Source organism: Trichosurus vulpecula, chromosome 5 (assembly GCF_011100635.1).
Source record: "Trichosurus vulpecula isolate mTriVul1 chromosome 5, mTriVul1.pri, whole genome shotgun sequence".
In the NCBI taxonomy this organism is placed as follows: Eukaryota; Metazoa; Chordata; class Mammalia; order Diprotodontia; family Phalangeridae; genus Trichosurus; species Trichosurus vulpecula.
The window spans coordinates 2144885-2429947 of NC_050577.1; the positions used below are offsets into that span (position 1 = coordinate 2144885).

Genomic DNA, 285063 nt, shown 5'->3' on the forward strand with positions numbered 1-285063 from the left:
ATACAAAATGCAACAAATACCTATATGCCAAACACACATGCACATCATACACATATCATGTGCCCACACAACACACATGTATATATACAGATGCACACTGTCCCCCACATACACCAACACAATAATACAACAAAACATACATGCACACACGTGCGTACATATATTAACATGTGTGTACACATGTGCATGCACACAAGCACGTACATGTGCATGCACATACACACATAGGACTATGCTCCTGACTTTAATTTGGTCTCTTCTTTAAGCTTCACTAAGGCCACGCTCATTCATTTCAACGCAGCAGCAGAGATTTAGCCACAAGCACGTACTTTGTACGCTGCACAAGGTTCTGGGGACACAGAGACAAAGGCTCCTGCCCTCCAAGAGCTTCCCTTCTACCATCTGATATTCAGCACAAGATGGTTGAAGGAGGGAGCGGGATCAGAGTGAGCCTGATGGACAGAAATGAGCCCCAAGGGAAGCTGGCTCTCCAAGAGGCAGGGGGGCAGAGGGATGACCCTCCAGGCTCAGAGAAGCCAGGGCAGGATGCTTTCAGTCAGTTTGGTTAGAATGCTGAGCAGACCTCCTGGAAGGTTAGGTCAAATCACCCTGTGTGTCAGGAGCGTGTATTTTATCCTGGGGTAATGGGCAGCCACTGAAGGGTTAGGATCATGAAAACAATGTTATCACCATAACTGGCATGTATATAATGCCTCTGATTTTGCAGGGCACTTACACACACAATCTGTTTGAGTTTCACATAAACCCTGTGAGACAAGGGCTTTGATTAACCCCATTTTACAGACGAACAAACAGAAAAGGGGTCCAGATGTTTATACAAACAAATTCTATCAAACCTTTACAGAATGATTGATTCTGGCACTATCCAAACCACTTGCCAAGGCAGGAAAGGAAAGAATACTACTAAATTCCATATGAATGTCTAAAGTAGAAGAATCAAAACAGAATGAAAACTATAGATTAATATCCCTAATGAACATTGATGCAAAATTTGTAAATAAAGCATTAGCAAAGAATCAAAGGGATTGTGTCAAAAAGATGATAGACTCTGACCAGGTTGGATTTATACAGAATTGCAGGGATGTTCAAAATTTGGAAAACTTTAAACATAATAGATTATGTTATAGCAAGAAGGGCAAAAATCATGTGATGATATCAACGGCTGCAGAAACAAGCTTTTGACAAAATACGGCACCCATTTCTGTTTTATATTAAAAACACACACTAGAGAACACAAGAATAGATAGGCCTTTCCTCAGTGCGGTAGGTGACATTTGTCTAAACCATGAGCAAATATTATGTGAAATGGGGATAAAGTAGAGGCCTTTCCAGTAAGACCAGGGGCAAGGATGCGATCACCGTTACTGTTTGACAGTGTTAGAAATGCTAGATATGGTGAGAAGAAAAAAGAAATTGAGGAGATAAGTATAGGCAAAGAAGAAGAAGGTTTGTTTTAGATTATATCATGATTTACTGAGAGAACCATAGAGAGTCAACTAAAAAAACAAATAAAAATAGGGTTGATAATAGCACCCGCGGGGGCAGATGGCAGAAACTCACCTGAGCTCTCCCAAATTCCTCTCCAAGTAACTTTAAAAATAATGCCTCAAAACAAATTCTGGAGTGGCAGAACCCACAAAAGAATGGGATGAAACAGTTTTCCAGCCCTAGATAATTTAGAAGGTTGGTGGGGAAGGTCTGTTACATCGGGGTCAGAGTAGAGTGCCATCCAGGCAGGTAATGCCCAGGCAAGACAGCAGCAGTTTTTGGGGGCCACTGAATCACCTGCAACCCACAGACAGTAAAAGGGTCAGACAACTGGTCAGAAGGAAATTACAAAAATCCTTTTTCTAGCACTGAGTGCGAGACTCTGTTGCATTGCTCATATGTGGATCTGGGTCACAGTCCTGGGTCACAGTCCCAGGGTGAGTAGGAGCACTAGCACACCAGAGCTTGTGACCACAGAGGAGCAGGGATCATGGTCACAGTTCCAGGGTGGAAAAGATTGCTTGTGGTCACTCACAGAGGTCAGGGAAAATGAGTAAACAACAACAAAAAAGAATCTGACAATGGACAGTTACTATGGTGACAGGGAAGCTCAAAACACAAACTCAAAAGAAGTCAGCGAAGTCAAAACTGCTACATTCGAAGGCTCAAAGAAAAATGTGAATTGGTCTTAGGTCCTAAAATAATTCCTGGAAGCACTCAAAAAGGATTTTAAAAATCAGATAGAAGTGGAGGAAAAATTGGTAAAGAAATGAGAGTGATGCAAGAAAATAATGACAAAAGAATCAACAGCTTGGTAAAAAGAAGCACCCAAAATACTGAAGAAAATAACGCCTTAAAAAACAGGATAGGCCAAATGGTAAAAGAAGCCAAAAATCTGCTGAAGAGAAGAACTCCTTAAAAAGTACAATTGGCCAAATGGAAAAGGTGGTACAAAAGCCTCATGGAGAAATTTAATTTTTTAAAAACTAGAATTGCTCAAGTGGAAGGTAATGACTCCATGAGGCATCAAGAAACAATAAAACAAAATCAAAAGAAGAAAATGTGAAATATCTCATTAGAAAAACAACTGACCTGGAAAATAGATCCAGAAGAGATAATTTAAGAATTACTGGGCTACCTGAAAGCTGCAATCAAAAAAAGAGCCCAGACATCATCTTTCTTTTTTTTGCAATAATAATCAGCAAACATTTATTGATGCTTATTACATGCAAGGCAATGTACTATTATCTGTTTTTCTATGAATTATGTCATCCCCTCAGCTACCTCCTTACTGAGCTCATGAAGGTTCCTTCTCTCATTGGTGAGATCTTTGAACCTCTATTTTAGGGAAGGGCCCAGAACAGGCATCCTTCATTGTCCACACTTAGCCACCATGGCCCCATGCGGTGACCTGGCATCATAGAAATATATGCAATTCACCGGGCAATGGTAGTCTGATTGTTTAAAACAAGTCCAAGAAATATTTGTTTTTGTTTTTTATATAGCCTTTAACAGTTCTTGAAAATAAAGTTTTTACCTTTAGAATGAAACATCAGACATCATCTTTCAAGAAATTATCTAGGAAAACTGCCCTGATATTTTAGAAACAGAGGGTAATATAGAAATGCAAAGAATCCACTGATCACCTCCTGAAAGAAATCTCAAAATGCAAACTCCCAGGAATACTATAGCTAAATTCTAGAGCTCCTAGGTCAAGAAGAAAACATTGCAAACAGCCAGAAAGAAACAATTCACATATCATGGGGCCACAGTCAGGATTGCACAATGTTTAGCAGCTTCTATCTTAAAGGATTGTAGGGCTTGGAACATGATATACCAGAGGGCAAAGGAGAGAGTATTGCAACCAAAAATCACCTACCCAGCAAAAATGAGTATAATCCTCCAGGGGGGAAAATGGATATTTAATGAAATTGAGGACTTTCAAGCATTCCTACTGAAAAGACCAGAAATGAACAGAAAATTTGACATTCAAAAGCAAGACTCAAAAGAAACATAAAAGGTAAACAGGAAAGAGAAATCATAAGGGATTTGAAAAGATTTAACTGTTTTAATTTCTTCATGAGAAGATGATAATTGTAACTCCTAAGAACTTTATTATTATTATTATTAGGGCAGTTAGAAGGAGTATACATAGACAGAAGGAGTGGGTGTGAGTTGAATATGATGAGATGATATCTATAAAAGTAAAATGAAGGGATGAGAAAGAGGAATGCATGGAGAGAAGGGGAAAGGGAAAGATAGAATGGGGCAAATTATTTCACATAAAAGAGTTATAAAAGAACTTTTATAATGAAGAGGAAGATGGGGAAGGTGGGGGTCAATGCTTGAACCTTATTCTCACTGGAATTGATTCAAAGAGGGAATAACGTACACTCAGTTGGGTATAGAAAGCTATTTTACCCTATAAGGAAGCAGGAGGGGAAAGGGACAAAAGAAAGGGGCAGGACTGATAGAAGGGAGGGAGGATTGGGGGAGTCAATAGTCAGAAACAAAATGCTTTTGAGGATGGACAGGGTGAAAGGAGAGAGAATAAGATAAAAGGGGAAAGTAGGATGGAGGGAAATATACAGTAATGATAACTGTGAAAAAAATTATAGCAAGTTTCTCTGATAAAGGCCTCATTTCTCAAATATATAAAAAGCTGAGTCAAACTTATAAGAATACAAGTCATTCACCAGATGATAAATTGTCAAAGAATATAGAACAGAGAGTTTTCAGATGAAGAAATCAAAGCTATGCGATAAATGCTCAAAATCACTAATGATTAGAGAAATGCAAATTAAAACAACTCAGTGGTACCACCCCACACCTATCAGATTGGCTAATATGACAGAAAGGAAAAATGGCAAATGTTGAAAGGAATGTGGAAAAATTAGGACCCTGGTACATTGTTGGTGGAGTTGTGAACTGATTCAACCATTCTGGAGAGCAATTTGGAACCATGGCCAAAGGGCAATAAAACTGTGCATATCATTTGACCCAGGAATGCCAGTACTAGATCTATACCCGAAAGAGAAAAAAAAGGAAAAGGACCTATATGTACAAAAATATTTATAGCAGCTTTTTTGTGGTGGCAGAGAATTGGAAACTGAGGGGATGTCCATCAATTGGGGAATGGCTGAACAAGTTGTGGTATATGATTGTGATGGAATATTATTGTGCTGTAAAAAATGATGAGCAGGATGCTTTCAGAAAAACCTGGGGAGATCTACAAGAACTGATGCAAAGTGAAATGAGAGGAACCAGGAGAACATTTTACACGGTAACAGCAACATTATATGGAGATCAACTGTGAATGACTTAGCTCTCCTCAGCAATACCATGATCCGAGACAATTCCAAAGGACTTCGGATGAAAAGTGTTATCTTCCCCTCCCCACCCAGGAAAGGATTGTTGGAGTCTTGATGCAGATTGAAGCATATTTTTTAAAACTTTATTTTTCTTGTTTGTTTGGGTTTTTTTGGTCTGTGTTTTCTTTCACAACATGACTAGTATTGAAATATGTTTCACACGACTGCATATATATAACCTATATGAACTTGTTTGCCTTCCCAATAAGGGGGCAGGGGAAGAAGGGAGAGAGAGAATGTGGAACTCAATTTTTAAAAAAAAAAAAGTTAAAATTTGCTTTTGCACGTAATTGGGAAAAATAAAATATTAATTAAATAAACAAATGGAAAGAAAAAAAAAAACCAAACCATAGCACCTGCCTCTCAGGGTTACTGTGCAGCTCAAATCAGATAATGTTTAAGTGCTTTGTGAAACATTCTTTATGGTAATCAAGGCAGAACTAAATAGTTAGAGAAATATTAACTGCTCCTGGATAGGCCAAGCCAATGCAATATAAATGACAATACTACTTAAGTTAATTTACTTATTCAGTGCCATGCCAATCAATCTACCAAAGGACGGCCTTGTAAAGTCAGAAAAAAAATCGTATTCATTTGGAGGAACAAAAGGTCAAGAATTTCAAGGGAAATTATGAAAAAATGGGAAGGAAGGAGCTTAGCAGGATCAGATCTCAATCTATGCTCCAAAACAATAATCATCTAAATGATTTAGTACTAATTAAGACATAAGGAGAAAGATCAGTAGAATAGATTAGGTCGGCATCGTGTAGAAGCCAACAAACCCAAAGCCCAGTGCTTGATAAATCCAAAGACCCTGGCAACTGAGGTAAGGACCCACCACTGAACCAAAAACTTAAGGAAAAATGGAGAGGAATTTGGCAGAAATACGTTAGTAACACCTCGTATCATGTTCCAAGATTAGCTCTGAATGGACACATGACTTAGATATAAAAGGTCACACCATAAAAAAGATAGAGGAACAAGGAAGAAATTACTTTTCTCATCTATGGATAGAGGAAGAATTCATGACCAAAGAACGGAGAAAATAAAAGGGGCTGCTGAGATTATATAAAACTTAAAGGGCTTTACACAAATAAAAACAATGCAGCTAAGATTAGAAAGGACATATATCCAAAATATATAAGGAACTGATTCAATCAAGTTCATAAAAGCCATTCCCCAAATAGAAAATTGCAAAGGGTATAAGCAGGCATTTTGCAGGGAGAGAAATCCAAGCTATCAATAGCCATGTGAAAAATATCTCAAATGAATAACCCCATACCTATCAGAGTAGGAAAGGTCAGAAAAGTGAAAAATGACAAATAATAGACAGGCTTTGGGCAAACAGGTATGTTAATGCGCTTAGTGGAATTATGATTTGGTCCGGCAATTCTGGACTATGCCTCTAAAGTTACTAAACAAACCCAGCAACACCATTACTAGGTCTATACCCCTACAAGATCAAAGAAAGAGAAAAAGGTCCATTACACACAAACATATTTATGGCAGCTCTTTTTGTAGTAGCAAAAGTGGAAACAAAGTGGGTGCCCATCAATTGAGGAACAGCAAAACAAATTATGGTATAAGGGTATAATAGATAGCATTGTGCCATAAGAAATGATGGAAGGGATGGTTTCAAAGAAACTTGGAAAGATTTGGATGAACTAATGCAGTGAGAAGTGAGAACCAGGGGAACAATTTATACAAAACAACATTATAAAGAGCAACAATTTTGAGAGACTTAAGAACTCTATCAATGCAATGACCAACAATGATTCCGGAAGACCCGTGGTGAAAAAAATCACCTCACCTCCTGAAGGCAAGGAGATGAACTCAAGGTGCAGAATGAGACCTATGTTTGTGGATATGACCAACGTGGGAATGCTTTTCTTGATCATGCATATTTGTTATAAGAGTTTTGCTTTTCTTTTCTTTTTCAATGTTAGCAGGGTAATGATAGAGTTGGGAAAGAAAAAAATAAATGCTTCTTAATCGAAAAAAGTTTTTTAAAAAGAGAGAAGGGGATGGATGAATGAAGTGTTCATGTGGAGATAAAATCATCAAGACACTGTGAGTGACGTGGATACGGTGGCCTGGGGTGGGCCTGCAAGCATCAAGGGTGACGCTCAGATTACAAATGTAGGTGTGACTAGTACAAGAATGAACTCCTTCACATAAATAGGGAAGTTTAGGGGAAAGATAATGGGCTCTGTGTTAGACATGTTGAATTTGAGACTAGACATCTAACATGTCCAGCAGGTGGCCAGTGATTCCAGACAGACATTCAGAAGAGAGACCAGGGATGGAGGTACTGACCTAGGAGGGGTCAGCATACAGACAACAAACCCCTGGGAGCTGGTGAGATTACTAGGAGAGAGACCGTAAAGGAGGAAGGGAAGGGCAGAGGAAGAGGGGAGGGGAGGGGGCCAGGGCAAAGTCTTAAGAGACAGATGATGGTGGGCTGGGATGCACCCAGCAGGAGAATCCAGGAAAGGAGACTGAGAAAGAACAGTTACACAGCATTGGTGCTCCAACAGCCCAGGATCCTATGATGAAGGAATTACGAGCTGAGAGGGGTAAAGGACAGCACGTCGGCCTGCAGGGTATTTGCTCTACAAAGTGGCGGTCCTAGAGATGAGGGTGGCTGGGAGTCTGGGTCTCTATGGTTCACTCTGATCCAGGCTGGCCAACTCTCCACCTTCAGGAGTACTGGGGGGAAGGGAGGAGTAGAAGATTGGGCAGCTGCGGAGTGTCCACACAGGCTTTTTCACTCTGCTGTGGCCCTCATCTTCTTTCCTCTGGATCAGCTCTGTCTTCCCTAGCTTCCACAGCCAGACCTGCTGCTGTCCAGCTGGTGTTCTCACAAGGAGCAGAGAGGAAGGGCTGGCAGGATGGAGGTGGGGGTGGGGGAGGCTGTTAGGAAGAGAGCTGGTGGGACTGAAAGGAGGGAGGCTGTGGGGGAGGTTGGTAGAAGGGAGGCTGGTAGGAAAGAGGTTGTGGAGGAAGCTGGCAGGAGGAGGCTGGTATGGGAGAGGCTGTGGGGGAGGTTGGTAGGAAAGAGGCTGTGAGGGAGGCTGGCAGGGGGGAAGTTGAGGGGCACGTGCCTTATAGTGGCACTAAGACACTATTTCAGAAGTTTCCTTTCCTGGAGCCCTGACAGGAAGGAACAAGTCTTTAAGGCACAGCCTTGCTTGCCATGTGTTGGGTATTGAGAACAAAGATAAAACCCAACAGAGACTGGCCTCTGGGAGCTTCCCTCTCTCCCAGTCTTAAAGGGACCTCTCTTCCTCTTCTGCACTATGACCTACCCTTGAAAGTTAGCTCCAATGTCCCCTCCCTCCTCAGACTTCATATAACACACACATTCACTCACTCACTCACTCACTCACTCATATAGTCGGCAAACACTTCTCACGCTTTGGTCCAGAGCATTGGAGAGATCTGAAGATGAGTCACAACAGGGTCCTTTCTCTCAAAGGGCTCACACTCTAGGGGGATGGGAAGAGGCTTCTGCAGGTGAGTCACCAGCCTGGTACCCTGAGGTCACAAGAGATCTCACAAGGGGATCATCTGCCAAATCTGCCTCCTGATAGCATATCTGGGCCCACCCCATCCCCTCCAAGCCAGACAATGGCATAACTGCCTCTTCTCTTTTCCATTCTCTCTGGCTCTTTGGAAACAGAGGCTGGAGGTCAGAAAAGTGGCCAGGAGCTGGAAGGTGAGGCTTCCTTCCTTTAAGCTGTTCTGATGTAAGGAAGGGTCCAAGCAGAAGGAGAGGGTCCTGGCACCTAGGGAATCCTGAGCCCACCCCCTCTGCTCCTGGCAGGGGTCTGATTGGGCAGTTTTGGGGGCAGGACCCCACATCTTTCTTGGTGTGTAAACCAGAGAGCCCACGGAGAGCTCCTGCTAAGACAAAATTCACTAGTTTATTATAGTCTATTCAGGAATATTTATCATACTGCCCAGTGTCATCTCTAATATTTGCAGCTGGGACGACTTTGATAGTTTAGCTGTCTGGTAGTCCCAAGCAGCTCAGTCTGAGTAGGGGTGGGATGAAGAGAGCAGTGGACAGGGAGTCTGAAGCCTGGGTTGGAAGACCAGCTCTGCCTCCTGGGGAAGCCCCTGTATGACCTCCTGTGTACTGTGTTACCATCCCCCCACCCAGTGTAACCCACTGTGTAGCCTTAGGAAAGGTTCTTCGCTTCTCTGCTTTAGCATCCACAGGTGAAACGCATGCTGGCTGGGTGCTGCTCAGGTCTCTTCCAGCCTTGGATCTTTCAGATATGACCCTCCCATCACCCTTGCTGTCTACACTCTAAAGTCTTCCTGCCATTGGCTGAGCCACAGAAACTCAGATGGGCCACAAATCTCCCTCCATCTCCCTCTGAGCAAGTCTGACCAGGTGCCCTCAGGAAGCTTCTATCTCAAGTCCATCCTTTGGCTTCTGGAGGATGCCATCACCTGCACAGCCAGACCCTCAACCTTCAGAGGAGCTGCCCTGAGGAGTCCACTTGGATGCCTGGTCCTTGGGCAGGGCTCAGCCAGGCTCTGATCCTCAGCAGGAGGCTACAGCCTTCCCCTGCTCCTGAGCTCGCCCACTGCTCTGGGAGGAAACAGCTACCAAAGGCAAGCCCCTTTCCTTCTGGAGGTGTTGGGATGGGTGTGGGATCCATGCACTAACAGTGTAAACCCCACAGTCAGGCAGTTGTAAAACAACGGACCCAGAGTAGCCCTCCTCAACTGCCTCAGTCCACATCCAGGTAATGAGCTTGGGGGAGGGGATGGTAAAGGAGGGAGTACCCTTAGAGACTCAAGGGGGGAGCACCCCTAGGACTGGAGAAGGGAAGCACCCCTAGATACTCAAAGGGGAGCACCCAGGGACTTGAGGGAGGGAGCACCCCTGGGGCTGGAGAGAGGAGTACCCCTAGATACTCAAGGGGAAGCACCCCAAGGGCTCAAGGGAGGGAGCACCTCCAGAGACTTGAGGGGAAGCACCCCGGAGACTTAAGCGAGGGAGCACCCCTGGGGCTGGAGAGAGGGAGCACCCCTAGATATTCAAGGGGGAGCACCCCTGGGGCTCAAGGGAGGGCACACCCCTGGACACTCTCTCTTGATGTTAAGCCACTCAGCTGTCCAGGTCACACAGGTCCTAGGCAGGGCTTACCTAGCTTCAGCAGTCCTGTCTTATGTGGTGCTGACGTCCAAGCAGATAGCAGCAGCCAAGAGGGCAGGAGGGGCATGCATGAAGAGATAGCCAGGCACAGTCTGGTCTGCTGGAAATGAGTATGAGCTTGGATTCTAGAGCCTTGGTGAGCCTGGATCAGGCTCGAAAGCTGAGTGGTCAGGCAGGGTGCCAAGGTGGAGATCTGGGTGGGAGTACGAGGCCACTTAAAGGCACAGGGCCCTCTAGGAACCAGGCTGGACTCCCAGGCTATTCTTCAGATTGACCAGAGGGCTTTGACAGGCCATCTCTATGTGGGCATTCGGCGGTGATGGGCCAGCTTTTCTTGTCTCCACATGCCTGTGGCTGAAATCTATTTTGTGGGGCTACTGCTCAGATCATAATTAATAATAACAACAACATGAACTTTCTTAGCACCTTAGAGTTGAAAACTGCTATTCCATATGTTCTCATTAGGTCCTGGCAGCCGCCCTGGGCATTAGGTGCTCTTTTATCCCTGTTTTACGGATGAAACAACTGAAGAAGGTGGAGATTAAGGGATCTGGCCAGGGTCACATAGCCAGTAAGTTTGCAAGGGAGCATTTGAACTTATGTCTTCCCCTTCCAGTCCAGTGCTTTGTCAGCTGCACCACCTCACTGTCTGGTTGGCAGCTAATACTCTCCTAGGGAGTGTCAGAGTTTTTCTTCTGCCATGGACAAACTGAGTGCCAATTTGTGGGGATTCTTATTCTTTAGCAATAGGTATCAAACATGCTGCTGAAATGTAGCCCACAACACTCTTGAGTGTGCCCCAAAACAGATTAAAATGTAGTTCCTTTCTGGTTTTAATGTGGTGATGTGTTGATTTTTTAAAAAAGAAATCCATAAACATGTGGTTTTCTAAGTCAATATCCAGCTCTCAGGGACTCATGTGCAGCTTGATGGCCCCCAATTCTATTTGAGCTTGACACAGATGCTCTAGCTTCTTGTTCCCACTCACGGCTCCTAAAAATTATTTGTCTGACACCAGCTGGTATGTGGCCACCAAGTCCCCTTACAAGCATCCAGCTCACAAAGCTCAAAAAAGAAACCCATGAACTGACAAGTCAAAGAACTTGCCCGTGAGATTCACGTCAGAGCCTATAGCAATGCTGACCAACAAGCAAAGCCTCCCCCAGAGGCTGGCAAACCGATGGCTTCCGTGTCCCACATGCCCTCTCTCGGGGTGGGGGGGTCTCTTCCCCCTTTCCCACCTCCTCCTTGCATTTCTCCCTATTGCCCAGGAGAAGTACAGGACTCAGCCTGGGGCGCAAATCCATCTAAGTTATCTCCCCTAGAAGTCCTTTTGTACTCTCCTGCACTCCCGACTTCCCAGTGCCCAGAGCAGGCAGTCACCTCCCAGTGAGCTCTCCCTCAAAGGAAGGGAAAGGGCTTCTAGAGCCCCTTGGTCCCAGCCAGGGACTGCCCCACCCCCCGCATCCATCTCTCTTGCTCTGGGTAGTGCCTCTGGGCTTCTTTTCTTGGGTTCCACTTCTGCCATCTTTTTACCTCATCAGGATCAGGGCAGCAAGTCCGACCTTCAGGAGAATTCACCCTCCCCACAGCCTCTTACAACCTTGCCTCTAGAATGTGGAGCCCCCTGGAAGAAATCGCACCAGAATCCCATTTCATTTTCTGTGATCCCACCCGGCTTCCCGTGCTCCTGCCGCATCTGGAATGGGAGAGACCAGGGGGAAGGCTGCCCGCAGCATCCCAGGCAGGACAATTGGGGTTTTGTGATCCCTACCTTCCCCCACATGTTTGTTTTAGGATAAAGGACGATGACAACAATCGCATTTTCTCAACTTTGTGATGGAGTTCAGCTGAAAATCACCTGGGGACGAGTCACTAGACTTAGTGTTTGGAATCCTGTGGTGGAGCTGGATAGGACGGCCGCTACTTTGTGATTACAGCAAACCGCAGGGCTCTGAGCTCAGCGTTTGGGGCTCCTGACAGCTCCTTCTGCTCTCTGCCCATGGCAGGCAGGATGGTGTGCTCCTCATCCTGCTCCCAGGGCTTTCTACGTCATCTGCTAAGTCTCTGGGCTTCCTAGCTCTCATCCCATGTAGTTTAGAAATTAGGAGTGTTCAGTACGGCCACACAGCACAGCTGATAGAGCACTGGACTTGGAGTCAAGAAGAGCTGAGTTCAAATCCATCCTCAGACTTTACTAGGCGGCAAGGCCCTGGGGAGGTCACTTTAACTCCCAGTCTGAGTTTCCTCGTCTGCAAAATGGGGCTATAATAAGAGCTCCTACTTCCCATAGTTATAGACAGTATTTGTAAAGTGCTTTGCCAAACCTTAAAGCGCCATATACATGCTGGCTATCATTACGGCAGGCAACGTCTCTTTAGAATGTTGGTTCAAGTGTTGTATCCAGGGGATGTTTGGCAACAATTTAGTTGGTGATAATTGTTTTAAACATATAGGGAATTGAGCCAAATTTGTAAAAATAACAGAATTGAGAATTGCCCAAAAGAGATGAAGTTTTCAGTAGAAGAAATCAAAGCTATCAATAGTCACATGAAAATCTCTAAATCACTAATGACCACAGAAGTGTAATTTAAAATAGCTCTGAGGTATCCCTCACCCCCATCAGATTGGCTAATGAGACAGAAAGGAGAAGTGACCCACGCTAGAGGGGACGAGGGAAAATAGGTATACTGATGCACTTTTGGGGGAGTTGCGCACGGATCCAAGCATTCTGGAGAGTAATTTAGAACTGTGTCCAAAGGGCTACAAAATGTGCACACCCTTTGATCCAGCAATGCCCCTGCTAAATGCTAGGTCTGTTCCCCAAGGAGATCATCAAAAAGGGAGAAGAGCCTGTCTGTACAAAATATTTATAGCAGTTCTTTGTGTGGTGGCTCAGAACTGCAAATTAAGGGGATGTTCACCAACTGGAAGAGGCTGAACACGTTGTGATCAATGATTGTGATGGAATCCTATTGTGCTGTGAGAAATGATGAGCAGAAAGGTTTCAGAAAAACGGGAAAACTTACGTGAACTGATGCAAAGTGAAGTGAGCAGAACCAAGGGAACAATTTAGACAACAATGTTATAAAGACAAAAGGTCTAAAAACACCTTAGGAATTCTAATCAATTGACAACAATTCCAGAGGATTTAAAGATGAAATACGCTGCCCACCTCCATCTAGAGACCTGAGAGACCCAGAGCGCAGGCTGAACTGCACACACACTCACCCTCACATATACCACATACACATCACAGACATATACACCCACGTATGCCACACACATGCACACCTCACGCATACATGCACAAAACACACACATACGCCACACATGTGTACACACAACATACATACATACCACACACATACATATGTACATACCACCCATATACGCACAGGCACACAATACATACATAGACATATACATGCGCGCACACATACAACCACATACGCATGCACACACAAACACACCCAGAGTTGGATGTGGCCAATGTGGTGATTTGTTTTGCTTGGCTATAAATATTTGTAACAGGTTTTGTTTTTCTTGCTTTCTCAATGGGGGGGGGGGGCGGCGGTTAGGGGTGGGAGGGAGAGAATTCAGAACTGGAAAAAAAATAAAATTGAATTAAAAAGAACAAAGAAGACCTCTGAGCTACAATCAAGGTGAGCCTTGGAAAAATGAACTATTTCACAAACTGTTTATGATGTCTAATAGAATACAAATGTGACCCTTGCGATGAAGAATTTAGGAATTCCTCCAATTCTAGCGGGATCAGTTCCAAATTGTGTAAATAAAGTTACAGCAAAACGAGGTTATATCACATCTTAGATGTTTTTAAAGATATGTCAATAAATTGAATTATTTTAAAATTTTAATATAAATAAATATTTAATAAATTTACAAATAAACCTATTTATCAGCTGTGCAGATGACTTGACTGGGGAGAGACACCAACTCAGGACTCCGGGGTATCCACCATCTAAAGCCAGGGGTGGGATCTAAGGAGATGCAGTCGCAGCCCCCCTGAGGCTCTCCAGTTCCTCAGGAGGTACCCTTGCTTTGGTGACCTCTGGTGGCAGAAGCGCCCCTCCCCCTCCCCTTGGCTCCCATCCTTCTCCATTTACACTCCATAGGGCTTCTGTGGATGAAGTTCTCTCAGTGCTGTCTCCCCCACTAGACCAGACTGTGAGGTTCTGAGCAGGCACTTGGTACAATGCTTGGCACGTAGTGCTCACTTAACACTCACTGAGGTGAGCCCACTGCCAGGAGGTGAGGGAGAGGAAAGCCCCAGGACGGGCAGCCACGGTGGGAGTAGGCTGAGGATGCTGCACTCATTTTGGGGTACTTAGCCGAGAGAAGGGGAAGAAGAAGGGGGAAGGAGGGGAGAACAATGGGACCGTTGTCCTCACATATTTGAAGACTAGAATAAGCATCATAAGCATTTATGCAGAACTTTAAGATGGAGCAGAAAACCCTTTACAAACTGTCCATTTGAGCCTCACAAAAGGATCGTGGGTGCTATTGTCAAAGCCATTTCACAGATGAGGACATTAAGGCAGAAGGTGGGTCACCCAGCTGGTAAGTGAATCCTGAGACCAGATTCACACTCAGATCTCCCTGACCCACCTGAGCCATCTTCCTGAGGGAGGGAGTTCCCACGGGCAGAGACTGGGCTACCAGCTTGTGGGGAGGTCACACATACTATCTCTGAGGTCTTTTCCAGCTCTGTGGTGACTCTCAGAAAGAGGCCGCCATCACTGGGAGCCAAGGGAGGCTTCGTGGAGGGGGCTGGACCTCTGGGGCCATCCTCCTGCAGCAGCCCTGGGAGGTACAGAGGGCAAGGATAGTTATCCCCATCCTATAGACGAGGGACTGAGCCGCACACACACTTCACAGCTACACCTTGGGACCTTTTCCTCCTCTTGCATCCTTAGCGTCTAGCACCTAGAAGGTGATTAAGAAGTACTTATTGAACTGAACTAAGTCACCCCTTGGCAGAGTCCAGATTTGAGCCCAGGTCTCCCAACACCAAGTCCCACATTCTGGGTGTTCAGTCTCAGCCTGTCAGGATTACAGGGCGGGGCAGTGGCTGTTTGGGGGAGACAAGGTCCACATAAGGGATTTGGCGTACACAGGACAGGAGACGGCAGGAGAACTGGGAATCATCTGATCTGGCTGAAACATAGAGTACATGGGGGGAAATTATAGGTTGGAGCTAGATTTTGGGGAGCCTTGAATGCCAAACCAAGGAGCTCCTATTTTGATAAGCGATAGGGAGCCAGGAAGGTTTCTGACCAAAAGAATAACAACCTCAGTTACTTAAGAAGTACTCATTAAAACCCCCTCTGCTAAGTACGGAAGACACAGCCCCCTTCCTGCAGGAATGCTGGTATTATGGGGGAGTCATAAATGGAGGTGAATAGATCCACAGACATGGACATCCGGCAAGAAGGCAGTCTCAGGGGGAAGGCACCTCCTGCAGCCAGGGTGTGATTTGAGTTGGGTCTTGGAGGGAAACAGAGGCAAAGGTGAAGAGGGAGAGCACCGATCACCAGGCCAGCTGGGCAACTAACAAGATAACCTTGGTATGTGAGCACCGGGTGGGCTGGAGGAGGGAGTGGAGAGACCCGGGCAAGGAGATCCAGTGAAAAGCTGCTCCAGTCCTGGAGCAAAGAGGTAGTGAGGATTAGGGGGGCCCTCAGTGAGACTAGAAGAAGGAAAGCCTCTTGGCAAAGTACCGAGTACCCCGCCAGTGGAAGTTCCTCTTCCTTCCATCCTCAAGGCCCCTCAGAGCCCAGGCTGGAAAGTTTTGTGGATAGGCAGCGCCCCAGGGATCTGGCCAGCCCCGGTGGGGCCGAAGACTGGCCACAGCACCTGCCGACATGACCTGTCCACATGTAGGTGAGGAGGCGGGACTAGCTTCCTTGAACACCTGGGAGGCCGGGCTGGCTTCCTCTCACACCTAGGAGGAGGGGCTGGCTTCCTCGCACACCTGGGAGGCGGGCCTGGCTTCCTCCTACACCTGGTGGGGAGGAAGGAGCGGGGGCTAGCTTCTTCTGGGAGGTTGGGCTGGCTTCCGCACACATCTGTCTTACGGAAGAGTCCGCCCAGTCAAAGCCCGGGAGCCTTGACCCAGCCACCTGCGCTGGGTCCAACTCCCTTTGTTTGGCAGATGCCCATCCTAGTCTTGACACCCCCGCACCCCACCCGGGCCTCTCCCTTCTCTGACCTGGTTCAAGAGCTCAGGCTGGCGGGCCTGGGCGCACCGCGAAGGGCCAAGAGCCTTCCTGACCCTTCCCACCGACTGCCCCTTGGCAAGGCTTGGCTGGACCACCTTGGGAATGGATTGGGCACCATCTAGTGGGCACTGGCTGAAGGGCCCCAAGCCTGAGTATGATGGGGGAGGGGTCTCCCCAGCCTCCTCCGCCCCCCAACCCCAGGGCTGGGAGGAATGGGCTCAAGAACAGGCGGCAAAAGGAGGCTGGACGTGAAGGACCCTCCCCCGAATTAGAGCTTCGGGGCTGCGCTCGCGACGCCCCCTTCCATTCAGTCGGCTCCTACGAACATTGATGGAGCACCTGCTGTGTCCCTTGCGTTGGGCTAGGCTCCGGGGTGGCTAACTGAAGCAGCAGCCCCAGCCCAGCGGAGGGGCTGTGTGTGTGTGTGTGTGTGATATGGGGGGAGATCACACTGTGGCTGGAGTCAGGGGAAGCGGGGTGGGGGGCGGGCGGAACGGGGTTTCTGGGACACCGGGTCCAACACATTTACAGGGGGGGAAACTCAGGCCGCGGTCAGCTCGATCCTGACCACGTGGCCCGGGGCAGACCCCCCTCGGGCTTCTCATCCCCTCCAGCCCCGACCTTCCTTGGACAGGAGGTCATGCCACCCTCCAGCCTCCAGCCTCCACACCAGTAACAAGAGCGCGGGGCAGGGTAGGGGCGTCTGGGGAAGGTCTGGGGACGGTCTGGGGGCGGGGCCCAAAGCGAGGGGCGGGACCATAGGCAGGGCCTGGAGCCAAGGGGAATGCGCTAAGTTGGTAGGGGGCGGGGTCTGGAATGAGGGCGGGACAAAGGCGGGGCCTGGAATGACGTGGAGCTAGGGGATGGTCATGGGGAGGGACCTGGAGCGAGGGGCGGGACCCGGTGGGGCGGGCACAAGTCCGGCCTCTGCCCCAACTCACGAGAACGAGGCAGGGAAGTGGGAAGTGGGCATGCACCGAGGGGCGGGGCGGGGCGAGCGCGCAGGTGCCGTGACCTTCTCTAGGCCACTCGCCTTCCGTACTGGGCTGTGCGCATGCGCAGAGGCCCCGCCTGAGGCGGCCGGGGCCATAGGGGAGTCTGGGGTGTGGAGCTCTGTCGGCTCAAGCCCCGCGGGATCCCGGAGCTCCTGCGTCAGGTGAGTCCGGGAGGACCGCGGGGGCGCCCGAGGCCTGGGCCCAGGGCCACGGGGCTCCGGGCTCAGGTCCGCGGCTCCAGTGGGGCCCCGGAGAGCCTTCTGGAGCCAGGGCACCCCTCCCGGCGCTGGGTGGGGGAGGGGGCCCGGGGAGAGGGGAGCGTGGGGACCGTCCCAGCCCAGGCTCCCCCCTCCGTACCTCTCCTCTGCCTCCGCCAGACGCTTGGTTTTCTAGGGCCTTATGCCGTCTGTCCCCCGTGGCTTTGAACTTGAGTAAAGGTTACACTGGGGAGGGGGATGGGACTGGAGCCAGCACTTAGTAAGCGCCTGCTGTGTGCCAGGCACCCGGTGAGGAGCCGGGGCCCCAACACTGGGCTCGTCCCGGCCCTTCAGGTGACCCTCGGGTTCTGGGGCCTGGGGCGGGGGGAGGGGGTCATTGAGCCCAGAAGTGCCCTTTGAACAGTGGTCCGGGTCACTGGGAAGTGGCAGGTGGTGTGGGATGGAAGCACTTGTGCGCGGGGGCCACTCTGATCGCCGTCTCCTTTTCTGCCCAGGATTTCCCGCAGGACCCCACCCGGAGGCCAGCCACCATGAGCGGCTCCAAGCCGGACATCCTGTGGGCACCGCACCAGGTGGACAGATTCGTGGTGTGTGACTCAGAGCTGAGCTTGTACCAGGTGGAGCCGGCGGGCAGTTCCGAGCTCAAAGCGGGCTCCTTGAGGTTGTCGGAGGACACGGCGGCCACCTTACTGTCCATCAACTCGGACACCCCCTACATGAAGTGCGTGGCCTGGTACCTCAGTTACGACCCCGAGTGTCTGCTGGCTGTGGGCCAGGCCAACGGCCGGGTGGTTCTCACCAGTCTTGGCCAGGATCACAACTCCAAGTTCAAGGATTTGATAGGAAAAGAATTTGTCCCCAAACACGCCCGCCAGTGCAACACCCTGGCCTGGAACCCGCTGGACAGCAACTGGCTCGCTGCCGGCCTGGATAAACATCGGGCTGACTTCTCCGTGCTCATTTGGGATATCTGTAGCAAGTACAGTCCAGAAGCCACGGTTCCTTTGGAGAAAGTAAGGCTTTCAGCAGGCGACGCCGAGGCTGGGCTGGTGGTCACGAAGCCCCTCTATGAACTGGGGCAGAACGATGCTTGTCTGTCTCTCTGCTGGCTGCCCCGAGACCAGAAGCTGCTCCTTGCCGGCATGCATAGGAACCTGGCCATCTTTGACCTCCGGAACACGAGCCAGAAGATGTTTGTGAACACCAAAGCTGTCCAGGGAGTGATGGTGGACCCCCATTTCCATGACCGCGTGGCTTCTTTCTACGAAGGTCAGGTGGCCATCTGGGACCTTAGGAAATTTGAGAAGCCCGTCCTGACCCTGACGGAGCAGCCCAAGCCTCTCACCAAGGTCGCCTGGTGCCCCACCAGGACGGGGCTGCTGGCCACCCTCACGAGAGACAGCGACATCATCAGGCTGTATGACATGCAGCACACGCCCACGCCCATCGGAGATGAGACCGAGCCGACCATCATCGAGCGCAGCGTGCAGCCCTGTGACAATTACATCGCATCCTTCGCCTGGCACCCCACCAGCCAGAATCGAATGATCGTGGTGACTCCCAACCGAATCATGTCTGACTTCACCGTGTTCGAACGGATCTCACTCGCCTGGAGTCCGGTCACCTCCTTGATGTGGGCCTGTGGCCGGCATCTCTACGAGTGCACCGAAGAGGGGAGCGATCCTTCTCTAGAAAAGGACATTGCCACCAAGATGCGCCTCCGGGCTTTGTCCCGCTATGGCCTCGATACCGAACAGGTCTGGAGAAACCACGTGTTAGCTGGAAATGAGGACCCTCAGCTGAAATCCCTCTGGTATACGCTGTATTATATCCTTTGTGAGTGCCGGCGGACACTGGCCGCTTGGCGTCTGGAGGAGTGCCCCATCTCTGGCGGGCAGCGGCCTCGCCAGCTGCCTTCTAGGAGGCTGGGACGCGCCGTGCTGCTGTTAGTGTGCGGGAGGGAGAGCGGGGTCCTGGCAGGGCCTTAGAGCGGCCTTAGCCCTGACACCACTTCTGTCTCGATTGGCCCTCGTTCAAAAGGAAACTTCTTCCGAGTCAGCCTTAGTATTTCCTATGCATTTCAATACTTATGAAGCAGTACACGGAAGATTTGGACCCGAAGTCTCCAGGCCACAAAGGGCCGCTGGTTTACGCAGGCATTAAAACCATCGTCAAGTCATCTTTGGGTAAGGACGGTCCTTTCTCTTGTCGAATCACTTGACGGATAACTTTGGGGATTTTGATTTAGCTCTTGTAGTAAATGCTGCTAAGTTAACAATTTGGGCAGGATTTCTTTCCAAACAGCTTTTTTTGGGGGGGCAGTGTGAGGTGGCTGGCTGGCAGCTGGCAGGTCACTCCACCTTGATAGGCATCTTCTGGGAAGCGCTGAAGTGGCTCCGTCTTTGGGGGGCCCCAATCCAGGTTTCCTCATCCTGGGCTGGATGAGCTCCTTTGTGACTAGAGACCCCCCAGGGCAGGCATTTTCCTAAGCTCTCTGCCCTTTCACCCTGTTAGCTCTCCTGGTCCAGCTGAGCCTAAAACACAAGAGTCACTTTCCATGTGAGAATTTTAAAATCCTTTTCCTTTTGTATTAAAAAAAGAATGAGACTTTTCATTCAGTCTTAATTGAGGATTTAGCCCTTATGAAGAGAAGCAGTGTGTCAGTGCACAGAGAAGCAGGAAGTCCTGGGTTCAAGCCCTGATCCTGATGCCTGCTGACCCTGTTACCCTGAGCAAGCATCCTCGCTTCTTGGTGCCCCCAGCAGTGGGGACAGCGGCCCAGCTGCCTTATTATTTACTTTTTTATATCAGTGAAATAATGTTTGTTGTGGAAAAGTGTTTTGTTTTCAGACAGCAGTCCCATCCCCCCATGCTCCTGTGACTTCACCCCAGAAGGGACTGATGGCTCACGCAGGCAGACCCCTGAACCCCTGCACTCCCTTGCCCTCAGGGAGCAGGTGGGGGTGACTGTCATCAAAGGTCCGGGCGGCCTCATTACAGGACCATTCCCCACCCACTAATGACAGGGCTCCAAACCTCTGCCCTTCAGAGTGAGGCTGGCATGTTCAAGTTGTATAAAAGTGTTCATTACGCATCTTGGAGAGGCCCGGTGTCTTCTGTGGGTGGCTTCTGGTCTCACCTGGCTCGTGGGAGCGGATCTGCGAGAACTTCCCTGTTCTGGCCTAGCTGCTCAGACACACGTCAGCACATGAATGTTCACAGCGGAGGACGCCCCCCCCCCCCCCGCCCCCATCAGCTGTCCACAGGCGCACCCTGACGGCAGTGCCCATCCTCTCCTAGGCATGGCAGAAGGTGGCAGCAGACACAGCTGGAGTGGGGTGTCCGAGAAGCCAAACGAGGGCCAGAGTCTGAGCGAAGAGAGAATCTTGGCCTTACAGCTCTGTGGCTGGATCAGCAAGGGAACAGATGTGGACGTGGGGCCCTTCCTCAGCTCCCTCGTGCAAGAGCAAGAGTGGGAGCGAGCCGCCGCCGTGGCCTTGTTCAACCTGGACATCCGGCGCGCTATCCAGATCCTGAACGAGGGGGCGTCCTCAGAGAAAGGTACCAGGGTCACATGGGGGGCCCAGGGGAAGCAGAACAGCTTCTGTCAGAGCGGCCTTAGACTGTTGGGAGGGAGGGAGGCAGGAGAACGGGCCTGTGGGGGTCTGAGAGCGAGAAGGGGCAGAAAGGAGTCTGGGGGCATAGGGCCACAGGGAGATGGGAGGATGGACTAATTGTTCCGCGGCAGAGAGAGTGATTGGGAGCCAGAGAGGATCCAGACTGCCCCCCACCTTCTGAGGCTGCCCCCCACTCCCCACCCAGACCACCCAGGGAAGGATGCAGCTGGAGGGGAGAGTAACAACCAAGCCGGTGACTGCCAGCTTAATTTTAGAAAGGCCTGCTGGCTAACACACATCCCTCATGCTGATGGCTTCTGATGAGCCAAAGACAGGTGGACCTGGGGCCCCCAGAGGCTCACTGAGGATGCCCAGAAGGTGCTTCTGCGTTTGGCCTCAGCTGTGTCCTCTCTCTGCGATACTATTGTGGTGGTAAGCCTCCCCTGAGGGCATCATCTGCCTTACAGCCCAGTGGGCTGAGGGGGCTGGCCTGGGCCCCCTAGCTCTGACTGGGGCTGTTTCTGATATGTAGGCGACCTGAACCTCAATGTGGTAGCCATGGCGCTGTCAGGGTACACGGACGAGAAGAACTCCCTGTGGAGGGAGATGTGCAGCACTCTACGTTTACAACTCAGTGACCCTTACCTGTGTGTCATGTTTGCCTTCCTGACCAGTGAGCCTGGCTGCTACGATGGCGTCTTGGTAAGCTCCTTGCGGCTCCGCCAGAGCTTCTTTTCCCTGCTAGAGCTTCCAGGGCCTTGTGCTGTTCCCTTCGGGGGTCGCCCATTCGCTTGGTCACTCTTTTCTGGTGTGATAGATGTCCAGCCTGGAGCTAGCTTTCTGCAGCCCCAAAAGACTTAAAAAATGATGCAGATAGTATGGCGGTGGGTCTCAAGTGCCCAGATGGACTGGTCTCATGCTAATGATGCAGTTCCTGCACCTTGAGAAACTCAAGACCGGCTCTCGTAGCCCAGAGACTCTGCGGGGGGAGGTGGGGGGCACCGGCCTGATAAAGGCAGCACACCCCCAGCACCTTGTAGAACTGCTTGGGTCCATGCCAGGGCTGGCAGGCCTCTGCTTGAGCCCACCACACACCCCCACCTCCTGCATCAGCCCACCATCCATGAGCACCCAAGAAACCTCCTGCCGCTCTCCTAGACTCAGTGCCCCCCCCCCAGGAGGGGCAACCAGGCCTTTATTAAGCACTTACAGCATGGGAAGTCCTGGGCTCTGTGTAGCCCAGCAGCTATGGGGCCTCGGGCCTCTCGTTTTACAGAAGAGCAGAGTCTGAACCTTCCTCTTCCAATCCCTGGCCTCTTTGGACACGTCGTGGAGGGGTTGCCACTCTCGGCCAGTCTGTCTGCTCTCATTTGTGCGGTGGTCTTCTCAGAAGGTGGCCCTTGCATGTCTCTGCCTCAGCCTGATGACTCCTGACCTCCTACAGGGGCCTTTTGACCCTGGGCACGTGCTCCCTCTGAGCCTCAGTGTCCACACCTGCAAACTGGGCATGAACCTTGTCTCCAGGGTGACTGTAGGGCTCCTCAGAGGTCACATCTTTAAAAGGCTCTTGAAACTGAAGCTCTTAATCACTCACTGCTCCAAATAGAGAATGAGGAAGGTGCCTTGATTTCTTGCAGCATTAGAAATGTGGGAATGGAAGAATTCAGTCCAGTCATAGGGAGGAGAAATGATCCCTCATCCGAAGGAAAACATAAAACCTTCCCATAGCATCACGTGAAGAAATCAGGCACCTCAGGATCTAAAAAGTGCTTCCCCAAATGGTGACTTAGGTGGGAAATTCTGCCCTTTTCTGATTGGCTCCCACTCTGCCCTGTCGTGTTAAACCCAAAATGCTCCAGAGCGTTTGTACCAGTTTAAGCGTACAGCCTGCTGTCATTCAAGAGAACAGAGTCACCATTTGGAACCCTCCAAAACACCATTGTGTAGGAACCACAAATATACCTTGTGTTTGGAACCAAAATATTTCAGTTTTATGCACCCAACCTTGCCCCTCACTTTGAGTAATGTTTAAAGCATGTTGGATAAGCCCCCTGGGCAGGTGGGGGTGGAGGGTGGACACAGAGGATTATCCAGGACAGACCAGCAGGGATGGGCCGCCATCTCTACAGGGGGGAGAATGCCCATGTTGAAATCTGCGGTCTTTGGAGTGCCTTAGCCCTCTGAGACACTGATCCAACATTTCTCCTCAGGATGCTGGTGTTTAAAGGAGGCGCCTGGTGTTTCCAATGGATGTTTAGCCCCAGATCTCCCAAGCTAACGTTGAAATAGAGATGCTCGTATATCATCTAAAAGTAGTATTTCTCCTGGGCACACGATTATCACATTGTGTCTCAACCATTGTGTGTGGCCAGGATTCAGTGTCTATTGTTGGGCTGCAGGACACTGGCCACTGGCACCACTAGAAGGCATGGGAGGAGAAGGTTTGTCCTCTCGACTTAATAAATGGTGCATGGGAAGTCAAAGTGTGACTTTGCAGAGGTCAGACTCACCTGTAAGTAATGACCTACTTTGGTTTTTTTTCTTCTCAGTATGAGAATAAAGTGGCGGTACGAGACAGGGTGGCATTCGCCTGCAAGTTCCTCAGTGATGTTCAGGTGAGTCCTTGTTACGGACGTGGCCTGTCTGTGTTGGCGAATCACTTTGGCACAGGGGCCCTATTACAGGGCACTTTGTAAGGAATCCTCCCCAAACGCAAAGTGGTCTTCCCTAGAGTGAAACATCCTTAATGGGCTGTGCTGCCAAATACATTTGATTGCAGTAGACCTTCTCAGTGTTTTAGGCCATGCCTAGTTGGCCTTCATTCTGTGCCTAATCATGACCTGTGGGATGGAAGCACAGAACTCCTGGGCTGGGGTTCTGAGGACCTGGGCCCTGCTTTGCTCTCCTTTGCTCCTAACGAGCACTGGAAACTTCTTAAAGTCATTCACTTTTGGTGATCCTCGGTTTGTCCTTCTGGAAAATGGAGGCGTTGGAATGGATGGCGTGGCTTTGTCCAGCTCCGTGGTTATGTTCTCTAGACGCTTGTTTTTAGACCCGTTTTCCTTTTTTTCAGCTAGTTTCATACTTTTCTTTCCCTTGAATTAGTAGGCTGCCCCACCTTATTGCCCGAATTGTGTGTCCTGGGTGGCCCTCATGCCTGGTGGGGAGCTTGGTCTGGCTGACTGCCTCTGTTGGTACTCTGAGTGCGGGAACTAGGTTGGCTGCTGAACCAAGTAAAGTTCAAACCTCGTCCGCTAGTTTCCAGTGGTCTTCCAAGCACCCTCTCCATGGATGTGAGGCCATGGGCTTAGGTGTAGCTTATATAGCAGGAGGCCAGGCTAGACTTCAATCTCCTCTCCAGGTCATTTGTCCAGAACAGATTGAGGTTTGAAGAGGAAACTCCAGTGGGACTGCCGTTGTTAGAACAAAATTAACGAAAAATAACTTTTGAACTCTCTAGTTAAATAGATACATCGAAAAGCTGACCAATGAAATGAAAGAGGCTGGAAATCTAGAAGGAATCTTGCTGACGGGTCTAACAAAGGATGGAGTTGATTTAATGGAAAGTTACGTTGACAGAACTGGAGACGTCCAGACTGCAAGTTACTGTATGCTACAGGTTAGTGCAGTGACCCAGGCGCAGCAAGCTTTTGTTCCTGCTGCCTTGGACCTTGGGGCTTTTCCTCCAACATTGGGAGGAGTAGGGCGGATCCTCATTAGACCTTCCTTGTGTTCACTTCCACTTGTTTCTTCATCAGATCATCAAAGCTGAAGCCAAGAAATGCCTCAGTATGTTTTAAAGAAACTCAAATACTGATGTTTGTTTTTCCTTTGTTAGGGCTCTCCATTAGATGTACTTAAAGACGAGAGGGTCCAGTATTGGATTGAAAACTATAGGAATTTGCTAGATGCGTGGCGCTTCTGGCACAAGCGAGCAGAATTTGACATTCACAGGAGTAAGCTGGATCCCAGTTCCAAGCCCTTAGCACAGGTGGGTGACAAGCAGTTTTGACACAATGTCATTTGAAAGTGTATCTCATAGTGCAACCAAAGAAACATTGGCTCATAGTAGAAGGAAAAGGAGAAGGTTCGAGTTACACCAGCAACACCAGCATTTTTACTAACAACTGCTTCACCCTGTAATGCTTGTCGTGAGTCCTGCTGACTTAGTCTAGATTGCTTATCTGCATGGCACTGTTTTCTGGTCTGGTTACTTGGCTAGCAATAATCTTATCAACGGGGACCCTCATCTAACAAAATGGAATATCTTAAAGTAAATGGCTTTGAATCCTGTTGCCTGCTTCATTCACACTTGTTAGCTCGCCCATCCTTGGCCCACCCGGAGGCTTCGGGCCCAGAATTTGGGGGTTTCTGTGGCCCAGAACCACTTGGGAAGGTACAGCTAGGCCCTAGGGTTTGGGTCTGGAAGTCCTTAAGGAGATGAGGTCAGTGTCCACTTTCTGGACATGTTCTGAGCCTTCTTGTGATTATCCCAGGGGAAGATTTTGTCCAGGATATTGAAATCCTCAGGATGGAAAGACTCATGAAACAAGGTCACGTTTGAAGCAGACCGTCGTCTGTGGGTGCACGTGTGTGTGTGTAACTATGTTTGTCTACCTTCTTGAGATGCCACGAGGCACCACCTGGTAGAGTAGAGGGAGAGGGGCAGCCTCAGTCAGAAGACCCGAGTTCAGATCCTGCCTCTGACGCGTACTGGCCGAGCGACTGAGGTATCGCTCTAGGATGAGAAGGGGCAGACCTTCGTTGGTAGAGGGAGTTTCCTCACTGGGAGTTCCTTCTATCAACAGAATCATGTTTGGTCTCGACCCCTATTTTTCCTTTTTTCTTCTTTCTTTAATTTTTTAAAATAAGTTGTTGATGTGTTCTGGTTCTTACGGCACCATAGTTATTCCCAGCATCACTCCCGCTCGCCCTCCCAGAGAGCCATCCCACGTAATGGATTGTATCTTTCAGAGAAGAAATAAAAATTGGCACAACCACGCAAAGCGTTGAAAACCTGCGTGCGGTGTGATCGCACCTGGACCTTCCCCCCTTCTCATTTCTAGATGTCGTTCCACTCGCCTTTGATCTGAGGGCAGTGGTTCTTTCCATTGCCACGGTTGTAGTTAACCTGTATGTGGTGTGATCGCACCTGGACCTTCCCCTCTTCTCATTTCTAGATGTCGTTCCGCTCGCCTTTGCTCTGAGGGCAGTGGTTCTTTCCACTTCCGTGGTGGTAGTTAACCTGTGTTTGGTTTGTCTCGGCCTTGCTGACTTCCCTCTGCATCCTGTCTTCTCTCTATTCATCACCAGCATCCTTTCTTACAGCACAGTAGTCTTGATTAGGTTCACGTAGGACCGTGTGTTTAGCTATTCCTTGGAACCAGGGATACCTTTCCAGTTCCTTGCTATCACAAGTGCTGCTATAAATATTTTGGGGCATATGGGGATGTTCCTTGGGGTCTAAGCCCAACCTCTGGTTCGGGGCGTATGAACATCTTAGTCACTCTTGATGTGATTCCCAATGGTTCTGTTATTTCACAGCTCCACCAATAATGTATCAGTATGCTGTTATTGACTTGCTCCTTTGTGTCATTTTTTCCAGTTTGCAGGGTGGGAGAGGAAGCCCCAGGGCTGTTTTGATTTGCATTTCTGCAGTCATTCATATGAGAAGATCCTCTCATGCTTTAATGCACCGGGTTTAAGCCATTGCTTACATTTGAGTCAGAGCGCTGGCTGTTGAGACTCAGCAGATCACAACTCTGTCTCTCCTCCCATCCCGCGTCTCCTATCTGGAAGGCTCCTTCCTCCTCAGCCCTGCTGGCGTTTTCTGCTGGTTTCTCAGGCCAGGGGCTAAATCAGGGGCATTTCTTCCCCCTCCGTCTCCGGCCAGCCACTCTGGCTGGCGATGTTCTCACACGTCTGCCGGGATTCACTGGGTGTGGGGCTGCCCAGGCTGAGCCGAGTCCTGCTGAGAGGCAGACCTTTTCTCGCTCAATCCGCAGTCCCTTGCTTTGAGGAAAGTCTCGTGTTCTCTTTATCAGGCATTTTGGCGTCACCAGCAGGTGACAGTGCTGGGTACACACCCCCCGGTTGCGCCGGTGGGCGCAGAGGAGAGCTGCCAGCCCTGCCCCACCGGCTCTGCCGCTTTGTGTTTCACAGGTGTTTGTGAGCTGCAATTTCTGCGGAAAGTCCATCTCCTACAGCTGCTCAGCCGTGCCCCACCAGGGCCGGGGCTTCAGCCAGTACGGCGTGAGTGGCTCCCCGACCAAGTCCAAGGTCACGAGCTGTCCGGGCTGCCGGAAACCCCTCCCGCGATGCGCGCTCTGCCTCATCAACATGGGGACGCCCGTTTCTAGCTGCCCAGGTAGGTCTGGATGCTGGGAAGTATTTGGCAGTTACAGCGATTCTTTTTCTTTTTTCATTTGTTATTTATTTTAAACATTTTTATTTAAAATTTTGAGTTCCAGATTCTCTCTCTCCTTCCCCCCTCCCCTGAGATGGTAAGCAATGAGATACAGTTTCTACATGTGCGATTATGGGAAACATTTCCACATTCGTCATTTTGTACAAGAAGATTCGAATTAAAGGAAAAAATGAAAGGAAGTGAAACATAACCTGCGTTAGTGTGTGTTCAAGCGATGTCGGTGTTTTCTCTGGGGCTGGATGGTGCGCTTCATCGTGCGTCCCTTGGGTTGTCTTGGATCACCACATCGCTGAGAAGAGCCAAGTCATTCACGGTTCTTCATCAAAGAATGTTGTTACTGGCTTACGGCAGTTTTCAGGTGCTTCATTTGCCAATAACTCAGCCACGTGAATATTCAGTGAGAATAATGTCCACACGAATGAACGAATCATTTATTAAGTGCCTGCTGTGTGCAAAGCGCTGGGGGCACACACACAATGGTCAGACTGTGGCTGGTGTCCAGGAGGGAGCTCCTCTACACCATGGGAAGGTTTCAGCTGCCAGTCAGAGGGAGGTGCCCCAGAGGCCTTTGGGGCAGCGGCAGAGCAGATGGCCAGTGTCCGGACAGCTGTGATAAGGCCCTCGGCGGCCAGCACCTTCTGTGCAGGGTTTTGGGCGGCTGTGACTGCTGCCCCGGCAGGAGCAGTTGGGCCCAGGCTGCATCTCCACAGGATGCTGCCAAGGGCGGCCTCAAGGCTTCCTCTATTAGTCTGTCACCTGCATCTCTTGTTAGAGCTGCCCTCTGCTCACAGGAATTGGGAAATGGGAGGTGAGGAGGCAGTTATTTGTGGTATGACATGTCTTAGATTGCGAGCTCCTTGAGGGGGGACTTGCCTTACCTCTTGTGTCCTCAGCGTTTAGCACAGCACTTGGCACATAGTAGGTGCTTAAAAAAGGCTTGTTGACTGACTGACTGTCTCAGAAACTGGTGAATAGTGTGGCAGCGCTTCCCCACAGCATTCGGCATCCAGCCCTGTCAGTGATAAGTTCACAAGCGTCATGTACAGTGTCAGATTTTCTGTCTATAACATGTTTAGGAATCATTTTTTAAAGGCCTCGGAATGAAGCATCCTGATAAGATAACGGAAGGGCCTTCCTTTTCCTAGGAGGATCCAAGTCGGACGAGAAAGTGGACCTCAGCAAGGACAAAAAGCTCGCTCAGTTCAATAACTGGTTCACGTGGTGTCACAACTGCCGGCACGGCGGCCACGCCGGCCACATGCTCAGCTGGTTCAGGTAACTGCATCCGGGGGCAGGCCCTGGGCTCCTGTTCTCCCAGCAGCTTGGCCAGATTCGAATGTTTTTGGGAATACAAATGGTAATGAAAATACAGGAAGACTCAGAAACACTACGTTTTAGACCAAGTCACTGTGCAGCCACAGGGATCCTCCGGTGCCTATCGGTGGCCTTGGTTTCTACTTGACATTGACACCACTGGGCTAGATAATCCAGAACCCAGTCAGTTCTAAAAGAGATGGCTGAATTTCTGAAGGATTTAATCAAATTAATTAATTGGAGGGGGGGTCCCTTGTAATCAGTCACAGTATTAAGATAAGGGTCATATTGATGACTGGCCTCCAGGGAAATCTGTAAAGAACCATTCGGCCTGTGCCATAGCCTGTAGTAACACCTGAAAATTGCTGAGCAGTGTTTTGGCTCGGCCCATCACCTGCTGCTCTTCATCCCTTCACTGGCATCTCACATTGGTGCATATTGTTTAGATCTTCCCAATTTCCTGGCTTTTATTTGAACTGAACACTTGAAGGCATTTTTTCTACTCTGGGTGAAGTCTAATAGCCAAAGACCTTTCAAGGAGAAGCTAGTTTTAGTTACTTGGAAAGAAAAGCAACCTCCTTGCCTTCTCTTAGTGATTTCCCCCATTCAGTTTGCAAGTCATTGAGGTTTTGAGGCTTCTTGCTTTGGCTTCTATTTTCTCACTTATTCCAAAGACTTTTAATAGAGTTGGGGAGACAGAGCGAAGTGAGGGGGGCCGCCCATATTTCATGAAGCTGGTTTTCTAACTGCCCCTTTCCCTCTGTTTAGGGACCATGCTGAGTGTCCTGTGTCTGCATGTTCCTGTAAGTGTATGCAGTTGGATACAACAGGGAATCTTGTCCCTGCAGAGACTGTGCAGCCCTAGCCTGTAAACCTTCAAGGAGGGCTTTCTGGCAGGGCTCCCCCACCATGAACTTTGCCTCCCAGAAGTTGGATGTCGCCATGAGGTTGGGCTGCTTCACAAACCCTCCTGCAGGGAGTGACCAGCCTCTGTCCTCAGGCAACCCATTGACTGTCTGAGGCAGTTCATTTCAGAAATCCTTGTAGAAATCCAGAATGGCTCCCGATCACATGACATAGGTAGGACCTTGACCTTGTCATGGGGAGGTAGGAAATACTTCATTAAGGTATGTAGAGTTTCCAAATGTGTGACTCATCCTATAGGTCTAAATCCTTCATCAGAAGTGGCTTGTAAGTTTCTGGGGGAGTCTGGTTCCTTCCTCTTCCGTGTCATTAACTACCCCCCCCACCCCCCCATACACACACACACACACACACACACACACACACACACGCACAGCTGCAAACAAGGACTGAATGTGCCAGTGGATGATGGGCATCTACTCACAAGGGCCCCCCTCCACCAGCCACAGTCACCATTCAGTTACATGTTTTCATCTCAAGGTGATGAAAGTCACCCAGTTTGTACTATCAGTTTACCAGAGGGGGATAGAGAGCCCCACATTTAGCATACTGCCCCAAACTTAACTTCTCCATGTGATCTGCCGGTTGTCACATGGGAACGTTGCCTTCGCAGTGTGACTGACTCCAACTCCACAGTTCCCCTCTATCCGTGGTTACGACTGAATGCCCAGGGCGGCCCTCTTGCCTCCTGTGTGCAGCCAGCTCCTGACCTTTGCTCTGGCAGGGCCCCAGGTGGGTCTTCTCCAGGTCGACCCACCACTTCAGAGGCAGCATCTCATGCCATAGAGAAGCCTGGAGAGACCCAAGAGAAGGAAGAGGCCTGGCTCTCCAGGGGCTGATTCCTGCAAATGTGCTTCCTGTTTAGGCCATGCCAAGGCCTAGGACTCCATCCAGCTGGGTGCAGTGGTTTGGTTTCTTCTGTATTTGTGTGTGTGGAGGGGGAGTGGGTGGAGAATCGGCTGAATGAGCCTTTGCTGAGCCAAAGCCGAGGCCCAGCCCATCACCGCTGGCACGGAGAATGATGGAGCACGAGTCTCAGACTGACTGTTAGAGTCGCCATTGCAGGTCCAGTGGCTTTAGAAACCCGGCAGTGAGCTGAAGGTGTTTGGCGAGGCAGGGGTGGTGAGGGTCTGGGCTTCGGGCTGGGACAGCTGGTGCAGAGGAGCTGACCGTGTGCTAATGCCTCTGCTCACTGAGGCGACATTAGGATTTTAGGTGGTGGATATTTATAATTTTTGTACAAAAGTGGTTTTGTTAATAAAGACGATTTGTTTTATCGAGTCTTCACATCAGAGGAAGTCGGCCTGATTTCATGTCAGGAGGGAAGCCCTTTCCCTCATTGCTTCAGGGCATATTGAGTGTAGTGCTCAGGGGAGCACTGGCAGAAAGCTGGCCACAGAAGGAGTTGCCACTGATGCCCCAGTGTTTATTGTAGTGGAAGAAGAGGCTGAGGAATTGTAGAGAGGCCCCAGTAAGATGCTCTGGGGGACTAAAGGACTAGGCTTCTGAATGCTTGTGGGAAGAGAAGAGTGGACACAGTGCTAGGGAGCCTCAGAAAAGGAGAAATTGGTTCTGTTTTAACAAAGGTAGAAAATGGCTCGTTACTGAGGAAGGCATTCCCGAATCAGCTGGGTGCCCTCATGCCACCCACTCCTGGGGTAAGAGTAGAAGTGAAGACGGCTAGAAGAGGGTGTGCAGCTACCACCACTCGAGCCTGACCTCGAGACAAAGCATCCCAGGAATCCAGGAGGAAAAGGATACCTACAATCTTAACAGGTGCCAGTAGAGTTTAACTGATCTGAATTGGCTGTGTCACTCAGGAGACCCAAAGAGCCTAAAACCCCTTAGGAACAAATGAACTTGCTGAAAGGGCAGAGAAGGTAAACTGGCTGGAGAACTGGAGGTGAAGACCACCCAAGAAACACCAGAGAAGTGTGTGGTAGGCAGGGGTCGAGGCAAGGGTGGCCGAGATGGCCAGGTCGGGTACTGAGGTCCAAAGTAGCAACCCCTGGGTGGATTTTGTGGGAGGGCCCAGCCATCAAGACCACATTGGAAAGGTCCTTAGCAGTTGTCCAGGGACATCTTGGACCTGACACCTCTGCTGCTTGAGTTTCCTGAACCTCATTTGGGTGGGGAGGGATTCTGTAATAAGAGACATGAGGTAAATCTTTTTGGTTCATAGTTACTGTTTTCAGTTGTGTCTCACTTTCCGTGACCCCGTTTAGGGTTTTCTTGGCAAAGACACTGGAATAGTTTGCCATTTCCTCCTCCAGCGAATTTTACTGATGAGGAAATTAAGGCAAACAGGGTTAAGTGACTTGCCCAGGGTCACCCAGCTAGGAAGTGTCTGAAGGCAGGTTTGAGCTCAAGCAGATGAGTCTCCCTGACTCCAGGCCCAGAGCTCTGGCGCCACCCAGCTAGTGTAAACCGTGTGCTGCTTGTCATTGAGGATTAAATACTTAGTTGTATTACCAAGGGGGTGGCAATCCATTTTTGCCTTGAGGCTAAAACATCAGGTTTGAGATAGTTGAGTTGATCCTTGGCTCCTTTCACTTCCTGGTCCAGCTGCAGGTGGGCGGGAGAGGAGGCAGGGTGAGTCCGGTTTGGGAGCTGAGAATGCCTGTGCCAAGGGCCAGTGTCTGAGCCAGGTGTCGTCTGTGCCCCCCTGCAAGTCCCTGTGTGTTTGCAGTGCTAACCTTGAGACAGAGAGGGCGAGCATAGGGTCCACTCATGCCCAAACTTGCCAAGGGGAGTGAGGATGGGGTGTGGAGGGAGCAGAAACCAGACCTTTTTCCCTCAAACAGTTCCGTCCTGTGATTCTCCACTTTAAATCGAGGATCAGTGTTGGAAACATCGGTTATCACTAAGATTTTTGTTGTGAGCCCGGCACATCCGGGAGTGGCAGGAAAGGAAACACAGCCCTTGTATCTAATGGGCGGCTCCGACCCTGAACCACAAAACAGGGAATGGAGTCATTTCTGCATGAAATCCCTGTTTCAAAACCACAAAACCGAAATGTGGCCACGATACTGGGCACGGGCTCTGAGAGCGCACCATCGCTTCGGTTCGCACCTTCATGTAAAGCATATCAGCCGAATGTGGGCAGTTACTACCTAATGATAATTCAGGTGGCACGGTGGATACAGCACCCAGGGCCGGAGGACCTGAGTTCAAGTACAGCCTCAGACACTTGACACTGACTGGCTGTGTGACCCCGGGCATGTGACATACAACCCCCAAACTCCAGAGGCCTTTTACGAGCTGGCCCAGGACTCACTCACCTGCCCGTGGATGGGTTTCCACAACTACTTGGCCTCAAGCCGATTCTCTCTCGGGAGGTTGGATCACCTTCTCTGAGTGGGCACAGGATTCTTGCTGTGTCCTGGGATTCTGTGAGCAGTACAAGTGCTTTGAGGCCCAGGGCCTCCCCCGGGGAAGAGACCTTGTGTTTGACTGTGCCACGGATGACAAGAAAGAAAAGTCTTGGTGCCCTCACCAGCCTGGCCGGGAGCTGCCTCCTGGGCCAAGGTTGGCTCTGCATCTGCCTCCGGGGTGCTGCTCTTGCCCCTTGGTGTCATGGTGTGAGTGTGCTTGGCTCTGTCTCCACTCAGCCTATTGCTTGGTAGAGTGAGAGTGTGAGGCCTTGGCAGCCTGTGAGCTTCTGTTAGAGCATGGAGCCACACTACAAGCACACACCCAGAGTAAGCTCATGGGCTTTCATCCCCCAGCACAGGGCTAGGCACACCGGGACCTCAGTGTCCATTGGGACAAGAAGCAGTAATGAAATGGTGCCCAAGGCTCGGGGTATCTTGGGATTTGAGAGCAGGGAGAATTCATCTCCCCCTTCCACCTCTCTGGCCCAAGGGGCATGGAGCACCCAGTGTCTGAGCAGAGTGGGGCTGGGCTGCTCCTCCTGGACCCGTGCAGTCACTAGGGCTGTGACGTAGAGCCGCCCAGACCTCAGACCTCCCTGAGAGGCCCGCGTGTGGGTGGAAGCGAGAAGGCACTGCTAGGAACGGGTATGAGTTCTTACAAAAAGGCTGTGGTGCGCTCTGGCAGCCTGCTGAGTGCACGAGTTGGTTTTCTAGGACCAGGCATTTGGCATTTCTAATGGGTGAAATCACATTTCTTTGGGATGTTGAGTGGATTTTGTCCTTGTACAATCGCCACCAGTCATGGGACCTCCAAGTGAAAACCCACCTTCACCCAGAGCTGGGAGGAGAATCTAGCTTGCAATCGGTTCCTGCTTTTGGTGGCCATGTAGGGCAGGCGGGCCAGGTGCGCTCCCCTGCGTGTAGGCTCTGAGGAGGGCCCAGGTGGTGCCATTCACATCTTTAAATGGTACCACAGCTTGGGGAGCACGTCTGGCACCATTGTCTTTCCTGATCTGCCCTGTAGGTGCTTTTGAATGTCTGCTGCTTATTAACTAGCTCCAGCCCTCCCTTCCTCCCTCCTTCCTGGACCGGCTGGGCCAGGCTGGGGCTTCAGCCACCATAAACACCATTTCAGCTGGAAAGTGGCGCTGCTCTCCCATCTGCAGATGATGCAGTTTGGGGACAAGGTTTCCTAGGGCAGTATTTTAGAATTTCAACCCAGGAGCTGGCTGCTGAAGAAAAAGGGGAGCCCATGGGACCATCATCGTGCTAATGGCAATGATTCCATTCCTGATGGGGGGTAGGGGCGTGCCGATTCAGTCAAACCAACCCATCAGCATGCACTCAGGAAGCACCTACTGTGTGCCCAGCACTGTCGGGGGATAGGACAGAGAATGAAATAACTCCTACGTACAAGGGAAGGCCAACGAGGCCCTATCTGAATGTATCCGGGCAGCGCAGTGGCCAGAGTGCAGGACACACATTCAGGAAGACCCAAGTTCCAGTCCTGCTGCAGATGCCTGCTAGCTGGGTGACTGGGCAAGTCATGAACCACCTCCATCCCAGGGTGTTGTGAGGACCAAATGGGATAGTGCCTGTAAAGCACTTAGGACAGTGGCTGGCACACAGTAGGTGCTGTATAGAGGTGAGGGGGGCACCTGGGAATCAAGATCGAGAGGCTGCCTTAGAGGATGACAGGGAGGGGCCCGGAGAGGCGGAGGTGGTTGGACGTCTGGTGAGTGTACCCAGCACCCAGCTCAGGGCCTGGCACAGACCATTAACATCCAGCAGCCACCAAGTAATCAGCCCGCAGCCATGGTCTCGATATCAGCAGCAAAGAAGGCCATTCTGGGAGGCCCAGGTCAGGGTGAAAGGCAGGCCTTGCAGCTGACTGGCTGGGCACAGACGGATGGCTAGAGGCTGCCCGAGCCCCGATCTGCTGGCCTTACTCTTTATGGGTCTGGGACTGACATCACATTTGTCAACTCTGACTCCTGACTTATACCCTCCCATCAAATTCAGGAAGCCAATTCCCTCCCCACACCCAGTGTGTTTTAGAGCAATACACTTAACATTATCGTGGCCTTCTTAATTTTCCAAACTCCAGCACTTACGTCTGTGGTTCTGAAGGGTGGGGGCCTTAGAAGTCCTCGAGATACAAACCCAACATTTTACAGATGAGGCAGCAGACCCAGAGAGGAAGCCCCACGGGTAGTCCTTAGAGCAGAGCTGGAATCTGAATTCAGGTCCTTCAATAGGGATGGCCCCTGCTTGCTGGGGAGGCTAGGCTGGAGAACAGCTCGAGCCTGGAGATTCTGCCCCGAGCGAGTAGGGTCCACCAGGCTGAACTGGACTGGGTCAAAGGTTCTGTGATAACCCACAATGGAATGGGGCCCACGAGCAGCTGCAGCATTTCCAGCATGGGCAAAGGGGGCACCCAGTTTCCGCCCTCCCCCCAAAATGTATTAATGATATACCTAGGATTATAAAGGAAACAAAATCTACTGAAGTACAGTTATCAAAATGTTAAAAAGAAATTCATGGCCCCCAAGTGGGGAGCCCCTGGGGGCTCTAAAGCCTCTTCTCCCCTGGTTGGGAAGGGGACCCTCACCCACATTCCATGAAAGCTGCTGGGCTCTTCAGAGCCCAGGGCCACAATCACAAGCAGCTGTCACCAAAGGCTGGCCATCGGAGTCTCAGGCATCGCCACCCCTCTGTTTCCCTCTGAGGGGTAATAACCTTCACTTTATGAGCATAATATGCTTTATTAATTTGTGTCTGTTGGATAATTTGCAGAGCACTTAAGAAAAAAAATTTAAACGTTTAAAGACGGCTTCCTTTATGATCTTTGGATCTGTGGCCGTCCCCCTTGTGACTCAGCCTCCCAAACAGGACTCTCTAGGTGGGACGGATTGTGGCATTCAGCATGAATATGACAGCTCACGATAAGACCATCCCCGGACTCCTTGTGAAGTCTCATTGCTGGTTTTTTGGGAAACTAGAGGCAAGGACGGGGAACGTTGCTGATCTTGTCAACGTCTGGTGATCCAAGGGGATCTGGACTCCAAAGACAGAGATCAAGTCTGGCCACCAGCTGCTTGGCCCCGGCCTGGCCCCTTCCTGGCATGAACCTAATGCGGTTGATGAAGAGCACCAAGTGGCTCGGGAGAAACACGGCTGGCCTTTTAAATCTGCTCTTAGCAACTGAGGCTTTGTGCCCTCTGGGCCAGAACCAGCCAAGACTGGGCCGAGGGAGCGATTCTACAAAGTATCTCTATTCATCTTTCCAGAGCACATAATTCTTTTTTATTAACCAAACAGAATTGTTTGCCCAGGCCAAAGAACCCAAAGCTAACCTCATTAGACAGACAGACAGTCATTCAAGGCTGCCGCTGGAAGGCCGCCAAGTGCAGTCTGCACCAGGGCCTTGGTGCTTTGGGAGCTGTAGGCCAGGAGAAGTGCCATCGGTCAGACGGGGCAGTCGGAAGGCCCCTGCTGGAGAGGGCCGCCATCATGAGATGTCAGTCCTGCTGCGTGGCCCCAAACGGGTAATACTGTGGGAACTCGTGAATGATTTTGACAGCGTCACTGTAGAGCCGTAGATCTGAGAGAGAGGAAGGCTGTTGGTCCACTGTGGCATTACAGTCACATTTGGTGAGGTCATTTGTCATTTCTACCCAGACTCTTTGGGGCTAAGTCATTTAGTCTCCCCAGGATTTTCAGATTCAGGTCTGCCCACCTCCCTCCCTGTGCCATCATCACCTGGCACCTTCTACCAAGATCAGCTCCAAATGAATACGTGACTTACACCTACAAGGTCACACCATAAACATGGCAGAAAAGTGTGGGAAAAGTGACCTATCAGATCAACAGATGAGAGAAAAGTTCAAGACCAATCAAGGGATGAAATTGGGCCACAGAAGACAAAATGGATACTTAATAAAGATAAGTTTTTGCACAAATACAACAAAGCTAAGATTAAAGGGAACTCATTAACTGGAGAACAAAACCTTTGTATTCACTCTAAGAAAGATCTTGATTCCGAGATACATCAGGTCTTGGTTATACTTCATCAGAACAAAAGCCATTCCCTTGTGTTTAACTGGTTTACTGATAAGAACAGCCAGTCTCAAGAGAAGAAACCCAGGCCATCTACAGCCATAAGAAAAAACGCTCCAGATCAGCCCTAATTAGACAAATGCCAATTAAAGCCACTGCTCATCGGGCATCAGACTGGCCAAGACGGCCCAAATGACAAGTGGGTGGGGCACTTGATGGAGGTGGAGAGAAGTGTGAACTCAAGAGCAGGTGCCCATGGAGCCCTGTGGGCCGCTGCCAGGCGAGGCCCCTTCTGTACAGATACACAGAGCCCTTCTGGCGGCCTCATCAGGGTATTGTGGGCAGATCCCACGGCACTGCTTGAAACAGGAAACAGACCCTCCTGAGGGTGTGGCCCTGGGTGCCCTAACAGCACTAAAGACAAGCTATTCTGAAAGCCACAAGGCTGAGGGCAGGACTCCAGCCACACTCCCTGCTGCAGCTGGGCAAGGAGATGCTGTTCCCATAGACAGCCTGGGAGGAAAGGACCGACTGGCTATGACAGGGTGGGGAGCAGGAAGGAGAGGGAAAAGAGACAATGGACAGTGGGGGAGGCCACAGGTGTGCAATGCTGTCTGCACCTTCAGATGAGGTCGCCAAGGTCACTGTATCGTTAATTTTGCTAAACTGATTTACTTTGTTAAAAGCAAATTCAAGCTAGTTAAAGTAAGTTAAAGCTCTCCCAGAGGGAGGATAATCTGGAAATGTCTATAAGGTAAAAACTCTTTAAAAAGGAACTTGCCAGTTGGGCTGGAATGCAGAATGCGAAGAGGGAGTCATGCATCCAGTATGATAAACATTTTACTATCAAGGTATTAGGGAGCCATGGAGGTTTGCTGAGGGGGTGCATGTGTGCAAGCATGTGTGAGACAAGGCTGCCTTGGCAGCTGAGTGTAGGTGGGTAGCGTGGAGAGTGCAGGGAGACCACTGGGGGGGTGGGGTGGGATGCTACAGCAGGCCAAGCGCCCCCACCCCAGCAGAACAGGGGCTCACCAAAGCTGTTGTTGTGGTCTCTGAACAGCATGTATGACGCACACAAGATGGTGGCCTTGGCCGTCACTCTGCCAACTACTTCCAGGATCCCAGAAATCTCCTCTTCGAGCTGACGAAGCAAATGAGGCTCTGCTCGACCCTGAGGCCCCACCCCCATGCCGGGTTCCCTAGAGATGGCTGCTCTCTGCGCACAGCACAGGGCGACCACTGACTGAACCAGGCAGCTGTCGGTGACCTTCGGCATCTGTGCCAACGGCTGCGAGCCCAAGGTGAGTGGGCTGGCAGACACCGGCCTTGGTGCCCGGGCACCAGTGCAGCCTGATACCCTCACCCAGAACCTCAGAAGCCGCCAAGCCTTCCTCGTAAGCAGCCCTGGGTGTGTTTGCTAACAATCATGGGGGGAGGGGGCAGGGGATGGAAAAAGTGATTAAGTGCCTACTATGTGCCAGGCCCTGAGCCAAGTGCTCTTGGAAGAGTGTGCTACCACAATGCCCATTTTACAACTGAGGAAACTGAGGCAGCTGTGACAGAAGGATGGGGCTGACTCTGACCATCTGCTGCTCCACCTACTGCCCACGCTCCAAAGGGCCTCACCCGCTAGCGGTGCGACCCCGTGTTTCAGTTTTCCCATCTGCAAAATGGGCATCACACCAGCAGCTCCCTGCCAGGGTTGCTGTAATTCACCTCCTGCCAGTATGGCCCCGCCCCTTGTCCTGACCCCGCCCACTGCGCTCTCCGGCTCCGCCCCTATCCCGCCCCTCGTCCCGGCCCCGCCCCCTGCGCTCACCGGCTCCGCCCCTCGTCCCGGCCCCACATCCTGACCCCGCCCCCTGCACTCCCGGCCCCGCCCCCTGCGCTCACCGGCTCCGCCAGCTCCACCGTGACCTGCTTGCCTTCCCCATCAGACAGGATGAAAGACTTCCCGCTGGGGTGGATCTGTAAGAGAGCAGGGGCCCCTCGTGGGATGACCAGGGAGAGGCCCCGGCCTGGGCCGGACCCTGGACACAGGCCAGCTTTCCCCCACCTCTCCGATACCCTGGGTCAGCCCCGACCATCGGGAGACCGGATGTCCACTTCCTGGGTGCTCCCGGTCTGGACGCTGGGGTCCACTCTGACCGTCTAGGCTGACTTGGGGCGTGGTGCTCACCCTCAAATCAGAGATGACCTTATCCAGGGCGCCCTAGGAATGGGTTGCCTGTACCCCAAGCCCCCTCCCCACCACCTACAAACTCCAAGGCTCTCTTTCCCTTCCTGGGGGGTAGTTGATCCACACCCCCCCCCCATGCTCTCCCGGCCCCGCCCGCCTCTGACAGTGACATCTCTGTAGGCGCGCCCTTCCCTCTCCCCCTCCCCCGCCCCGCAGGCAGGGTCCGCCGCGCTTCTCCTTCGTTCCCTCCTTCACCCGTGAGGGCCTACTGTGTGCCGGATAGGGAGAGGGTGGGGGAGGGGACCCGGAACAAGGCTCCCCCGCGTCGGGGCGGGGAGCGCGGGACCCGGGGTCCGCTCCGAGTGGAGGGCGGGGGATCCCAGCCTGGGGTGCAGGGGCCTCGGGGGTGGCGGGCCCCTGACCCCCTTCCCCTCCCCCTCCGGTCCCCCGCACCTTCTCCAGCCGCCCCACGAAGCACACGGGCCGGTCGATGAAGTGCGCCACATGCGCCGCGCCGATCCGCGTCCGCGGCAGCTCCAGCACCTCCGCCATGGCGCGAAAGGGGCCCGGGGGCCCACCCAGAGGGCGGGACTTCCGGCCGCCGCGCGCCAACCCGGCCCGCCCCTGCCCGGAAGTTGGCGCCGCTTCCCGCGCAGCCCACCGGAAGTCGACGTTGGTTTCCTGGTGACGACTGGCGTCCCGGAAGCGCCTCGAAGAACAGGGCCGGGGAGGAGGGGGCGGGACAGAGTCGCGCCCCGGAAGTAGCCCTGAGGGGAAGGAGGCAGGATCGCGACTGGGCCAGGTACCGAGGTGCGGGGGCGGGCGGGGCATGAGTGCGCGAGAGAGTGACGCTACGTGGGCCACCGGGAGTGTTGGGCCCACGCGCCTGCCTCAGTTTCCCCATCAGTAAAGAGGGACAGAGGCCACGGGAGCGTTCGCCGGCGTCCCCTGTGGCGGGGCCCACGCAGGGCCCTTCTCGTAAGAGTGGGGGTCCCTGGGACCACCGACCGTGGCGTGCTACACAGAGTTCCTGGATGGGGCGGGCCACCTCTGCGTGGGGGGTGGGGAGGCGTTAGAACACAGACCCCTGGAGGGCAGCGCAGTTCCAGGACGGGACAGTCGACCCTTTTCCCCCTCCCTGCACGAAAACAGGAAGTCCTTGCGAGTCCTATGCTTAGGCACAGACCGAAGTGGGGCTGGGCGATTCCAGGGAAGGCCGACTCGAAGTGCGGATCATTGATTGGGGGTCCGGGCCGGGGTCCAGGGGCTCCTCGTGTCCGCCCCGAGCCCGCCTCGCCCTGGGATTCCTGCCCCGAAGTCCGCGGTCCCCATTATCTGTCCGCCTGCTGCGGGGGTAGGCGAGAGCCGGGGTCCTCTCTCCACAAGCTCTTCTTCGGTGCCTGCCCTCAGGCAGCTTCCCTTCCAGCTTCCAGGGCGCTGCCCATTGCCCACCCGGCCTGCTCCTTTGAGGGGGGGGCGGCTGAGGGGAGGGCACTAAGGGGAGGGTCTGACATGGGCCCGCTCATGGAGGGGGGGAGCTGTCCAACGTAGCCCCAGGACCTCTGCTGTCATCCTCGGTTACTGATGGGTAAACTGAGGCCGAGGCTAGGCCGGAGACCTGCCCGGGATTCCCTCGGCTAAGCCAGCCACTTTACAGATGGGGAAGCTGAGGCAGGCGAAGGGACTTCCCTCGGGGTCCCAGGGGCTGCGGGACACAGAGTCTCCAGAGGGAAGGGCAGTGGGCGGCTTTGGTCGCTGACCACCATCTTGTTTTGTGTTGGGCCTGGACTTTGACCTCTGCCCTCATGGGTAGATGACCTCAGAGAGGGTCTGGGGACAGAGTCGGCTTCCTCCTGGGCACATGTGTGTGAAGCTGCCGCAGGCCAGCCCTGTAACCACCTCCTGTGTGCAGGCCAGCCCCGTAACCGCCTACTGTGTGCAGGCAGAGGACCAGCAGACATTCTGTCCTGCTTGTAACCGCCTACTGTGTGCAGGTCAGCCCCATAACCACCTACTGTGTGCAGGCCAGCCCCGTAACCGCCTACTGTGTGCAGGCCAGCCCCGTAACCACCTACCGTGTGCAGGCAGAGGACCAGCAGACATTCTGTCCTGCTTGTAACCGCCTACTGTGTGCAGGCAGAGGACCAGCAGACATTCTGTCCTGCTTGTAACCGCCTACTGTGTGCAGGCCAGCCCCGTAACCGCCTACTGTGTGCAGGCCAGCCCCGTAACCGCCTACTGTGTGCAGGCCAGCCCCGTAACCGCCTACTGTGTGCAGGCAGAGGACCAGCAGACATTCTGTCCTGCTTGTAACCACCTACTGTGTGCAGGCCAGCCCTGGAACCACCTACTGTGTGCAGGCCAGCCCCGTAACTGCCTACTGTGTGCAGGCAGAGGACCAGCCGACATTCTGTCCTGCTCTGACTCTCCCCAGTGGGAAGAGGGCTGGGCAAAAGAGGAGCAATGTGGGCACGGTGGACCTTGCACCTAGAGCCGAGGAGGGAGGACAGTCTGTTCCCGGCCTGGTCCAGGCGCTCTGCGCTGGCCGCCCGGGGAGGGAGGTGCTGTGATCACCACCATTCGACAGATGAGGGGACCGAGGCTCAGTGACTTGGCCAGGGTCACCCAGCTCGGAAGCACCTGAGGCTGGATTTGAACCCGGGCATTCCTGCCGCTGAGTCCGGCGCTCCACACGCTGCGCTGCCCAGCAGCCGGCTTACCCATGATGCCCTGATCGCACGTGGTTTCAGTGTGGTTTTGTGGGACAGTTAAGGTCAGCACGCATTTATTAAGCACTTCTTGGGTGCTAGGCACTGAGCTGAGCTGGGGAACACAAACACAGTCCCTACCCTCTGGGAGCTTCCTTTTTAATGGGGAAAGACTATACCTGGAAGGGGCTGAGGAGTCCAGGGGAAGGGACCAGGTGGGGGTGGGGGGGTGTCCATTGTCAGGAGTGTAGCTGAGCCCGAGTGCACCAAGGCATAATGGCCGCCCCAGGAGGACGGGGTGCCCCAGAGGCAGAGGCTGGGGGCGAGAAGCAGCTATTAGGAGTGCCCGATGAGTGCCAGGCTTCCTAACACATATAAAGGAAAGGGGGCCCTGCCCTCGGCGAGCTTATATTCTAATGCAGGGGGACTGGAAAGGGCCTGCCTGGGAGCAGGGCTGGCTGCTGAATGACCAGTGGCAGAGCCAGGAGGCCAAGGCCTGGGCCTGGGGGAGGAATCAGGCCCTGGCTCTGGTTCTTGTCCAGTCTCCCTTTGCTTCTTCCTCTCCCTCAAACCAAAGTTTATTTGGCTGGCCTCTGTTCCCTCCCTGACTGTCCTCTGGGCCTCAGGCCCCCACTCTCCTTCCCCTCTTGTCCCCATGTCAGCCTTTGGTTTATGTGTTTCTCCACCAGATTGTGTGTGTGGGTGATTGTGTATGTGAGCCTGTGTTTGGGGAGGGGGATGTGTGTGTACATGTGCGTGAGCATCTTAGTGTATCATATGAACATGTGAGAGCACACGTGTTTGAGAGAGCGTGTGTACGCGTATGTTTATAATGGCTAGTGTGCGTGCATGTGTGTGAGCCCCTCCTCTCTCCCACGCAGCCTCCCCTGTCCCTTACCCATCTCCGGGGGCCTGGGCACCCTGTGATCTGGAAAATCCCTTTGTACCAGACAAGGCTGAGTTTTTTCTTTATGATGTCCCCCCCCCCCCATTCCCACTTGGTCCCTCGTGCTGCCCTGAGATAGATGGAGGGAAAGGGGCGCAGTGCAGGGGTGGCGGGCCACTTCCCTCACAGTGAGATCTCACGCCAAGCTGCCACCTGTTATGCTTTTCAGTTTCTCGGGGCACGAGCTGTGGCGAATGTCCTTAAGCCCACGCCTGAGCCTGGAACAAGCCGCTGCTCACCATGTTCCACTTCTTCCGAAAGCCCTCTGAGCCCAAGAAGGTGCCCGTGCCGGAGAGGGAAGCTGACGGATTCGTCCTTTTGGGTGAGGCCGGGCTCGGGCCCTCCTGTCCCTCTGTCCTTCCATGAATCACGTTAAAGAGCTCTCTGGGAAGCCAAGAGCAGGGCAGGGATTCAGTTGGAGAACACCAAGAAAAGCTGTTTGAAGTCCTGAATGAAACAGTGTCATGTTCTCTAAAAATCCAGCAGATTAATGCCCAGGAGGTCAGAGTGCCCGCAGTGAACCAGGGGCCTTGAGGACAGCAGCTTCCTCTGGCTTGGTTGTGCCGGCTGGTCACAGTTAATTATGGCTAAGGGCCTACTATGTGCTGGGCATTGTGCTGTGCGCTGGGGACGCAGGGCCAAAGAACAGAACGATCCCTGTGGGGAGAGATCAGATTCATCCAAAAATATAACAGTGAGAGTGACCAAAACGAATGCTCACATTTATAAAGCCCCTACTGTGTGCCAGGCACTGTTCTGAGCACCGCACCTGCTGTGCTCCAGGCACAGTGCTGAGCATTTTAAAAAGGGAATTTCTTTTGGTCCTCAGCACCCCAGGGAGGGAGGGGCCGTGATGAGGACACTGAGGTGCACAGGTATTGGCCACTGGTTGGCGTCTGAGGCTGGACTGGACTCAGTCTTCCTTCCGCTGGTGGCAGCAGAGGGAAGGCGTCCATATAAATACAGACGTTTACAAATACAAGGGAGTTGGGAATGAGAGCCTCAGAGTCGGGGCCTGGATCAGGAGAGGCTCCAGGTGGACCATGGCGACTGAGGGCCTGATGGACAGAGGTCTGGAGGGGAGGCCTTCCGGGCACGGGGGATGGGCAGCGCAGCAGCGTCCAGACAGGAGAAAGGACTATGGGCACTTGCAGGGGTGAGGCCACAGTGTCCGGAGGGGCTGGAGAGCTGGGTGAGGGCCAGCTTGTGAGGGGCTTGTACGGCACTGGGGCAGCAGCCTGAGCTATGACCGGTCCTACCAGTCACGTGGGTGCAGAAGGAATCCCTGCAAGGTCCCCATGAGCCCCCACACGTGCTGCCCGTGTTGGGAACAATGAAGGGGGTCGCTGAGAAGCTGTCAGTCCATGGAGAAATCCTTTTCCTTAAAAAGAGCAACAAGCCAGGCACCCCTCTCTCCCAGCGGGGCATGCCCGTGAAAGCCACCCACAGTTGTCATCCCCTGTGCCTTGAGGTCCGGTCTTGGGAGAGTCTGTGACTCCTTCAGTCTTGCCTGCCTCCATCTGGCCTGAGAGGCTCTGCACACATGGAGGAGGGAGGAGATGCACTGAGTAGGCGCCTGCTCTGTGCCAGGCATCTCGCTTGGAGCTCATGGCAGCCCTGGCAGGTAGGCTCTGTGATGCCACCACTGACCTTAGACAGCGGGGCACCCGTGGGTGGGCGGGCAGAAGGGATGTGCTTTGCCCAGCGTCCCCCATTCCTTTAGGGGTGCTGTCGGGCAGTCTGTTGGTCAGCGGCCAGTGAGATGGCATTTTGTGTGTGCCTACTATGTGCTCTGAGCTCAGTTCTAGAGATACGCGGAAAGGCAAAAGTAGAATTAGTGAGCTGATGCAGTGGATGCAGGGCTAGACTTTGTGTCAGGAAGACCCGAGTTCAAATCCAGCCTCAGAGACCTCCTAGCTGTGTGACCCTGGGCAAGGCACCGAACCATCTCAGCCTCAGTTTCCTCATGTATAAGACAGGCGTGATAATAGAAATCCTTAAGCTTTGCCTCACAGGAGGGGCGCGAGGAGCAAGTAAGCTAACTACTTTAGAGCGCCATAACAATCCGAAAGTGCCGTGTGAATGGCCTTCCTTGGGATGCACAGGCCTCCACTCCCTCCAGCTGACCCTTCCGGCCCCAGTGTCCCAGCCCTCACATGGGCAGCCCCGCCCTTCTTCATCCTCTCTTTCCCCACCTGCTACTTCCTGCCTTTGTGATCTTTGACACAAAGGTCCCTTCTCTGAGCCTCAGTTTTGCTCTTTGTAGAATGGGAGAATATGGTCTCATGGATAGAGAGCTGGCCTCAGAAGCAAGAAGACCTGGGTTCAAGTCTTGCCTCACATACTGGCTGTGATCATGAGCGAGTCACTTAACTTCTTGCTGCCCCACCTGACTCTCTAGGATTGTACTTTATGGTCAGCAAGCATTTATTAAGCACTTGCTGTGTGCTCAGCACTGTACTAAGTGTTGTGGGCCCTCGGAGCTCGCAGGCTGGTGGGAGAGGCCTCGTGTAAACAAGAGGAGACCGAGGAGATGAGGGGGACCTGAAAAGCCCTGCGGCAGAATGTCCGATTTGAGCCGGCTTGGAGGGAGCCAGAGAACTCAGCATTGCAAGTCTGGGGAGATGCAATCTGCCTTAGTGGAGGGACTTTCCATACCAGGTGTTCCCCACATGGTGGTTCTGGTGGATCAGATGCTGAGTCTCTACCCTCCCCCCACAAAAACCCCAAGAGGGTGTAGACCCGATCCCTGCTTCTTCCTGAGTCTAAACGCCCTGTCCTCTTACTCCATCTTAAACATATTTTTGAGAAGGACCAAGGTGGTCTGAGCCTGGGAAGAACGGTGAGAATCACAAGAGACGGATGGCAGTGAGACTGCACCAAGATGTCGGCACTGCGTGAAAGCCCGTCGGGCATCGGGCCCAGCGGTCCCGCCAGGTTTTCTACCAATGCTTTCCCTTGTGCCGCTTTCCACTTTTAATGAAGCGACCTCACTTACAGCCTTCCCTCCCTGCCCCTGCCACTTGTGCCCACGAGGTGTTCGATTCAGCTAAGTTAGGTTCGGATTGGGGTTCGCGCTGGCAGAGTAAGGTTTTTATTGAAAGACAGGGGCAGTGCTCTGACACACACAGTTAACACAACAGAGTCACAGACACAGACTATGCAGATGCGTCACCTCCTGGAGGAACTCCAGCCCTCGACCCTCTCAAAGCTGAGGGGGTCCCGGCTTACACAGCCCAGCTCCATCAAGGCCCTGGAAAGGAATGTAGTCCCAGGCGCAGTGTCCTCCCCGTGGGTGAGATCCCCATGTAACTGCCCCATGTGGTGACCTTTATGGGGTCCAGAGAGGGGAGCCACCCTCCCCCGTCCTCATTCCTAAGCACTGGCTAGGCAATCTCAGGAGTATTTCTCCAAGCGGGAGAGGAGTTATTTCCTGTCCTTTGTCTTCAGAGCTCCCTGTTCTTTGTTCAGTCCTATCAGCCAGAGAGGAACGTCTGAGAGCTGCATCCTCAGAGAGGGGCTTCTCAGTCTCCTAGCCGGAAGGGAATGTCTGATTCTTTATTCCAAGCCAGGGAGTTTAGAGATCTCACAGGAGCTGGGGGGTGGGGAGGGGGGGAAGGAAGAGGATCTTCTAGAATGATTTATCATTCACGAGGTCCTACCCTACACCAGTTAGCTCGGTGAGCAGGCTCGTCGGTCAGCAGGCACTTATTAGGCGCTCCCTGTGTGCCGGGCACCTGCTCGCTGCTGAGAGAAAGAAAGATGGCACCTGTCCTCCAGGGGCTTCCATTCTAATGGGAGAAGACAACAGAAAAGGGAGCTGGAGGGTGGTGTGTGGCTAGGGAGACACAAGCACTGGGATCTGGTGCAGGACCAGCGGAGCATCAGACATGGAGGCCTGGGCCCTCCTCCAGTGGAGGTTCTGGTGGGAGCCCTATAGGGAGGGGGTTTTTGGCATTAACAATTGTTCAGGTAGTTAGGTTGGAGTTTCTTTAGTCTCCCTTTACGTCTTCTTGTTTTTATCCCCAATATGCTTCATGAAAAAGCAGACGTGACACTGAAGAACAAAACAAGAGGATCTTCTGGCCTTGACCAAACATCCCGAGGAAGCCTGTGCTGGAGATCACACAATATGGTGGCTGAGGGATTGTTTCTTAACCTTGTTCTTACCCTGTGAGGAGGCTCAGAGAATGTCAGCGGTGACTAGCCTTCCACCCAGCTTCCTGTCTGTACAGAAAGATTGAGCACAAAGTACCTTTAGAGATTGGGCTTCCCCAGCTGCCAGAGCATTGTTACTATCTTACACCACTGTTCATGACCAGTAGCTGTGGTGGAGAAGTACATCCCCTTGTTTGTGTGCATGTGTGTTTACATGTGTGTTTACATGTGGATATGCTCTCTACCTGTACAGCAGTGATGATCTTGTCCTGGGGTAGAACCTGTCTGCAGACTTTGTAAGAAGTCCCAGTTTTCCTCAGTGCTGTGAAACATAAAACTGGCAACCAGCTGATTTCCAAGAAGTCAGTAATTTCAGCTGAGACCAACCACACACTAGTGAAGAACTTTATTCCTCTTGCTTTGAAGGTGACACAACAAGTGAGCAGAGAGCATCACCTCGAAGTAGCCTCTCAGAAGATGCAAAGCAGCCTTCCGAGGTAAGAGGCAGCGCCTCCTTTGATGCGTCTTTGAGGACGGATCTTTTCAGGATGGCCAGGGACAAGCTGGTGGAACCAGGCTTTCCACCAAGCCCGCCATGGGGATACAGGAGAATGTCTTCTCCCTCTGTGTAAATGGGGGCCTTGCTGAGCACAAAAGGTAAGGGATGTTGGTCTTAGCCCATCTTAATGTTGGAGGGAGGGTTATCTGCCCCGGGGGATACAGGAACAGCTGAAGGGAAAGCATTTGCTGCTTTTTCCTCTCTCATTTTCATAGTTGTCCTTTCATCCATTATTTCTGGGGAGCCCCTAAAGCATGGAGTCTTGTTTCTTTTTCATTGGGGTGCTTTGGTTCCTTTTCTGTTCCCTGATGACCTTTCTTCATTGGGCTGTGCCCTCACCTGCCATCTCTGGCCATTTCCCTTGGGTTTTCTGAGAATTTGTTGGGGGTTTTTTGCTTAGAAGCTTGACTCATTTCTGAGCTTACTCTCTTTGCCTCCTCACCTTCTGCTCTCTTGTCTTTTGAGAAGGAAGCATGAGTAGGCCTGCACCATTGGCTCCTTCTCCACCCACAGCCTCCCTCTTTTCTCCCCTCCACACCATCAGCCCCGGACAGTTTTGCTTGGGGGATTGGAGGTACGCTCTGGCTGCTGCGTGTAAATTCTACGAATGTCAGAAGTCAGACTTCATGTGGGGCTGGATTTGAAGCCCCCACTATCCCATCTGTTCTGCATTAACAGACCTCCTCTCTCCATCAAAGTGAAGCCATTTTGCTGATCTCCCCTCTTCCCTGTTAGAGGGTAGAACCAAGTGGTCAGAAATACCATGTTCTCTCCTAATATCCCAAAAGAAAGATGGGTGAAGTCCAGGCCTAGTGGGGTAGAGGCAGGCATGTTGGGGTGGATTCCCAATTCAGCAGTATGTTTTCCTTCAATTTTTACCATCCAACCCTCTGACTGTCAAGTAAGACCTCCTGCAAGGTGGTAACTTAGGGGAGTGCCATTTATATCATCATGAAATCTCTTCTTTCCAGAGTTAAGCCAGTCTTCCTTATCTTCTTTTAAATAAACAGACTAGTGACTGGAACTGGGTCCTTATACCTCCCTAGTGTCCACAGTTTGGAGTACCACAAAATCAGTACTTTGCAGTGAACTCTCCTCGTGGTGGCTGCTCAGCCAGAGTCAGATCTAGAACTTGAGTGAACAGGGAAGAGGAACAGTGGCTTCCTTGGCTTCCCGATTTCTCTCCTCATCCTGGCAGCCTGATGATTTGTGAGGAGGCTGGAGATGGTGTGCATTGGGTGGTGATGGACATCCCTGGATTGTGGGCTGAGTGCTGAGGCTCTCGGAGATACAGCAAAAGCAGATCACCCCTCCTCCTGTTGTGTGGCTGTGAGCCCTGCAGTGAGCAGCATGGAGAGACAGCCGTGTCCACACACATGCACATCCTCTGATCGAAGGGCCTTGTTTTGGGTCATATCCCAACCTACTGCAAATGGCAGTTGGAAGCAAAGTTCCTATTTTTCCAATGTGCTTAAACATGTCTCCTAATTGAAACCAAAGTGATTGTCCCAGATCACCATTTGTATGGAGACACCCAAGCTTGTGAAATATCGACATCTAATTTCATTTAGCCAATCAAGTCATTGTGCAGAACAAACAGACAAAGGTGAGGAACATGGGAAAGAACAAGAACCCCCTAGACCCCCTTTGTTCCAGATGAGTGTCCTACATGACAACGTGTGCCATAATTAGGACCAGGTGGGTGATTGGAAATGGCAGGATGGGCAGGGGCGCTGATGAGCCTGAGGTCCTCAGGAGGCCCCCACCCTCCACCTGCCCCATGGCACTGACAGAGACATGCCCGAATGGAGTGCAGGGCTCCCTCTCTGCTGCCTTTGGGATTACCCCCTCATGATGGCTGACGTGTTCTTCGGGGCCACTGTAGAGCAGCAGTTTTATCAGGTAGCAGTTGCAGCTATAACGATGATACTGAAAATACGGATGAGCTTTGTTCCCTGCCAGATAGAATAGAACCTCCCCAGGTGTCCCCAAAGACCCAGTGTCCTGGCCATGAGGAAGGAGGAAGGCAACACCCTTTGCTTATTCTTATTTTAAGCGTTTCTCAAAAGATGAAACACTGCCCTGGCATTTGTCTGTCTGGGCCTCCCTTTGGGCTGTGTACGCATGTTTGGTCTCAGATGTTGGCAACGTTGGGATGTAAAGCAGACCTGGCCTCAGTGCAGTGCTAGGAAATATGTGGCAGAAAGGAGATGTGCCAGGAGACAAGCCCCAATCCCTACCCTACTCATCTGCTGGATTTTGTGGGGAGAAAAGAACTGTGCACCTCTAGAAATGTTAGCACTTGTGAAGGGTATTAGCAGTACCAGTCGCAGCAGCAGCACTTTGGGAGACTTTTAGTTACCCACAGCTTATTGAATCATTTCCATCTTCCCAGTTCCAGAAGTTGCTTTTTCATGCAATACAGAATTCACCTTCATAGTTTCTCTGATTATAACGTGTTCTTCATGGCTCTAGTTTCATATTTCCTTGATATAAAATCAGAGGCTTGGCAGGTGAGACTCTGTCCATGTGGGATGTCAGAAAGGCTGATGAAGGCCTTCATTTTCAAAGAGGCCCAGCATGGCTGTCTGTGGCCGACCAGTCCAGCTGAGCTCACGTGGCCCACAGGCAGAGCTCAGTGGTCTGTCAGAACTTTGGAGATGGTGGTGAAATGATAGGATTCCAGCTCCTGGTTTGGCAGATACAGGGCCCAGGAGAGGAATGGGTTTGCCAGAGTAGCAGGCCTGTACCTTGCAGATGGAGATTTTCTTTATTATCTGTCATATAATGAAAGGTCTGTGCATCAGTGCCCCCAATCCAGAGTAGGCAAAGCCCCCAGGGTTGACGGGGTGATTGTGGAGGCCACAGATCCATAAGGGGAAGGACCTTGGGACATCCCATCGCCTACACCTTTCAGCCTGTTGTGTAACTCATTTCTTCATCAGGAATTCACTAGGTCCCTAGGCAGGGGTGGGGAACCTTTGTTCCACATGTAGGCAACATGTAGCCTTCTAGGTCCTTGGGTGTGGCCTTTTGGCTGAGTCCAAGTTTTACAGAACAAATCCTTTTATAAAGGGGATTAGTTCTTTGAAGTTTTGGATTCAGTCAAAGGGCCACACTTGAGGACCTAGAGGGCCACATGGCCTCAGGTTCCCCACCCCTGCCCTAGAGTGTGTCCCAGGCCCGGGGCTAGACCCTGGGATGTAGAAAAAAACAATGGTTTGTTGAGAGGAAATGACACAAAGACAAGGAGATACAAAAACAGGCCAAGTCAGTGCAGTGGGGTGTGACTCCTGTCCCCGGGCCCATCTTCTCCCAGATCTCAGTGTCAGAAGTAGCTAAAGTGCCCCTTCTCTGGGCTGCTGTCTTCCTTCGAACTTCTCCTTCTCTTTCCCCCTGAAAACAGAAAAACTCAGAAAAATCTCAGAAATCAGCCATCCAGGAGCTATGAAGTCAGTGGGAGGCACTGGCCAGCTGGGAAGGGCCAGACCCAAATGGAGGCAGAGGTGAGGGGGAGAGCGATCCCTAGGCACATTCCTCTGTCTTTTGTCTTCCCCATTAGAACATGTACTCCTTGAGGGTACAGAGCTGGTTTCTGCCCTTTTTCATAGCCCCAGGGCCTGGGGTGTGGTAGGTGCTTAATGGAGTGTTAAACCTGAAAATTTGGTTGAAGGAAACAACGGAGCTAGGTGATAGAAAAATCCATGTTGTTTATTATTTTCCCTTAAAGCATAGCGGAGCTAGCTTACTTGTACGTACAAGGAGTCAGAGTATAAACTCTGGCCGCCTGAACAAAGCAATGAGAAAACTTATATACGTTATTTTAGCAGAGCTAGCAAGCCTGTATGACCCCATTTTTTATAACCCCCAAGTATGTTTAACCATGATACAAGAAGAGGATTTTCCTTAATGGAATAGAGTTGTAAAGGATGTTGACAAAAGTCAGTTGAGACTACAGCCCAGCGTCTCTGTGTCTCATTACATTCCATAACATAGTACATACCTGTAGAATATTAAGCAAGGTAATCTCTCTTGGGGTTAGGGTAATGTCCTTAGGTCAGTCTAATCTGGTCTTGTTGACAGAGGTAAGGGTATTTATTACCTGAGCAAACTTTTAGAGAAAACAAAGAAGCCCAGGTCCTGGATCTTCATCCAGTTACTCATTAAATCAGGCTCTGGGTCTACTTGAAATTAAAAATGATATAAAATAGTATAATATTTTTCACAGGAGTTTGTGTCTGCCTGTCTTGGCACAGTCTTGGAGACTGAGAGAGTTCTAGAGGCCTCCTGGCTGGGGAACGGGCTGCTCCACCAGGTTCTGACCAGCCTGGCTTCTCCGTTATGCAGAGAGTTCACAGAGCAAGTCTGGGAATAGCAAGGTGGCCTCCAGGCAGGCCCCAGACGGGAAAACACGTGGGCACCCATCTGCAGAGTTAGGCACCCACTGACACACAGACACAAGATGAAATCCCAGAAGCATTTTATACAATTGAATGATGTTCAGCCTTGGTAACTCTCCCTAAACCTGTCCTACATGAAGAAAACAAGACTCTGATAGATGGGACCGTGGAGATAATTTGACTCAGTGATAAATGAGCCCCTCACGGTGAAGGCCTCCTGTGGTCCTTGCTCCTGGGAAGGGGGCCGGGACCAAGGTCTGTGGCAGGGAGCAGGTAAGGGATGAGCCTCTCTTGACCCTTCCACCCCACCATGTCCTTCTCATCCTGGACTCAGCTCTTTCCTCTCCTCTGCTGGCTCTTCCCAGAACCTCCATCTTCAGGAACGAGCCTGAGCCCGAGCCAGCTCTCTGGGCTCCCCAAGCAGATCCCTTCTCCCCACCCCCTCTTTTCAGCCTCTTTTTATTCGTTGTCTTCCTCCATTAGAATGTAAGCCCTGGAGGGCAGGGACTGTCTTTGTTCTTGTTTTGGTCCAGTACTTAGTAGAGGGCCCAGCACATATTAAATATTGGGAAAGGATGGGCGGTGTCCTTGGCAGAAGCTGAGGGGTCAGCAGGGTCAGGTACATTTTACTTTGGACATGTCAGTTGTGACTCGACACATCTGGGAAGAGATTTGGGCCTTTGGGGTCCAATTGCACCCTTGTGAAGTGGGGCCTGAGGGCATGGATGGCTTCATAGTGAGATTCCAGTGTTCGTTTTCCCCATTGGCCTTTGCCCACACTGTCCCCTACTGGGGATGCAGCCTTACGGTGGCTGAATTGAGCCTCATGGGAATTGGGGTTCAGGGATTCTGCTTTCTCAGTGTTTTCTGTGATCTCTGCCTCCCCACTTACTCTTAAGATACTCTGTATTGCCCTAGCCAATGAATATTTGATGGTCTTGTTTGAAAATCTGGCAGTGAAATAATCTCAGATTTCTCAGACTCTGAGGAAAGAACTTTGGTCCTGCTGCGTTCACAGGCCTTCAAAGTCCTTCCTAACCTGCCTTCTCACCCCTCCCTCCCCAGCTTGTCCTCTCTGATCCAGTGCCCCTGGCTGCCAGGCTGCTCCACCAAGACCTTCCTCGGGTACTGTCTTTTGCCTCTTTGTGCATCCTCAGCACTTATCCCAGTGCCTGGCACACAGTAGGCACTTAATTAATGTTTATTGCCGGTGCTGCCGCTGTTTGCCTCTCAGACAGGCACCAACATGAGTCTCCCCTCATATCTCTGCCTACTCTGGTGTGACATTCCGCCTTTTTTCTGCTTTTTTATTTTTTCTTCCTTTTCTCTTTTCACCACTTCTGCTTTTTAATCTCCTGCAGTTCTGCCTGTAATCATCCTCCACTTCCTGAAACCCAGACCCCCTCCTCCTTCCGGAGCCCTTCGGATTCCCCCTTCCCACAGACTCCCTTCCATTTCTTTTTGGGGGACGGGGTTTGCATTTACTTCTCTGTGGATTTTTGTCCCTCTCATACACTGTGAGCTCCAGGAGGACAAGGACTGCCTCCTTATCACATTGCCTTTTGACCTCCAGCACCTAGCACTGTGCCAAACACAGAGTAGGTGCTTAATAAGTGTTTGTTTAAATGAGTTTTATGTGATAAATACACATAGTCTAGGGCATTATTGTGGTTACTTCTCAAGAGTGATCTCATTTTTGCTAATGCCTGGCACCTTTTCAATCACAGAACCACCTGACAATAACCAACTATTGTATTATTTCCAAAACCCTGAGGACCATTGAAAACTCAAATCCAAATCTATACTGTTTCTCCTATTCTTGTCCTTAGGAACTTCAAAATTAATTCTGACTAGCTCTCCCAACAACCTGCTTTCTCAGTTGTTTTTAAAAGATTGAAAAAATAGGTAAGATTGTTAAGAATCCCATGGGGCTTCCAAAGGTCATGGTGGAGTAGTGAGTTGCCATGGGCCTCATTAGGAGTGAGGCTAATTCAACTCCTGCTGAGAGTGCAGGAGGTAGGATGGAGGGGACACATCTCATGAGGCAGTGAGAATGTATGGCCATGGTGGGGTGGTCAGAATTGGGGGACGGGGTGCTCTGTCAGCACAGTTTAAACAGTAGAAGATGAGTTTAATTTGGCCTTTTTTGGGTGATGGGGCCAAGGGTGCTGGGCAGCCAGTGGATGCTTGACTCTTAGCTCTCCAGGGCTTCTGGCATTGGTTTGGGGCCTAAAAGAAATCCTGTGGATGTTGCTGACTGGAATTCTAGCAAAGCTCTTGATAAAGTGTCTCTTGCTGCTGCTGCAGAGAAGATGGAGAGAGGGACTAGACGGGCACATCGTCATATAGGTTCCAAAGTAACTGGATGACTGGACTCGGAGAAGATGTTCAGAATTCCGTGCCAAGATGGCAGGAGGTCTCCAGTGGAGTGCCCCAGGGACCTGCACTTGGCCCTGTGCTTTTTAACATTTTGATCAGTGACTTGGATGGCCTAGGAGGGAAAGCTGATACAGTGTGGATGACAGGCAGGCGCCCAATGGGGCTGGGCAGGCCCGAGCATTGGGATGAATTTATTAATGGCAAATTCAGTAGAGAGCAATGTAAAATCTTGCATTTGGAGACCAAAAACTCAACTTACAAGTTTAATGAGGGGAGGCAGGGATCAATAGCATTTGTTCTGAAGAAGATCTGGAGGCTTAATTGGGCTTGTGTTTATCCTAGTCAGTGGGAGGATGTGGCAGCCAGTGCCATGTTGGGCATCACGCCCAAGAACTGGGGGCCATACTATCATTGTTCTCTACCCTGGTCAGACCTCATTCATCTCTAGTGTTGGGTCAGATCTGGGGCCTGTGACATAAGAAGGCAGAGGATCAGCCAGAGGGTGTCAGGAAGGGCAGCCAGATGGGGAAGGGCCTTGAGAATCATTTGAAGGAAATGGGCACATTGGAGAAGACTGAGGAGGAGCACGAGGGCTGACTTTGCTGTGCAGAGGAGGGATTGGGTTGGTTCTGTCTGGTCCTAGAACCAGGGCAGAACCAGGAACGGCCAGGGGCAGGGGGCTTCAAATAGATAGACAGACTTGCTGTCGGGGATGCGCTGCCTGCCCAGGAGGTCTTCTAGCACTTTGTGTCAGGGCTTCCTTTGTGTGTGGCTTGGACAAGGCCCCTTCCATTCTCTGAGAAACTAGAAAGGTAAAGTGAACAGAGTGCCAAAGACTCCAGGTTCAAATGTACCAACTTGTAGCTTTGAGACATTGGGTAAATTACTTCACACTCGAGGGCTTAGGTCTCCTCATCTCTAAAGGGGGTGGTCATATCGGGTGTGTCACAAAGTTGCTATGAGCCTCTAGAGTGCTTTATAAACATGAAAGCCCACCAAAAATGGGAGCAGTTACCTCCTCCCCTTCTATCTCTGCCTGTCCAGTCTGGGGTGGGTGGGAGCTGGTGAGATCACCAAGAGAGAACCGAGAAGGAAGGGAAGAAAGCCCAGGACAGAGCTCTTGGACCTCCGTGAGTGGACATGCCTGGGAGAGAGTGTATGTGTGTGTGCGTGGATGGGCTGGGTGTGAGTGTATGTGTGTGTGTGTGGGGGTGATATGTGTGCGTATGTGTGTGCAGTGTGTAGATGTGTGTGTAAGAATGCATTGTGAGTATGTGTGAGTGCATTGTGTGTGGTATGTGGGAGTATGTGTGCGGTGTGTGGATGTGTGAGTGAGAGTACATTGTGAGTGTGAATGTGTGTCTCTGTGCCTGCAGCCGGTGTGATTCATCTGTGAGGAGGGGGAGAAGCTGAGACAGCCAAAGAGGAAAGGGGGGAGGGAGGCCGCCCCAGCTAAGGCACAAAGATGGGCTCCCCAAGGCAGCTCTGGAAGCCGGCGAGCCCAGTGGAAGGAGAGGCCACAGCCCTGGGATTAGCAGCCTCCAGAACTAAGCCCTTTTCTTGCCCCAGAAGCCGCTTGTGCTGGCTTGTGTGTGGCTGCTTCAGTTGGCTGCTCCTGTCCCCTTAGTTATCATATTGTCACCCACCCCACCCAGGCTGCTGCGGGTCTCCCCGAGAGAGCTCACAACCCTGGTTACTAGGTCCCCTGTGATTTTTGCTCCCTTTAGGCAGACGTGGGAGAGCAGCCCAGTGGCAGTGCGTCGGGCCCTCCGAAGGATGCTGAAGGCCAGACCGTGGAGAGCAGCGCCCTCGTGGTAGAGCTGCTCAGGGATGTGCCCTTCACCCTGGCGCCCCATGTGTTGGCGGTGCAGGGCACCATCAGCGACCTCCCTAGCCACTTACTGACCTCTGACGTCAACGACAACTTGTCACGATTTTTGTACGATTTTACCCTGGAAAATTCTGTGCTGTGTAACCCCTAATGGGTCGGTAGGGCAGGTGCGGGCGGGCATCTTAATCGTCAAATGTTCTTGTCTAAAACCTTGTCTCGCTTAGTGTTTTCATGTGATTATTCATGTTGGAGGAGCCTCAGGAAAGGTAGGATCAGGAATCACAGATTCGCATACATATTAATTCTGTCACCTTATTTTGCAAACACCGCGTTTACATCCAGAAACACCAGGCTTGACTTTGCAAGACGAGGCTGTGAATTCACTCTTCAACGTTTGGAAAAGCTCAGCGGGGAAATGCTTCAGCCCAGCAGAGCCGCTGAGGCTCGGGCATCTGTGGCCTTGCGCGTTGCCCTCACACACTATGAGTTTGACAGAGTGGTCTGGGGAGCTCCGTGTGAACGGTCCGTCCAGAGGGAGCAGGGGCTTGTCTTCTCCCCCTTCCTCCCCCAATGCTGGCTCCCCCCGGGGCAGGCTGGGGGCTGAGGGTCTGGGAGAGGTTGGCCCATTGAGCCCATCTGCCGGGCTCTGGAATCAGCCCCTGCCTTTTCCCTTTCTCTCCCTAGCATTTTTTTTCGAGGACTTTTCTCTGATAACTTCCTCATGTGAGAGAAGTCAGGAAAAGCCGAGTTTGAATCTGGCCTCGACACTTGCTTAGCTGTGTGACCCTGGGCAGGTAGTGACATCTCTGCCGGCCTCCGTTTTCTCATCGTTAAGATGGGGATGGTAATAGCACCTTCTTCCTAGGGTTCTCATGAGAACGAAACAATATATGCAGAGTGCTTTGCAAACAAAGTGCTGTATAAACGCTGGCAATCATTGTCGGCATCCCCTCCTACGTCCCCACAAGGCAGACGGAAACCCCCAAACGCTGGTTTTCAGCCTCAGAGCAGAGGGTTTAAAGGGTCGGTCTGTCCAAGCCTTGACTGGACATGTTTCCCTCGGCCTCTGCTACAGCCTGACCGGCGGTGATTAACCTGGCCAGGGCCAAGGAAGATGCCTAAGGGTCCGCAGCACTGAGAATGTGTCACTGACGGCGCAAAGTAAGAAAGGAATCAGAGAACTCTTGCTCCTGGTCCCCGCCCGAGGTTGGACTGTCCAAAGGTGGGGATTCTCCACTTGCCTGCTGCTGCTGTGATCAGTGTTCACCAGACAGCGCTATTCAGCAGCGGAGGGAGCGGGGGTGTCTACACTTGGTAGGAAAGGGTGGCAGGCTGGATGTCTGTGTGTGCACAAGGGAGCGGCATTATTTTATGAATATCTCACCCAGAAGATGTGACTGTAAAGACCTGCTTGCTACTTATATCACCAGCAGAAATGAGCATTATTTTTATAACATGTTCTTGTGTGATCACCTTTTTTCACATGCCCCCAATAGATACATTTTTACACTTTAACCACTTTCCCTGAATGTTTCCTCAGATTTTGTCTAAAACACTTATGCATTTCATTCGTCTCTGTTATGTTGTAAATTTGCTATTATTTGCCGAAAACTTAATTCTGTTAAAGTAAATAAGAATAAAAATATGGAACATCAAGAGAATGGTTTCCTTTGTATTATTCAGTGTCTATATATAGTGTACGAGTTCATCAGGGACTGAGAAACTGAATAACTATGGTGTATGATGCAGAGAAATATAAAACACGGTCCTCAACAAAAGCAGCTTTTAAAAGAAACCCCCCCCCCCCCAATGAGTAGTAGGACTGGGAGGGAGCCTGAGGAAGACTGCCTCCTGGATGGGCAAAGGTCACCAGCTGGGACTTGGGGGGGGGGGGAACCTTTAAACAGGCTCTAATTGAAAATACTTTCACCTGTCCTCACATCGCTTGCATGCGTGCGTGCATGTGTGTGTGAAGCCTGGATCAGCCGGGGCCTTTGGAAAGGGGAGTTCTAGGTGAACTAATCTGAATGCCAGGTTCGGTCCTTTGACTGTCCCAAGTCATAGCATTTTGGGAACCTAGGCCTCTCACTTTGAGGTTAATGAAAGACTCTGAGAGGTTGGGGGATGTGCCCCAGACTCCACTTCTCTGGTTTGGGTTTTTTCAGCGCAGTGTAAGCATATCAAAAACTCACCTGCCACTGGCAACTCCAGTCCTTGATTGTCTTGGCCAATTCGAAGTGGCTTACATGCTCTTCCCTCTTAAAATAAATGGACTAAGCTTTATGGTTCCCTTTTGATTCTGCATCTCGATTGTTTCCAGGTCGCTCTTCCCTCAAGAATGGGAGCAAAGTAATACTTTGTGTCCTTTGGGCCAGTCCCTCAACTCTGTGCACCTAGGTTTCCTCCTTTGCAACATGAGGGGCTGTATTTGATGCCCCTCCCTCCCCCAAGGCCCTTTCTGGTTGACCTTGCATGGTTCTATGTGCCTTTCTGTTCTTCCCAGCCAGGGTTCCATCTCCCACCTGGGCACCAATGCCCTGGCTGGTCCCCATGCCTGATGTGCTTCCCCTCTGCCTCCTGGCGCCTGTCACCTCCCAGCTCAGGCACCACCTCCTACAGAAAGGGGGCCTTTCCTAGTCCCCCCTCACTCCCTCTCTAGTGTGTCTCCACATGTCCCACCCGGCCCCAGGCTGATCTAGGTTCTCTCCCCAAAGATGAAGGCTCTTGGCATCTTGGTGTGTCAGAGAGAGCTCTGTGCTTGTGACACCTACAGCGTTAGACCTTGGCCATCTGGGAACTCAGAGTCTGTGACGTGAAGTGCTCTGTGCCCAGAGGAGACGAATGTTTTTAACCTGCAGCAAGAAAGCTGTGTTTACTCATGTTCCGAGAGGAAGAAGTGTCTGTTCTTAATAAAGAAGGCGTTTCAGCTTTAAGTGGTGGCCTCCCAAATGCTTAAAGACCAAGTCACTCATTTTTGTCCAGAAAGCCTTTTAATATTTTGCCTAGTTAGCAGTGACCCAGGGTGTGCTCTGGAACAAGGTTGATCTCATCAAATTACATCAAACAAAGCAAAATAATTTTTTGTTTCGCCCTTGAGAGAAACCTCAATCTAGTTCTTTGTCGAGACTCTGCCCAGATCCAATTTCCAACCCACAAAAAGGAAACAAATTTCTCCAATCCAAGGTAAGTCCAAGGATAATTGCCTCCAGATCAGCCCTTCAGAACAGCTCTCACTGAGCCAACCCCCACAGACCTCTTCTTAGCTAAAAGAGCCCACCCAGAAGTGGAGCTCACCAATGGGCTTTTGCTGGGGTCAGCGCACAAGACAGCATCAGAGCCATGGCTGCTGCCATGGCTAGACAACCCAGGGGTTTAAACTGTCCAGTTTATCCCTCACATGGCCATAGGTTCTTCAGTGGTCATGGTAAAAGGGATGTGACAGCATTGCTTGGTGATTTTGTGTTCACTTTGGTTTTCAAAAATACATAAGGGCTCACCAGGAGGCCAGTCTAGCAGAGTAGCATCACCAGATCCCCAGAGAGGGCAGTCCCCAGGAGGATGGGCAGCTGCAGGCTTCCTTAGCCTTCTACCCATCAGCCACAGACTGGCTGCAGGCCCCCAGGGCACCCAGCCTGAGGCCCAGGTCAGTTCATGAAGGGGAGTACTGGGAGGGTCTGAACCCAAAGGTAAAAGCCACAGTGGGTAGAAGTGATGATGGTCGTAGAGGGACAGCTACCTGGCTTTTATGTTTACAAAACAGAAATGATGAAAGAAAAGCAGCTCAGCTTTCTGTCCCCTCTGACCCAGCAGTCCCTGGCCTGGCAATCCAAAACAAAAACAAGGAGTCCTAAGCGCCCAGGTGGGGCCTGGCATTGGCACATGAAGGTGAGGAAATGATTTTGTGCAGTAAGAGGGGATGATGTGAAGAGGAGAGATTCTGAGAAGCACAGAAGCACCAAGATTCTGAAGTCAGCAGAAACTAAAGAGCGAGATACACCCTGACTACAGCCATGGGAAGGCAGAGGTCCTGCAGAGGAAGCCAGGCACTCAGTAGCTGAAGGTCCTCCCTTAGTTCTTCCCTAGGCCATCACCTGCACCCCCTTCTCTCTTGCTGATCGCAACCTCCTTTGCCTCTGATTCTCTTGTTCCCTTGTCCTATTGCCAGTCACGCCTCGCTAAGTCCCAACCCTCATTGCTCTGACCGTTGGCCACTTTCACTCCTACGCTGATGAGCAGAGCTGGAGAAAATCACGAATCTCTATTAACTGAACCCGCTACAATTTTATGTTGCTTAATCTCAGCATGGCCCTCTAGTCTGCAAGACAAGACATCCTCTTCTTTTTTTTTAATTTATTTAATATATTTAGTTTTCAGCACTGATTTTCACAAGAGTTTGAATTACAAATTTTCTCCCCATTTCTACCCTCCCCCCAACTCCAAGATGGCATATATTCTGGTTGCACTGTTCCCCAGTCAGCCCTCCCTTCTCTCACCCCACTCCCCTCCCATCCCCTTTTCCCTTCCTTTCTTGTAGGCAAATTTCTACGCCCCATTGCCTGTGTATCTTATTTTCTAGTTGCATGCAAAAACTTTTTTTTTGTTGTTTTTGAACATCTGTTTTTAAAACTTTGAATTCCAAATTCTCTCCCCTCTTCCCTTCCCACCCACGCTCCCTAAGAAGTCAAGCAATTCAACATAGGCCACATGTGTACCATTATGTATAACCCTTCCACAATACTCATGTTGTAAAAGACTAACAGTATTTTGCTCCTTCCCAACCCATTCCCCTTTATTGAATTTTCCCCCTTGACTCCTGTCCCCTTTCCAAAGTGGTTGTTTTTGATTACCTCCACCCCCATCTGCCCTCCCCTACATCATCCCCCCCCCTTTTTTACCTTCTTCCCTCTTCATTCCTGTGGGGTAAGATACCCAATTGGGTATGTATGGTATTCCCTCCTTAGGCCAAATCTGATGAGAGCAAGATTCACTCATTCCCCCCTCACCTGCCCTCTCTTCTCTTCCTACAGAACTGCTTTTTCTTGCCACTTTTATGCGAGATAATTTACCCCATTCTATCTCTCCCTATCTCCCTCTCTTAATATATTTCTCTCTCATCCCTTAATTTGATTTTATTTCTTTTAGATATCTTCCCTTCATCTTCAACTCACCCTGTGCCCGCTCTCTCTCTCTATATATACACATACATATATACATACACACTCAGATATTCATATATATACATAAACATATATATATATATATATACATATATGCATATTCCCTTCAGCTACCCTACCACTGAGGTCTCATGAATCATACATGTCATCTTTCCATGTAGGAATGTAAACAAAACAGTTCAACTTTAGTAAGTCCCTTGCAATTTCTGTTTCTTGATTACCTTTTCATGCTTCTCTTGATTCTTGTGTTTGAAAGTCAAATTTTCTATTCAGTTCTGGTCTTTTCACTGAGAAAGCTTGAAAGTCCTCTATTTTATCGAAAATCCATATTTTGCCTTGGAACATGATACTCAGTTTTGCTGGGTAGGTGATTCTAGGTTTTAATCCTAGCTCCATTGACCTCCGGAATATCGCATTCCAAGCCCTTCGATCTCTTAATGTAGGAGCTGCCAGATCTTGGGTTATTCTGATTGGGTTTCCACAATACTCAAATTGTTTCTTTCTGGCTGCTTGCAGTATTTTCTCCTTGATCTGGGAGCTCTGGAATTTGGTGACAATATTCCTAGGAGATTTCTTTTTGGGATCTATTTGAGGAGGCGATCGATGGATTCTTTCAATTTCTATTTTGCTCTGTGGCTCTAGAATATCAGGGCAGTTCTCCTTGATAATTTCTTGAAAGATGGTATCTAGGCTCTTTTTTTCATCATGGCTTTCAGGTAGTCCAATAATTTTTAAATTATCTCTCCTGGATCTATCTCCAGGTCAGTGGTTTTCCCAAGGAGATATTTCACATTGTCTTCCATTTTTTTCATTCCTTTGGTTCTGTTTATAATATCCTGATTTCTCATAAAGTCACTAGCTTCCACTTGCTCCAATCTAATTTTTAAGGTAGTATTTTCTTCAGTGGTCTTTTGGACCTCCTTTTCCATTTGGCTAATTCAGCCTTTCAAGGCATTCTTCTCCTCATTGGCTTTTTGGAGCTCTTTTGCCATTTGAGTTAGTCTATTTTTAAGGGGTTGTTTTCTTCAGTATATTTTTCAGTATTTTTGGGGGGGTCTCCTTTAGCAAGTCATTGACTGGTTTTTCATGGTTTTCTCGCATCCTTCTCATTTCTCTTCCCAGTTTTTCCTCTACTTCTCTAACTTGCTTTTCCAAATCCTTTTTGAGCTCGTCCATGGCCTGGGACCAGTTCATGTTTTTCTTGGAGGCCTTTGATGTAGGCTCTTTGACTTTGTTGACTTCTTCTGTCTGTATGTTTTGGTCTTCTTTGTCACCAAAGAAAGAATCCAAAATCTGAGACTGAATCTGGGTGCGTTTTCACTGCCTGGCCATATTCCCAGCCAACTCTCTTGACCCTTGAGTTTTTCAGTGGGGTATGACTGCTTGTAGAGTTAAGAGAACTATGTTCCAAGCTTGGGGGGATGCGCCAGCTCTGCCACACCCACACTCCTCCTTCCCCAAGAACCCCCAACCCGGACTGGACTTAGATCTTCGGCAGGCTCTTCACTCCTGCTCTGATCCGCCACTTAATTCCTCCCACGAGGTGGGCCTGGGGCCAGAAGCAACTGTAGCTGTAGTTCTGTAGCTGCCCCACCTCTGCTGCCCTCGGGGCAGTAGCCGAACGACGAACTCCTTCCACTCTCGCAGCTTTTCCCACTAACCTTCTCTGTTGTCTTTGGTGTTTGTGGGTTGAGAAGTCTGGCAACTGCTGCAGCTCGCTGATTCAGGGTGCTAGGGTCCACTCCGCCCGGCTCCTGGTCTGGTTGGTCCGCGCCACTCACGCTGGGCTCCGCTCTGCTCCCAGCTCCGTGCGGGACAGACCTCACCCAGAGACCATCCAGGCTGTCCTAGGCTGGAGCCCTGCTTCCCTCTGCTGTTTTGTGGGTTCTACCATTCTAGAATTGGTTCAGAGCCATTTTGTATAGTTTTGGAGGGACTCGGCGGGTAGCTCATGCTAGTCCCTGCTTTCCAGCTGCCATCTTGGCTCCACCCCCTAAACATGTCTTTCTGATCTTCAGTCAAGATATCCTCTTCTTAATCCTTCACCCACTCTCCACAGTGGCTGTTCCACAAAGTCTCATCTCTGCTTGAGCCTTCCACCCATCCCATCGGCTGAAGATCTTGTCTTGTTCAGCTGGAGCTTTCTCTGCTGTCTCCTCCTTCACTCTCATCTCAATTGAACCCTTCTATGTACCCCTTCTGGCATCTCCAACAATGGCCACTACTATAAAATATCCATTCTTACATACAGTCTCTCCCTATCTACTGAGTCCTTCCCTGCTGCTCACAAACATGCCCAAATCTTCTCCATCCTTAAAAAAAAAACCCTTCATTTGAACTGTCCATCACCACCAGCTATGACCTTCTATCCTTCCTCCCCTTCATGGATAAACTCTGTGAGAAAGCCATCGACACTTCCTTCTCCAAATAGTCTACTAAATAATTTGTTCAGTCCAGTTGCCTTTTCTCAGTCCTGATCCTTCTTGACCTTTCTATGCTAACCACCTCTTTCTGGACACCCTCCTCCCCCTTTTGGGGACCCTGTCCTCTGGGGCTTCTCGTATGTCCAACTTCTTCCTCTCAGTCTCCTTGCTTCATTGTCCATGATAGAGAATTGGGTGCCCCCCAGGGCTCTTTCCAGAGGCCCTGGACCATCTCCCTCGAAGCTCTTATCAGCTCCCATGGGCTCAATTACCATCCTTATGCAGACGATTCCCAGAGCTCTAATCCCAGCCGTGTCTCTCTTCTACAGTCATGCAAAGGCATCGCATCCAGAATATCCCAGCCAAAATTCATCGTCTTTCCACTTGAGCCTTTCTGCTTCCAAACTTTGTTATTGTTCAGGACACCGGGACCATCCTCTTAGTGACTTTGGCTCACACCCTCAGCATTGTCCTTTACTGCTCACTCTTACTGCTCTCCCATGACCCATCCAAGACCAAATCTGGTCATTTTCACCTCCACGTCTAATATATCTCCTCTTCACCCCCATGGCTGCCACCCTGGTGTGGTCCCTCATCACCTCTCTGACCCTCACCTGAACCCTACAAGAGCCCGCTAATTGGTCTCCCTGACCCTAGTTTTTCCCCATCTGACAATCAACGGAGCCCTTTGCCTGTTTCCCCCTAGAAATCTGTGTATGAGAACACTTCTCTCAATGCCTCTTGACTGGAAAAATTCCTGTTACAGGCCGAGTTAGAACCGAGCCCTGCCCTCCTCGGACCTCCATGCCCAGGGGCCTGCTGAGATAAACTCAGGCCTCTGAGATATGGGTGGAGCCAGGAGGAGGGGTCTTGCCTTTGTTGCCTCCCTAGCAATTCCAGGTCTTTGCCCGGACCTGCTTGAGCACATGGAACTCCCGGCTCTCTGGGCTTGCCAGAGCACATGGAACTTCCGGTTCTTTGCCTGGACTGCCTGCCCGCAGGGAGCTTCGGGTTAGCTCGGGAAGAGAAGGGGAGGAGAGTAGGCGGAGTCAGGGCGGTCCTAGTACCCAGGTGTCTTGATTTTTACCTGTCTTTCACCCACGTAACCAAAGAATGTACCTACGTCACTAAAAATATAAAAATGCTGCTTCCTGAAATAAAATTCGGAGTCATTCACTGTAATACAAGGAAAATTAGGAACCCCTGAGTAACCCCTAGCTACTGACAAGCACCCCCAGAAAGAATGGACTCAGATATCTTTGGCATTTAGCAAACCCCCTGGGACTCCGTGACTTCACCAAGGAATGTAAATGAGATTATCCCACTAGTACGATAACCTGACTGAATCTTTTGATCAGCCAGGACCTTTGTTCCTGTCCCCCCCATTGTGTACCCCACACATATCCTATATAAGCCAAGCTATCACCCCAACACATTTGCCATTGATTTGTGGTGCCGTACCCCGATGGCCGCTGGCTAATAAATTCTCCACTTAAAACTTATACTCTGTGGTGTGTCTCGCTCGCTTCTGGTACAACATCACCACCTTTCGGCTCCCGCCCCATACATTGTCTTCGAGATCAGGCCCTTTGCTAGGCAAAGGCCTGGGGCTTGGGGGGAACCCCGAGTTGGTTGCGAGGCCGGGGACTCGCAACAAATTCCAAATCAGTTCCCCACACGCCATGCCAGGGGTGTGTGTGTGTGTGCGCGCGTGTGTGTGTGGTTTCTGAGGCCGGCTTTATAGCAGTAGAATCCATCTCTGATGCCAATGGTCCTCTGAAGTTCCAGCGTAAGGACATATATTTTTATTTTCCCTGCAAGCTTTTGTAGCCTGCTGTTGAAGCTTTCAAAGGGCATTTTCTGTGTGAAAGGCGCTAGATTCTATTGTAATTTTGATTTTGCTTTTGTTTCCTTAATGTCCGTGAAGAATAAGCTTTCTTCTGCCTTCCATTAAATCAGCATTGGCTAAGGCTGATTAAACGACACAACATTCTTTGAAATTGGAGAATGCCTGGTGTCTTAATGGACTGTGGCATTTTGTGTTGGGGTCTTATCACCTTACTGAAGGGCTGGGAGAATCTTAACCCTTTGAGTGGTGGTCCAGATTCATTCAAGATCTTCTCTTTTTACTTGGATGGAAAGCTAGAAATGAGATGGCTTTGGTTTCCGGGATCCAAAAACAGAACCCCACCCATTGAGGAAAGCATTCTCTAGCTGTATGTACTTAAGGCATGCCTACCCCAGGGTGTCAGTAAGGGCCCTTGAATCCCCTCATTCAGCATTTCTGAAATGTCTGTGGTGGTCTCTGTAGAACTCTTGGAAAGATCAGATAAGTCATGGTCCCAGTTTTTGCGGAGTTATGGCCTAATAGAGGTCAGATACATTCACAGATGACTAAAATTCATTCTAGAACACGATAAATACATAAAGGAGGTGTGAACAGAAGGTTGCCTGAAGCACCCAACCCCGCAAGATGCTTTGCGGTATTGGGCTAGACTGTCTTCAAGAAAATTAGTAAATCTCTTTGTTTTGTGTAGACCCAGACTTCTTCCTTACTGCCTATTGGGACTCTGCATGTTATTGGTTTTGTGAACAAGGTCAATCATACTGGAATTTGGAAGAGAATTCAACAACAATTCAGGAATCATTTATCATATCCCCTTTATGTACTAGGTCCCGTGCTGAGCATCCCAAGAGTCCCTGTTCTCAAGGAGCTTACATTTCACTAGAAGAAATAACTGGAAAGACAGTCATTGCTCACAGTGGCTGGTGTTCAGCTGTTTCGGTCACGTCCGACTCTTGGTGACTCCATCTGAGGTTTTCTTGTCAACCATACTGGAGTGGTTTTCCATTTCCTTCTCCAGCTCATTTTACAGATGAGGAACTGAGGCAAGCAGGGTGAGGTGATTTATCCAGGGTCGATAGTATTCCAGCACATTTATCTACCATAACTTATTTGGCTATTCCATCAATAATGGGCATTCCCAGAGATTCCCATTCTTTGCTGCCTCAAAAAGAGCTCTTCAATATTTTTCTCCATCCTTAGAGTTTGTTTTACATAGGACTATGCACTCAATCCCTGTTCCCTTCTAATTCCTTCTTCCTTTTCTTCTTTCCCTCCTATTTCCCTGTTATACTTCTGTACCTAATTGTATATATGCATGTACATTCTTCCCTCCTTTGACTAGTTCAGATGGAAGTTAGTTCATGCATCAGCTTCCCCTTCCCCATCTCCTCTGCTTTGTTTGCGTTGATGCTACTTGGATGCTCTGATTACGTGAGATGATTTCCCCTGACCTTCCTTTCCCTGCCACCTCCCCTCAGTGTATTCCTCCTTTCACTCTTTCCATTCTTCTCATGGGGGCACATAGATCACCTCCCCATGTCATACTGTAAGCATCCTTGTTTGGACCTCTATCACCATTCATTCCTGTTTACTGTTTTATGATTCTCCTCATTCCTTTGTCTGCACTTCAGTGTTTCAATGAAATTCTGGTCTTTTCTTCCATAATGTTTGGAAGTACTTTTTGTTAAAGACCTCTCTTTTTTGGAGGGTTAGGCAAGGCAATAGGGGTTAAGTGACTTGCCCAAGGTCACACAGCTAGTGTGTCAAGTGTCTGAGCCGGGATTTGAACGCAGGTCCTCCTGACTCCAGCACTGGTGCTCTACTCACTGCACCACCTAGCTGCCTCGACCTGTTGTTTTTTTTTTTTTAACTCCTGTAGGATTCTGCCAAGTTTTGCTGGGTAAGTTATTCTTGCTTATAAGCCTAGACTCTTTGATTTCTGGTATGTCACATTCCAAGCTCTCTGCTCCTTTATAATGGTGCCTGCTAAATCATGGGTGATTTTGACAGTGGCTTCTTGTTACTTGAGTTCTTTTCTGTCTCCTTTCAGTATTTTTTTTCTTTGACCAGGAATCTCTGGACTTTAGCTATAATGTTCCTAGGAATTTTCACTTTGGTAATTTCTTTCTGGAAGCAGCCAGTGTATTCCTTCTGTTCTACTTTGACCTCTGGTTCTAAGAGATCTGGGCAGTTTTCTTATTAAAGATTTCTCAAACCATGCCATCTAGACCTTTTTTTTTTTTGTCATGGCTTTCACACACCAGTGATTCTTAAATTTTCTCTCTTTGATCTGTTTTCTAGGTCACTTGTTTTTGCTGTGAGATACCTTAGATTTTCTACTATTTTTTTCAGTCTTTTGAATTTGTCTTAATATTTCTTGGTATCTCATGGAATTGTTAACTTTTATTTAGTCCATTCTTATTTTCAGGGAGTTTGTTTGTGTCAAGTTTCATTGCTCTTATTCCAAATCTTTCTTCCATAACTCTCATTTCTTTTCCAGTTTTTCCCTCCAGCACTCATTTCATTGATTAAAGATTTTTTAAGTCTTTTTTAAACTCTTGTTTCACTCTTTCAGGAATTCTAGCTGAATTTGTACCTAAGCTTTTTTTTTTCTTTGCAGTTTTGCTGGTAGATGTTTTGGAGTCATTCTCTTCTTTGTGTCTTGGGAATCTGTCATAATAGCTCATTATTATGGAGTTCTTTTTTATTGGACTTGATCTTAAGGCTGGGCTTCAGGAACTTCTGAAAGGAAGTTCTGGGTTTGTCCTATGATTTCTTTCTTGTTATATTTATTGAGTGTTGAATTGTTCCAGGATTGTAGGGATATCTCAAAGATGGCTCAGTCTGGGGACCTGCAAGCTTTCAATGCTCCCAAAGTCATCCGATTCCAGGCAAGGTCTAATTACTGTCCCCCTACTCCGAACTCTGCAAGTTGTCAACCAGGGTTTGGGTCTGAGCAACAGCAGATTGCTGCTGGACTCAGTTCCTCTTGGTCAGCTGATTGAGCACCACAGATCATAGGCTCCCCTTTGCTCTGGGATTCCTGTCCTTATTATTCCTCTGCAGTCTGCAGATGGAGCTAGAAACTAGAACTGAGACCCTGCCCTACTAAATCATGGGTGATTTTGACTGTGCCTTCTTGTTACTTGAATTCTTTTACAATCTGTGGCACTTACTCCTGAACCTGTTCCTCATTTAGTGCACTTGCTAGAGCCTGAGACCACTCCTGACTTCAGGCTAAGGTACCTTAGGCACAGGGAACTACCTCAACCTACCCTGGATCTGTGCCCCAGAGCCATAGAATGGGTGACAAAGCTGCCAGTTGGCCCCCTTTCCTGTGGCAGTACCCTGGTATGGGTCTGGCACCACCTCTTGCCCTGGGGCATAGCCACTCTCTGGCACTAGTGTTCTGCCCAACTACCCCTGGCCAGACCTTGTTCCCACTGTCTGCAGACCAGTCTGTCTCCTTCAGCCAACCTTGGCTAGGAAAAGGACTCACTGTTACTTTTTCTTGGATTTCGCAATCAGAATTCGATCTTGTACATTTTCTAGATCTGCTTAGAGAAGTGTTGGGGAGGAATTTGTTACATTTCTTCTTGCTTCTCCCCACGGAATCCTTTATTGAACTATGCAAAATCATAACAAAATTGATTTGGAGGAACAAAAGGTCTAAGCACCTCAAGAGAAAGTGAAAATGCAGGAATAAAGCAACATCAGATCTCAAGCTGTACTTTAAAGCAATGATCATCAAAATCATCAATGAAATTTGGTATGTTTAAAAAAATAGAAAAGTATCAGTAGGATAGACCAGATAAGCAACTGAAAATAATGAAATAATAATAGAATAATAGAAAGAAAGAAACAAGCTGTATGTAATAGATTCAAAATTTTGGATATCATTCTTTGGGTATAAAAATGTTCATGTCGACTTTTTTCAATGTCATAATGAACAGCAAAATAATAGAAAGCATATGGACACATGTCTCAAAACTTTCTAATCTCCTTTGGAAAAAAAAGAAAGCAAAATAATAAAAGAAAGTATCCCCTGGATAGAGCTCAGAAAACAAAAGCGTAGAAAACCTGAAGCTTGAAGTATTATCCCCCACACCTCAGGAACGGAGCCCAACTTTAGCACAAAGTTAACAGACAAGAAAGAAGCCACTGAAAAAAAAAGAGTAATCAAAAGAGAAAGAACCTGACCATGCATAGCTACTATTGTGATAGAGAAGGTCTGGGTTCAAACTCAGAATAAGATAGTAAAGTTGAAACAGCTACTTCTATCTCAAAGAAACAAAAAAGGAAAATGGTCACAAGCCCAAAAAGTTTTTGGAAAAGGTTAAAAAAGGACTTTAAAAATCAAATGACAGGTTGAGGAAAAACTGGAGAGGAGGGAGAAAAAAGAGTAGTGCAAGAGAATCAAGAATATTCTGAAGAGAAAGTCAACCAATTAGGAGGAAATGAGCATAGTATAATCTTACATATATACATATGAGTGTATATGTGTATATATGTGTGTGTTTATAGATATCTGTGTATGTGTATGTATGTATTTGTATATATACATATGTATGTATGTATGTGTACATACATATGTGTATATATGTATGTATATATACAAACATAGATATATCCATGTTTAATTGTAGCCCTCTTGAGTAGGAGGGGAAGGGAGGAGAAAAAAATGATGTAAAAAGTGCATGGCAGAGAACAAAAGAAAACCAACAAGGAAGCAAAGAAAAGCTGAGCAGCTTTGAAGAAAATACTTAGTATTTATTATACAGGTTTTCTTGAAATGGAAATTTATTGTTTTGTATTGAATCCTCTCTTATGGTCTGCCGTGTATGTGGCAATTTTTTTTCTTTTCTCATTCTGTATCTAACTTTAACATAAAAAAAATTACCAAAAAAAGTCAACCAATTGGAAAAAGAGATCCAAAAACTTATGGAAGAAAATAACTTCTTAAAAAATTAGAATTGGGCAGGGGGAAGCTAATGACTTCATAAGACACCAAGAAATAAAACAAAATCAAAAGAATGAACAAAATAGAAGTGGATGTGAGACATCTCGTAGAAAAACAACTGACCTGGAGAACAGATCAAGGAGACAATATAAGAATTGTTAGGCTACCTGAAAGTTATGATCAAAAAAAGAGTCTAGACACAGTACTTCAAGCAAGTATTAAGGAAAATTGCCTAGAAGCTTTAGAATAAGGGAGTAAAATAGAAATAGAAAAAAAATCTACCAGTCACCACTTGAAAGAGATCCCAAGATGAAAACTCACAGGAGCACCATTGCTAAGTTTTGAAGCTCCCAGGTCAAGGAGAAAATATTACAAGTCACTAAAACAAAACATTTCAAATACAGTTGAATACCAGTTAAGCTACAAATTGATAACTTAGCTATATAATAAGAAAAATATAAATGTTTACAAACAGCTCAGAGGTTTGCGTTTATAACAAACCTCTAATTGCAAAGAACCCATGCCAGCTCAAAGTTTAGGGGTATACACTTACCCAGTTGAGCATTTTTAGAATTACTACTGCACAAATTGACAATAGGTCATTTTTCCTTTCTCTCTCTCTCTCTCTCTCTCTCTCTCTCTCTCTCTCTCTCTCTCTAAAGACAGATCCAAATTAATTGGAAACTAAATAATCTAACACTAAAGAACAAGTGGGTCAAAGAACAAATCACAAAAACAATCAATAATTTCACTAAAGAGAATGACAACAATGAGAAAACATACCAAAATTTATGGGATGCAACCAAAGGACTACTTAAGGGAAAATTTGTTTCTCTAAATTTTTAGATCAATAAAATAGAGAAAGAGGAGATCAATGGATTGGGAATGCAACTAAAAAAAGTGAGAAAAAGAACAATTTTAAAATCTTTAATTAAACACCAAATTGTCAATCCTGAAAACCAAAGGTGAAATTAATAAAATTAAAGTAAGAAAACTATTGAGCTGGTAAATAAAACTAGGAAATGATTTTATGAAAAAATCCCAATAAGTTAGATGAACCATTAATTAATTTGATTTTTAAAAAGAAAGAAGAAAACCAAATTACCAGTATCAAAAATGAAAAGGGTGAATTCACCGCTAAATGAAGAGAAAATTAAAGCACTCATAAGGAAATATTTTTGCTCAGTTATATGCCAATAAATCTGACAATCCAAGTGAAATTGACAAATACTTATGAAAATATAAATTGCCCAGTTTAACAGAAGAGGAACTAGAATACCTAAATAACCTCATCTTAGAAAAAGAAATTGAGCAAGCTATCAATGAACTCCCCAAGAAAAAATCCCCAGGATCAGATGGGTTCATAAGTGAATTCTACCAAACATTTAAAGAACAATTACTTCCAATACTATATAAGCTATTTGGAAAAATAGGTGAGGAGTCCTACCAAATTTCTTCTATGACACAACTATGGTGCTGATACCTAAACCAGGAAGAGCAAAAAGAAAGAAAACTATAGATCAATTTCCCTAATGAATGTTTATGCAAAAAATTTAAAATAAAATACTAGCAAAGATATTACAACAATCTAGCACAAGGATCATACACTATGACCAGGTGGGATTTATACCAGGAATGTAGGGCTGTTTCTTTTATTATTATTATTATTTTTATTTTTTTCTTTAACATATTTAGTTTTCATCACTGATTTTCACAAGAGTTTGAATTACAAATTTTCTTGCCATTTCTACCCCCCCGCCACTCCAAGATGGCATATATTCTGGTTGGCCTGTTCCCCAGTCAGCCCTCCCTTCTCTCACCCCACTCCCCTCCCATCCCCTTTTCCCTTCGTTTCTTGTAGGGCAAGATAAATTTCTGCGCCCCATTGCCTGTGTATCTTATTTTCCTAGTTGTGTGCAAAAACTTTTTATTTTTGTTTTTGAACATCTGGTTTTAAACTTTGAGTTCCAAATTCTCTCCCCTCTTCCCTTCCCACCCACCCTCCCTAAGAAGTCAAGCAATTCAACATAGGCCACATGCGTATCATTATGTATAACTCTTTCACAATACTCATGTTGTGAAAGACTAACTATATTTTGCTCCTTCCTAACCTATCCCCCTTTGATGAATTTTTTCCCTTGACCCCGTCCCCTTTCAAAAGTGTTTGTTTTTGATTACCTCCACCCCCATCTGCCCCCCTTCTGCCATCCCCCCCTTTTTCTTTATCTTCTTCCTCCTTTCTTCCTGTGGGGTAAGATACCCAATTGAGTATGTATGGTATTCCCTCCTCAGGTCAAATCTAATGACAGCAAGATTCACTCATTCCCCCTCACCTGACTTCTCTTCCTATAGAACTGCTTTTTCTTGCCACTTTTATGAGAGATAATTTACCCCATTCTATCTCTCCCTATCTCCCTCTCTAACTATATTCCTCTCTCATCCCTTAATTTGATTTTATTTCTTTTAGATATCTTCCCTTCATCTTCAACTCACCCTGTGCCCTCTCTCTCTCTCTCTCTCTCTCACTCTCTCGCTCTCTCTCTCTCTCCCCCCCCTCTCCCCGCATACATATATACATACATACACACTCACATATACATATATATACATAAATATATATATATATATACACATATATATACATATATATATGCATATTCCCTTCAGCTACCCTAATACTGAGGTCTCATGAATCATACCCATCATCTTTCCATGTAGGAATGTAAACGAAACAGTTCAACTTTAGTAAGTCCCTTGCAATTTCTTTTTCTTGTTCTTTTTCTTGATTACCTTTTCATGCTTCTCTTGATTCTTGTGTTTGAAAGTCTAATTTTCTATTCAGCTCTGGTCTTTTCACTGAGAAAGCTTGAAAGTACTCTATTTTATTGAAAATCCATATTTTGCCTTGGAGCATGATACTCAGTTTTGCTGGGTAGGTGATTCTTGGTTTTAATCCTAGCTCCATTGACCTCCGGAATATCGTATTCCAAGCCCTTCGATCTCTTAATGTAGAAGCTGCTAGATCTGGTGTTATTCTGATTGGGTTTCCACAATACTCAAATTGTTTCTTTCTGGCTGCTTACAGTATTTTCTCCATGATCTGGGAGCTCTGGCATTTGGCAACAATATTCCTAGGAGATTTCTTTTTGGGATCTATTTGAGGAGGCAATCGGTGGATTCTTTCAATTTCTATTTTGCCCTGTGGCTCTAGAATATCAGGGCAGTTCTCCTTGATAGGCTCTTTTTTTCATCATGGCTTTCAGGTAGTCCAATAATTTTTAAATTATCTCTCCTGGATCTATTCTCCAGGTCAGTGGTTTTTCCAATGAGATATTTCACATTGTCTTCCACCTTTTCATTCCTTTGGTTCTGTTTTATAATATCTTGATTTCTCATCAAGTCACTAGCTTCCACTTGCTCCAATCTAATTTTTAAGGTAGTATTTTCTTCAGTGGTCTTTTGGACCTCCTTTTCCATTTGGTTAATTCTGCCTTTCAAGGCAGTTTTCTCCTCATTGGCTTTTTGCAGCTCTTTTGCCATTTGAGTTAGTCTATTTTTAAGGGGTTGTTTTCTTCAATATATTTTTCAGTATTTTTGGGGGTTCTCCTTTAGCAAGTCATTGACTTGTTTGTCATGGTTTTCTCGCATCCTTCTCATTTCTCTTCCCAGTTTTTCCTCTACTTCTCTAACTTGCTTTTCCAAATCCTTTTTGAGCTCTTCCATGGCCTGAGACCAGTTCATGTTTTTCTTGGAGGCTTTTGTTGTAGGCTCTTTGACTTTGTTGACTTCTTCTGTCTGTATGTTTTGGTCTTCTTTGTCACCAAAGAAAGATTCCAAAGTCTGAGACTGAATCTGGGTGCGTTTTCGCTGCCTGGCCATATTCCCAGCCAACTAACTTGACCCTTGAGTTTTTCAGCGGGGTATGACTGCTTGTAGAGTTAAGAGAACTATGTTCCAAGCTTGGGGGGATGCGCCAGCTCTGCCATACCAGCATTCTTCCTTCCCCAAGAACCCCCAACCTGGACTGGACTTAGATCTTCAGCAGGCTCTTCACTCCTGCTCTGATCCGCCACTTAATTCCTCCCACGAGGTGGGCCTGGGGCCAGAAGCAACTGTAGCTGTAGTTCTGTAGCTGCCCCACCTCAGCTGCCCCCAGGCAGTGGCTGAACCATGAACTCCTTTTTTCACTCTGTCCCCAGCAGCTTTTCCCACTAATCTTCTCTGTTGTCTTTGGTGTTTGTGGGTTGAGAAGTGTGGTAACTGCTGCAGCTCACTGATTCAGGGTGCTAGGGCACGTTCCGCCTGGCTCCTGGTCTGGTTGGTCCGTGCTGCCCACCCTGGGCTCTGCTCCGCTCCGCTCCCAGCTCTGTGCGGAATAGACCTCACCCAGAGACCATCCAGGCTGTCCTGGGCTGGAGCCCTGCTTCCCTCTGCTCTTTTGTGGGTTCTGCAGTTCTAGAATTGGTTCAGAGCCATTTTTAATAGGTTTTTGGAGGGACTTGGCGGGGAGCTCACACTAGTCCCTGCTTTCCAGCCACCATCTTGGCTCCACCCCCAGGGCTGTTTCAATATTCATAAATCTATCAGCCTAATTGACCATATCAATAAGAAAACTAACAGAAATCATATCTCAACAGATGCAGAAAAAGCCTTTGACAAAATACAACAGCCTTTCCTATGAAAAACACTAGGGAGCATAGGAATAAATGGAACTTACCTCAAAATGACAGATAATATTTATCTAAAACCATCAGCAAGCATTAACTAATGGGGATGAGCTAGAAACCTTCCCAGTAAAATCAGAGGTGAAGCAAAGATGCTCATTATCACCACTGTTATTCAATATTGTACTCGAAATGTTAGCTATAGCAATAAGAGAAGAAAAATAAATTGATGGAATTAGAATAGGCAATGAGGAAACAAAACTTTCACTTTGTAGATATTATGATGGTAGTATAATTAGAGAATCAATTAAAAAACTACTTGAAATAATTAATAACTTCAGCAAAGTTGCAGGATATAAAATAAACCTATATATAAGTCATCAGCATTTCTATATGTTACCAACAAAGCCCAGCAACAAGAGATAGAGAAATTCCATTTAAAATAACTGTAGACAATATAAAATACTTGGGAGTCTACCTGCCAAGACAAACTCGGCAACTATATGAACACAATTACAAAACACTTTTCACACAAATAAAGTTAGATATCAACAGTTGGGAAAATATCAATTTTTCATGGGTAGGCCAAGCCGATATAACAAAAAGGACAATTCTGCCTAAATTAATTTACTTATTTAGTTCCATACCAATCAAACTACCAAAAATTATTTTATACAGATAGAAGAACACACACAACAAAATTCACCTGGAAGAATAAAAGGTCAAGAATATCAAGGGAATTAATGAAAAAAAATGCAAAGGAAGGTGGACTGGAAGTGTTATAAAGCAATAACTATCAAAACTCTCTGGTACTGGCTAAGCAATATAGTGGTGGGTCAGTGGAACATATAGGTCCAGCAGATACAGTAGGAAATGACCATTAGTAACATAGGATTTAAGAAACCCAAAGATTTCAGCCTCTGAGATAAGAACTCACCATTTGACAAAAACTATTGGGAAAACTGGAAAACAGTATGGCAGAAACTAGGTATAGGCAAACATCTTATACTGCATACCAAGATAAGGTCAAAGGCACATGATTTATATATAAAGGGTATAATACCATAAACAAATTAGGAGAACAAGGAATAGTTTACCTGTCAGATCTATGGAGAAGGGAAGAGTTTATAACCAAACAAGACATAGAGAGCATTGCCAAATGGAAAATGGGTCATTTTGATTACATTAAATTTTTTTTTCAGAAACAAAACCAATGCAACAGACATTAGAATGAAAGCAGGAAGTTTGGAAACAATTTTACAGCAAGTATCTTTGATAAAGGCCTCGTCTCAAGTATACAGAGAATTTAGTCAAATTTATAAGAATACAAATCATTCCCCAGTAGATAAATGGTCAAAGGATATGAGCAGGCAGTTTTCAGATGAAGAAATCAAAGTTATCTATAGTCATATGAAAAAATGTTCTAAATCACTACTGATTAGAAAAATGCAAATTAAATCCACTCTGAGGTACTGCCTCTACACCTATCAGATTAGCTATATGACAGGTTGTAAAAAAAAAAAAAAACAACAAAAAAAAACCAAAAACCAGCAGATAACTGGAGCAGCAGCCAAAATCCACTTTCATTTAGCAGGCTAATGGTAGTTGTACATGAAGGGAGTCCAGTGCTCCATGCATGCAGCCGGGGATGGCCAGAATCTGTCAGGAATTTGCATGGTGGGATTTTAGGACTCCTGACCAAGGCTAGGGGCAATAAGTGGTAGGAAAGTCAACATCTCAGGGTAGGGGGGTCTCAGCTCCAGCAGGGAGCTTGAGTTGGAGGCTTACACCCATCCTAAGATCTGGTCCATGGGCAGGAGAGAGCTTCGTCTCTCCAGATGCCGGACATCTCTAGGAAGTGTCCTAGACATTGTCCTGCAGAGCCTCGAGCCCTCCACAGTTTCTGTCTTCATGGGTGAGAAGAGCCTCTCATTCTTTGAGTGGACAGGCATGTGCACTGGGATCCATATTGTTGAAGAAAACTTCTTGGTCCATGGATAAGGGGCTGGGTGGGACAGTGGGCAGGGCACACACTGGCTCTGGAGTCAATGTCACTTGCTGCTTAGATGACCCGGGGCAGGTACCTTCTCTCTGGCCTCAGTTTCCTCATCTATAACGTGAGGAGTTGGCCTTGATGGTCTCCAGTGGCCCTTCCAACAACCCTGGTCCCAGCGCCATCTTGATACTGATGATTGTTCTCCCCGCCTTACTTCTTCTTCAGGGAAGAAGAGGGTTTCCTTTTCCTTCAAATGAGGCCTGGACACACTTTTATCATTATCAGATGTCGTGTGCACGTTCCTTGGTTGTTCTTCAGAAGCGCATAGTGAGTAGACCAAACCAAGGCACCATGGCCCCATCTGGGGTCAGCTTTGCCTCCCAAGTTGTGACTCAGGCCTAGGGCTTGGTTTTCCTCCCCCACCCAGCATAGTTCAATGACAATAAATGTGAGAAACAATCCCGATAAAGAGCACTTGTATGTGGCACCTGCTGCGTGCCAGGCCCTGTGCTAACAGTTTCCCATGTCCTCTGGCTTGATCCTCCCAACCTCCCCCAGCCATCCAGGAGAGGCCAGCGCTGACTCGGCTTTCATCTCTGTTACAACTAGTCACTATTCCCTTCCCCCCCCCAGCTTCTCGGGCATCTTCATGTCCAGCTCCCCACCTTTTCCATGAAGCCTTCCCTGACCCCCTTCATTCCAGTACTCTCCGTCTATTCATTACTGCAGATGTATCCTGCCTAGAGCTTGTTTGTAGGCAATTGTTTGCATGTTGTCTGCCCCATTAGGTGAGGCAGGTACCTTGAGGGCAGGTACTTTGTTAGACCCCTTTTTGTATCCCTAGCACTTAGCATGGTGTCTGGCATGTAGCAGGCTCTTAATAAATGTTAACTGGCAAATTTATAAGGATTCAAGTCATTCCCTAGTTATAAATAGTCAAAGGATATGAACAGGCAGTTTTCAGAGGAAGAAATTAAAGCTATCTATAGGCATATGAAAAAATGCTCTGGATCACTACTGATTAGAGAAATGCAAATCAAAACAACTCTGAGGTACCACACTTCACCTATCAGATCGGCTAACCTGACGAAACAGGAAAATGATAAATGTTGGAGAAGATGTAGGAAAATTGGAACACTGATGCATTGTTGGTAGAGTTGTGAACTGATCTGACCATTCTGGAGAGCAATTTGGAACTATGCCCAAAGGGCTATAAAAATGTGCATACCCTTTGACCCGGTTATACCACTTCTAGGGCTGTATCCCAGGGAGATCATGGGAAAAGGACCCACATGTACAAAAATATTTTTAGCAGCTCTTTTTGTGGTAGCCAAGAATTGGAAATCGAGGGGATGCCTAGCCATTGGGGAATGGCTGAACAAGTTGAGGTATATGAATGTAATGGAATAGTATCGTGCTATAAGAAATGATGAGCAGGCAGACTTCAGAAAAACCTGAAAAGACTTACCTGAACTGATGCTGAGCGAAGTGAGCAGAATCAGGAGAGTCACAGCCGCAGTGTACGTTGACTCACTTTGATAGACTTAGCTCTTCTCAGCAATGCAAGGATCTAAGACAACTCCAAAAGACTCATGAAGGAAAATGCTGTCTGTTTCCAGAAAAAGAACTATGGATTCTGAATGGAGATTGAAGCAGACTACTTCCTCTCTCTTTTTGTTTTTTTTTTTTCTTTCTCGTGGTTTCTCCCATTCATTCTAATTCTTCTTTACAACACGACTGATGTGAAAATGGGTTTACTATGAATGTGTATGTCGAGCCCATGTCAGACTGCAGGCCATCTTGGGGTGGGGAGAAGGGAGAGAGGGAAAGAAAATTTGGAACTCAAAATCTTATGGAAGTGAATGTTGAAAACTAAAAATAAATAAAATTTACAAATTTTACAAATAAATAGACTGACAATTGCAGTTGTCTGAGGGAAGCTTCTGGCTGCGCTCATAGGATGGTCCGAAGAAGGCCCACAACAGATGTTTTCCAATAAAGCAGAGTTGAGGTAAGATGTCTTGCCACGATGTGTCTTGTTTTTGCGGAGCAGAGATTGTTGGCACGAAGACTTGGGTCCCTCGTCTGGAGAGAATGAGCTTTCGTTGTTGATGAAGTTCTCCTCTGGACGGCCGAGCTGGGGAGGGGGGGATGGGGAGGGGTCGGGGTCGGACCCCCATTAAGAAAGATGCGAGCGCAGCTCCGACGTTCTAGAGAGGCAGGAAGCGAGGCTTGGCTCGGGCAGCGCCTCCTGACAAGCTCCGGCGGAGAAGCCTGCTCCTCGAGGAATAGAACCATCACTGTGTTCTCCACAGTGCCTTCTAACATCACCATAACAACTCCCTTCTTCGCTGGAAAAACACATATTTTCCTTGGAATTTTGGCCCTGCAGCCAGTCTAGGGAGCAGCTGTTAATACCGAGTCGCAAACAAGCCGAGCTTGAATTTGGCCCGTTTGTATAAAGTCTAGTCCTACCCTGGGGCCTCGAAGGACAGCTGATTCCTTGGAGAATGTCCTTCTGCCTGGGGGTGACTACAGCGGTTCTCAGGAGCTGCCCTGAAACTGTACCTCCCCAATTCACCGCCATCATCTCAGAGATTCCCCGAGTAGCGGCCATGGTCTTTTCTACAATGCACCTCTTCTCAAAATCATCTGCATTTTCTGCCTCAAAAATCCTAGTTTTCTTATGTGTCCATAGGGATAGGAACTGATAGGAACAGGAGCTCCTAGAGAAGGAAACTCCATCTCAGGTCAGCGCCTTCTCTGCAAGGGAAAGACTGAGGAGCCGCCGAGACCACCCAGGCTCACAAGAGCGTAGGCGTCAGACCACAACAGCAAGCCAGTGTTGGGGAAAGTCGAGACTTCTGTGAATCTCCAAGCCTGGTGAACTTCCTGTTAGTCCGACTCCTCAAAGACAAACTGTAACTAACGCAGGGTGGTCGGTGCTTTTCCCAGGATGCCGACAGCTGTGCACTAGATCTCGAAGGGGTTTGCTTGCTGCCGACAGTCCGCAAAGACGACGACTCCTAAACCTTCTGCCACTCCGTCTTTTGCCAGCGTGAATCCTGTGACACCCCCAAGTCACCTTGCCCGGCTCCAGGCCACTCATCACAGCTTTGCCTCTGGACTCTTGTAGGCATACAGACCAGATTCAATGAGGATTGGACCCCTCATGGTGTGCCTACACCAACTGTCAGACTGTCTTTTGCACCCCTGCCACTGTCTCCCCATTTGTACTGTCCACTAATGCTGCCACTGCTACTCTCTTCCAGTTGGTTCTAGCCCAATGAAAGAATCTCTAACCACTGTGTTCGAGACAGTAACACACTGACTCTCTCCAGAAGAGGCTGGGGGTTGGGTAAAGAATACCCTGCCCCCTCCCTCTAGCATGTCTGGTTTGGGATTCCCTGTGTAAACAGGGGGAGCTGTCTTCAGACCCACTTGAATAGTGTCCTTGAATCTGCACCCTTAGCTCTTTAGAGACTTGGTTTATTAGGGTCAGGTGGGGTCCTTTCAGCTCAGCTCTCTCATCAAACAGTGCTGCTTTCTTAAAGGCTTTCATCAGGTTCTTCTCTCTCAGGAGCTCCCTGAGGGCTTTAGTCTCACACTCCAGAATGAAGGTACCTAGAGAGAAATAGGTTTTAATTCAAGGAAAAATATTGGTGTATTTTTACATGATTTTGGAAGAACCACATTATTTTTCCTCTGGCAGTCTTGGGACCAAAAATGACATACACAGTTGTAGTCTTAGAAAACAAAACTAAACGAGAAAGCCTTCTGAGCAACCCCCCAAAGGACATGAATTGATTCACTACCAGAAGTATGGAGGGCCCACCTTTCCTGACAAATTGCTGAGGCCTTCTTGGGCTTCCCTTTGTGCTCCCTCCCACGCTTCTGCCTTGGTGCCAGGAGACTTTAATTAGGATGTCTTGAACAGAGTCCTTGAATATCAACTTTTCCAGTTGTTAAATGATTTCAAGCTGACAGGCTTCCAACATAAGGGAACCATAAACTGTTGTCAAGATGAGAACAGTCCAAGCCACCCGGATGTATGGGTGTGTCTCATTCAGTAGCCCAGGATTTCCTCTCCCCCTCATCCTGTTTGCTGAAACCTGGTCCAATGCCCCCTGAAGGCACGCATTGGGGTTGTTCGGACTCATAAAGTAAGGGATTGTTAGGGAGTAGCCAGGGATTGAGAACAAGCAGAGGGGGCCCCATTTCCTCCTGTTTGTAACAGTCATCACTGACAATGTAAAAATGAAACACACGATTGATTAATATATGAACAAGCTGCTCTCGAGAAGAAATCTAAGCTATCAGCAACCACATGAAAAAATTCTCCAAATTTCCACTATTTAGAGAACCGCAATTTAAAGTAACTCTGATGTTCTACTTCATACCTATCAAATTGGCAAAGCTGCCCCAAAACAGAAGTGACAAATGCTGGAGGAGTTTGGGAAAATATGGGGACATTAATGCATTGTCGGAGAGCTGAGGATGGGTACAGATATTCTGGAAAGCAGTTTGGAGCCATACCCAGAACCTTTGGCCCAGCAGTGCTACCGCTAGGCCTATATCCCAACAAGATCTAAGAGAGAGGAGAAGCACCCATGTACATGGCAATATGTAGAGCAGATTCTTCTGTGGTGGGAAAGACCTGGAAACTAAGGGATGCCCACTGATTAGCAATTGTCTGAACAACATCATCTATGAATGTCATGGAACAGAGATAGTCCAGGGAAGCCTGGGAAAACACGCATGCACTGATGCAGAGTGACGAGCAGAACCAGGAGAACAATTTATACAACTTTAATATCGTAAAGACAAATAACTTTGAAAGGCTGGAGAGCTCTGATTGAAACATGACCCTCTGTGACTCCAGAGGCCCAATGAGCACATGTGTTGCCCACCTCCAGACATGTACAATGAGGCCGACATTTCTAGACCCAACCCACAGAGCAGTGTGTTTTGCTTGACTGTGCACCTATATTAGGAGGGTTTCCTTTTTCTTTTTGGGGGGGGCGGGGTGGGAGGGGAGAAGAGATATAGGAGAGAGAAAAAGGAAATGCTTGATAAAAATGAAATTTAAAATGAAGTACACATGTGATGTCCCACGTATTATCCAGGTTCAGTCTCTTTTGAGTGGGTCTGCTAGCAAATTAACTAGTTGTCCAGGCTTTTACAAGTGAAATGTTCGGGAGAACGGAAGGCAAACAAAAACAGGGGGCAGCAGCTGCCTTCTGAGCTGGAGTTGGCTTGTTCAAACCACATCCCTTTGCTGCTGCAGGTCTAAGCCTCAGCTCTTCAGAAAGGCTCTGAAAGACCTTCCCGGGCTGGCTTTGAGCTACCGCCTCCAGTCACCTTCTCTCCTTATTGTTTGCTGGATGTGCTGTCCATGGTACACCTGTGCGCTGCCTTTGCACACACCAGCCTTCATGCTTCTGCTTCCTGGCAGAACTCAGATCTGGCGCCTCTCCTTCCAGCTTTTTCCTGGGCAGCCCTCCTTCTCCACCCCCACCCTGCCCCCAGTTATTAGCACTTTCTCCCTGTCTAGAGATTTCTTTGTATGTGCTTGGTTTGCCAGTGTGACTGTCTGTCTATTCCTCCAGTCAAATGTTAGCTCCAGAGGCCATTTCCTTTTTGTCTTCTTGTCCCAGTGCCCAGCACAGGGCCTGGCACACAGTAGGTCCTTAAGAAATGTTTGTGGAATTGAATCTAATCAACTCATGTCTGTGAGTCATAGAATGCCAGTTTGTCTCCAAAGGGTAGTGGAGAGACACACGGAAGGACACATGGGCTGTTTCATACACAAAGAGAAGGGAGGAAAGGATGCCATCGGTGACATGGAAGAATGACAAAAAAGGTGGGCTGGCCCCATGACCAGTGAGAGATGCCCAGTGGACAATCTGCATGGCTGCTGAGAGGCCCCTGGATGTGGGATGAGAGGGCAAGGAAGGAGAGGTTGTAACTTGCATCTCTGGAGGGAATGCCCACACTCAGAGAGAGCCAGCAGGAAAAATAGCAGGGAGATAAGACCCAGATGACACATCAGCAGGGAGTACAGAGGCAGAAAGCTTGGAATGGCCTATGTTAGGTGCCCCCCGCCCCCGTCCTCCCCCTCCAGCTCTGTGTAGAGCAAAGGTCTGCCTGTGCCAGATGGGCCCAGAGGGATACATTGTACTTATCGAAGCCAACGACCATGAGAAACACCTCCAAACGTAGCATCGTGGGTCAGTTGAAAGGGGGTGCTAGATCTGGAGTCAGGGGCTAGCTTTGAAACTCCCCCAGGAGCCCAGCAGAAAGTCTCCCCACACCCAAGGGGAACTTTGTGAGGTTTCTACAAAGGGGAAAAGGACTTCCTGAGTTGCCAAGGGCTGGAGAATCCAGAAGAAGCCTTTGCCAGCCCCTCTTAATTCTCTCCAGCTTGTCCTGTAGACAGTTTATCTGTTCAGATTTTGGCCAATTGTCTCCCCACCTAGGCTGGGGGCTCCTTGAGGGTCAGGACTGTTTGCCTTTGTTGACATTACACCCCCGACCCTGCCCAGTTAGCATAGTCCTGGACATAGGTGCTTAATAATGTTTATTGACTGGGAGACAATGTACAAGCAGTAAATATTTTATTCTAATGGGGCAATGGAAAAACATAATATGGCCACCCCTATGCTTACACTAGTCTGGTTTCACATAGGGACTTGATGAAATGAAAAGATATTCACCACATTAGTTTTATTCCTCCATAACGTTCTCTGCTCCACAGCTAATTCTTGTCCTGCGAGGAAGGTCATTTGTTACTCTGTCCTTTCATTATCATACCTGGCTTTCCACAAGCACTGGAGTCCTAGCTCTTCCCCTGACTCTGTGTGACCTTGAGTCAAAGGTCTAAGGTTATCAGACTGGAAAGTGAGGGGTGTGGAGCAGGTCAGTGGTCAAGGCTTTTCCCTAAACCTCTGAGCAGGCTCCAGAGCGTCCTGGTGAGGTAGGAAGCAGGGCTGCTCTGGTCAGGCAACAAGTACACTGAGGAAGCCGCTGCTCATGGGCCCAGCAGCTGAGGGCTGACCTTCATGATGAAGCGCCAAGGTCAAAGCCAAAGTCACTGACTTACCCCTGGGTGTACAGAGCAAGGTTTGATGGGGCCTCATGACATTTCCTTCTCACAGAGTAACAAAAAAGCAAAAACAGTGACCCTAAATACCTATAACATCTTGGCCTGGGCCCAGAAGGCTAGGACCAGGACTGGGAGGTCATTTTTCCTGCCCCAAGTCTTTTCCTTGTCCATCGTGTTGGCTCTCTGTCCCCCTTCCTTCCCTGCCTCTTTCATTCCAGTGTCTACTCAGTTCCTCCAACTTCAGTGGAGCCAGGCTTCCAGGAGTGTCTGCTGTTTGGAAAAGGTACTGCCCTGTGGCTACGTGGGACATCTGGGGCCCAAAAACCAATCTCTGACCATGGCTGTCTGAAGGGGAAAGTGGAGAGCAGGCAGGTGGGGGTTGTCCTGCCTAGGAGGGGACTGATGCTTCTCATTTTTTTTAAGAGAAGGAAACTGACTTTAAGAATGTGAACCTAGGGGACAGAGCCAAGATGGTGGCTAGAAAGCAGGGACTAGCATGAGCTCCCCGCCGAGTCCCTCCAAAAACCTATAAAAAATGGCTCTGAATCAATTCTAGAACTGCAGAACCCACGAAAGAGCAGAAGGAAGCAGGGCTCCAGCACAGGACAGCCTGGATGGTCTCTGGGTGAGGTCTATTCTGCACAGAGCTGGGAGCGGAGGGGAGTGGAGCGGAGCAGAGCCCAGCATGGGCAGTGCAGACCAACCAGACCAGGAGCTGGGCAGAGCAAGCCCTAGTGCCCTGAATCAGTGAGCTGCAGCAGTTACCACACTTCTCAACCCACAAACACCAAAGACAACAGAGAAGGTTAGTGGGAAAAGTGGAAGGAGTTCGCAATTCGGCCACCGCCCCAGGAGTAATGGAGGTGGGGCAGCTACAGAACTACAGCTACAGTTGCTTCTGGCCCCAGGCCCACCTCGTGGGAGGAATTAAGTGGTGGATCAGAGCAAGAGTGAAGAGTCTGCTGAAGATCTAAGTCCAGTCCAGGTTGGGGGTTCTTGGGGAAGGAAGAATGCTGGTGTGGCAGAGCTGGCGCATCCCCCCCAAGCTTGGAACATAGTTCTCTTAACTCTACAAGCAGTCATACCCCACTGAAAAACTCAAGGGTCAAGTTAGTTGGCTGGGAACATGGCCAGGCAGCGAAAACGCACCCAGATTTAGTCTCAGACTTTGGAATCTTTCTTTGGTGACAAAGAAGACCAAAACATACAGACAGAAGAAGTCAACAAAGTCAAAGAGCCTACAATAAAAGCCTCCAAAAAAATATGAACTGGTCTCAGGCCATGGAAGAGCTCAAAAAGGATTTGGAAAAGCAAGTTAGAGAAATAGAGGAAAAATTGGGAAGAGAAATGAGAAGGATTCGAGAAAACCATGACAAACAAGTCAATGACTTGCTAAAGGAGACCCCCCCCAAAATACTGAAAAATATACTGAAGAAAACAACCCCTTAAAAATAGACTAACTCAAATGGCAAAAGAGCTCCAAAAAGCCAATGAGGAGAAGACTGCCTTGAAAGGCAGAATTAACCAAATGGAAAAGGAGGTCCAAAAGACCACTGAAGAAAATACTACCTTAAAAATTAGATTGGAGCAAGTGGAAGCTAGTGACTTGATGAGAAATCAAGATATTATAAAACAGAACCAAAGGAATAAAAAAGTAGAAGACAATGTGAAATATCTCATTGGAAAAACCACTGACCTGGAGAATAGATCCAGGAGAGATAATTTAAAAATTATTGGACTACCTGAAAGCCATGATGAAAAAAAGAGCCTAGATATCATCTTTCAAGAAATTATCAAGGAGAACTGCCCTGATATTCTAGAGCCACAGGGCAAAATAGAAATTGAAAGAATCCACCGATCACCTCCTCAAATAGATCCCAAAAAGAAATCTCCTAGGAATATTGTTGCCAAATTCCAGAGCTCCCGGATCAAGGAGAAAATACTGCAAGCAGCCGGAAAGAAACAATTTGAGTATTGTGAAAAGACAATCAGAATAACCCCAGATCTAGCAACTTCTATATTAAGAGATCGAAGGGCTTGGAATATGATATTCCGGAGGTCAATGGAGCTAGGATTAAAACCAAGAATCACCTACCCAGCAAAACTGAGTATCATGGCAAAATATGAACTTTCAATAAAATAGAGTACTTTCAAGCTTTCTCAGTGAAAAGACCAGAGCTGAATAGAAAATTAGACTTTCAAACACAAGAATCAAGAGAAGCATGAAAAGGTAATCAAGAAAAAGAACAAGAAAAAGAAATTACAAGGGACTTACTAAAGTTGAACTGTTTGTTTACATTCCTCTGTGGAAAGATGACATATATGATTCATGAGACCTCAGTATTAGGGTAGCTGAAGGGAATATGCATATATATATGTTTACGTATACACGTATATGTGAGTGTGTATGTATGTATATATGTATGCAGAGAGAGAGAGAGAGAGAGAGAGAGAGAGAGAGAGGACACAGGGTGAGTTGAAGATGAAGGGAAGATATCTAAAGGAAATAAAATCAAATTAAGGGATGAGAGAGGAATATATTGAGAGAGGGAGATAGGGAGAGATAGAATGGGGTAAATTATCTCTCATAAAAGTGGCAAGAAAAAGCAGTTCTGTAGGAAGAGAAGAGAGGGCAGGTGAGGGGGAATGAGTGAATCTTGCTGTCATCAGATTTGACCTGAGGAGGGAATATCATACATACTCAATTGGGTATCTTACCCCACAGGAAGAAAGGAGGAAGAAGATAAAAAAGCGGGGATGATAGAAGGGAGGGGAGATGGGGGTGGAGGTAATCAAAAACAAACACTTTTGAAAGGGGACAGGGTCAAGGGAGAAAATTCAATAAAGGGGGATAAGTTAGGAAGGAGCAAAATACAGTCTTTCACAACATGAGTATTGTGGAAGGGTTATACATAATGATACACATGTGGCCTATGTTGAATTGCTTGACTTCTTAGGGAGGGTGGGTGGGAAGGCAAGAGGGGAGAGAATTTGGAACTCAAAGTTTTAAAAACAGATGTTCAAAAACAAAAAAAAAAGTTTTTGCATGCAACTAGAAAATAAGATACACAGGCAATGGGGCGTAGAAATTTGTCTTGCCCTACAAGAAAGGAAGGGAAAAGGGGATGGGAGGGGAGTGGGGTGAGAGAAGGGAGGGCTGACTGGGTAACAGGGCAACCAGAATATACGCCATCTTGGAGTCGGAGGGGAGGGTAGAAATGGGGAGAAAATTTGTAATTCAAACTCTCGTGAAAATCAATGCTGAAAACTAAATATATTAAACAGAAAAAAAAGAGGAAAAAAAAAAAAGAATGTGGACCTAAGGCTTTGATGCCACATGTCTGTTGCTATCATCCAGATGTGCTCAGTCAGTGTTTATTTGTGTCCTGCTCTGCATGGGTGTGGGAATGGGAGTGTGAGGGGTGCTGGGGGGAGGGGGAAATCTCAGCCACAGGAAAAGGGGTGGACCCTTTTCTGGTGAGACCTTTGACCCTTTTGCTGCAGGTGCTTTTGGATCCTCAGGACAGCCTAATCACTTTCTAATTTTCCCAGCAGTCCGGGTCAGAGGAAGTCCTTCCTCCCAAAATTTGTTCTCAAACTATGGACTGCTGTGGGCAATTGTTACTGGGTCTTATCTAGCAGCTTGAGATAGCAAGTAGAATGCTTTATGTGGCGTCGGGAAGACTTGGGTTCAAGTCTGGCCTCAGACACCTAGGAGCTTGTGACCCTGGGCAGGTCACTTGACATCTCTCAGCCTCAGTTTCCTCATCTGTAAAATGGTCATACAAATAGCACCATGAGGATCACATGAGTGAAGTGCTCTAAAGGCCCAGAGTGGGGCCGTCCAACCTCCTGGATTCAGTCTCAAGTCCTCTTTGTGTTGCACTCCATTGCCCCCTTTCTTCTTCATTGGCCCCCTTGAGATTCCAGACCCTTGGTCCTTACTTTGTCTATTCCTGTAAAGTAATTCCTTGACAGTTTGGTTGGCATAGCAGTAAACTTATACATTAATTTGGTGGCCTGGTATGGCCTAGCCAGCAGCAATGAATAGCTCTCCAATTATTGACTTCTTTTAGGTCTATAGAGAGTGTCTTATTGTATTTATATAAGTATTGAAGGTGTCCTGGAGGCTGAAACAAAGGTATGATTTTTGTTGTTGTTATGAGTAGAATTTCTCTTTCTGTTGGGGCTTGTTAGCTTACTGCAGAAAGGCTGATGACTTTTATGGGTTTATTTTGTTCTGGCCCCTTTACTGAAGTTACTTTTGCCATTAACTATCCTGATTCATTCCATTATATATTTGGAAGGATTTGTAAGTAAATTCCTGTGCTTTCAGCAAAAGGATGAATTCTGTTGCCTCTTTGCTGATGTTATGTGATGTTAACTCTTCTTTCTTTTCATAGGACTATCAATAGCATTTCTAGATCTTTATCCAGAAATTGTACCGAGGGGAATCCTTTGACCATTTGCCAATTGAAGGATGGCTGTTATTTTTATCAATTCGTCTCAGTTACCTATGTATTTGAGAAATGAGACCTTTATCAGAGAAACTTGCTGTAAATTTTTTCCTCCAGTTTCCTGCTTTCCTTCTAATTTGGCTACGTTGGTTTTGTTAGTGCCAAAGTCTTTTAATTCCATTTAATCAAAAAGACCCATTTTACTTCCTGTGATCCTCTCTACCTCTTGTTTCATCACAAACTCTTCCCTGTTCCGTAGATCTGACAGGTAATTTTTCCCATGCTCCCCTAATTTGCTCATGACATCATGCTTTACGCCTAAATCATGTCTCCATTTTGACCTTATCTTGGTATACAGTGGGAGGTGTTGATCTATTCTTAATTTATAAGTTCTCATTTTAAATACATATTCTTGATCATATTAATAACTCCTTGGTTCCTATTCTTTTGAGAATTTTTTCACACACGAGTGTTTTAGAATTTGTGGAAGGTTTTTCCCCCTGTGCCAGTACCTGCAGCAAAGCAGCTCTCAGCTTCCCGATGTGTTTTAGGCTTCTGGGCCACAGTGGAAGCTTCACACTCCTCAGCCACACTGGCTTCTTCTGTGTGTCAGTCCTATAACAGGTCAGAATCCCTGCAATGCTCATTAGGAGACTAGTGCTTTCTCCACAATGACAAGATAAGTTGGGAGCCCCCTGCTTGGAACCTGAGGCTTATCTTATAAATACCATTTAAAAATGAAGGGTAGTTGTTTGAAAATTATTGTTCCACGTATATTTATTTGAATGAGTCACTGCACATTTGTCATCTTTAAAGAGCCAGAGAAGCAGCTTTGACTGAAAACCCTTAGATGAAATATCTGGAAAATATTCTCCATGTGCTGATTTGGCCCTCACTTGGGGAGGTTTCTTGTGAGATGTAGTTAGAACTTCTGGTCCATAGAGAAGAGATTTAGCCTGACTAGACACAACTTTAGAATCTTTGAGCTAGGTTCTGGATAGATTTTAGGTGGTCTGTGAACATAGATGGGAAAACACAACTTTATTTTCACTAATCTCTAATTGAAATGGAGCATTTCCTTCCATTGTGAATAAAGAAAACAAACCACAATAGAATTAATAAATAGTACCTGTGACTTTGTCACCAGTGGAAATCCCAGATAGTCCCATAGCACATTACCAATGTTGCAGATATCAAGAAATATTATTTACATGCGTCACAAATGTGCAATGACTGTAGTTGCTAGGGTTATTGTAAGTCATGCTAGGCATGGTCACAATCTTCCTATCTAGAGGCTGATTTCAATATAATTGGTTTCCTCCATAATACCATACATTTTGTTTGAGGTATTGAAGAATATTACTCATTACAAAGTCACCAAGGCCTGAGAAGAGTCTGTTGACTTCACCAGTTGGCTACCAAAAGGGTCTAGGACACAAAATGTTCATAAGCTGTGTTATAGAGGGAGAAAAGAAGGAAATGAAAAGCAGACTGGTGGGGAACCCCCATGGTTAGTGGGTGTGACCTGGAGGAAGACCTAGCAGAGGAATCTTAGAAGGAGCAGTCAGAGCCTGCTTTAAGGAATGAAGCCAATCTTAAGTCATCATCTAAGACATCAGTAAGTTCACGGGCTTTGTTTCATCTCTTTGTTCTCTTGAACTCAGGTGGAAACTTTGCTTTCAAGACCAGAGGCTCATGGCTGTGAACTTCCCCTTCAAATCATATTAAAGGCACCCAATTGAAACCCTCCGGTTCCTTGGCACCATTGGGCTTGTTCAGAACCAAAGTGGCACAGACCCTGAAAAGAACCATAGCTGTGGTGGTGGTGGATATTGGCCAAGAGCTTTGAGTTTGTAAAGTGCTTCCAAGATGGATCTTGTTGGAGCCTTACATGGGGGTGGGAGGAGATCGAGGAGAGAGTCAATATTAATACTTATAACACCCCAGCTATTATTTACTGTCCACACTTTACAGGCTCAGAGAACTTAGGGGGTTTCCTCAGGGTCACAAAGTGAGTGTCTGAGATGACCTTTGAAACTGCCCTCCAGGCTGCTGGTCGGTACCTCAGGTACATTCCCGGCACCTTCCAGACATCAGATACTGCCCAGGTCACCTGCCTGGGTGACCTGGGTAAAGTGTCTTGTTCTCTCATCCGAGTCTCTCTTCATTTATCTGAAGAGGGTGGACTCAGCAGCCTCCGTTTGTCCATGATCTTGGGCAGAGAAAAGCCTGGCTCATTTCTTTATTCTCTGGTTTATAATGATAGCTAATAATAGTAACAGCTAATAGCTATATAGCAAATGCCATGTGCCAGGTGCTGTGCACTTTACAAATGTGATCTTACCCAATCTTCACACTAACCCTGGGAGGGAGGTGCGATTATCACCCCCATTTTACTGATAAGAAACTGAGACAAAGAGGTTAGTGGCATGCCCAGGGTCACTTAAAGGCAAAACCCTCTTTGCTCCTGTTGAGAAGCTGATTGTGGTTGACCATGAGTCTTCTTCTAGGCCTCCCCTTCAAGGGCACAGCTCAGGCAGCCACCTTGCCTGAGGTCTCTTCTCTCGGTATATAGAGAATTTCTCTTCTCTGTGGAGGGCTTCACTCCACCAAAGCTAGGCACAGGCCTTCTCAAGGGCCACTGTGGCATGGAAATTCATCTTCTGTAGCCATCCGGGTGAGGAACTTTCCTGAGATGAAGTTGGCTGATCCCCGGACAGCAGGTATCTAGTCCATCACTAAGGGGTAGGCCCTGCAGAGCCTGTGCTCAGAGGAGAGTTTGGGGTCACCTCTGTGCACATTCTTGACAGGGTGATATTAGGAGACAATTCTCTTTACCCATGATCTGTTTTCTAGACTCCAAGCTTTTCTAGCTTAGCAGGACTGGCCAAAATTGCACTCAGCTGTCATTGGCTTTAAGAATCTGTAGTGGTAAAAAATAATGAACAGGATGATCTCAGAAAAACCTGGAAAGATTTAGAGGAACTGATGCAGAGGGAAGTGAGCAGAACAAGGAGAACATTGTATACAGTAACAGCCATATTGGATATTGACCAACTGGGAATGACTTAGCTATTCTCAGTAATACAGTGATCCAAGACAATTTGGAAGTACTTATGATAAAAAAAAATGCTATCCACCCTCAGAGAAAGAACTGATGGAATCCAAACGCAGATCAAAGCATAGTTTTTACTTTCTTTTTGTTATTTTTTTTGTTTTGCTTTGTGTTTCACATGACTAACATGGAAATTTTTACATGACTGCACACATATTACCTATATCGAATTGTTTGCCTTCTCAATGAGGGGGTAGGATAGGCAGGAAAGGAGAGAATTTGGAACTCAAAAATTAAAAAAAAACATTTCAAAAGTGTTTTTACATATAATTGGGGAAAACAAAATATTAATTAAAAAGAATTCATAGTAGTTTCACTATGACCAAAGGGCTATAAAGTTGTGCATATCCTTTGATCCAGCAATACCACCACTAGGTCTGCATCTCAAAGGGATTTTTTAAAAGGGCAAGGATTTATCTGTACAAAAATATTTATAGCAGCTCTTTTTGTGGTGGCAGAGAATTGGAAACTGAGGGGATGCCCATCAACTGGGGAGTGGCTGAACATGTAGTATATGATTGTTATGGAATGCTATTGTTCTGTAAGAATGATGAGCAGGTAGGTTTCAGAAAAACCTGGAAAGACTTCCATGAATTGATGCTGAGTGAAGTAAGCAGAACCAGGAGAACACTGTGCGCAGTAACAGCCACATTGCACAATGATCAACTGAGAATGACTTTGCTCTTCTCAGCAATGACCAAGACAACTACAAAGGACTCATGATGAAAAATTCTATCCATATCCAGAGAAAGAGCTGATGGAGTCCAAAGGCAGATTGAAACATACTCTTTTTCACTCCTTTTCTTTTTTAAGTGTTTTTTTTTGTTTGTATCTTTTACACTATGACTAATATGGAAATGTTTTGCATGACTGCACATGTATAACCTATATACCAAGTTGCTTACTACTTCAGGGAGGGGGGAAGGAGAGAATTTGGACAAAATATTTTTTAAATGAATTAAAATTGTCTCTATACAAAATTTTGAAAAAAATAAACTATTACTAAAAAAAGAATCTAGAGTAGCTTCAGTTGCTTGTTGAGAAGTATGAGAAGGATGTGGGTAGGGGCTGTGTCTATGTTGTCAGTGAAAACGTAGACTTAAAACCAGCCGATTTTCCTGTTCCTCATACCCAGTGCTCCATCTCCCATCTCAGTGCTTCTGTGGTGGCAGGCCCCCATGCCTGGGATGCCCTCCTTCTTTGCCTTTGCCTCTCACGATTCCAGGCTTCCTTCAAAACTCAATTCCAGCAGCACTTTCTGCAGGAGGTCTTTGTGGGGGCACCCTCCCGCACCCCAGCTCCTAGTGGCTACTCCTCTCCAATTATTTACTTATTTTGTAATATTCATACAGTGCTCACTTTGTGCTAGGTGCTCATGCTACTTCCACTCACTCTGTGTATCACATATGGGCCTCCCTGTTAGAATGTCATCTCCTTTGTCGTTAGCACATCTTAAACACCTGGCACCAAGCTCAGAATGTCCTCACCTACCTGGGAGAAGGCCATTGCTGTCCTCCTGCCACCTGGGCTTGCTCCCCTCCTATCTTGTCTTTGCCAATTTTGTAGCTTCTCCTTCCACCTGTCCCCACCCCTTGGCACCTGTACAACCTCAGCTGCTTCTGGTTTCCTCTATTGACCTTTACAGGGATGGCCATGTTATTCTTCCTCACCCACTTTACATTGGAGTATGAGTGTCAACTGGCTAAGCCTCATTGACTCTCAGACAAGACTTCATTCTCACCTCCATGCCTGCAATGCCTTCCCTCTTCACTTCTACCTTGGAGCATCCCCATTTCTCCTTCCACTTCCTACTCCTGTAGGCCTTCCTGAATTCCCCCTACTGTTTGTGCCTCCCCCCAAACTTGCGTCCTTATCATGACCTGCCTTGGAGACAGGAGCAATGCCCCCCTTGTTTCTGTGTGCCCAGCATCTAGCCCAGGTTGCCAGTGAGGAATGACCTTATAAGAAGTTTGGTTGGAAGGTATGAAATGGATTGTATGAGCTGCCAGCAAGGTTTAGACAGAAGCCATACAGGCTTTCTTCTCCTTCCACCCCTCCCCCAGAGAGCCCCTAGCCCAGGCAGGCCTTCCACCTAGTCCTTTCACGTTGTTGCCTGATTCTCCCTGGCTCTTTATCTGACCCTGCCATCCCTTCAAGCTGGCATCCTATACCTCTCCTTCCTTTCATTGCCATGCTCCTGGAAAAAAAAAGACTGTCTAAATGTACTGTCTTCCTTTCCCCACACTCACTTCTTGATCTCTTGCAATCTGGTTTCTGACCTCACCTCTTAACCTTTGCCTGCTCTCTCCAGGACTACCAATGGAGTCTTAACAGCTAAATCCAATGGCCTTTTCTCAGCTCTGTTGGCAGCTTTGGGCACCTCTAGCCACTCTCCCTTGTGGATTTTCCTCTCCGGGTTCACCTTTTGTCTGTCTGACCATTTCTTTTCATTCCCATCATCATCCGCACCCTAGCCACATGTGGGTGTGCCCCAATCTTCTTCTCTCTATACCCTCTCGTGGATTCCATTATCATCTCTACAGAATGAGTCCCTGATCCCTACATCGGGGCCTCCTTTGTCCTCTATGTACACACAGATGATCCATAGTCACCTCACCCTCAGCAGGTCCCAAACTGAACTCATCCGCTGGCCCATGTTCTCTGTCGGGAAGACGCATAGACAGGAATGCAATGATTACTCATTTTCATCCTTCGAAGTTTTCATTCTAATGACGCCTCCCAAGCACCCTGCCTCTGCCATCACAGACCTCCTGCTGTGCTGTGGGGCTGAAAGTAGTTCAGGAGCCTGCCCCAGGGGAAACTGTGACTTGTGGTAGGCCAGTGGCTACGAGCAGGCACTGTAGCAACAGCCGGGGACACAAAGGAAGGCCCATGACCCCTCCCTGTTCTCATGGAGCTCACACCAGTATGTTGTGTTTGTCCTTCGTTTTCCAAGAGGACCATAACATCAGGGAAATGACGTGACTTAAAGTTGACTTTGATTTGAGTGAGGGAGGGCTGTACAAGGGCGCCAGCCTCACTTTTCTCCAGAGCCATCTGGGTCCAGTGGCCTGACACTCATCTGGACGACTGGAGATGATCCAGGATGCAGTGAGAGACCCTGGCCCTTCTAGGCTCAGGCTTTTTCATGTACTCACCTAGAGTGAGGTAACTCCCATTCAGTGAATGGGGGTGAGTCAAGAGATGCCCCCTTTAATTAGAAAAAAAGAAAATATCCAGCTGAGAGGGGAAGACCCTCAGGGTCGCTGTTCCAAAGAGAAACAGTTACCATTGACATTCACTCTAAGCCAGGAAAGCCCAGAATACAGCCTGTAAGTGGAGCTTGGGCAGGGACCTATTGTGGTTCAGCCTATGAGCTTCAGAGTGAACTGGGTTTAAGGTTGGAAGGAAGGAAGGAACAGACAAGTTACGTACAGTATGTACAGACAGGACAGAAGACCCGTTGGCGATCAAGGACAGCAGAGGGAAGGCACTGCCCTGGGCTCTCCTGCCCAGCACCCCAGCAGATAATTTGCCATTCCTCTGCACCTCAAGAGCTTAGCCTGGGACGGCTGTGATCCTAAAGGGCCGGTCTTGCCTCGATCTTCCTTGTAGGGCCACTGTCCCAAGCTGCGGAGGATGGGGATGCTGCTGCAGGAACCTGGAACGCTCCTTGGCGATCCCTCCCCCCTCTGAATGGAGATGCGGTCTGGCCTGGACCACGATGTTCTTTTATTCGGCCGACACCTGGACGTGCCCAGCCACAGGAGATGCTCCGCCGGACTTCTCCTCTGGGCCCCTGCTCTTCCGCGGGTTTCTTTTAGAACCACCCCCCGCCCCGCCCCCGCCAGTAATCCCTGGGCACGGACACACGGGAGGAGACCCGAGGATTCTTCCTTCTCCAGGCTCGCCCCCCTCATGTTCCCCCGAAGGGCTCTCTGGCCTTGGGAAGCCCATGGCATGGGCCGTCGTTCGGCAGTCCCACTCCCTGCGTGCGGGGTCCTGGGCCAGCCTCTGAGCTCCGACTCTCCCTCGGTGGCCTCGTCATCTCTGCAGAAGAGCCCCGGGCTCCCCACGTGCCACCCCCCTCCACGAGGCACTCCTGGTCCCGACCCCTCCCCCAACCCCCAGGGCCAAGAACACAGTTGGCGCTTCGTAAGTGCTGGTCGGATAGATGGCTCGGCAAGGCCCCTCAGTGGGTCAAGGGCTAACCAGGGGAGTCTCGGGAGGGGGTGATGGTGACCAGCTGGAAGAACCCTGCCCCTGCCCCTCCCCCTCCCAACTCCCCACTGGGCTCCTCCAGCTGCACTTCGGGGATCCCTCGTCCCTTCTTTCTTTCCCTCGCTGCTGGGCGCCTGCTCCCAGCCGAGGACCCTCGGTGACTTGGGGGTGGGGGAGGCTGGTCTCTGGCCTCAGTCTCTTCCGTGAGATGGGGCGCCTTCCCTAACGTCTCCCGCTTAAGCCACGCGCCGCTGAGGGCTCCAGGGCAGGTGCGACCCGGCGCGAGGCGAGGCCGGGGGAGGAGCGCGCACGCGCAGACCCCGCCTTCCCTCCAAGGCTGTCAGTCGGACGCCCCGCCCCTCCGCTTGCCCCGCACGCCCCGCCCCCGCGGCGCCACCTGCGCCCTCCATTGGTGGATACGCCGGTCGCTCCGAGCCGGGGCCAATCGGGGCGCGGCAAGGGGAGAGGCCTGTCCGGGTCGCCGGGGGGCGGTGTCAGGCGGCGGCGGCGGCGGCGGCGGCGGCTGCTCCGGGGAGCTGCGGGAGCGGAGGCGGAGGCGGATGATGTGAGCGGGCGCCCTAGCTGGTCCTGTCGGTGGCGCCATGGGGGCGCCGGGCCCCGGCCCCGGTCCCGGCCCCGGCTCCGGCTCCGGTCGGCAGCGGGGGCTGAGGCGGCCCTAAGCCCAAGGAGCCGAACCCGCCCCGGGGGCGCGCCCCGCCCACGCCCGCGCCCGCCGGGCACGCGCCCTGCTCCCTCGGCTCCCTCGGCTCCCTCCTCCTCCCCCTCCCGGGCCATGTCGGCGGCGGCGGCGGGGGGCGCTGCGGGATCGGCGGGCGGCCCCGGCCCCGCTCATCCCCCGCCACCGCCGCCCCCCACAGGCCCCCGGATGCGGCGCAGCGCCGCCAGCTCCCCCACGGCCCCGGGCGCCGGCCGCCTGCTGCAGCCCATCCGCGCCACGGTGCCCTTCCAGCTGCTGCGCGGGGGGCCCAGTCCCCCGGCCCCCGACCCCCCGCGGCCCCAGGGCCGGCCCCGGCGCAGGAGCGGCTCCCCGGAGCCCCGAGGTAAGGGCGCCGGGGAGACCGAGGCGCGGAGGGAAACTGAGGCACGGGGGGAGGGGAGGGGCTGGTGGAATCACGCAAGTCACCCCCGTGGTGAAAGACCCCGGCCGTCTCCCAGGGATCCCCCTCCTTGGTGCCGGATCGGAGGAGACGTGGGAAGGGGCACGCGTGGGTTCGGAGCCCCCCCCCCCCGCGGGGGTGGGGTGCGTGTGTAAGTGTGTGTATACGCTCGCGCGTGCGTGTTGTGTGTGCGCGCGCGTTCCTGTGCGTGCCTTTCTCCCCACCCCCAGCCTGCACCCCGGGGCTGGGGGGGCAGTGGGCGTCCGGAGGCAGCCCCTGCACCCTTTGGCCTCTGGAAGGGCCGGGGGATCGGGGCGCGGGGACGGCCGCGGGTGTGTGTTGCTGCTCCTTCTCGCATTGGTGCTTAGCCGGGAGTTGTTTCCAGACCCCCGGGCGGCGGGCAGGCTCAGGGGGGTCCCGTAATCCGCAGGCCCTGCCTGTCCCGTCCCCCCCCCCCCCCCCGCGGTCCGGCCAGCTGCTGCAGAAACTGACCCGCTCCCGCAAAGCCCCGAATGAATGAAGGAAACGGATGGGACGGCCCTGAGGATGCCCGCGGGCGCCCTTGGGGGCCGGGTGATGCCCGGCCCGAGGGGGCTTGGTGGGCAGGGCCCTGCTCTAGTGCACCCCTTGTTTGGGGGCCCGCTCCGCACCTGCCCCTGCCCCCGCACCCCGTGGGGCTCTCCGGTCCCCAAGGCATGATCACCACGTAGGGCTCTGGGTGCCAGGGCGCTGTGGTCAGCTCCCTTTCCGCCGCCCCCCTCCTCTTTGCCCCCCAGCCTTCTCCCAGACCCATCTGGTCCGTCCTTTGGGTCAAGTGCATGAACGGCGCGTTTTCATTTTCCCTGTGACCTCAGACCTAGTTTCCGCTAAATTTTGCGGGGTCCCAGCCTCTCCATGGCAAGGGCTGCTGTGACGTCACTCGGGTCCCTGGATGAGTGAGAACCGGCCGGGCCCCCCATCGTCTCTGCCTGCCCCGCCCCCGGCCTCCTCTGGCACATACGAGGAACTGGCCGGGCTTTGCCTAATGACTCGGAGGGCTGGAGCCCTAAAGGGGAAGGGACAGTGTCCAGCGTCCTGGACGTTGGAGGGTCGTGGTTGGCTTGAAAGCAGCGGGCCTGGCTGGCTGCCCCGCAGTCCGATGGACCCTCTCTCCCTCCCTTCCCGCACATCCCAACACTGGGGTTTCTGGGGATAAAAGCTCAGGATGGTGAGGCGATGGTACCGACCCGACCCTACGGTGTTTGAGGGCTCTGACCAAACTTAATGTTTAACCTCACACTGGGGAATTTTTCTTTAGTTAGGAGACTGCCCACAACCCCTCCATGAGGTGGTTTTATGGCATTGGGATGGAAAATGCCCGTCCTGCCCCAGAGCCAGAGCTTAGACTTTATTTTTATTGAGGATGTTTTTCTGCTCATCGGTCTCTATCCTGTGTCACGGTGCTCCTTGGGAACTTTGTAGTGCCTCGAGGACCAGAGGGATTTCCCACAGTCAGAAGGAAAGAGGAGGGAAGTTTATTTTTTGTGAAACTTCTTCCCAGGTGGCTTTTACCAAAGGCATCTAAAGTTACTTCCTGTCCGGATCATTGCTAGCAAAGATGCTCATTGCTTTTCAGAGTTGTTCCAATTTTAAAAAGCCAGAAATTCTGAAAGATGCTCATTACAGTTATGTCCAGTGACTGTGAATAAGGGATCCCCTGGAGGAATAACCTTCTTTGATTTTGAGTATTCGCATTGACCATATTTTACATAATTATCCCTTTAAATAGTGTGAATTTGAACTGGAGTGACCACTTCTGGGCTTCTTTTTGCATCAAGTGGGACTTAGCTGTACCCTATTTCAAGTACCCTATGGAAAGGGCCAATTTTTATTGATTGAAGATCGATCGATTTCATACAGGTGGAGTCAAGGAAAAAGAAGCCAACCCAACGGCTCTTAAGTTGGGGAAAAGGCCCCACCAGAGGCCTTGCTGGCTTGTGCTCTGAGCCTCAGTTGAGTTTTGTGGCTCCAGTAAGAGTTTAATTTCTTTGGAAGCTTTCTTTAGGCTTAAGCATATCCACATATTATGTTTCTCTTTCTAAAGTCTTTAGGAAATCGGCCTCAACTCAGTCAGTGACCTTGAAGGAAAGGTGTCTTCTTCCCCTCCAAGATGGCTTTCCATTCACTCTGTACTTGGGTGTCCTGTTTATGTCCACATGGTCTCCCCATTAAAGCGGGAGCTCCTCACCTTTCTGCACTTTCTCAGTCTCCTCCAGCCCAGATCCTTCCCCTGCCTGCCCTCCGAGATTACCCCCAATTTTCCTGGCTCGTGAAGAGAGCTGTTTGCACGTTATCTCCTCAGTGTAGGCGCTCCTTGAGGGCAGGGACTTTGGCTTGACTGGTTTTAATTAATTTTAAATTAACTCATATGTATAATTAGAACTTGTTCATTTTTTTCTCTGTGCTTTTTAATAATGCCAACACATTAACAGGTTATTACTCAAAAAATGGATGTTTAGGTCATTTGAGTGATCTTGATAATTTAGAGTCTCTAAGTTCTTTGGGATCTGGAACAAACGTAGTATCATTTTGGATCAGAGGTTCTGATTGTGGCATTTATGCCAAGAAAACCTGCTGACTTTACCGAGTTGCCAAAGGACTGCACACTGTGCATGCGTGCGTGCTTACTTGTGCGCGTGGTTCTATTTCCCACCAGTTTTCGTTTTCCTGTGTTGACAAACATATGCAGTTCTTTTGAGGACCTTGTTCCTTATTCATGATGAAAACTGCATAGGGTGTTCTTGGTAGATGCCTCAGTAGGAGTATCTGAAATCAGTTTTATAAGTGGTGACTGGCTTTTTGGCAGTGCTTAAAATTTCATCCCCTCAGTCATCACCTATTTCTTCAGAAAGATAGAATACCAAACGTGTAACCAGACCTCTGAGAAACTACAGAAAACCAAGAAATACTGTTTGAGAATGTATACAACATTCCACCCCACTGCTCCCCACCCCCTCCAGTGAAAGAACCCAAGGTGGATTTCCTCATCTAGTCTCCAGGGCTAAAACTTATCCCCTCTGTGCTGATTCTCACCTCGCAGCCCCATGTTGTCCTTCCTCTCTGGCCTCTTCTCTCCTCTTGACTCTCCTGACCTTCTCCACTGTGTCACTAAGCGGGTGCCTTCCCCCTCCTCTCTTTTCTCCCAGAGACTGTAAGCTCTTTGAGGGCAGGGACTTTCTCCTTGTGTTTGTATTCCTTGCCCTTAGTGTGGTGTCAGGAAAGCCTGTGGTAGGTGTTCAGTAAAGGCTTGTGGTTTGACTCGTGGTGATATATGTTATTTTCAAATGTGGGTGGCAGGAGTGCCCACACAGAAGAAAGGGGTGGACTGACCCAAACTGGGTTAATGGAGATTGAAGATGTGACTCAGACAAGGAGGCGTAGTAGGTACAGCATGCCAGTGATATAGACCAGGGGACCTCATGGCACGGGACCGTAATAAAAAGGGTCAGCCTAGACCACCATGTCGCAGGGGTGGAGGAATGCTGAGATCTGTCTGTGGCCGTTGTTACGCTGAGTTCTCAGTAAACCCTAATTCCTCCCTCACTGGAGGGGAGCGTCCTAGGACTTGTCACACCATCTGCCCATAATCTGGCCCTGCTACCATTGTTCTTTTGACGCCAAGACAGGATTTTGTTCTCTTCTTTCTTCAAGAAGGGACTGGAGCTCCTTGGGTGCAGACACAGAGAACAAGAGCCTTCCAGGTCCCTCATCATGGGACAAAGGGGAGAAGATGGAGCTTGAAGCCTTTCTGCTTCTCCAGCAGTCCCTGAGTCAGGTTGAGCAGTGGGGCTTGGTGCTGGTGGCCAGGATCTGCCTCTGGGAGTGTCCAGTGCCCTTAGGCTGACCCCAGCAGGGACCACGTCCTTATGTTCCATCTACTGTATTTCACCAGCCCAGACTCTTGGTGAATCCCTAGCACAAGACAGATTACACTCTACAGAGGAGCGCCGAAGACCTAAGAATTTTACTGCCCTCAGATTGATGAAACACTTAGGACAAGTTGCCACATGGAGAAATGGAACAGAGTCCATGTCCGGGACCTGGGAGTGGGCAGGGGTCCCAGAGCCCCTGAAAGCCCTTGAGGACATTAGCCAGTACAAGGTGAGCAAGGTGCTCGTGTTCTCCAGGAAGCACGTCCTGTTCACTGGATGCTGCTAAGTCCATGCTGAGAAGAAGTGGTGGCTTTGAGGGAGATCAGAGATGTTGGAATGGATGCTCCATTATCCAGCCTGACCCCTCACTGGACAGATGGGGATATGAGACTGGAGTAAGGTCATATGGGCAGGAGCGGCACATCTGGGACCCTGCCTAGGTCAGGTCTGACTCCATGCCCTTGTTGGAGGCACACAGGCTGCTGGATTGGTCTGTACTTCTGGCAAAGGCAGGTTCAGCCAGGAAATTGGTGACGTCAGCAGTGCTCTGAGTGCCTTATTCACAATAATGGGGGAGCACCGACATGTGAAAGTCACTAAGGGACTAAAGGGGGTCCAGCCCCCTCCCCTGCCTGAGTTTGCCTTTGGTCCATGGCTCGTGGCTGTTGGTGCCCCTTTCTTAGGGCTTCAGCTGGGCTGTTTTCCCTGTGAAAAAATGTGCTAGGTACTTGTAAAGTATGTAGAGCCTCCTCTGGAATCCCCCCTTGTCATTGGCTGTTTGATCAGCAGCCCTCAGATTCCTCCAGTCTTCTCTTCTTCCTCCCAGCCCTTAGCCCCTGCCAACAAAAGCTGCCACTGCCGTTTTTCCGTGGTTGTGTTGGCCGAGCTCTGAGACCTGGCTCACCAAGAAGTGGGGAGGGATGGATGAGAGAAAGCCTTGGTGGCCAGTGAGGTCAGTGGGCCTTGGGCCCCAGGCAGCTGAGCCTGCCTGCTCTCTTGTCAGGGGAACTTGGAACCCTGTTCAGACTTACTTGCCTCCTGCCTAGTGAAAAAACTGGGCACATCCTTGATACTTGCTGCTGCATGTGGCCCTGGAGCCTAAATTGTTCTGTGGTTTGAGATGTCTGAAAGGCAATTGGAGATGCAAGATTGGAGGTCAGCAGGGAGATTGGGGCAGGACAAGTAGATCTGAGAATCATCAGCATAAAGCGAGTAATTAAATTGATGGGAGCTGATGAGGTCAGTAGGAGGGAGAAGATGACCCAGGACAGTACCTGAGGGATACCTACAGTTAGAAGGCATAATCTGGAGGAGGATCTAGCAAAGAAGACCCAGAAGGAGTGGTCAGAGAAGGGAGGAGGTGGAGAGAGAGAGAGCAAGGTGAGGATATGTGTCCTGGAAGCCCAAAGAGGAGAGAGTGACCCACAGTGTCAGGGGCTGCAGGAAGCCCTTTCTGTAGTATTCTCACACTGGGCACTGAGGGAGCCGCCCACCATGAACAAATCATGGCCTATGGTTTCATAGGATGATAGGATGTTATTGTGCCCTAAGAAACAATGAAACAGACAGACTTGGATGAAGTGATGCGGAACAAAGTGAGTTGGTCCAGGAGAACAGCATCTACACTGGCAACAGAGAGAGATAAGTGACTTTGACAGACTGAGGACATGGATCAGAGCAGTGCTAAGACCCCTGTCTGGACAAAGGTCAAGCACAGCATTGCCCTCCTGCCAGAGCTGATGGACTTTGAATGCAGAATTTGACAGACGTTTTTACCCTAGGTCAGTGGGTTTAGATCATGTGTACATATGATGAGGGTTTCACTTCTCTCTTTTTAATTCATTTGGGGGGATGGCGGTAGAGTGGGAGGGAAAGATGCTTGTAAAAATAAATTTAAAAACATTTAAACCTTGTGTATCTAGTTGTTGAATTTTGTGTCTTTCTTGGGAGTGCTTGAGCCAGCCTTGAGAAAGCACACATAGTTCAATGGAGCATTCGTTCCTGGAATCTTTGTCCTTTAGTAACGTAACCTTTTCCTAGATTTTCACTGAACAAAAAGGCCAAGGTCTTCCACTGCATCCAGGGCCATCTCTAGTCATCCTGATCTGTATGTGGCCATATAGACAACCCAGATGGCTCCGGAGGAGAGAGTGAGGCTGGTGATTTTGCACAGCCCTGCCTCACTGTAATCCAGTTCACTTGCATGTCATGGCTTCACCTCCCTGATGTCATAGTCTTCTTCGAGAACGAAGGACAAACAACAACACCTGAGAACCATATGTAGAAAACAGCAGTTAGAGCGCAGAGCAGCCTAGCCAAGTTCACAGTGACCAACAGCTTTTCACTGGCTCGACCCTTGGTATCACCTTGCAGAGGCAGCCGCAGTGTTCTGTGTCAGGCCATGAGATCAGAAATCCATGGATGGGTTGTATGAATTTAGTTAGTCCAGGTTAAATGAGTTATTTTTCATTTTCTTTTTTTAAAATAAGTTTTACGGATGTTTTTAAAAAGTTTCCCATGCCCTCTCTCCTCCTTAGAACCCTTGAAGGAAAGGGAGTTCTGCGATGAAGCACCCTGTTCAGCAGGTTTATTTGTTAAGCAGTGTTCCACACATGTGGATGGACCCTTTCTCATAGTAACCAGGATGCTTCATCAGCCGTCTGGAATGAAGATTAGCCACGCTGTGGCCTGTGACTTGGGATGTGCTCAGTCACCATTGAGCCAAGCCTGCTGGCATGACTCCTGGGAGGCAGTTGGACCCTGTTGACCTTCTCCACATATGCTGGCTAATTAGGAAAAGAATTGGTTTTTTGTTAAAGATTTCAGGTAGGCTATCCCCCCCTTCCCCCCCCCACCCCTGGGCCCATTTGGCCCCTGGGCTGCTCGTTGCCTAGTAGGCCTTAGATGTTCAGCATTTCCCAGGGCTTGGGCATGTCCAGCCATGCATGCAGAATGCTGTGTTTTCTTTGGTGGGTCCTTCCCACAACTGAGTGATGCTTCTGCCCTTGGCATTGTCTAGCAGAAGGGACATCTGTATGGTTCCCTCCTTGCAGCCAGCTTTGAGGGCAAGTAAAGAGGCATGAAGTATATCCTAGGTCTCTTGCTTTGGACTTCAGAAAATCAAAGCCATGTTTTTCACAGGAAAAAAAAAAGTGTGTCCTTGAGAGAATGAGATTGTGTCAGGAAACCTTCTCCTAATTGAAAGGAAAAGCCTAATCCTTCTGGTATCATCTTAACCCCAGGTAAGTTACAAAGTAAAAAATTATAAGTCCCTACCCTGTGGTTGTCTGAGAAGGGATGTTGCTGTAGTGACGGTAGTGACTGGACTGGTGCCTTCCAAACCCATCTCAGGAAGATTAGTTTGAGACAGATGTGCAGTAATATCTCATGGGGTGGGAGGCTGTGTGGCAAGCTTTTTGTGGCCAGGGCAGTGCCCAGCAGCAGTGTAAACATGGTCAGCCTCCTCGTGTCTCCTTTCCCCTTTTTGGGCTTCTGGTATAAAGGTCTGGTCCCCTGTTCCTCATGGTGCCTGGGGGAGTGTTTTGTCCCTCAGCTGGCACCTGCTCTTGTTTTGGCCACTGAACCAGCCTTGCCCCCTGGTGCTCCATTTCGCCTTCTTGTCAGATGGGCTTTTGATGATAGGAGAAGTTGCCTTTTTTTGGTGCAGTTGTGGTTAGTTCTTCTACTATGCCCATACCATTATTTCAGTAAATACATATTTTCCGTTGTATTGTTGAAAAAGTTTTAACGATCACCCTAGAGATGGCTCTGGCTGCATTTCCCTTAAGTCCTGTGCCAAATCAGATCTCCTCACAAAGCTGGAAGCCGCTCAGTAGCAGATTCCCCTTAATCAAATGACCTGGGAATACAGAATTGCTTGTATTCCACTTGGGCTTCTTTTCTGACAGCTGGTTTAATACGTTGAATATCATGACTGAATTTTTATTTCGAAGGATTTTGAAACAGTATGAAGTTGATAGTGGATGTGGAGAAGCCCAATGAATAGAATCCATTTAGTGAAGTGTCTTTTGTGAACCAAGCAGAACAGTTTAGAGCCAAAGTCCTGTAGGCTTGGAGTTTAATGTCCTTGTCAGTTCTTTACTACGGTCTCCTCCTCCCCTGCATATGAGAAATGGGAGGAGGGGTTGTGGGGGGGGATACTAAACAAAGTTCTTTTGAAAGCTCTCCTACCAGCCCAGGGGTGCCTCTTCCCGACCCCCACAGTCTGATTGGGATGATTTAAGATCACTGCTGTTCGTTGCCACAGTACCATTCAAAACACAATTACATATTTTAAAAATGAAAAACCTACTCAATGAGAGGCCTTGTGGGGTGGTAAGATCAAAGATGCCCTCTCTCACCTTCATACTGGGGGTTTTACTGCCTGGGGTGGAATTTCCTCCTGGGCAGATGGAGAATTCCCTTGTAATTTATAATCTTGGCGCTGCCTCAGTGCGAAGAGAGGTATGCTCCAGAAGCAGGGCTTGAGCCGTCCGCCTCCTGCTTGAAGGCTGGCCCTCCCACCGCTCACTGCATCTCAACTTACGAGAAGGTGCGCTTAGCCACATCGCCCGAATAAATGATTGTGGACATGTCCTTGAGACACAGCATGCTGTAGGAGAGAGAGCTTGACCCTGGGCAGGTCACTTACGGTCTTGAAGGCTCTAAGTTGCTAACCCATTCTAGGACGAGTTGCCTCATCTGGGGAGTTCTCTGAACTAGAGATGTCAGATGTTTAGCTGGGCCTGGCCCCCAACACTTCAAAGTGCCCCCAAGTCATTGGAAAGTATTTAACAGCATAAAGAAAAATACAGTAAGACGTAGGCAATGTCAACATTTGGCTTTCTAAGTCAGTATGCAGCTCAGGGATGCTCACATATGGTTTAGTGGCCCCTGTTTCTAATTGAGTTTGACACCACTACTCTAAACCAATGAAATCACAGGCCTGGACCCTATCTGGGCCCTTATACACTTTCCAGTAATCCATCCCTGTCCTTCACAAACGTTCTGATCCATCCACACTGGGGCATTAGTGTGGTTAAGGGGACATCGAGCTGTGTGTTGAACTTCTTGAGGATGAGATCAGGGCATAGGTTAGAAAGAAAGGCTGTGACCAGGCCCTGAACCTACTTGAGAAAGAAGGAAGAATGTTTGGGGGGGGGTGTCATTAGATAATGACACAGGGAAGAGAGGTTGATGGTAAGGGGAGAGTCTGAAAGTGCAGCCAGTACTGGCAGGTGGGAGGGAGTGTATCTTAGGCCAGGTGGGAAGGCTGGTGAGGATGGAGGGAGTGAGGGGTCCCTGCATGTCTGCCACCAGCAGGGCCTGGGTGTGCTGTAGCCCTTGGACCCTCCAAAGGCCGAACTTCGAGGCAGGAGGTGCTGTGTACTGCTGTCTTAGTGATTAGAAGATAGGACAGCTCTGGACTAAGGTGGGGAGAGGGGAGAGAGAGACAGAGAGGAGGTAGAGAGACAGAATAGGGAGAGAGAGAGGGAGGGGGAGGGAGAGGTCTGACTGTATTGGGATGTATGGCTCTAGGACATCTAGATACCTCATTTAACTAGCAGCCAATGTTGTTATTAAGTGGCGTCAGAAATGGGAATCTGAGACCACTTATGTGTTAGGAAAGTTGGTGGATAAACATTGTTACTTTTTCCCCCTCTAGCTTTAGAGCTACGGTCTTTTCTTTCCCGAGGAGTTGAAGGCCAGTGGTGGAATTGTGTGTTTCTGGTCCTTCTTAGCATCTGGCTGCTATCAATCAGACAGGAGTTTACACCGCAGCATCTGTGATAGGGGCACATTATGTTTTTGGACACTGTTGTGTATGTAATTGTGGATCAGTTTGTAGTCTTTTTCTCCCTCACTATAGACCCCTTTGCCCAGCCTCTGCTGGGGCTGTTCATTTCCTGTCCTCTCCTCCCACGCCGATCCTTCTTGGTGCCCTGCCCTGCACAGGTCTTAGGGACTTTTTGAGGCAAAAGGTGGTCCGTGGTGTCAGACGCAGAGCTGTCTGCTTGGGGCTGTGTCCTGGCCCCTCCTGGCATGTGTCAGGGTGTTCTTGTCTGAGTCCTTCTCCTCCAGAACATGCCCCTGTAGTTTTTGCTCCTTCCACTGGTGATGGATGACAAATTCTCTTTTGGAGATGCCTGTCTCTCAGCCACGTTCTGGAACCTGTCATGGCAATGTTGGTGGGAAAAGCAGCTAAGGACGGTAACTCACAATCTATTGTTCTGTCTTCCTGAAGCCTTGTACCCAATCTGACCTCACCTGGATTTGGCCTCAGGAGATTCCATTAACAGAATCATCACAACTCATCTGTAAGTAAAGGAAGTAAAAAGCCAGCCTGAGAACCTGGCCTTCATCTAGCCTCATGGTTGTTGTTTTTTTAATAGAGTATTTATTTGCCTAGGCAGTAAGTATTGATTAAACTCCTACTCTGTGCCAAGCATTGGGCTTAATGCTACTTGTTGTGTTTGTCCTTTGTCCTCGAGGAGGACCATGACATCAGGGAGGTGATAACATGACTTGCAGTTGACTTTGATTTGAGTGAGGGAGGGCTATACAAGGGCACCAGCCTCACTTTCTCCTCTAGAGCCATCTGGGTCCAGTGGCCTGATACTCATCAGGATGACTGGAGATGGCCCAGGATGCAGTGGGAGACCCTGGCCCTTTTAGAGTAAGGCCTGTTCAGGTTCTCACTTTGAGTGAGGTAGTGCCCATTTAGTGAAAAGGCTTCTATAAGAAGTGAGTCAAAGTATGGCCCCTTTAATTTAAAAAAGAGGAAAAAAAGTCAAACCGGGAGGGGAAGACCCTCAGGGTTGCTAGTGAAAAGAGAACCAGTTACCATTGGCATTCACTCTGAGCCAGGAGGGCCCAAAATGCAGCCATTAAGTGGTGCTTGGGCAGGGACCTACTGTGGTCCAGTCTTTGAGCTCCAGAGTGAAATGGGTTTAAGGTTTGGTGAAAGAGGGAAGGAAGGAGGGAAGGGAGGGAGGAAGGAGGGAGGGAGGGAAAGAAAGAGGGAAGGAGGAAGGGAAGGAGGGAAGGAAGGAAAGGAAGGTAGGGAGGAGGGAAGGAGGGAGGAAGGAAGCAAGCAAGCTAACCAGTAAACCCCAAGTTAGGTGGGGTCGAGCTGAGTTACCCAACTGGCTGGGTCCCCAATCAGGCAGGTCAGACTACTCACAGGTTGTGTTCGTCCTTCATTTTTGAAGAGAACCGCGACATCAGGGAATATAAAGAAAGGCCAAAGACAATCCCTGCCCTCCAGGAGCTTACGGTCTAATGAGGGAGACATCATGCACAAGCGCTATAGACAAGATAAATTGGAGAAAATAAACAGTGGGGAGGAGCTCGAATTAAGGTGGGTTGAGAAAGGCTTCTTATAGAAAGGGGGATCTTAGCTGGAACTTGAAGGAAGCCAAGAGGTGGAAATGAGGAGGGAGAGTGGTCCAGGTAGAGAGGACAGCCAGTGAAAAAACATTTATTTAGGAGATGGAATATCTAGTTTGAGACACAGACAGGAGGCCAGTGTCCCTGGGTCTCAGAGGAGCATGTGCAGTTTAAGCAGACTGGAAAGGTAGGAAGGGGCTAGATCCTGGAGGAGAGCCACTGGAGGTTACTGAGTGGGGTGGGGCAACTTGCTTGAACTTGGGCTTTAGGAAAATCACTTTGGAGGATGAACATAGGATGGACTGCAGTGAGGAGAGCCTGAGGCAGCGTGCCACCCCCCTTCCCCGCCCCCCAGCAGCTGTTCCAGTGGTCTGGGCAGAAGGTGGTGAGGACCTGCACCGGAGTGGGAGGACAAGGTGGCTCCAGCTTGGCCATGGCGGGTAGGGTGAGAGTGTGAAGAGTTCTTGGATGGGAGCGTAGGATTGAGAAGACGGTGGTGCTCGTGAAAGTAACGGGGTCGAGAAGATACCGAATCATTGGTACTAAACATGAAAAGGATGAATATATCATTAGTGAAGCTGCTATTTGGCCCAATTTTATACCAATAAATTTAACGATTTAAGGGAAATGGAAGAATGTTTACCAAAGTAGAAATTGCTTCAATTAACAGAAGAGAAAATGGAATATCTAAATAAATTTATTTTAGAAAAAGAAATTGAACAGGCCACAAAGAGCTTCCTAAGAAAAAAGCACCAGGACCAGATGGATTTACAAGTGAATTCTATCAAACATTGAAAGACCACTTAATTCCAACATTAAATTAATTATTTGGAATGATAGGCAAAGAAGGGGTCCTACCAAAGATCTTTTATGAAACAAATACGGTATTGATATGTAAACCAAAATTATAGACCAGTTTCATGAATGAATGTGGATGTAAAAATCCTAAATAAAATACTAGCTAGGAGTTTGCAATAACATGTTACAAAGAGAGTACATAGTGACCAAGTGGGATTTATACCAGGAATGCAGAGATAGTTTAACATAAGGAAAACTATTAATATAATTGATTATATCAGTAATAAAAGTGACAAAAATCATATGATTATGTTTGATAGAGAAAAAAGCTTTTGATAAAGAACAACACTAATTCCTATTGAAAGCACTTGTAAATGGATTTTACCTTTGAATGATAAAAAGCATTTATCTAAAACCATCAGCAAGAATTATTTGTAGTGGGGATAAGCTAGAAGACTTCCCAGAAAGATCAGCTGGGAAAGAAGGATGCCCATTTTCACCAATATTATTCAATTTTATATTGGAAATTCTAACAGAGAAGAAAAAGAAATGGAAGGAATCCGAATGTGATCTCTTTTTACAGATGATGTAATGATATACTTGGAAAATACTAAAGACTCAACTAAAAAGTTAGTCAAAACAATAATTTTAGCAGAGTGTTAGGATATAAAGTAAATGCACATAAATCATTGGCATTTCTGTATATTACCAGCAGGACCCTGCAAGAAGAGATAGTAAGAGATATCCCATTTAAAATAATTGTAGACAGTATAAAATACAGTACACCTGCCAAAACAAACCCAGGAACTATAAAAACTTTTCATCCAAATAAAATCAGATTTAAAGAAGTGGAGAAATATTAATTATTTATGGGCAGGCAGGGCCAGTATGATACAAACGACAAATTTACCTCAAATGTGCTTATTTAATGCCATCCCAAGTAAATTACCGAGTTAGAAAAATCAATAATAAAATTCATTTGGAAGAACAAAAGGTCAAGAATATTGAAGGAACTCTTGAAAAAAAGCAAGGGAAGGAGGTTAGCAGTATGAGATCTTTATATTATAAGGCAGTAATTACTGAAGCTATCTGGTACTGACTAAGAGATAGAAAGGTAAATCAGTGGAACAGAGTAGACATACAAGCAGTAAGTGACTAGTAACCTTGTGTTTGACAAATGTAAAGACTTAAATTTTGGGGATAAGAATTCATTGTTTGGTAAAAATTATTGAGAAAGCTGGAAAGCAGTCTCTCAGAACCTGGGCATAGACCAATATCTTACACCATTTATCAAAATAAGGTTAAAAGGGATACATGACCTAGATATAAAGGAAGATATTACAAGAAAATCAGAAGAACATGGAACATATTACTTATCAGACTTATGGAAAGGTGAACATTTTTTAAACAAACGAGATAGAGAGTATTGTGAAGTATAAAATGGATAATTTTGATTATATCAAAAAGGTTTTGTACAAATAAAACCAATGTAGCCAAGATCAGAAGGAAAGCAGAAAATTGGAGAAGAAAAAAATTGTAGACAGTTTCTCAGATAAAGGTCTCATTTTAAATATTATAATAAACTTTGTCAAACCTTGCAGAGTACAAGTTAGTCTCCAGGTGATAAATGGTCAAAGGATATAAACAGGCAGTTTTCTGATGAAGAAATCAAAACTATATATAGTCATATGAAAAAATGCTGTAGGTCAGTGATTAGATAAATGAAAATTAAAACAGCCTTGAGATATTGTTTACATTTATCAAATTGGCTAAAATGATTGAAAAGGAAAGTGACAGATGCTGGAGAGGATGTGGAAAAATTGGGACACGAATTCATTGTTGGCAGGGTTGTGAATTGATCCAGCCATTCTGGAGAGCAAGCCGGAATGATACCCAAAGCATTATAAATTGTGTATGCCCTTTGAAGTAGCAGTACCACTCTCAGGTCTGTTTCCCAAGGTGATCAGGGAAAAAAGAAAAGAACCCATATGTTTTAAAATATTTACAGCAGCTCTATCTGTGGGGGCAAAGAACTGGAAATTGCAGGGATGCCCATCAATTGGGGAATGACTGAACAAGTTGTGGTATGTGATTGTGATGGAACACTACTGTGCTATAAGAAAGAATGAGCTTTGTGATCTTAGAAGAACATGGAAAGGCTTGCATGAAATAATGAAGAGCGAGATGAGCAGAACTAAGAGAACGTTGTCTGTAGTAATAGCTGTATTGCTTAAGAACAACTTTGAGCAGATAAGTCATTTTGACTATTATGAATACCCAAACTAACTAGAAAGTACACATGAAGGAAGATGTTCCCTGCATCCAGAGAAAGAACCAATAAATAGATTTATTTCCTATATATAATACACACACACACACACACACACACATCTTTATGTCTAATGGTAGCCATCTCTAGGGTTGGGGGGGAGGGAGGGACAGAAAAAATATAAAATGCACAGCAGAGAATAAAAAGATGTAGGAAGCAGCATAGAAAGTAGCTTTGGAAATGTCAAGTAGCACTTCCATGGTTTTTCAAAAACAGTAAAGTATGAAATGTAAATTCATGGTTTTATAGTGAATCTTCTTAGACTGTACTGTGCTCATGGTGCTGTGCTTTTCCTGTCTTTATGGCTTTAAGTTTAAAATGAATAAGAAACTAAAAAACCCAAAAGCTAATGTATCAGACATTTTAAAAAAGAAAGTAATAGGGTAGTTTGGAAGAGGGGAGGGTTTAGTGGAAAGAGAACAGCCGTCTGGTAGGAGGTGATGTGAGTCTGGAGATTGGGGCGGGGGGGAAGGTCCCAGAGTCATCAGCATAGAGGTGATAATTGAATCAATGGGAACTGAGATCACCAGGACAGCATGGAAAGAGAAGCGGACCAGGACAGAGCCCGCCCCTTCCTTAGAAGCCTTTCAGTGGTGGTGATGTTCAGTCCTTTCAGTCAGGTCTGACTCTTCATGTTTCCACTTGGGGTTTTCTTGGCCAAGATACTGGTGGGGGGGGGGGGTTGTTGACATTTCCTTCTCTAGCTCATTTTACAGATGAGGAAACTGAGGCAAACAGGGTGAAGAGACTTGCCCAGGATCACACATCTAGTGAGTGGCTGAGGCTGGATTTGAACTCGGATAGATGAGTCTTTGTGACTCCAGGCCCGGCGCTCTGTGCACTATGGCGCCCCCTAGCCGGCTTTTAGAATCCATAGCTTCCTTTCTGCTCAAATGCTACCACTTACAAGAGGGGCCTTTTCTGCGCCCTCCTGGGGACTGGTGCTCCCCCTCTCCCCCTCTCCCCCTTTGGTGCTTCCCTGAGTTGTTAGGCTTTTACTTAGCTGAGTGTCTGTTGTTCCTCTGCTCACGCTGCCCCAAGTAGAAGGTGAGGCCCTTGAGGTCTTTGTCCCTGCAGCACCTAGCTTCGTGTCTGACCGGCCAAGAATGCTTTTTGAAATAGGGTCAAGTATTCTGCCCTCATTCCCTTTACCACTTCTGACCTGTGGTCTCCCTCTCCCTATATGCTTTAGATAATGCTGATCTGGAGAGAACGTTCCCTAGATGGTGTGCCTATGGTCTGTGCAGGGCCAGCTCCAGATTGGTTTATCCCATATATTCATGCCCCATGTTCAGGTTCATCCTGGGGGTTCTCAAGAAAGGGGTGTATCCTCAGAGCATGCCTGCTCTTCCCCAGGCTTGTGGCCTTTTTTCTGTTTCCTGACACGAGGAAGCTGCCATTTGTCTTCAGCAGCATGGCTTCTTTTGGACCCAGTTGTAGTCATGATGCTCTAGGTCCAGGGGGCTGGTGGCCATAATGGACTTCTGATTGCTTAAATAAGAGAGGCTTATGAAACAGGAATGGGGACTGTCTCAAAGATGGGTTGTTTTATTTTCCTCATTGATCCTTGTAGTGGGTGGAAATTTAAATTATGCACTTTGGAAAGTCACTCTAGAATGCTAGGTTAAGACAAGGATAATGCCCATGGCACAGGCTTTTACTGAGAGAGATGTGTGTGTTTCTGCGTGTACAGTATGCTGCTGTTTGTGCATTTATCAGTGATGGAAAGTGATTTCAGTGTAGTCTGGTTCATGGTCACGGTGATGAAAGTTTCAGAATGACTTTTTTTATGTAATTGCTGCAGGCCAGCTATTAAGCAGATTGTGTGGTTGTCAGTGGTACCCTGCTCCCTGAGCGTTGCCTCTTGGGGAATTTTCGGTGCCTGAGGAGAGGGTGTTTCAGGGGCTGCTCCGTTTCCCTGGCAGCCTCTCTCCTTGCTGCACCAGCTGTTCTCCTTGAATCTTAAAAAATGAATCTGTTTTAATTGAAATGATTGTGTTTGTAAGCGCCTCTGTGTTTCTCTTCCTTGGTTTGGCATTACTCTAAGTGGCTTGGCAGAGCCTGGGGAACATTTCAGGCTTTGCTGCCTTTGTCCATCACTGAGCACCAACGGAGTGCTTACTCTGTGCCAGTTGCTGGGGACACATGGGGTGGGGCTGAGCCTGGGCCTCCGATTCCCTCAGGGTTTCAGATGCTGATGCTGGTGAGCCTCTTCTCTGCAGGGGCAGGCTTTGGGCTGTCTACAGCACACAGAGCGCAGGAATGACCCAGCCAGGGTGCCTTGGACCCAGGCCTGCAGATTCTCTCTGGGCAGGGTGTCATATAGCATGACCCTGGGGAATACCCAGAAAGGCCCTGATCTGGGCTTTTGGGAGGGGGGGTACCAGACAGCTTCTCCCTAGGGGATCCAGCTTATGGCTCTCCCACAGTAAAACTTCTTATTACCTGCGTGTGTCCTTGTGTTTTTCTGGTGTCTAAGAAGTGTGCCCTGGCACATCTATGTCTGCTGGATTTAATCCCAGCTTTTCAGAGGGGGTCCTTGCTAATGGAGCAGCTATTATTGAGTGACCACTCCCATTCAAGGACCGCAGCAAGTGATTCCCTTGTTTCTTTGGGGCGAGAATGCTTTCACACTTTGTAGATAGTGTTTCTGTGTTCCTTATCACCAAAATTAGGATACCACTACAAAGACACTTTATTAGAATATTACAGCCCTTCAGCAGCCAGGACCTTTCAAGGTCTCTTGACTGTGTCTTTGTGTTGGGAGTCTAGTGATGAATCTGACACTCCCCCTTCCCTGCCCCCCATTAATCAACAGTGTCCTTTGTAAGTCCCAGCATGGTGCCCGGAGTTCAAAGGTTTTCATAACAACACTTAGGAAAAGGTTGGTTGTTACGGGTGTTTGCACGCCCTGCTCTGCCAGTGTGACCATCCCAACCCAGCGCTTTCCTCTGGATTTCTTCTCTCTTTTGGTTGATAATTCTCTAGGTTAAACTAGTCTCAGCCCATAAGCTTATGAAGGACTTTAGATGTTTGAAATGCAAATTAACGACTCATAATAGGAGGAATCCCAGTAGAGCTGAGCACATTTTTAAGCTAATTGTTTCTTTATTGAAGGAGGCCTCAAGATCTAGCCACTGCCCCCAGAAACAGCAGCTGTCCCTTTGCTTTACATCTCATTTCTTTTCCGATGAATTTCAGGTGTGTGAATGAATTTTCGATCCTGCTATAATGCTTCTCAGGCCCTTGCCCCTTTGAGTGAGGTTTTCTTCACAACTCTGATATCAACAACTCCCTTAGATTCCCTTTGGAGTGGACTGAAGACCTGGAAATGCCTTTTCAATTGGTTTTTGATTTGACGTAGAGTGGCGACATGTCTCCGTTTGTCGTTGTTACTCGTCCACCAGCCTGCGATTAGGGGGTGGTGGCCCTGAAATTCTTGTTTCTATGGTCAGCTTCTCCTCGGTGGTTCTGTGTGTGCGCATGGAGGGGAGGGCAGATGACCTTTTTCTGTAGTCTTCTACCAAGCATTCACAGGAGGGATCCATATCAAAACCATTCGTGTTTCTAACCCCACCCTCACCTGAGACATGACAACTCTCTGTTTTTCTTTTGGGTTCGTGGTCCTCGTTCCCTCTCTGCTGTTCTTAAACTGGAACATACTTCCAGCTGAATATTAGTTTGTCTTCCTTGTCCTCTTCCCTTCCATCCAGCTCTCACTTGTCAGGGATGATGATTAGTGTGCTGACCCACACTCTACTGCTCCCACTTCTGCTCCCGGATGAATTCTAGTACTGGACCAGTGAAAGTCTGTGGGTATAGCTTTTCTGTGGATATCATTTACTGTAAGGACTTCTGGAATGTGGCTAAATAGTCCCTTTTAAATGCTAGCCAAGTAGACATGTAGGTCCAAAATATTTTAGTAGTGGCAGTAGAGTAACATCTACACCTTTCAGGTCAAATAATAATCTTAAACAGTCAGGAGTCCCCTTCCCCCCCACCCCCGGCAGAACCGGTGGCCATTTATAGCTAACTAAAGTGTGTTTTTAAAAGGCCCTCGCTCGCTGGTCCACCTGGATTAGAGACTTTGCCTCTGTATGGGACAGAATTTTTAAATAATAGGAGAGACATCTTTAAGAGAAACAAAGTAAATTTTATTCTACAAACCTTGCAAGACTTGGGCACACCTCCATAAGGGAGGAGGCAAGGTAAAAGAGAACCTTCCTTAATTTATAGTCTTAATGAAGAAGATTCCCACCCACTTCTATCCCTTCTCACCATTGGCTGAGAGGCGGGCTTACAATCTAGGCAGGAAAACTACAGAGGACCAAGGTTGATCCGGTTCGTTCAGGTTTTTCCCTGTCAGAACTCAACTGCCAAGGTGGCCTCTGAAAGTCTAGGAGGAGAAATGGGATGGAGGAAGGAGAGACCCTTCCCAGAGTAGAGAACAAATAGCTCACAGGAAGTTCATTATGTTCTAACATCTGAGAGAGAGAGGGAAGGGCATGCCTTCCCAAAATTACAAGGCCAAATCCCAAAACCTCTCCATTAGACACACCCTGTGAAGTCTTCACAATTATCCACTCCATACAGTCCCCCCTCTTCTTTATACTAATCTGAAGACCTCACACATCATTGCTAATATAAGTTGCATCCCCATTACCCTTTTCTAAGGTTTCCATTCCTCAAAATCTCCAACTCATTGATAAATCAAAAGGGGCAGTCCTCTTTGTAAATACAGATACAGAGACCCAAAAGGAAAACGATGATGCAATTGTCCCTTTAAGATTCAAAAAGTCTTTTCCAGTATAGCTGTCCAGCAGGGAGCATCAAGTCTTCTGGTCCTTGGCATTTGTTCTCAGCACAGCATCCCAGCACCCTCCTCTTGTCTCCTTATAGGAACCAGCTTTCTGTCCATTCTCCTACAAAAGTCACCTTAGCACAATTTTAAGTTACCATTTCTAATCCTTATGACCCTGATCATTTTACAAATTCAAAATTGGAACCTTGACCAATTGTTCTGTTTAAGAAATTCACATCAGAACCCAGTTTCTTACATTTTACATTCACTCATTATTAATTTCCTCACCAGGAGGATGATACCTCACTTAAGGAGTTAACAATGGACTCCAGCACATACATAAACACACTGAATAACCAATTTTTATCACACTACATACAATATTATAAACTTTTGTCATGCCATGTTTCTTTGGTGGCATTTACAGAATAAGCCACAAGCCATTCTTCTTTTAACATTACTAATTGTAACAAAGCTTTAGACAAGCCTGATACTAACCAAATAACAAAATAATATTCTCACAAGCCCTTGACCTAATTATCTCTATACTATTACTGAGAGAAAGTCTAACTCATATACGGACCTATGCAAAAATGCTACTGCCAGTCCTATGGTAATCTAAGATGTTCCATAATCAATATTTTAATGGATTTTCACTGTACTGACAAAACCTTCTGATTATAGAAATTTGCCACCAAGAGAGTAGGGACTCAGAGTAAGGGGACCATATTTTCCCCAGATTCCTATCAACTCCAGGCAGAAGTTATGTCAAACTGTAAGCTACATTGAGCCAGGCCTAGTCTGCCAGGCTTCAGTTAAGAAAATCAAGTCAAAAGGGTCCCACCTCAGCACATGCTGAACAGTTGCCCTCTCAACTTAGCCAAGAAATCATACCTGCAGCTCATGCCTGCCCTCCCACAGGGCTGCTGGCATCTCGGATCAGCCTTCCTTGATACTCACACCTGGAGTTAGACAAACAGTCAGTTAATAGTCCCATAAAGTCTTTGAGTGGCAAGATTGAATGAATATAATCTCACATTGCTTCAGGAACATCCTTAAAACTAGCTTTAAATAGCTTGCATGCATTTCCTCCCTCATTCATAAAGTCTTCCTATTAAGATCATAAGTTATTGCTCTAACACATTTGCATCAGTTTCTCTTGTTTTCCTATTCTTCTCTAATTATGCCTGATCTGAAAGAATTAAACCATATAACTTTATCCTTATGTTTTAGATGATGGAATGAATTCAAATCTACATTTAACTTTTCCCATCAATACAGAAATATTCTACAACTTCTCTCCTAAAGAGACTTACATGGAAATTCTTTTCCCTAAACTGAAGATGTCTCTGATTTAGTTCCAGTGATTAATTACACTATTTGTATTAATATCTAATTGCTCTCATATCACTTTAAAACAAACATCTAAGAACTCTATCTCACATAGAAACAATATAACTTTAAAATCCCAGCCTTAGTCTATGGGATAATGGCTTAACCTTACATTTGTAAACCAATATTATCTCATAAAACTTCCCTTTTCCTCAAATTATTCCCATTAATACTTTAGAAACCATATTATCTTTCATTTGGCTATACAAGAGTACCAATATAACTAGTCATTTGATTAAAAACAAGATTTCACATATATATTTGCATTTATCCAATTTTCCCTTAATTCCCCATAAAACCAACTTCTTTCACAATGGTAACAGATTCTGGCAGATAACTTCCATTTTGTCACTACTTGCTTATTTCTGATTAAAGAGATCTGCCACAACATCTCCCCTGAGGGTGGGTTCTTTCCCATCAGATGGCAAGCTTCACTAATAAAAACTGTATCCTTAAGACCCACATCCTCAAAACCTAATCTTATTCTAAAAACCTATCACTTTTGCTGACTTTAAAAAGTGAGGTCTGGAGCCTTCTGACCCCTACTGTTTCCTTCTTTCAGTAAAAACTCAAATCCCAGTAATTGTTGCCCCTCCCCCTTCCTTCCCTTCTGACAGGTGGGCAAAGGTAGAACTCTTTCTTCTTATTTAAACTGCGGGGGGGGGGGGGGGGGGGGGGATGAGTAAGGAACGCAGACTGCCTCCCTACTCAAAAATGTGGAATAAGACATTGAATAGGCCTTTCTTGGGGTACATAAAACACATGCTTTAACCACCCTCCCAAGACTTCTACAGATAAGGTTCTCACCCAGAACTTGGAAACCTCACAGTAGTTTGAACTGCAAACCAGTTAGCTTACAGGTGGAAATTCAGCAGGCCTTCTGAAAATTATACAAAAAGATTTTACAGAGCATTTTTCAAAAGCATTCTCCCCTTTTTAAAGCAAAATAACCTTTAAACATTTGGATTCATTCATATTCCCCAAGTGCCATCACCAGTTAATCCATAAACCTCCAGATTAACATACATAAATACATCTTTAGATGATACAGGCTTGAAAATCATACCCCTATATTTTTCAAAATATTTATAACAACTCAATTCTTTGTTATTACAGAATTTCTAGAATTACTTCCCTTTGATGTTAAAAGGCATGCTCGCTAACCTTTCCTGAAGACAACTATTTAGAAGGTTTTAAAATGATAGACATCTCCTTCTTTTTCCTTACAGCAAATTAACCCTTAAACACTGGAATTCATTAACTAAGTTGGTGCCAAATGTCCTCATTCTCAAATATTGCCCAGAATTCTTAGATATTACAAAGTTCCTTAGTCAAAAAGTGTTATAATGGGAGGACACTTAGTTTCTATAAATTACATACCCAATTAAATTTACCTTATCACAATAATAAGGTTTACCAGGACTTTAAAAACTTTTTCCATAAGAATTCCTCTACACAGAAAACCATACAAGATTGATAAGAATTCATGACTAGATGGTTTCAAAAGTTCTTGTTTCAGTTAATAACCTCAATTTCTTAATTAACTACAATTCTTAATCTAGCAACATCTAGATTATAAGAACAATTATTTTAATCACTAGTGGTAACATTTAACTTTAATCACTAGTGGTAACATTAACATAATTTCTAAGGCCCAATACTCTTAGCATTGTAAAAGAAAAGATTACTGCTCATAAAACCGCATTTTAACATTTCACAATGTATCCTGAATTGAGAGAGATTACAAGAGGACTCAATAAGACCTCTGGATAAATACTTGATTTATAGCAAAGACAATTTCTATTGAACTTCTAGACAAAACTTGAAAGTTATAATTTCTTAGGTTACAGCAATAGTCCAACTTCTTAAACTAATACAACTCTTAACAAAAGTTATACTATAGAAATGTAATGCCCTAAACATTATTATGTATGAAAAATTTGAACTACTCATTTCAGTCTAGGTAAATACATTTCTAAACCAAATATGACGGTTTAGAATTACCCAATTTTCATCACACCCAATTCACATGTATCAAACTCAGATTAAAATTGAATAATAGTCTTTTCAAATTACAAAATCTAAGAATTTTAGAAATATAATTTCAGAAATACAGAAACAATAAATTTCAGATTGCAATTCCAGATTATCACATATAGGAATTATTGATCCTATAACTTCTGGTATTTCTATATTAATACATTAATATATAAATACATGCATAACATATATTAATACATTAATATCTTAAATACACTTTACTTATTTAGCTGTATATTCTTTAACACCCACTACCTCTGGCCCAAGCATCAGGAATATTTGCCTGGCCATGAATGAACTTAAAAAAGAAAAACTTTATTTCATATCATTATCTGCTTTCATGAATCATCCAGGTTTGACTTTGGTACCCTGCTTTCTCTAAGCTTCATCTCATGCATACTGGCAATCAACAAAATGCCTAAAAGGATATTTGGTGGGGGGGTGCTAGCACTTCTCTTCCAAAAAAAAAAGCACGTGGGTTTGCAGCTCCCCCACTCATTCTTTCTACCAAGCTAAAATATTTTCTGTTTCCCCTCTCTTTGTCTGCCTCAGCAAGAGAGGGGGAAAATCCCTTTCACTTGCTGAGGAGGATTGACAAAGGTGAGTTGAAGATCTCAGCCACAGGTAAATTACTTTGGGCCGTCCAGTCCCTTTGGGAACAAAGGAGCCAGCCTCTTAGACATGCTAATTTTCCTATTCCTAGCCCTTAGCAGATGGCTTCAAACCATGATTTTATATAATCTTTGTGAAAACAAAATTCAGTAATACCTTACGTGGCCAAAGCTTATTGATTATACAAATCAGAAAATTTCTTATTGTAAATACCCAGAGATTCAATAAAACCTTTCATCACTAACTACAGGTTACAAGTTTCAGCTCCTAAGGTGGAGTGGGGGGAGGCGGGGAGGGGGTGGCTCCCGAGGACATGGACCCCAAGCCACGTGGACAGCCTCTACCCCCACAATCGAACTCCTCCATACCAGTCTCTCTATCCTTCCCAAACTTTTACCTTAACTTTTTTTCTTTTTTTTTACCCTCTGTATCTCCAATTTCAATCTTTCTTTCCTAATCTTGCCCCCAAACTACCTCAAACATCTCATGTAAATAATAAATTACATACTCACCCAGCTTTCTTTTTCTGAGCTGCTTTCTTTTTCACCTTAAAACTTAAAGGTTAAAATGATCAACACTTTTTAATCACATCCTAAGCAAACCACTGAGCCTCTTTAAAGTGGCCCCTTTACTTCTCCTCTACAGTTTAAACACTTGCCTGATGTTAGATAGGCTAACCCAATACAAAATACACAGATTTTTTCCTTTAGAATCCAACCAACCCTTAATTCAGAGCCCCCAGCCCTCCTGGCTGGCAGCTTCAGCTCTGATTGCTTAGCATACCAAAGGAGCCCATTTCAGTTTCCTAGAGTTAAAACATTTTTACCTGAACATAGAACAGAAAAACACAGACAAAACATTAGTCAGACAGACATTTCACATGAACAATTTCGAATTCGAATTCAGACCCACTTCCAACGTTACCAGGGGAACCCATTTTTCCCCACCTGAGTCAAATTAAGAGCTCTTTCTATGGCCATTCCTTTCTACTTTGGTACAGCACATCAGGGCTGTCCAAGCGCTGAGATTTGCAACCAATTTACACGAGACAGGTCACCCTCGTCTCTGGGTTAGAAACCCCACAAATTCCAATCCGCTGGCACTCCAAGGCCAGGTGGCTTGGTTTTTCCTAAGACCTTGCGATCTTAGCTCAGTCCCCGAGTGTCTTCTCAGACTCCTTAAATCTGTCAGTCGACACTCTTGGGTCGCAAAGACAGAGGACATACTGAGGACTTACCCTCGGTCACACGGCGTATGACTGTTCGCGACTGAAAATTTCACGGCCGGCTGATTTCCACTCAGCTCCTAGTGCACTCAAATTTTCCCCCTTTTTACTTTGCTTCTCCGAGTTCCTCTCCTCCGAGTTTGTGACTTCCCAGTGAGACCAGGCCTGCCCTCAGGCGCTCAGCTAGTTGGAGAAATCTCCTGTGCGTGCTGGCTAAGCCCTGAGCCAGGTGCCTGCCCACATGGAGAGTGCAAATCTCGGTGGAACCTCCAAATCTGTATGGGACAGAAATTTTAAATAATAGGAGAGACATCTTTAAGAGAAACAAAGTAAATTTATTCTACAAACCTTGCAAGATCTGGGTACACCTCCATAAGGGAGGAGGCAAGGTAAAAGGGTACCTGCCTTAATTTATACTCTTAATGAAGAAGATTCCCACCCACCTCTATCCCTTCTCACCGTTGGCTGGGGTGGGTGGGCTTACAGTCTAGGCGCGAAAACTACAGAGAGGACCAAGATTGATCCGATTCGTCCAGGTTTTTCCCTATCAGAACTCAACTGCCAAGGTGGCGTCTGAAAGTCTAGAAGGAGAAATGGGATGGAGGAAGGAGAGACCCTTCCCAGAGTGGAGAACAAATAGCTCGCAGGAAGTTCATTATCTTCTAACATCTGAGAGAGAGGGGGGGGACATGCCTTCCCAAAATTACAAGGCCAAATCCCAAAACCTCTCCATTAGACATACCCTGTGAAGTCTTCACAATTATCCAACCCACACACCTCTGTACCTTGTAAGTGAGGAGTTCTTGAAGTTTTGAGTGTCTGCCCATCCTGGCTGTTCTCTGATGTTGATGGGATTTCAGCGGCATTTGAAATCACTGAGTCCACTTTCAGTACCTTAGGAGATGACCCTTGTGAATGGTTGAGGTTAGCCTTCTGGGAGTGATCTGACAGATACATTACAAAAGAGAGAGACTGGGTGGCCTGCCCGTCCTTCGGGTTTTCTTGACTTGAGCTTGGGAGAACTTGGAGCTCTTTTGGTGGTCTTGGGAAGCTTGGTCCCCTCCATGCTACAGGGAAGCATCAGTCTGAAGCATTCAAGGATGGGACATGGTTTGAAAGTGTTACAGACACTTGAGTTCAGCTTAATGTCTTCAGAGAATGACTAGCCAGAAATAACTTCTTTTCATTTTACTGTATACATCGAAACAGTCTCTGCAATAGAAACTAAATGGCATAAGAAGTCAGCGTGATGTGATAGTAATGGCTAGCATTTAGAGAGTCTCTCTTTTGTCCTTACGACAGCTCTGGTGGAAGTAGATGCTGTCATTCTGTTTTATAGATGAGGAAATGGAGGCAGAGGTCACCCAGCTAGTAAGTCTGAGGCCTGATTTGAATTCAAATCCTCCTGCCTCCAAGCCCAGCCCGTGGGTTTGGTAAAGTACACTCTGAGGTGCTCTGGGTGGTTTTCAGGAGGTCAGGATTTCCTTTGTGGAATCAGTGGGTCAGATTAGACACTCTTCGGGCTAAATAGAAACAGTCGGTTTTAATTTATTTGGGCAGGCCTACCCTCTGTTTCGCACTGCGCCTGCCTTAGCCTCACTTATTTGTTTATTTTCCTATTTCTTAGATTGCCTGTATTGTCCAGTTAGTTTCTTTCTTCATGCAGTAGCTCCTGGAGTGAATTTCTCATCTTTCTTTGCCTGGTTGTCATGGCCTTTGTCTTGGGTAGGGAATCTTTGCATGCATTTCTTGGATTCCTGCCCCTACGTGTCTGATATTGTGGCCTGACATAACATTAATCATTGTCATGACAACGATGAAGGGCGTTGAAATTATTCTTTGTTAGATGTATTGAGGGCCCTAAGCAGAACAAATGTCAGAAATTTAACTGCCCACTTTAAAGCCCCTTTGCACATAGTAGGCTCTTAAATAAGTGTAAGATCATAGCCTAGTGATTCTGAACCCCTGTAGGTCATTATCCAAATCCCATTCCCTGCCCCCTACCCTTAGTTCCTTATTTCTATCCTCAGTGCCAGCCAACTCAGAATTCCAACCAAACACCACCCACCTCTTCCACTGTGCCCTCTGGAATGCTTGTTCCATAGGCAGCAAACATACCTTCATCTTAAATCTTTTCCTCTTACTCCTGCCATCTATCTGATCATTAATGAAACCTTGCTCCCTCCGATGTTGTGGACTTCTTGGCCCTCCTTGCCAGTTTTGGTTGGACCTTCGCTCACTCTCGTCAGCTCACTGGTTAAGGGAGGAGGGCAGGGTGGAACACCTCTTGCTCTCCATTGCCACTTCCAGGCCTTCCCTTGCTGTCACATCTCAGGAACCTTTCCTCCACTGAGGTTCATATAGTTTATCTCTACCCACCTACTTAAAATCCTGGTTGCTGTCATCACTCTCCTTCCTTCCTCAATGAGTTCAGTACCTGGCTCATGCTTTTTCTCTCCTCCCCAACTCCTGCCCTCATACCAGAGAACTTCAGAATATATATATGTCTTTCTCAAACTCCCTAACCACTTAGTTCTTCAACCTACCTACTTCCCATGAGCTCCTCCTTCACCCAACCTTAGCCACACGCAAAGATGGTCATACCCTTGGTCTTTCTTCCATCATGGACAAATGTGCCACCTCCATGTTCAAGAATTCCAAAATCCCTTTATCTGACCATAACCAATTACTTGGCATTCCACCTGTCCCTTTTCCTTTCCTTATAGACCCTTATTCTTTGGCCTCACTGTGACCTACAGTGCCTTGACCCCTCAATTCTCTCTCAGGCCATCTGTCCTGCGCTAACCACTCTCTCTTCTTTTCCCCATCTTGACTCCTTGGTGAACCAGTTCAGTGCCACACCGTCCTCTCTCCAATCCCTCGCCCCCTTATCATATCGCCAGTTATTCCCAGCCAAGCCTTAGCGTTGGATCATTCCCACCATTGGGGGACACACGTGCTGCTGCAATAAGGTGGAGAAGATCTCACAACCGTTCTGACTGGCTTCACTACAGGTTATGTTACACAACCTCAGCTGGGTCCTTAGCGCTGCCAGGCAGTCCTACTACACTGCCGTTATCAACTTACCCTCCCACTTCCTACAGCTGCGTTTCGTGGTTCCTCCTTCCCTCACTCTGTCAGCTGAGAACCTTGTCTCACATTTTACAGAAAAAAGGTAGGCTGTTCACACTGAGCTCCCTTTTCTCCTCTCATCATCTATCACTCAGGTGCCTTCTGCCATTTTCTCCCTCACTTATCTCCCATGATGAGGCGGCCTTATTCCTTACCAAGGCCAACCCCTCCACCTGCACAAGGGATACCATTCTGTCCTTCCTTCTCCAACAGATTGCCGCCTTCCCCTCAACCCCCTCCTCATCACCTATTTTCAATCTCTCTCTGTACTGGCTCGTTCTCTTCTGCCTACAGACGTGCCCATGTCTCCCCCATCCTGAAAATGCCTTCTATCATTGTATTTCTCTTCTATCCCTTGTAGCTAAACTCCTCCAAAAGGCTGCCTACAATTGGTGCCTCCATTTTCTCTCCTCTCACTCTCTTCTTAAGTCCTTGCAGTGTGGCTTCCAACCTTACCATTCCATCAGAATTGCTCTCTCCAAAGTCGCTGCTGATCTCCTAGTTGCCAAATCCAGTGACCTTTTCTCAATCCTCTCCTTGACTCTCTGTACCCTTTGACACTGTTGGTAACCATCTCCTCCTCGATACCGTCTTCTTTCTAGGCCTTCAGAACACTCCCCCTGTCCCCACCTTTGTTCTCCTACCTCTTTGGCTGCTCCTTCTCTGTCTCCTTTGCTGGATCCTCCTCCAGAGCACACCCTCTATGCTACTTCACCTAGTGAACTCATCTGCAACCTTGGATTTAATTATCATCTCTATGCTGATGACTCTTACCTCTGTCTTTCTTACTTTAACCTCTCAGCTGATCTCCAGTCTTGCATCTTCAACTGCCTTTGAGACATCTTGAACTTGATCCCCAGTAGATACCTGAAATTCAGAATGTCCAAAACAAAACTCAGTATTTTGCTCCCTAAACCCTCCTCTCTTTCCTCTGTCCCAGTTATTTTTGAGGGCAACCCTCCTTCCAGTCCCTCAGGCTCTCAACCTAGAAGTCATCTTGGACTCTGAATTTTCTCCTACTCCCCAGATCCAATATGGTGCCAAGGTCTATCGATTTTACTTCTGCAGCCTCTCTTTGTTAATCTCTCCTCTGAATCTGCCCCCGCCCTGATGCAGACCCTCCTCTTGTCACACCTGGACCGTTGTAATACCTGCTGGGAGGTTTCCCTGCCTCAGGCCTCTTCTGGCTCCAGTCCATCCCTGCAAGTCCCAGCCAGAAGACTGAGTGTAGACAGGCCACCAACTGCATTCTCTGATAAAGTGATATCAGTTCACCTACACTGGAGGATCGCTCCCAGAAGTTTGACAGTGACCATTGATAAAAACCATCTTCTGAGGCATTACAAGTGGCGCTGGGAGAAGAAGCAGCCACACTAATGCAGCTACCTAGCAAAGTGGTCTTCCCAAAGTGCGCGTCTGACAATACCTCCGTCATCGTCATCAACACAACAGCTGGCATTTCTGTAGCACCTACAGCGTACCAGGCCCTGGGCTAGGCATGGGCAGTTTTCTCATTTGACCTTACAATAGCCCTGGAGAGGTGGGTGCGGTTATTTTCTGCATTTTACAGTTGAGGAAACTGAGGCAGAGGTTAAAGGGTCTTGCCCAGGGTCACACAGCTAGTAAGCATCTGAGGCCAGATTTGAACTCAGGTCTTCCTGACGTCAGGCCTGCCGCTTTACCCATTTCACTACCTAGCACCCACTGCACTAATTCACTTGTTTGAAAAGCTGAAATCACAAGTCATTAATTCTATATAAGTGAGAGCACTGCCCTCCCCTTGCCCTGTCAGCATTTAGAAATACTGCATTACAAGACAAGATTTTCCCAATAGTTATTTCATAAAGAGCATTTTTCCCCCGAGAGTTAAAAAAATATTACTTATCCTCCCATGACCCTTCGTTCCTCCCTCCCTCCTTTCCTCCCTTCCTTCATTCCACTTAACCCTATTTGTCTCAGTTTCCTCATCTTTAAAATTAGCTGGAGAAAGAAATGGTCAGCTACTCCAGCATCTCTCCCAAGAACGCCCCGAAAGGGCCCATGAAGAATTAGACACACTGAAAACAACTAAACAACAACAGAGTGTGCCCAGTGTGCCAGGGAAGGTAACTTGCTAGTGGAAATAGTCGCACAAATTCCACTGAAGTATTGCACACTGAGCACAGCCTGGCATGTGGCGCATTCAGCACCCTCCCTTCCCCTTTGTAAGGCAAAGAGCTGCCTCACTGCTCCTTTAAAACAGAGGGTCAGCTGGCTGTTGGAGGGCCCCTGCCCCCCCCCCCACCAGCTTCTGCTGTGCCCCGGGAAGACCCCACAGAATGGAATGGGAGGCAGCTTGACCAGGATGACCTCCTGGATACCACTTTCTGAATGGCCAGAGGATATCCATTTGGGCTCACTGCTCTTCAGCAGGTAGGTCTATTATTGTTTACTTCTGGTCATAACTATGGAGTTTCTAGAGGTTCTTTTCTCAGAAGAGTTCAAGCATTGTGAGGAGAGAACTTTTACTCATGTCAGGGCTGGTTGGTTGGAAGTTCTGGGTGCCCATCTGTCCTGCAGGTTTCCTTTTTCGTTCAGGTAACCATGAGTCCAGTGGATGAGTAAAGCAGTAGGCTGGGCCCACTGACTGGCCATCGACTTGGCTTTTGGGGCATTATTGGGCTGCTGTGGACTCTGACTTGCCTTCAGCAGAGAGAGCCCCAGTATGCCACCTGGTTACTTTTTAAATCTGGGTGCCACGACCTGCCTCCTTAGGGTGGGTCAGAAACTCCTTGGGACACAATCTCAATAGTCCATTTTTTTTACTGGTGTCTTACATAGAGTAAGGTAACAGCTTTGCCCTCCCTCCTCCTTCTTGCCTCAGAGTCCTTCTTTTCCTTCAAGTGGCTGCTCAAGCATCTTCTTTTGTTGATAACCTTTCCTGATTTTCCACCTCCCCCACTTCCCCTGCCACAACTGCTCATTTCCTGCCTATTCTGAATTTATTTTTTGGATAGATATTGTCTCCTCTGAGAGAATACAAGTTCCTGGTGAATGAGGGTTGTTTGCTGGTTTGCTTGTTAGACCCCCTAGTGTCTAACACAGTGCCTTCTGGCACACTGAATTTCTGAATACATGCCCATTAATGTTGGTTGATAGGAGGCGCTCGGGAGATACTGGATGTTATCCAGGTCCTGGGATTTTAGTTAGACCAGATTTCTGCACTTACCAACTGAGCTCTTACAAACAGTACAGTAGTAAGTAGTAACATAAGATAGCAATGTTTTCCTCATTAGACTATTTCAAAGGTGTAACTGTTTAAGGAAGGTCTGTTTTAACCAACTTGTGTGTATCCTTCATTTACTCTAGATTGGTTCACTATTGTTTGTATTTCTGTTCTAGCTGTTCTGTATCAAGCCATAGACTGAGGGTACTTCGAGACTAATGTGAACAGCTTTAGACTCATTTGAAGAGGCAGTTTCATAATAATTAGAGAAATATTTTGATTGCTCAATTCACAACTAACTATAACCTCTAATCACACCTGTAATCATGAAACAATTTGTTGTGTAGAAGATATAAATAATGCATAGCCATATTCATTTTCCATTGCTATATTAAAATGCTCTAATGTCTAATTGGGGGTGAGGAGACAGAGAAGTACCACAAACTGAAGAAAAAAAGTTGGGGGGCACATAGTTTCTTTCTTACCCAGTGGCAGCAGAATATGGACAGAAATTAAAAGAAGGGAAAGGATTCTCCAGTGGCTCCTTGCCATATGCCAATAAAACCAACAATTTAAATGAAATGAAATTATCCTAACAAAACCCAGCAGGAAGACATTGAAAGGGAAATTTCATTCAAAATAACCCATAGAATGTATAAAATACTTGAGAACCTCCCTACCGAGATACATGCAGGAACTGTATGAATGCAACTGTAAAACCTTATTTACAGAAAGAAGACTTTAATAATTATAGGAATATTACCTATAAAAAAGAAATATTAATTATTCATGGTTAGGATGAGCCAATGTCATAAAAATGGCAATAAGACCTACTTTCTGTAGGAAAGTGGCATAGCAATCACACTGCCAAAAGATGACTTTATAGAGGTAGAAAAAAAGTGAAATTCATCTAGACAAAAGGTCAGGAATCTCAAGGCAAAAAGTGAAAGAATAGTAGGAAGGAAAAGGGCTTGGTGGTAATGAAATGATTTCCTACTTGCTAAGGAAAAAAACAAAAAAAGAGATGCAGCAGTAGAATGTTACCTGCATGATATGCAGAAGCAAACAAAGCTTGACTTAACGTCAAAGATGCCAGCGCTTTGGAGTAATAGCTCACCTGCTGTTTGGCAAAAACTGCCAGGAAAATTGGAAAATGGTCCAACGGAAATTAGATTTAGACCAGCACCTTCTACCATATGCTGAGATAAATTCCCAATGGATAAATACCGGGTGCAAAAAACATCATGTCATTTCTAGGAGCAAGTAAGTCACCCGTCAGATTTATGAATAGGGTCAAACAAGAGAGACGATCACAGAAAAATAAAAACCTTTTTGCACAAACAAAACTATTACAGCTCAGATTAGAAGGGAAACAATTGCCTGGAGTGGGGGCGGCAGATCTTCGCAGCAAGTTCCTCTAATAAATATTTCATTTTCAAGATATATAAGGAACCAATTAAAATGTGTAAGAATAAAAGTCATTCTTTTCTTAATAAATGATGAAAAGGAAACAGGCAGTTCTCAAGGGAAGAAATTCAAACTATAAGAAAAAAATACTTGCGCAGGAAGACATCAAAAGAGAAATTTCATTCAAAATAACCATAGAATGTATAAAATACTTGAGAATCTGCCTACCAAGATATGTGCAGGAACTGCATGAATGCAACTATCAAACATTATTTACAGTTATAAAGACAGACCTAAGTAATTATAGAAACATTAATCATTCATGGTTAGCACGAAACATGAGATGTACAGATTTAGAGCCATCTCCACTCCACATGTTCATGGAATATCCGTGCCTGACCTGTGGTAGAGCCTTCTCAGCTTGTATTGGTGTGATCAGCCACGGTCAGTCAACTGTACCTTGACCTCAACATAGTGATGCTATTTTGGTCCTCTTTGACCATAAAGGACAGCCACTGTCACCAATTGGGGTTAGAAAAAAATCCCTCCAGAGGGACAGTATAATGAGGATAACTGGCGAGAGGTGCCTGTTTGGGGCTAGCTCCCATACCACAGAGGCCATTGTCCTCTCTTCGCATCTTTGGGGGCAGAAAGTTGCTTTCTTTTTAAAAATAATTTTTTCATGGCCTGCTAGCTGATTTAGGTAAGTCTGCTTCAGTGACTTAGTGGACCCCCAGCCCCTCACAGAGCTCTGCCCATCTCCAGTGGACAGTCCTTCCTTTGGGTTGGGGATGTTGTCTCCTTCCCGAGGGCTATTCTGAATCATATAGGGGGCATGAGCCAGTAGGGCTACAGTTCTGGCAGACATAACTCCATCAGTAGGGCTGCCAGACCTGGGCTGGAAGAACAGACTCTGCGTCTTCTGTACAGACCAGCTTCGCTGTGTTCAGAGGGGCCCATTCCCAGAAAGCAGGCCACCAGGCAGGGAGCGTGATTTTCCATTTAGAGTAGTGCCGCCAGCGGCTGTGGTGCCGAAATGGCCAGAGGTGGCCGAATGCCGCCGAGAGTGAAAAGAAAAACACAAAACACGGGCCAGGCAGGAGAGTATTTATTTATTTAACTGAGGGACAGGGCTTATATACCTTTTAGGCAAGCAGAATCATCAAATCCACATGCCAGGCATTTGCATAATGCATGACTTCCTTGTGCTTTTGTTCCCCTTTTGCCATAAACAATATTGTGTTAATAGCCCACAGGTGGTATTTAGCATGTGTGTGTCGTGGGGGTTTTGGAGAGAGCATGTGTGTACTGAGAAGGCTTGAAGAGCCTTCATCCTGAGCAGCCATGCGTATGCTGAAGGAGAGATGGAGAGATGGAGAGCCCACGTGCCGAGTTACCAGCCCAAGGGCAAGAACAGGCCTCTGGCCTGTATGTTATCCCAGAACGGACTTTTCTCAGAGCTGGTCCTCTACAGAGTAGTGGTCCCTGACATGCATGTGGAGGTAGGGAGAGGGCACACCTGCCTGAAGCAGTCCTGATATTCCAGGGGGCCATGGCCATCACTTGAGCCGCTTCCTCTTCATCTGCAGTGGAGTGACGGACTCTGTCAGAGTCAAGCCCCATGGCCATTGAGGAAACCAGCAACAGAAGCCAGGTCTGTTCCCTCAGAGACCTGTGCTTGGCCGACTATACTTTTTGTATGAGGAAAGCCCTCATATGTGAGGAATTGTTCCCCAAACTGAATTCCAGCTGATCTTTTCCTTTGGAAATAGCACAGTAGGCAAAGACATGTATGATACATTCTGTTTTTAAAATCAGAGTCACAGCGAATTTCTCAGGGTCCTGTGAGTTAATCGGAGGCAGCCTGGGGGCACTGGGAATCTTTGATTTTAGCCTCTTGGCTCTTAGGCCAGCACACTGCTTTCCCAGTCGCTCTGCACTTTCACTGCAGACTCTGCTCTCTCTGCTTCTCCAAGAGGACTGTGGTCAGCTTCTCATTTCTGACTTCCTTTTTGTCCCCCACAACCTGGTCTTCCAAGTGCTTCTTGGTATGATGACTGCCTTCCAGAAGAAGACAGTCTTCCCTAACCTACTCATGAGGTGGTTCCCTTTGTTCATTCACTGAGGCTGTTTGTTGTCTTTGTATGACTTTCTTCATGGACATGACTAGCTTAAACCTGTGTGGAATAGCATGTGGAGGGTCAGCGTGGGTTGCACTGGTGTTGGCAGACTTGAATTTGCGTTTTCTGGTCCATGTGGATCCTATAGCACGTAATTCTGGGGATTTCTGTACTTTTAACCTCAGGTCTCTGAAGCTGTGCATAGTGGCTTCAGAAATACCAGCTATAACAGGGGTCACCAAGGCCTAGGATTCTAGTTTGTACATCAGTAACTTGAAGGTTTGTGATTCTGGTGATGTGGACACAGCACATGAGTCTGTCTGACCACAGTGGGTGGCATTCATGGATTCCTAAGACCCAAAATAGCTCTCCATCTGTTGGCCAACCTTTTGGCGACGACTTTCCGTTAGCAGCTCAGCTTGGTTTGAAGGGAACATGGGACCCCCAGGTGGCCCCGCTGCAGCATCCCCACCCCTTCCAGCTTCTTTCTGTCTTTTATCTTCCCCCTTTAGATTATAAGCTCTTTGAGGGCAGGAACTGTCTTTCTTATTTGTATCCCTAGTGCTGAACCTGGTGCCTGGACTTGGCTTGAATAATAGGGTGGAGTAAAAGGCCCATTGGGTGGGAGTCAGGAGACCCTCTGTATTGGCCTCATTCTGCTCCTGCTGGCCCAGTCCTGAAGAAGTTGGGGGGGCTTGGAGTGAGATGATGTGGGCTCTAATTCCTGTGTGACCTTGGAATGTCACTTAGCCTGTAAAAGGGAGGCTTTGGGGCTTGTTTCATCCTGCACAGAACGGGCAGGTCAGACTAGGTGACCTCCAAGGTTCTTGTAATTTATTCTTCACATTTATGCTTTGTGGTCTGGACCAGTGATTTCAGTGGTGGGGAGACCACCCAGTGTGGAACTCCTTCTGTGTGCTCAGGTCTGCGTTCTTTACAAGTTTGTGGTCTTAGCGATTTTCCCAGGGCCCCCAGGCCCCGATGGTCTCCCTGACTCTGGCCATTCTGCTCCATCCTTCCCCCATTCGCAGGCACGTGCCTGCTGTGTAACTGTTGCTGCTTTTACGTCTGAATGCTTAAAAGCCGACTTTACTCCTAAACAGTCCTGGGGCAGCGAGGTGGCGCCCTGAGCGGAGCACCGGCCCTGGAGGCAGGAGGACCTGAGGTCAAATCCGGCCTTAGACACTTGACACACCTACTAGCTATGTGACCTTGGGCAAGTCACTTAACCCCAATTGCCCTGCCTTCCCCCCTCCAAAAAGGGAAAAAAAAAAGATACACCAAACAGTCCTGATTATTTGTTTTGTTTGTCTTTGCAGCGGACCGGCCAAAATCTCAGCAGGTGAGAGCCTCCAATTCAATAAGACGAACCTCTTCTTTGGATACCATAACAGGACCTTACCTCACAGGGCAGTGGCCCCGGGACCCCCACGTCCACTACCCATCGTGCATGAGAGACAAAGCAACTCAGGTAACAGCCAGGGGGGAACGTCCTCCCCGGGCTGCCTCTGCTGCGCTCGGTTTCGGTTTGTTCAGGGAAAAACCTTTTCTGGGCTGTGTGGTGAAGTAGCTTGGACAGAAATCATTCTGGAGGAGGCCACACTTCTGGTGGGTCCTTTCACTCATTAACGGGAAAGGTGGTGGGCCTGTGACAGGCTTCAGGTTTGGCCTCATTTAATCCGTGACTGAAATGAATGGATTGAAGTGGTGTCAAGTCAGCGCTCTCTGTTGTGGGTCCTCAGCTAAGAGCTGGGAGCACAGGTGGGACTGGTGACAGCTGCTTCCTTCCTCCCTTCCTCCCTACCTCCTTCCCTCCCTCCCTCCCTCCCTTCCTTCCTCCTTCCCTTCCTCCTTCTCCACAGTTCTCAGCACATAGTGAGAGCATGTTAAATTAGCCCCAAGCCTGGGGCTGGATCTGTTTGCCCAAGTTTCTTTGGTATCCAGATGCCCCTCCCCTCCCCCAGCGGGTCTGGCCTTTCATCCAGCCCAGGAGAGTTTCTGATAAGTGTGGTCCTGTTTATGGGCATGATGGTGGAGATGCCAGCGAGCTTCCAAAGCCCTGTGACCTCGAGGGAGTTCCTGCCTCTCCTCCTTCGGAGACCTTTGCGCCTGGCACCTTTCCTACACCTTCTCCCCATTGTTCACCTTGTGGTTCAGAGCTCTTCACCCAAGTTACTGAGATGTACACGGGCTTTGACCTGGTGCCACAACGGCCAGGCCCATCCCCCAAAGAAACCACAGAGAGCAAAAGCACCCAGACGCACAGAAGTGGCACAGCTTTTTGTGGCGTGTCTTCCCCTTGGGAGTGGTTCGGTAAGCGGCAGTGCCTGATGCAGCAGATGCCTCAGAAGGTGCTGGGAAGGCCTGTGGAAGAGCAAGGCGGATGCTGCCGCCGCCATAGAGAGCCCCGATGGATGCAGGGACCTAGCAGACATGGGAAAGGAGGAAGATGGAACAGGCCCCTCCTACCCGCCTGCCCCCATGGCCTTGAAAGTGGCTGCTGTGGGGATTTGTTTTTGTATTTTAATTGCTGATGGAGGGAGGCAGGAGCCAGCATTTATCAGGTGCCTGCTGTGGGCCAGGCACTGTGCCAAGTACTCCGCAAATGTCTCCTCATTTGTTTGATCCTCACCATAACCCTCGGAGGTCAGTGCGGTTAAGAGTCTCCCCAGGGTCACCCAGCTGGGAAGTCTATGAGGCTGGATTTGAACTCGGGTCTTCCTGAGTTGAGGCCCTCCGCTCTGGGTATTGCCTCACCTAGAAACCTCTCTGACCCCTAGGGGCCTCCGAGGGAGTAGAAGGGCTGGTGGAGGGGCAGCTAAGTAGATAAATGCCCAATAATGAATGAATAAAATTGGCAGAGGGCAGGAGGCCTGGAGGGGCAGTGAACCGTGGGGTGCTTCTCCTACACACTTCTTCCTCTCCGCTCTTCAGAGACGTGCAGTCGCGAACCCGTCACCAGAAGAACGTTGGGGTTAAATATTCAGGCGTCATTTGCAGGAGAAACTCAGAGTCACTCAGAGGCTCTCCCAGCTCGGCCTTCTGTGGGCTGTGCGCACCCCCCTGAACCTGACTGACGGGTGGCTCTGCACGCTCTGGCACGGTCGTCTGCTTGCCGTGTCCTGCGTGGAGAGTCAGGCCGAGCCCTTTGCCGGTGAGGTTTCAGGTAGTAGTGAGAGCCAGCGTCTCAGCCTTCGCTTCCTCCTCATGACAGCCTTGTCCCCCTTTACAGAGGAGACTGAGCCTGGCCAGGCCGAGGACACCGCCACGAAGCTCAGCACCTTAGGTACTGGCGGCTAGGGGGCGCCATAGTGCACGGAGCTGGGCCTGGAGTCAGGGGAGTTCAAATCCAGCCTCAGGCACTTAACCAGCTGTGTGACCCTGGCAAGTGGCTTCACCCTGGTGGCCTCAGTTCCTCATCTGTAAAATGAGCCGGAGAAGGAAATGGCAAGCCAACAACCATATGCACTCAGCTACCCTGTGCGGCGTTCCCAAGACTTAGTTCAGTCAACCAAATGACGTTTGCACACAGGACCATCTGTCGGGCTCTCTTAGACATCCCTGTGGGTGGCAGGCACTTCTGGCTAGTAGATAGCTCTACTTTCGCCATCCCTCTAGCTTGATATTCATAATCACAGGGTCAGCAAAATTTAATTACGGGTTTCAGGGAATTTTGTTTAATTTTGAGGTTTATGTGGGACACATTGTTGGAACAGAACCTTTAGGAAGTACTGCACTCTACCAGATCAGATGCCGTCTAGCAAAGTAAGATCATATATTGTCCATACTTTTAGTCCGTTGTAAAATGCTATTGGAGAACATCTGCCCATTCCTTTTTCTTACCTTCATCAGGGATGCTGCTAATGCACGTAGAGATTATTCCCACAGGCTTTTAGGGATGGAAGTGGAGCATAGTTGTACTGGTCGTCATTGGCACTTCCTGGCACCTGCTTTGGTAACAGCTGAAGTCGCCAGCTCCGTCCCAGACCTCCTGTGTGCAGACCTCTCTCTGCGTCTATTGCTTCAGTGTCATTTCTGTGTCTCTGTTTCTGTGATGGGGATAGTGGCTCCGTTGTCACTGACGAGTAGCAAGTTGGTTATAGAAATGCTGGCACATCTTTTCTGGTTTTTTTGGTAGTTTCTGTGTTTTTTCCCGTTTCACTCATGGGGTTTGAAGCTTTAATTTCAGAGTGTGTCAACTTGTCAGGGGCCATCTCTGGGGGTCTGTGATACTCAGTGTTCATGATGATTGTGAGCCAAAATGGACCGTGTGTTTTCTTTTCATTAGACTCCGAGCTGTTGGGCTGAAGAGGGGCCAGAGAAGAGATCCCATCAGCGATCAGCATCATGGGGCAGCTCGGATCAGCTGAAAGAGGTAAGCCTGGTGTGGTGGCTGTCCATGTGGTAGACTGGAGAATGACAGAGAGGAACCAGAGTGTTCCCAGCGTTAGTGTCCTCTACTGGCTGTCGAGAAGTGGCCATTACAGCTTCACCTTCTCTAGAGTGACTCACCCCTTAGAAGTTCTGGCCTGGACCTCCTTTTGGCCAAATATGTGTCAGTGCTTTTATCTTATCTCGACATTTTTTCATTCTCTCCCTCATTTCCCATTTGGCAGAGCTTCTGCCAAAGACTTTGTTCCTGGCTGTGTGACCGTGGACAGCTGAGTTCAGCTCCGTGAGCCTCTGTCATTTCTCCCATCCACAAAATGATCCCATTGGCTGAGGTGATCACTTGGGCCCCTTGTGGCTCAGAATCCCAGGATCCTCTGCTGCCCGGGCACTGGGAATCGCCCCTTGCTGGTCTCAGCCCTCTGGGTAGCCAGTGACCCCCTCCCTACAGCCTTGCGCTTCCAGGGTCTGGTAGGGTCCAAGTAGGAGGTTCTCTCTGATCAGCTGAAAGGCCTCCTGAGGCTCCCTCCTGAGAGGCCAGGTTTCTCTTCTCTCTCCCACCACTGCAGAGGAGAGGTCAGCCAGCAGTCTGGATGGCTTTTTCTTGGAGTGTGGGTGCTTCCCTGAGGGGCTGGCAGGCTCAGGGACAGGCCGGAGGGAGGATCTGGTAGAGTGAGGTCCAAAGCACAGCCCTCTTGCCCCCAGAGTGTCAGGGTTGGGGGGGGAGGGGCGGTTTGCTCAGCGCAGCCCTGTATGGTTCCTGTGTGAGATTGCAGAGCTTTGCTGCCTAACTCTAGGACTCATCTTCTCACTCCTCAGGGTTGTGCTCTCCCCCTGAAGGCAACACGCTAAAGCGAGCACAGGGGTGACTTTAGGAAAGCCTGCCTTTAGAAGAGGCGTCTGAAAGCATAATGAATCTAGGCTGTGGGGCCCAGAGTCGGTCTCAGACACTTCTTAGCTGTGTGACCCTGGGCAAGTCACTTAGCCCCTGTCTGCCTCAGCTTTCTCGTCTGTAGAGACAACAGTAATCATAGCGCCTACTTTACAGGGTTGTTCTGAGGATCAGAGGAAAGTGTGAGATAATGCTTCCTATAATTATTTTTGAAATCTGGGCCTCGGATACTGGGTGTCTGTGGGCAAGAGAGCCCTTCATCTTGGCATCCTGCATCTCCGTTTCCCTGTCTGTGAAAGGGGACATGGTGGTGAGGAGGCCCACCTGAAGGGGCAGGCAGTCTGCCCCAGCATGGGCTTGGATCCCAGAGGGATGCCCAGCCTTTCCCTCCTTTCACTCCTGCATGTGGCCCTCTTCACTGCTGCCTGGCCACCCTTTTACTTTTCTGGTGCTTCCTATGTCGTGGCTGTTCCAAACATTTTCTTCACGGAGACTGTCACCCTAAACAAGGAGGCTCCTTGATTCTGCATTCGAAATTGCCTTGACACCCCCTCCCCTTTGGCCCCAGGCTCAGAGGATGCTGTGACCTGGTCAACCTGTCCCCCTGGCCCCAGCTCTTCTAGGATCTTCTCTGTGTGATCACCTCTTGCCTTGTCATCTGGAGGAGGCCCTGCAGCTTTCAAACGGGCCTAGATTTTCTTTAAAGACAAACCAACACACCACAACCCGTAAACTCTTGTCTTCTACAAACTCTTTGAAAAAGCTTCCTTTGTTCTTTGTCCCACCAACCCTCCGCTTCTTGCAAACTTGCCCGGTCACCAAGGATTGCTTGCAAGTCCATTGGCCCTTCCTTCTTGACCTCTCTGCAGAGTTCAGCCCCCCTCTTCTCCCTGGGTTTTTGTGACATTGCTCTGTCTGGCCTCTCCTTCGTCTCCTTAGCAGATTCAGCATCAGTGTCCTGTCCCCCGTGCTCGGATGTGCCCAGGGCCCATGTTTCCCTGTCTGGCCCCTTAACAGGGTAAGTGGGCTGCCTGGGCTTGAGCTGAAAGCAAAGACACATTGTACGGACCCCTCATTAGTCTTGGGTGGTTCTGGCCCCTCTGTCCCATTGTCATGGTGGACAGTTGCGCTGATGCTCCCGCCAAGACCAGGACCTGAGAGCCTACGTTGTACTTTATGGTCCAGGAAGAATGATTATTTTATGTATTGTTTGTTGTATATTACATCAATCATTTGTTTGTTTACCATAAGGTGGGCCAGTCTAAGTAGGAAGCAGGTCTTCAGATTTCAAGTTGTCAGGTCTCGGATGGAACATTGGAAGGAATAGATTATCTGCTTGTATATGTTACAGATTTGCCACATAAATTGATTTGTGGATTGACAGTCTTGGGTTATTTAAATTCAAAGCTAAGTGGCTTGTGTGTATCTTGTTTGGGAGTCTAGAGCTGGGATTTAGTCTGCACTTGGGAGATCCCGCCAGACTCCTCAGCTCTTCCTGGCTTTAGAGAGGGCATCTTTCCATTTTACAGATGAGGAAAGCAAGTCTCAGTGCCAGGCACTTTGCCAAGTGCTGGGCTTCATGAACTTCCAAGGGATTCGAACCCAGATCCTTTGTCCCCCAATCCAGTGTTGTGTTGATTTAAGAGAGTGTTAGAAGCAGGTCTTGAGCCCTAGTCTTCCTGGCCCAGGCCCAGCCCTTGGTCTAATCTGTTGCCACACCACAGCCACACCACCTCTGGCCTACCCAGCATTGTTCAGACTCTGGATGCATTTAACTGGGAGTAGAAAGGCATCAAACAGGCCTTTTAGTTAGACCCCTCTTTGGAGACACTTTCCTTGGCGTCCACATGAAAAAAGGAGGTCACTTCCATCCACGTATCCTATTAAAAGGTAGGTTCTGGTCAGTGCCCTGGAAGTGGTTTACAAAGCCGTTGGCAGATGGAGAATAAAGGCACTCCTGGCACTGTAGCCTTTGTCAAGGACTCCACGTTGGGGAAGAGGACTGGGAGGTAGAGGGAGTGTGGCCATAAACTGGCCATGATCTTTGGGGTTCAGATTTCTCTCACTGCCTGTCAACCTTCTCATCCCAGAACCTGCCATGGAGAGTAGGACTGTGTGGTGGGGGTCAGGGTCACAACTGTAGCTACCTGGCTTGTAGCAGCTCTGTCACATCTACTCACGTCCAGGCCTAGCTCTCTTTGGAAGTACACCTGGGTCACCATCTTTGCTTTTTCTTATCAGTGCTCTGTGCGTGCATGTGTGTGCATGTGTGTGATAAAGGAATATTAATCTTCACTACATCCCAAAACACGGAACTGGTGTTCACTAGTACTGCTTGTAAGTTGTGTCCAAAGCAGAAAAGGGCTGGAGGTGGCCAGCCATTGGGCCTGGTGGATGCTTCTGACCCATTTAGCAGTAAACACCTTTTTGGCCACGGCCTCAATGGGCTTCGCAGTATTGGCTCAGGGCTGGATTTGAAGGGTCTGGAAGTGAAGATTGCCTTGAGTGATTTGTCGATATTATAGGATTATTCCTATTTGTAGACTTTGTGGTATTAAGTTACCACTAATAATCTTTGACAGTTGAGATTTTTTAAAAAACCACCACGATGGGCATAGGGTGGCCAGTCCTGATGTTGAGTGTTATCTCCCACTTTGGAAGCTTCATAGCAGGGAGAATGTTAGCTCAAGACCCAGGAAAGATCCAAGTGGTTGAAACTCTGTGTGCTTTGGTTTTTTCGTCTGTAAAATGAGGGTGATGATACCAACAGCACCTCCCCCACTGGCTTGTTGTGAGGAAAGGACTAGGTGAACTCTGTAGCGGGGAGGGGGCGTTGTGTCAAAGAAAAGAGCAACATTTCCATAGAGGACTAAAAGAACCACGTTTTAGTGTTTAGTGTTTAGGCAGTAACGGTGGGAATGTGACAGGTGATGTTTTCATGGTGTAGCATAGCTGTTACATACTACACGTATGTACACTGGCTGCTGTCAAGTTTGCCAAGGGCTTCAGGTGAACTCAGGTGAACCTCGAGACAGTTCTGTAAGACAGGTACTACCCCCATTTTACAGATAAGGAAACTGAGGCTCACTTTTCCATGGTCACGCCGAGCTGGACTTGGCACTCTCTCCACTTTGGAGATGGAATGGAAAGGGCTGGTATTCAGACGCGAGCCATGAGAGAGGCTGGGAAGTGAGTGGTTATGCCCCAGATTGAAGATTCACTAGGTGCTTGTGTTTGACTTTGGGGATTCATGGGATAGATGGAGAGGAGAGAGGCTGGGGCAGCCTGGGGACTGCTTTACCTGGTGCATGTTTGTATGCTGGCAGCGTGTAATGGAGTGCTTGTGGTTTGTGTGTTGGTGGCTGTGGCAGCGTGTAGCACAGTGCTGTGTGTTTGGGGTGAGCCAGTGGATTCAGTGAAGCCATTGTGTTCACCCATGCCTCCTCGTCGGTTCTCTTCTCTAGCAGATTGCCAAGCTGAGACAGCAGCTCCAGCGTGGCAAGCAGAGTAGTAGCCGGCACAGCCACCGAGAGAAAGACCGCCACTCACCTCTGCATGGCAACCCCACAGCCAGCAGCCAGACTCAGGTGAGCCAGGGCCGTCACATGCCGTTAGGGGTGTTATGGGGCGGGGGCCCTGGGGAGCTTACAGCATCCTTCTAGTGGGCTGTGATCTGTAGCCAAGGACAGGATCCCTACAGGTGGAGATCTGATGGATTAAGGGGAGTATGGGATATGAAAAGTACAGGCTGCTAAATTACTTTGTAGTCTTTGAGTCTGTTTTCTTAAGCCACAAGGGGTTGCCACAGTGCCTAGAGTCCTGGGCCTGCAGTCAGGGATAGTGGATTTCAAATCTGGCCCCAGACTCTGACCCTGGGCAAGTCATTTAAACCTCTGTCTCAGGTTCTTCAACTGGAAAATGGAGATGATAGCACCAACTCCCAGGATTGTAGGGAAGATCATGAAATGCGTACAGTGCTTTGCAAGTGTGGAAATAATAAACGCTAGGTATTAGTAACATTATTTTCAAATTTTCAAAGTAAATTAAGAATTGTTATTTTGAATCGTCCTTGATTCTTCACGGAAAGCTTTTAAAAATTTTCTTTAAAAAAATACCAATTTAAATATGGCAGAAACTTGCATCTCGCACCATATAGCAAGACAAGGCCAAAATGAGTACATGATTTAGACATAAAGCGTGATACCATAAGCAGATTAGGAGCACATGGAATCATTGACCTGTCCGATCTATGGAGAAGGGAAGAGTTTAGGACCAAACAAGAGACAGAGAGCATTATGTATTAGTACAATGGATTATTTTGATTATATCAAATTAAAAAGGTTTTGCACAAATAAAACCAATGCAGCCAAGATTAGGAGGGAAGCAGAAAATTTTTACAGCAAGTTATCTTTGATAAAGGCCTCAATACTCAAATATATAAAGAACTGAGTCGAAGTTATAGCAATACAAGTCATTTCACAGATGATAAAAATGATTAAAGGATAGGAACAGGCAGTTTTCAGACAAAGAAATCAAAGCTATCTATAGACATATAACAATGCTCTAAATCACTATTGATTAGAGAAATGAAAGTTAAAACAGCTCTGTGGTGCCACCTCACACCTAGCTTATTGGCTAATATGACAGAAAAGGAAAATAACAAATGTTGTGGACAAATTCAACACCAGTACACTGTTGGTGGAGTTGTAAACTGATCCAGCCATTCTGGAGAACAATTTGTAACTGTGCTCAAAGGGCTATAAAACTGTGCATGCCCTCTGATCCAGCAACACCACTGCTAGGTCTATATCCCCGAGAGATCAAAAAAAAAAAAGGGTGGGGGAACGACTTATTTGTACAGAAATATTTATAGCAGCTCTTGTGGTGGCAGAGAATTGGAAACTGATTCCCCATCAATTGAGGGAATGGCTGTTGTAACATATGATTGTAATGGAATGTTACGGTGCTTTAAGAAATGACAAGCAGGATGATTTAAAAAAAAACTTGGAAAGGCTTCTGTGAACTGATACAAAGTGGAGTGAGCAGAACCAGGAGAACATTGTACATAGTAACAGCAGTGTTGTTCGATGAGGAACTGTGAATGACTGCAACTCTCAGCAATATAGTGATCTAAGGCAGTCCTAAAGAACTCATGATGAAGCAGGCTGTCCACCTCCAGAGAAAAAACTGATAAGAGTCTGAATGCAGATCAAAGCTGGCTTGATTTCTTTTCCTCCCTCCCTCCCTCCCTCCCTCCATTCCTTCCTTCCTTCGTCCCTTCCTTCATCCCTTCCTTCCTCCCTTCCTCCCTTCCTTCCTTCCTTCCTTCCTCCCTTCCTTTCTTCCTCCCTCCCGCCTTCCCTCCCTTCCTTCCTTCGTCCCTTCCTTCATCCCTTCCTTCCTTCCTCCCTTCCTTCCTCCCTCTCTCCCTCCTTCCCCTCTCCCTTCCTCCCTCCCTCCTCCCTCCCTTCCATCCATTCTTCCTGAGTCTTCTTCCACAAAATGACTAATATTGTATGTAATATGTATGTTTTACATGATGGTACATGTGTAACCCATATCAGATTGCTTACCGTCTCGAGGGGGGAGGAAGGAGGGCGGAGGAGATAGAATTTGGAACTCAAAACTTTAAAAAACAAAAGAATGTTAAACATTGTTTTTACATGTGATTGGGTGAAATACGAAAAAAAAAAAAAAGGAACATATCCACTTAGTAGAAAGAACCTTGGAGCGGGGGTGGGGATGTTGGTTCCGGTTCTGGCTCTGTCACTTGCTGTGCCTTTCTGTGCCTCAGTCTCCCCCTCTGTATAGTGGGGATGATCCTGCTTGCAGTCTGAGTCTTTCTTAGGACTGTTGGGAGAAAAGTTTGCCATGCTCTGTCAGGGGCAGCTACATGACGCGTCCCTGGTCCTCAGAGGGAAAGGTTGGGGTGGTGCTGGCAGCTTGCCACCCAGTTAATAATGAGCAGGGCAGGATTCGTCAGGGGATTCAGACCCAGAGAGTCCCCTGTGTTCTGTAGGGACAAAGGGGTGGCAATCTGCATTCTGGAGGAACTCTCCCATTCACCTTTGAAAAAGGACATGCACCTTCAACGTCCACCCTGCCTCCAGCGTTTACCAGAGCGACCTCCCTTCTGTGAACTCTCGCCTCTGCCCTTTGCTTTCCCCACCCCTTGTTTTAGCTCTGAGTCCCCTGTTTGTCTGTGCATGTGTAACCAAGCCTTTGAAGGCCCAGAACCTGGTCTGCTTGACCAAACATGATGCCGCACCCGGTGCCTAAAGCAGCTAGGTGCCAGTGGACACAGGCTCGGTAGAGGAGGTGCTGAGGGCTGGTCAGCTCTACATTTCTGCTCTCGGAGAGGTAGGTGAATACCTTGGCCTGAGACTGATCTGTATCCCTAGAAGGAGCTAAATGCACTGGACTTTAAACACTGTCCAGGTGCTTCCCAGAGCCTGGAATGCTGCTCTCCACCTTTCTTGTCCTGCAGGCTCCCCTCACAGGAAGCCTTCCCTCCTCTTCCAGCCCTCCACTGTCCCCCAAGGGTACTCCGTGCCCCACGCTGAGCCTCGTTGGCTGGTAGCTTCATGAATTGTCAGTCAAGAGCAGGGACACCGAGAGAAGCTATATGTGATGGAAACTTTAAGGTACACAAATAATGTCTTCTTTTCTGACCAGCCGAGACCCCGGGCCCTTCCTGCTGCAGATGGACAGTGAGAGAGGGCAGAACTGTGGAGATCAGTCAAACCCAGATGGCCACATGCCTTCCCAATTGAGTTTCAGGCCTGTTCTTTAAGGTGCTCTTTTGGTTTCAACTTTCATAAGTAATTTGAAAGCTAATCCTGGTTGTCTTTTTAGGCTGTTGGCTCCAGATCTGCTTCTATGCCTCTGTCCAATATCTCAGCGCCAAAGTCTGCTGTTTCACGGGTCCCCTGCAATGTAGAAGGAATCAGTCCAGAACTAGAAAAAGTGTTCATTAAAGAGAACAGTGGGAAGGAGGAAGGAGGCAAGGTAAGAGGGCTTGAATCTCTCTCTTTTTTGGTAGAGGGGGTTTGGGAATAGAAGGAAAAAATCTGAAAAGGTTCAAAATGTCTTAGGAATGTTTTACAGTAACTTCTCTCCTAAAGGTAAAGTCTAAATGTGCCTGCATTGGCCCTGGGCTAGCTGGCCTGGCTTGTGGGCCCTTTAATTCAGAATCTGTTTAAGTTGGAAGTCTGCGCTTTTTCATCCAAACAGAGCAAAACCAGGGAGGCTTCAGCCTGAACATTGTTCAGAGTTGGCATGGCAGCCAGACCTGCCTCATCTGTGATTTGGTGTAGCGTCCTCTGAACTGTGTCTCGTGAGGTCCTTGTTTCCTGCTGTCTCTGACGCCATCACAGGCCTTGGCACCAGAGCTGGCTCCGGGGCAACTGTACATTGGTTAAGGAGACACTGACTGGTGAGCCAGCTCACATGGACAGAGTGCTGGTCATGCTTTTTACTCCTAGCAGTGATATGGAGATCACTCCATTTTAAAAAGCCCCATATCATTTATTTCTTGGCACATGTGGTGTGCGCACGGACACTGGCTCGGTGCTTGCAGCGTCAGAATTCAGACCCTCCCTGAGGCTTCCCCATCCTGTCCCTTCTCTGGGCTCCTCTGCAGTATGGGGGCGGGCTGGACTCCGGGGCCCCTGAGCTGGGATCCCATGAGCATCACCCTTGTTTTAGAGACAGAGATCAGTGTGACTGTGGTGGGGAGTGAAATGGATTGAAAGAGCATCTGGAGGCAAAACTGCTCTTTAAAAATTTCCATATGACATTTTCCTGGAAACCTTCTTTATTGTAAGATAGTCACCAAGGCCTTGCTCAGTGTTTACTGTGTGCCTGGCACTGTCACTTGAAATCAGGGGACTTGGGGCAGAGGGCCCTTGACAGGATCTCTTCTGGCCTTCGCTTGACCCCAGCCTGTGTGCCGTTCAGGCCTGCTCTGGCCTGTACACTTATAGGAGCTTCCTCAATGGGCACTCGGCCTCAGTGACTGAAGCGTGAAGCAGACTGCATCACTCCCTGGCTCTGTAACCTGCCCAGGAATTCGCACAAGAGCCCTTCCCAGCCTGGCTTCAGGCTCCAGCCAGACTTCTCTTCTGGCTGCCTTTACACACGACGCTCCATCTCCTGCATTGGCGCTCAGGAAGACCTGAGTTCAGATCTAGCCTCAGACGCTGCTAGCTGTAGCGCCCTGAGCAAGTGAGACTTCAGTCTGCCTCAGTTTCCTCAACTGTAAAATGGGGCTTATTATAGGGGGTTGTGAAGATCGCATGAGATTACATTTGTAACATGCTTAGCACAGTGCCTGGCACATAGAAGGTGCTTAGAATCCTCCTTTCTTCCAAAGCTTAGCTCTTCTGTGGAGGCCTTTCCTGAGTCCCCCCCCCCTCCAAATTGATGTGTTCTCTTAGATTTATCTTTTATATTTATTTTTAATATGCTTATGTTAGCACATACCGTCTCCTGGAGCTAGAGCATAAGCTGTCTGAGGGCAGGGATGATTTCCCATTGAACTTTGTATTCCCAGCACCTTGTACCAGGCCTGGCGCTCAGTCAGCCTGGATAGGCAAAGAGCCAGTCTGTACAAGGCTTTCAAAGCCAAGTGGACAAGATTGGAGTTGACTTAAAGGGCAGTAGGGAGCCTCAGAAAGTTCCGAGCAGGATGATGACCTGGTCAGGTCTTGGTTTAGGCACAGCAGAGGGGAAAGAGGACCTGACTCTGGAGTGGGCTCCCATGCCACCTCTGACACATGCCACTGCCCACGTCCCAGACCCTCATCTCTGAAAGGAGGGACCCGGTGGGTCTGGCCGCCAAGGTTTGTTCCGGCTCTAGACACGCGATGAAGCAATTCTGGGAACGTCTGCCTGGCAGCCATGTGGGAGGTGGCATAGAGGTGGGATGGTCAGGTTCAGGGAGACCCCCGAGGAAGGAGGCTGGTACAGTAACTAAGAGGAGAAAGGATGAGGGCTGGAAGTAAGGGAGACGCTGAAGAGGCAGAGTCAGCAGCGGTGGGCGCCGGGTGGGATTGTGGCATGGGGGAGAAGGGAGAGGCACAGACCAGCGTCACTGGGAGGTGGCCAGACCCTTGACCAAAATGGGCAAAGTTGCAGGAGGGACATGCGATTTGGGGGGTGCCATGCTGAGTTTTGAGGGGCCTCTGGGCCAGATCCATGGATATATGGAAAATGAGTTCAGGAGAGAGGTGAAAGCTTGGATCCGCACATTGGGAGGTCGCCCGTGTGGAGGTGGTGATTGATCCTGTGGGGACTGGTGACCTCATTGAGGGAGAAGGAAGCGGAGATGAAGAGGGCTAAGGCAAGAGCCTCTGAAGATGGTGCATGAGGACAGTCTGGCAGAGGAGGCCCCGGAATGGTCGGCAGGGAGGTGAAGGGGCCTGGGAGAGCAGGGTCCTGGAAGCCAAGGGAGGGGAGCATGTTCTTGAGGGGAGCATCAGGTGGCTGGTGTCCAGAGCTGCAGAAAGTTCCAGAAAGATTCTGATGAAGGCCCGAGAGACAAGGCATTGTCTTTGACCATGAAGACATCATTGGTAAGTGGGAAGAGCAGTTTGGGGAGCCAGAGCTGGAGAAGGGATTGGGAGGGGAGGCAGTGGAGGCCGGAGAGAAGGAAATCCATAAAGACAGTCACGCAGTCAAGCTTGCCATCCCCCTCTATGTTCGGGAATTCTGAAATCCCCCTATCTCACCATAACCTGTGGGCTTTGCACCTCCCCCTACTGGCCTGCTCTTCATCTGCTCCCTGACCTCCATTCTCTCCCAGGCCATCTCCTCTGCACTAGCCACTGTCTTCTGTCCATCTTGACTCCTTGGTGAACCAGTTCAGTGTTGCGCTGTCCTTTCCTGAGTAATCTCGCCTTGTTCCTCACTAGGGTCTCCACTTGCTCAAGGGCTGTCGGTCCATCCAGTGACCTCCGACAGATTGCCCCTCTTCATCCCCACTCTGTCTCTTATTTGCAATCTGTTGAGCTCCTTCACTTCTGCCTGCAAACATGCCTATCTCTCCCCATCCTAGAAAAGCCTCATTGGATCCTTCCCTCCCTGCCATCATCCAATCTGCTTGTTGGAGCTAAACTCCTCAAAGAGGCCGTCTGCAAATGGGGCCCCTGCTTTGTCTCCTCTCATTCTCTCAGCGCTGTACAACGTGGCTTCCGACCTTATCGTTGCACCCAAACTGCCCTCTCCAGAGTTACTAATGATCTTGGTGGCCACATCCAGTGATCTGTTCTCAGTCCTCATTCTACTTGACCTCTGGGCAGCCTCTGACGCTGCTGGTCACTCTCCCCTCCTGGATTCCCTCTTCTCTCTAGGTCTTCAGGCCACCCTCTTCCTGCTCTCTCACCCATCCTTCTCCATCTTCTCTGCTGGATCCTCCTCCAGACCACGTCCTCTAACCACAGGTCTCACTCAGGGTCTGTCCTGGGCCCTCTGCTCCTCCCCACTCTGTACTCCTTACTTCCCCTGGTGAGCTCATCAGCTTCCATGGATTCAGTGACCCATCTCTGTGCTGATGGTTCTCACCTCTGCCTGTCCTGCCCCAATCTCCCTGCTGACCTCTAGTCTCCCATCTCCAGCTATCTCTCAGACATCTCTATCTGGATGTCGAGTAGACATCTTAAACTCTATGTCCACAGCAGAGCTTGTGATCTTTTCCCCATGCTCTTCTCCCTTCTATCTTTCCTGTTACTGTTGAGGGCACCCTCCTCCTCCACGTCCTCCAGCCTCTCAACCTAGGAGTCCTCCTGGATATCTCACTCTCCCACCCTTGTGGCCAAGCTGTCACCAAGGCCTGTTGACTTCACCTCTGCAGCATCTCTTGGATAGGCCCCCTACTCTCCTCTGACCCTACCCCCACCCTGCTGCAGGCCCTCATCACCTCACACCTGGATGCCTGCAGTAGATGCTTGGAGGTCTGCCAGCCTCTGTCTCTCCGCTCCAGCCCATCCTTCATTTAGCCACCAAAGGGATTTCCCTATTGCTCAGCTCCGACTGTGTCATTCCTTTGCTCAGTAAACTCTGGTGCCTCCCTTTGGCTTCCGGGATCAAATACAGAATGCTCTGTTTGGCCTTCAGAAGCGTACATGACAGCCTCACCTGCATTTCCGGTCTTAGACGCCTCATTCCCAAACACGTGCTCTTCAGTCCAGTGCCCCCGGCCTCCTGGCTGGTCTGTGAACAAGACCCTCCATCTCTTGGCTCTGGGCATTCTCACTGGCCATCCCCCAGGGCTGCAACATTTCTGTCTTTGGCTCAGACTGCTGACCTCCTGACTTCATTTAGGTCCCAATTAAAATCACACCTGCTGGAAGAAGCCTTCCCCAGCTCCTCTTAGTCCTGGTGCCTTCCCTCTTTTAATTATTTGCTCCTTATTCTGCATACCTTCTTTGTTTATATTTGTTTGCATGTTGTCTCCTGCATTAGATAGTAAGCTCCTTGAGGGCAGGGACTGCTTTTTGCTTCTTTCTGTATCCCCAGCACTTCACACAGTGCCTGGCGTCTAGCAGGCACTTAATAAATGTTTATTGATTGATTGAACTGTGTTGTAGAATTTTGACAAAATGCTAAGTCAGGCTCTCTGGCCATTTCTTCCCCACTCCCCACCCTTTTAAAACTGGAATGAGGTTTGCCTTCTTCCAATTCTATGATCACTCTGCTGTGAATCGGGATGCCTGCCAGTACCTCAGCAGTCCCTGGCAATTCTTTTGGTGCCCGAGGAGATACTTAACTTTATCAAGGCCCGGAGCCTGTCGTCCTCCACTGCAGCTCCACGCTGTCTTATGTGTCTCCTTATACTTCTCCGGGCTCAGCTTCCCATGTGCCATTTTGTTCTGTCCTTTCCAGTCCTTGGAGAGAAAACCAAAGGCCCATTGGAGGTAGGTGTGTCTGCTTTCTCTCTGTGGACTGGTGTTCCCATCCCAGCCCCCACAGCAGACCTGGCTCTTCTCAGAGCCTCTGCTTTCACTAGAGCTTAAGCTTACACTCCCAACCTCTGGCAACAGCTTTCCAGGTGAACAGAAGGAATGAGCCCATGCACATTTTGAATCAGTGTCTTTGACTTCCCCAATCTTGCAGCTTGTTTTTGCTCACGTCCAGACACAGAATTGAAAAGCTTTGGATGTTGCCTTTTCTACCTTTCTGGCATCTGCCCTTGGGGGATTTCGGAGCACTTTCAAATGGCTCCCACTTGAAGAAGGGGCAGAAGAGAGGTCGAGTGAATATGAATTACTAGTGAGACTGGCTTGGGCCCTGCTGTCCCTGAGAGTGACTGCAGAGTCACAGGATGATTTCAGATGTGTTGTACGGTCGGACTGGGAAATGCCTTCTTTCTACCAGGAACCAGGTGTTTCAACAATCTGGCTAGTAGTGGTTGTGGGGGTGAAAGACCAACACAAGCCCAACAACAGGCACGCTACCAGCACGCTGCCAAAGCCCAGATTCTTTTGATCTGCTTTAATAAGGAAAGCAACATTAAGGGGTTGACAAGCTTACTTTAATTCAGCATACAAATGCCATTCATTTAGTTCAGGGGAAAAAGGCAGCACCCTGAACTTCAGAGAAAATACAAACAAATTACAAACATGGACAGACAGACCCAATACAATTCATAGTTACCAACGTCTAGGTTCAGCCCGGGAGCTCATAACGTGGGCTGGTCCAGAGTCACACACGCCACCATGGCTGTGGGTAAGAGCTCTGAAAAAGAGAAAGCCAACCCCTGGTTTTCTCTCTTTTTCAGGGTCACGAATGAGTCACACATGCGACTCACCATGTGACCTAGAATCGTCACAGAGGCAACTTAAACCCATGTGGTCTAAAAGCCTCTGATGTCCCAAACATGTCACTGAAACTCATGTGTAAATTAGGCCCTCCCCTGAGACAAGGAGGTCACCAAGGATTCCCAAATCTAATCAAGGAAACAAAGGCCGAACTCTTCAAGGGCACTTGGTTGAACTGAGTGCTAAGAGCCCATTTTGTTTACCAACACACCAGGGGAGGTGACAGGGACCCAAACCAATGAGAAGCCATCTGTGCCGTCAGGGGGCTTCCGTTCCACTAGCAGTTTACACAGGTGACAAGATGCAGGATAATTCAGACAGTGCCAGGGAGCCGACTTTTCCAAACGTAGAAGGGCAGGTCATGTCACCCAGTGCTTACTGTGGGCCAGGCACCATGCTGAGCTTGGGGTAGAAGGAAGGGTGGACGGAGACCCTGCTCTCAGGGGACTCTCCATTCCATGAGGGAGACACTGTGGAGAGGCGAGAGATGGAGAGGTCAGGCACCAGGCACTCTGTTGTTAAAGGCTATTTTCAGTGATTGCCAGAAATCGCACAGGGTTCCGGCTAACGTGCCCGATGATCTGGTAATGTCGGTGGAACCTCCAACGCCGATTTAAAGCTCCAGCTGAGACATTGGGTGTGGAGTTGACAAGGGAAGTGTCAGCTGTGGCGCCAGGCCTGACCTCGGGGCATGCCCTGGGGATGGAGAAGAGAGGACGAGAGCCCAAGACGGATCTCGGTGATGGAGAGGACACATTCCGTTTGTCAGCTGGTGGTGCTTCTGGGGGTCAGTGGACGGAAGGGCGAGCTCTTTGAGGGGCTGGCACCATGGGCGTGGGATCCCTAGAGCCTCAACGAGGTCACCGGGTGAGCCTCTCCCAGAAAGGTGCTGCCCAAAGGCAGGCAGGCCGCGGCAGTGACCTCGTGGGGCGCTGTTTGTATTCCAGCCCCTGGACGTTCCTGACGGCCGCCGCGCCCCGCTGCCCGCCCAGTACCGGAGCAGCAGCAGTGGCACTCGCAGTGTAGATACGCAGACTCCGTCGGTGCCAGAGCGGAGCAGCAGCTGCAGCAGTAGCCACTCGCCCTGTGTGTCCCAGGATGGCAGCCCGTGCTCCACTGAAGACTTACTCTATGACCGCGATAAAGGTGAGGAGGGCCCAGGCCGGTGCCTTGGAGCTGCTGTCACTTCAGCTTCTTGCTCTTGGGGGAGAGCGGAGGGGGCGCTGGGAGGGGCTCTTGTGAGCTTTGCTGGCCTTTCCTGGGTTTCCTGACCCTCCTTCAGGTGATTTTCACGAACCTCCATGAATGCCAGGGGAGCAGAGCCTGTGGTGAGGAGCTGCAGCCATCTGGGAAGGAAGGCCACAAAACATTAGGGCACATGGGTCCATTTTTGGCCCTGATGTCACCCAGAGGTCAAGTGACAGTCGCTGTCTGGCTTGATTTGCATTTTATCATGCTTCAGAGTATGTTGGTGAGTCAGAATTGTTGGGAGGGAAAACCATTTCAAAAGAAAGCCAGACAGAAAAGTCCTTTGAATACTTAAATGCCAACTTTTCTAAATGTCCAATAATAAGAAATATGAAAACTGGTTAATGTAGCAATTGAATCAATTGTCCTGCCTCATTTTAGGTAAGGCTTTTGTAGCTTGGACTGTAGTAATAATTGTAATAAGGCCTCCCCCGTTCCCCTCCCCCCATCACCCTTCTCAGATGACAGCATCTTTGCTGCCCAAGGATCCTAGAACCCTTCAGGCAGCAGCACCAGGCCTCCCCAGGGTGCTCTGTTGTTGAGCCCAGCGCCTGGCACAGCATCAGCCCTTGAGTACTGATTGACCGACTGACCTGCCAGCCATCCCTGGCAACCTGTTACTGGGAGATCCTGTTTTTATTATTGATTAAAGATGAATGGGGAGTTCGCCATAATCATACTAATGTGTGGCTTGTGCTGAGGCTTCCGAGTGCCGGGCATCTCACGACAGCCTTAGGAGGCAGGGTTGGCCATCAGGCTTTGTCAGCTCCTGCTGTCCCTCTGCTTCAGCCAGGATCCATCGATACTCAGTGACTTGGAGGGCTTTTTCATATTAGTCAGCCAGCTTCCCAACTGGAAGGGTGGAAGCAGACTGTGCTGACCCCAAAGGTAGAAATCCCCCAAATCCAAGGACTCTTTTCTCCTCCCTAGGGCTTCCTTTTAAAGATCAGTGTGTGCTAGGGTGTGGGTGTTTGTCCAGAGGTTGTTTCTCTGGTGATTTGGGCCACAGTCTCTTCTGTGAAACCTGCGTGTTGAAGAGAAAGCCTAGGAGGGCCTCTCCCTGGCCCTGGACCTAGGATGAAAGTGGAGCCACTCCTCTGACATGCTTGCACTGTGGACGATTAGTAAACAGACCAACCTTGACATTTTCGTAGCATATCTTAGGTACTGACAAAAAGTGCTCTCGTATTTGGCTCAGTGAAGTTCTGCTTGCGGTCGCACAGGAGCGTCACAAGCACATGCACACAAGCTGCGATGTGAAAGTGGCCATGTTGGAAGTGAAAGGCCAGTGGGGAGCGGGGGGACACGCTTGCTGGACCCAGCTAGTTGCACCATTCCTCCCACGCACCAGGAGGGTTCTCAGTTTTGAAAATGGAAATTGGGGAACTCTGCTGAATCACAGGCAGACCGGATACCCTTCTGGTCAGGCCTTTTGGCTGAAGAACATAAATTCGTGTCCTCGGCTTATTTGTCCCCCAGAATCCTCTCAGGCTTGGAAGGGATTCCAGTGACCACCTTGTCCAGCCCCTCCCTGAACAAGAAGCTTTTTGTGACACAGGAGCCTTTGCTGGGAGGCTTTCTGAGGGGCTCACAGCGCATTCCCATGGCTCTAGTGTCAGGGAGTTTTTCTTGACCTCCGGCTGCAGGTGGCCTCCCTGGGATGGCTCCCACCCCACACTTCCCCCTTTCCTTCCAGGTCTGCTCTGTGGGGCCAGGGAGGACACACCTAATCCCTCCTACACATGACACGTGACTACCTCCAGAAACTTGGAGAGACAGCTTTCGTGCTCTCTTTATAGTAAGCAAGAGGCAGAAACTTTAAAGGGAGGGACCCTTCATCTGGAATTGATACCTCTAGGGAAACTGAGGAGTTAGTGACTTGCCTGTGGTCGCTCGTAGAGCCGTGGATTTAGGAAGGGGCCTCAGGATCCCCCTTGTCCAACTTCTCACTTTACAGATGAGGACACAGACTCAGAGCGAAGTGACTTGTAATAAGTGAATGGGGGAGGTGAGGTTCAGACTCATCTCCTCTCACTGTCTCACCCTGACCTTCCTGTGCCTGAGCTGAGATTGGGCAAGGTGCCCTCCTGCTCTTATGATTCTCATTTAGAATTTTAAGGCCTAAAAATCCTGGACTGACATTCCTAGGTGAGAATGAATAGGTGTTGGTCACAAGGTGGGGAAATCTGGGACTCCGGTTATTAGTCCAAGGCCCTACTGCAGTCGTTGTTTCATGGCTCAGCCAGGTTGGGGCCAGACAGGCCCCATAGGGCAAGGCCTGGGCTCTGTGGGGGCTCAGTCTTTGTCCGACCTTGCAGTGGTACATGGCCCTCACATGGCCAGAATACCTCTCTTCACTCTGGACCTGTTAGGGCTGCTACAAAGTTGAATTAGACAAACTCGACCAAGCTCTCGGCATCAGAGCAGATCAGGTTGCGTCTCTGCCCGAGTGGTGATAACAGCGATAACACTCCTGGGACAGATGGGATGGGTAGACGCAGGCCGGAGCGCTCTTAGCGGCCCCCGTTGTCCCAGAAAGGACGGATGGCTAAAACTGCACGTCGCCCAGAGACCACGAGGAGGCTCGTAGTGTGGCTGAGCCGGCTGCCCTGTGGGACCGAGGAGGGCTCCTGAGAGGGCCAGAGTGAAAACCTAATCAGGGAATCGTATGACAAAAACAAGATGTGAGAGCGCGGATTGATCTGCTGGTGTTACCTGTGCTGAAGACCTTCCGACTCCCCGCCATGGGAAATAGTAAAGGCAGCTGGAGAAAGGAAGTCAGGAGGCCATTTGTACTTAAAGATCTTGGCTGCTCTCAGGCTGAAAGGGCAGCGATTCCCAAGGAAACACTGAGTGTTTTGTCTGTCATCCTGCCTATAATGTGCAAAGGTTTAATGGTTCTGCCAAATGTGGTTAAACCCTAACACTGCCCTTTTAAAACGGCAAACTTGGCCTCTGTCCATGTGAACGGGGACGTCGTAGTAGATGCTGTCTCCAAACTGGTGATCTCTAAGAGGGTCAGAACCCCATTTGGGAAGGGGTGTGGATGGGGCTCTTGGGATTAGAGAATTAAGACTGAAAATAGAGAAGAGCCCTTTCTGTAGATTTATGGATTTGAAATTGCTGGATAAGATCACAGGCCAACTCCAACCATTTTTATATACTTAGTACACGTTTAACAGCAAAGCCATGTCTAAAAAGATTTGATTCCCAAGGCTTGTGGTGTAATCTGTCTTATCGTGCACCGAAGAAAAGGAATTCAATTTAAAATGCTAGAGGACTCCAGCGTGCTTAGAACGGTTAGCACAGGCAAAGCGCTGCACCAGAACCCGGGCCTTCCACATCCACACGGGCTCCTCCTGGGTGGTAGCGGCTTGCAGTTGTGACAAGGGAGGTCATTGTGTGGAACACTTAGGGATTGGTGCAAACGGTGCCTACTAGGGATGGGCTCGAAGCTCTCCATCCTTTCCCTGGGTATCTGCCCTGGCCTTTCTGGCTCCTGGTGACATCGGAGTCAGATGAAGAGCCAGCTCAGGGAGCAGGTCTGGTGAGGAGCTGTGCCTTGCTAGGAGCCCTAGGTGCTTCTCTAGGCAATGAACAAAGCAGGCCCTGCCCTCGAGGAGCTTCCGTACAAGTTCATAGGGGAATCCCAGAGGCATCGTGGAGGATGTGTGAGGCAAGTGTGAGCAGAGGCTCTGAGGAAGAGCAGGAGTCTGAGAGATGGATGGAGGAGGGGGTTCATCCCAGCCATGAAGGTCACCCGATGCAGAGGAAGAGACCAGGTGGGATTTCACAGGGGCCTGACTTCCGGTCCAGCCTGTGCTAGCTGTGAGACCCTGGGCAAGTCACTTCACCACCGCTTGGCTCGGATTCCTGGGTTACAAAATGGGGATAATCATGTCATTGACCTCCTGGCTCTTGTGAGGACCAAAGAAGAGAGCTGAGCCCAGGGCCTGGCATGCAGGAGACAGGGCAGAAACTCCAGCTGCTGTTGTTACTATCCCTGCTAGCTCTCCCTCCATGTAAGGGACAGTGAGAAGGCCACCCTGCTAGACTTGAGGGGAGGAAAGGGGACAAGGCTGGAGGGAGAGATAGAGGCCCAGCTGCAAAGAAATTGAAAAGCCAGAGTCCATGGTTGATTCCCTAGGCAATAGGAAGCTCAGTTGGGTGGTGAGAGTGCCAAAGTGCCTAGGACACTGCACCTGGAATCTGGAAGCCCTGGGTTCAAATCCTGCCTCAGACATCCTGGGTGAGCAGTCTTTTGTTTCCTCAGATCTAAAAGGCTGATATTAATAGCACCTTCCTCTTTGTGTTATTGCATTTTAGGGAAATCACTCTGGCATTTGTTTGGGGAGTGGAGAAATGGTGAGGAGGCTGCTGGGGGGGGGGCCTGGCTGAGGTGGGATGCCCTAAGGCCAGCACTGAGTTGGGGGTTGTGTGAGTGGAGAGGCCCCATCCAATGGGAGGTGCCTCTGGGACTTTGTTTAGGAGGGAGACCAAAGATGACTGTTTAGAGCCGGAATTCATCCGTCTACCTGGAGACATAAAATGATTGAGTATAGAGAGAAGAGGGCCTAGGACTGAGCCTGGGGGCATCCAGTGTTAGTGGGCTGAGATGGAGGGGGAGTCACAAAAGGCCAGCAGTCACATGGCAGACTAAGGTTGGGAAGGGTTCAGACTGAGAAAGGCCATTGGCTTTGGCCAGTCAGAGCTCACTGGTAACTTTGGGGGAAGACAGAAAATGGAAGCAGAAAGTGTAAACAATGGGGGCTTTCCTTTCCTAATTCTGCTGTGAAGGGAAGAGTGATGGTGGAGTCTAGGGAGGGCTTTTTCAGGATGGGTCAGACTTGGGCACGTCTGCAGTCAGCAGGGAAGGACAAAGTAGAGGACAATGATCTGACCTTTGCGCTTTGGCCTAAGGCTTATGGTAGGAGACAGGGAACTGGGAGAGAACTTTGCAAGGATTCAGTTGGTGGTTCTCTAAGTAAAGAACAAATTTATTTGTCATGCCAAACCCCAAGTCCAGAAATGCCCTAGGACCCCAGGGTTCTCAACCTTTGTGTATTATAGAGCCCTTTGGCAGTCTGGTGAAACCTGAGGATCCCTTCTCAGAATCACGTTTTTAAATTCATGAAACAACACAAAATACATCAGATCACAAGGAATTCCCTGACAGCTCCCAAAAGCTTCAAAGCAAACCAGCACCACGGCCCCCTCGTTTGGACCCCTGCTCTAGCGACCATCCCATCTGGGCCACCAGGCCTCCACAGCTCCTTGGTGTTCCCCTCCACCCCCAATCTGCAGACACCTCACCATCCACAGGAAATCCCTCTTCCCTTTGGACCCTGTGATGGATAGAGGCAGGCATCTTTAGCAAACGTGTATCTGCCTGGGATCTCATTACGACTGCGTTGTTCCTAATGATTAGAGAATCACCAAATCCAGTTACATCTGGAGGGTCTGCCTTGGAATCTTAGAGAATATTAACCTAGTAATAGGAGAAGGCCTTTAGCAATTGGACAGCTGGATTTCAGTAGAGTTGGTTTCCTTTGCATTCTTCTATTTTGTTTTGAGCTTTTACAGATGTTCTTCTGAGAAGGGCTTCACAGGCTTCACCACCCTCCCAAAGTCTCCCAGGAGGATCAGAGTGTCCATGTATCGCCCTCCCCAGTGCTTTTTACAAAGGGCCAGTTGGTGTGCCTGTGCTCTGTGCAGGTAAACTGAGGCAGCTGTGCAAATGTCCCGGTGTCTCCTGTGAATACAGTCTCTCCTGTTCCTGTCTTGTGTTGTGGTCAAGGATGCCTATCTCATCGGCGTAACTTGTTCTTATAAATACTCGGCAGAGAGAAGAAAGGCACCCCCACCGGCTGGTGGCTGTTGATAGGCTCTTGATTCTTTCTGGGCAGTTATGCCCCACATGAGTGCTGCCAGTCCCTCTCTCACCTCTTTCACAAGTGACCCCCACACTCAAGTGCTTCCAGCACTGACCTCTGCCATGGATCCCTGTTTTCTTTAGGGCTGTTTCCACTTCCTCATAGAGCTTGCTGGGGCTGCCCTCTCCTCCCTTCCCCTTGGTAAACCAGTTCACCTCTCGACTGCTAGAACACCACCCCCCACTCTTGCTAAACACAGCTGGCCAAACCTGTGGATTACTCCTACTACCCACGCTGCCTTTGCTCCTCTTGTCTTGTGTTGGATGGAATTGGAGCAACTTAGGAAATTGCAGATTAGACCCACTATGCATTAGTAGTACGTCATTCTAACTGGAGCATAACTGCATTGAGATGGTCCTTTATATCTCCCACTCACCATGCTGGTTGGTCTACAACTTCATCGCCCTCTCAAGCCCTCTACAGCACACACACACCATACTGTGCATCCTTCTCTTTGTCATTTCTTTCTCTGGAGGTGGAGAGCATCTTCCTTCCCAAGCTCTTCGTAGCTGATTTGCATATTTATAGCACTTAGAGTAGCTGAGGCCTTCACGGTTATTCTTCAGAGGATGTTGCTGTTCCTGTGCACGGCACTCTCTTGGTTCTGCTCATTTATTTCCTGGAAGTCTGTCAGGTTTTTCTAAAATCATCCAGCTCTTCATTTCTCACAGCACAGTCATGTTCCATCACGATCATAGACCACAACGTGTTCAGTCCTTCCCCAATTGAGGGGCATCCCCTCACTTTCCAGTTCTTTGTCACTACAGTGGGAGTTGCTGTAAATAGTTTAGCGCATCTAGGTTCTTTTCCTTTTTCCCTGATCATCTTGGGAAACAGACCTGGTAGTGGGATTGCTGGATCAAGGGGTGTGCACAGGTTTTTTTGTTTGTTTGTTTGTTTTTAACACTTTGGGCACAATTGCAGATTGCTTTCAAAAATGATTAGCTCAGTTCAGTTTTGCCAACAGTGTCTTAGTGTCCCAATTTTTCCACATCTCCTCCAATGCTTGACATTTAAAATGATATCTTAAAAGTGTTTTAATTTGCATTTCTCTAATCAATGATTTAAAGCATTTTCATATGACTGTATATAGTTTTGACATTTTCATTGAAAAACTACCTGTTCATATTTGACTGTTTATCAGTTGGAGAATGGCTCATCCTTATAAATTTGACAAGGTTCAGAGATGTGAGATGAGACCTGTGTCTGAGAAACTCTCTATAAAATGTTTTCCCTAGTTTTCTTCTTTTCTTCTAATCTTGACTACATTGGTTTTATTTATTTACATATGTTGGTTTTTATTTATTATTGTAAAGGTATAAAACCTTTTTTAATTTAATCAAAATTTTCCATTTTACATATCACAAATACTCTCTATTCTCTCGTTTATTCATAAATTCTTCTCCTGTCCATTAATGTGATAGGTGATACATTCCGTGTTCTTATAGTTTTCTTATGATTATCTCCCTTTGTATCTAGGTCATGTATCCATTTTGACCTTATCTAGGTGAATGGTATAAAAGATTGGTCTAATCACAATTTCTGCCAGACTGCTTTCCAGTTTTCCCAGTCATTTTTACCAAATAGTGAATTCTTATACCATAAGTCTAAGTCTTTACATTTGTCAAACACAATGTTGCTGTAACCATTTACTACTGTGTATCATATGTGCGCTCTGTTCTGCTGATCTACATTTCTGTTTCTTAGGCAGTACAAAATAGTTTCACTGACTACCATCTTGTACTACAGTTTAAGATCTGTCACTGCTAAACCTCCTTCCTTTACTTTTTTCATTAATTTCATTGATATCCTTGACCTTTTGTTCTTTCAGATGCATTTCGTTATTTTTTCTAGCTCAAAGAAAACCATAGTTTGGTAACTTTAATTGGGATGGCATTGAAGAAGTAGATTAGGTAGAATTGTCATTTTTATTACATGAACAGTTAATATTTCTCCATTTATTTAAATTTGGTTTTATTTGTATAAAAAGTGTTTTATAATTATGTTCATACAGTTCCAGGGTTTGTCTTGGCAGGTATACTCCCCAGTATTTTATCCTGTCTACAGTTATTTTAAATGGACTATCTTTTACTGTCTCTTTTTGCAGAGTTTTGTTGTTGATATGTAGAAATGCTGATGATTCATGTCAGTTTATTTTATATCCTATTACTTTGGTAAAAATTATTCATTGTTTCCACTAACTTTTTAGTTGAGTCTCTAGGATTTTCCAAGAATATCATCATCTTGTCTGCAAGAAGAGACAAGTTTTATTACCTGATTGCCCATTTTGATTCCTTCTATTTCTTTTTCTTTTCTTACCGCTCTTGCTAGCATTTCTTTTTTTCCTTTTAAATTTATTTATTTTTAGTTTACAACGTTCAGTTCCACAAGTTGTTGAGTTCTAGATTTTCTCTTCCTCCCTGTCCTCCCCCCTCCCCAAACAAGAAGGCATGTAATCCAATATAGGTACTACATATACCTTCACATTAAACATTTTCACTGTAGTCAGGTTGTAAAGAAGAATTATAACCAATGGAGTGAACCACTCTTCATGACTGTCTTGCGTCTTGCATTTGAAGATCAAATTTTCCATTGAGTTTGCATTTAGGGTTAGAGTTAGAGTTAGGGTTCTGGCCTTTTCATCAGGAAGGTCTGGAAATTCCTTATTTCATTGAATGTCCATCTCCTTGCCTAAAAGACTATGCTCAGTTTTGCTGGATAGTTGATCCTTGGTTGTAGTCCAAGTTCCTTTGCCCTGTGGAATATTGCGTTCCAGTCCCTCCTATCTTTTAATGTAGAAGCTGCAAGGTCCTGTGTGATCCTGACTCATAGTTCTATGGTATTTGAATTGTTTCTTTCTGGCTGCTTGTAGTATCTTCTCCTTGACTTGATAATTCTGGAATGTGACTATAATTATTCCTTGGAGTTTTCAGTTTGGGATCTCTTTATTGGTGGATTCTTTTGATGACTGTTTTACCCTCTGGTTCCTTGCTAGCGTATCTAATACAATTTTGAATAATATTGGCATGTAGGCAATTTGGCATCCTTGTTTCACTCCTGATCTTATTGAGAAGGCACCTGGCTTATTCCCATTACAGATAATACTTGCTGATGGTTTTAGGTAGATGCTTCTCATCATTTTAAGGAAAAATCCATTTATACTTGTGTTTTCAAATTTTTTTTAATAGGAATGAGTGTTGTATGTTGTCAAGAGCTTTTTCTGTGTCTGTTGATATAATCATAGATTTTTGTTACTTTTGTTAGTGATATAATCAATTATGTTAATAGTTTTCCTCATGCTAAACTATCCCTACATTCCTGGTACAAATCTCACGCGGTCACGATGTGTAATCTTTGTGATACATTGCTAATGTTATATTGAGGATTTTTATATCCATATTCATTAGTGAAATTGCTTTATACTTTTCTTGATCTGTTTTTGCTCTTCTTGGTTTAGGTATCAGCATCATGTTTCTTTCATAAAAGGAGTTTGGTAGTATCTTTTCCTTGCCTATTACTATTCCAATTAATTTACTTAATATTGGAATTAGTTGATCTTTAAATGTTTGGTAGAATTCACTTGTAAATCCATCTGGTCCTGATTCTTTTTTTTTAAAGAAGCTCACTTATGGCCTCTTCAATTTCTTTTTCTAAAATAGGTTTATTTAGATATTCTATTTCCTCTTCTGCTAATCTAGGCAATTTCTATTTTTGTAAGTGTTTCTCCATTTCACTTAAACTGTTAAATTTATTGGCATATAATTGGGCAAAGTAACTCCTAATGATTGCTTTGATTTCCTCTTCATTAGTGGTATATTCATGCTTTTCATTTTTAATACTAGTAATTTGGTTTTCTCTCTCTTTAAAATTATAACAGTTAATCTATTTTATTGTATTTTTCTTTACAAAGCAAAATCCTAATTTTGCTTATTAACTCAGTGGTTTTCTTACATTCAATTTTATTAACCTCATCTTTAGTTTTTAGGATTTCCAGTTTGTTGTTTAATTTGGGATTTTTAATTTGTTCTTTTTCCAGTTGAGTTCCACACTCAATTCATTGCCGTGCTCTTTCTCTGTTTTACTGATGTAAGCATTTAGAGATACAGATTTTCCTTTTATTACTGCTTTTGCTGCATCCCATAGGTTTGGCATGTTGTCTCATCATTTTCTAGAACTGGGGGTGGGGGGAGAGGAGAAAGGGTGGTGATCTGAAAACCTAGAGAGAAGAGGGAATCCAGGGGGAGAGAGTAGTCAGCCATGCCAAAGGCTGAAGAGAGAGGTCAAGGAGAATGAGGATTAAGAAAAGGTTATTGGATTTAGTGATTAAGAGATCACTGGTAATTTTGGAGAGAGCAGTTTTGGTGGAATGACGAGGTCAAAAGCCAGATTATAAAGGGTTGTTAAGAGAGAGTGAGAGGAGAGAAATTGATGGCCCCTATTGTAGACTCCTTTTCAAGGAGATTAGCTACAAAGGGCAGAAGAGAAATAGTATGATAGAGGGGATGAAAGGATCAAGTGAGAATTTTTTCAGGGCGGGGGAGACATGGGCATATTTGTAGACAGAAGGAAATGAGCCAGTAGAGAGGGACAGATTGGAAATAAGTGATCAACCCTGATTCAACTTCTAGGGAGATATAGACTACTTCCTCCCTGAATTTCGGAGGTAGGACTGAGCCCAGTTTGTTATTGAGGTCTCCATTCCCCGATACCCTGTCTTCCCTCATGTACACGCACACAGAGCACACACATCTCACAGAAGGGAAGAGAAAGAGACTGGGCTCTAAGCCCTGTTTCCCAGATGGGTAGGGAGAGACTTTTGGATTCCTTCTGCCTCCATCCATCTCCCTCTGTCTTCAGTGACTCTACTCATCTCCCACAGCCAGCTGAGACCAGAATGTAGACAGACTGGCAGCAGGGAGCAGGGAGGAAAGGGAGCCCCATCCCCAGATTTCAAAATTGTAATGTCTTTTTTTGTTTTGGCTTTTTGAGTCCTGTGAGATATTGATAATAAAGAAGACTCAGTTAAAAAAGAAAAAGAAAAGAAGTGAGAGTGAGAACAACAGAGGGGGAAGTCTGTTGGAGGAGAAAGGATGGAATGGGATGCCTTGAGCAGGTAGAGGGCTTGACCTTGGTCAGGGAGTAAGGCCACCTCATCATGAGAGACAGGGCTGGAGGAGGGAGGGACGGACGGTACCTGAGTGATGGAAGATGAGGAAAGGGGGAGAGGAGGGAGCTCATGAGAATGGCTTATTTTTTCTGTAAAATATGAGACAGGGTTCTTGTAACAACAATGCTGCTTGCAGCTCCTGTGGCTGTGTAAGGCTAACAACACCAGCACACAGGAGAACTGCTAGCACAGGTTCTTTGATCTGCTTTTCTAAGGAAACCAGCTTTAAGGGCTTTACAGTCTCACTTTAGTTAAACATACAAATATCTTTCACTTAGTTCAGGGGGAAAATTCAGCACCCTGAACTTCAGAGAAAACACAAATTACAAGCAGAAATCATATAAAAATTGCTTAACACAAATCAGCAGACAGGGGTTCTGTCTGTCCATAGCGATACAAATATAGTTACCAGAGAGAGAAGTACCAACATCTGGGTTTTGGAAGCCGAGGGGCTCCATAACAGCTGCCCAGAGTCTCATCTGGCCAAATCACACGAACACTCTTCCAGTGAGTAAGCCCCAAAGCAAAATGCTAACCTCAGAGTATATATACCGTTTCCAATCAAGGACTCTTGATTCATACAAAGGCAAGACTCAGTCAAAGGCACTTGATTGCCTTAGTGCTGAGAAGCACTCCAAAAGAGAAACAGCAAAAAATCCCACTTTGCGTGCCATTATAGTTCTCAGCCAAGAGAGTGGCGGAGGGGGAGGGTAGCCATGAGAGGTCTGAGGAGAGGTGAGAGGGTTTGGAAGACCGCTGTGGAGAGTGGGAGAGGGAGCTGCTAAGGAAGGAGGTAAGATTGCCTGGTGGCAGTGAGGGCCCAGCTGAAGCTGTGCAGCCCACGTTTGTAGTGGACGCTGTCAGATGGCCATATGATTTTCTCCAGCAGTGTGTGCACATGTAAGGGTAGAGATGATGAGTGGTGGGAGTGACCCAAGGCTGAGGCTTGGCTGGGCATAATGGGCAGTATGATAAGGGCCTGAGGGATTCAGTAGAGGAGGGCAATGCAGAGTTCAGTTGGTTCACCAAGGAGTCAAGATGGGCAAAAGAGGAGAGGGTGGCTGGTGCAGGGGCAGGGTCATGGTGCAGATGAAGAGCAGGGTTATGTAAGGGAAGGCCAGGGGAGAGGTGGAAAGCCAGTGATTATCTTGCTGCTCAGTTGGTCCTTCGCACCAATAGCTTAATTATTTGGTTTGATCCCAGATCTGACTCAGCTTCATTCTCTTTCTCGTTCTTGGCCTGCTGAGGTTGGGGACAGGTCCTTTTCCTTGGGGCGGACACTCGAGGGCATGCTTCATGAGACCAAGTATACTCTGTGTGACATGGGAGGTGTCAGGGGTAGTTTGTAGGGAGACATACACTGCCTTTGGGGCTTTTGTCCTGTTCAGATGTGTCGCTGAGGACACCCACGTTTTTAAGGATATTGACAGCTCTCTGCATCCAAACTTCCTGGACCGGTCCTTGGTAGCAAAAGAAGCAGTTGATAAGGCTTTCTGGCCATTCAAAATCAGACCTTTACTCTAATAGCAGGTTTGTTCAGAACGGTGGAGCCATGTGTCTGGCCAAGGTGCCCTGCAGTGTCTCCTCTCAGAGCTCTGGATTCTGAGCAGGTCCCCTCTGTCCCATTGGGGGCTGGGGATTCTAGCCAGCTGTGGTGCCTGGACTTTGATGAAAGCCTCAGTTCTGCTCCAGGCACCAACATGGTAGTATGATTACAAGAGCTGGTCAGCGACTGAGAAAGCCCAGGTTGGGAGAACTCTTGTGTATGCCCCTGTTCTTTTAGCTTTGGGGGATGCAGCACTTTTATTCACTACACAATTTTTGAGACAAAACTGTCCTTTCTATGGCAAGACAGATTGGTCTTGCCTTGCAACTTTTATTGAGAAGAAATGTGCTCCATAAGGGTGTGAGAAAGAACTTGCTGGCCAGGAGGCTGTGTGGTGGGTGGGCAGGCTTAGCTGCCTTGTGCAGGATGCAGCTCATTGGAAGTCCAGGCATGTTCCCGAGTGCTTCCTACTATCAGTAACGGAACAAACTGATTTAAATTTGCAGACAGTGGGAGCAGCTCGCCGCTCCCCAAGTATGCCTCCTCTCCCAAACCCAACAACAGCTACATGTTCAAACGGGAGCCGCCGGAGGGGTGTGAGCGAGTGAAGGTCTTTGAGGAGATGGCGTAAGTAACCTCCCCACCCTTGTGTGCCCTCAGAGCTGCAGGAACTAAGGAGGGGGGAGCTTCCCAGGTTGGTCATAGTGGTCAGACATTGCCGGGGTCACAAGGAAAGGGCTGCTCTTCTGCGTTTATTGAAGGGAAAGGTACAACCTTCAGAGGAGAAGCAGTGCCACACCCCGCCCCACACAGGCCAAATGGCAGCAGGGCTCCCAGTCGCCTTACACTTTCCTGAACAGTGAGGTGCCCTCCGAGGGAGATAGGGAGCCCTCTGAGCCCATTCCTTTGAGATGTGGAGCTTTGCCCCTCTAGCCTTGTGACCCTACCTCCCTGCCCTCCTGACTCAGGGCACACACCCAGGTTCCCACAATTCTGGAAACTCCGTGTGGCTTCAGACTCCCTGGTTGTTCATGGTGTCCTTCTGTCCTGTTCTAGGGCTCGCCAGCCCATCTCAGCTCCTCTGTTTTCGTGTCCTGACAAAAACAAGGTGAATTTCATCCCAACTGGCTCCGCCTTCTGCCCCGTAAGGCTCCTGGGCCCTCTCCTGCCAGCCTCAGACCTGATGCTCAAGAGTTCTCCAGGCTCCGGCCAGAGCCCGATACTGAGCGCCTTGACCGTTGAGCAGCTGTCGGCACGGGTGGCCTTCTCATCTCTGTCAGATGATACCAGCGTTGTGGACTCGGTGGCGGAGGTCACGATCCCACCCCCGTGCCCAGCCCCGCCACCGCCGCTGCTGAATGAGCGTCAGGCTGAGGAGCGGGCCTCATCTCAGAACTATGTGGCCATTTAAGCAGGGGAGCAGGCCCTCACCCTCGGAAACCCGGTCAGCACGGCCGCCCAGACGTCTGCATGGAGGGCTGACGCCCTTCTGGACAGAACACAAGACGTGTCAGCATCTCAGAGGATCTCTCATCACTGTTCTTGGCGGGGACAGGCCTCGAATGAAGCATTTTTTATTTTCATTTCTTTGTGGAAAGCGGTGATGCTAGCACAGCGTGTAGATCATTCAGCATTTTCAGTGGAGACGATGCATTTCCTAGTATGTCTGACCAGACGAGTGCCGTGTCCTTCGGTCTGTTCCGAGTCCTTCCGCATCAGAAAGTTGCCTGTCCAAAGGGAAGCTGTCTGGCTGTGTGGTGTCCTGTGGAAGAGGCTGTACTTCAGGATTGTGTCGACAATCGATCCAGGTGTTTGTGATGCACACAATGCAAAAACCACCAGACACACAAGACCCTGGCCCCGCTGTTGAGCAGCGCCCAGCCTGTGGCCTCGTTTCAGGTACTTCAGCTGAAGTCTAACTCAGGTAACTTGGAATGTAAATCATATCGGCAAAGACAAGGTGTCAAGGTGACATCTCTCTGCATTAATCTTTCCTCATTCCATTCCACTTTGTTGGAAGAAGGCAGGGGAGGGTGATCCTGGGCAGGAGTAGCTTGCAGCAGGAGCAGGATCCAGTGTCCCCTGCTCAGGCAGCCAGAGGATGGGGTTAAACAGGGTGTTCTTCCTGACTTGTGCAAGATTGAGAACAAGGTTGCCAGGAGCATGCTGCACGCAGTGTTCGACCAAGTGAGAAGGACTGGAACATGCAGGGATTTCACAGGGGACAGCCAGGAATGCTCCACTCATGTCTCCAGCAAAGTCATGTTGAGTTTCTCCTTTGGAAACTGTCCCTTTGTTTTCTGGCTTAAAAGGGACAAGCTTCTGGTTGCTCACCTCCACCCTCCCGAGCTTGAGATGAATTGAGTGATGTTCGGGTCCAGAGGTGGTTCTGTTCTTGGGCTAGCTGGACAAGGAGTCAGCAAAGGATTCTCCGGTGACTTCAGGCAGCAGCTGGAAGCTCTTTCCTTTAGCCCTGCCTCTTTGTGTCTTTTGTCAGTGTGGTCATTTCTGCTGGTCTCCTCCACGTGAAAAGTGTAAGGCAGGGCAGGAAGAAGCCCTGGGCAGATGGGGTCTGAGCCAGGGAGAACCAGGCAGGGTCATCATGCTCTGGGCTGGATCACCTTTGGCTCCTGGTCCTGGTGAAGATTGGGAAGGAATGAGGACCTCAAGGGAAGGGACCTGTGTGTGGGGGGGGTGGGGTGGGGAAGGGTGTCAGCCATCAGAATGCTCATCGCCTTCCTCCCCCCAACATCGGCTACCATTTTGTCCCCACAGGCATATTTTGGTTCTTTCACAGCAGTTGGTCAGTGTTCAACCAGAAGATACTTTCATGGAGCAAAGGGCTTGGTCCTCTTTTGTCGTTTCCACATGGTAACCTTTGAAAACCATTTTTTCAGATCTCTTTCACTCTAATGTTCTCGGGCCTTGATGAAGAGGAGAGGGAAGAAAGGAGCAAAGGCCAGTTCCTTCTTGCTCTGCCCGTCTGTCCAGGGCTGAGGGAGGAGGAGGCTAGGATTGGGGCAAGGAGGGGGAGGGGGTAGGAAGGACCAAAGGAAGGGGGGAGGGGGGAGGAAGGACTGAAGGAAGGGGGGAGGGGGAGGAAGGACTGAATCTCCCTGAGGATGAGGTTTGTGGGGACATGCCATGCATTCCTTTTCCCAAGAGAAGCTGAATAGTAATTGTGCTGCCGTGTGTTCTAGTAAATCTGAAGGTTTGGACGTGCTGTGTTGGAGCTTCTGCTTTTCCATGTAAATTCCCAGGAAGCTGTTGGGCTCAGATGTCCTGACCCTTGGGCTTGGAGACATCTCAGACGTTGTTTGGGTTTTGTCTGTCGCTGTCCTGGGAAGCCTGGCTACCAGATGCCGTGGCTTTCTTTACACGAGGACAGATGTGGCTTTTGTTTTGTACTTTTCCAGTAGAGAAATTCCCGTGTCTTATTTAAATAAAGCTATTAGTAAAAAGTAGTCCCCTTGCTGTGTTTTGGGGAGGATGCACCGGGTGGTATGGGGTGGGGCACACAGGGTGGTGCTGTGGGGTGGCCCATCTGCCAGACACAACACTAAGTACCAAGCAGCCTCCACAACTCAGTGACTTCCAGCCTACACTCTCATTGGGGTGGAGGGCTGTTTGCATGGGCTTCCATTTCATTCACACACTTGCTCTCCCAAGAAGAGCCACCAGATGACTGATGTCTCCATTTGGAGCCTGGTGCAAACTTGAGGGCATCATGTAGGGGGACAGAACTTCCACCATCCATGATTTTATATACAAAGGGTTTGTGGGAATGAAGTGTCTTTGAGGCAAAACAGCCTCCAAGGAGGTATTTCTTTGGCTTAGAAAAATTACTAGGTTTAGAAAAAGGAAAAAAAAAGCCTTTTTAACTCACAGGGCAACAATTGTGGGCCCAGGGACCTCCATCCAGGCATCTTATAGCCCGAGTGTGCATCAAGGGGCAAAGGCTACTGGACATTCTGGAAGGGGAAGACATCCCCAGCCCATCCACAAAGCTAGTGTGAGACTAGCCAGGGTTTTCTGTGTGGTTACCTTCAAAGAGTTTGCTGTACCAATGTGTCAAAGGACTAGACAAGAGTTCCTTTAAAGAAGGTCTGGGGGCTTCAGTGTGATCCTCGTCTGCATTGAGAGGCCTGATGTCCAGAACAAAGGAGCAAATAGTGTTGCCCAGGTCAGACCAGACCCAAAGTGTTCTAGGAGATGGAGCTTAGGAGCGAGTGCATTCCAGACAAATACACAAGCAGCAAAGTTGGATGACAGAATGTGGCACAAATAGAGCCACAAAGCTGGGTGGTGGGTAATAACCCTGAAAGGCAGCCTGGTCAGTCACTAACAGGGAGAAAGGCAAGATTAAAGTCTCAGTCTGGCCAGGCTCTAGGAAGACAGGTACGCTGATACTTTGTTGGTGGAGCTGCAAATTGATCCAGCGTTTCTAAAGAACCATTTGAAATTAGGCCGGAGGAGTCACATCAGTTTGTGCCCTTTGAATCCTGAGCCAAGGCAGGGAGGGGACTTCTGAACAGCCAAACCAGAAGTCCTGTGGATACCAAAACACCAACAGCTGTAGCAACCAGGATGCCCACCCAAAGGTGTGCAGAGCCTAAGTTTTAGCACGTGGATGTCAGAGAATACCCCGTGCCACCAAAAAGGCCAAAGGTGAGGAATGAAGAGCCTTAGATGGCAGTGGAGCTTCCTCCATGAAGGGGAGTTGGATTGAGTTCTGCAGGCAGCCTTGGGGGTGGATCAGGAAAGGCTCCTTGTCAGAGGTGGAGCTTAAACTGAGCCCGGGGTTGTGGAGGTGGGGGTGAGGACCGCATTCTCTTGGTCCTAGGGGTCAGCCTGGGGGAAGGCGGGGTGTGAAGAGACAGCGGTGTGTAAGGGGATGTACATCAGTTTGGCGCCTGATTGGGAAGGCCTCGATCTTCTCAGAGAGACAGTTGGGGGCCGGTGGTGAGGCATTTCAGACGTGGGGAGGGTCTGCCGGCCGGGAGGCCTTTGGGGGTTAGTCCGCGCACGCAGAGCTTGCAGTCCGCGAAAACCCCGAGACCTTTGCAAGTGAACTGATCTCGGGCTTCTCGATGGCTTTGGTGCCTGCGGGAGACCCAGGAACAGTCACTCTCCCCAGATTTGGTGGTCTCACATGGCCCTTGTGCACAGGGAGTGTTGGCCGGGCGGTCGGTGCACCCGGGAGCGGTGTTGCGTCATGGGGGTGTTGTGGAGACAGAATGGAGAGAAGAAGATGGCCGGAGGAGGTGTCACCATGCAGCGTCCTTCCAGGCTGCAGTCCTGTGACTCACTCCTCTGACAAACACCGCCAGAGGATTATGTTCTGCAAACCAGGCTGCCATGACGCTCCACCCGACTTCCATGGAGCTGGGATCTCCGGGACGTGCCTTCGGCCCGCTGACAACATGGCTCTTCTTACAGGTCACTGTTAACTAGAAGAATTGCTCGTTTGGCGGATGTCTGGTCTGTGTTCCTTCCTCTTTCCCTCACCCACCTCTCCTCGTTCTTCCTATCGAGCCCCGGGTTCAGCAGTCTTCCCTGTGGCTTTGCCTGACCAAGTGTTCTCTGCCTTTCCTCAACTACCATTGCTTTCTTGGTTACCCCTTCATGGTGCCTGGGGGGTGGGGGGTGGAGGGGAGAGGAGAGACCTGGCGTGCAGTAAGCACTGAATGAATGCTTGTTTCCTCCCTCCCTTCCTCCTCCCTTCTTTCCTTCCCTCCTTCCTCCTTTCCTCCCTCCCCCCTTCCTTCCTTCCTCCCTTCCTCCCTCCCTCCCTCCCTTCCTTCCCTCCCTCCTTCCCTCCCTCCTTCCTTCTTTGCTCCCTTTCCTTTCTTCCTCCCCCCTCCCTCCCCCCTTCCTTCCTTCCTTCCTTCCTCCCTTCCTTCCTCCCCCCTCCCTTCCTTCCTTCCTCCCTTCCTCCTTCCTTCTTTCCCTCCCTCCTTCCTCCCTCCTTCCTTCTTTCCTCCCTTTCCTTTCTTCCTCCCCCCTCCCTCCCCCTTTCCTTCCTTCCTCCCTTCCTTCCTTCCTTCCTCCCTTCCTCCCTCCCTCCCTTCCTTCCCTCCTTCTTTCCCTCCCTCCTTCCTTCTTTCCTCCCTTTCCCTTCTTCCTCCCCCCTCCCTCCCCCCTTCCTTCCTTCCTTCCTTCCTCCCTTCCTCCTTCCTTCTTTCCCTCCCTCCTTCCTTCTTTGCTCCCTTTCCTTTCTTCCTCCCTCCTTCCCTCCCTCCTTCCTTCTTTGCTCCCTTTCCTTTCTTCCTCCCCCCTCCCTCCCCCCTTCCTTCCTTCCTTCCTTCCTCCCTTCCTTCCTCCCCCCTCCCTTCCTTCCTCCCTTCCTCCTTCCTTCTTTCCCTCCCTCCTTCCTCCCTCCTTCCCTCCCTCCTTCCTTCTTTCCTCCCTTTCCTTTCTTCCTCCCCCCTCCCTCCCCCTTTCCTTCCTTCCTCCCTTCCTTCCTCCCTCCCTCCCTTCCTCCCCCCTCCCTCCCCCCTTCCTTCCTTCCTTCCTTCCTCCCTTCCTTCCTCCCCCCTCCCTTCCTTCCTCCCTTCCTCCTTCCTTCTTTCCCTCCCTCTTTCCTTCCTCCTTCCCTCCCTCCTTCCTTCTTTGCTCCCTCCCTCCCTCCCTCCGTGTCCAGTGCCCTTTCGTTAGGAGAGCACTGAAGGTCAACGGTGAATGACTGGACCTGACCAAGTATATAAGAAATCTGGGCTAAAGCCGGTGTAATTTTAAAGATGCCCAGAGGTGGTTCTTCTTTTATTTATTTAATTTGAAATTGTAATTTATTTTTCCATCATCATTCATTTCCCGAAATGCCGCTCCTTCCCCGTACAGAGCGCTGTAGCTTGTAACAAAGAGGAGAGAACAGTTCGCAGCAGCTCGGCGGACCGCCCCCTCGGGTCCACGCCCCCCGCTCTAGAGCAGGCCGGGGGCGGGGGGCATCCTCAGGCCTCTCCTTGGGGAGCAGGCGGCTCACGGAGCTACCGAGCGCCTCGGTCCTGCGTCCGCTGTCTCCCGGGCTCAGCGCGTCGCTGCCTCTGCTCCTCCTTTCTCACGGCGCAGCGCTATCCCCGTGACATCGGCGGCGCGCGGCTGGTTTAGCCGATCAGCGTCCGCTTTGTTCTCATTCTTTGGCCCCCCACCCCTCCAGTGCATCTGCAGAGATGTCTTTGTGTGTGGAGGAGGACTCTGCTCTGACATCCTTGGGATGAGACTGGTTTTCAAGATCTCAGAAACACAAATGAAAAGGAAAGGCACACCATGCCCCACCTCCTCCCTCACACCGATGCGCAAGGCGACGTTTTGGCAGCCTGGGCTGGTGACCAAGCGAAGGAGATGAGACCCAGCCTCTGACAGCCTATCTCGAGGGCCCTCATGCTCAAAGCGTGGCAAAGGAAGGCCTGGGTTTGCGGGAGATCCTGCGCAGCCCCGGTGATTCCCGGGGCCACACGTAGTCCCTGCGGTCACCGCCATGACCTCAGCAGCCCGTGCGGATACTCGGGGCAGCTGCTCCCTGCCAGCCTCCTGCCGGTTCTCACCGGGCACTTTTCAGCTTCTTCTCCCCGCACTGTCTCAGCTCGGTAGGGCTTTGCTTGTGCGGCAAAATCCAGCCTTGGCAGTGTCAGGGTCCACAGTGGGGCGGGAGGGAAGCCTGTGGGCATCCACCTCTAGCATTCTAAGCTCATCGGGAGCAGAAGGGTGGTGAGGGCTAGAGAAGCCGGGGCCCAGCCGTGCCTGGCCTTGGTCACGTACAAAAAAGCGCTGGGAGTAGTGAGAAACGTGTGTGTCTACCAGTGCTATGGCAGGAATCGGTAAACATTTATCAAGTGCCTACTACGCCCCAGGCACTGCGCTAAGCAACAGAGATACAAAAAGGGGCAAAAGACGGCGCCTGCCCTCCAAGAGCTTAGCATCTAATGGGGGAGATGGCGTGCAAACAAGCTAACAAAGAAGGCTATATAGGACATATGTGTATATATATATGTGCATATATATATATATATATACATGGTATATAGAACAATATATAGGACAAATTGGGAACAATTCAGAGGGAGGGCACTGGAATGAAGAGGGGTTAGGGGAGGCTTCCTGCACAAGGTGGAGTTTTAGGTGAGACTTGAAGGAAGCCTGCTGGGGGCACCATAGTGCACAGAACACCAGGCCTGGAGCGAGAAACACTCATCTCGAGTTCAAATGTGGCCTCAGACACTTAGTAGCTGAGTGACCCCGGGCAAGTCACTTCACCTTGTCTGCTTCAGTTTTCTTATCTGTAAAATGAACTGGGGAAGGAAGTGGCAAACCATAGTGCAGAACTCAGGATGATTTCTACGTTGCAAGCCTGGAGGGCTAGGAGGGTGGTGTTTATTACCCTCTACAGTAATAGGGGAGGTTGGGGGAGGGGTTGCGGAAAGATAACGAGTCTGATTTGGACATATTGAATATAAATTGTCTACGGGACATCCAGTTTGAGATGTCTAAAAGGCAGTTGGAGATTTGAGACTGCAGGTCAGCAGAGAGATTGGGGCAGGAAAGGTCAATTTGAGGATGGTAAGCATAGAGATGGTCATTAAATCCACGGAGCTGGTGAGATCACCAAGGAAAGTAGTACAGAAGAGGGATAGAAGCTGAGGAACTCCCATGGTTAGAGGGCTGACCTGGAGGAGGATCCAGCCAAAGAGACAGAAGGAACCTCAGAGAGGGAAGAGGAGAACCAGGAGAGGGTGAGACATCCCAAAAACCTACAGAGAGAGAGGGACCAACAATGGGGGAGAGGGTGGGGCATCCCAAAAACCTAGAAAGAGAGGAACCAACAATAGTGAAGAGAAGGTGGGGTGTCCCAAAAACCTAGAGAGAGAGGGGGGACCAACAATGGTGAAGAGAAGGTGGGGCATCCCAAAAACAGAGAGAGAGAGAGAGAGAGAGAGAGAGAGAGAGACCCCAACAATACCAACAATGAGGAAGAGAGGGTGGGGCGTTCCAAAAACCGAGAAGAGAGAGAGAGAGAGAGAGAGAGAGAGAGACCAACAATGGGGGGAGAGGGTGGGGCATCCCAAAAACCTAGAAAGAGAGGAACCAACAATGGGGAAGAGAGGGTGGGGTGTCCCAAAAACCTAGAGAGAGAGGAACCAACAATGGTGAAGAGAAGGTGGGGCATCCCAAAAACAGAGAGAGAGAGAGAGAGAGAGACCCCAACAATACCAACAATGAGGAAGAGAGGGTGGGGCGTTCCAAAAACCGAGAAGAGAGAGAGAGAGAGACCAACAATGGGGAAGAGAGGGTGGGGTGTCCAAAAAACCTAGAGAGAGGGACCAACAATGGGGAAGAGAGGGTGGGGCGTCCCAAAAACAGAGAGAGAGAGAGAGAGAGAGAGAGACCAACAATGGGGAAGAGAGGGTGGGGTGTCCCAAAAACCTAGAGAGAGAGAGGGACCCAACAATGGCAAAGAGAGGGTGGGGCTTCCCAAAAACCTAGAGAGAGAAGGACCAACAATGGGGAAGAGAGGGTGGGGCATCCCAAAAACCTGGAGAGAGAAGGACCAACAATGGGGAAGAGAGGGTGGGGCATCCCAAAAACCTAGAGGGGGGGGGGGTGGCAGGGAGACCAACAATGGGGAAGAGAGGGTGGGGTGTCCCAAAAACAGAGAGAGAGAGAGACAGAGAGACAGGGGGGGGGAGAGGGAGGGAGAGGGAGGGAGGGGGAGAGGGAGAGGGAGAGAGCAACAATGGTGAAAAGAGGGTGGGGTGTCCCAAAAACCTAGAGAGAGGGACCAACAATGGCGAAGGCTGCAGAGATAGAGTGAGAATAGAGAAAAGGCCTTTAGATGTGGCTGGGCAAAAGCCAGATGGGGAGGGATCGTTGAGAGAGAGGTCTATGCAAGACCAACTTATGTCCATCTGTCCATCTATCTGAGCAGGCATGGCAGCTGCACCCAGTCAGTCAATAAACATTAAGTACCTACTCTTGCTGGCCGCTGTGCCAAGTGCTGGGGATGCCCCTGACTTCAAGGAGCTTACCATCTAAAGGGGTGGGGGGACAACCCACAGAAGGAAGCCCCAAAGCAGGTGTGGGGAGGGAAGAAGGTGCTGGGCTATGGGAGCGTGATGGAGATGTCCCAAGCAGTGCAGCCAGCTGGAAAATGAGATGATGACTTGGGTCCCCTTCTGTGAAAGCTCTGGGAGGAATTCTCCAACTACAGGGGCCTTGGGAAGAAGGCACTGATGATGGAGTAGGAGGTGGGCAGGCTGGATTGCACTGGGGACTTTGTGCCTTGCTCCTCATGGTCTCAGGCCTGCTCCCTGCCCAAACAGCTTACGTGGTGATATTCTGTGCTTTGTGAATCACAAAACCAAGACCTGGAAAATCAAACTTTGGGGGCACCCAAAGTGCCCTGGGAAGACCTGAAGTGGATGTGAGTCACTGACAGCTGCTTCCTAATCAGTGGCCCAAGACACCACCGAGAACTCGCAGGACTACGAGGGGAGCAAGAGTGCAGCCTTTGGGTGGCCCTGGGACTCAACCCGTTAGAACAGGCTGTTGGACCCTTCAGGAACTGCTTACAGAGAGAAGTTGACAGGGGCCCCACAGGATAGAAGGGGCACAGGAAGTCCTCACATGGGTGAGGTCTCAGTCCTCTGAGGCAAAATGAACCAGTCATCCAGCAGATGTGGGGCAGCAAGGTGGCCCAATGGATAGAGCCTTGGGCCTGGAGTTGGGAGGACCTGAATTCAAATCCAGCCTCAGGCACTTACTACCTGTGTGACCCTGAGCAACTCACTCAACCTCTGCTTTTGATGAATTTCCTTATCTGTAAAATGGGGGCGATAGAGAGAGAGGCATCTCCTTCCCAGGCTTGTTGTGAGGACTAAGTGAGATAAGCATAAAGCGCTCAGCACGGCCAGGCCCACGAAAGGTGCTATAGAAACGCTTGTGATTCATTTTATGAGGATGCGGCTGCTGTGCGCCGACCACTGGAGAGTCAAAGACAGAAATGAAAACAACACGCAGACATTGACAGCACACCGGAAGTGGGGAGTCTAGGGAGACTTCTAAGAGGCAGAGGTAAGTGAGGAGTTCATTTCAGGCGCAGTGGACAGCTGGTGCGAAGGTGCGGAGATGAGGCGAATCCAGCAGAGGGTGTGCAAGGAGCCAATGTGCCATGAGTCTGGAAAGGCAGGGCTTGGAACGGGCGTCTGATCCAAACAGGAGATCCTGGGCTTTATCTGTGCATGTGCTGGAGGAAGGGGATTTGACCAGAACAGGTGCTTTGGCCAGTGTGTGGAGGACAGATTGGAAGTGGGAGAGGCTGGAGGAAAGGAGACCTATTAGGGGGCCGGGTGAGAGGGGATGAAGTCCAGCAGCTGAATTTACTTTCTATCCTTTAAAAAAGAATGGGTCTCCTTGTCTCCCTCGATGTGGAGGTGCACTCACTGCGAGTCAGCTGGATCTGCTCTGTCTCCAACATGGGCCCCTCCTGGGACAAGCTGGTGCCCCCCTCCCCATTCTCATAGGCAAATCCCTGGCTGGCTCAGCCCTCTCCAGCTAGAACTCCCAAGAGATCTCCCCCTTCCCACTGTGTAGGTGGCAGGAATTGTGGGCATCACACTGCTTCCTCCAGCTGTTTTGGGGCTGAACATTCTGTGATGGTGTGTCACTCAAAGCGTTTTCCTGGACAGTCAGGAAAACGGTCCCTCCCAGCCCCCTCCTTGGCATCTCCAGGACCATGGCTGGCCCTCTGGGACGTGCTAGAGCCACAGCTTTTGAGAGCTGTTGTATAGTTTTCAGTGGGAGCATGTGCACCTCAGAGAGCAGCATCAATCAGGGCTTGACAGTGTGTTTTGTTGATTGTCTAGACTTAAGCATTAATAATGCAGATTAATCTTCAAGCATGTATGCATACAAGGGCCTGGTTGTTAAACACTCAGCAGCACATGGCTTTGTAAACTTGGCTTAAGCTCAGCAGGACTGTGCAGTTGAAGGCTCAGGAGAGGTTAACAATGAATATCACTGGCATTTCTATAGTGCTTTACGGTTTGCAAAGTGGTTTACATCCAGTGTCTCACCAGAGCCTCACAACACCCTGGCCACCCTCCATGATGGCTAGTGACCAGCCACACATCAACACATTTCCTGGGTGTCTGTCTCAGGGCAGGGAATAAGGGTGGAAGAGGCACTGGGCTATCGGGCTGCTCTTGGCCTTTTACACACAAACGTAAATGCCGCTGGGCATTCAGGTAGTACCCATCCTGGGCATGGCAAGGGCGAGGCCGGAAATGGCCTGAAGGATTGGTCATCGCTGTTTAATCTCGTGTAATAAAGCAATACTGATGATAGACTAAGCTTTGCAATGTGCTTTACAAACATTATCTCATCCGATCCTCACAAGCCCCCACCCCCGCCTCGAGAGAGCAGCTGTGACGGTCCTCATTTTACCAATGATGAACCTGAGGCAAGCAGAAGTGAAGCGGCCCGCCCAGGTTCACACACAGTCAGTGCCTGAGCTTGGATTTGAACTCAGGGCTTCCCATGTCCAGCCTCGGCTGGCTGCCGGGGCTCCCACAGCGGAGGTACGGCTCAGCGACAATAAGCAGCGAACACTCGCAGGCGGCAACAGCAATGTAAACGGGGCTCCTCACTGTCCCCTTTTATTGTCACGGCACAGAGACATTCACGCAGGAGACGGTGTGGCCGCGCGGTGGCGGCGGCGCCCGTGCCCACTCCCGTGCCCACTCCCGGGCACGCTCACGCATTGAGCAGCTCGTGCTCCTTGTCCGTTCTCCCGACAGCGTCTGGGTTGGACAGCGGGTCCAGGTCGGCAAACAGGCTGAACCAGGCCGTCAGGTCTCGAGCATTCTTCTCGGCTTCTGGGAGAGGACGACACCCGTCGGCACCGGCAGGACGCCAGGCTGTCCAAGGCGCCCCACCGGGGACACTCCTTCCCTCGTTGCCCAGAAGCTTCCCCCGCCCCCCGCTTGCGCCTTCCTTTTCTCCTGCCCAGCCCTGCTGCCCCACCCCCAGCTGGGAGGGTCTCGAACCCTCTGGACCCCTCAGGACCCACCCCACAGCTCTTTCACCAAGGGGACTGATGCCTTGAGGTTTGTGGTCAGGGAGAGAACCCGAGATGGCGGCTGCTTCCTTGTGCTCACCCTAGCCTCAGGTCCTGCCCATCTGCCCTGCCCACCCCCGACCTCTGCGCCTCCGCGGCTATCCCAGAGAACTCCCTGCTCCGCCCCCCAGCCCCCACCTGCCCAGACTCCCGACCCTGTCCTTTACAAACAGACTCATTTCCAGGGCGATCAGCTCACATTTCTGGGGCACAGAAAGATTTACAAAGGACTTTTCTCACGACTCGGTAACTACCTCATCGCTGGGAGTAGGGCAACTACTATCACCCCCTCCCCATTTTTTCTGATGAAGAAACTGAGTCCGGGAAAATCACCCAGCTGGTAAGAGCCAGGACCAGGATTCCAGCCCAGGTGTCTGAAGTAGTGTTCTGCCCCACCCTTCCTTCTGCCTTCACTTCTAAAGGGACCGTAGGGGTCATCGACTCCAACATTCCCATTTTACAGAAGATAAAGCTGAGTCCCCTTGCCCAAGGTGGGGGTCCCACTAGGAGTAAATGGCAGGGCCACTATTGTGAAGACTGCGGTCACCAGGTAGCAGGTTTTAGGAGAGAGGTGGTGGGTGTGGAACAAAGGAAGAGGTGCCCAGGGGATCCCAGCAGGGTAGCTCCTCACAGGACCCTAGACCCGCATCCTGAGAGGGGTGGAGACTTGGAGTCATCCATCCAGTGGGCAGGAAGGTCAGAGTGTGCAACCTGGGTGCCATTCCCCACCCCCACCCTCCCAACAAGCCCCTCCCACTCATCACAGAGTAGTCACCAACTATCACCTCCAAAACACAACCAGAAGAGGCTCACCTTTCACAGGGCGCGTGGTGCTGCTCTGGGTGGTGGGCTTTGGGACCACTGCTGGCTTCCAGATGGGTGGAGGGCTGCCTGGGCTCTCTTTCCAGCCTGAAATCCAGCAAAGGCAGTGCTTTGGAGCAGGGCCACCAGGATCCCTACTTTCTGCATCTGTATTGCTCCGGTCCACCTTGGACATGGCTCCTAAGGCTCACCCTCCCCTTCCTCAGCCACCACATGCAAGGAGGAGAAGAGGAGCACTGAGCACTCAGGGTTTTCTAAGCCCAAGCCCCCTGGTCTTCTCCAACTCACCTGCCACCTTCCCATCCTGGAGAGACCCTCACCCTGAAGCACTTTCTTCCCACTGCTAAGCCCCAGTATTTCAGGAGGGAACCTTCCCTCGCTTCCTTCCAACATCGACTCAAAGCCTGGTTGCTGAAGGAAGCCTTTCCCTTTGAGATTATCTGGTTTGCCTTGTTCCCATCTGGCTTGTGCCCAGTTATCTATGAGGTCTCCTCTATTCGATGTGAGTTCCTCAAGAGCAGGGACAGTACTGCTGTCTGTCTCTGCATCCTCAGTGCTTAGCGTGGAGCCTGGCACACAGTTGGTGCCAAACAAATGCTCTTCTTGCTCTCTGGCTGTCTCTGCCTCCCCATTCCCACTCCAGCCTTCCTTGATGTGTTGTCTTCCTCTGTTAGAGCATGAGCTCCTAGGCAAGGGTGGAACTCAAGTCACATTCAGATTTACACAGTCAGCCCCCTGCATAAAGCCCAGGACATTCATGGCTTAAGACACATTTGCTGATTAATTGATATGGGGAGAAAAGCTTGAGGAGTAAATCTAACAAGCTATTCTAAACTGAAACATGATTCTGATTCTTGAGGCATGGCCATGGGACGAAAGGAGAGAAAAAAAGAGAGACTCTGGGCTCCCATCTCTTTCCTCCAAATGGTGCTGGACACTGACCTTGGAGGGATGACTGTAAGTCATGCATGTTTTTGTCTAGGAGCTGGGAAGGGAGAAAGCTTGATGACGGAGTGGGCCCCGGTTCTGGCTCTCCTGGCGCACACGTGGCTGTGGGCTCTGGGGTCTGCTTACTCCCAAAGACAGCCGTCCACTCTTTGCTGAAATCTCCCTCGTCCAGGGAAGATGCATTGAGAATCTCGTTAAGCAGCTGCATGTCATCCCGGTCAGCCACATCAGACTCTGAAGCACCTGGAAAGGAACCGACAGACACTGGTCAAAGTCACCTGGGAGCGAGGCCCCCCACCCCCAGCAGGTCTTCAGGGAAGAGGAGAGAGGAGAATATGCATTTCCAAAGAGCTCAGACCCACTGAGGATCCAGACGAGATTTGGAAACTCCAAGGTTAGTCCTGCCCACTCTGTCCGTCCCACAGTCAAATCCATGTTCCAGGAATGATACTGAAATCTTTCCACTAAAAAGCCCAAAAGGCATACAAAGAGAACCAGCCACCTGGCATCAGTCTTCTCCCAGACAGAGCAAGCCCAAAGGATGGCGCCTTCACCAAGACCCTCTTCTGCATTTCTGAAGCTTCCCGGTGGCCCCAGAGCTCAGGGGTGGGCAGAGAGTGGGAGCACAGGTGGGACAGCTTCATCCAGCCAAGGACGAAAACCCAGGGGAGCCTCACAGTCCTGTGGCCATAGATTGTCCCCCCTCCCTCCTCCTTGAGGGGCAGGATGGCTTCCTTATTGTCACAATAAAGAAGGTGCTTCACCAGCCCCTTACAATATGGCTGGTGCCCACCTTTCCTGACATGACAGCACAGACCTCTCCTTCACATGTGCCAGAAAGGCCTAATTGTTCCTTCCACCTCTAGCCTCCCAGCCTTTGCATGGGCTGTATCCCATGCCTGGAAAGCATTCCCTCCCCATCTTGCTCCTTCTGCCTCTCAGAATCCCTGGCTCTCCTCAAGGCTTAAGCCTGGGGCTGTCTCCTACGGGAGGCCTTTCCTGACACTCCAACACTCATGGAGAAGAATGACTTCATCTTTGTCTCCGTAGCCCCCAGGCCTTGGACAAAGCACAGCCTTGCCATGTTCCTTTGGATCAGCACTTCTCAGGAGATCCTGTTATATTCTTAAGGATTATCAAAGGACAACCTCCTCCCAAAACCCCTTTTGTTTATGTGGCTTATGTGAGTTACATCTATCAATATTTACTGTATCAGAAATGAAAACATCTTAGTACTATTTATTATGAAAGGGTCTCAGAGCCCCCCCAGGAGTTTCCAGACCACCCTTCAAAAACCCTGCCTCAGACAATAATTCTGGTTTTTTTTTTGTTATTTTCAGTTTCTCCCCCACTCAAACTGCCAACTGGAGATAAAAATTATGGAGCCACTGGTGGTTGATCACCAGTGGGTGACACTGGCCTGTGTATAGCCGGGCAAGAGCAAAGTGGCCTGCTGAGCCTCCTGTACGTATCACACATAGGAACCCCCTCCCCAGGTGACAAGTCAAAAGCGACCTTGGAGACAGGCCACTGCCTAACCCCAAGCCTGGGGGGCTCCAGGAAACAAAGTGCCATGAGGCTGCACCGGTGAGAAGTACAGGAAATGGAGCAGAACTCCTCCAAGGGCCACGGCTGAGCTGGGCTCCCTGGAGAGAGCTTCAAGGCTGGAGATCCCTTACAAAGAAGCCTGCTCAGCATGCTGTTACCTCCTCAGGGAGGAGGAGGAAACAGAACCATAAAGAGATAGCACATCTAGTCGGAGAACTAACTGCTTGGTCTCTTTCTCTTCACCACTGCCAAGGAAGACTCCCACAACAGGATTGGCAGGAAGCCTCATCTTCTCACCCTCTCTCCTCTCTTGTGCATCTCAGGTTTTGAGCCTCATGTCTGGGGCAAATGTCCCGGGTAGCTCATCCCACGCTGGGACAGCTGTAATGGTTAAGAAGCCTCTCTGCTGCTTCTACCCATGGCTCCTGATTGTACCCACCACAGCCAGACAGAAAAAGGGAAATCCCTTGTCTACATGACCCCTTTTCAATCATGTTGTCCCTGAAACTTCTCTTCTCTAGGCTAAGCATCCCTGTTCCGTCAACCAGTCTTCATATGACAGTCTCGAGGCCCTTCGACCACGTTGCTGTCCTCTGGATACTCTCTAGCTTATTATACTGTGGTGTCCAGAGCTGAACACAGTCCCCTAGGTGTGGTCTGACTGGGGCAGAAGTCCTGCAGAACCCTCACCTCTTCCACTGGAAGCTCAGCCTCTCTTGATGTAACCAAGATGGCATCACACAAAGGGGCAGGGAGCTGCTGATGGCTGATGGTTTTCAGGAAGGCTAAAACAGCATGTGCTAGAAAGGTGGAGGAAAACCTGTATAATTTACCTGACATGTTGCTAGTCCTACAGTTCAATGAAAATCATTGTAGCCTTTAGTAAGTGCAAACTGCTTAAAAGTCACCTTTGAAAAAGCAGTTCTAGGCACACCCTTGAAATAAAATTGCTTTTTAACCTTGTGCCCCTGCACACAGATATAGGCAGGTCCTTTTCCCCATCATTTGCCTAGAGCCTGAGCTTGCCACCCCCCAGTAGGACCAGCACATCTAGGGTAAGAGGCCAAGAGACAGGCCTTCTGTCTTGGCTGGGTCCCCCAGCACCCGCCAGCACATAGGGAAAGCCAGTGAGCCTGACTCTTTCCCCAGCCACTGGCAGAGTTGAGGGATCTGCCCTGCATGACAGAACAGTACTCTAACCTCAGATCCTGCGGGCACTGAAAAGGGCTTTGTCCAGGAGCTGAGACAGAGCACACCAATAGCCATTCAGCCTGTCTGCTCCTCCCAGGATATTTTTGATCCTAAATAGACTTTAATGGCCTCTTGAGGACACAGCCAGGCCAGGGAAAACAGAAACTTCCTGAACAGAGGACAGAAAAACCAAGACAAGCATGATTTCTTTTTATCATCGTCCGTATTTTAAACAGGAAGATTACATCTCTGCTTTTCTGCCTGCCTCCCTCCCTCTACATCATGACTAATCATATACCTAAGCCACTTGAACCAAGATGAAAAACCCCAAATGCCAACTTGATTATAAACAACACACAAAAGGAAGAGAAAGAAAAACAGTGGTTGGAGAGCAGAAGGGCTCCATGCAGGGTTACTATGTAGTTAATTCAAGATCTCTCTCCCTTCTCCCTCCCTCCCTCCCTCCTTTCTTTCCCCCCATCCCCCTGTCTCCCTCTCTTCTCTCTCTCTCCCCCTTTCTCTGTCTCTCTCTCTGTCTCTGTCTCTCTCTCTCTCTCCCCCTCTTTTTCTGTCTCTCTCTGTCCCTTTCTATCTCTATCTCTCTCTGTCTCTCTATCTCTCTGTCTCTCTCTCTCCTTCCTCTCTGTCTCTATCCCTCTCCCCCCCTTCTCTTTCTCTGTCCTCTCCCACCCTCTCTCTTCCCCTCTCCCTTTCTGTCTCTTTGTTTTCTTGGCAATGCCCAGTCCATGGACCTGAGAAGCACCTGAGGGGAAGCAGGAGGCTAGGGAGACGCAGCCCCTCATTTTCTAGATGAAGCTCATGGAGCGAGGCCAGGAGGTGTGGATGAATGGAGACCCAATGGATTCTGGAGTCAGTCACCATCACCGGGCCTTTTTCTTTTCCCTATTAGTTTTTTTTAAACTAGGATTGACCTTAAGGGCTAACACTAAGTCTGTGTTATGGGGGGTGTCCCTGGAAAGGACAGGATAAATGCTTCAAGAGAGGAAGAAAAGGGATATGAAGAGGCAGAGAAGCCCTGAATGGATAGGAGAAGGGGTAGCGGGGGCAGGAGACACAGAGGAGGAGGGTGTGGGGCAGCCCCGATGGGGGTCAGGGTACAGAGGATTAGGTACTGCTGGGATGGGACATCCAACAACTGTGATTATTAATAATCACGACAAAATAACATTTGTGCGGCACTGAGACGTCTGCAAAGCATTTTACAGCATTTGATCCTTGTAAGATTTTTGAGGCTCAGAATTTAAGTGACCGGATAGAGGTTCCACACCTAGTGTTGCCCAAGGCCTGCTCTCTGTCTCCTCCCCCAGCAGGTGCCTCAGCTCTGGCCACAGAAAGATGAGACGGGTCCTGGGCGCCAGCTGCCCCCCACCCCCACCCCAGGAGCTCAGAGGCAGCCGCGTCACCCTGACATGAACGCTTGGGAGCGTGTTCCCTTCCAGGCAGCATCTCCAGCTCCACGAAGCACAGAGGCTGAGCCCTGGCAGCTGCATCTCCAGAAAGCCTTCTGTCCTGGGTGGGGGGAGGCATGAAGTCCCCCCTGCGGTGGGAAGAGGGGAGGGAGGAGAACCAGCCTCTCCACAGCATCTACTGGTGCACTGAGCCACGCACTTGATCCCCACCAGTCAGGAGAGGTGGGGGCTATTGTTATCTCCACGTCACAGAAGAGGAAACAGGCAGACACAGGAGTGATTTGCCCAGGGTCACCCAGCCAGTGTCCGAGGCCACATTTGAACTCAGGCCCTCCTGACTGCCAACCAGGTGCTCTGTGGCTATGGCACCGGCTGCCCTAGGTAGGGATAGGAGAAGCGCAGCTAATTAAGGGAAACAGGGTTTGGATTTCTGGTTGGAGCTAAGATAACAGAATCTCAGCTGACATCATGGTTCCAAGAGGGGAAGGCTTGACTCTGGTTTACCATGTTGGTGCTGCTCTGGACAGCCCCTGGAGCCGGACTCAGTAGTGACCTCAGGCAGAGGTCTCACCTCTGACCTCTGGGCCCCAGGCTGACTCTCCCCACCACCAGTCACTTTCTAGACTGTGTCCATTCCTCACCCTGGCTCCCCACGCTGTCTCTGTAGCCCCCTTGCCCTGGACATCTATGCCACTCTGAGGCCCCCTTCTCTGACTAACCTGGTCCATTTTCAGGAGTGTGCCTGGGCCGGCCTTGTCCTCATTCCTGTCCAGGCTCCCCAGGGCCTCTATCTACTTCACTGTGCCCACGTGGGGGCTTCTCTCTTGTCCCTCCCCAGGTGTTGTCTTCCTGTGTTAAGACCTGAGCTCCTGGAGCCTTGGCTTGCCTTTGTGCCTCCCCCTCCACCCCTCCACCAGGCACTTAGCCATGGGTGGGGCTCCTACACGGCCTTGGGCTCCACAGCTCAGGGATGGACAAGACCTTCAGCACATGCCCCAGAGCATCATCTGAAACACCTGGTGAGGACTGGCTTCTAGAGCTGTGCTGCTTGACCCCAAAGAGGCAGGAGGCCTGAGAAAGGAGGAGATTCTCCCTCACTGGAGGGCTTCAGAAGAGCCTCTGTAGCTGGGGGCAGGACTGTGGTGCAGGATTTTCTCACTCACAGAGAGTATCTGGACTTCCTTTTGGCTGAGATTCACTGAGATTTTGGCTAATTAGGAGCCAAGGGAACCTTGGGCACCTGCTGGGGGGAGAGGGCCCTCCCAGAGGGTGGGAGCCACAAGAGTGAGGTGCAGGCAGTATGGGGTGGCTTTCAAGAAAGCTGAGGTCACCCCTGGGATCGCTCAGGGCTCAGATCTCTGACTTCCTCCTTCTGCATGTGGCTGGTAGGACAAACAACACCTTTGTCACAGATGACCCCGGCTCCTGTTAGAGACCCAGACCGTACAGATAAGAAGAGAAGGAAAGCCTTTCACAAAACAGGCAGGAGCAGGCGTGTGCTTGTAAACATGCACACAGGCTCCAAATGTGACTCCATCCCCACCACAGCCCAGCATGGCCTCCTGAAGATACTGGACAGGGTGGGGGTGGGGGGCACAGTCCCCTTGAGGCACCTAACTAAAGACCCCCAGTCAGTTTGGTGTCACATGTCAAAGAACAGGATCGCTTTATGGTTTAGTCAAATCAGCAAATCAACATGAGGGATGGCACGGAGACAGAAAAACCTGCCAGCCCCTCACTGGCCAAGGTGGGCGGGCGTGACTCTCTTTGGGCCAGACCTCCCCCATCTCCGCATGTGGTTGGGGACCAGAGCAGGAGCAGCCCAGTTGTTTTAGGCTGGACACCTTGGTTGTCTCCTCCCTAGGACCCAGCAGCCTCCTCTTTGGACTGGGAAGTCTCTGAAATGGGCTGATCTGAACCATCTGTCCTTTTGCTCCAGACATGATCATGCTGGGGCAGGCCGGCGTAGCAGGGCCATGCTCCTGAACCACAGGATTTCAGAGCTGGGAGGGCATCCGAGGCCCTTCTGTAGGGCCTGGCTAAGCTTTGACCTTCAACAAGGCAGGTCATAGACACCAAGAAAGTCACTCACTTTAAAATATGAAGGTGACAAAATGATACTAATGTTCTATAGATTTAATTTTTTAAATGTCAGAAGTTTTAAAACCTCAGAGAAGTTTATTATTCCTACCTGTCTCTGTTGGCTTCAGGTCTAACAGTTCATCAATAGATCCTTTAGAGGGAGAAAAAGGAGAAAAACCAAGTCAGCTTAGTTTCCCAAGCGTTCCTGAGTCAATGTGGTAAACCGAGGCAGCCCTTCACTCCTGCTTACCTGAGCACTGGATATGGTTCGACTCCCCTTCTGGGGCAGAGAAGGCATTCTTCCTATCCTCAGCTGGAATCGGAACACAGCAAGCTGGTTATTACCACTTTAGCACTGGGCTCAGTCCCATCTCGAGGCAGCCGTGGGCCGCAGCCCAGCTTCCTGGAGGGTGGCAGCCACAGCCCACTCCAATAAGGCCAGGTGGGCTCTGGGCCACACTCACAGGGCAGCAATTCGAATGGATGACCCCTTCCATCCCTGCCATGTCTGTGGACACTTGCTACTTATCATTTACATACGCCACCCTAAACAGAAATGCCACCACAACCTCTGAGAACATAATTTGTTTTTACAGTCACTGGCTAGACTGGGGGGAAGATAATGCCCTGAAATGCAGCAGCTCCCTAAGAAGAAGCCTGAGGAGCCAGTGGGATCGTCCTGTTGAGGGGCATAGTCCACTTCCTCCCCACCCAGGAAAGGAACCCACTGGGAAAAAGCCCTGAAGTACAGATGTGTAGAAAACTTTCATTTTGAAGTATGTGTAAAAGCCGAGAAAAATGGGCCCATTAGACAATGGAGAAAATATTCTTTTTCTTCCCTATCAATCCAGGCAATGGTGATGAGGCCACAACCATGGTCCAGGCGCTACACTAGGCCCCAGGGACACAGAAACAAATGTGGCCACCTCTGCCCTCCTGGGGCTTGGACCCCGAGGTGAGAATGTTGACCGACCCTTCCCCCATAAGCTTGACTTTCAACAGCCTGACAGTCACACTAGGCACGGTTCAAGCTAATGTGGCAGTGGTATTTTCTGGGTAGAGAAACTGAGGTACAGAGCACTTGACTAGTCTGAGCTCCTCCTCATTCTACAGGTGAGAAGGTCAGGCAGCACTCTGCCCTGGACACTCATCTCCCTGCCAGCCCAAGGAGCCTGGAGGGGTCAACCCTCTCACCTCAGCCTTCTCGGGAGGTGGAGAAGAGGGCGACATGGAGAATGAATGGTGTGTGTGTGTGTGTATGTGCGCGCATGCACGCCAGTGTATCTGAGCATGTGTATGTGCATGAGCGCATGTTTGTGAGCATGTTGCATTGTGCCTGAACATGTATGTACAGGAACACATGTGCCTGAGCGTCTATGCATGCATGCATGTCTGAACATTTGTGTGCGTGTGTGTCTAAGCATCTGTACATGCCTGTGCTACCTGAGTACATATATGCAGGCATGCAGCTGTGTCTGAGCATGTGCATTCGTGTGTCTGAGTCTGCACATGTGGGTCTGAACATTGTATGTGCTTTGCATGTGTTGTGTCTGAGCATGTGTGCATGGGCCTGGTCATGTGTGTCCATTTCTCACTTCCCAGAGAGCCTCGGGCAGGTTTGGCCAGTTCTGCCTCTGGGGGCCGTCCTCCCAGTACACCAAGGCTGTCTGAGAGAATGCGTAGGAAGCAGAGAACAGATGAGAATCCAGGAGGGGAAGCCAGTGGCTGCTGGAGCCTAGGCCCTCCCGGGTGGCTGGGCCACACTGTTCACTCACTTGGGCTCTGTGGGGTCCTCACTGGGCTGCTGCCCCGGAACCCCTCCCTGATGGGACTGTCACTTGGCTCCCCCCTCAGATAGGATGACCAGCCCCAGGTGCTCAGAGAAGGTGGCAGGTCAGCAGAGGAGCCGCTTTCCCAGAAGCGTCACTGCTGAGGTTGCCACAATACTCTTGTTCGTGGTCAATCCACTGTGAAAGGGTCTCCGGAGGCCCAGGCCCGCACGTCCTTGCCTCCCTGTCCTGTGTCCTCTGCCATGGGGGGACTCAGCAGCCTGAAGCAGTGACCCGCCCAGTCCCAGAGCTGGAAGGAAGCTCTGGGGCTACTGAGTCCAGGCACCTCATCTTACAGCCTCTGTAACTCAAGCGCAGAGAGCTGAAGGGCTGTCCTAGGTCACACAGGCAAGCAGCAGAGCCAGGCCGGATTCCAGCCCTCCACATGGCCAGGCTGCCTCCCTCAGAAGGGGACAAAAGGAAGGAGGGATGAAGCAGGGGGGAGAAAGAGGAGCCAAGAGAAGTGGGATGCATGTTTCTTCTGGAAGGATTCCCAGTTCAAAGCAGCCTCTGGGGTGATCCAGGACAGACAAGGAATCACCCCGAGCACGGCTGACCTCTGGCCTCCAGAGCAGGGCAGGGCAAATGTCCGGGACAACACCTTACCAACCACCCTCTGACTTTTGAAAAATCCCAGCCCGAGAGCCCCAGAAGTACAAGGCAGGAGAGAGCGCCATAGTGTTCGTGAGGAAAGCGAAAGAAACACCAAACTTACCTAAGTAGGCGGGTGTCTGGTCAGGGTTTTCCACATCTAATGATATCAACCTTTAATTGAACCGAAGAGAAGATAGCTCAGTCGGCTGTGTACATCTGAGGAGCATTGCTTAATCACCTGCTGCATGCACAGAACTAACCTTAATTCCAGGCCGACCATTTGTGGGAAAGTCGGAGAAATCATTCCTCTGCCCACCCGAGGTTCCCTCAGTGTTTGTCACAACAAAGAAGGAAAGGCCATGGGAGAGAGAAGGCAACAGTCCCTCTGCCAATTCCCTGCCTGCAATTTCTCTTTCTCTGTGCCCAAAATGCACACCCCCTCCCCAATAGAACGGAAGCCCCCTGAGGCCAGGGATTGCTTCTAGGTGAGGGGAGATTAGTCCCCACTTACGTGTCTGACTGCTGGGGCTCACTCTCGGGGCTTTCCTTCTGGGCTTGTTCCTTCTTTTCAGCGTTTTCTATTAACTTGTTTACAGGGTCCTGTAAACTCTGGGTCATAATCCAGACATAGGGAAAAGGGGAAGCAAAGAGCAGACGGTCAAACCAGACACCCCAGCCCAACCGGGCTCCTCCATTGCACCCAAGTGAACAGAAGCTTTCCCAGTCAGTGACCAGAATCATGGGAGTCAGATGTGAGGCTGGGGGGGAAGGGTTTCAGAATTTGGGAGGGGAACTTGGCAGACCCGCCAGCTCTGCCAGAGGGAGCCCCACTGCCCAGAGGTCATGAGCCCTTTTGAGGTCGGGGCTTCTGTAGCCCTCTCCACCCCGGCCCCAACAAGAGGTCCTCGTGCAGCAGTGAGAACCCTCACCTGGAGTCCAGAGAGACCAGGGGCCTTAGGTGTGGAATGGGAATAATCAAGCCTGTGGCCCCATTGTCTCTGGGCTGGGGGGAGGCTCCGGAAGAAAATGTCATTTCAATTGCTTTTGAAAACCATGCCCCCGGGTTATTGCCAGCCTGGGCAGTAGATAAGATGAACCAATGGATTGAGTGTGTGTGTGTGGGGGGGTGTGTGGGTGTGTGTGGGTATGTGGGTGTGTGGGTGTGTGTGGGTGTTTTCCTCTGACAAGATGAAGATTTTATTGCTAATTGTTTTTAGTTTTTCCCCTCGGTTTAAAGGACCTACATGGTGGGATGACCCAGACTCCAACCAAAAAGAATCGCAATCACTCCTTCAGTCAAAAGTGCTTAATAAACATCTACTCTGTTGTAGGCACCCAGCCAGGGGCAGAAACAGAGGGACAAAAAGAAAGGCCCCTGCCCTCCAGGAGCTTAGAGTCTTTCCTGGTAAACAGAGGACTGTGTAAGTGGAGAGAAGAGGACCGAGGAGTGAGACGGTGAATCCATAGAAAGGACAAGACTTGGCAGCTGACAGGACAAATGGGATGAAGGAGCGTGAGGAGCTGAGGATGACTGTGAGGTGCAAACCCAGGAGGATAGAAATGTGGTGGTGACAGACAGAGGCAATTAGGAAGAGAGGTTTGAGGGAAAGAGAATGAGCTCCATTTTTGAAAGAATGAGTTTGGAATAAATATGGGACATCCAGTTGGGAAATTCTAATTGGCCATTGGTGATGTGGACTTAGAGCCCAGGAGAGCCCAGGGCTAGATTCATATTGGGAAATCATATGCATGGAGATAATTGATCCCATGGGAGCTGATGAGATTATGAGAGTGTGTAAAAGAGAGGAGAGGAATCCCCAAGATAGACAGAAACTTGGTGGACACTCAGGAAAAGGGAGAGGGACTTGGGGCAGCATAGCAGATTGAACCATGGATGGTCAGGGGAGAGAGAGGGAGAGAGAGGGAGAGAGAGGGAGAGAGAGAGAGAGAGAGACAGAGAGAAACAGAGGGACACAGAGAAACACAGAGACACAGACAGATAGACAGACCAAGACAGAGAGACAGAGACAGAGAAACAGAGAGACAGATGGAAAGAGAGAAACACAGAGACAGACAGAGAGACACAGGGAGACCTGGAGTGGGGAGGAGGAGGGGAAATGGAAGCATGGACCTTTTTTGGCGTTGGGATCATATAGTGGAGTTGGAAGTGGAGATGGAGTGGAGATGGAAGAATCCACTGAGAGGCTTTTAAGGATGGAGCAGACTTGGGTGTGTCTGTGGGTAGCAGGGATGGAGCCTAGAGATTGGGAGAGGCAGCCCCTCCCCAGAGCTGGCCCTCAGAAAACACATGAGGTGGTCTGTGGTTGGAGCAGCAGCAGTTACTCCTCCCGCCATCATTCCCAAAGGCTACACAATTGTTGAAGAAAGCTTTCTAAGTACCCAAGTTTAACATCCTATAGGTACGTGAGGGCTAAAGCATCCCAAAGAAAATCTAATTGCTTCCTTCTGACCAATCTGGGAAAACCAAGCCAAGAACCCAATTCTGGGAAATGGCCTCCACTTTCTAGTGCCTTTTAGGGTGGCCCCGCTCCTAGGCCTCCTCTCTGGCCCTCTTTCCTGGTGCTCTCCTACACACAATCCTCTTTCATCAGGGCCACCTCCTTCCATGGTACAGCAACACCCAGGTCCTTTAACCATCTGAATGTTGAACTCTAACCCAAGCAGAAGCTTGGTCCACACTTGCATTCCCCTCCCACTGTCCAGGTCCAACAGGAGGAATCACTGGTTTCACTGATCAGTAACAAGAAAAGATGACAAGTTACTATTTCTTCTCAGTTGCTGTGTCTACATCAGGGTTGGTTAGGTTCTCCTTCATTTGGAAATCCACATGCTGAAGTCAGTGTGGGGCATCGAATCCAGCATTAGGCTTGCGAATCGAGACTGCCTAGGTTGGAATCCCTTAATCATTAAGAAACCCTGGACAAGACATAAAATGTGTCTGAGACTCAGGATCCTCATAAAATTAGTGGGACCTTGAAGGTCCTTCCCATTTACTTGGTGATGCCATGATAATGCTATGGTGGGAACAGTGAGTGTGCCCCAAGCAGATAAAATTCCAGAAGACCAGAAGTGGGGGGTACACACCCTGGATGCTCCAAGGACCTCAAGAGTGCCTGAGCCAGGCCATTCCAAAATACTGCTGAGCTGAATGGATGGCAAGGGTCAGGACTCTGGTGGAATGATAAAAACTCACAATGCCGATGGTTCTGTTTATATGTTAACACCAACCAAAAGCTGAGGATTTGCGCACTGTTATGGGCCTGGAGGTTTAGAGCCAAAATGAGAGAGAAAGCTGCCCTGGGGGCCACCCTGGCATCCTTACCTTCAACATAGTGAATTCATATGGCTGGTAACCTTTGAAGCTCTCATGGATGGCTGCCATGGTGTGTGAGGTTTTCTCCCAGAAATGAAGCAAGGTGGTCTGTAAAGAGAGAGAAAGCCTTTGGATATTGGAGTGGTCAAAATCCAGAGCACTCTGACCTCTACCCCAGTACCTTTGGGGGCTCTGAATCACAGACTCATAAGGAACCTTCCTAACTTAACTTCAATTAGAGCCCTGTCTGCCATAATCCCTTTGCCTGAAGACTCAGAGACAGGGAGCCCACACCCACCTCTGGAAGGAGTCCAGGCTACTTTGGGATAGCTCTTATGGTCAGGAAGGTTTTCCTGGCATCTGACCTCAATCTGGCATCCAATAGAACAAGGCTGAACCTTCTTCCATGTGAGGAGCCTTCTGCCATAGTGTGCCTTCCCTACCTCTTCCCCTGACTAACCTATCCCCTGTCCTCTAATTTTCTTCCCCTCACCCCAGCCTCCAGCCAGTTTTCCATAGCAGCTGCATCCCAACAGAAGGTCGCCACATAGTGAGATACCTGATAGGTTGTGAGCACGTGAGATAGAAGGTTGCATCTGCTCGCTCCAAGGAGATCGACTTTTTGACATACATCATTCTTGAGTTGGTCAAAGTTGAGCTTCGCATGGCGCACTTGGGCTTGGACCTGGAAGGTTAACAGGAGACATTCTTCACCTGCCTTGACCCCTTCCTAAGCTTCCGCTCAAAAGACCAGACAGCCAGGATGGATGGAAAGGCTGGACTTAATCCATCCCCTCTTTGCCACACTGAAAAGAAACTGCCCAGGCACTCAAACAATATCCTCTAACTGAGAGTAAGCATCATCAATGGGTGAAAATCAAGTCTGGACTTTGGGGTTTTCTGGAACACATGACTGACCTTCTCAACTCTGCCTTAGCCAGGCTAATCTTAAAATTGTTCTGCTAACTCTAAGCACCCCCTGACTCATACTGGAGTTGTAACACCTTGGAGAGGAGAGGGGAGAAAAAGCTCCCTGAGTAGAAAAAGTTGCCATAGTAGCCATGCAGACAATTGAGAGTGATCATAGTACTAATGAATCCCAATCCTTTCCTTGATTTCCCCAGGAGTTCATATCAAAGGTTTTCACATGGGAAGTCTTAGAAACATAGCCTGGCATGTTGGATAGAGTCATGGATCCCTGGATTTGAGTCTAGCCACTGTGTAAGACAGAACATGCCCCTTCACCTCTCATGGAGCTAGGGAACTCAAACATTCCAAATTCAAAAGGAGAGACCGAACTATACCAGTAGAGGTTGGTTCCCATGCCTAGCAAAAGGCAAAAGTCATAACTTGGACCAGAAAAATAAGGCTTGGGCATAAGTTTAAAAGTTGTTTTAGAATTGTTAAAGTGCCTTGTTGAAACCAGTGATAAGAATGATGCTGATGACAATTAGAAGAGATGTAACCATTGTTTGCTATAAAATATATTGAAAAGTATGACAACCATTTTAAATTCACAGATACTACTGAAAATAGGAAGAAATAGGGAGCCTGACATAAGAAAGAAGAACTCTGTCCACACACTTGGCCACCCACTTGAAGGTTAAGAACACCAGAATCCTGTGTCCCTAGAGCCACAAGCCCTTCCCAAAGCTGGAGTGTGCAAAGCCTGCTGTGCCCACACAAAATGTGACTGCTCTCATAGGAAAGAAAGGCAGAGTCCTGAAAGTAAACATGTGACATTGGAACATTTGCTGAGCCTTGAGGGCTGAGCATCTCATCCAGCTACTCCCCAGTTCATTCCCCGTGTGAACTTCAAGTAGTTGCCCAGTGACTATTGGGCCGCCTATCTCAGCCTGGGCAATGGCACCCTCAGCAAATTTTTCTCTGTCTTCAGGGCTGGAGGAGCAGTGGAATTCATGATTCTGTGTTCTCAATCCATCTTTATTCACAGAATCTCTCTGGGGGAAAGGAGCCACAGGGTTCCCTGCTACTGCCCATGCCTGAACAAGATTTATTCCCTCTCCAATTAACTGGACAAAGTGGTCATGCAGCCAGGACCACGGAGACCTCCATTGTAGAGGAGGCCACCCTTTCCTGAAGCAGCCCAGGCTACTCTGTGTCAACCTTTGTTGGGAGAAAATTCATCCTGAATCCAGCCTAAATTGGCCTCATTGTGGCTTCTTCCCTTTGCTCCTGGTTCTGCTCTCTGAAGTCAAGAAGAATCAGGTGAGTCCCTCTTCTTCATGGCCTCTCTTCAATTACTCCTGGCTAGAGCAATTTGGAACTATGCCCAAAGGGCTATCAAACTGTGCATATCCTTTGATCCCGCAATACCATTGCTAGGTCTGTATCCCAAACAGCTTTTTTTTTAAAAGGGAAAAGGACCTATGTATACAAAAATATTTATGGCAGCTCTGTTTGTGGTGCCAAAGAATTGGAAATTGTGGGGATGCCTGTCAATTGGAGAATGGCTGAGCAAGTTGTGGTATATGAATGTAATGGAATACTATTGTGCTATAAGAAGTGAAGAGCAGGCTGATTTCAGAAAAACCTGGAAAGAATTACATGAACTGATACAAAGTGAAGTAAGCAGAACCAGGAGAATATTGTACATATTAACAGCAATGTTGTACAATGATCAACTGTGAATGACTTAGCTATTTTTAGCGATACAAAGGACTCATGATGAAGAACACTATCCATGTCCAAAGATGGAGTCTGAATGCAGATTGAAGCATATTATTTTTCACTTTTTCATGGTTTTTCTTTTGGTCTGTGTTTTTTTTCATAGCCTGACTAATATGGGAAAATGTTTTTCATAATTGCACATCCTATATCAAATTGCTTATCACCTCAGGGAGGGGGAATATGAAGGAGGGAAGGAGAAAACTTGTAACTCAAAAGTAAAAAAAAATGAATGTTAAAAATTGTCTTTACATGTAATTGGGAAAAAATAAAATATTCAAATACTACAGGCTAAATAATCACCCTTAGTTCCCTTTCCTTCATCTGATTGTCATATGGCACAAACATCACCTTCCTCATCTTATCCCTCTAGTCCCCAGTTTGCACTCCCTAAAATGTGGTGTCCAGAAATGAGTACAATACTTTAGTCCCCTCACCACAGGATAGGTTTAGTATCAATAATTCAATAACCCAACTCAAACAAACAGACATTTGTTAAATGCCTACCATATTATTATTGTAGGAAAGAAATAGAAGCAGGGTAAGAGTGGGGTGAGAAGACCACATCTGAGGTTTCCAGGGCAAGGAGGAAAGGAGGTTTATTATTCCAGCACAAGACAATCTGTTCTCATCACATGTCCTTCCACAATTCTTCATATTTATTACAATGTCCTGCCCACCTCTTCCTTGGGGCAGTTTAGAGGGCAGAAGAATGGTCCAGAAGCCAAGAGCAGCCCAAACTTCTGGGGGAGCCAGCATCCAGAACAAGGACTGGTGGGGGGAACACCAGCAAGTTCCAGTTGGAACTGTACAGGGGGAATCTTTTCACTGTCAGGTTTGTTGCTCTCTTAAAACACCCAGGAATACATCTAGGACTCCTTGTATTCATCCCCAGCAATCATCTACATGCACTTCCTTTGTGGTGACGACGGCAGACCATGCATAATACCCAACTTTGTGTATTTCATGCTTTCAGGTGACTTTCCTAACTCCTATCCACATTGGTGAGTCAGGTCCCTAGAGCATGACAGCTATGGATCTTTAAGGTTCTAGGGGCAAAGGGATGGTCATTCTGATGTTACAGCATATGAGCCATCATTGGTATGCTTTCCACCATGATATGAATTGATTATCAATTAGTCAGCCAGACTTAGGTAGCTTTTAGAAAGGAATGTTTACTAAGGTGGTAAAATGCATATGATCATTTCTCCCCAAAGGCTTTGACTTCCCCTTATGGATTTCTCTCTCTCTTTCTGGACTTTGATACCCTGCCTTAGCTGTCTCATCACATGGAACCTCCATTGGCCTGTGCTTCCTTCTTAGTCTGAAATATCTCTTTCCCATTCTGATCCCCCCTTCTCCTATTGATGAGTTCATCACTAGGGGCCTCCATTTTGAGGCAGGGTCCAGGTTGGCTGTCCTCCATTATCCTCCTAATGTTACTTTTGACTTTCTGGGCTTCAGTACCTTCCTCTTGCTTACCCCTCCCCCCTTTAGAACACAAATACATTGAGGGAAAGGACTGTCTTTTTTCTTGTATCGGGATCCCCATTACTTAGCACAGTGCCTGGCACATAGTTAAGTACTTAATAAATGCTTGTTGCCTCACCTTGCCTTGGAACACTCTCCCACCAGTATATACAGAGTTGAAGGAAAAGTGGGCTCAAGCTGAGAGAGTCCTTTTGCTAGAATCCTCAAGGTATCCCTCTCAGAGATATGGTGACATTTTTTGCTGGGCTCTTTTTAGAGATATGAATGTGCTTCCACTTTGTCCCTGTCTCTTGACTTGGACACTGCTGTCATCTATCCCAGGGATGACTAGGATGCCAGTGGGATGATGGAAATCCCCAAAATTTCAGACCCTTTGACACTCCCAAGGGGATGGGGAGGCGACCTAGGCCAAAAGGCACTCTATCCCTCCCCTGCCTCCAAGCAGTCCCCTCTGAGTGGTTTGCTGGAATATTCTCTCCCAGCTCCCACTCTTTCAATCTGCCAGAAATGACTTGATATTTTAGAGTTGTGTTGGCCTGTCTTTGTCTCAATGCTTTGTAAGTAACTTTAGAAACAGGGAGCAACTCCAGTGTGTGGCTCAGGAAGCATGGCAATGCCCCATGCACCAAGTGTTCACAATGATTATCAAAATAATTAATGGCCTGATGCATCACCAGATGCTGGCTGACCTCTCTGCTGAGCTGGGAAGACTTTTTCTACTGGCAGCATCAACCACCAAGACTGGGAATTCTATGTACCATTGTGTGCTGACTGCAGGTGAAAGGAGCTGCGTCCAGCACCAAGGACAGTGGCAAGAGCCACATTTCACTCCATGCACACGGGGAGATGGGCCTTTATTCCTTTCCCTCTCAACCCAAGTAAAATATCTGCAATGATGTGACCATCTTGAGGTCTTTTACTTTCTTCCAATGCTCCTCAAATCTTCTCCCAAAGGAATTTCTTTTCCATGTGTTTTTTAAAAGCCTTCACAGGATCTCAGAGATGAAAGGAATATATCACACACACACACACACACACACACACACACACATCACTTCCACATCTATGCAAAGCCATTGTAATTTCAGGGATAAGGAAGCACTTCCTACCCCACGCATGGCTCCCAATGCTCTATGGTCCGTCTCTGTGCTCTGGCTCCTCTCCCAGCATCCCCGTGCATGCTAGAACCCTCCTCCTTGAAATCCCATTGGTTTTATTTCTTTGTGGCATTTACGTACTAAAGCATCTTATTTCCCTGATAAAGTCCTTGAGGTCTGAGACTGTGTCATTTTTGTCTTGTATCTTCAGCACAGAGCCTAGACTTCAGTAGGTGCTTAATAAATACCAAAGCAGGTTTACACACCAACGCCATTCTTTTTTTTTTTTTGGAGGGGGTAAGGCAGGGCAATTGGGATTAAGTGACTTGCCCAAGGTCACAAAGCTAGCAAGTGTGTCAAGTATCTAAGGCTGGATTTGACCTCAGGTCCTCCTGCCTCCAGCGCCGGTGCTCTGCTCACCGCACCACCTGACTGCCCCTCACACCAATGCCATTCTTATAGGACATTTTAAACAATGAAAACAAAGGTATCTCATTCCAATGACAGCACTCACTGGGGTGGGGCTGCTGGCAGCCAGAAGTAAGTCCCCCACCCATCCTCACTTTACTCGGAATGAGGACTAGGGGGCTGCTGCTTTGGTCCACATGCATATGTTTGGGGCTTTAATCACTGTCATGGCAATGAGTTTTAGATTTTCCACAGGGCCTCTGTCTCACAACTTCCCATAAAAGAGACTGTTTATTGAGGAATGTGCCCTTCTCCCCAGCAGGGTCATCCAAAGGATGCATCCCACTGCAGCTGGAAGACTTCCAACTCTGCCTGAAGAACAATCCTCATTCTCACAAATGAAAGAAAGCCCCCAAGGTCTGGCTTCTGTCAGAGGGCCTCACAGACAAACAAGTGTCCTTCCATGGAACAGAGAGGGAGCCAGAGGTTTGGGAATCATGGCCAGGAATGTAGAGTGGACGAGCCACATCCGGCTACTAACTGAGCAGAAGCTCTGGGGCAGCATCAGGACCAGCTCGTGTCATCAATGCCATCTTCCAGTCTTTGAAAAATATGAATTTTTCTTCTAGCTGTTCCTGCTTATTTTTCAGGTACTAGCTTAGTGAACTCCCAAATGAAGCCTTAATTCCTTCTGATTTTGAGCCTGTGGCAGGCTGAGAAAGATGCCACTTTCACATGCAGATGGTCAGTTGCCACCATGTGCACAAAGTAGATCCACTTAGAATGAATCAGCCATCCTACCTGCCCCAAGTCAGGGCATTTGTTCAACCTACAGTTTTGCTTTTAAGTATTTAACTTCTGAAAAGAATTTGCTACCTCTCCATTTCCTCTTAAAGTTGCTTAATGAAATGACTAGAACCATTCACAAGACTGAAGGCAGAGTGCCCCATGACTTGTGTCTCACCAAAGCAAGGAGCACACCAGGAAGGAGACAATGCCATGTCAGCCACTGCCAGCATCCAGCTTTGCTCCTTGTGTAGGACTTCAAAGAGAAGGCAATGTTAGCAACTGACTTCTACTAATTCCCAGGTTAATGGGAGCTTCCTGTGATCTGACCTAGGAGGCAAGACGCACAAACCTATTATTCACCCAATCCAAGTCAATTAACAACGATTAAGGACCCACTGTATACCAGGCACTGTGTTGGGTACAGGGGAGACAGGAATAGCAAATGATTTTAACATGGCCAATAGCAAGGGAAACCTGCCTACTCATACTTACTAAAACTTGACATGCTGGAGAATTGTCATGATGTAGGAGGAACACAAGTTCACAGGAGATACGATCCAGTCCATGGTCTCATGTGTCCGTTCACAAATGTACAAAGTACAAGTGAAAAACTAAAATTGCCTAGAAACCCTAACATATGGTGGCACATTTTGACTACTTAGGGATCACACTGAGTCATGGTGGGGGGAAGAGAATGAGGTTCATGCCTGGAAAGTGTCTCAGGATGGGTCACCCTCATTCAAAAGGAACAGAATAGGTAAAAAGTAGGGAGGGTCTGTTATAGCCATGCATACTGAGAAACTTTGTGCATGAGCAAATTTTGGAAGCAGACGAGTTAAGTCATCAGGGTGGAGAACATTTGGGGGAACATCAACAGAAGCAGAAATAAAGCAATATTGTCACTGGAGAACACAACACACCATCTTGACAGAAAGGAGAAATGTGCAAGGAGCTTGGGGAACAAATCGCAAGCCTTGGCCAGAGGCAAAACATATTAGTGAGGGGAGACTTCAATTATCCAGATGTCCACTGGAGCCTCCTCTCTGCCAAGAGCAAAATAGCTGATAACTTCTTGACTTGTGTAAATAATAATTCAATGGCGAAACCATTGAGTGGAATTTTTATTTATGGTTCTGTTTCTCACCAACAAGGAGAAAATGATTGCTGGGATGAAAATGTTGAGAATTTTGGGAGAATCTGGTGACAGCCTCTGAGTATTTGTGCTGGAGAAGGGAGGGAAAGTTTGGCTTGGTTGGACAAAGGTACGTGGCTCAGGATGGAGAAGGTGAACGTCTCTGTCCTTGGTCCTTATTAGATTTTATCTGAAGGATTGTGTTTATTTCTGGGCACCACAGGTTAGGAATGACATTAGTAACCTGGAGACTGGCCAGAGATGGAGGGCCTTGAGTTCATGCTATATAAGGAATGCTGAAGGAACTGGACTCAACTGATTCTGGAAAATCAGCACACAGCTAAAGTCCAGAACTCTGAGGTTCCCTAGAGATAGGATCCCCTGTGGCACCCCCCTAAGCAGACCTCAATACTCCAGAAGCCCAGGACAGTCAGCAGATGTCAGCCACTGGCTCCAGTTGGAGCAGGGGCTCCAGTGAGCTGCCTCTCCAGCTTCCTGATATGTTTTTTATATGAGGTTTGAAGTCCTCGGAGCCATCTAAGGCCATTAGACTTGGCCTGGGAGATACAGACCACATGTGCTAAATGAGGAAGCCTAATGACATTACTTTAAAATGATGCTACTTTAATATGATTTGCTGATTATGTCTGTAGATGTCTTTTCTGTCCACTGTGAACTCAGAGTTCTGTTTCATGCATTTAATCACTAGCATCTGTTTGGATTGATTGAAAGGAGAGAAGCTCACCCTGAGTCCTGGCAGCTGCAGGCTTAGCTTTCCCTCCAGGGGCACCGAATGCCCTTGTCAAGTCCAAGGTTCTACCTCCATCCCGGAGACTGAGTTGCATGGGCTAGGACTCTACTCTGCCCCCGCTGCCCTGCTGGGGCCCCGTCAGGCCAAGCTCGTCACCTTCCATCTCACCTCTAGGCTGCCAACAGTGACCTTGTGAGTGTCTGAGGCTGGATTTGAACTCAGGTATTCTATCTATTGTGACACCTACAGCCTTTCGAATGCTTGAAGGCAGAGGCTATGTTTCCCCCACCAGTTTCCAAGCCTTCCTACTTCCTTTGACTGACTCCCTGAGACATCTTGGTTGCCTGGATACTCACCAGTTGTGAGCAAAATCATGCAAATGATAAGAAAATCAAAATTCTAAAAATCAGTAAAATCATGGTCCTCAGGACTAAATGCAAGCCTCCAGATGTGCTCTGAGCAGGGCTGAGGGGCTCTTCCCACTGCTGGTCCTGGTCATTCTGCTTCCCTTAAGGCAGTCTGACATCACACAAAGGTGTCTGGGTCTGTAATATCACATTGATAAGGGGCTAGAAGACAATGAACCCTTCCCCTTCCTTCTTTCCCCCCTCCACCCCATCTGTTTCACATGAATTGTTATCCCACTGATTTATCCTCTAGCTGATAAGACCGGCTTTTTGAATTTAGTCCTGCAAGACAAACTTTTGATACCAAGAGGCGGCCACTCCCCAGACCCCTGGCCAGTGTCTGAGGAGCAGAATGTTTCTAGAGCTAGCCTGGTAAAGGCACAAGGGCTCAAAGACAAAAGACAGGAAGAGTCTACTTCCTGGCAAGGAGAGTTGCCACTGAGGAATTGGGCATCTGAGGAAGACAAGGAGCTTCCCATCACTAGAGGTCTGCAGCCTTTGTGAGGGTCAGCTGGGGTTGGTAAGAGGAGCAGAGGGATGAGAGATGTGGCTTCTTCTGGCTGCCGGATTCAAGAGAGAAAGAGAAGACAGGCTGCTATTCCAACCTCTCTTCAGGCCACTGAAGGAAGAGAAAGACTGTAGGAAGAAGATAGCACAGAGAAAAGTGCCCAGTCTGGATCATGTCCATATCCCCAGCTTGCTACAGTAGAGACTCCAGGGAAGTTCCCCTTGAACAATAAAGTTCCCTTTCCTTTCGCCAGTTCCTCCTGCCCTTCAAAGGCATGGTGAACTGAATAATCATTCTTTACCAAGGAGGAGAGTCCTGTGCAATCAGCCCCTTGAGCCAAGGTTACACAGAAAGAGTCAAAAGAAGAAAATTCAACAAACTGGAATTCAAGAAGCTTCACCACGGTCCTCGTTCTTCCACAACCTCTACATGACCTTGGCCAGTATCCTTTCCCTCCGTTTCTCCCTCTGGAAGCCATGAAGGGTTTGGCTAAATGATCTCTGAGGTTTCTTCCACCTATGAATCTGATGGATTCATACTCTCGGAGCAAGAAGCCCAAGGCTTCCCCCTGATCCAAGGTCCCTAGGAACCTGCTAAGAGCATTTTCTCCCAAGAGATTTGAGGCTCCAAGTTATACAGCAGAAAGAGCCAATGAGACGTTATACAATTGCCCACCTCCCAACGATGGTCAGTTGTACACTCAAGAGTGCCGCCCAAACTATTAAGTGCGTATGCCCAGAGAGACCCCTAGGAAAACATCCCCAATTGCCAAGAGATGTCTTTCCACAAGAAGACAGTCATGTGCTTGGGCCTCTGCTAACTCCTTCCTTTGGCGGATTTCCTCTCTCTGCACCTAGTCAAGATCTGGATGACAAAGAAGCCATCTTTGGCCAGAGCAGGGAAAGCTGTGGGAATCACCAGGACAAGGCTGCCCCCTTGTGGTGGCAACTATCCTTACAACTAGGCAACTCCTGATCATTGCTACACTGTTGCAGCCATTCTGGAAATCATGCTAAACAGGACTGAGTTATCCATACTTTTTGATGCAGAGGACCCACTGCCGGGCACACAATGCCCTGAGGAGGCCACAGTACTCACAGAAGCAGCTTTTGCAGTAACTGGGAAATGGGAACAAAGCAAATGCCCGATAAATAGAGGCAGGCTAAACACATGGAGGTAACCACGATAATGGAATTCATCGGAAATGCTGAAGATAAAGAATCCCGAGAGGCAGAGAAGACTTATCTGAACTGACACAGAACGGAGTGTGCAGAACCACGAAAACTATCTACACCAGGGCTGCCATAACATAGAGAGCAGCCACAGAACACCCAGAATGTTATATAGTTATCGTGACAGAGCCTAGCCACAAAGAAGAGGTAGAGACATGAACCTCCCTCCCTAATTTGCAGAGGCAGGGGCTTGTGGGTGCAGAATGCTGCCTTCTTCTGTTGTAGGCAATGGCTAAGAGAGGAGAAGGGAGACATATATTTGGAAATTTAGGGGATGTAAAAATTAATGCTATTGATAAACTTAAAAAATAAGCTAAGAGGTCAGCTTAAAAAAAACATGGTGACCATAGGATTTAATTATAGTCATTATAGCCAATACCAAATGGAATTAAATTGGAATGCACATTATCTAATACATTTGATGCTTAAAAACAAATCCTTCTTCACATCATCCATGCCCAAAGCACTAACCCCAAATACACATGAAGAGCTATGAACCCAGAGCATCTTAAATCTCCCCACCCCAGCCCTTCCTTCGGAGCTCACAGAGAGACTGAGACTGTGGGGGGTTGGGGGGGGAGAGGGACGGACACCTAGGTCTTTGCAGCCAAGCCCTCCAAGAAGGTTTCTCCTGCAAGCCCAGCCCCATGTCCTCTGTCTCCTCTTCACCACTGGCAGGAGCCAAACCTTCAAACTGTCCCCAGATGTTTCATTCAAAAAGCAGGGATGGTATTTCTATTATAATGAATGGGGGTTTGGGAACTTCTAGAAAGGCACCCAGTATCTTCTCACATCTAAAAGCCACATTTCACTTGATCCCAACCCAGCTCTTCTTTCTCATGCCCTAAAAGATCTCTAGAAGCATCAGCCTCCTAAAAAGTACCCTTCCTGTAAACACTTGGACATCAGCGCCTAATTAGGACCAGTTACTAAACCCTAGCAATTTGCTGTCAGCCTTCTTTTCTCTTTAGAGAATTAATGTCAGGTTAATTGGTCTTCTGTCACATCAGGAGACACCAATTATGCTGGCCGTCTCTCTGTGTTCCCTGCATTCTGGCCTTTTTTTACCAGTGATCTAGACACCCCTCAGTCCTGGAGGGCAGGTATCTGGTGTGGGACACCCCATGGAACCTCTACCCCAAACCTCCTACCTTCCGAAACTTCTCCATTTGCTTGAAAAGGTCTGGGTCCAGCTCCTGAGACACGTCTTTCATCCATAGCAAAGCACCACGGTACTCAGTCCGATACTGCTCCATGCGGTTCACGGTCAGCCAGGTATCAGATATGGCGCGGTACCGAAATGTCTCCACTTCCTGGTAGAGTCGGCACAAAGGGCTCCGCAAGGCCAGCCTGAGGAAGAGATGAAGTCCATGCTGAGGGTGCTGCTGCAGGAAGGAAACCAGAATATTCCCCAATACTATTTCTCATGCTGGAATGGTGGACCCTTCAGGCAGTGAGATTGAAACCCATCAGGGCCCTGGAGGGGGCTCCACCCACTTGAACCCTCAGGCTCAGCATTGTTCTTGGAGCAACAGGCTGGTGTCCTGTTGCTGCTGCTCCTGAGGAATGGAGATGGGGAGGTGCGGTGGGGGAAACCATGCCTGTCCCAAAGGTGAAAATAACTGTATAGCGGCGCTAAGGTTTTTCAAGAACTTTTCTCATAACTACCCTGTAAGGTCAGCAGTGTAGATATGATCATTATGCCCAATTCACAGAAAAGGGACAGAAAAATAAAGTGGCCCGCTCAGCTGGACTGAGAGCTGATAATAGGAGCAAGGAGGCAGCAGGACACCCCTGTGCTCCTGACATCCTAGGTCCAGATGAAATAAAAACAAACATAATAGTAAAAGCTGAGGATTGCAAAGTGCCTTCCACACGTCCCAGCTCTCCCAGAAAGTGCTTCATCTGGGCATTCAGTGTGGGCTGTCCCTCCAGAGGGGCAGGTAGCCTGAAGCCCTTCCCAGAGCCCTCTTCTCACTGGGTCCACTCGGTGGCCTCCTGGGCATTCTCCTGCCATCTCACACAGAGTTCCACCAAGGAGCCCTGTCATCGCTGCATGACTGCCTTGTCTCTTTTTCCTGTGAGGATCACCCCCATTTCACAGGGAGAGCAAACTGAGTCACTTAATCACACAGACAGAAGGGGTTAGATTTGCATCCAGATCTCTTCCCTTCAGTGCTAGGGCTCTCTGTAGGCCTGGCTTCCAGCAACATCTGTCATTCTTGCTTTGGGCTGTTACCATCCTCCCCCACCCTAAAGCCTGATGTTTAGATTAAGGTCAAGGAGACCCAGACACCTAGGTCCTCCTTTGGACTCTGGCCAGGCAGAAGTCCTTGGGAAATCTCCTGCTCCAGGTATTGGGGAGAAGAAACACAGGGTAAAAAAGCATCCCTGAATGTGTGTGCTGTGTATGCGTGTGTGGTGTGTGGTGTGTGGTGTGTGGTGTGTGGTGTGTGTGTGTGTGTGTATGCGTGTGTGTGGTGTGGTGTGTACATGAGTATATGTGTGAGTGTGTCTGTATAGTGCGTATGTGAGTGTGTGTGTGTGTATGTGTGTGCTGTATATGTATGTAGTGTGGGTGTGTGGGGGGGTGTATGGTGTTTGTGTGGTGTGTACATGAGTATGTGTGTGTGTCTGTATAGTGCGTATGTGAGTGTGTCGTGTGTCGTATAAGTGAGTGTGTGTGCTGTGTGTGCTGTGTATGCGTGTGTGGTGTGTACATGAGTATGTGTGTCTGTATAGTGTGTAAATGAGTGTGTGTATGTGCGTGCTGTGTATGTAGTGTGTGTGTGTGTGTGTGTGTGTGTGTGTGTGGCGTGGTGTGTATGTGAGTACATGAGTCTTTCCCCACTAGACTCTAAGCTCCTTGAGGGCAGCCCCTGTCTGGCTTATTTGTGTTTTGATTCCTAGATCATACGCTAAGCTTTTAATAAATGCTTCCTCTATCTCGCTACAGGTCACACTAATTGGAAGAGATCCCTTGTTGATTTAATTTGGGGGCTGAGGAAATTTTATTTATGAATGTAGGACAAAGGGACCACTCTTCCCCAGGAACATGGCCACAAAAGTCAAAGACAGACATCCTGGTCTGAGCCACATTGAAAACGGTTGTTTTTTTCTCCACAGTCTCAGGAATACAGAGTAAGATGTCAGGAGTCCAGATCAGTTTCAGCATCGATGGCCCTGCCCTTGGTGCCAGAGGAGATGCATTCAGCTCACCTGGGCTGGTCCACATGGGGGGGAAAGGAGGTGGCTTCTGTGGGGACAACACCCAGGGCCACGGGGCGAGCGAATGACCCTCTTCAGCCACGTGCAGCAGCATCATGGCATGGCCAGCTTTTCCATTTGGGTTTTAAGACCTCCGCAAGCCAGAATGGCCACTGCTCCTGGGATCTTGCTAGTCGTTTTCAAAGCTCCAATGGCACCAGTCCATAAGGGCACCACATATATCCCAGTGGAACACTGGATTCCTTTCCCTCCATCAATTACACAGAATCGGGAAGACAAAGTCTTACGCAAATGTCTATTTCGACTTTAATATGCACGGGGCACTGGAAAGGGAGCCAGATTTGGAGTCAGAGAACGTGGGCCCAAATGCCAGTTCTGGTGGCAGCTGCCTGCATGATTGTAGGCAAGTCATGTAACCTTCTGGGCCACAATTTTCTAATCTGTAAAAATGAGAGGGCGGGGCTAGATGGTCAAGGCCCTTTCAGCTCTGGAGAAATGATTCTGTGAATCACCGGTTCTAACAAAACACCAGAGGTTGTCGGCACCTCCTTAGAACCGATGTCCAAAGAATCCTGGAGCATTCATTGACCCTTCTCTTAAAGGGATCCTTTCTCCTGAACCTGGACAATTTTCCTGGATCTATTGAAGCCAGAGTTCTGGAAATCCATGTTAATCTGTTGGTGTTCTTTGTGACCCTTCCTGGGACAGCAAAAGTCAGAAGCTGGGGTTTCTGAATGTCTTCACCTGTGGGTTATTCCTGCTAAAGTTTCTGCTGGTTTGCAAAAAAAGGTCAGTTCCTAAGGTCTTCCTGGGGGCAGTCTAGTAGAGTTTTTTTTTAATTCAGCTTGGAAGCCAGAGCACTTGGCTTCCTTCACTAGACTCTGATCTTCTACAGGAAGCTTCTCTCAAGCCTCCGCTCTTCCTTCCTCCCTATTTATCCTATTTATGGATTGTACAGATGTGTTTGCTTGTTGTCTCCCCATCAGACTGTAAGTTACTTGGGGGCAAGGACTGTATTTGGCTCTTACCCTATCCCCATCACTTAGCCTCACGTCATAAGTACTTAATAAATGGTTATAGACTGACTGACTTTTTACTTTTGCTATTAAAACAGAAGAAACCAAAATTCAGCAAAGTTACACTATCAGGCATGAAGGTTAAATGATCAAGGCTGGGATGGGGAGGTGACCCCTTCTTCACCTTCATCCCACATCCACAAGAATGGGCATGGCCTGAACGCGAAAGCCATCCAAGACCCCAGAGTGGGACTCCTGAAAAGTGAGGCAGCACAGCCCAGAAGAAACATCACCCTTTGGGGGATCCCCTTCCATCCCCTGTCTCTGTGACCTAAAAACATGGAAATGCTTTGGGAACGCCTGGCTACTTGCTGCAGACAGGTGGCTGTGCTTTCTAAGCCTCCTAAAAAGGGAAGATTACTGGGAAAAGAGAAGTGGGCTTTTTAGGAAGCCTACAGAAAGAGGCCCAACGTGACATGGGCCAATTAGCTTTGTATGGCTCATTATGGCTCTACCACACAGGCTTGGATGAGCCTCTGTCTTCACTGATCCACATTTATCTTGGGCCAGCTCCGAGGCATGACCAATGCACGTTCCTGTGTGATGGTGTTGGAGGTCAGACCTTACTGTCCTCTTAGGGCAGCCATAGGTCAGTGGCAGCAGAATCACAGCTGCCATCTTGATGAAGGAATGCCCTGGATGAAAGGACCACATTCTGGGATGCTCGACGGTTCACCAGATGCATTCAGGGCACTCGCTTCTGACCTTGCCTCCTGGGTGAATCATCTGAGTTAATGGGCCTAGGCTGACTACTAAAAACACTAATGGGCTGCATCTGAGCCTGGTTCTAGGCTAAGAAATGCTTCATTGCCACAATTCTTCTTTTGGTTAAACAAAGGTCATTTAATGAAGAAACACACAGTAAGAAAAATCAGACATAGCTTTTACTCAGATATCTGGAAGCCAGGCTGCTCCGTCCAGAGATGGAGGGCAGCTTTCTGGTCCATGGGATAAGGGTCCCGGGAGATTCCTTAACTGAACCATTTTTATTAAGGGAATTCCTGGATCAGCTAAGGAGGGGCCTGGGAATAGTGCGCCTCGGCTTGGGTCTGATTCTATCTCCCTTTGGAGTGCTGGATGGGCCCTGGGCACTTCCTGGAGGCCTGGACTTCACCACTGGAGGTTTACTCCCAAATGAACTGCCTGGCTCCCACTGTGGGGGGATGCCTACTGGGAGAGTGGCTCACCTTTGCTGAGAGGAGAAGCACAGTGCCTTCCCCGTGGCCTGCATCATCTTCCCAGCTCGAGTTCTGTCCTGGGAACCCTGGGAGCGAAGGAACCTGCCCAGCTCACTTTCTTCTTGTGATAGGACTGAAGAGAGAAGAGGAAAAGGGACAATGAGCAGGGTGAGGATTCCCAAGCAGGGGAGGGGTGGCATGAGGCACTCTTTAGAGAGAGCGTGAGGATGCAGAGCGAGCCCCCCCATCCCATCCCCCTCCCCACCTCTATTCCCCACCCCTTCCCCATCCCCTCCCCCACCCCTTCCCCCACCCCCCTCGACATCCCCTCTCTCACCCCATCTCTCACCCCATCTCTCTCCCCATTCCCCACCCCACACTATCCTCTCCCTTTCCCCACCCCTATCCCCCACCCCTTCCCCATTCCCTCCTTCACCACCTCCCTCTCCCCATCTCCCACTCCACACCACCCCTTCCCCTCCCCTCCCCCTCCCCCGCCCCACCCCCATCTCCATCTCCATCCCCTCCCAACCCCCACCTTCATTCCCTCTCCCATCCCCACCCCTACCCCGACACTCCCATCTCCCAGCCCCAGAGAATTTTCAGTCAGTTCTTCTATTTGCAGGATGAGGGCTCAAATATCAAGGAGGACAAACCCCTATTTGTCAGAGAACTGGAAACAGGGCTACTGAAGCTACAAACCAGGCCCTGTGCTGACAGTAAACCAAGCCACTGATGCTCCCTTTTCATCTGCTGAGGGTGGGCCCAGCTCCTCAGCACAGCCAGGAGGCTCTTGGGCTTGGGACCAGCTCATTGGCTACTGCCCCTACCTGACATTCAACTTTTCTGTTGCTTTCTATTTATAGCATCACATCCGGGACAAGATTCCTTGACCTTACACACACACACACACACACACAGCCCTTTAACAGATATCTTAGCAGCCAGGGAAAATTTCCTAGATCAGACTTTTTGTGATCAACTGACTTTGACCTTAGTTTACCAAGTGAAATAAAAATGATGATTCTGTGCTCATTCAGACTCTCTCTCTCTCTCTCTGATTGTCTCTCCTTTCTCTGTCTCTCTCTCTCTCTCCTCTCTGTCTCTGTCTCTGTGTTTCTCTGCTTGTCTCTCCATACATACATACACATGTACATACATACACACATACCTGCGCCCCTGTCAAAGGCCACAACAAGAGAATCCCCCAAAAGTCATCTCTCCCTATCTGGCTTCCAGGAAGAGCTCTGAGGCTCAAACAGCCACAGCTAGAGCTCATTAGGAGATGAGACTAACTATATTTCTAAAACATATAAAATCACTCAATTCAGATTTATAAGAACAAGAGCCATTCCCCATCTGATAAATCATCAGAATATGAACTGGCAGTTCTCAAAGCAAGAAGTCCAAACTATGAAGAGCCATGTGAAAAAATGTTCCAAATGACTAATAATTGGAGAAATGCAAATTAGAGCAACCCTGAGGTTTCCCTTGTACCCATCAGACTGGTACAATGGACAAAAAGATAATGACAAATGGTGGAGAGGCTGTGGGAAAGCAGGGACATTGATGCATGGTCAGTGACACTGTGGACTAGTCTGGCCATTCTGGAAAGCGATTTGGAACTGTGGCCCCAGAATTCTGAAACTGGGCAGACCCTTTGACCCCACAACACCACTGCTAGGCCTGAGCCCCACAGAGACCACTGAAAGAGGGAAGGACCCTCACGCTCACAAACAGCGGCAGCAGCTCTTTTGTGATGTCAAAGCACTGGAAACAAAGGGGGTGCCCATCATATGGGGATCCGCTGAACAAATTCTGGAATACAGATCCCATGGAACACTTCTGCTATAAGAAATAAGGAAAGGGGCAGTTTCAGAGAAACCCTGGGAAGACTTTTGTGAACTGATGCAGAGTGAAGTGAGCAGGACCAGAGCAATTCTCACAATAACCCTGATAGGACAGACAACTTTGAAAGACTCGAGAACCAGAATCAACTCCATGATTGGCCAAGGTTCCAGAGGTGCAGCCATGAAGTACATGACTTATCTATTGAGAGTGGTGAAGACTGAGGCGCACACACATGTTTACACATAGTTACATACATGCAAACACATACACACATGTACCATTGGTATACATACACAAACATACACATAAACCTAAACATATATGTATATACACATATATACATACACACATATGTATATATGTTTGAAATATGACCAATGGCAGGATTTATTCTGCATGACCATATGCATCTGTTCCAAGGGCTTTGTCATCTGTTTTCTGGGTACCTCAGTGGATAGAGTGAAGGCTAGCTGAATTGAATCTTTTGATTGTATTAGGACAGTAGCATACAAATATGATTTATAAACAAGTACACTTATATTAGGGTGCATGCTTAAATTCTTTTGCTCTTAGGGTGTATGACCCAAAACGTTGGTGACTGCTGTCCTTGGCTGGTAAGGACAGAGCTCCTGGTGAGAATCAGGGGGCGTCAGCAGCCGTGTCCACTCGGGGTTTACTCACTGGTGTCCTGTTCCTAATGAACAAAAGGCAGGCCCACAAGTGAGCCTTCCCTCCTCGCTGAGCATGCTTGGAAGCAATCACTTGGTCCTCATCTCAGGGGAGCCCACCTGGGCTGAACTCCCTGGTTCTGGGCTGTTGGCTGCTGCCCCTTCTCCTGTTTGCTCCAGGCTGCTTCCAAGAAGGGATCCTGGCCCAGGGCCACTGGTGCCCTGGGTCAGTCATTACTGACTAATTTCTTGTGAGCTGGTTGGTGACTGCCTCTACTTGGATGAGGCTCGTGGCAAGGTCAGAGGCTCTCTTGCCCACCTGCCTGCTTCACTTCCCCTAGGTAGGTGACAGTCAGGAGGGGATCCCAAGCATGATACACTGACTGGAGGAGTCCAGGTGATGTTTGGAATCTCCTCCTGTTTGGCTTAAGGCCAATGATTTCCCTGGGGACTCTGGGCCCTTGGATGCAGGTGTGGATGAGGTGTGGACGCTTGTGGGTGCATTATGGCAGAATTATCGAATTCACCATTGTCTGGTGAGCACAGAGTGGTTTTTCAGTCTGGCTCCAGAGCACATGATCTTCCTTTTCCTACAGTAGCTGTTTGTACCCAATGATGCTCAAATGCTGGCAAAGATTTTGGAAACAAGCAGACAAAAGATCTATTCATTTCCTTGTTGCGCAATGTGTGAATGATGCCTTTTCAAACTAACTTTTTGACAATCTAATGTGTCGATGTAGCCACCCAAAGTGGATCTACACAGAGCAAGCTGCACTGGCCTTTCAGGATGATTGCTCTAAAAATGGATTTTAATCAAACCATAAGAAAATTGCCCTTTCTAATAGACTCAAATCCAATCCAATGAACCCATCAGGGAGAGGGCCGGAGTCACGGAGGAGGTAACATGGTGGGGGCTGGGCTGCTGTGCCTGCTCTCTGCTAATGCTCAAAGGAAAATGGAATCTTTGGGCACAGGGTGCCAAGCATCACTTGTGTTTCCAAGCCTGGGTTACTTGGACAACTAAAGGGAAACCAACTACATGGAAATACCAATGGATAAGTCATCAATGGACTTTTAGTCTGGGGAAGAAAAGTGAGGTGTCCTGGTCTCTGCATGCCCAGTGTAGACAAGCTTTAGTTCCTGATTCTCCACCAAAGGGCAAATCTCACAAGCAGCACATTTCCTTCCCCCCGCCCCACCTCCCCCCACATTTAGAGGCAATCGGGATTAAGTGACTTCCTAGGGTCACAGTTAGTAAGTGTCTGAGGCTGGATTTGAACTCAGGTCCTCCCCCTGACTCCAAGGCCAGTATTCTATCTACTTGTGCCACCTAGCTGTCCCAAGCAGCACACTTCCCAAGAAATTCCTGAAAAGCTCAGAGAGCAAAGAGCGCATCTCAGTCCCTGATGAGTATCTTATCAACACCCAAGAGAGGGGTTTCACCACATTTTATACTGGGCACACAGGAGTCTGAAGGTCACTGGAATACTTACAGCAAATCCTCTTCTGATAGAGTTCGATGGCTTTGAGGAGCTCCATACACGTCCTCTGGATGGAGTGGAACAGCTGAAGCAAACACAGGGAGAGGGTTTCACATGCTGGGACCCAGGGGCACCAAGAGTGGGGGGCTCCCTCCCTCCCCTACAGGACCATCAAAGCTATGACATGGATCTCATTGTGGAGATGCTTCTGTGAGTGTGGTTCTTCCCCAAACACTGAGAGCAGGCACTCGGGGGTCTGGCAGCAACCCCCTCCCCTTTGTCCTGCCCCTTTGCAAGAGGAGAAGGATGGAGGCAGGGGGCACATGTAGAATGAGCGCCAGCTGGTGGCAGCAGGAGAGACCGTGAGGACTCTGGCCGTGGTCAAAGGGAGAGGGACTGATGCCATATGGGAAGAAAAGAGTGCAGAGAGAGCAAGGGAGCCTAATGGTTAGAGGGCAGGGACCATGGCAGCCTCAGCTGCAGAGCCTGGGATAAAGGGGAGGGGACACGGACCTGCCCTGTCATTCATCTGACCTCTGCCCAGGATCTAGAGATTTCCTTCTGCCTTTCCTAATAGCATCAGGCCTTTTGTGGCACCAGAGATGTCGTTATTTGGTGGGGAAAGGGTGGCAGGGGGCGCTCTCTGTGTCACATTACAGAGCCCATTTCTAAATGGCGATGATTAATTTCTTCATACAGAGGCAGCCTCTGGGTTACAAAGACCCAGCTTATTCAAGGACCCTGGGCAAGTCACCAAAGCAGTCAGTGTCTCCAGGCAACTGATGCTGAATTCTAATCCAGGTGGGCCAGTCTTGGTGGGTGGAGGGAGTGCCCTGCCCCAGTGTTCCCCCATCCTCCCCCTCTCCTCTCCCATCCCCCCCCCCCCCGCAATGGCACAACAGTTGAAAACAGAGCAAGGGACTGGGCAGTCTGCAGTTTGCTAAGACAGACCCGGGATGGCCATTGGCAGTTCAAGGGTCTGACCCCTACATTATTTACCAAAGTGTTGTTTTTTTAAAAGAATAAATTTTCAGTTAAATACGATGCTAAACAGGCAGGCAATAGCCCCATGGGAACCACTTAATAAAGCTTCGCTCTTCATGTACTGAAGTGTCTTGATGAAAAGTAATAAATTCAGTGACCTCACTGGTTGTTTGGACAGCCCTTAGGGTCCTTGGGGTTTATCCTTTCCGTTTTCTTTATAAACTCCTGGAGGATAAGGACTTCTGATGGTACTTCTCACCTCCCCCAAGCTAGCATGGTGTATGGCACACAGTAGGCAGTTATAAAAATCTCTTGTGAATCAATTTTTGGCATTGTGTATCTAAAGACATTTACTAGCTGGGTGACCCTGGGCGAGTCACTTAACCCTATTCGCTTTAGTTCCTTATCTGTGAAATGAGCTAGAGAAGGAAATGGCAAGCCACTCCAGTATCTTCGAAAGAAAACCCCAGATGGGGTCGTGAACAATTGAAATGACTCAACACATCAATGGCCAATGCCAGCTCAGGGATGTTGGTGATGGGTTCAGCCTAGTCCTTGACTATGCTCTTCCTGCCATTGTTCCCTCCTACCTCTCCAAGGTACCCAATAGCCTCACACTCTCTACCTATTAATAACCTGCTCCTCGAAACTCATTCGCACTAAAGCGTAAATGACTGAACATAGTTTCACCTCCTTCTCAGGGGAATTTGTATCTAACAGGAATGAAGACCTTAAGAGAAAGGACTGAAGCTTGAATCCCGACCTCGAACTAAAAATGAAGGAGGGAAGACTCGGAAAGTAGGGGCTACGCCTCCGCCCTTAAAATCAAACAGAGCCACTGAGTTCATAGCCAACACTTGTGAGCAGCAGACCAACAGCTTCTCCCCAGTCTGTAATATTATGAAGAAATACATGTGACCAAGCATTTTTATACGGTGTTTTTAAGAATTGGTTTTAAGATCTCGTTACAAGGCAAATGACAGCAATACTTCAGTCCCTCCAGGATCTGTGATTTCACAACGTGGGTGATTGCAGCCCTGCTTTGGCTTGATACAGTGTCTCCTTTATTTGCTCCGGCCAAGGAAGATGCACCTCCTCACACTCACCCTCGGACCATGGCCCGCTGCCTGGGAGTCACATACAAGCAGGACAGGGAGCCCAGAGGGATACAGGGGGGTTTGTGTCAGCATGGGATGATCCAGGGCACTTGATAAATGCTCCGAGCCCTTTTTATTACCCTCACCTTTCAGGAGTTGGAAACATACCGAGGGGGCGCGGAGAAAGCAGGTGAGACCCAATATAGAGCCTGCGAGTGGAGCCCACCTTGGGACACTCTGCTTGGGCCCTTTACTGTCCATCCTGGCTGATAGCCTCCCCCTCCCCCTAGATTGAAAGGGCTGGCATGAATTTCTGGAACACTTTTCACATCGCTCTGGGATATGAAAAACCCTCTTCTAACTGGTCTGTAATTTCCTCCATGTAGGGAGTCCCTCAGGTCAGAAAACTCCCTCCCCCCAGGGAAAGGGGGGGCCTCTTCTCAACAATGGAGAGTCTGGCAGAGGTGCCTAGAGCAGATGCTGGAGACTACTCTGCAGGGGAAGGAGAAATACTCAACAAAGTGAAAAAAGTACAATGGGACATAGATGAGGTTAATATGTGGTTTTCTAAGTCCGTCTGCATGACTTGGCATCTCGCGCTGTTTTTGAGTTTGGCACCTGGTCTGAGAAGTCATGACTTGCCTGGACTTACACGGCCAGTGAGTGCAGAGCCGAGGCACGAATCATGGTCTGGCTGGCTCTCTAACCGCTGAGTCACAGTGCCTTTCCACAAATGTTTGAAGATATCCTTCAACTGTCCCTCACAAATAACACAGCTCGCAGCCCTTCACCACCCTCCTATGCACTAAGGTCCCTCAGAGAACATGGTGCCCAGAACTCAACTATGTTCTCTAGCTGTGGTCTGAGCAGAAGAGGCAGAGCAGGAACATCTCCTCTTGCTCTCTGGACATGGGCAGCCATGAACTGTGGCCCAAACCATTCGATTTTCTGGCTGTTACCTCCTGTCATTGGCTTCTGTTAAGGAGGCAGTCAATTGGAACTCTCAGGAACTTTTTCATAGGAACTTCTTACCCCGTGCAACTGACTTCTTGAACACAAGGGGAAGACTTTACATTTATCCCTATTGGAGATCATCTTGTGGGTTCTCGAACAACATGCTAACTTCTTGAGATGTCTTGGAACCCTGATTCTGTCCTCCAAGGCATTAGTTATCCCTCCCACCTTGTGTGTTAGCCACAGACTTAGAAGCACCTTCATCCGAAGCATGGATGAAAATGTTTACTGGGGCAGGACCAAGGACAGAGACCCAGATGTACCATCATTAATGACCTCCATTCAGGTCAACACCCACTTATTCATCATTGGAACTCTTCAGCTAAAAGTGTTCATAATCTGTGAATCACCCAAGCCAAGGCATCATCCTGACCACTGTTCTCCTCCCCCACCCCTCCAAGAAGTCAGAAAAGATGTGATTAAGTGCCCATGTGACAGGGTCAGCTCTTCCCAAGTTTATCGCTTTAGTCTGTGTTCTAACCCTAATCCAATTACATTCTCCTGGCTCATCCCGGTTCTATTTCCCAATTGGCCCCTGGGGACGACTCTCTGTGATTTATGAGTCCCTGCTTGGAACCTCCATAGTATCAGAAACCACACTGTGCCTGCTCCATCTCCACAGTTGGCCACCCAGCCCCTGACCTTCCTTTACCAGGCAATCTCTCCTCCACTTTCCAGTTTCCCATTAGAATGTCAGCTCTTTAAGAGCCAGGGCCCACTTGTTTTCTTGCGGTGTCTTCAGCACTTAATAGTGCTTGGCATATAGGAAATGCTTAGTCAATGTTCTCTCATTTTCTCTGTCTCTCTGTCTTTGTCTCTGTCTTTCTCTCTTCTCCCTCTCCTCTCCTATTCTCTTCTCTTCTGTCTCTCTGTTTCTCTCTCCATCTCCTTTCTCTCTCTCTCTCTCTCTCTCTCTCTCTCTCTCTCTCTCTCTCGTATCTTTTCCATCTCCACAACCTCCCCCAAATTGTTCCCTTCTCTCCACTCACATGGCTGTTAACCCCACTTGGACCCTCTTGGATGGACAGACATCCTTGTCTCCTACCTGGGCTCCCAGACTCCTGTTTCTTTCCCAGTCTGCCCTTCACACATTTGTCACTTGCCAGGATAGCCATGCCTAGTCATGTCTGACTAAGTCACTCCCTCATTCAAAGACCTCTGAGAGTGAGCCCATCATGGCCACAGCCTGGTGTTCAAGTCCTCCCCAATATGGCTCCACAAGTGCCCATGACACATCATCCCTTTGCCCCACTCCACACCTGGCCCACCTGGACTTCTGGCTCTTCCCCTGTCTCTCCCTGCTGCTCCCACCTCCTCACCCTGCACGTCTCTGCCTGTTGAGACACTGCCTCCCCTGTAGGCCTGGCCTGGGTGTCCTCTCCCTTCCCTCCCCCAGTAGCCTGCTGTCCTTTGTCGGCTCTTCCTTTTGCCCTCACCCCATCCTCCTGCCTTGTCTCACTCCAAGTCAATGGCTGTGTCTCACATACCCTCTTTATACCAGAAGGCCTCTGAGGGCAGGGCTGTTCCTTTCCATCCTCGTGTCCCCAAAGTGACACAAGCCCAATCCCATGAGTGGCTCTCTATCCAGTCTGCTCAATTGAATCAAACTGTGAACCTTCTGATGGGTCCTTGGGGAATCTGTGCTGAGACCAGGGGATCTTTCATACCTTTCCTTCCAAATGCTCGCCAATCCTCTACCTGATAAGGCAACCAGGGGGCACCATAGTGCATGGAGAACTGGGCCTGGAGTCAGGAAGCCCTGAGTTCAAATGCTACCTCAGACACTTAGTTGTGAGACCCTGGGCAAGTCACTTAACTTCTGTCTGCCTCAGTTTCCTCAACTGGAAAATGGGGATAATCTCACCGACTTCCCTCCCACACTTAAATGAGATACTATCTGTAAAGTGTGCAGCAATCTTAAACCACTTTGTCAATGCCAGTGATTCTTGTCAGCATCAGCACTTGCTCCTGTTATCCATCCTAAAGCTTTGCTGGAAATTCACACGAGGGCCCTTTCTCTCTGAGAGCTGACCCGAGCCTGCCCTGTTCCTGTTGCCCTCTCTGGGATTTCTCACTGGCACAGTCCTGATTTGTGGGGGAAGACAGGGGGCAAAGGGGGTTCAGTCCTTGGAATGTTAATCATCTGGGACTCAATGTTCCTCCCACTGTACTTATTAGACGTGTAGAGATCAGCTTGGGGAGAGGGCCCACATCCCCCTCTGCCTGATGGAGTGCACGTGTTCAGGTTATGTCTTGGCCACCACAGTTGGGAGTGTGCGTGAGCTGTGCCCACCCCAGGGCCACCAGGGAGCGCCCACCCACCTCCAGTTTGGCATCCAGGTCTGCATCAGAGGCCACCACGTGCTCGTCTTCCTTCTTGCCTGTCACCTTGATGAGGGCTTGCTTTGTTTTCCAATACTTCTGTTGCATCTTATTCACAACTGACTTGTCTTGACTTTGGGCGTATTGGTCATAAAATTCCCTGGAGTAGCTGCCAAGAACATGCGGACAGTTACAAGAGGGAGGAAGCTGTGAGGGAATTTCTGGGACGTGTTGGATGCCTCCATTTGCCAATGACAGCTCTGGCCTATGCAGGAAGTATTTTCCTAGTGTGTTATTTGACTAACAGGAAATGACACATTTCAACATTTGCCAAAGCATTTTTTTAAATGACATTTCAACATGAGGCTTAGGCCCAAGCTTGAGTGCTGTACTGGACCTCAGAGACCAGCCTAGGATCCCCAGACGTAAAACACTTCCAGGTTGGCTGCTTTGTGGCAAAGCCAGGATTAGAACCCACATCTCTGAACTCCAAGCCCAACACTCTCTTCTTCCTGCTATGTTGTCTCTGACACTTGTAGGGTGATGACTGTATAAGAGAATACTGACATGTAGGGCGAAGGGTAAGATGTCTAAAGATTTCACATTTTAATCATCAAATCTGTAACAGATACTAAATTGAACAAAAATAAAGGACAACATGTCAATCCCTAAGGGGGAGTATCCTGAAAAGCATTCTTTCAAAAATATGTCAATAGATGTGAAAAAGAAATTTCATAGTTAGACCCTGAGAAGAGAAGCTGCAGCAGCCAATGAAGGGACAGTCTCTGGATAGAGCCCCTTCTGGCCTTCCCTCTCTACTCCTTTCTTGGAGTCTTTAACCTGCCAAGTGCTCAGGGCCCCCTTTCTTCCCTCAGGCCCTCTGGGCCTTCACCTGTGTCCCTCAGACCACAGCTGATCAGTGAACCCCAGCTTCCTAACGATGACTCCGGTCAAGCCAGACACTGGCCGTCTAGGTTACAAGGGCATGAGATCCCATTGGCTTAGGAAAGCAGTCTAGAACAATTAGGAACTGTTTGGTCACTGAGGTCAGGGTAGGCGAGGAGACCAGAGACCCATCTACCCTTTAGAATGGGCCATTCTATGTGGACATTCCTTGGAAGATGTCAACAAAACGCCTTTGCTGTTTCACATTTCAGACAACAAGGGGCTTGGGCCTGTCCTTGAGGCCTGGGCTTTGTAAGAATTTCCAACGTGTCCTCTCTGCCAGGGGCTTTCAAGGGGACAGGTAGATATGCCTGTTGGACCTGCTTTACTCACTATGGCTTTCTAAGATGGATTAATTCGGGGTAAGTATTCATGGATGACCATAAAATCGAGAGAGACCAACTTTCATCAGAGACTGGAATCACTCTGATTATGCCATATCTTATGGAAAGTGATTCAAAAAGGAGGCTGGCACCATCATTGGTATCTGTGCCACTGAGTTTCCTCAGAAGAGACAAACCATGAAGCACCAAGTCCTTCCAAAAGGCACTGCTGCCCCTTGGGATGCAGGCTTCTTACCGATGTCCCATCTGACTGTAAGCTCCTGGAGGACAGGGACTGGCTTTAGCCTTTCTTTGGATCCCCAGCACTCATCACCTTGCCTGGCACACAGTAGGTGTCTGATCAAGGTTTCTTGTTTGACTGCGTGCAGGGCTGGTTACAAAGCTGCCCACACACAGCCTTTCTTTGGATCCCCAGCACTCATCACCTTGCCTGGCACACAGTAGGTGTCTGATCAAGGTTTCTTGTTTGACTGCGTGCAGGGCTGGTTACAAAGCTGCCCACATACTATCTGGGTTCAGAAGGAGGAAGGTTACTCACCATTTGTGTCCTTCCATGCTTCTTTTTTCCTTCAGTTGCTGATGATTCAGGGGGTGGTGTAGAAAAATAGCAGGAGAAAATCAGTTAGAATATCACCTGTAAAGAAGGAACAGTGCGTAAGAAGGACAGCTAGCTGGGCACCCGTTTTTGTACATGTTTATAAGAAACCTTTGAGCTATAGCTTTTCTGCTACAAGCATACTAGAGTCAAATGTAAGTTTCTTGAGGGCAGACGTAGTTTCTGTGGGTATCGTCAACATGGGTGTGTGCAAGCACATAGTAGGTACTTTACAATGCTGGTTGGAGTGGATTGGACAAAGGATGCCCCAGAGCAGTCCCACCTCAGCCTGGCAGAAAAAAGGGGTGAGGAGAAGGAATTCTGCAAAAATGGGAGGAAGCATTCCAAGGCGGAGGGGCAGTTTGAGGAGGGGACAGAGGGGACCATGAGCATGGTGACTGCCGGGCACAAGGGAGGACTGAGCACTGGCAATGCCACAGAACCAGGACCCTGGCTCAGCCTGCCTTGAGCTGGGAGCACCGAGCAGATCCAGGGGCCAAACAAAACCAGCCTGCATGCCCAGATGGCCTGGGTTCCATGCCCTTCCCAAGGCCCACAGTCCTTCCCATTGCTGGGTGAGTCTCTTTGGGACAGGCCACTTTATTTCCGTGGCTCATGGTGACACGTCCCTCTCTTGGCCTGTACTCCAAGGAGGCTGGTTAGTCCCACACTGGCAGGGGCCAGTCACTGCCTCCCAAGATGCAGCTGGGATATTCAGAGCCTCTCAGCTCTCCCAGGCTCTGCACAGGTTAACAGAAAAGAAGGGAGTGGCCTCTCGGCTGCCTGAAAGAAGGGTATCCAGAGCAAGAAGGAAAGGCTGTGGTCCCCATGGGCACCCAACCCCTCCCCCCTTTCCAGATACTCAGGCCAGTGCCTCCCACTTCCTGCTTCCCTTTCCTCTATTGACTCGCCCAACATTTCATTCACACTGAAGTATACACAAATGATGGTATTCAGCTCTAAAAGGGCTACCTTGCCCAGCAGTTTTCTCACAAACAGCCACTGATTAAGCATGTACCAGGCCAAGCCTCTGATATTACAAAGACAACAAAGTCCCTGCCCATAGGGAACTAACATTCTCCTCTGGTGTGTTTGTGGAAAGGAGGAGGCCACACCAGTCACACAGATAAGTAGGATACTGAGTGGAAGGAGAGTGGGAGAGACCCAAAATTACTCCAGGAACATTTGAAGAAGAGGAAAACTTTCAGTGGGGATGAATCCAGGAAGAATCCCCAGAGATGATGGTGATGCTGAGCCTTGTATAAAGAAAAATCTGTTTGCAGGTGTCCAGCGACCAAAGTTTAAAGCTATATTAGGCAGGGAAGTGGGGAGGAGAGGGAAAGGGATGGTTTTGGGGGGCACTGTAGAGAGAGAGGCCACACAGCCACTTTAGGGGCCAGCCTAGCAGAGAGCAGCTGTCTCTGGGCAGACTCAAAAGTGGGAACTCAGAGAGCCCCAGCTGCACCACTCCCCTCCTTCCCCAGCCCGCCATAGGGCTTCTCGAGCAGAACCAATGCAGGGAGCAGCCAGCAAAGCAGGCAGGCTACTTCAGTGATTCTTACAGAATGAGAAACAAAGACCCAGAGAATTCAACCACCCCCTGTCCATGGCCAGGCAGGGGAAAGTGAAAGCCAGACCCTCTGGGGTTGATGATGACGAGGATGACGACCACAACAAGGACAGTGACAATGATCACCCCCCACCCACCTACAATGAGCCCAGCAACGATGCCTCCCATTTCCCTAGCCCTTACAGGTCTGCCCACAGTGCCGTGGCTCCCCAGCTCCCCTCTAAGCTCGCTCAGGTCCCCATCAGGCCCCAGCTGCCTCCTGGGCTGCTCTCTCTCTAGCCCAGCTGGGTCCTAGGCTCACAGTCATAGCATGTCATATATTGACTTTGCATGCACTGACAGGCTGTAGACTTCCAGGAAAAAGTTCCCAAGGGGCAGGGGTTGTCTGACTTTTGTGTTTGTCCTCCTGGGGTCTATAAGGCAGCAGAAACCTCAAAAATGTTTGCTGAATTCACTTTTGTTAAATCTCACTGGTGCATATGTGGGGTTTCAGCAGTTAAATTAAATGAAAGATTAAATCATAAGAAATAAAATAAGCCAAAAAATACAAAATATAGCCTGGCTTTTTCAAAAGGTATCTTTGTTATCAGGTTTGAGAGGCAGCTATGATGTGGTAAGAGAATCTGCCCTGTGGGCAAATATTGACTCAGAAAGCTACAAGCTAACATTATCTGTGTTGCATAGCATTTTTATTTCTTTTAAAAAACATTTCCTGATGACATTTTAATTTGGCTCAGAGTGTTGGGCCCAAGTCCAACACTTCTGGTGTAGTGGATAGGGAGCAGAAGATCAGAGATCAAGTCCCAGATCTGACACAGATTGGCTGTGTGACCCTGGGTAAGTCACTTAAACTCTTGGGGGCTCCAGGCTTCTTATATAGAAGAACAGAAGTTGCAGCCAAGGTACTGATCCACATGGGGAGGGGAAGTTCCTCCCCTGGAAGTCCCAGTCCTCTATCAATGCCCCCTAATTATCTTATTTAATCTTCCTGAATTTCATTTTTAGTTAGTTTTTTCCTTATATAATGTGATTATTTTAAAAGGAATGTGAAACTCTCTAGAACACAGCTTCAAACCACTATCACAGGTCCGGTGGACTATAGAAACAGATGGCTTCCTTCAAAGGGCAGGTGGGCCCCCTCTGGGGGGATGGAGTACCCTTAAAGAGCTCACCTGGTCTAAACATTAAACATGGGTGGAGAGCTGGGGCACTTCCCACCTCGGGTTCCAGGTCATTTTTTCTCTGGGTTATCAAATACCTCCTAGGCAGCCCCATCTCCAAAGCCTCAAGGCCACAAAGATGAGGGCTGAAAACCCTCCCCTCTGGCTGAATGGTCTGGAGATGCTTCTTCTAAATAGGACTTTGAAAGCATCTGAGGCAAGGAAGCCCTTTATCTGCAGCTGGCCTCATCTTACTAAGAGAAAATGATTCCCTTGTCCATGGCAAGGCAGAACCAAAGAACACATTCACTTTCAATGTTTTCAAATACCTCTTTGGACTATAACTGTTTAAATTCTCCATTTTCCATGAATGGGCTGGCATCTTTGCAATCTCCACTTGAGATAGCTTAGGACATGGGCAGGGCAGCCTTCAGATCCTGTGGAGTTTGATACAAAAATAGCCTCCCTCTCCATCATCTCCATCACAAGATGTGGCAGCCGAGCCTGGGAGGCTAGACTGTTTTCCCACAGTAGCCACCTGGCCATGAGCACATGTGCAGCTCCAAGCCTCGGTTCCCTGGCAGTGGACACTCCCTCCATTGAGCTCTGGCCTTGTGCCAGGGGAGATGCTCCCTCTCTGGCGGGCCCTGGAGCCCTCTTGTCCTCAGGGCCAGCTCAGGGCTGTGTCTGGGAACAATGACACCATCTGAGGCTGACACTGGATCAGCAGGCAGCCCAGGAGAGGGCAAGGGTGGGAGCAGCAAGACCCAAAGCCCTGCAGGTGTGAGGGATGTACTGTCAAAACTTGGTTCCCATGGCTACAGTGTGTTGTTTCTGTCACAACCTGAAGGGCCCCTGGTGGCATGTGTGAAAAAAGACCTGGTCCAGGGCACACATGGAAGAGCCAAGACTCCAACTGGGCTTCAATCCTTGTGGCTCCTTTTCCTCAAAGAGTAAACCGGCCTTACAGGAAAGACGGAGTCCTGGGGTCAGCTGCCGTCTGCAAAGACCAAGGGTTACAGGGTGGGGAACCTGAGGCCTTGACCAAGGCCACATGTGGCCCTCTAGGTCCTCAAGTGTGGCCCTTTGAATCCAAACTTCACAGAACCCTTTTATTAAAGGGATTTGACCCTTAATCGTTAGAATGGCCAGGAGTCGAAGGCTGAACCTGGGTTCCAGTTCCAGCTCTGCCTCTTCCTAGCTGTACGGCCTTGGGCAAGTCCTATCTATCTGGGCCTATTTCCTTGTGAGACTGGACCATCTCCACTGTCCATCAGCATTCTTATCCTGCGATCCTGCCAGTATGAAATCAGGTGAGTGGAGCTCAGGAAGCTTGACCTTTCACCTGTATCTTCTCACTAACTCCCAGTGCCCTGCCCTCCCTTCGATGCCTGAGGGGAAGCCTACCCTTCACTGCCTCAGGCCTGGCTGAAGGTGCCAATCCAAAGAAGGCAGGGCCAAAGGAAAGCTCTTCCCTCCAATGGGGCAGCCGAATTCTATCCATTCCATTTACTGAATTCCAGGAGGGCCACTCGGCTAGCCAAAGGACTGCTTCAAAGAGGCCAGGTTAACTAGCTGCAACACCCACCCACGCAATTTCGTATTCCAAGCATTTATAGAGAACCTACTATGTGCCAGACACCTGGGATACAGAGACAAAATGAATGATTCCCCACCTTGAAGGTAAGGAGGGGTAACATTCTGGACAATGGTACAGAGGTGGGAGGTGGCACATCAGGCTCAGAGGTCAAGAGCTATAACAGGACTTAGGGTTCAGGCTCCAATCCCCAGGAGTCATGTGTGAAGCCAGACTGGAAAGATGAGCCCAAGCCAGGAGCTAAAGGCTGTGAGTGCCCACTTGCACTCTTCTCTGCCGTCTCTGCCTCTCCCGTCTCTCTGTCTCTGTCTCTTACAAGCCCCTCCCCTGATGTGGGTCATCACAGCCAGCCTATCATCCCAGACAAGGAAATACTGCCAAGTGTCAGCTCATTTTAAGGCCAGGGATCAGCCCCAGAATAAAGTGATGTGAAGTGTGTTTGTGCAAGGTGAGTGTGCACATGTGGGTACATTCACACACAGTTCACACGAAAGCAAGCCTGCCCTGCCCCATGCTGACCATGGTTTCAAGCCTCAGTGATTGGCCATTACTGGGGTGGGGCTGGAGAGGGGTGAGAAGGGTGGCTCCTGGCCTTCCCTCCAGAAGGAGCTGGGTGTCCCTGGCAAGGCACTTCGCCTCTGTCTGCCTCAGTTTCTTCACCTGTAAAACTTCCCAGGGGTGTTGTAAGGATCCAAAGAGATATTTGTGAAGTGGAGCACGGAGCCTGGTGAGGGGCCCCAGCAGTAGAAATGGTTATCATTCCTTTCCCTAAAACATCCCAAACCTTATGTTCACTCCCATGGCCACAGCGGCAGCTCAGGCGTTCCACCTGGGCTATTACAACAGCTGCCTAATGCTCTTTCTTCCCCAAGGCTCTGCCCCTCTTGGGGTGAAATTGAGGGAGCAGGCCTCCTTCCCCCGCACCCTTTCCAGAGTCTGCACCCCCTGGGCCTTGTCACCCAGAGCTTTGGGCCCTAGAAGTGGGACTGTGCCGGGGGTAGCTGATCAGAAGCCTCCCACCCTCCCTTCCTCTCCAGGGCTCCCTGCTGCCAGGGCGCAGACCGCAGGCTGCCCCCCGAGGAGCTTCGCTCTTGGTGCCAGTACCCCCGAGTCACTGGGGCCCAGGCCTCCGGCCTCTCTGAAGGAACCGGGATGCCCCTCCCCCGAGGCACACCTACACCCACAGTGTGACCGGCTTTCTGACAACTTTGTCCTCACCCCCACCCCAGCAGCCCCAGGCTGCTCTGCCTCCAGCACCCTCAGCTCCCTCCGCTGGGCCACGGCCTTGGCTGCCTCCGCCTCTGTCCGCGGGATGCAGCTGGGGGTGGGGAGGGGGCCGGGGCTGCCTTGGGAACAGGATGTGCACGGGTTTAAAGGAAGCCTGCCGGATCTGCGGCTGGGCTGGGCTAGGCTTGCAAGGCCAGGCCCGGGCTGGCAGCAGGAAAGGCAACGTCTGCCCTGGTGGCTCGGCTCCAGCCCGCAATGGCCTTCCTCCCTTCCCTTCCCCTCCGTGAACGTGTCCTGCGGCCTGTCCCCTGGGGACCCGCCCGAGTCCAGCCAGGTGGCAGCAGGTGCGGCAGCGGCAGAGGAGGAGCCACCCAGCGGGGGCCGCGTCTACACGGACCGCGGCCGGAATGGATTGCAGCCCCCCGCCCCTCCCTGCACTTCCCTGTCCATCCCCAGCCCAGCCAGGGGGCTCCGCGATGATGCCCCCCGCCCAGCACCCCGCGGCCCCTTGTGGCCCACCTGCCAACAGCCGCCTCCGGGAGGCCGGCCGCCCCCCACTCCACCCTCGCAGCGGCGCCCCCGGATCTGGCCCCGGCAGGTACCTGGCCGCCCGCTGCGTCCGCTCTCCGAGGCTCCTGCCGGGCCCTTGGTCCCTTGGCCCGTCCGGCTGGCGTCAGCGCGGTCCGCGGCAGGAGCCGCAGCCCTGGCATTGGCGGGAGGAGGAGGAGGGATGTGAGAGGCGCGCCGGGAAGGGTAGAGGGTGGGGCTCCTGGGCAGCGGCTGGACGAAGCGAGGGACGGCCGAAGGCGCGGCCAGCACAGGCCACCCGGGCCGCTTGGAGGCCAACCTGGCTAGGGGACCCAGCGGGGGGCGGGGGGGAGGGGGAAAGGGAGGTGGGGGGGGACTCCCTCACCTGCGCCTGGCGGGGCGGGGCCACCTAGCGCTCACTCAGTGTAGACAGGCCCTTGCAGCTGTTCCCAAGGAGCCCCATAGGCCCCACCCTCTGGGCGGGCCCCTCCTCCCTCCGTCCCCTCTTTCCCCTCCTCTGCCAGGTGTTCTGGTCTAGTAGATGCGCGCGTCACAATCCCACCCGTGCGTGCGTGCGTGCGTGCGTGTGTGTGTGTGTCTGTGCGTCTGTGTCTGTGTATGCATGTGTGTCTGTGTGTGTCTGTGTGTGTGTCTGTGTCTGTGTCTGTGTGTGTGTGTGTGTGTGTGTGTGTCTGTGTCTGTGTGTGTCTGTGTGTGTGTGTCTGTGTGTCCGTGTGTGTGTCTGTGTCTGTGTGTGTGTCTCTGTGTCTGTGTGTGTGTGTCCGTGTCCGTGTGTGTGTCTGTGTGTGTGTGTGTGTCTGTGTGTGCGCACCAGCACGTTGCCCGGCACACAGTAAACGTTTAATAAAAATGCTTATTGACTGACCGACCTTCACTCCTGTGCTCTGGGGAGGGAGTGGATCCACGCTGTGCATGTGTGTGTGCATAGTGTGTGAGAGCAGACGCATGTTCCTTCTTGCTGGGGCTTCTGTGTGCGCCAATATCTGTGAATGAATGTGTGTGGGCAGCCCGTGGCTGTGTCACCGTTCTGGCCTTTTGGGGATCGTAATTCCACGGCAGGTTGGGGGAGGGGAGCTATGGATTGTCCCCGGGATCTCTGTTCTATTAACTCCTGCAGCAGCCTGCTTCACTGTCTGATTGCCGGGTCTAGGGGGGTCCTCCAGGCCAAACACCAACCCGTGGCACAAAAGTTTCCAGGCTCCCCTCACATCCTCACTTTGATCCTCCCTTCTTCCTCTTTTCCTCCTCCTCCTCTTCCTCCTTCTCCTCCTCCTCCTCCTCCCTCTAACACTCCCCCACTGGGCCCAAAGGTTCTCCCTGAGGGGAAATGTTGGGGGCCATGGGGTGAGGCTAGCTGGAATTCTCTCGTCAAGTGGTGAAAAGGGCCTGGTGGTGGTGATGTGTGTGTGTGATTTTGTGGGGCTGGGGCAGTGTTTCCCACCAGTAACTGAATCCAACAAGAATCTTGGAAGTGCCCACTCAGTGTGCTGCTCCCTGAGGTACAACTGGGCCCACAGGGGAACTTGTGCACAGTGTGGTGGCACCTGGTGCTATTCTCTTAAGCAGTCAGCTCTCCTGACCTGTAGTTCAAATAGAAGCTCCTCGGTTTAGTGTTTCAAGCCCTTCAAACCTTGCCCAACCCACCACCCCAGCCTTACCAGACACTTCTCCCCTTCTGCATTCCATAGACCATCTGAACTGGTCTCTTTGCTCCCCCCACATGACACTCCATGTCCATTTCTGGGCTTTCATGCTGGTTGGCCACCCTTCCTGAGATACACCTTCTTCCTCATCATAGTTGCCTAGGAATGTGCTTTCTTAGAAGGGATCTGGGCTTCTGGTCCAGGGCTCATAGTACGGGGTTGACAGATGCCTTGCCAGGAATGGAGTGCAGCTGGGTGGCAAGGTGAATAGACTTGGAGTCAGAAGACCTGAGTCAGAATCCTGGCTCAGACAGTAACTAGCTGTGTGAACTTGAGCAGGTCGTGGAACCTATCTCAGCCTCAGCATTTACTAAATGTTTACTGTGCATCAGGTGCAGAGCTAAGAAAGGCAAAAGCCAGTCCTCGACCTCCAGGAGCTCGCAGTCTAACAAGGGAGACAGCGTGCAAACAGCCTTGCATGTACAAGATGAATACAGGTAAAATTGATGGTGATGGATAGCAGGAAGTTACTTAGCATTGAGAGGGAGCAGGAAGGGCTTCTTGTAGAACATGGGACTTGAGCTAGGTTTGAAGAAAGCCAGGGAATCTTTGATGAGAGCCGTATGTAAAAAGGCTTAAAAAAAGATGGGGGTGGAAAGAAAACTGTCAGTGCCTATTTGCTGATCTAACTACAATAGAGAATAATTAGAGTGAAGGAAGAAACAAATCTGTCAAGATGAATAGAAGTTCACAAGAGACAAAATCCTGGAAGGGAGCCAGGGGCTCCTTTGGTCAATCGACAAGCATTAATTATTTTAGCTTAATGTCTTTAATTCACAGAAATCGATTTCCTTCTCTTACCTCTCCTCTCATTGGGGGAAAAGAAAAAAAAAGAAAATGCTTGTAACAAAGAGGCCTAGTGCAGCAAAACAAATTCCCCACCAGGCTCACAACAAGCCTATGAAGCAGATATGAGTATTATGGTTATTCACAGTTTACACCAGGACACTGAAGAGAAGTGCGGGACTTCCTGAGGATCACAGAGCTAGGAAAAGTCTGAGACGGAATCCCAGCCTAGATCTTTCTGCCTGGCTATGCAGTACTCAATTGGCTGGACACCCAGAGGGGGAGGCTGAGGGTGCTGATGTAATATGCCTTTGGGTGAGGAGATCTTCTTCAGAGTGGGAGGTGGGGCGGGACAGACACAAGATCTTAGGTCTTGAGCTGCAGGGCCCCATGGCCATTGAGTCGACTCAACCATTTTATTGGCTCCAGAGCTGAAGGGATTTGCTCAAAGTTACACAGTGGGAAGTACTGGAGGGGGAAATGATGGTGTCTTCTGGCTCCAAAGTCCCACCCGCTCCTTGTTCCCAGATGGTGGTGTTCACACCCCACTGATTCCTGCTGCTCCTTACCTGACAGTTGGCTCAGTGACATCAAGGACCTCAAGCATGCCTAAGCTCTCCACAGAACCACAGAATGAGAGCTGGCAGGGACTTCTCAGCCACCTAGTCTAACCCTTCCTCCAAAGGAATCCTTATGATGACTTTTCTGGTGAATATTTTCTAGCTCAAGGACTTCCCCACCTTGAGGCAGCCCATCCTACATCCACTGGACATTAGGTCTGACATTGCCTCTTCACAGCTTCTTTAACAAGTGGTCACTGCCATTACTTAGAGTACTCCATGGGGCATCCCCTTAGCTGTTCCTGTAAAGGCTAGGAAGGGCTTCTCCATGACGAACGATGTCTGGAGAGCTAGCAGCTCCTGTCCATTTGGTGTGCTGTATCAACTATCCGTTATTTATTAAGTACCTACTATGTGCCAGGCACAGTGCTAAGCACTGTGTCCATGCTAAGTTTGTGATCTGTTTTCCCCACCCTTCCCTGGATGTCTCTTGTCCAGGTGGTCACCAGTATTCTCTTGGAAAAATACAGCATCTGTTTCTGCATCCATTGACCCTCACCCAGATGCGCTCCAACATGTTTCTTCTCCATTCTGGTTCCCAATTTTCACATGAGTGTCTCCTCTTAGACTCCACCCTCTTTTATATTGTCTATGCCTTTTGAATAAGAAAAACCCTCCCAGAACCTACAAATGTCCATTATAAGCCCCCTCTCACCAAGTCTCAGTGACCCCTGTCCAGTTAAATTCACCACTTAGTGTAAGGCTAGCCAATGCATTCTCTTGCACCATCACAGAATCTCTGAAATGGAATTGAGTTTGGTTCCTGACTCAGGTCCAAACTGCAGAAGAGTCCCTTTTACAACGTAAATGGCAAGTGATCATCCAGCCTGTTTGGCAGCTTCCAATGACAGGGAGCTCACCACCTCCTGAAAGTGGCCCATTCTGTTCTGGGGTATTTCTAATGATCTGGAAGGTACTTTTGATATCAAGGCTAAACTGGCCTCCCTGCACCTCCCATGGTCTGTCGCTCCTCTGGTTCAGGAGGTTCAGCCTGGTTCAGCCCTCTGGGGCCAAGCAGAATAGGGCAGCAATCATTTTCCTGAGCCTTCTCCTCTCCGGGCTACATAGTTTCATTTCTTCCAGCGGAGGCTCATAGCTTATGGGCTCCAGGCACATCACCCTTCTAGTTGCCCTTCTCTGAGCACCCCTTAGTGATTTTTAATTTAATTTAATTTTATACTCAAGAGCCAAAAGACACAGAATAAAGAAACAAAACATATCACAAACTTAAATATTGAAACTTAAATACAAAGAGAAAAAAAGCATGTTGTGTGCATAGCAGAACATGAGAGGATTCAAAATATATAACAATAAATTTTCCCTTCAAGAAAGCCTATATGATAAATAACACATGTGGTTTTGAGAACTGTCCATCTTTACTTTGCTTCCTTGTGTTTTCTTTTGTTCTCTGCTGTGAACTTTTTTACTTTGTTCTTTTTCCCTCCCCCACCCCACCCCCGAAGGCTACAATAAAGAGCACCCCCTAGTTTATCACTGTCCTTCTTAAAGTGTGTTTCTCCAAATGGAAGGATAGCAGTAAGTTGGTGAGCATTTGGAGAAGGGCAGACAGGAGGGTGAAGGGCCTCCAACCCATGACATCAGGCTGATGCCAGTCGAGTGAAGGAACTAGTGATGTTTAGCCTGGAGAATGATTCTCCTGGTCTCCTGTCCAGGCAGGACAGCCTTGGAAGGGGTGGCGGGGAGAGGGCTTGGACATGCTCTGTCTGGCCCTGACCTTTTGGTTTTATTTATTACTTACACCACAGATTCAGTCTGAACTTATCTCTACCTCCTGGCTGCCCTGACTTTCTTCCAAATGTCGCACCTTCTACAAGAAGCCTTTCCTCATCTCCCTCAATGCTAGTGCTGGCTCTCTATTGATTACCTCCAATTTTCCCTGGATGGATCTTGTATTTACATCATTGTTCGCATGTGTCTCCCCATCAGACTGGGGGCTCCTTGAGGGACCATTCTGGGTCTTTCTTTGTAGCCAAAACAGCACTTAGCATAGTACCTGGCACACAGTAAATGCTTAGGAAATCCTTGTTGACTGACTGTTGGCAAGATTGCTGGGCTGGAAGTTAGGGACCCAGGTTTTAACCCTCCCTTCCCTGATGACTAAGAGTATGGTCTCAGACAAGTCACTCAACAGCCATGAAATGAAGGGTGTGAACAGATGTTCTTTAAGGCCCCTTCTAGCTCTGAAATTCTCTCCTGATTGTTTAAGTTTTAGCCTAGGAGGCGAAACTTGCCAAAGCACAGGCTACCTATTGGACTCGATTTAGGAGTGAGTCCTGCTGGCTCTCCCACCTCCTAGAGCTGTTGGAAGAGGAAGGGCTGGACTCTGGGCTAGGCAGGCCACTTGTCTCCCAGGTGACCCTGGGCAGGCCATTTAACTTCTCTGCATTCTGCTCTCCTCCTGTGTAACCTGGCTGCCCACCCTGTTTATCTCTGATGATTGAGGACTATGCACACCATGGAGTTCCACCTGACTGAGCGCAGCAGTAGTATCTCTGCATGAATCCACAGCTTTGAGGATTCCTAGTCAGAAGGTTAAATGAGTGTCAGAAAAAGTAAATGTCTTTTTTTAAAAGAAGGAAACAAGCCCCTGTTCCCTTGGATGCAGCCCTTGGCTTGCTGTCCTGCTGATAGCCAGGAAGGCTTTACCCTCCCAGCCTCCAGGGCCAGTTTGTTAGGCTCTCCACAGAGCCATTTATAAAGTTTTATCTAGCAACTATTTGGGAGTCAAAAACAGAGTGAATGCTAGATGATCCTCCTGCAGGTGATTCCCCCTTCTCCATCCTTTGGCACTAACTTCCATGTCTAAGAAACCCTGGCTCCCTCCACCATGGCTCAAACTCTGCTTTCTGTGGGAGGTCTTTCCCAGGATCCCCAGATCCTAATGCTTTCCCCTCTCAGGCTATTTTCTACTTACTCTGTATGTGTACAGATTTAGCTCCATAGTTTCTCCATTAGAATGGAAGATCCCTGAGGGCAGGGCCTGCTTTTGCCTTTTCTTGTATCCCCTGTGATCAGTAATGCTGTGCCGACTCAGAGTAAGCCCTTTTCAATGGACTCTTGGTGACTGACCAGGGGAGAAGCATCTTCTTTTGTTGCTTTGGTTCATTCAAGCCACTCTGTCCCTACAGACTAACGTTGGGAGGTTGGTTGCATGTGCCTCCTCCTCCTGGCTCGTCTTTACATCTCACCTCAAAATCTGCAATATCTTTAGTTAGATCATTTGGGCTTAATAACAACCTTGTGAGGTAGGAGCTTTTATTATCACCTTGGGATGGACGAGAGAACTGAACTTGAGAGAGGTTAGTGACGCTTACCCAGGATCGTGGAGCCAGTAAGTATCTGAGGTAGGATTTGAGCTCAGGTCTTCCTGGTTCCAAGTCCAGAGCTCTATCCATGATGCCAAGCTGCTTCAGTAAGAGCAATGGTGGATGAAGAGAAGCAGCCAGAAGAAAGAAATGGTGGTCCCTCTAGAATAGCCTCCCTGCCTCTCAGTTTTTCTCTGAATTTGCTGGCCTTTATGGCCAGGGTTCTTAACCTTTTTGGTGTCATGGACCCTGCTGGCAGTTTGGTGAAGCTGGTGTTTTCCTTTCCACAAAATCGTGGTTGTTGCCTCCATTCATAACTGAAGGAAGTCAGAAATGTCAGTGAGTGACCAGTGCAGAGAAAGATAGAATTTTTTCCCTTCCCTTAAGTTCACAGCTTCCCTGAAATCTAGTCTGGGGCCCTGAGGTTAATAAGCTCTGCTTTACTGTTTCCTTCTCTGGACTCATGCTTTCATGCAAGAGAAAGAGTGATCCACTTAGGAAAGAGGGCAACCAGCTCTCTTCCTGTCGCCCTTTGGGCAGCTGACCCCATCCCCAAGCCTAAGTAGGCCAAGTCCCTGGGTTCAGGCGGATGTCAGAAACAAGTACATGTGCTTGACTAGAACCAGTAGACATAGGGTTAACCATGGCAGGAGCCAGCTGACTGGGAGGCTGAAACAAGAGACCAGGATAGTGTTTGGAGCCTCAGAGGGAGACTAGCTTGGGTTTCAGAAGTGTGCTGAACTATCACCAAGACCCAGGGATCATCAAGGAAGTTTAGGTGAACTGGGGGATCAAGTTTGGTTTAATCGGCTGGAATCTTAGGGCTTTGGGGCTGGAAGGAATAACAAGAGGTCATTTCTCTCAGCTCCTTCATTTTGCTGCTGCTGAAACTGAAGCCCAGAACAGATTGAGCCTAGAGCCCAGATTGCCTGATGTAGGGTCCAGGGCTCTTCTATAAGACCACACCACTTCTGTTCCAAGCATTGTCACCTCTCCGTTTGAACTTGACTAAGCCACAGTACCCTGGGCCTCTTTTTGCTCATCCCTAGAATGAGATGGCCAGGCTGGATGACCACCAAGGTCACTCTTAGCACTCTCATTCTGAGATTGTGGGACAGCAGAAGGAGGGCTGGGTTTGGAGCCCATAGGACTGGCCATCAAATCCGGTCTCAGCCACTCACTGGTGTGTGACTTTGGACCCTCAGTCTCTTCCTTCGTAAAATGAGGGAACTGGCTGAGCATTCTTGGCTACCCCTTCCAGTTCTAAATCCGTGTTCCTAGGATTGAATCCCTAGCACCTGGCACACAGTAGGCGCCCAATTAGTAACTATTGATTGACGTAATGCCTATCACCAATAATTTTGTTAAACTTTTGATTTCTATTTCCTCTGAATATCTAGAGAATAGGGAATCATGTAATGCCAAAGAGCCCAGGACAGACCAGTGTCACTCAGACTTACCCCAAGAACCCCAGCCAAGCATTTCTGATTTCTTCTGGTTGCGGTGCCTGCTCTGAAAGCCAATAACAATCCACCAAGACCTCTTCCTTCTCAGGTTCCCAACCTTCTGGTAGTGCCCCAAGAGGATATTTCTCATGCTAGGCCTGGGTATCACCCTGGATAATAATGTGAAAATGACAAGACCGCCCTGGGCATGAAGCCTGGGTAGGATCTGAACTACCTTCAAATACAATGAGTTCTTTCTTGTGGCCGGTTAAGGCTATCCAGGGTGATCCCTGCCTCCGCATTGTGCACTAGGTCTGCCTCCATCATGGTGGCATTTTCCCCAAGTGGTAGAAGGGCAGTAGTAACGCCACTGGGTGGCATGTTGTCTTAAGCTCTGAGACATCCTCCCATTTTGATATGTTTTGAGTCAGGGTTCTCTTGATTCAATCTGATCCAATCCAGTCCAAATTTAGCAAATATTCAGAGCCTTCTACTGGAGGCCATTGCCACTTCTAGGGTATTTTTTTCTCCAAAGATTGAATAACCCTGGTCTGGGCATCCTAAGGCCTCCTGGAGACCATCTCCCCCGGCAAGAGGGTTCCTTGTGCTCCATCATGTCCGTTTGGAGGCAAATTTAGAAAGTTGATGCAGGGAAAACCTTCCTGATAATTAGGAGTTTTCAAAAGTGGAGTGAGAGAGGGAGGGGGAGGGAGAGAGAGAGGGAAGGAGAGAGAGAGGGGGAGAGAGATAGATAGATAGAGAGAGAGAGAGAGAGAGAGAGAGAGAGAGAGAGAGAATGGGGGAGGGAGAAGAGGAGAGTAGGGGGGAGGGAAGCAGGGAGAGGGGGGAGAGAGATGAGAGGAGGGAGGGAGGAAGGGAGGGAGGGGGACAGAGAGAGAGAGAGAGAGAGGAGAGAGAGAGAGAGAGAGAGGAAGGAGGAGGAGGAGGAGGAGGAGGAGGAGAGGGAGGAGAGGAGGAAGGGAGGGAGGGACAGAGGGGGAGAGAGAGAATCTCATAGTTGACCCAGCCTAACACTTTCATTGTACATGTGAGGGAACTGAGGCAATGAAATGGAATCACTTGTCAGAGGTCTCACAGGCAGAGAAGGGGCAGAGGTGAGATTGGAACTCAAGCCTCTGACTATGCTGCTGAGGCTCCTCCTGCTGTGCTACCACTTGGATGCAGCGGCTGGAGGAGAGTATGACAGATAAGTCCTAGTAGGTGAAGATTCTTTCTGGGTGGGGTTGTCTGCATGGCTGCCGAAGTCCTGTCCGAGCCTGAAGTTCCGAGTGTCTGTGAAGCCCTGTGCCTCTAGGTCTCCCTTGCCCCCTGCCCTCCACCTTAATGGAGAGCCAGGGTACCACGGATGCCAAGTTCACCCTGTTCCTTTCCTTCCCAGTGGGTTGCAGCTTGGTGATTTCCAGCATCATTGTCCCTATCTCTCTTTCCTCTGTAGGCTGCTTAGAAGACTTCCTTAGCTAATGGACAGGTCCCTGCTGGTTTGCAAACTCCACTTTGAGAGCCACTAGGGGAGAAGAACATTCCCTAATTTGAGACACCGAATCGGGATGAACAGGATCCTACATCGTGGGGCCCATAATGCAGCCTGTAATTCGCAGTGCATCAGTGACCCACTGAAGTGCCAGGGAGCTCACCAGGGTTAATCATTACTGAGGGGAGGGATCAAATTATTACCAAGTCATTGTAACTCCATCTGCGGTTCTGGGCTGTTTTCCTTTCCTCTTACAGCACCTTACACAACCTGTTCCATTGTTTGCTCAAAGGCCCAGCCTGCTGTGCGCTTCCTGCACGGACCAGCGCCAGAGGACTGTCAGGATCATTGTGGGAGGAGTCGGGCCTCCACCTAGGCACAGAGGGATCATTTAACTTTAATGTTAAATACTAAAGCAAGATGCCAATTGATGTATTATTCAGAAGCCAGCCACCAGCGCAGGCTGGCTGAGGTGGGGAGTTAGGATGGGAACAGTTCTGTGGGCAAAATCTCTATGACCCAGCCCAGGGGCTAGAGAGGACCAAAGTAAGGATTTGGGTGAGTCAAGAAAACCAGACTCTGCTTCACAAATATTGACCCTTTGATGAAAAAGTACCTGTCTTTCTCAAGGGAATAGTGTCCCAGACCCTAAACAGGTGTTAAGGCACATGGCCTGAGGGATCCTGTCCAAAGATGAGATCTATTCCAGGAAACAGGCGCTCTGCTGTGGAATGTGCTGCTGGGAAGACACTAAGGAGAGTCTGTGGCATAATGTGCCATCAATTATTAAAGCAGCCTCAGGAGATGAAACAATCTAAACGACCTCTCTGGCCACCTGACCCTCAGCTACACCACTTCCTGCTGCTGTTTTCTTGAGAGAGCACTCACAGGAATAAAGGGTGAAACAAGCCTCGATGGGAAGATCAGCCCCGAGGGCTGTGCCCATTACAGGAACACCCAAGGCTCATACTAATAGGAGGCAATGGCCAGCAATGAGCCCCTGGGGCCCCTCTGCTCATGTGTTTCTTGTAGGAAAAAGCATCAAACTCCAGAAACAAAAGGTATGAAAGTTCCAGACCTTTGGCAGAGGACATGGTCCATCCAGACAGGTTGGAAGAACTGAAGGAAAACACCAGCTTCATGAGCCATCCTGGAGCTTGTGACCTTCCCTCTATCCCTCTCCTCTTAATTCAACTCAGTGAAACAGTAACTAGGCTCCTACTCTGCGTAAGGCAGTGTACTAGGCAGACAACCCTCTCCAGCAAATCAAACAATGCCCCCCAACAAAACCGAACTAAACAGTCCCTGACCATATGGGGCGAGGGCTATAGAATGTATGGAAATAAGGAAAAAAACAAAGTAATTTAAGGAGAGAGAGAATATTACTAATTGGGGACATCTGGAGGAGGTAGTCTCCAAGATGAACCCTGAAATAAGCCAGGGGTTTTGAAAGGTAGACGTCCTAGGAAACCGGGCCAAGGAGACTGCATTTTATCCTGGATGTAATAAGGAGTCAGTTAGATTTTTGAGCAAAGAAATGTTATCTGGGTCTTAAAAGGATTATTTTGCTAAGTATGTGGAAAATGGGTATGAAAAGGGAGAGACTGGAAATAGAGACAGGAAGTGGGAGGATATTCACAGAGCCCAGCAAGAGGTGAAAAGGACCAGGACTGGCTGTATGATTGTGGCAGTGGAGGAGATGGGGATGGGTGATATTGTGGAGGTCAGAGTGATAGGACTTGGTAACCAGTCATATATGAAGAATTAAGAGGAGAGAAGGATTGAGAATAATTCCAGCATTGCAAAATTGGGTGTTTGGAATGATGGCTCCCTCAACAGAAGTAAGGGAATTTGGAAAGAGGAAATATGCCAGGGAAGAGACATTTGAATATCTGTAGCCTGAGAAACTAATGGGATAGCCATTTGGAGATCTCCTCTGGGTAGTTGGCAGTGTGGGACTAGAGCTCAGGAGTGAGACTGGGGCTCCACTTGAGACTAGATGGAATGAATTTAGGATTCTATAGAGAAGGACCAGTGGTCACTGCTTGATGACTTTTGTCAACTGCACAAGACTAGGATCTAAGAAAATGGATATTGAGGGTTACTTAGCATTGAGGATGGACGGGGTGTCAGTGGTGGTGGGGAAGGGATTCCAGGGTAGAAGGCAGTTCATAGTATGGTCAGGACTGTGAATAAAGGAAAGCGAGATCAGAACAGGGGGGATAGACTCGGAGAGCAAGAAAGGATAGAGACTAGAATTCATGGTGAAGATTAGGTTAGAAAGGATAAAGCAGAGTGAGAAATAGGACAGGATATTATTAGAGAGGCAAAACCAGAGTTCATGTAGAGGTAGAACAGTTTGAGGGTGAAGGGGGAATAAAAACATGTTTGTGGTCATCTAAGTATGGAGGTAGAAGTTATGGGTTTAGGGTTTATAGAATTGGAAGGTTATGATGTTCCAAGGAATATAACCATGACTACACACTTTAGGAGACAGTCATCCTTCATGAAATTACTATCTGATTATTTATCGTTAAGATCCGATGTTAGCTTTATAAAAAAAGTGTGGAGAAAAGCAAGCTTTCAGATCATGGGGCTCCCCAGTAATGAGCCAAGGCAGAGACCACTGCCCTCGAATTAGGAGGAGATTGACTTCCTTCAGAGCCCCCAGTGACCAGGAGCTTTTCTCCTTGAAGTGATAGTATGGCGACCACAATGAATAAAGGGATTTTCTCTGGAAAAAGGATTTTTTTCACATGAAGAGCTCCCTGGGTGGGATGGCTGGAAGAACCTTACTCTGCTGAGGAACAGGGAGAGTTGACACTTGCTGTGAGGCCTGCCTAGAGTGTGAGGCTCTGCTTGGTTTTTTGGGGATGCCCATCAGTAGGTGTCTTCATTTACTCTGATCTCTGTTTTAAGTTTCATTTTGTTTTCTTGTGTCTGTCAGTAACATTTGGCTACTTTGAGCATCAGGAGCCATGAGCCTGTAATAGGTATTGGGAAAAGGACCCTGGTGGTGTCATCTAGTGAAGGTCCTGGATCTTCTGGTGGGGTCCAAGAACCAGAGCAGAAAGAATTTCCTCCAAGGCCCTTTTGGGTCCTGGGAGAGTCACCAACCCAAAAGTTACACCTGCTTTTACTGGAATGGCAACTTAGTTCTTCAAATGCTAAATGCGGAACCTTGAATGTCTAAAGGGAAAATGCTTGCAATCTATAAAAATGAGTTCGAGGCTTTTTCCTCCTCCATGAAGCTTCTCCTGCTCCCCTCTCCCAGTGCTTAGTGAGCGCTACTCCCTTCCTACCTCCCATTTATCTGTGTCCATGTTGTGCCTCCCCAGGGGAGTGTAAGCTCTCTGAGCCTAGGGACGGTCCTTTTGTCTTTGCCTTCTCAGTACTAAGGACAGTGCTCTGTGACCAGCATTTGCTTGATAAATGTGAAATTGGCTCAAGGTGAGATGTCCCAAACCCCTTGCCTACTTGTCTCCACTACAACATTCCTCAGAGTTGAATTTTTAGCGTGCTTAGGAGTGGGAAGCATTTCCAGGCTCCCCAATTCTTACCCTTTAATCAGGGACGAGGTACCAGTTTCAAGGAGGTCATATTTATTCTGTTCCTTCTTTGAAAAATCTTGCAACAGCACAGAGTGGGGCACTTGATTGGGTCATCTTAGTGGCTTATCCTTAGTATTCTCTGAAGCTTCTGTTTTCTTTCACTTTCCTTCCCGAAAATGCGGTGTAAGCGTTTTTTGTATCTTCACTTTGAGACAACCATCTTCATTCAGGTTCTGCAGGGAAATTACTGCCTTAAAGTCTTCCAGGAGCCCAAGCAGACAGAAGTACTATGTACACATTGAAGCTCTCAATGGCAGGTCCATTTGTATCTCAGGTACGTTCCCTGGCCAATGCCTGAGACTTTGAACCGTGGCATCTCCCTCAGGAGCCTGAATGCCCTTCTCCCGGTCCCTTTAGATCTGTTTGTGAACCTTGCTTCTCTGACACCTTTGCTGTTGCTTTCTTTTTGGTACATTTTTCTTTACTATTTGAATTGAAAGGTATTGATGCCCTTCCTCCATCCTCCCTCCATTTTTTCAGTGACACAAGCCGTTTTCATCAATGGAAAACCTGCTGCCCCTTTTCTAATTCATTCATCCGGAAGGCTCCAGCCAGGGGGGTGCCTTCATGAGGCGCAGTGGGAACAGCCCCGTCTCCAGAACCGGCGGAGCTGGCGGCGTTTTCTGACACTTCCTACCACAGTGACCAATTCGCCTGATCTCCCAGTCCTTGGCTTCCCCTTACAGCGAATGAAAGAGTTGGACCAGGTGGCCTGTCGGGACCCTTCCAGTACCAGATCCATGCACCCTGCAGACCAAACCAATACATCTAGAGGCGAAAGAGAAGCAAGGAGAGGGAATTACCCCGAAATGGCGGGAGCAGAGCCCAAAATAAATTACATTTCGCGTTTCAATATTTTATCAAAGTTTGATTTCCTAGACTCGACTTGTGATAGCAAGGAGTTAAATGCTGCCATGTCTGAAGGGAGCAGCTGAGGTTCTATCGCTCTCTAGTGGCCATGGGGGATTCTGCAGCCAGCCCCTACTCCCACCCGTCCCTGTAGTAGGAACAGGTAAGAACAGTTTGCCAAGCTCTCCACCTGGTGGCGAACTTAGACATTGCGCCGGGTTAATTAGTCGGGATTTTCACCTTGTGACCACAGGTAGGAGCCCAGGCTGCCAATGGATACGTCACACAAGTATGTCCCAGGTTTATGTTACACGTGCATATTGTCACGCATAAAGACTAACATGTTCTGGTGAGTGCAGAATTCCTAAATGTACCCAAGACACCCTTGGGGATGAGCCAGCCTGGAGAGAGGATCTTGGGAGTCTTCGGGGAGTTCTCTGACTCCGCCCTCTCCTCACCCTCCATATCAAATCAACTGTCCAATCTTTAAAAAAAAAATCTATCAACTATCTATCTATCTATCTATCTGTTCATTTTTAGTTTTCAACATTCACTTTTATAAGATTTTGATTTCTAAATTTCCCCCTTCCATCCCCTTCACCCTCCCCAAGATGGCATGCAATCTGATATAGGCTCTACATATACATTCATATTAAACATATTTTCACATTAGTCATGTCGCAAAGAAGAATTAGAACAAAAGGGAAAAGCCATGAGAAAGAAAAAACAAAAAAAAAAAGAGAGAAAATAGTCTGCTTTGATCTGCATTCAGACCCCATAGTTCTCTCTCTGGATGTGGATGGCATTTTCCAGCTTGAATCTTTTGGAATTGTCTTAGATTATCGTATTTAGGACAAGAGCCAAGTCCATTGTAATTGATCATCGCACAATGTGACTGTTAACAGTGCACAGTGTTCTCCTGGTTCTGCTTACTTCACTCAGCATCAGTTCATATAAGTCTTTCCAGGTTTTTCTGAAATCTGTCTGCTCATTATTTCTTATGGAACTTCCATTACATTCATATACCACAACTTGTTCAGCCATTCCCCAGCTGATGGGCTTCCCCTCATTTCCCAGTTCTTTACCACCATACAATGAGTTTCTATAAATATTTTTGTACAAATAGGTTCTTTTCCCTTGATATCTTTGGGAGATAAACCTAGTAGTGGTATTGCTAGGTCAAAGGGCGTGCACATTTTTATAGCCCATTGGGCAGAGTTCCAAATTGCTCTCCAGAGTGGTTGGATTCGTTCATACCAGTTGTCCAATCTTGCATCTACCTTCAGAGCATTCTTTTGTATCTGACCCCTTCTCTCTATTCCCACCAACACTGGACTGTTTCAATGGCCTCTTCACTGGTCTCCCAGCCTCAAGTCTTGAGTCACTCTATAGAGAGAGGAAGTGCTCATAGCTGCCAAAATGATGTTTCTTAAATGCTGGTTTTATGATGTCACTCTCCTACTCAATGAACTTCAGTGGCTCAAAAGGCTGCAAACACCCCCTTCCTCCTAATTTTGGGTGACTGTCAAAGGCACCACCATCTCACATACCCAGGCTCGCAACCTAGGTGCCATTTCCAGTCCTCATTTGCTCCCAATCCTCCCGTCCCATATCCAATCATTGGTCAAATCCTGTTGATTCAACCTTCACATTGTGTCTTGAATAGAACACCTTCTGTCCTCTGGCACTGCCCTCATCCACTCACACTAGGATAATTGTCATAGCCCTTTGGTGGGTGAGCCTGCTTCAGGTCTCTCCCCATGTAGTGTTAATGGAATAGGAAGATCTTTCCCATCCATTAATAGGCCTCTGTGACCTGCTTTGAGCTCTGGCCCATCTCACAGCTGTGATACATCCCAAGTCACATAGAGCCCATTGGGAGAGGAGGCTTGCTTGTAGGAAGGCTTTCACATCGTTTGCTAATTTCTAATTAGGCACTGAGTCAAGAGGGTTGTGATGCCTTCAGGCTCTCAGAAGTGTATATATACTCTAAGTTGGCATTTTGCTTTGGGATTTGGCTTATGAGAAGGATCTTTTGATTCCCAGGTCAAGATTCTGAGTAGCTGTATGTTCAGACCCACCCCCCCACTCACACGTAAAGGCTCTCTTGATCCAGTGGCGTGTGTAAAGTGTATCACGATATTGCTTTGATTCAGGCAGTTAAGAGCCCTGTCTGTTGGTCTTTATGCTAATTTCTTTGTTTGTATTTTCTCTGCTTGTACTTTCTCTGACACTCAGGGTGCTGACCCTTCCCCTGAACTAGTGAATGTGATTCAAAGTAGGATTGTTAACCCCTTCTTGAGCAGTCTTTCCTAGAAAAGCAGATCAAAGAACCTGTGCTAGCAGCCGTCCTGGGTGTGCCGGGGTGCTGGCCGCTACACCCCATGATCAGCCAGGAGCCGGAGATGAGGGAAGTCCTTAGTACTGAGGGCAGTGTTCCCAGAAGGGTTTGGGAGGCACCACTGGCCATTCTGCGCCCCTCCCCCCACCAGGGTCTCTAACACCACTCCACCCCTACCTTTGGGAGGAGGGATAGCAGGTTCCATGTGGGGTCTGAGGAACTGCCCAGCATAGTGGAAAGGGTCCTAGATTTAGCATCAGGAGACTGGGGTTTGAATTCTTCCACCACCCTTTAACTATCTGGGGAATCTTGGGCAAATACCTTCATCTGTCTGAGCCTGTTTTCTCCTCTATGAAACGGGGTAATAATGAGTACTACCTTGCTCTAACAAGAGGCCTTTTGGAGTCTTCCAGGTGTTAACATCACCCCTCCCCCATCACTGCTCCCTCTTTGGGAGGGGAAGGGGCAGACATCCTTCTGTTTTGTGTCTCTGCACAATGGAAGCTTGGGAGGCCACAGGGACTTGGTCTCTCGCCTTTGTATCCCCAGTGCTTAGCTTAGCTCAGGGCCCACCTGTGCAGGTGCTTAAGAAAAGCTTACTGGGAGGTGGTGTGGAAAGGTCTTTGTAGACCTCAGGGTCTCTACTGCTAAGAGTTACTATTGCCACGATCCTGCCTGCGAGGGCACAGACAGGGTGCGGAAGCAGCCCTGGCTGTCCCTCCTTTTCACAGTTGGTGGAAGGGCTATAAGATCCTCCCTTTCCCCTCCAGGAGCCCCCACATCTCCTGCATCCCCCCAGAAGCAGGGGCAGCTGGGCCTGGCCCCATCTAGGAGCCCCCCACCCCAATGCCCCCAGAAGCAGGTACAGCTGGGTGTGGCCCCTCCTGGGAGGTTTTCTATCCGATTCCAGCTCAGTTCTGTTGTGCTCAGCTCCACTTTCTGACTACAGTTTCATCTTAACTCTGCCCTGACAGCAAGCTTTCCTAAGTGGGCCCATTCTTCACTGTGTTCTGCAATGTTCCCAGACCTTAATACTCTTTCGTAAATGTGAGCCTTCATCTTCAGATTTATTTTGGAGGCTTATTCACTGCTTTTATGGTCAAAAGCTTGTCCAAGATTTATAGGCTAGATCTTTTTCAGTTAATCAATTTTTTCCCCTTCCATAACATGGAGGCTGCAAAGTCCCTCATTGCTGAGACTAAATCATTTTTGCTCCTAATCCTATTCCTTAAAATTGTTGTAGATGCTGAAGGTCTATTGTTCTGATTTCTTAGCTTTTCCCATGTGACTGCTGTTTATCTCAAATAGAGAATCTCATGATTATCATGTGATTATCGAAGTCATCTCTGCCTCTCCTCCTTGCAAGAAACAACTTCTACCCTGGGTCTGTGTTTCTCAAAGACTGGTCCTCTCAGGGTTGAAATTATCCCTAGAAGATCCAAATCCTTCTCAAAGTGGTTAGGACGGATGCCGGGCTTAAGCAAGCTTGGAGCATTGTGTCTGGGGTGGTGGTGGTAGAAAAGGAAAAACATTTCTCCCACATTCATGTTTGTTCATGGCTGGAATGGATGGCACCTCAGACCCCTTCCAGCTCTGGGGTTCTGTAATAACAAATGTAGTCTTTTAAAAACCCGAGTGATATTTTTAAGCATTTGGATGGATTATACAAATGAGATCTTGATTTCAAATTGGCCTCTTATATTTAAAATTTTTCCTTCTTCATTCTACTCTTGGGATATAATGACTTCTCCTTCATTGTTAGTCTTCCATCAAAACCTGCATGACCACTTGATGGGTATGCCATAGAAAGATTTTTTTTTTCCAGATCCAGGTTCCATCCAATCTGAGATTCGAGGATTCAAAACTGCACCACTGAGCTGTTTGAGTGTGCAAAATACAAATGCAAATAAACCAGCATTTATTAAGTGCTGACTATATTCAGAGCAAAGTCCTAGGCACAGAAGGAGATATGAAGATAAATGGATAATGGACAGAAGGTGGTGAGTCAAAGACAGAATGTCTGTGTGACTTTTGAGGGTGGTCGGCTCAGTCTCTTCATTCATTAGGATGATGTAGGGCAAGCCTGGCTAGCTGCTAAGGCTCAGCCAGAATGAGTGAGGCTGCTACCAGTGCCGAAGGCAAGAGGACTTCACGGGTACCTGATGATGCTTGACTCTAGCAAGACAGTGAAGTTGGTCTACTATCAGCTGTCTTTGAGATTTCTCTCCTCACCTGCCCAGTAGAAGGGCATCTCCTTTGGGGCAGCAGGTGTGCATTTCTTCTTTGCATTCCCAGTGCAGAGCATCATAGAGCAGGTATTTAGCAAATGTTGATTTAATTGAATATCCATCAGAATGAAATGAAGTACTTGAGGTGTAGGCTGTCTCTCTCTCTCTCTCTCTCTCTCTCTCTCTCTCTCTCTCTCTCTCTCTCTCTCCCTCCCACCCTTCCTCTCTCCCTCCCTCCCTCCCTCCCCCTCCCTTCCTTCCTTCCTTCCTTCCTTCCTTCCTTCCTTCCTTCCTTCCTTCCGTCATTCCTTCCTTTCCTTCCTCACCTCTGGGCTATTGTGATAGCCTACTGATTGGTCATGCTTCCTCAAGTGTCTCCCTACTCTAGTTTATCTTCCACTAAACTGTCAGATTGAGCTTCCTAAATCACAAGTCTGAGCATGTCACCCTCACTATTCAATCAGTCCTGATGGTTCCCCATCAGGGACTTCCTTCCCTGGATCAAATATAAAATCCTCTGTTTTGGTGCTCAGATCCTTTCAGAAGCTGGCTCTTTCCTGACTTTCCAGTCTTCTTATACCTTATTGCACTCCCCCACCCACCCCATGCACTCTGAGATCCAGAGATACTGGCTTACTTGTCATTCCCCAAAGAAGATAGTTTGCCTCCAGACTTCAGGTATTTTCACTGGCTGTCTATCATTCCTGGACCACTATGCCTCCTCATTTCTGTCACTTGGCTTCCTTTAAGTCTTAACTAAACTCTCAGACTTCTCCTGAAGCCTTCCCCAAATGCCCCTCGATACTTGTGTTTTCCCTCCGTTGATCACCTCTAATTTATCCTGTATGTAATGTGTTTGAATATGTTTGTTTGCATCTTGTCTCCTCCTTGAGAGCACAGCTATCCTTTGTCTTTCTCTGTATCTTCAGCTTTTACCACAATGTCAGCATATAATAGGCACTTAATAAATACTTATTCGGGCAGATAGGTGTTAAAGTGCACAGAGCACTGGCCTTGGAGTCAGGAGGACCTGAGTTCAATCTGACCTCAGACACTTACTGGCTGGGTGACCTTGGGCAAGTCACTTCACCCTATTTGCCTCAGTTTCTTCATCTTCAAACAACTAGGGAATGAAATGCCAAACCACTCTAGTATCTCTGCCAAGAAACTCCAAACGGGGTCATGAAGAGTTGGACACAACTGAAATGATTCAATGGCAGCAAAATACTTACTGACTGACTGACTGACACACCTTCCAGAATGGGGGTTGAGCCAATAGCATTAGAAAAAAGACATTCCTGGTCCCTCAGGGGTACTCCTAGATCCCTGATTAGGTAATGCAGTTAGTTGGTCTTGCCCTGGGAGGGTGAATCTAGAGTATTGCTACACCAATAAATATTCCTTTATAAAATGTAGTTTATATTCATTAGTTAATGTATATTAGGGAGACATTTTAACTATCTGATTGGTTTTGGGGAGAACATATGGGCTGTGGGTCCCTAAGGGATAACTACTCCTACTCTGATGCTGCTGGGGACACAGCCTGAGAGTCCAGCCTGGGTGATGGGAGTCCAAGTAGATGCTCCTGAGATCTCCAGCTTCATCCTACAAGGTAGCATTTACTTTTCAGAAAACAGTCTCCCATCTCCTCTCCACTGAGAACAATGAAATTAGATCATTAGACTTCTGGGCAATGGACTGTGATGTGCAGCTCATTTGGAAGAGAATGGAAAATACACATCTCCAAAGTTCTCCATTTTTCAACTCATTGACCATCAGTGTGATCACTGATGAGACAGCCCAGCCGGTACCTTAGACGAGGTACCTTAGAGAGGAAGCCCAGCCGAAGGCCTGTTAAATTGGGATGAATGACTGCAGCGCAGGTGGGCACCGAATGGTTTAAATGATCTTTAATGCTGTGATTTTCAGCAGCAAATTTTAGTCAAACTCTTTCCCTATTGTTTCTCCAACTTAACAAAATGGGTTTTTGTTCCTGCAGTTCTGAATAATTCCTCGGTGTTTTGCTTTGAACAATGAATGTAATTCAACACAAAGCAAAAACAAAAACAAACTCATGGGCTAATAACCCATCAACAAGAACTGAGCTGGTGATTTGGAGGGAAAAGAATCTTTCCCAGGAAATTTCCACTTGCAACAAATTCACTTTAGCTTTCTATCTCACAGAATGAGAAGGACTGGAAGGGATTCTTGGGGTTAGGCCATGGCATGGTGTCTGGCTTTCTCATTTTACTTGGTAGGATCCTGAGGCCCCAGAAGGTTAAGTGACTTGGCCAGGGTCACACAACTATTAAGTGGTGGAGCTGAGATTCCAAGATTGGTTGTGTGACCCCATGTCCAGAGCTCTTCCCACAGCACCACAAGTGTCCCTTTTCCCTCTTTCCTTGTTTTTACTGAGGCAAAACAATCAAACAAGCAAGCATTTATTGAGCACCAGAGGTGCTTACATTTGAACGGGGGAGACAACAGGTATATATGTAAATGCAGACAGCATAGATACAAAGTGAGTAAATACAGATATATGCAAAGTTGTTCAGTACAAGGTAGTGTGGGATGTGGGGCATAGGCAGGTGTGTGTGTGTGGATCAGGGAAGGCTTTGTGATGAATATGGTACTTGTGTTGTATCTGAAAGGCCTAGAGATGCATCATGTAAGAGGAAGAGAGACCATTTTGGCTACCTGAAAGAGGGAAGAAGACAGGAACAATATTCAAAATGAGTCTGTCAAAATAGATTGGGAATGCTAACAGGAGAGTTTGTAGCTTGTCCTGGACTAGGGCCAACGGGAAGCTACTAGTGTTTACTGAGTAGTGGCGTCAGCTGGTCACATCTGTGCTTAAGGGTAGTCGCCTTACCAGCTGAGTGGAAAGAGGATGGGCTGGAGAGGCTTGAGGAAAGGAGACCAATTAGGGTTGAGAGAAGGGGTCAGATATGAGAGACATTGTGTAGGTAAAAATGGCCAGATTCATCAGCTGATTATAGGGAGTGTTGGAGAGTGAGGAGCCCAGGAAAGTGCCAAGGGTATGAGCCTGAGAAACAAAAAAGCTAGAGGAGCTTCTGCAGCAAGGGAGACATTTCTGAGAGGGGGGAGTTTGGGAAGAAAGATGACCAACTCAGTCTTGACCATCATTGAGCCTCAGATGACTCTGGGACATCCAGTTTGAAGTGACCCATGGATGATTGGTGATGTGGGACTGAAGCTCAGAGGAGAGATTAGGACTGCGTCGAGAGATTTGGGAATCATCAGCCCAGAGATGGAACAGTTTATGATGAGGTTACTAAGGGAGAAAGTGGAGAAAGAGAAGAGAAGAAAGCCTAGGACAGAAGCCTTGGAAAATGTCACAGTTAGGGGCCATCATCTGTACAATAAACCAGATAAAGAGATTGAGAAGAAGTGTCAAGCATGGAGGAGGAGAACCAGGAGAGAGCAGTGCATTGAAATCCACTGACGGGAGAGTGCAGAGGGAAGTGAGGGGACCAGACGCACAGCTTTTGAGAATGTAAACTTTCTAATTTCTCGTTTCTTTGCCATTTGAGATGAAGAAGTCCCAAGTGCCTGCAGAGTCATTAAGTTTTAGACCTCTCCTCCTTCTAATTCCTAAACCACATTCGTCTTCCAAAACAGAAGCTGGCATACGTGTTGAAGGGATCTTCATGGTGGTCTTTTTTTTTTTCCAAAACACTTTCAGTCTGAGCTCTGCAATCCAAGCTGATTGAGTCTGTTTCCCTTTGCCTTTGAATTCATGAGAGAGGCAGCATGGTGGGGTGGAGTGGGTGGAGAGCCGTCCTTAGAGGCCAGAGCTTGAAGGCCTGCCTCTGCCCAACGTTGGCTAGGTCGCCCTGGGCAGCTCACCTTAGTGCTGTTTGTAGCACTCTAAGACTAAGATGTTGATGACCTGTATTGGTAGAGAGGATATCCTCACCTGTGAGTTCCTTATGCCGATGGGATCCTGGGGCTGCTTTCTGTACTTATGTCTTTGTACCAGTGATAAATCCACCTCTGCCAACTCCCTTATTTGCCTGTCAGAGAAAATCCTGTAACTCATTCTCTTGTTAAGCTCCAGCTTCCTTCTTTCCTCCGATTTCTTTTAGAGTAAAAATGTTGAGATTGCTAGATTTTGTTTCCTTCATTTGTGTCTGCTTGCCGGTCATTTGATGAGGATTCCTCATTTATTTGTTTGTTTTGTTTGTTTATTTATTGGCTGGAATGTAATAGGTATTTTATTTTAAATTTTTTTAAAAAATTCAATTTCTTATTTATTTTAAGCATTGTTTTCTTTTAAAATTTTTAGTTCCAAATCCCTCCCTTCCCCTCTGCTGAGAAGGCAAGTAATATGATAACAATTTTATTTATAAAATCATGCAAATGATTTTATGATCTCAGACAAAGCAAAAGCAAAGATAGACCTAATTAAAAGAGTTAATCAGGGAAACAACATTTTGCTAAAAGGTACTGTTTCCATATTAACCATACTTTTTTAAAAGCAAGAAAAGTAAAGAAAGTGAGAAAATGATATTTTAATTTGTTTTCAGAATTCATCAGTTCTTTCTCTGGGGGCATTTTTTCATCATGAATCCTTTGGAATTGTCCTGGATCATTGTGTCACTCAGAGTAGACAAGTCTTTCAGTTAATCATCATTACAACATTGCTGTTACTGAGCATGATGATCTCCTCATTCACTTTGCATCAATTCGCACACGTCTTGTCATGCTTTTCTGAAACCACCTCCCTTGTCATTTCCCACAGCACGAGAGCGCTCCATCACCATCATATACCACAACTTGTTCAGCCATTCCCAATCGATGAGCAGCTCTTCATTTTCCAGTTCTTTGCCATCACAAAAAGAGCTGCTATAAATATTTTTGTACATTTAGGTCCTTTTCCTTTTCATTGATCTCTTTGGGATACAGACCCAGAAGTGGTATTGCTGGTCAAAGGCTGTGCACAGTCTTATAGCCCTTTGGACAGAATTCCAAATTGTTCTTCAGAATGGTGGGATCAGTTCACCACTCCTCCAACAGTTCCTCAGTGTACCCATTTTCCCCTTTCCCCTCTAGCATTTGTCATTTCTGGTAGGTGCTAGGTGTTATCTCAGAGTTACTTTAATTTGCCTTTCTCTACTCAATAGTGATTCAGAGCATTTTTTTTTCACAGAACTATAGATAGCTCTGATTTCTTCTTTCTTTCTTCTGTTTTCTTCTACCTATTTATATCCTTTGACCATTTGTCAAGTGGAAAATGGCTCTTATTTTTTTTGTAAATTTTATTCAGTTCCATACTCAGTATATATTTGAGAAATGAGGACTTTATCAGAGAAAATTGCTGTAATTTTTAAAATATTAATTCATTGTCTAAGGTACCTTTTTAGCAAAATGTAGTAATTGGTATGTTTTTGCTTTTGCTTTGTCTGAAATCATAACATTTCCACTCTTCCTTTTTTTAGTTTAGCTGAAGCGTATTTGATTCTGCTCCAGCTCTTTATTTTAACTCTGTGTGTGTCTTTCTGTTTCAAAGGTGTCTCTTGTAAGCAGCGTATTGTTGGATTCTGGTTTCTAATCCATTCTACTATCTGCTTCCATTTTATGGGTGAGCTCATCCCACTCACAATCACAGTTATGTTGCCTAACTGTGTATCTCCCTTCATCCTGTTTCCTTCTATTTCTTCTTCTTCTCCTCTTTCTTTTTATCTTGTCCCTCCTCAAAAGTATTTTTTGTTTCTGCCACTGCCTCTCTTAATCTCTTCTCTCTTTTATCAACCTCCCTTTCTCTTATCCTTTCTTCCTCCTATTTCCCTATAGGGTAACTTACATTTCTTTTTTTTTTTGGAGGGAGGAAGGCAAGGCAATTGGGGATAAGTGACTTGCTCAAGGTCACACAGCTAGTAACTGTGTCAAGTGTCTGAGGCCAGATTTGAACTTGGGTCCTCCTGACTCCAGGGCCAGTGGTCTACTCACTGCGCCACCTAGTTGCCCCAAGTTATATTTCTATAAGCAACTGAATGTACACACTCACCCACCCATCTCCCCTTGCCCCCACATGTGTGTGTAATTATAGTCTTCCTGCTTTGAACCTATTCTGATGAGAGTAAGGTTCCAATATTGCCTGCCACTCTTTCTATTTCTTGTATGCCTCTTTTCTGTGAGAAATATTTTCCCCATTCTATCTCTCCCTTCTCTAAGTGCATCCCTCTTTCTTACCCCTTCATATTTTTTTGAGATCATTTCAATGTAATTGAAATGTAAACTCTATGTAAATTCCTTTTAATTGCCTTAGTAAAGATACAGGTCTTAGGAGTTATGTTTATCATCTTCCTATATAAGGATGTAAACAGTTTAGCTTTATTGAGACCCTTATGATTACTCTTTCGTGTTTACCTTTTTTTTTTTTTTTGCTTCTATTCAGCTCTGGTCTTCTCATCAGGAATGCTTGACAATCCTCTATTTTGTTAAATATCTATTTTTCTCCCTAAAGGATTATATTCAGTTTTGCTGGGTAGATTATTCTTATTTGTTATCCTAGCTCCTTTGCCTTCTGGAATGTCATATTCTAAGTCTTCCACTCATTTAATGTGGAAGCTGCTTAATTTTGTTTGATCCTAACTGTGGATCCACAATATTTGAATTATTTCTTTCTGGCTGCTTGAAGCATTTTCTCTTTAATCTGGAGGCTCTGGAATTTGGTTATAATATTCCTGGGAGTTTTCATTTTGGGATCTCTTTCAGGAAGTGATCGGTGGATTCTTTCAATTTTTGTTTTATTTTCCGGATCTAAGATATTAGAGCAATTTTCCTTGAGAATTTCTTAAAATATGATGCCTAAGCTCTTTTTAAAAAAATCACAGCTTCCTGGTAGTCTGACAATTCTTAAATTATCTCTCCTCAATCTATTTTACAGATCAGTTGTTTTTCTGATGAGATATTTAATGTTTTCTTCTATTTCTTTATTCTTTTGACTTTGTTTTGTTGTTTCTTGACATCTCATGGAGTCATTAACTTCCATTTGCCCAGTTCTAATTTTTTTAAGAAATTATTTTCTTCAGTGAGATTTTGTACCTTATTTTCCATCTGTCCTATTCTGCTTTTTAAGGAGTTCTTTCCTTCAGCGAATTTTTGTGCCTCTTTTACCCTTCGGCCAATTATATTTTTTAAGGTGTTATTTTCTTCAGTATTTTTAAGCCTCTTTTACCAAGATGTTAATTTTGTTTTTATATTTCTCTTATATTACTCTCATTTCTTTTCTCAGTTTTCTTCTACCACCCTTTCTCTTCCTTTAACTCTTCTAGAAATTCTTGCTGGGTTTAGGTCCAATTAGCATTTTTTTCTTTGAGGTTTTTTTTTTTTTGGGTAGCTGTTTTCTTCTTAGTTCATGATTTGGTCTTCCCTGCCATTATAGTATCTTTTTATGGTTAAGTTCTTTTTTATTATTTGCTCTTTTTCACAGCCCATTTCTTTACTTTGAACTTTCAGTTGAAATTGGGCTCACCTTTGAGCAGGTGGGGTACTGTCCCAAGCTTTTTTGTGCTGCTGTTTTCAGATCTAGTTCTGGGGATCTGCAAGTTTTTGTTGCTTCTGTCAACCCTGACCAAATGACCAAGGAGCCACAGTGGCTCTGCAACTGCTGTTAACTCTGAAAAACCCAGAGAGCTCACACAGGTTATCATAACCACAATTAATTAACTTTTAAAATAAAATGAAATTAAACAAAATAAAACCAAAGAGATAACAGTGGTCATCAGCAAAATGTTTTTTTTTTCTGTTGGAGGAGGGAAACTAGACACAGGTGTACTGGGGCTCCCCCTAGTAGGAGACCTGCTTTGGTGTAGGCAAATCTCAATACTTAGTCCAATGGCTACACAGTGAGCTGTAGCCCTGACAATGAGGGGTAACAGAAACAATAAGACAAGTCTGATTCATAGCAAGACTTCATGACTGGAACATGGATACAGCAGGGGCTTGTCCAAGCTTAGAGACTACCTGATGCTGATGTGAAACAATTCTGGGATTTTGCTGGGGCTGAGATCATCCAGAGGGTGAGCACAAAGGATTATCATGTTGCCAAGCTCAGGGCATAGCTCCCTTGCTGTGTCTTAGCTCTGGAAAACAGATTGTCTCCTAATAGTAAAAGTAGAGGAGTAAAAAAGAGGGGTGGTCTTGGCATGGGGGTCCTGACACTGACAAGGTGGTATGGTCCTGGGAGAGGTATAGTCATTGCTCTCTTGGTCTGCACTCTGATCTTTACCCAGGAAGGGCACCTGGTGCCCTGCAGCTATAAGCACTAGCATGGTCTCTGCCTTGGAACTGTGACCAGAGCCCCTGCTCCCTTGTGACTAGCCTCCAGCGCTTTTTGACACCTTAGAGCTGTGACCCACAACTGCTTATGGGCAGTAGAGTTGCCAATCTCTGTCAGCTGCACCCAGTGCCAGCAAAGGTCTCCTGTAATCTCTTTGTGACCAGTTGTCTGACCCCCTTACCGTTCCTGGGCTGAGAGCTCCTGAAGCTGCTCCTGTGGCTGGCTCCTGCGTGTGTGGGCTCCAGACTGGCTTCTACCCTGTTCTACAAATTACTGCTGACCTCCTAAGTTTTCTAAGGCCAGAAAAATGCCTCACCCTGACCTTATGTTGGCTTTGCAACTCCAAAATTTGATTTGAGGTGTTGTTTTAAATTTATTTGGAGAGGGATATTGAGAGAGTTTAACTGGGTTCTCTCTAATCTTGGCTCTGCCCCTAGGACAGGATTTCACATTAAGGGGACTAACAGCTGACTCAATATTTGAGCTGGTCTAAAAACTGGGTGATTATGAGCTGTGCCCCCCATCCTACCATGCCTTCCCCCACTCAGCCCCTTTTCACTTCTGTTTTTGTGGAAGTAGAAGCGGACCACTCAGGCCTGTTGCATTTTGCTTCTTTTCATGCATTGCCTTAACCAAAGTCATCCCAGACCCTCCAACTTGCTGGCACAGAGCCTCTCTGCCCTTAGCTAAAGGGATACTCAGAAAATAGACACAGCCTCTTGTATTCCTAGCTTGCTGGTCCCTGGCAGAGCTCGGGCCCACTACAGAGCCCTAGAGACCCTAAGGTTCCCTTGACACCTTGATGCAGCATCACAGTAGGGCCATCTTACTTTGTACTTCCCTAAAAATGGAAACCCCACTAAATATTTAACCAGAGTGATGCTCAGCACACCTGGATAATGGAAAGGTCAATTTTATCTTTCAGAAATATGAAGTGCCTCCCAGGGATTCCTAGGCTGTGCAGCAGCCTGGAAAGCAGACTTTTTAATTGAGCCCTTTGAAGAGGAATTTCTTTAGCCTCTGACTCCCCTCTTAGCAAAGTGATGATCTCATTGATCTCTGTTTCCATGGCGACAAGAGACAATGCAGAGGACCAGCACCTAGCCCAGGCAGATAATGGCTCTGAGGGAGGGAGTTTTCTCCCAAGCACAGCATCATCGCCCCCTCCCCAAGGAAAAACCAGAGCATCACTTCCCTGCTTCATTTTTAAACATGAGGATGGAGCAGTGGAAGGAATGGCCTGGGAATTAGGACGCCGATGCTTCTCGTCTCCTCTCTGCCACACACTGGCTGGCTGGCTGTGTGACCTTGGGCAAGTCTGGGCTTTAATTTCCTCCTCTGTAAGTTGAGGGGTTGGATGAAACAACCTCTCAGAAATTTTCCAGCTCCAACATTCCAGCCTCTCCTCAGGTGAGATCTCAAGCTGGATAACGCCTATTTATTTAAACAAAGAGTGACATCTGGTGGATAACTACACTTGTCGGTTGTTTGTCCTTCATTTTCAAAGAGGACCATGACATCAGGAAGGTGATGCTGTGACATACAGGTGAATTGGATTTAAGTGAGAGAAGGCTGTGCAAAGTCACCAGCCTCACTCTCTCTTCTGCAGCCAGCTGGGTCCAGTGTCCAGATAGAGACCAGAACGACTGGAGATGGCCCTGGATGCAGTGGGAGACCTTGGCCTTTTAAGCTAAGATCTTTCCCAGGTCTCAATTTGATTGAGCCAATTCCCATTCAGTGACTAAGGCTAGGTAAGAAATGAGGCAGAGAATGGCTTCTTTTACATAGTCCAAAAAACAAAAAAGCCAAATCAGTCTGAGAGGTGAAGACCTTCAGGGTTTCTGGGCAAAACAGAAACAATTGCTATTTACACTCACTCTGAGCCATCAGAGCCCAAACAATTTCCTAGTGAGGCTTGGGCTGGGACCCATTGTTGGCCAATCAATGAAAGCCAGAGTAATTTGGGTTTAAGGCATGGTTCTTAAGAAATCTAGCCCATGAACCCAAGATATCTTGTGAGCTTTCAGTGATCAAAATTTATATTCCTTTGGGCAGAGCATCCTCAGGTAAGGGTATGATTCCCTATGCAGACAGAGGGAGAGGAGGGAGGGAAGGAAAGAAGAAAGGGAGGGAGGGAGGAAGGGGCTGTGTTAAGAACTGGCCAGTTGGGTCCCCAGTGGAGCAGATACTACTACTCACAGATCATTATTTGTCCTTTGTTCTTGAAAATAACTGCTGTGCAATGTCACCAGCCTCATTGTCTCCTCCAGAGCCATCGGGGTCTAGTGGCAAGATATAGATCAGGATGACTGGAGATGGCCCCCAGATAACTATACTAATCAAAGACTTCTCTTCCCAGAGCTGGTCTAGTACTTGCCAAATACATCGATCCTTGTGTTCTGGGAGGCTTTGATATTTACCCATGGAATTTGGATTTGCTGTTTATCTAAGGAGATATTTGCACAGAGGGGTGGGATGATGGAAAGACCACTGGGAGTCCACAGGGGATTCTAGTCCTGATTCTCCTACCTACAGCCAGGGGAACTTGTTAATATTCTACATGTCAGGAGATGGAGGTGAACCTCACCTCTCCCCTGGGAGCCTTAGTTGTAAAATGAGAAGATTGAGTGACATGGGAGACACTGGTGCAGGACTTCCCAGCATGGCATGTCCACATCCAAGAAGGCTCTGTGTCCTCTGAGTCAAACAGAATCACAGCAGTTCAAAAGAAACATCAGATGCACAAATTTAGGGCCATCTCCACTCCAAATGTTCACATGGACTGTTTGTGCCAAGCCTTCCCAGCTCATATTGGTCCGATAAGCCACAGTTGCACACGCTGCCCTTTGATCCCAACCTAAAGATGTCATTTCTGTCTTCCTTGAGAATGAAGAACAACCAACCAACCAACTCTATAATTGGCAATGCTATAATTCATTCATTGATTCACTGGATAAATATCCAAGGGCCAAACCTACATAAATTACATTTGAGAACCTCCTGCTTCTTCCCCTTCTCATCTCTGTCTCTTCTTTCTCTCATTGATGCTGATTGCCCCTCCCAGCCTCCCTCTTATTCAGCCTCCATTTCTGTGATGGAAATTAATGCTAAGGGAGGTTCAAAGAAATACTTCACTCTATTATCAGCTCTTATGCTCTCTTGGAAAATACTATGTTTTGCAGAGCTGTCAATAGGAATTCTTTCACTGGTCACAATAATAGCTGGGGTTGGGAAGGACGGTCTCGCCATGGATGCAATCTGTTTGGAAGGGCATCATCTGTCTCAAAGGACTGAGAGGGATGTGGGCCCCTGGACATGGGGGTCTGATATGTGAGCAGGGTCATACCATGCGGGACAAGCCATTGGGGACACTGATTCACAAGAAAGCACAGGAAGAAGGCCTACCTGGATGTGAACATCTTGGACCAGCGCCCCATTCCCCTCACCCTAGTTTCTGTTCTGATTTTGTGTACAGAGGGATGGCATTCAATTAACTAATTGACATTTACTAAGGGTGCTTGCTTTTTAAAGTAACTTTAAATTTATTAAGTACCCTTAATAAATGTTAATTGACTAACTGAATGGAATCCTTCTCAAATGACTGGCCCTTCCTGAAGAGCTGAGCTCAGCTGCCCCAAGGAAAGCAGATTGCTCACTTGCCCTGGGTCTCTTCAGGCACCTGAACATCTTAGACCTCAGTGGGGATTGGGAAAGTGCTGCCTTTGGCAGCTCTGCCTTGTGATGGGACAGTCAGGGAGAAAGGATGTTCTGGGCAGGCTCGGTGTGCAGAACTCTTTCCTGCCTCCCTTTTGTGTTTCTTCCTGGTCCTTAAGAATGGGTCAGCAGCCTGAAAGACCATGGCAGTCTGCCTTAGAGATGTCCCACCCTGCTTCATCCCCCAGGCTCTGAGCTTTGAGAAGGGCCCATGGTCTCCCATGTTTTAATTGGAGGGTCAAGAGAAGGCAGCATGAGATTGAAGTTATGGCTTTAGGAAACATTTTACTCAGGGGCTGGAGCATGTGAGCAGGGCTTCAGGCCAAGTGGGTGAGGAGGATGGGCGCCAGATGAAAGGTGTGTGACCAGAAGCCAGGTGCTAGGCAGCTGAACACAGGCCACTTCGGGGATGTGGAAGAGGAACAGGTGCCTGACTTCAGCTGGGTTTGTGAATCAGTTATGTTTGTGTTTGCGGGTAGCCCAGGTCACACCACCACCTTGGAACTGGTCAAAGATTTTAATTACAGAATGAATCCGAGGCCCATTTAGTGGAATGAATATTCATAGATTTCAAATAAAATATTTTAATTAATCACAGCCCTACCCTTATTACGTCTGGAAGCTCAAAAGAGAGTCAAGAAAGAAAGCGAGACGGATGTGATCTCAAAGGAAAGAGGCCAGCTTTGCCCATGTTCATTTCTGAAGAATGAGGACCCAGGAAGGAAAGCCAGGGAACTGGGGAGGTGGGATGGAGCAGATCTAATTAAGACTACAAGCTCTGGCCAGACAGGGTACTCAGCCTCCAAAGATACACATTAACAAAAGGTAAGATGTGTATACATTTTGAAATGTCATCACTGTAGAAGGAAAACCTCCATCTCAGTGATGTCGCTGGCTGTCTTTCAGGTGACTTCACTTGGCAGATTTCTAACTTAGACAATTCCTCAAGTTAATTTATCTTAGAGAAGAGAATGAAGAGGATGCAGGTCTGGGTCCCAAACACTGTTTGGGAGACATTTAGGAAGGGAGCCTGGGCTTTGGCTTTTATGGTCCCCAATATTTCTGGATGCTGGACAACTCCTGAGAACTCTGGGCCACCTTCCTGGCATGGAGGTATGGAGGAATTGCTGTGGGGAAGGGGAAGGCCCACTACCCTGATAAACACTGTCAGATGGCCAGTCAGCTCTCTGCCACTTCTCGATCTGGTAGGAACATCCTCTGCTTGTGTCTCCATAAGTCCCTGTACCAGCTGCTGCCTTCTGTCTTAGCCCCTGGAATTTTGGAGATCTTCTGAAGCCATTGTTCTGGTCTGGTCTTGTGCTTCCATGGCTTCCCAATTGAACCTTGGCCTTCTCCAGGAGGACTTTTGTAAGCAAAATGGCCTTTGTTTTCTTTGAGTGATTCGGTGTATTTCATTGAGCCTTGCTGGGTGCTGGGCCCCAGGCCCAGAGCCCTATTAGGTGCGGAACCTATGTGGGTGCGGATTGGCAACTAAGGTGGGGCCCAAGGTAGGGCTAACTCCAGAGAGGGCCTAGTTTACATGTCTGGGACAGCAGAGGCTTTTAGACCATGTGGGTTTAAGTCCGCCTCTTTGTGATGATTCTTGGGGCTGGCTAAGGGGAGGTGTTAACTCCAGAGCCATGCCCTATTGGGTGTTGACCTAATCTATGTGGATGTGAACTTCCCAGGGTCCTGGGGGGAGGGGCCAACTCTGGTCATTCAGATGACGCTTGATGATGTCAAAAGCTCTATAAGAGGAGAGAAGACAGCTTGGAGATCCTTTTCTTTTTTTCTGTTGGAGCAGCAGTGGTGGCGAGCATGACTCTGGGCCAGCCCTTGTTCCAAGCTCCCAGGCTGAACCTAGATGTTAGTAACTATGAATTGTATTGGGTCTGTCTGTTGATATTTGTAATTTGTCTGTATTTTGTTCTGAAGTTCAGGGTGCTGGATTTTTCCCCTGAACTGAATGAATACTCTGAAGTTTAGGGTGCTGGCTTTTTCCCCTGAACTAACTGAATGCTGTCTGTATGCTGGATTAAAATAAGCTTGTCAACCCCTTCACCTTGCTTTCCTGGGTTAAGCAGATCAAAAGAACCTGTGCTTTCCCAGCGTGCATATTACATATTATCTTTTTTAAGCCCCAGAACAATCCTACGAGGAAGGTTCTAGAGATACTATTATCCCCATTTAACAGGTGGGGAAACTGAGGCTGAGACAGGTGAAGCGACTTGGCCAAGGTCACAGTACTAGGTAAGTGTCAAAGGCGGAATTTGAGCTCTGGTTCTTCCTAAGTCCAGTCCTCAAGCTGCTACCTAGTTTTGTGTGTGCGTGCATGCGTGTGTGTGTGTGTGTGCACATGTGTGTGTGTGTGCATGTGTGTATGTATGTGCATATGTGTGTATGTGCATGTATGTGAATGTGTATGTGTGTGTAGGCATATGAGAGTGTGTGTGCATGTGTGTGAGTGTGTGTGTGTAAGTGTGTGTGAGTATGTACACATATATGCACCTATTTCTGAAGGAGTAGGGGCAGGCTTTTGCTTCAGCTTGGAGGACAGCAGGAAGGCTCCTGGATCCCTCTGCGGGAGCTGCTTTCAGGAATACATAGGTGGTATGCGGGGGGTAGTTGAGGACCTCATGGTCTATGCCCTTATTTATCTCAGAGGAACCCCCCTTCCTCTAGGCACTCTCACACTTGCTGCATGCTGGGGGCTCCGTCTCTCTGTTTCTCTCTACCTCACCAGGAGTTTCAATGCCCTTAAGCAAGAATAGTCCAATAGCATCCTGGGAAAGATCTTTGCTGCTCAGTCCTATGGTTCCCAAGGTGTTTGGCAGCCTCATCCTCTGCCCCGACCTTCTGCCCCTGTGTGCTCCTCTTCTCCCTTCCTTAAACCTTGGTCCCTCATGTGTCCCTTGTGTGTCTGTGTCGTCTCTGCTTCTGGTGAGTTATGGTTGGATGTTCCAAGCTCCTTGGAGGTCTAGGGTCCTGAGTAGGTCTCTGATTGAATTCACTCTTATTTTGATAAACAAGGATTTGAATATTTCTCTGGGAGCTCAACTGACCTCACATTGATCGGGGTAGATAGTCATTCTATTGGTTAATAATAGGCTGACCTGTTGACCTGGGAGCTGGGTGAGAGACAGGGAGCCCACGTTACCAGCCCCCGTTCCTGGCATCAGCCAGCCCTGTGAGGCAGGAGGCTCCCCCAAGTCTTCTTGGCTTTGAGGCTGACTCTCCAAGACCCCGGGGCAGGACTTCCTCTGTTGTTGTTCATTCCTCTGGGAGCCTTCATCTAGCTGATCTGTGGCCAGTTTTGGTGCTTGTGGATCTCATTTAGGGGTCTCTGCAATGCTCTCAGTGGGCAGCTGCCTATGCCGTGGATGTGTTATGCTTCTTTTACAATGGATGGAGAGACTGGTGGTGACTAGACCAAGAAGACATGGTTGTAAAGCCCTCCTCTGAAGCATGATGGCTGAGTCGTTGAGCAAAGTCACTTGACCCCTAGTTTGGGGCAGTTGGTCTGGAAGACAGCTGCCAACCAGCATTGCCAGAGGGTTTCCTCACTGGGAGTTCTGAAAGCCAGTGAAATCTCAGGTCCAGTTTTTATCTCTATCAGTGTAATAGATGAGAATGTTGAAGCAGAGAGAGCAGGTTAAGTGACCTTCCCAGATGGTGAGTGCCTGAGGTTGGATTCAAACTCGGGTCTCCAGACTACTCCAGTTCCAGTGTCCTTCCCACTATTCTAAGCTGTCTCTGTTCATAAACGTCCAGAAACAGGTGCAGAAAATGCACGTTCCCCTCCCAGGGAATAATATCCGTGTGGAATAAGGACAGAGAAGAGTCTCACGATTCTGTAGAGAATGTGGGCATAGAATTTTGACCAGTTGTCCTGGGAGTGAGATCAGGTTGGGGCAGGGCTGAGTGAACGGCCATAGAGTAGACAAGGAATGGATGGCAATGGGTGTAGAGGACGAGCTCCAGCCCCTGGGAGAGCCTTGGCTTGTTTGTGTCTGAGGTTCTAGCAATGTTTCCCACTTTCTGCAGTCGCTCTGGCTCCACAGTGTCTTTCACACTTTGGGTAGCTTGCCCGCTTCTCTCCGCTCTCCCCTCTTCAGCTCAGGCTGAAGGGTTCTCTTGGGGTCATGAAGGTTTTCTTCAGATTTTCTTCGAGCGCAGGCTGGACTTTCTGGATGAGCAGAATTTCGCTGGGATTTTTTTTTTGTAAAATACAAAGGAAGATTCAGGAATAAGGGCTCTGGGGGGCATCCAGCTGCTTCTGTGCCCACCTCTACCCCACCCAGAGGCTGGCTTCTTCTTCCGTGCCGTCTAGTGCCAGGGCCAGCTCTTTGTTTCTGGCCCTGAGCAGGGCATTCAGGAGGGAGAGGGCCAAGTGCCTCTCCAGAACCGAGCATTCAGTTCCCCCCAATTTACCAGGGAAAGAGGGAGCAAGTTTATACAGCTAGAATGTGGGATGTGTCATTGAAAAGACACGTGCAGACACTAGAGGCTTTCATCAACAGCGTCCTCCCAGATGCTGGGCCCAGTTTCCCTGCTAACACAATATGCAGTAGCCAAGCTTTCCAAGTCAGGTGCACCCCTCGACAGCAGCAAAACAATCTGGAGAGAGGAGGTGAGTTGGGATGACTCCAGCTCTACGCCTCCCACCGAGAAAGAAGAGAGTTTCCTTGACCTGAACTATGTATGTCGATTTTCTAGGATGAATGGGTTGTAATGTAATTTTCTCCTTCTGTTTCCTATTATAGACACAGTCCCAGTCCAGGTAGTTGACCGACCATGCTCTTTGGTTGGGCTGGACATCATTGCCACCATGAAAGTTTGTTCCTATGGCTCTTGTGAGTTAATCCATTTTCAGTGTTCACTGGACCATGGGCTGAGCGAGAGGTGGACAAGCCAGGTGGCCGTCCGTGCTGAGATGGGCAGGGCACACACGGGTCTTCTTGCTTGAAGTTTTTTAGGGAAATAACATCTGTGATCATTTCCTTTCGTTGGGACATTTCTCCTTGTTGGGATACTTGAAGAGCCACCTTTCACCTCCTTTATCATTGGGTCACCTCTAGCAGAGATTTCTTGGGTGTCCATTGGGTCGAGTCTCACTCCTCTTCTCTGACTCATATCCATGAGTACCGTTGACATCTCCTCATAGGGTATAAAGTTTTGGGGTCCCAAGGGAGCAGTGCCACCCTCACAGAGACTGGGAAGCTCAGGGTTGGGAGGGACTTCAGTGGAACCTACAAGATGGGATTTAAAGCTAAGGCCAAACAGAGGCTGGAGGGGTGGCTGCTCTCTGGTGAGCTAGGAGGGAATTCCTTTTAAGGTTACGTTGGGCAAGAAGATCTTTGGTGTTCCTTCCAGTTCTCATGTTCTATGATTCTGGGACAATCTACCATGCTCAAAGTGAGAAGGATGGACTTGAAGACCACAGAAGTCCTTCTCACCTTAAATCGATGGAGTGCTATGATGTTCTAACCCCCAACAAGAGGCAGGGTAATTTAAGGAATTAGCTCCTAAGAACCGACGAATCCCTGGCCATATCATGGAATTCCAGGACTTGGGAATGTGATTCTATTGCTTCTGGGCAGGACATGATTGTCAGAGATTATAGCAGACAGATGGAGTCCCTTTGTCTTACTGTCCCTAGAGCCATGCTTTAATCTTGTCATGGGAGAGAACCCACTCATGAGAGCCCTTCTGATTAATAACCACATACGGGGTTTGGGAGGGACTGGGGACTATTCTGGCTCTGCTGCTTGAGTCAGTCACCTCAGAGGAAGAATCTGGCACAGGAGAGTCAGAGGGGAGTGAAAAAGGTAGCTTCTCTTTGGCTTTTAGGAGACACATGTGAATTACCCAGATAAGCATCATTCAGGTAGTGAGATCATGGATAGGCTGTTTTTGGGTGAGAAGACATGAATTTGAATCCTGCCTCAGATGGAAGCTGTGGGACCCCCAATCAAGTCACTGTTTAACCACTCCCTGCTTAGTTTTCCTATCTATAAAGTGCGTATAATAATGCATCTGCCTCACAAGGGTTGTTGTGAAGATCAAATGGAATTTTTGCAAAGCACTTCACAAACTTTAAAATGCTACGTAAATGTTAACTGTTAGTATTACTACTTTAAAGCAGCTGAATTTATTGATAGCGTTAGCGGAAACATTCAGGACAAAGTAATGCTGTGACCCCGTCATTGAACTGGAGACCTCCTGCTCCTGAAGAAGCCTCTGGACTCTGCCCCCGAGCCCTGGCCAGTGGCTCCTCATGATTCTTCCCGGGCTCATCTTCACGTGTGTCAGGAACACTCACTGGCGTTGGGACCTCCCCATGTTTCTCGAACCTGATTCAACGATTCTTGTTCCCGGCTCAAGTTTCAGGGGCTAGCGAGGAGATGGCAAGTCTAGTCCAAGTACAGAGAAGATCAAAATGTCTAAATAATGAAGTTATCAAGATTCTGGCACCTCCCCCCATGTCAAAGATCGCGAGGAGGAAAGCAAGTCATTCAATGAAAAACCATCTTCATGAAAATGAATATACTGAGGCGAGAGAACAGGAGATGGAACTTGCATAACCCATTGTCATGAAGGTCTGGGGACTGACTTTAGATTGTTCTCATCACGTGTCATGTTCCCCATCCTGCTGTGTTTCTCTGGGGTCTATGGCAGACTCTTCTGACACCCTCTGAGGACATGGTTCTCTAGGCACTCAAACCATTTCCTTCCACAGAAGACAGGCATGAATTTGTCTATTTCTGAAAATGCATCTATTTATATTTCACCTGTTACGGTGGCTGGGATGTGCTCAGTGTAGGTGGTGACTTTAATGCAGAAGCTTTGACAAAATGCCCCTGGAATCTTTCTGTCTCCTCTCTGTCTCTCTCTCTGTGTGCACATTACTAATCTAGGAATGTCTCCAGACACCTTTGGTTGTAAAAGAAAACAAGTTTACCCAAATTCATTCATTGCAATCTCTCTCCAACAGGTACATGCTGAGGGTTAACTGTCTGCAATGCTCTGTCCTAGTCAGGAGGTGAATTGCACCAGAGACATCCTACTTATAACCAGGAGTGACCTGAGCATCTGCTTGTAGACCATTTGGACAATTTACATATATGACCACACCATCAGAGACGATGCTTTCTGTGGCCATGCGACTATCCTTATGTCCAGGGGATTTCTGAAAGCCCAAGTAGCACCATCAAAAGTCTGTTCACCAACGGCCAGGAGCAGAGTTTGGTGTCTTTGCCAGAAGACTATCACCCCTCCCCAATCTGCCCCATTTCTTTACAAGCCCAGATAGATGATGGAGCCATGAAGGCTCGAACAAGGGGCCACCCTTCCACTTGGCAGCACTCTTTGGGCATCACGGGCTGAGTCTGACCAGGCTCATTCTCTAGTGAATAAGATAGTTACTATAAATGATGTATTTTTGACAAGTGGTGTCTGATGTGTTCCAGGATCTGGGTTTGCTGGGACCCTGACTGCTCAGCCATTGCTAGTAAAGGTGTAATTAGCAGCTTACACTAATTTACCTTCTGACTATTTGCAGTGGTGGAGTTGGTGGAAGGGTGGAGTGGTGAATATCTAATAGCATTCATTACTCGGGCTGTTGTTCAGTCATTGCAGTGACGTTTAACTTTTTGTGACCCCATTTGGGGTTTTCTTGGCAAAGATATTGGAGTGGTTTGTCATTTCCTTCTCCAGTTCATTTTACAGATGAGGAAACTGAGGCAAACAGGGTTAAGTACTTGCCCAGAGTCACACAGCTAGCAAGTGTCTGAGGCCATATTTGAAGTCAGGAAGATGAGTCTTCCTGCCTCCAGGCCCAGCACTCTATCTCCTGCACCACCTAGCTGCCCTTACTTGGGTTAGCTCTATCCAGAATAAAGTGGTACAAAACAAGTCATTTTGACTCAGTTTATGAGGCAGCAGGCATTTGGACAAGACACCCTTGATTTGGAATGACTCAGTTATTGGACAAGGGGATTGGGGGGAATGGGAGAGGGGTGTAGAGAACTGAGGGGAAAAGGCTTGTTATCACCTCCAGCCAACCCATCCAAACAACCCAGAACTATAGCCACAGGATTTAACAAGAGTTGGCCTCGAAGGCACAGGTCTCTGAAGTCACCTTTGCTCATTCTCTTTTCTGCACTGCAGATGAGAGAGCAGAGGCCTTTGGCTTTCTCTGGCTGTGTCTGTCTGTCTGGTTTTCTTCCTCTTCCAGGGGATGAAGCAGCAGGGAGCATCAGGGTTCAGATTTTCTATGGCCATGATGGTGTCAAATGGACTGGAACTGGCCTCTAGCCTGTGGGTGGCCAGAGCTGAACAGAGAAGCTAGAGACAGGAGAGTCAGGACACAAACAGAAGGCAATTTCAAAGTGAGGAAACCTCAAAAGTAGAAGTCCTCCTGAGGAGGAAGGCTTAGCGTGCTGGGGCAAAGGCAGTGCTTTAGATCCAGAAGTGGGCTGGACCATGACATGATCAGTCTTAGCTGTTCCCACAGCTGGCTCATGGGTGGGCAGTGCAGGACTCAATCCTGGGTCCCAAGATGATTGTGTCACAGACACAAACAGCCCCAGAGTTATGGCAGGGGCGGGAGTTTAGTCCCTGGTTCTGTTGACTTAGCTGTTACAACAGGGATTGTGAGCATGTCAGAATATTCTTCTGATGAGCAGATGACTGACCAGGATTCTCTTCTGATTTGTTCTGATTTTTTCTCTCTCTTTATTTGGAAGAGAGGATTCTGCCTGGCCTCAAGATCACAGACTCTCAGGGATGAAAGGAACTGAAGACAAGCTCTCTCTCTACATGGTACCACTTCATGCACATGGAAGTCCAACTGGGCCATAAGGAGGTAAGTACTGCCCGTCTCCTTTCTGAAGTGTTTATGTTTATATTGAGAACTGTTGTAAAAGAGCCCATGGTTCCCACGGTAACAGTCGGTGGATTGGAGATACAAAAAGAGGCATGAGATACTTCCTGCCCTGGAGAAGCTTACAGCTAATGGGGAGATGACATGCAAATGATTATGTACAGACAAGTACAAGGTGAACCTGATGAAAAGGAAGTAATCACCAGAGGGAAGATTCTAGAATTGGGGGCATTTAGGAAAGGCTTCCTGGAGAAGGTGGGATTTCAGCTGAAGCCAGGGAAGTCAGGAGATGGGAATGAAGAGGGAGGGAATTCCAGGCATGGGGCAGCCAGTGCAAAAGCCTAGGAGAGGGAGAAAGGGCAATTTGTGATAGGTCTGCACTAAACTAGGAATTTCTATCAAGAGTCCACATATTTCATTTTCTCAGGGGGAGGGCATCATGAGCAAGGTCTGTGTCTTCTACTCTCTTGGAGTAAGAAGAGAGGACAGAACACCATTCTAAGGCCCTAAAAGGCACACCCTGACTGTTCCCTTGAGTTGCCCAAGATGGTGAACACCAAAGACAAGGATGTGCCCTGATCTTTCAGTCTGTGCTAGGCTTCTCCTGCTCCAGCCTCTTACCAGCTGAGGGGGAGCCAAGAAAATGGCTAAGGGGCTTCACTTCGCAAGGGAAGAGCTCTTTCTTTGACTTGTTTTCCAAGTTTTCATGACAAACCACTCTTGCATGGTCTCTGCCTCAGTAAATGGCTTGGTGTCTCTAGCGCAGTTCTGTAATTAAAAGAAGATGAAGAGATGTGTTCCAGCAAATGCTGCAGTTAAGATGACAAGTTTTCTATCTTAAGCTACTTTGCAGAAAGTTTGTGAAAAATACTCCTTGTAATCCAAAGTTTTCCCCTCCTATCTCAGATCAAAAGCTGCTGACTAAAAAAGCCAAAGGGAAGGAGGCTCCCATCTGTCATCGTTATTCTGCAGCTACTTGAATACCTTACGCTGCTGCCCTGCTGGTGTGCTCAGCAGAGAACAGCCACCATCTCCTTTGTGGTCCACGCCAACTCTGAAGGGGGGACACTTGCTATGTAAATTTTCTCAGTAGCTACTGAGCATGAGTGTGTTCATCTACAAAACGAGAGGTTTGCACCAGGTGGCCCCTTCCAGCTTAAAATCCTGTGGTTCTAATGGTTTTAGGGAGAAACAGGCAAAGACCTCTGATACAAAGAGAGGAAGACGAGTATGAAGAAGGGCTTCGGCAAAGTGCTTTAAGAAATTTGAGGAGGTGGAGATCCTTTTCAGCTGGGGAGATTGAGGGAAGACTTCATGGAAGAGGTGACATCTGAACTATGCTTGAAAGGAATGCAAGGACTTCACCATTTGGAGATGGGGGTTGCATGGGAGAAAAGTACATAAAACATCGGGTACATGGCCCGAGCCTCACTGTTGCTTCTCCATATAAAGCATATCATATACAAATACTGTGTGGATCCGTATCCTTTCCAAAGCTCATGGGGTCCACTGATGTATCTTTTCTTTCTAATCAGACAGAGGATAGAATTAGTTCAGAGAGAAGGCATTGAATGAAATAGCATAGTAAGAAAAAGTAGCAACAAAACATTCTCTCTAAGCCTGAGCACAGTAATCCCAAATACCTATGCCATTGATAGGGAAGTAGATCTAGGTATGGAACTCTGGTAGAGAGGCAGACACACAAAGAACATTAGTACTGGGGAGGAGGCACATGCAGGAGGCAGACATATAGGAAGCTCTCACAGAGGGGAAGCCCCTGCCCCGCTCTCTGCAGGGACTGGTGTCCTCTGGTGACATTACTGTGCTGCTCAGAGAGGATGGCTTTAGGGAGTTTTCCTGGGCACCTAGCCTCCCTCAGCCATGGGTGTGCTGTCTAGTCTATTGCACTGATCCACTGCCCTATTTCTTAGTCAACATCAGATTGCTTTAATAATTACCACTTTATAATATAGTTTGAGATCTGGCATAACTAGACCACCTTCCTTTACATTTGTTTTCATTGATTCCCTTGATATCCTTGACCTTTTGTTCTTCCAGATGAATTTTGTTATTAGTTTTTCTAGCTATATAAAATATTTTTGGTAGTTTGATTGGTATGACACTGAATAAGTAGATTAATTTAGGTAGAAATGTCCTTTACATTGGCCCAGCCTACCCATGAGCAATTAATATTTTTCTAATTATTTAGATATAACTTTATTTATGTGAAAAGTGTTTTATAATTGTGTTCATATGGTTCCTGGGTTTATCTTGGCAGATATACTCCCAAATATTTTAAGTTGTCCATCATTATTTTAAATGGAATTTCTCTTTCTGTTTCTTGCTGCAGGATTTCTGTTGGTTTTATTATTGATATGGTCAATTACGGTGATAGTTTTCCTAATGTTATACCAGCCCTGCATTCCTGGTATAAATCCCACCTGGCCATAGTGTAGGATCTCTATGATATATTGCTGTAGTCTCCTTGCTGGTATTCGTTTAAATTTTTGCATCAATATTCATTAGGGAAATTGGTCTATAGTTTTCTCTGTTCTTGTTCTTCCTGGTTTAGATATCAGCACCATGTTTGTGTTATAAAGTGAATTTGGAAGAACTCCTTCTTTGCCTATTTTCTGAAATAGTTTATATAGTGTTAGGATTAATTGTTCTTTAAATGTTTGGTAGAATTCACTTGTGAATCTATCTGGCCCTGGGGATTTTTTCTTAGGGAGTTCATTGATGGCTTGTTCAATTTCTTTTTCTAAGATTGGGTTATTTAAGTATTTTATTTCCTGTTCTGTTTATCTGGGCAATTTATATTTTTGTAAATATTCATCCATTTTATTTAGATTGTCAGATTTGTTGGTGTATAATTGGACAAAGCTTTGGGCACTTTTAAGACCTGAGCTTCCTGATCCCCCAGGATGGCACCTGTTTCAGAAGCCTTACTTTGACTTAGGGTTAGAAATTCCATGGGGCTCCTGGCTTAATTGGCATCTGCTTAATTGTACCAAGTTTAGGGGATTGTATCAGTTTAGGGGATGACCTCCCAACACACTACAGAGGGCAGATGGAAAACTAGGTAAGATAAATTCACTGCAGCTGAAGCCCAAGATTTCAAAGAATATAAAGTTTTATTTCCTACTAGAAATGACATATTCTCATAGAGGAATGAGAGAGAAGGGTAATGGAATGGATCTATGATTCCATTGATACAGGAAACTTCCAGGTAAGTAAATTATCTCTCCCAATGCAGGTTAGCCCCTTCTCTGTAACTTGCAGTCTCAGTACTTTTTAGAGTCCTGAGAGGTTGTGACTCATCCAAGATCACACGGCATGTGTCTGACGTAGGAGCTCAGCGTTCCTTGCCTTCGAGGCTGGCTCTCTGTCACACCACACTGCTCCAGAGGTAGGGGAGGGAAGAAAGGGTAAGGGGCACAAATAAAGAAATGGATAAAACCACTAATGTGTTTACCTTTATAGCCAAAGTTCTGAGACAGCCCCCAAACAAGTCCTTGGCAGGCAGAAGTAGCCTTTCTTCCTTGGCATGGGAAGAGCCATTCCCAGAGCACAACCCATTCCTTTCTTTCTTTTTTTGCTACATATAGGCAAAATAGGTTTGCTGAAACGTCTTTAGTCACAGTTGAAAGTAACAGTATTGAAAACATTAGTATCTCCATAAATATATGGAAACCATTTCCAAAACCTATTTTTTTACATGGGAAAAATTATACATTTTGTAATCATTAACTAGATGGTTGCTGTCCCTTTTTACGTAATGTTTCATCTCTTGACCTCTCACCCTATCCCTGAACTTGATGCGATAAATCCCCACCTCTCTAGTTTGCAATAGCAAATTGTGCTGAATTATAAATATCATCATCAACATTTAACTCTGTATACAAATAATGTATTGGCAAGTATCTAGTTTCAAATTCGGTTCCTATAACATGGCAAAGTAGATATTTCTGTTTTAAAATAAATTAATGAGAGCATATTTTGGTGAAGGGGAGGAGGCTAATCAGGAAATTATCTATTCTCCAATTTGAACTGGACACTTGCCTTTTTACTTCTTGAGAAAAACACTTCTGAAAGTCATACATATACATATATACATATTTCATCTAATTATGCAGCAATCTTCTTTTTTAAAATTGTCCCAGAACTGTTTTGTTGAAGATCTTTGGTCACCGAATTCAGGGCAATTGGAATGATAATCGCCAGCAAAAGGACAACAGCAACTGGAGCCATGATGGCCTTCATTTTGCATCCATGCCACCACATTTGTCTTCAATGCTGTTTGGATCTGTTGCTAAAAGCTGCTGCATTATCAGATGAGCTTTCCAATTTGTCTTGTGGCTCTTCTAGTCTCTCCTTCCAATCACTTTTGCAATATTCTCTTGCATGACATCAATTACTTTATCCAGCTGCTTCTGTACATGTCCAGTTTTGTCATCCTGAGGTCCAAATTTTGGTCCAGATGGGCCCCATTGGAAAAATATTCTTTTTCATCTGAATATTCTCCCAAAAGATTTCTCCTTTCCCTTTTCACAGAGCCAGTGACACCATCATCATTTAGGTGATGCTTGAATTTAGGAGGCATCTTTATTACTCAACAAGTTGTTTTCTTTTCCCCAACTTTAAGAGGCAGTTATGTATCACCTGGGCATCCCCTGGAGGCTTCTGGTCACCCCTTGGAGCTGGGCCAGGCAGGGTCAGGCCCAACCAGGTTGAGCTGGGTGGGGGGGAGGGGAGGGGAACCCATTCCTTTCTATGTCAATGTTCACTCTGCACTCCTGCCAAAGGTTTGGATTCTGATTCTTCTTTTCTCCAAGAGGATATTTCCAGCCTTCTCCTATTGAGAATATTTGAGACTTCTTTTTATTGCACTTTCAGAGAAATGTTTTGTCCCCAACTTCCACACTGAGCATTTGGGTTCACCCAGCTGCATCTGACTAGAGTTCCCAAAGGGAGCAAAAGGGAAATGTAGAAACTGATCCACCAAATAGACATGGCATTTATTACTTGTCCTGGGAAGCTCCTTCACTGCCTGTACTCTGACTAAGGGAGGCCATTAGGCACTTGAACCTGGTCATCTGGAAAATCTCTAGGATGGGTTGAGACTTTCTGGACACTTGAAGCACTTTGGTGAGAGGGCTGGGTGGTGTAAGCCAGGATGCACTTTTCTGGATGTTATGGTTGGCTGGGAATGGTAAACACACTTTCCCTTTGACAGTAACCAGCCAGGTGCAGTTATCTTGTTAAAGCTGCCCTTCCCTCCCAACCCATTGCAGCCCATTTGGCTCTTGCTTTCATAACCTGAAGTACAGCCTGAGGTCAGTAAAGTTTGATAAACTAATGTCCACAGGGATAAAATGAGCTGAATTAGGCTGATATGACTCTGCTTCTCTCATTGTCTCTCAGGTGGCAGGAGAGCAGCATCTCTAGATTCCCAAGGGAGGCAATATTTTCCCCCACCTCCCCCACTCCATGCATCCTCCTCATCAGCTGCCAAAGGGAGTTTTCTAAAGCAGAGGTCTGACCATCTCACCTTCCTACTCAGGAAACTCCACTGGCTCCCTATTACCTCCAAAATCAAATGTAAATTACTCTGTCATTTATAGGTGGCACAAAGGTGAAAGACAAACCCCACTCTTAAGGAACTTACAGGCTAATGGTGGAGAAGAGGTGGGACAACATGCAAACCACCATGTTCAAATGAGATAGAGTCAGGACAAATTAAAGCTAATCCCAGAGGAAAGGCTACTCCTATTAGTGTGTATGTGGAAAGTCTCCTTGTAGAAGGTAGGATAATCTTGGAGACAGAGAAGGAGATCATTCCCAGAATGGATGACTGGTGAGAGGACTGAGGTGAGAGGGTCACTGAACCAGTTAATATAAGAAGACTGGAAAGGGAGGGAGTGGTCAGGCTCAAAGGGCTCTGAATGCCAAACAGAGGATTTTGTATTTGATCCTGGAGGAAGTAGGGAGCCACTGGAGTTTATTGTGGAGGAAGGGATATGGTTACTCTGAACTGGTGTGGAGGCTGTTGATTCTGTCCAGTCCAGACTCCTATACACCTACACACATTCACAAACATACACAAACACAAACACATGTACACAATCATACACACACATTCACAAACACACAAATACATGTGCACAACCATATACACACTCACAAATACATGTACACAGTCACCCACACATTCACAGGGCTCAGCTCTGGGCATCAACAAAGCGTGGGAGGGGTCCTCTAAGGTCTCACGCCATCCTGGGACACTCCTGGGTGGTAGTGATGGCAAAGCTTGCATTGTTTGAGGTGAAGGTTTTCCAGGTGAAGTCATTCTTGAGGCATCATTACCTTTCCATCAGGCAGACACCTGTGATTTATGTGGTGTGTCCTTTGTCTTTTCCCTCCTCCAACTTGTTGCTGGATGAGCAATTCCATATCCCTGGGAGCTGGCCTCTCTGACAGAGACAGAGCACCCTAATGGCCAGGAGGGAGCAGCTCTGCACTCAGGCTTCAGCAGCACTCAGCCAGGCACCATTTAAAGGCATCCTCAGGTAAACGTCTGTCCTAGCTGTGTTTGTAGGACAGACTGCTTCTTTGCATGGCTGCCTCTGAGGAGTGAAGGGCAATGAGAAGGGAGCCCCCCTTCCCCTTCTGGGGCACTATTTCTGCATATGTCTGTGGGTGACTCCTTCCTTACACCCTGCTTGCACTTAATGAAAGTAGTTAATATTTTTAATTGATTTCACTTAATGATGTGAATCATCATTCTCCAAGATCTCAGCTCTCAGACTGCAGGGGCCATGTCTAACTCTTTGTACATTTGAGCAAAGCCCCTATGAAGAGTGCCTCTCAGCCAGCACCCTGGACAAGGACATGAACTGCCTTAAGTCTAAGGCTGTTTCTTTTAGGGCTGTGTTTGTGCTTGGGAATCAGGCTATCTCTTCCACAGTGCTGAATGACTAGAGTTTCAGCTTGTACCCAATGCCAATTTCTGGAATGGTTATCAAGGGGTCATTATTCCAAGTCATGGTGGGGTGGGGGGGGGAATCCGATTGGGCTTCATGCCAGCCCATAACCTGAGTACATCAAGGATGAGGAGAGGAGCATCTTGTCTGCCCACCCATGCTTTTCCATAGCATTCTCTTTTTTTATGCTTTGCTTCTCTCCTACTGGACATAGGATGAGATAGGCAATCCTGCTCCCTCAGGTCATCCACCAAGATTGTGTAACCAGACCAATGAGTGCAGCACTCTAGTTAGGACAGAACTACTGCCCCAGGGAAAATCAGGTGTGGCCAGGGCTCCTCCTGCTCCCCGAGTATTGGTTTATGGAGATAGCGTCCCTTTGAGATCCTCCTGTTCTGATTATGGTTCTTTGGCTTTGAGTCAACACAGAGAATGGATTGGGGAGTGGGGTGACGAGACATGCAGATGAATGATCATTTCTGACCTGCCATAACTCACAGTGATTTTAGGATTTCTTTTCTCTATTTTCTAGATACTGACATCTATTATATCTTTATCATTGATATTAGTGTCTAGTGGTCTTGGCTTAGCCTGGATGGCCTATGTGGGTGTGTCAAATAGAATAAAAGAGTTACTATGTAGCATTGTATGGTCACATCTTTCTGGGGATTGCCAAAGAGAGTGGAGTGCTAGAGATGAATCCCTGCTGTATGGAAGCCTCTCAGTGTTCCTTACATCCCTCAACTGCCTTGGGAGCTTTGTCCTGACCTTGGGACTGTAATTGGCTGCCAAGCTTGCCCCCTCTAGCTGAGAGGTTGTGGGGAGAACAAACCCCGTGGGTGGCAGGAGCTGGATAATTGAAGCCACAGAAGGCAGACAGTGGAAGTCCAGAGCCCAAGATAGCCAGATTAAATCCTATGGAAGACACAGGACCAAACCTGCACTGACAAGATGGGTTGGGACTTCAGCCTGTGATTCTTCTTCCCTTTCTTCCATCAGGTTCCCAAATGAGGGCTCAGGGAAAGTCTCATTCCTAAAAACTTGTTCACCTTTCTGTATTAAATATTTGCTTTGTCTCTTGAGCCCAATTTTGATAAAATCTGTCAACCACATTGCTAATCTATGTGTATCATTGTTCAAATGAAATAGAGTGGAGGCATTGGGGGAGAGCCTGGAGCAGAGAGAGAGGTGTTTTGCCAGAGCACGGTCTCTGACTAGGGTCTCAGGGCTGTAGCACAGAGGTTCACTCCTTTCCAGGGCAGAGGAAATACTTTACTGGGGCTCTTCTAAGTAAGGAGTCAGCAGATGGTGAGGCTACTGCATCAGGCTGGGCTGGCACTGAGGCAGGGCTTCTGCCATCTTCCCAGGATTGAATTGGAAGGCAAGCACACCCAGAGGGGAGGTGTCAAGGTGTGTTCAAAGGGAAGACCAGCTCAGGGCACAAAAGCATAGGTGGTGTGTAAAGAAGGGACCACCAGCCCTGCCTGCCTGCTTCAGCATAGCCCGGACCCACTGGTCAGATCCTCAATGCCTTCCTTCCCCATGTTACAAATTCTGAGTTCAGGGTGCATCATTTTCTTTGCCTGGTGTCTGGGTTTTTGTTTCAACACAGAAGGTATTCAGAATGCTCTGGGCAATCCTCTAAGGTCCAACCTGATAAAACTTCCTGTCTGCCTTTACGACAACCTAAGGGGCCTGGAATGATCGACTTCAGTGATTCATTCATAACCCTAAAAACACAACTATGAAAGGCCCTTCCAAAATAGACCTGTTCCAGTGGTGACCGCCAGGACCCTGAGCTCAATTTGGCCAACGTCCTAAGAGCAAACTGAGCCGTGAAACCCAGGGTCCCAGCAACTCTTTCTGAGTCCCTCTCTGGTGGGCATAGCTTCTTCCTACTGGTTTGGTTTGAGCAGTCTGGCAAGGAAGTTTGATGAGTGAATCAGCAAAAAGGCTGTTCCCTGCCCCCCAGGACTGCCCAAACCAGATTCCTTTCATAACCAGTGACCAACACAGACTTCCTTACACTTTCGGTGGCCTTACAGCAATGGGCTTGCACATGTTTAACAACAAGCTCTCTAACTAAAAATATGTTCATGACACACTTTATATTTCAATCAGCATTATTATAATTTTTTCCTCCATAGTTTTCTGAAGTACAATAAACACAATAATAAATCAGGAACTGATTTGTAGCATTTGCTGATTTCCAAGGTATAAATGCTGAAAATGAACATTTAACAATTGACTTTCTCTTGAGAATGGCTCTAGCCCACCCCTGATTAAAATAGTCTCTCTTTTACGATTTCTTATGAAAAATATTGGACACGATATGATCAATTACAATGCTTTTGAAAGTGCATTCCTTCAAAGAGATGCAATTAATCCTGCCCCTCCCCGCCCCCATGGGGGAACTTTTTATTTATTCCCTCTGACTCACCATTGGGATTTCTTGCTTAGAAAATTCAATCCCATTCATTTTTCTCTCTCTCTTAGTTTTAGTTAGAGGGTACTGCATGCCATCCTTCTGGACAGCTTTACTCTCTGAATTATTTCTTAAAGACATTTCCATATTTTCTTGTGTTCCCTGTACTTGTCAATGTTAAAGCCATTGTGTTTATGCACTAAAATTGTCTAATTTTTCCCTTGTTAGATATTTAGCTTGTTTCCAGTGTAATTAAAAATAATGTTGTTGTGGACATTTTTGAGAAGGTAGCTTATGTAAAAGAAGGAAAGAGAAAGGAAGGAAGGAGGGAGGAAAGGAAGGAAGGAGGGAAGGAAGGAGGGAGGAAAGGAAGGAGGGAGGGAAGGAAGGAGGGACGAAAGGAAGGAAGGAAGAAAAAGATACTTTTAGGGGACAGTCCCAGCAGCAGAACCAATGGGTAAAGATCACCATTTTTTCAGTAACTTTGTCTGCCTCATGTCAGATGGTTCTCCAGGAAGATGCCACCAATGATGAATGACTGGATCTGTTTCTCTCTAACACCACCAGCATTGAGTTTCAAGACTTTTAAAGTATCTTTGCCACTTTGATCAATGGGAAGTGCTACCTCAAAGCTGTTTTAATTCACATTGCCCTGATTAATTATGACTGGAAATGATCTGTGTTCATTTGGAGCAGTTTTTAACAGAGATTTCAGCTGCATGAGTCTCAGGAGGCTTCTGTGCTGCTTCAGTGAGGAATGGTTGCAATTGCATGCTCAAGGCTCGGGGCTTGTCCTGCTGCTTCTCCATGCTTCTCTGTCCTCATAGCAAAGCAAAGAAAGCCTGGGAGTGGGTTTAGGTGGGAATATATATATTTTTTAATTTGCGGGCATTCTTTCTCTTTTAATCATGTCGTTGTTTTGTTTTGCAATTAAAAAAACTGTAAGTGTAGTTAAGTGACCAGCAAATTCACCTTAAAAAAAACCCAGGAGGTCTTCATCATTCTAATGGCCCCCAACTGAAAATGAATCATTTAAAAATGTCATTGACCATCCTAATAACAGTATGACTATGTTTCTTCTGCTTCTCAAAGCAAGATAACTTTTGCAAAGTGATTAAAAACAATAACTCTATGAGGGATGGGATGCTAGGATTAGCAACCCCATTTTGTAGATGAGGACATTAAGTCTATAATTGTGTCTTTTCTATGTTTATCTCCGAGTCAGGACCCAGGGCTGCTGGTTCCCATACCTGGACTCCCTGAACCACAGGTGAGTGTCATAACTGGAAGGTGGGGTGAAGAGCCCTGTTTAGGGTTGGTTTGCCCATGATTTTAATGAACTCCAAAACTCTGGCCAAGAGAGGCATATAGGAGGGGCTGCTTTCATAAGGCTACTTCAAAGGGGCCTGGTCCTTTCTTAGAAAATTTCCAAGCCTGAACACTGTCCCTGGAAGAGTTAATATCTGTGAGAAATGTAAGAGACGCTCTGAAGAGGCTGCCGCCAAGCTTGGGGAGGCTGATGGAATTATCAGAGAATTGAATCCAGACAGATGGCTTTGGAAAGGAATGAGGTACACAAACCCTGGGCAGGGGCAACTGGCCCACGCTCCAACAGGGCCTTTGTCAACAGAGTGAGCCGATTTTTTAAATCAATCTGAAGAAATTGAGAATCCGGCCTTTCTGCTAGAGCTGGGTTTTGTTGCTGACAACATGAAGAAAGCTGCAGATGTGCTGGGATATTGTTTGGGCAGTGGCTGGGCAGTTCTGGGGCTCAGCTGACTCACTGGGTCAGTGCCAGGAGGTAGTTTTTGGCGGACACTGCCCTTCTCCCCTGCCTTTAGCCTGGGTGCCCAAGCATGGACATACTTGGCAGTTGGACAGTTCCTGCAGCAGCTAGGGGTGGGGTGGGGGTGTCAGAGGACAGTCATTAGCTCCTGTTCCATCAGCATGATGACGAGGGAGACAACCTGGGCTTGGAAAGATTGAGAACAGTGCAATTAAAAAAATGTCCATCTGTACTTTCTTTCAGGGGTTCCTGGATTTCTCTCAGGTTCCAGCAAACACTCAATCGGTCTCTAAGAAAGGAAGGTCCCTACTTCTTCTCTACATTTGAACAGAATGAAGAGAGTAAATAACCATCACCTTTCTTCCCATCTCCCAAATTATCTTTCTCCTTCCATCTATTTCCCCTCCCCTGTAGTCCTGCCAGCATGTCTTTCTTTATGCTGGAGGCACTGAGTGCCCAGAAGAAGGACAGTGTCTTGGTCATGGGCTTTGCCTTTGTTCCAGGCCAGATGTTCTCATTCTTCCTGGGAGCAGTGTGCATCATGGCACCTCATCAAGCAGCCTTCCCTGGAGCTGATACCACAGCGGTCTCCAATTTGCTGCAGAGGGAGGGGGCTGAGCCAGGGAGACAGCTGGCAGCCACACCAGGGAGGGATGTAGCGGGAGGCATTTTCCTACCTTTGGCTTGGGAGTCAAACAGTTTCCCCTCTGACAATTTCAGGATGCTGTGATGGATTTTTCTGAGAGAGATTTGAGGACAAAAGAGTTTTATAACCCTAATTTAACAGGCTCTGGAATGGGAGCGAGGCACTGATTAAAAGCAGTAATAGCCACTCCCCCAACACCAACTCACATGCATGCATGTTGCATGCACACTACACACACACACACACACACACACACACACACACACACACGTCCCTCGTGTTTCAGGGCTAGAGAAGATCATGAACCTATAGACACATTGGTCTAGGATCTGAATTCTGAGCTTATGTGAATGGTTCTGTGATTTTTTTTAAAGCATCCAAATTATTCCTCTTTGATCTTAAATGGTAATATTTTTCCAGTCCTACAACGAATTTGTTGTTACCATCTCTAGTTTTGTGTCTGGAGAATTATCCAGAACCTATCATTAAAAAAACACTGTGACAGAAAAGATCCACCTGCCTTTCAACTAAACAACAAGCATTTATTAGTGTGTACCTGTGCACTATCCTAGGCACAGGGAGCATAAAGAAAGAAAAGAAGCAGTCCGTCTCAAAGAGTGTGCGTTTTAGGGAGTATGTGAGTGTGGATGCAAGTGGATTATAATATGTGCACATGAAAATGTATGAAAATGCAATAGAAATGCAAAGTAATTTGGGGGAAAGCACACCAGCCTTCAGGGAAGGATGGGGGAAAGTTCTCCAGTTGAGCTGAGGCTGGAATGGAACAAGGGATTCGAAGAGCCTGAAATTCATCTCCAAGGCTATGCTGGGACCCTTGAGAGAGGCCACATGGATGCCTGGGAGACAAGGCATCTGGGAACACTCTGATCAGGACAGGTCACACCTCAAGTGCTACCAAGTTGCCATAGCCCCTCGGCTACAAAGCCCTTTCTTGTGGGCACCACTCTATTACTATTGCTGAAAGTCTCTGGACCCAACCTGCTGCCTGACTTGGATTTAAACTCCTGCCAAATTCCACATTGTTAGTTTTTTATTCTCTCAAACTTATTCTTGGGCTCCAGCCACCAAAATCCCCAAGGAACCACGTGGAGCTAGCTGGAGAAGAAACTCCTCAGCCCCCAGGATGCTCTTGGTGGTCACTGTGTAAGCTATTCTGGGTCAAGAAGGGACATGCGGAGCCAGAAGGACCATTAACCTCAATCTTAAATCCTTTGTTGAACATCCCTGCCTTTTCTGTGCATCTCTGAAAGTAACAGACTTGGTGGTTTTGTGGAGGTCTCCTGCTGGTGGCATGCCTAGCTGGACTCTGTACATCCAGGTACTTCAGGGCTATTCCTTGGAGGAGCTCATAGGAACACCACCTACTCTAGCAAGAAACTGCAGGTCAGTTGGGGGCATGCCTGAGAAGTAGACCTAACTCATCACTGCTGAGCCTTACCAAACAATGGATATGAAGAATGCAGAGAAGCATGGGAAGATTTAGATGAACTGATGCAAGGTGAAGCAAATCAGGGAGTAATATACCCATATCTCTAACAGTGTAACTGCAAAGAACACTTCAGTGAAGCCAGTGAGGAATAAATATGGCGACCAATCCTATAGAACAGCATTTCCCTCCTTTCATTGAGAGGTTGATAGTCAAGTATGGTGACTCCAATGACTCTGGAAGAGAGAGTGGGGTCAACAATTTTGTGTAACTCTGCCTCACTTAAATCTATTTATGTGCAAATCAAAAGACATCACCCAAACCACTTTACCTTTTTTACCCATTTCTGTGGTAATAGGCAAGTGACAGCACAGGTGTGGATACCCTGGGAGCTGTAGTCACAACTCTGCACACAGGTGGCCCAGGCCATAGGGTCATCTTCTCACTGGAAGCAGCAGTGGGATTTGGCAGCCCCCTGGGGTCTGGGAAGCCTTTTAAGGATCACACTCCTCACCTCCTGGGGTGAGGAAGGGGCTAGAAAAGGTACCCTAAAAATTGTCTGCTTATCCAACCCTGACCTATTTATGTGGCAGGCAGGGATCCCACCCTGTGGTGGAAACACAAAAAAATGTACAAAAAACTCCTGCAAAGATGATTCCAAGTGTTCATTTGGCCCATTTGTGCCCAACCTGTGGAAGAGTGCTCTGAAGTTGTATTTGTCTGATCAGCCACAGTGGGACACTCTGTAACTTGGCTCTAACATAGTGATATCATTTGATCCTCTTTGAGAGCAAAGTCCAACAACTTTCACTAAGGTCACTATGCTGCTCAGCTTTTCTTAATTGCTTTTCTTTGTTATAAGAGATGGCTCATTTGGGCCATCTGGAAATGACTAGTGCAAGAACAAGAGGTATTAAGAAAAGAAGGAATGAAGACAGTATTTATGGCTTAAAAGGATGGGTCCGGCTTCATGCCACATCTCCCCACCACTAGAGGAAAGCCAGTTTGGCCTTCAGCCGCCGTTTGTGGGAAGTGGGCTGAGAACCGGTAACTGGGTCATTCAGTCTATCTATTGTGTGGCAGCTGGAGAGGTGAAGATGTGAATCCCAAGCAGAAGTTCAGCATCTTGTAGTATGTCCCCCACCTCCATCATTCACAGCCAACATATTGGCACCATGATGCATGGTCCCCATGTCTGACCTTGCCCGTTTGCCTTTGTCACATAAACAGAATCAGTCAGAGCTGTGGGCCTGGCCACCCACCATCAGGCAGCAGAGATAAGAGGTGACAGTGGCAGAGGAGAAATGGCCATTAGGGGCAAATGCCACCCATATTTCTGAGCCAGTGAGCTGAGGCATTTTGCAGTTTCACTATTATCAGGGAAGAACCATTTCTAGGAAGGAGAAAAACACCCTGATTTTTATAGAAGAACCTTTACCGTTTAGCTGAAGTCTCCATGATGGTGGACACATCTATAGAGCCTTAACATTTGCAGAGTGCTTCAGAGAAATAACCTCATCAGAGCTTGAGCGTAGCACAAGTATCAATCGTATTCCCATTTTATGCTTAGGGAACACTGAGTCTTAGGGAACTCAGGTGACTGGCCTCGAGACTGCAGAAAGGAGAGATCCGGGATGGGGACCAGGTCTTTGGCCTCAAAAGCCCTTGTATTTTCCACTCGAATGGATCTGAACCACACACTCACTTTGCAGGGTTAACTTGTGCCCCCTTAATTTTGAGAACAGCTGTAGATTCTTATTATCATAGCCCAAATGCTGGGTGAGCCACTGGCTTTATTAGATTAGAGTTTACGACTGAGGGTGATAGAAGATCAGGTGAAGGGCCTGTGGTCTGCCTGGATGGCACTATGTTCACCCTAGCTCCTACTACAGGGCTGTCCAGAATCACAAGGACCCATTTCTAGTTTGGTTTCAGGGATCTCAGCTAGTCATGATGGTGATGTTAGCAAGCCCAGGGAAGTTAGGAAAACCTAATAAAAGGTTTCCAAATCTGTGAGCTCTGCTCTGCACACCCATAGGGACTGATAACTGCTGCTGAAAAGAGAAAGAGAGGAGGGGATTTTTCTATTTGTTTTGCCACAAAGAGAGAGGCCACGGCTATGCCTGTGAGTGCCGGTCCCTCATCGTTTCCTAGGGTCAGAGACCTGCAACTGAAGGGACCTGAAAGGCCATTTAGTGCAGCCCAATCATTGTGCAGATGGATGAATTAGCCTGCTTCCTATTGTTCATATCAGATGCAAAGGTTACATCACTAACATCCACAAGTGGTGGGCAATGACCCCCAAATGGCACTAGTTTTTCTTCATGGTGTAGACCCAGAAGTGGTTCTATGACTTGCCCAAGGTCATATACAAAGTAAATGGTCAAAGTGGGACTTGGACTCTAGACACCAATCCTAGACCCAGAATTCTTCCCTTCTACCAAAGTGCCTTCTTCTCCCCACTGTGGCAAGCAAATGAATTGGTCTCAAGAGCTCCAGGGCTACGCCCATTTCCATGTGATTGAAATGAATACCCAGGTCTATCTTTCCTTGGGTCTTCAGGATCAAACCCAGCAGAGAAAAGCTTCACTGATTCAGTCCTTCTTCCACTTCCAAAACCAATGCTAAGATTGATTTAGGCTGAGGAACAAATAAATAAACCTGAAGCTGCCAGTCAATCCAGGGGACACACACACACACACACACACACACACACACACACACACACATATATATATACAGTGAGGGCCAGAACACAGTCAACTCAATCCCATTGGATTCTATCCAACAAGGCTTTATCCCAATCACCTAGCAGGTGCCCAGCCCTGGGTAGCTGCCATCCTTGGAAATGCAGAGGCAGCTTAAAAGCAGAAAAGAGGAAAAGAGACTACATACAGCAGGCATGCCTCCTAAACTGATGGTGTGCCAAGAAGTGATGGCAATGGTGCTGGAAGTGAGTTAAAGGAGATTTTAGAGAAAGTTGTGGATGATTGTTTTTAAGCTCCTTATTGGGCAGGTAGGTGGCTCATTGGATAGAGTACTGGGCTTGGAATCAGGAAGATTCATCTTCATGAGTTCAAATCTGGCCTCAGATACTTGCTGTATGACCCTGGGCAAGTCACTTCACCTTGTTTGCCTCAGTTCCTCATCTGTAAAATGAGCTGGAGGAGATGGTGAACCACTCCAGTATCTTTGCAAAGAAAACCACAAATGGGGTCACAGAGAGTCAGACATGACTGAACAACAAAGAAAAACCAAACTGCTTATTAAATAGAGGCAGACTGGAGGAGGGGAAGAATGAAAGACCCAGCACCCTAAGAGATCTTGTGTGGTCACTGAGAAAACCTCCCTGACTTCCTGGGCTAGCCTTCCTTGTGCTAGGCTGCCTTCATTCTAGACATGCCCCCTGCACCTGCTGGGTACCGTCTACTTGGGCCACATCTGTCCTCTCTCGTTCTTGAATCTTCTATCCTGGAAGAGTCCAGTCCTACAATGTCCATTCTAGTCTTGGACATTTGCTTGCCTATGGCATGGGATGTGGGAAGACAACCCTGACAGAGACCTTTGCTCTCATTCTCATCACCAAGAGGCCCTAACAAGTAGAAGATAAAATGAAGGCAACCCCAGTGCCAAATAAAGAGGAATAAAGAGAGCCTGAAACATGTTCCTGAAAAATGTTCCATGTCCTCCTCCTGCCATGGGCTGGAGCTCCCTAAATGCCCAAGAAACCCTCATGAGACTGAGAGCATATTGTATGCTTGACTTTCTTTTAAAAATTTTAAAATTCATTTTGAAATTAAATTAAAAAAGATGAAAAAAGCTTCACATTTCCATGTGTGCAGCACAACACAAAGGAGGATTCAATATGAAACCATGAATGTCCATTTCACACTATTTACTTTAAAAAAGTGTAATAAACATTACACGTACTTTTCAAAGCTACCGTTCTCTTCTGTGCTTTCTTCTGAGTTTTCTTTTGTTTTTGGCCATGCACTTCTAAAATTATTTTTTCTCTTTCCCTCCTCACTTCACACTAGAGAAGGCTACCAGTAGATACAAATGTGTGTGTTTGTAAAACCACACTACACATACTTCTATTTATCAGCTCTTTCTTTGGAGGTGGATAGCATCTTCCTTTATAGGTCCTTTGTAGTTGTTCTGAATATCTCTAATACCCAAAATAGCTTAGTCACCCACACTTGTTCTTTGAACAGTATTGCTGTTACTGTACACAGTGTTCTCTCGGTTCTGTTCATTTCCCTCTTCATTATTTCATGCAAATCTTTCTGTGTTTTCCTAAAACCAACCAGCTCACCATTTCTTATAACACAGTAGTGTTCCATCACAATCATATACTCTAACTTATTCAGCCATTCCCCAATTGATGGGCATCCCCTTAGTTTCCAGTTCTTTACCACCACAAAGAGAGTTGCTATAAATAGTTCAGAACATACAAGTTCCTTTTATTTTTCACTGATCACCTTGGGAGACAGACCTAATAGTGATATTGCTGGGTCAAGGGTATATACAGTTTTATAACCCTTTGGCATATTTTCGATCGCTCTCCAAAATGGTTGGATGACTTCACAGTTCCACCAACAATGCATTAGTGTTTGAATTTTTCCATATCCCTTCAAACATTTGTCATTTCCTCCTTCTATCATTTTAGCCAATCTGATAGGTATAAAAGGATATCTCAAAGTTGTCTTAATGTGCGTTTCTCTGATCAATAATGGTTTAGAGCATTTTCATATGACTGTGTATAGTTTTTATTTCTTCATAGAAAAACTGCTTGTTCCTGTCCTTTGACAATTTATCAACTGAGGAATAGGTCATAGTCTTACAAATTTGACAGTTCTCTATATATTTGAGATATGGGACCTTAATCTGAGAAACTGTTTATAAATTCCTTTCCCAATTTTCTGCTTTCCTTCTAATCTTGCCTACATTCATTTTATTTGTAAAAAACAAACAAAATGCTTTTAAAAAAATTAATATAATCAAAACCATCCATTTTACACCTCACAATGTTATCTATCTCTTGTTTATTCGTAAATTCTTTTCCTATCTATAAGTCTGATAAGTAATATATTTCATGTTCTTCTAATTTTCTTATGATACGTCTTTTGAGATCTAGGTCATGTATCCATTTTGACTTTATCTTGGTAAATGGTGTAAGATACTAGTCTACCCAATTTCTGCCAGACTGGTTTTCAGTTTTCCCAACAATTTTTACCAGATCCTTGACTTTCTGGTGACTTAGCTCCTTTGTCAGTCTTTGTCCTTGTGTGTCTCCAGTTAGGCCCGAAGCCTTCCTGTGGATGAATTTCATTGCCACTATAATGAAGGCGTGTGGCTTTTAGCACTTGTGTCCATTGGCTCCTTCTGGGAAGGCCCTATCGGTCCCCCAGCAGTTGAAGCTGAACTGGCCTTGTCAGTGCCCCTTATAAGCCATGTAAGCACAGGAAAATAATCACTCTGTCTCTGTTTCCTCCAGGGTCAAAGGTGAATAATAATTCCAAGGGTGCCTAACTTACAGAGTTGGTTGTTACAAGGAACAAACAGGGAAATTCTGGTTATGTAGGTTATAAAACTACAATGTAAGCTATAGCTATGAAGGAAATCTAGTGAGTGGGTGTCCTCACAACCATTTGTGGACATTACTTGTAAAGCCTCCTTAGTCACTGTGAGCAAGAGAAGCATGAGAAAGAGACAGAGGGAAGGGCTTTCCATCCACTGACTGATGAAATTCACTGGTATCTGAAGTCTTTTCCACAGTGACTGAGTTCAGGCAGCCCAGTCCTCAGGAGTGGGCCCCTGTTGACTAAAAGCGACAGCCCCCAGAGAGGGAAGGTGAGGCCAAAGTGTGAGCCATCCATATTCTGAATGGGATCTTCTTTGTTCTTCGAGAGAAAAGCTTCAAAGGGTGCTAGACAGCACCCTGAATTGTGCCTCTTTGTTACCTCCTCCATCTTTCTTGGCTGCATTGCTCATTGGAACCTATTTGCACAATAATCCTAGACGTGAGTGTCAGGAGGGTGGAGCTGTGAAGTAATGACTTGCCACTGCTATTGATAGGGGAGAGAGAGAGAGAGAGAGAGAGAGAGAGAGAGGGAGAGAGAGAGAGAGAGAGAGAGAGAGAGAGAGAGAGAGAGAGAGAGAGGGAGAGAGAGAGAGAGAGAGAGAGAGAGAGAGGGAGGGGGAGAGAGAGAGAGAGAGACAGAGAGACAGAGACAGAAAGAGGAAGACAGAGACAGAAAGACAGAGAGAGAGAGAGGGAGAGAGAGAGAGAGAGAGAGAGAGAGAGAGAGAGAGAGAGGGAGAGAGAGAGAGAGAGGAGAGGAGGGAGAGAGAGAGAGAGAGAGAGAGAGAGAGAGAGAGAGAGGGAGAGAGAGAGAGAGAGAGAGATACAGAGAGAGACAAAAAGAGACAGAGAGTGAGAGACAGACAGACAGAGACAGAGAGAGGGAGACATAGAGAGAGGGGGACAGAGAGAGACAGAGAGAGGTGGGGGGGAGCAGTTATGGTAGTAGAGCTACCAACTGGTCAGAGCCTTATTCCAGGGTCTGGGTAAAACTTTCATTACCCAAGGTCACTGGGAGGAGTGGGGTACATGGATTTTTGTTTCTTCCCACTTTTAATTGAGGGGTTTCAATATTTCAGCTGTTAGAACCTGGACACAAAGACTTCAGCAAATGGGGAAAGGGATAATTTATGGGAAAATTGTACCAGAGGAAAGCAGAGTACTTTCTTATGAATAGCCAGCATTTAAGGGGTAGCCACTACACTCTCTGAGATGGGTTAGGGGCACATGACTTGGGACTTCCATTGGGTGTGGGAAGTCATGAATACAGATGCCTGAGGTCATTTTCTTCTGTAGCTCCTCTCAGAGTCTCAGTTCGTACTCAGGTTGGACTCCTAAGACAAGGCAAGCCTCATCTAATCATCTCAATTTGCATCCACCTTCTTTAACACCATGGACAGAGAATGTTGACAAGCAGCTTTGGTCTAAAGATAGCTATTTCCTGTTTTAGAATTAACAAATTGAATCTACACAGAAAACCATCGGAAGAAACGAATAGAGTTGGCAAGGTAGAGCTGTTGTTGTTGTGTGTACATTTATCCAGTCACATTCCACCTGGGTGACTTTGTACATAAGCTTGAAATCTACCCCCTTCTCTCAGTCACTCATCAAACACTGATTAAGCACCCACTATATGCCACACACCGGGGAAACAGAGAAACAAAAAATCTATTCCTACCTTCATGGAGTTTTCATTCTGTTTGGGGCTAACATTCTATCTTCCAAATCTCAACTCCAAAGGCCCCCAAGAAGTCTTTCATACTGGCCACTTCTTCTACCCCACAGGTGGCTTCTTTACTGATGCTTAGTGACCTAAGGGTATAATATCAGCAGTTCCCAAAGGGAAAAAAGGCCTCACACCCAATGTTCCTTTGGAGGTAGTTTTTGGACCCTCTAAATGTACTTTCTCACCTAAAAAAATGATCTGAAGAGTGGTTTGGATCTCAGCCAGGGCAGCCTGCCAAGCCCGTCTAGCACCCCGGCCACTGTTGGGGAAAAACAGAAAAAAGTGGGAAATAGCCCTGCAACATGAGGCTGTTCACAGAGTGAGAAATGTAAAGAAGCAGCTGGAGGATCTGCCCTCCCCAGAGTTCTGGTACTTGAAGAGAAAAGCTGGTATAATTAGAGGAGAGTGAAGGAGAAGCTAGCTTGTGACTTCAGGGGGTGGTATCCCCTTTTGTGGGATTACCACATGTCTAAAGATACTCCAAATGAAGACTGCCCAGTTGCCTTCATTTCTTTCCAGAATCCGTGGCTGTAGCTCCTCAATAGAGGTGACTCCAGGAGATGTCTGGGAGTAAAATCCTTTGCAGAACTTTATCTGGTCCAGATTTCTAACTTGATGAGATGTTGTGGTCCTGGTAAGTCATTACTCCCCACCCCCAACTCCTAGCACTCACCAAGTGTTGGAGGCCTGGAAGAATGGCTTAGAAGTGGCCAGCTTCCTGGGATGCTTCTTCTGTGTTTGGAGACTGATACAAAGGTTAGTCATGACAGTCTGTTGGTACCCTACATGTGTCTTTTGGTATGCAAAATGGGGGAGTAGCTGAAACTGTGACCTTCCTCTAACAGTCACCAGACTCGGTGCATTAAGCTCTTGTGCGTAGATGGTCTTACTTTTGGGATGTCAGGGAACTCACAGCACTGCAGAAGTTAGTCAATCACCAAGTCCTATTTTTGCTTTGATAGATTTTCATGGAAGGTTCACATGTGATGTCCCAAGTGAGAGCTACACAGCCCCAGAGATATGGGGTGGGGACAAATACAAATAGGCATGGACCTCAGAAGG

The 285063-nt window shown here is 48.1% G+C and overlaps 5 protein-coding genes and 1 pseudogene across 8 annotated transcripts; 3 read left to right on the forward strand and 3 right to left on the reverse strand.

The window, feature by feature from the left end:
- Window positions 1–17351: 17351 nt before the first annotated feature.
- MIOS (meiosis regulator for oocyte development) lies at window positions 17352–31077 on the forward strand. Its single transcript, XM_036761471.1, has 11 exons — window positions 17352–17451; window positions 18003–19335; window positions 19596–19694; window positions 20809–21069; window positions 21658–21827; window positions 23675–23740; window positions 24586–24744; window positions 24964–25116; window positions 27288–27492; window positions 28698–28827; window positions 29635–31077. The coding sequence occupies exons 2-11, from the start codon at window positions 18039–18041 to the stop codon at window positions 29729–29731; spliced, it is 2637 nt and encodes an 878-aa protein (XP_036617366.1). The 5' UTR covers window positions 17352–17451; window positions 18003–18038; the 3' UTR covers window positions 29732–31077.
- Window positions 31078–36447: 5370 nt separating this feature from the next.
- Window positions 36448–40055, reverse strand: RPA3 (replication protein A3). Its single transcript, XM_036758723.1, has 4 exons — window positions 39856–40055; window positions 39117–39191; window positions 38256–38364; window positions 36448–36768 (listed from the first exon to the last, which is right to left on the reverse strand). The coding sequence occupies exons 1-4, from the start codon at window positions 39952–39954 to the stop codon at window positions 36686–36688; spliced, it is 366 nt and encodes a 121-aa protein (XP_036614618.1). The 5' UTR covers window positions 39955–40055; the 3' UTR covers window positions 36448–36685.
- Window positions 40056–40085: 30 nt separating this feature from the next.
- UMAD1 (UBAP1-MVB12-associated (UMA) domain containing 1) lies at window positions 40086–58041 on the forward strand. 2 transcript variants are annotated; one of them, XM_036758410.1, is made up of 4 exons: window positions 40086–40204; window positions 43226–43378; window positions 47641–47711; window positions 56280–58041. In XM_036758410.1, exons 2-4 carry the CDS (start codon window positions 43297–43299, stop codon window positions 56532–56534), a joined length of 408 nt encoding a protein of 135 aa, XP_036614305.1. In that variant the 5' UTR covers window positions 40086–40204; window positions 43226–43296; the 3' UTR covers window positions 56535–58041. The 2 variants fall into 2 exon arrangements, with proteins under 2 accessions (XP_036614305.1, XP_036614306.1); XM_036758411.1 differs by lacking the exon at window positions 40086–40204 and adding an exon at window positions 40305–40380.
- A 39099-nt stretch (window positions 58042–97140) lies between these two features.
- On the forward strand, window positions 97141–166842 carry GLCCI1 (glucocorticoid induced 1). Of its 2 annotated transcripts, none has more exons than XM_036761755.1 (8): window positions 97141–97408; window positions 133146–133297; window positions 136115–136201; window positions 140572–140694; window positions 143963–144115; window positions 150873–151071; window positions 164326–164446; window positions 164876–166842. In XM_036761755.1, exons 1-8 carry the CDS (start codon window positions 97141–97143, stop codon window positions 165228–165230), a joined length of 1458 nt encoding a protein of 485 aa, XP_036617650.1. In that variant the 3' UTR covers window positions 165231–166842. The 2 variants fall into 2 exon arrangements, with proteins under 2 accessions (XP_036617650.1, XP_036617651.1); XM_036761756.1 differs by having other exon boundaries at window positions 97363–97408; window positions 140575–140694.
- A 9595-nt stretch (window positions 166843–176437) lies between these two features.
- Window positions 176438–224607, reverse strand: ICA1 (islet cell autoantigen 1). 2 transcript variants are annotated; one of them, XM_036762181.1, is made up of 15 exons: window positions 224462–224607; window positions 217938–218033; window positions 216111–216279; window positions 210706–210778; window positions 206703–206826; window positions 202363–202561; window positions 191268–191393; window positions 190718–190816; window positions 187886–187983; window positions 187496–187545; window positions 185202–185264; window positions 185061–185102; window positions 178695–178943; window positions 177744–177839; window positions 176438–176688 (listed from the first exon to the last, which is right to left on the reverse strand). In XM_036762181.1, the coding sequence occupies exons 2-15, from the start codon at window positions 217952–217954 to the stop codon at window positions 176567–176569; spliced, it is 1527 nt and encodes a 508-aa protein (XP_036618076.1). In that variant the 5' UTR covers window positions 217955–218033; window positions 224462–224607; the 3' UTR covers window positions 176438–176566. The 2 variants fall into 2 exon arrangements, with proteins under 2 accessions (XP_036618076.1, XP_036618075.1); XM_036762180.1 differs by having other exon boundaries at window positions 224151–224607.
- Window positions 224608–267532: 42925 nt separating this feature from the next.
- On the reverse strand, window positions 267533–268007 carry LOC118850140 (annotated as a pseudogene).
- Window positions 268008–285063: the final 17056 nt, after the last annotated feature.

Coding starts and splice junctions, on each gene's coding strand:
- MIOS (XM_036761471.1), top strand. CDS start 18,039: ATGAGCGGCTCCAAGCCGGACATCCTGTGGGCACCGCACCAGGTGGAC. Junction 19,695..20,808: donor CATCGTCAAGTCATCTTTGG/GTAAGGACGGTC, acceptor ATCCTCTCCTAG/GCATGGCAGAAGGTGGCAGC. Junction 28,828..29,634: donor CACATGCTCAGCTGGTTCAG/GTAACTGCATCC, acceptor CCCTCTGTTTAG/GGACCATGCTGAGTGTCCTG.
- RPA3 (XM_036758723.1), bottom strand. CDS start 39,954: ATGGCGGAGGTGCTGGAGCTGCCGCGGACGCGGATCGGCGCGGCGCAT. Junction 39,192..39,855: donor TCGTGGGGCGGCTGGAGAAG/GTGCGGGGGACC, acceptor GCTCTCTTACAG/ATCCACCCCAGCGGGAAGTC. Junction 36,769..38,255: donor AGACCACAACAACAGCTTTG/GTGAGCCCCTGT, acceptor CCTCTCTCTCAG/ATCTACGGCTCTACAGTGAC.
- UMAD1 (XM_036758410.1), top strand. CDS start 43,297: ATGTTCCACTTCTTCCGAAAGCCCTCTGAGCCCAAGAAGGTGCCCGTG. Junction 43,379..47,640: donor TGACGGATTCGTCCTTTTGG/GTGAGGCCGGGC, acceptor CTTGCTTTGAAG/GTGACACAACAAGTGAGCAG. Junction 47,712..56,279: donor ATGCAAAGCAGCCTTCCGAG/GTAAGAGGCAGC, acceptor TGCTCCCTTTAG/GCAGACGTGGGAGAGCAGCC.
- GLCCI1 (XM_036761755.1), top strand. CDS start 97,141: ATGTCGGCGGCGGCGGCGGGGGGCGCTGCGGGATCGGCGGGCGGCCCC. Junction 97,409..133,145: donor CGGCTCCCCGGAGCCCCGAG/GTAAGGGCGCCG, acceptor TTGTCTTTGCAG/CGGACCGGCCAAAATCTCAG. Junction 151,072..164,325: donor ACTCTATGACCGCGATAAAG/GTGAGGAGGGCC, acceptor TTAAATTTGCAG/ACAGTGGGAGCAGCTCGCCG.
- ICA1 (XM_036762181.1), bottom strand. Junction 206,827..210,705: donor CTATCAGAAGAGGATTTGCT/GTAAGTATTCCA, acceptor TTCTCTCTTCAG/TCCTATCACAAGAAGAAAGT. Junction 177,840..178,694: donor CTTACAGTCATCCCTCCAAG/GTCAGTGTCCAG, acceptor GCTGGATTTCAG/GCTGGAAAGAGAGCCCAGGC.